The sequence below is a fragment of the Furipterus horrens genome, unplaced genomic scaffold (assembly GCF_987537825.1).
Source record: "Furipterus horrens unplaced genomic scaffold, mFurHor1.1.pri manual_scaffold_12, whole genome shotgun sequence".
NCBI classification, from domain to species: Eukaryota; Metazoa; Chordata; class Mammalia; order Chiroptera; family Furipteridae; genus Furipterus; species Furipterus horrens.
The window spans coordinates 548690-786560 of NW_028327182.1; the positions used below are offsets into that span (position 1 = coordinate 548690).

At 57.8% G+C, this 237871-nt stretch overlaps 13 protein-coding genes, 3 long non-coding RNA genes and 3 other non-coding genes across 26 annotated transcripts; 12 read left to right on the forward strand and 7 right to left on the reverse strand.

The window, feature by feature from the left end:
- Window positions 1-2511: 2511 nt before the first annotated feature.
- On the reverse strand, window positions 2512-4938 carry LOC149995770 (uncharacterized). The gene is made up of 3 exons (XR_016507417.1): window positions 4155-4938; window positions 3537-3627; window positions 2512-2990 (listed from the first exon to the last, which is right to left on the reverse strand). It is a non-coding gene; the product is annotated as an uncharacterized LOC149995770 (long non-coding RNA).
- On the forward strand, window positions 3308-4955 carry LOC149995771 (uncharacterized). Its single transcript, XR_016507416.1, has 3 exons — window positions 3308-3352; window positions 3554-3656; window positions 4585-4955. It is a non-coding gene; the product is annotated as an uncharacterized LOC149995771 (long non-coding RNA).
- A 4099-nt stretch (window positions 4956-9054) lies between these two features.
- Window positions 9055-10774, forward strand: TMEM121B (transmembrane protein 121B). Its single transcript, XM_090258181.1, has one exon. It carries the CDS (start codon window positions 9055-9057, stop codon window positions 10714-10716), a length of 1662 nt encoding a protein of 553 aa, XP_090114307.1. The 3' UTR covers window positions 10717-10774.
- An 8104-nt stretch (window positions 10775-18878) lies between these two features.
- Window positions 18879-35184, reverse strand: IL17RA (interleukin 17 receptor A). Its single transcript, XM_090258001.1, has 12 exons — window positions 34921-35184; window positions 30018-30042; window positions 29014-29160; window positions 28139-28251; window positions 26853-26979; window positions 25160-25207; window positions 24906-25072; window positions 24057-24140; window positions 23877-23961; window positions 22846-22947; window positions 20935-20976; window positions 18879-20404 (listed from the first exon to the last, which is right to left on the reverse strand). The coding sequence occupies exons 1-12, from the start codon at window positions 35056-35058 to the stop codon at window positions 18891-18893; spliced, it is 2592 nt and encodes an 863-aa protein (XP_090114127.1). The 5' UTR covers window positions 35059-35184; the 3' UTR covers window positions 18879-18890.
- A 7651-nt stretch (window positions 35185-42835) lies between these two features.
- Window positions 42836-46170, reverse strand: VMA22 (vacuolar ATPase assembly factor VMA22). Of its 2 annotated transcripts, none has more exons than XM_090258139.1 (5): window positions 46008-46166; window positions 45824-45927; window positions 45658-45740; window positions 44931-45062; window positions 42836-43310 (listed from the first exon to the last, which is right to left on the reverse strand). In XM_090258139.1, exons 1-5 carry the CDS (start codon window positions 46116-46118, stop codon window positions 43198-43200), a joined length of 543 nt encoding a protein of 180 aa, XP_090114265.1. In that variant the 5' UTR covers window positions 46119-46166; the 3' UTR covers window positions 42836-43197. The 2 variants fall into 2 exon arrangements, with proteins under 2 accessions (XP_090114265.1, XP_090114264.1); XM_090258138.1 differs by lacking the exon at window positions 42836-43310 and adding an exon at window positions 43598-43768 and having other exon boundaries at window positions 46008-46170.
- Window positions 46171-46450: 280 nt separating this feature from the next.
- IMP4 (IMP U3 small nucleolar ribonucleoprotein 4) lies at window positions 46451-49601 on the forward strand. The gene is made up of 9 exons (XM_090258581.1): window positions 46451-47044; window positions 47181-47289; window positions 47693-47776; window positions 48445-48554; window positions 48628-48760; window positions 48846-49000; window positions 49082-49176; window positions 49274-49347; window positions 49435-49601. The coding sequence occupies exons 1-9, from the start codon at window positions 47042-47044 to the stop codon at window positions 49545-49547; spliced, it is 876 nt and encodes a 291-aa protein (XP_090114707.1). The 5' UTR covers window positions 46451-47041; the 3' UTR covers window positions 49548-49601.
- A 1116-nt stretch (window positions 49602-50717) lies between these two features.
- On the reverse strand, window positions 50718-50881 carry LOC149995776 (U1 spliceosomal RNA). The gene has a single exon (XR_016507559.1). It is a non-coding gene; the product is annotated as a U1 spliceosomal RNA (small nuclear RNA).
- Window positions 50882-53796: 2915 nt separating this feature from the next.
- TRNAY-GUA (transfer RNA tyrosine (anticodon GUA)) lies at window positions 53797-53882 on the forward strand. The gene is given in 2 exon segments: window positions 53797-53833; window positions 53847-53882. It is a non-coding gene; the product is annotated as a tRNA-Tyr (tRNA).
- A 3045-nt stretch (window positions 53883-56927) lies between these two features.
- Window positions 56928-57091, forward strand: LOC149995778 (U1 spliceosomal RNA). Its single transcript, XR_016507570.1, has one exon. It is a non-coding gene; the product is annotated as a U1 spliceosomal RNA (small nuclear RNA).
- Window positions 57092-61058: 3967 nt separating this feature from the next.
- On the forward strand, window positions 61059-62493 carry PTPN18 (protein tyrosine phosphatase non-receptor type 18). The gene is made up of 3 exons (XM_090258332.1): window positions 61059-61579; window positions 61868-61942; window positions 62090-62493. Exons 1-3 carry the CDS (start codon window positions 61240-61242, stop codon window positions 62155-62157), a joined length of 483 nt encoding a protein of 160 aa, XP_090114458.1. The 5' UTR covers window positions 61059-61239; the 3' UTR covers window positions 62158-62493.
- Window positions 62494-72223: 9730 nt separating this feature from the next.
- Window positions 72224-77544, forward strand: LOC149995780 (cryptic protein-like). The gene is made up of 3 exons (XM_090258428.1): window positions 72224-72348; window positions 72956-73065; window positions 77266-77544. The coding sequence occupies exons 1-3, from the start codon at window positions 72260-72262 to the stop codon at window positions 77475-77477; spliced, it is 411 nt and encodes a 136-aa protein (XP_090114554.1). The 5' UTR covers window positions 72224-72259; the 3' UTR covers window positions 77478-77544.
- A 7019-nt stretch (window positions 77545-84563) lies between these two features.
- On the reverse strand, window positions 84564-90946 carry LOC149995781 (serine protease 40-like). The gene is made up of 5 exons (XM_090258817.1): window positions 90817-90946; window positions 89944-90106; window positions 87993-88267; window positions 86225-86391; window positions 84564-84674 (listed from the first exon to the last, which is right to left on the reverse strand). Exons 1-5 carry the CDS (start codon window positions 90944-90946, stop codon window positions 84564-84566), a joined length of 846 nt encoding a protein of 281 aa, XP_090114943.1.
- Window positions 90947-95787: 4841 nt separating this feature from the next.
- AMER3 (APC membrane recruitment protein 3) lies at window positions 95788-103433 on the forward strand. Its single transcript, XM_090258140.1, has 2 exons — window positions 95788-95865; window positions 100814-103433. The coding sequence occupies exon 2, from the start codon at window positions 100832-100834 to the stop codon at window positions 103121-103123; it is 2292 nt and encodes a 763-aa protein (XP_090114266.1). The 5' UTR covers window positions 95788-95865; window positions 100814-100831; the 3' UTR covers window positions 103124-103433.
- A 6984-nt stretch (window positions 103434-110417) lies between these two features.
- LOC149995783 (uncharacterized) lies at window positions 110418-115661 on the forward strand. Its single transcript, XR_016507508.1, has 3 exons — window positions 110418-110580; window positions 113858-113947; window positions 115243-115661. It is a non-coding gene; the product is annotated as an uncharacterized LOC149995783 (long non-coding RNA).
- Window positions 115662-117566: 1905 nt separating this feature from the next.
- On the forward strand, window positions 117567-150803 carry ARHGEF4 (Rho guanine nucleotide exchange factor 4). 3 transcript variants are annotated; one of them, XM_090258875.1, is made up of 13 exons: window positions 117567-118591; window positions 124074-124200; window positions 139051-139190; window positions 143631-143810; window positions 144551-144727; window positions 144808-144987; window positions 145976-146208; window positions 146506-146635; window positions 147872-148003; window positions 148658-148901; window positions 149472-149549; window positions 149937-150066; window positions 150615-150803. In XM_090258875.1, exons 1-13 carry the CDS (start codon window positions 118109-118111, stop codon window positions 150778-150780), a joined length of 2400 nt encoding a protein of 799 aa, XP_090115001.1. In that variant the 5' UTR covers window positions 117567-118108; the 3' UTR covers window positions 150781-150803. The 3 variants fall into 3 exon arrangements, with proteins under 3 accessions (XP_090115001.1, XP_090115002.1, XP_090115003.1); XM_090258876.1 differs by lacking the exon at window positions 150615-150803 and having other exon boundaries at window positions 149937-150110; XM_090258877.1 differs by lacking the exons at window positions 117567-118591; window positions 124074-124200; window positions 150615-150803 and adding an exon at window positions 127062-127497 and having other exon boundaries at window positions 149937-150110.
- FAM168B (family with sequence similarity 168 member B) lies at window positions 143182-167244 on the reverse strand. 4 transcript variants are annotated; one of them, XM_090258881.1, is made up of 7 exons: window positions 167186-167244; window positions 162778-162857; window positions 159936-160019; window positions 156757-156899; window positions 156001-156178; window positions 154953-155076; window positions 143182-143244 (listed from the first exon to the last, which is right to left on the reverse strand). In XM_090258881.1, the coding sequence occupies exons 2-6, from the start codon at window positions 162845-162847 to the stop codon at window positions 154964-154966; spliced, it is 588 nt and encodes a 195-aa protein (XP_090115007.1). In that variant the 5' UTR covers window positions 162848-162857; window positions 167186-167244; the 3' UTR covers window positions 143182-143244; window positions 154953-154963. The 4 variants fall into 4 exon arrangements, with proteins under 4 accessions (XP_090115007.1, XP_090115004.1, XP_090115005.1 ...); XM_090258878.1 differs by lacking the exon at window positions 143182-143244 and adding an exon at window positions 154518-154583; XM_090258879.1 differs by lacking the exons at window positions 143182-143244; window positions 167186-167244 and adding exons at window positions 154518-154583; window positions 166894-166944.
- A 14221-nt stretch (window positions 167245-181465) lies between these two features.
- On the forward strand, window positions 181466-191321 carry PLEKHB2 (pleckstrin homology domain containing B2). Its single transcript, XM_090258882.1, has 8 exons — window positions 181466-181586; window positions 182095-182138; window positions 183806-183958; window positions 184855-184957; window positions 187578-187617; window positions 188504-188598; window positions 189343-189482; window positions 190747-191321. The coding sequence occupies exons 2-8, from the start codon at window positions 182102-182104 to the stop codon at window positions 190887-190889; spliced, it is 711 nt and encodes a 236-aa protein (XP_090115008.1). The 5' UTR covers window positions 181466-181586; window positions 182095-182101; the 3' UTR covers window positions 190890-191321.
- Window positions 191322-194791: 3470 nt separating this feature from the next.
- NHLRC3 (NHL repeat containing 3) lies at window positions 194792-203931 on the reverse strand. Its single transcript, XM_090258874.1, has 7 exons — window positions 203624-203931; window positions 203097-203249; window positions 202442-202589; window positions 199978-200178; window positions 198781-198872; window positions 196623-196735; window positions 194792-195584 (listed from the first exon to the last, which is right to left on the reverse strand). Exons 1-7 carry the CDS (start codon window positions 203705-203707, stop codon window positions 195332-195334), a joined length of 1044 nt encoding a protein of 347 aa, XP_090115000.1. The 5' UTR covers window positions 203708-203931; the 3' UTR covers window positions 194792-195331.
- Window positions 203932-204043: 112 nt separating this feature from the next.
- Window positions 204044-226698, forward strand: PROSER1 (proline and serine rich 1). Of its 2 annotated transcripts, XM_090258873.1 has the most exons (13): window positions 204044-205066; window positions 207104-207169; window positions 209083-209151; window positions 210302-210396; window positions 211361-211454; window positions 213489-213599; window positions 215503-215586; window positions 216955-217033; window positions 217563-217658; window positions 220929-220973; window positions 223657-225325; window positions 225672-225825; window positions 226315-226698. In XM_090258873.1, the coding sequence occupies exons 1-13, from the start codon at window positions 205022-205024 to the stop codon at window positions 226435-226437; spliced, it is 2730 nt and encodes a 909-aa protein (XP_090114999.1). In that variant the 5' UTR covers window positions 204044-205021; the 3' UTR covers window positions 226438-226698. The 2 variants fall into 2 exon arrangements, with proteins under 2 accessions (XP_090114999.1, XP_090114998.1); XM_090258872.1 differs by lacking the exons at window positions 204044-205066; window positions 207104-207169; window positions 209083-209151; window positions 210302-210396; window positions 213489-213599 and having other exon boundaries at window positions 210772-211454.
- The last annotated feature ends 11173 nt before the right edge of the window (window positions 226699-237871 follow it).

The window sequence follows — 237871 nt, forward strand, 5'->3', positions numbered from 1 at the left end:
TTTAAATATAAAGGTACTGACATCTTTTTAAATTATTTATTTGTTTGTTTGTTTATTTATTTATTTTTAGAGAGAGGGGAAAGAGAAGGAGAGAAACATCAATGTGTGGTTGCCTCTCACTCGCGCCCCCAACTGGGGACCTGACGTGCAACCTGGTCATGTGCCCTGACTGGGAATCGAACCAGCGACACTTGGCTCGCAAGCCGACGCTCAGTCCACTGAGCCACAGCAGACAGGGCTTCCAAAGCATTTTAAACCAGCCATTCGTCCATACTTTGTTAGAGCCTCACAAAGCCCCAGTGGAGAGAGCCAGTCCTTGTCTACCCACAGTCACAGGCGAGGACACCAAGGCTGAGAGCTTCACTTAGGGACCTCGATTGAACTTTCCGTGCCAAGCACCCTGAGGCGCCCCAGCGGTGACCAATCACGGCAACAACGCCTGCCCCATGGAGGCCGCATTTTAGTGGCCGTGGGTCCAAGTCAGTAACAGAGGGGGCCGGGCCTGGACTGAAGTTGGCTCTCCTAACTCTGACCCCAGGGCTCTCCTGAGGTGTACGCCAGAGACCGACCCTCGCCCCTTCCCAGCCCACGGCCGCCCTCCAAGCGTCACTTTATGTCCTGGGGCAGCGGCTGCTGTGGGAGGAGCCTGGGTGTGCACCCCAAAGGCAGGTGGGCCGAGCTTACCCAATGCAGTGACCGCGGGGGCAGAAGTCCAGGGTGGCAGCTTGGGGACAGCCCTCAGCTGCAGACTGAAGTGCCAGGCTGACGCACTCTGTCAGCCTCTGGCTCCGTCCCTTGGGCTCTGCGGCCCCCTCTGTCCCGTCCTTGTTTGGGTTTCCTGCTGGTAACCCAAGTCCCCTCGGCTCCAGTGCCCGTCTGGTCTCAGTGGCTTTGTCTGAACCTGTGGCACCAAGACCCACACCCGCTCCCCTTAGCTCAGCCCCAGACTGAATACAAAGGTTACCTTTCCGTGTGTTCTTGTTGTAAATACTTCTACTTATTTATTTTTAGAGAGAGGGGAAGGGAGGGAGAAAGAGAGGGAGAGAAACACCAAGATGTAGTTGTCTCTCACGCGCCCCCAACTGGGGACCTGGCCCACAACCCAGGCCTGTGCCCTGACTGGGAATCGAACCAGCGACCCTTTGGTCCGCAGGCCGGCGCTCAGTCCACTGAGCCTCACCAGCCTGGGCCGTTTCTGGGTTTTGATGGTGCCAAGTGAGTACGGAACAAAAAAGGCTTCGTAGGCCAATTGGAACAGGAAGGAAGCCCTTATTTACAATAAAATGATGAACCTGGAACAAAGCTAAACCATCAGGCAGTCACACCGAACGGAGAGAAGCCCCTTTGCTGTGGAGTTGGAACAGGGGCACTTCCTGGGTGTCCCCTGGGTGGCGGGACCCTCTTGGCTGCCCAGGCCCCCGGGCAGGTACGGGGCGGGCGGGGGGCGGGGCGTCGCACGCTGGCAGCCGGACTCCCAGCAGAGCTGGGGTTGCTGTGGCAACCGGGTGCTGCGGGGAGTGAGTGGCATGTAAACCACCTCGCGGGTGACGGTTCTGTTCCCGCTGTCGCTCTGTCCCCGCCCCGGCGCTGCTGCGTGGTGCTGCGGGGGCCTGTTTCTCTGCTCGGCTCTCGGCAGCTTTTTGGGGCTCAGAGGTGGGAGGGCTGCCTCGGGGGGGCGGGCTGCTGGGGCGCCGGCAGAGCTCCAGCTCTTGCTTCCAGAAGCCCGATGCCGTTGGTCCTTTTTCGGGAGGCAGAGAAGAGGGTCCAGCCGGAAGCCCGCCCCCGCCCTGGCTTGCGCCTGTGGCTCACACCTTCCAGGGCGGCCTGAGCACCCCTGGGTCCTCTCCCGGAGGGGGCAGGGGCGCATCGCTCCTTGTCTGTTTTCCCTTCGTCTCCCTGGCTTCCGCTCTGGCTTCGTGATTCACTCTGCGAATGACGACCGAACACTTACTAAGCCCCAGGATGGGACGTGGGAAACCGCCCTCGTCCTGGAGGAGTTCCTAAGTCTCTTGTCAAACATTTTTTACCAAGTGACAGTGATTCAGTGTTCTGTTGGCAGAGGGCAGGGTACAAGCCGTGGACGAGACAGCCGTCGGAAACACAGGTGATACACGAAAATGTTCATGGCCTGACGTGGGGAAGGTGGCTGTACTCAGCCTCCCCCCCCCCCCCCCAGGCAGAGATTCGGGGATCCCGGCACCTCCCACCGTCTCCCAGGTCTCTGTGTGAGAGGGAGACAGCATGGTGACCAGAGGTGACGGGGAGGGACACGAGGCCAGACCTGTGGTGCAGGTCATCACCGGGCCCCTGTCCGCCGCCCGGCTGCTTGGGTGGTCCCCGCACAGTCCCAGAGAGACTGGGGAGCAGGGTCTCCCTCTGGGCCTGGGAAGAGGAGCAGGTCGGAGGGCCTGTAGCCTGGCTCTGTGGCCATATTGCACTTCACCAGGGTGGCTGAAATTCTGTTCTGCTTCTTCTTTTTTATTTTTATGAAGAGATCAAGACACATGAATGAAAAGTGTGAATTAGAATTGTTATTTTTTGTACAACTACATCTTTTTAATCTGTATAATTAAAAACATTTTTTTGTATTCCCATTATCCCCTCCCCTTTGAAAACACTCCCCTTATTCTCTGTTTCTTTGGGTCTGTTTCTGTTTTGCTTTTTGCTTTGTTCATTTGTGTTTTTTACATTTTTCCACATATGAGTGAAATCCATGGTATTTATCTTTGTCTTTGTCTGACTTATTTCACTTAGCATAATACCCTCCAGATCCATCCGTGTTGTTGCAAATGGCAAGATTTCGTTCTTTTTTATTCCTGAATAACTTCTATTATGTACACATAGTCCACTTCCCTCATGGGGCCGGCCACGCCGTCGGCGCCAACGGGCGCGCTGACCAGCCACCGGTACCGGGTCAGCGTGTCGTTGATGTTCTCGCCGGCACAGATGGAGCCTGTGTTGCCGTAGTCCGAGTATTTCGGGTTGCAAGCCTGCGGCAAACACAGGGCGGGTCAGGGCTGCGGACGGAACCAAGCTCTGCTGTTCCTCTCGAGTCCTACCACAGTGCTCTCCTGGGAGGCCCGCCTGCCTGCCTTCCTCCTTCCCTCCCTCCCTCCTTCCCTCCCTCCCTCCTTCCTTCCCTCCTTTCTTTTTTATAAAGATTTTATTCATTTATTTTTAGAGAGGGGATGGGAAGGAGAGAGGGAGAGAAACATCAATGTGTGGTTGCCTCTCATGCACCCCCAACTGGGGGCCTGGCCTGCAACCCATGCAGGTGCCCTGACCAGGAATCGAACCAGCGACCCTTTGGTTCACAGGCCGGCGCTCAATCCACTGAACTGCACCAGCCAGGGTGAGACTGGCCTATATTTTAAGACCATTTTCTACTGTATTTGTCTGGGTTTGATATGTTATATTAGCCTCATGAAATACATGGTGGCCCATTTCATGTTTCCATGTTTTCTGGAACAGTTTGTTAAAATGGGAGTTTCAGGGCTTCCAGTGAAGAGAAGGAAGTAAGTCAATACTGTTCTCACCTCCCCCACAACCACAGCAGAACTGCAGCTTAGTTACAGGAAAACCATCGTTGGGAACCATCTGAAGACCAGCTGAGCAGAAGTCCTGTAACTGAAGATGCAAAGAAGAAGCCACGTCAGGCACGGTGTGGGGGTGGGGAGATGCGGGTTGGGAAGGCCCCACGCTCACGGGGTGGGGTCAAGCATCAGAGGGATATCCTGGCTCTGGTGGCCTCCCTGAGAGGTGAGGGGTCCCAGCCCCACATTGGCCTTTATAGCCCACGACTCAGTGCCAGGAAGAGAAATCCCCAAATCACGCAGCTGTGAGAAGCTGTGGGGATTGAGGCTTAATGAGACAGGCTCCTCTTGTTGGGCCGAGCATGGCCTCACTCGCTCACAGCAGCTCAACCACCAGCAGTGATGAACGGGGCGTGGGGTGGGGGTTGGAGCGGGGGTGAGAGTGGGGAGCTGAATTTCCTAGCTCCCCGGTGAGGGCGGGAGGAGCAGGGGTCAGGACAGCTCTGTCCAGACAGACGGAACTGCTCCCCCAAGGTGACAGCAGGCACAGGCTGGTGCCAAACCTGAGGCCACACCATTCACCTCATCGTGGTGATTCCCAGAGACCCCACTCTACTCAACTTGATCTTGATGATGGCTGTTGGGTCATTTAGTTGTCATTTTGATGTGGTCACAAGAGGAGGCAAATGCAGCATTAGCTGCTCTGCCGTCTTGACCAGAAGTTTCTAAAAGTTACGATTGTGGACACTGAATCCCACAAAGTGCTGTCTGCAGTCTGAGGCCCGGAGTCCCAGGGCCCGAGAACCAGGAGCCGTGATGTCTCAGCTCCGATAGGTCCCGAGGGAGAACGCGGGGAGATGAGGCAGAGTGATCCAGAGGCTCCGACCCCAGCTTCAGTCAAGTGACAAGCGCAGCCACACCGGTCTGCCGGACGTCCTGCAACCGCCGCAGGGGTTCTGAGCACTTAAACCGTGGCTGGTGAAAGCGAGGAGTTGGATTTTAAATATAAGTTTATTTCGATTAGTATTAATGTGAGCACATTTTAATGTAGGTAGCTGCTTGCGGCTGGTCCTCCCCATGTGAGACAGTGGTCGCACGCAGACAGACCGCACGCAGACAGACCGCACGTCGGGAGCCGTTCACGGCACGCGGTTCATTTCACTCACCATTGCGGGCTTTAGTCTCCTCTTCATTTGTGGCCCCAAGAATTTATCTTACTCTCTTAACTGTTCACTTAAAAGGATGCTTGACTTTATGCCCCGCTGGTGTGGCTGTGGGTTGGAGTGTTATCATGTAACCGCGAGGTTGTGGGTTCAATCCCCGGTCCGGGCGCCAACGAGACGGCGACCAATCCATGTTTCTCTCTAAGAGCAATGAAAACAAGTTCTCGGGTGAGGATCCAAAAATAAATAAATAAAAATTAAAAGAATGTTAAATTTTATCTGGTGTGTTTTGGAAGCTGGGGCGGTTTCACAGTATTGAGCTTACCAGATTGCCAGAACAAGAACTGCGGTCTCCTTCCACTTCCTCTCCCCTCCGGCCATCACCCCCCCTGCAAAGCAGCTGATCTAAAATGCAAACCTCTTTGTGCTGCGCTCCTTCTTCCCCGGGTTCCCTGTCCTCCCGGAACGCAGCCCGGCTCGGCCTGGCACGTGAGGCCGTCTGACCGTCCTGTCTCATCTCTTACTGCATCTCCTCCTGGGACTTTATCGTCAAACATTTGGCCCTAAACGTCATAAATTGTTTACATGTCTGTCTCCCCCCCAGTCTGGGCTTCTGGGAAAGGACTTGCTTTTTTCCATCTCTGGAACCCTAATGCCTAGTGTAGGGACTGGCCCCAGGTGCTGCTGATACTGGGGCTTCTGCTTTATGCTTGGGGGGCGGGAGGTGGAGGGGGCATCACCCTGAGTACCTGGGGGCAGCTCAGGATGCAGCCTGGCACCAGGGATCGAAGGAGTGCTGGATCGGGGCAAGTGCAGTGTCTGCCCGCAGTTCTGAGGCTCAAGTCCCTAACCACCCAAAGCGTCGCAGGCTCGCGCTTTCCCTGCCGGCCTCCCCTTCTGTTCTGAGGTCACTGTGGCGTCTGATCAAGCACCTGGGGACCCTGCTGGTGTCTTGCACCAGATGCACCTGTGAGTCTCCACGCACCCGTCTTTCCACCCTCTGAGAGCTCCCTGGGGGAATGGTCCTCATTCTTGCTGGGAAGGGAGAGACAGCAGTGATAATGGAGAGAACGGATCAGCCCAGAAGGGTTCAGCTCTAGGCAGGGCTGGCTTTGCCTCTGTTTCCCTGGCTGCCGAGTGACTAGGGACTTTTCTCCCTTCCCCCTAGACCTCCTGCTGCTGTTCCAGGAGGCAGTGACCCTTGGCCTTTCTGTTCCAGGGGGACAGGAGTATTAGGTCTCCCAATGAGCCTTACCCAGTGCCCAGCACGTAACAGGTGTTTAGGGAAATACTTCTGGGCATTTAAACCTCTTGGTTTGACCCTGTATCCCGGGATGCCTGTGCACTGCTACCGTGCCAGGCTTGTGAGCAGGGGTGGTGGGTGGGTGAGGGCACTGGACTGAGAGTCAGGAGTCTGGATGCGACCCAGGCGCGGCCCTTAACCAGCTGCGTGACTTGGACCAACTCTGACTCTCAGCTGCGGGTTCTCGTATGTAAGATATCTAGCTGATGAGGCGCTCAGTGACTGTGTCTTTCGTTTTTTAGACCCTTCTAGATGTTGGTACTCACCTCATATATGAGAAAATCTGTCTTCCTTCTCATCCTATCACATCTTCGTCTAGCCCTTTCCAGGCTGAAGCAACACCTTGTGTGTCCGTGTGTGTGTGTGTGAGTGAGTACACAGAAGGTTAGAAAAAAACCAGACTACCAGCTTCATCTGCTCTGTACCCTGCTTTCTCATCCTTTTTATCTGCGGTCTTTTAAAAATATGTTTTATTGATGACAGAGAGCGACAAACATCGATCTGCTGTTCCACCCATCCATGTGCTCATTGGTTGATTCCTGCATGTGCCCTGACCGGGGATTGAACCCACAGCCTTGGCGCATCAGGATGATGCTCCAACAAGCTGAGCTACCCGGCCAGGGCCATTGGTGGTTTTTTAATTCAAGGCCTCAGAACTGGAAAAACTGGGCTAAAGGACTTCTTACCAAAAGTGGATCTGACTGCCTGGCAGTACGTTTCCCAGGGTGGAAGGGCTGCTACACATCACCAGGGAAGAAACTTGTCCTTAGGGAGACACCTGACTGGTGAGAGCAGGGGCCAGACCAGGGCCAGGGGGTGGGGTGGGGACAGAGTGTCAGCGTCCTCTCAGGAGCCCAGTCTTTTGTCTTTGTCCACTGCTTCTGCATCATTAGCATGAGTGGAAGTCTTGGGCCAACATCCAGGGTAGCCGCTGGCTACCCTGTAATCACTCCCATTAGCAGTTGGCAGCCCCCCAGCCTGTGTCCTAGCCTGGGCCAGCTCAGCCTGACCTCGGCCCGACCTGCCGCAGTGCCCACACATGAGAGCAGGTTGTATCCGCGCCCCATGTGGGTGGGCGGTGGCATTAGCTGGCAGAGCTGAATGTCCCCCACTGGGAAGCCTGGGAAGAGCGTCTGCCAGCCGCTTCACCCCCTGCACTCACCAAAGGCAAGCTATGGGGAAGCAGAACTCCGTGGCCTCAGGAAGGGATCCCACCCAGAAAACAGTCACTGTGGCCTCTGCTGCGTGCACATGTCCCCTGGGAGGTTGGGGACCACCTGCCTGTCCCTGAGTGCATGCCAGCTCCGAGCACGGGACTGAGAACCTGTTGAACTCACGGCCTCTCTTTACACAGCAGCCTGTTAAGGTGAGCACCGGCACCCTTTTCCAGTGGATAATGGGAGGCTCAGGGGGGTGGAATAATCAGTCCAGCGTCGTACAGGCTCAGAGCTCAAGTGCTTACCCCCCAGCTATCCGGCGCTGCCTTGCAGGACGAGCGGACAGAGACATTTTCAAAGGCTGCGGGCGCCAGGGGCAGGTGGCCATCATGCCCGTTGTGGGTTCTAGCTCCCGCATCCCCACGGACACCTTATGCAGACTGACCTCCCAGAGGCTGGAGGAAGGTTTGCCTGGAATTGACCCTTACTCACATGGCAGGCTGAGTGACAGCTCTGGCCACCAATCACTGTGGTCCGAGCCACTGACCCCTCCCTCAGCTAGCTGCAGGTGGTCCAGGCAGGTGAGCCCCGCAGCAGAAGGCTTAGCGAGCGGGCAGGTGCAGCCTGAGGTCTGTGGTGAAGAGTGAGGAGCAGGAAGCCTCCGGCCTTGCTCCGATGTGGCTGGGATATTTGTGTTATACACGAGCCCCCCCCCCCCCTGTATTGTTTCTTATGTTTTGAGCTTCGACGGCTCTAGTCATTTCTTCTGCCCTAAACCCCTAAACGCATAACTCTACCTGCTGCCTTGCCGCCCCAGCCGTTACGTTGTCCGTGGGCGGGAGTCAGAACGGAACTCCAAGCTCGCAGGTGGCAGGTTGTGCCTTCCGTCCACCTGTCCCCCTGGCGCGCGGTCACGTCCCCACCACGCACTTCCAGCCTTTGCTTCCATCAAGGTCCCCATGCCTCTGAGTGTCCCCTTGTCCCCCACCCCCCCGCCAGACACATCTCCCTACAGTTCCCAGCTCAGTCATTACTCAGCCTGCCCTCTCTTCCCGAGCAGTTAAGACTCAGAAAACGAGTCCAGCGTCTGGGAACTGGCACCCCCCGGAGGGGCTCCCCGGGCCCGGGCAGCGCCCATGGACATGTCGAAGTTCCTGTCCGCAGCTGCCCATCGTTCCTGGTCCCTGCGACGCCTCCGCTAGGTTTTCGATGCCCTGAAGACAGGCAGGGGGGCGGGGGCGGAGGGCGCTGCGCGGGCCGGAGGCCAAAGCTGCCCGGACGCCTGCAGAGGAAGGAGACCGTGCGGAGCCGGGGAGAGGCCTGGAGCCGACCCCGCCGGTGCTGGGAGGCCTGGGGTCAGTGCCCACCCGCGCTCCGGCGTTTCTGCTGCGGGACGCTCCGCGACGTCTCTAGGAGCCCGGCGCTGCCGCAGGGTCTCCCCGCGCGGACCCCCTGCTCTCTGCGCCCCCTCGCCGCCGGGACAGCTACCTCCGCCCCGCCTACCCCCCAACAGCTCCCGCTCCCCCTTTTCTTCCGGCGGAGCAGCGAGCCGCGCATTCTCCTTCTCCGGCCTCCGCTCCTCCTCTTTCCCTGCGATCCAGTCCTGGTTTCCCCGCAGCCGGCCTCCCGCGCCTACCGCCCGGCTCGCCCCCGCCCCGCAGCGCCCGCCGCCGTCCCCGCGCGCGGGTGCAGCCTGTCGCCAATCCCGGCTCCCGGCCCCCCGGGACCAGGCTCGCCCGGTCCGGCGGCTCCAGTCCGGATCTCGCTGCCGCCCGCCCCGGGTCCGACTCCCGCCGCCGCCGCCGGAGAGGAGGAGGCGGCGGCTGGCCCGGCTTCCCTCGGCCGCCCCGCCAGCCCGGGGGTGGAGGGCGGGGAACGGCGGGCGGCCCCGGAGGACAATGCACCCGGCTCTCGGCCACCCGCGCTCGGTCTCGTCCTCGTCCGGCTCCTTCGCGCCTCGCGCCGCCGCCGCCCGGGCGCAGCCCCTGTTCCTGCGGGGCGGCTCCCCCCGCGCCGGGCGGGGCGCGGGCGACAGCAGCACCAGCACCAGCGCCAGCCGGGGCGGCAGCGGCAGCGGCGGGCGCGGCGGGGGCGGCGGCGGCGGCGGCGGCTCCCCGGGCGGCAGCAGCACCGGGGCCGAGCGCGAGGACGACGACGACAGCAGCAGCGTCCGCCGGCCGCTGGTGCCCGCCGGGGCCCCGGGACCCCTGGCCGCTGGGGGCGCCCCGAGCGCCGACCCCGCGCGCGCCGCCTTCCCGGCCGCCACCCCGTCCTCCACGCCCACCTCCTCGGGCAGCATGACGGCCGCGGACTTCGGCGGGGGCGCGGCGGCGGGGGGCGGCGGCGGCGGCGGGGGCGCGGGGGCCCGCGCGGCGGGGGCGGCGGGCGGCGCGGGGCCCGGCGGCGGCGCCCCCTGCTGTGCGCGCTGCTGCGGTCGGCGCCCCGGCTGCGGCCCGAGGCGCGCGTGCGGCTGGGGCTACCAGGCGCTGTCCGTGGTGCTGCTGCTGGCTCAGGGCGGGCTGCTGGACCTGTACCTCATCGCCGTCACCGACCTGTACTGGTGCTCCTGGATCGCCACCGACCTGGTGGTGGTGGCGGGCTGGGCCATCTTCTTCGCCAAGAACAGCCGGGGCCGTCGGGGCGGCGCGCACGGCCACCCGCAGCAGCACCACCACCACGCCGCCGCCGCCGCCGCCGGGGCCAAGGCGCGCGGGGGCCGCGGGGGCCCCGGGGGCCCCGGGGGCGGCCCGGGCGCGGCCGCGGCGGGCGGCGAGTTCGCCTTCGCCTACCTGGCCTGGCTCATCTACGCCATCGCCTTCACGCCCAAGGTGGTGCTCATCCTGGGCACGTCCATCCTGGACCTCATCGAGCTGCGCGCGCCCTTCGGCACCACGGGCTTCCGCCTCACCATGGCGCTGTCGGTGCCGCTGCTCTACAGCCTGGTGCGCGCCATCCGCGAGGCGGGCGCCCCCCCGGGCGCGGCGGGCCCCTTGGTGCTGCGGCCGCAGCAGCACCGCGCCGCCGGCTGCTTCCTGGGCACGTGCCTGGACCTGCTCGACAGCTTCACGCTGGTGGAGCTGATGCTGGAGGGCCGCGTGCCGCTGCCCGCGCACCTGCGCTACCTGCTCCTCGCCGTCTACTTCCTCACGCTGTCCTCGCCGGTGCTCTGGCTGTACGAGCTCAACGTGGCCTGGGGCCCGGCCGCGGGGCCCCGCCGCTGCGGCCGCCTGCTGCGCCTGCTGGGCGGCTGCCTGGTGGACGTGCCGCTGCTGGCGCTGCGCGGCCTCCTGGTGCTGAGCTACCAGCAGCCGCTGTCCATTTTCATGCTCAAGAACCTCTTCTTCCTCGCGTGCCGCGGCCTGGAGGCCCTCGAGGGCTGCTGTGAGCCGGGCAGGCGGGCCTCCCCGGGCCGGGCCAGAGGGGGCTATGGCGCCCCGCCCGCCGCCCCGCCGCCGCCGCCGCCGCCGCAGGGAGGCTCCCAGCTGAGCCACTGCATCTCGGAGAACGAAGGGGGGGCCCATGGCTATGTCAACACCCTGGCTGTGGCCTCCCAGAGCTGAGGGGGGTAAAGGGGGGCTTGCTTTTTGGCCGAGAGACCTCACCTCCCTTGTCGTCTGCCCTTCTCTCCCCCGGATCATTCGGAGCTCTGACCGTCAGTGGGGCGAAGCGCCGTGTGTCCTTCTGCGCGCCTTGGGTCAAGAATGCTTGGAGGAAGGCCAGCAGCTCCTAGCGAGGGAGGAAGGTCCGCTCGCTCAAGTCTCCCTTCTCCATGCCAGACGCTGCCCCTGACCCTGACCCCCACCCCTCAAGAGTCTGGATACCTCTGCCTCTTGCTCTCCCAGCTCCACCGTCATTCCTATCGTTGTGTGGAGGAGAGGGGAGCAGGAAAGGAGGGACCTTCCCTCGGGCTCCGAAGTGCCAGCTTCTTTTACGCTGTGGTCAGTGACCATTGCCCCATGCCTTGAAACGGACTCAGAGTCCCCCGTCCCCCGATGTCTCTGTTGGATTTCTTCCAAACGGCAGATGCGTCTCTGTGTCTGTGCGGTGTTTTCCTGTGTCTGCCCTGTGGCCGCGTGCGATCGGTAGGAAATCTGGGGAGGCCCTGCCATCCCCACCGTACACACCACTGCCCTCCCCGTTCCTACCTGAATTTGTGGCCATGGATTCCCGGAAGGAGCTGGGCTCCTGGAAGCTGCTCTTCAAGAGAGAAGCTCAACCAGCGTCTTCCTCCACCGGACTCCTCTCCTCTCAGCTTCGGGGAGGACAGGGTCTGTGCCCTAAGGACCAAACCACACCCTTCCGTGGGTGAGTGAACATTTCTACCTCCATGCTTCTGACTTCTGTTGCATCTGCACGGATGCCGCTTGCAAAAAGTGAAGACAAACTACCCAGAAGTTGCATTCAACATGGCCACCGCGTCCAACCTGGGTTTGATGTCAAGGTTATTACAGGGTCTGCGGAGTATCAGCCATTGGCTTGCCCCCCCCTCCCCCTTACGCCCAGCCCTCTGATCCTTCCTGAAGTCTGTTGCTGGCTGGGCCAGAGTGTGGCTCAGAGCAACAGCTTTGGTGGGGTTCCTAGAGAGAGGTGAAGTTGGGTCTTCCATGGGCCCACCTGTCCTCACACATGGTGGTGGTGACCTTTGTCCTTTGCTCTGGTGAAGAGCATCTCCAGGGAAAAGGCGGGCTTCTTGAGCAGCGGAGGGAAAGCCAGCACCGCCAGCCTGCCTCCTGGCTGTGGTGAATGAGAAGGGACAGGACACCCAGGGCTTCCTACGAAGAGTCTTGATGGGCACATCCCTCTTGTAATCTCGCAGGCAGGATAAGGATTTTTAGGGGAGGTGAGCGTGCAGTTGGGGGCAAGACCAGGAAATAACTCTCCTCTGTCCAGCAATGGGATGGAGGTGGGGGGTGAAATTGTAAGAATTTTTGTTTCCCCTTTTCTGTTCTTACGTGCAGGACGTTTTGTGTGTTGTCATAAACCTTGGACAAAGGACCAGAAAAGTAATGGATTTTCGTTTTGACTATCACCTTTGCTTTCCGGGCCTCAGTTTTTTGCTTGGGTTGTTCTCTCCTAACTTTTGGGGGGCTTGTTGACAAAAGACCTCCATGTAAACAGAAGAGGGGCCGATGGCTCACCCAGAGCGCTCCTGCGCCTTCCCACCCCTCTCATGGGGGCCGGTGCACAAGGAGAAGAAATGTTTACACGCAACGTACTATCCGCGCTTCCATCCCTCCCCCTACCAGGTCCGACACGGGCTGGTCGGACTTCGCAGCAAACTGGGTTTTTTCCTGCCTTTTCTCCTTCCTGCACCGACTCCTCTTCTTTCCCTTTGAGTCCCATGTGCTCAGAGTTCTGGGGCCCAGACCTGGGTGAGCCCGCAGAGCTGCTCCCTCCCTTTCCACATTCCCCTCCAGCTCTGCTGCTTTTCTGTGACCTGGTGTCAGGGACTGAAAGGACTTTGTCTCTGAGCCACGAGCCCGTTCCTGGCTGGCCCCTTGCCCCAGCCCCTTTTTGCTGTTTGGATGATGATCTCCCACTGAGTGACCGGCTGTAGAATGTCTGGGTGCTGCTGGGGTTTCTGGTGGGAGACTGTGTAGGTTCCCATGAGCTGCCGCTTCCCCAGGTGCATCAAGAAACTGACTCGGGTAGACTTGTCCGCCCCGTCCCGGTGTCCTCTTCCAAACATCCGGTGCCACTGCCTTCTGCTCGGACCATCAGTCCCTTCCCTCTTCGGCTGTGTATCCCTTGGGAATCCATTGACTTCTTTCCCTTGCCTAGATCACAAGAAGAAATGACCCTAAAGCTTCGTTCTCGCCTTCTAGGGGCCTCTGTAGTGTGGGGGTCAAACTGGAGGTGCTCCCATGGGTCAGTGAGCCGCAGAGCACTGTCCCCCGAGGCTGGCACCAGAAGCACAGCCCAGAGACAGGAACCCGCTGCAGGGTCCCGGATGCTTGCCTCTCACACCTGCGCAGGTCAGCCTGTCCTGCTCCGCCGCCAGCTCCTCTGCTCTGGGAAGGCGCCGGATCAGACCTCTCCAAGGCCGTCCCCACCTAACACGTCCTGACTGGGACTTGGTGTGTTTTTGCGAAAGAGCCAGCTGGCAGGCAGAGCCTGGGAGAGGGGAAATGGCACCTCACTCACATTTGTCATGTTTTTCTCCCCTTCTTTTTAAAAATAAAACCAGCTTCTGTTCTGAAAATAAAAAACTTGAGACTTGTGACAAGCTTCCTGTGCAGTCTGTTTTAAGATCTTTCCTGTCCTGGTTTCCTTCCTAAATTCTTAAATGTCATGGTGACATTTGTAACCATTTTATTACATATTTGTGTGACAGTAATGAGTGTGCCGTGACTACTTCCTGCTAGACAGCGGCCTGCTGCTCAGGGAGGCAGGGTGGCTTTGGCCGTGACCTGGTGGGTGTCCAGCCAGGCTTTCTGTAGGCAGAGTTATCGCCGGCGCAGCCCGAGACTTCCCGACCAACCGGGCTTTCTCTCCCATTTCTTTCTAGGAATAATTTACCAAAGGGGGGAAGACTGAGAACTAATCTTTAAATACTCTGTCCTTCTTTATTAATCTTGCCCCTACAGAAGCATGAATTCTTACAAGGCCATGGGGTTTTTGTTTTGTTTATTATTTTAACAGAAAGGGAACCGTGAAGTCTAAGACAGAATATTGAGTCTGCACAAAAAAAAAATTTATATATGTATATATATATTTTTTCTTTGTTTTGGGGGGCGTGTTCGTTCCCATTCCACGGTGTGGAATTCTTTTAAAAATATTTTTTAAAGATTTTATTTATTTACTTTTAGACAGAGGGGAAGGGAGGGAGGAAGAGAGAGAGAAACATCAATGTGTGGTTGCCTCTTGTGGATCCCCAACTGGGGACCTGGTCCACAACCCAGGCAGGTGCCCTGACTGGGAATCAAACTGGCAACCCTTTGGTCTGCAGGTGGGCACTCAGTCCACGGAGCCGCACCAGCCAGGGCACGTTTATATATTGTTCTTTAGCACAGAGACAGCCCGCCCTATTTGACCCAATCTGTGTTCTTGCCCCGTGATACTTCTGGCATCCCAGAGTCAGGGCACCAATGCTGGCTCATTCCATCCCTATGGCCACCTCAGGGTAGCTCTATGGTCATTTTTCCGAGGTCTGGAAAGACGGGGACGCTTGCCAAAGGCTACACTGTAATCAGGAAGGGAAGCCAGACCCGGACCCAGGTGTGTCTGCTTCTGGAATCTGTACCCCAGGCAGCCTTCAGGCCTCAGCTGTTCACAGGTTTAACGAATCCTTCGTTAAAGCTGAGCACTTCTGGCTAAAACCCAGAGGCTGGTTTGCACGTTCTGCATGCGCACAGAGAAAGAGGCGTTGGGCCAAAGTCAACGGTGAGGCATCAGCGCGCCAGCAGCAGTGGGGTCAGCCAGCTGCGCAGCCCCCACTGTCTCCTCCCTGCTCCCCCTGTTCCCTCAGGACACTGTTGTATCTTCTTTCTCTCTATGCAGAAAGGAAGGACCCAGTGAATAAACCTATACTGTGCTCTGATGTTAACACCCTAAGGGGCTGTTCCTCCTGGGAAGGGCATCTAGGCACCAGGGTGGGGGGAAGGCATATAGGGCACCACTCCTTGACATTCTTCAGGACCTGAGCGAGGGGCCCTGGCTGCTGGGGATCAGGGGACTGAGTGCCGGCCTGAGAAGTGGAAGGTCGCCAGTTTGATTCCCAGTCAGGGCACAGGCCTGGGCTGCGGGCCAGGTCCTCGGTTGGGGGCGTGTGAGAAGCAACCACACATGGATGTTTCTCTTTCTCCCTCCCTTCCCCTCTCCCTAAAAATAAATAAATAAAATCTTTAAAAAGTCCTGAGAGAGGGGACTCCCTGTTCCTCTAACAGGCAAACTGGCTCAGCAGGGTTCCCCGCCTGTCTCAGCCAACCAGGATGAGAGCGTGGACCCTGTGCCAAGATCTGGGCGAGGCAGCAGGGCATGGATATCTGGGGAGAGGCCAAAAGAGGAGAGGGAAGCCCTTTAGGAGTGATGTGGGAAGTAGGGGTGCACCCCAGCTTCACAGCCTGTCCCTGGAAGCTAGGGCAGTTGCTTTGTTTTGTATTCTTCCATAACCTATAATTTATACAATCCATATTGTTTCTATTTTCCCAAAATGAGCACGTGTACTCAGACAACACATTTACTGAGCTCTTAATACATGCCAAGCATCCGATCATCCATTACTTTCATAATTGATAAAGCAGAGACAGCAGGAAAGGAGACCAGGTAAACAGCACCCGGCTTCACGAGCTGCTAGGACCCAGAATGGGGTCAGAGCCCCTCCTTGCTGCGGCCTGAGGAAGCCTCTGGCTCCTTACAACGGAGTGGTGGGAGGTGGAGCAGAATCACCTGGGCCCATCTACAGCTGTCGTGTGTGGAGTGTTTCCTGGGTGCTGCACATGTGTGCCTCCTCCACTCCTCCCAAGACCTCTGGGAGGCAGGGATGCCTGCTGTGCTCATTTCACAGACGAGCAAGGTGAGGCCTGTGAACCCTGAGAAAGAAGACACCTTCTAAGAGGCTCTCCGGGTAGCGAACTGGACTTAAATAAACAAATCAGAGCCTCACAACCATTTCTGCCCAGGGGCCCCTCGCGCAACCTGCAACCAGGGAGCAACATGCACTGAGCCGCTGCCTGCACTATTCCTGCCTTCTGAGCAGCACTTATAGGACTTCCTGGAATTGTATTTCCACCAATGAAACTGAGGCGTTCCCCCCAACCAATCAGAGCCTCTCCATTCTGACCAATCAGGACAGTGCCTTTGGGCCAATCAAACTTCAAGAACTGGGGTCCTCATTTGCATGAGGCCAGACCAATGCGGGGCCTTATACGTGAGGCCGCTCCCGTCGCTGGGTCGGGGGGCCACGTGCTTCTCCCGGGCGGGCTGTTTCCTGGCGGAGCTGTCTGCTGGGAGACGCCGGCCCGTGGGAGCTGCGTGGCGTGGAATAAAGTTCCCTTCTTCGGCACACCCCGACTGGGGATTCCTGTTGGTGTTGAGTTGGGGCCCATGACCATGACCGTGGGTGACAGGTCTGAGGAAGTAACTTGATCCAAGTCGCTCTGCCGGGGGCGCAGCCTGTGTTCCCTGACGTCGGCCTCCTTTTAAGAAAACGCTCCGCTACACGCCCGACCCGGCGGCCGGGGCTGAACTGCCAGCGCTGCGCGTACGTCTAGGCTCAGGCCTGCCTGGGTCCGACGCAGACCGTCTGCTGGCCTTTCTGCCCGCGGTCCCCAGCGGTGTTTGGTGTGGGCAGAAATTCCAGGCGCCGCCTGGGGTTGGGCTGGCCTGGCAGAGGGGGCAGGTGTATCCCTTGGGTGTCCCAGAGGGAACGGGCTGAGGCAGGAGCCCGCCCTTCTTCCAAAACTGCGCAGCTTTTGTGGATGATGTTGTTCTAGTTTGTAGGCGAACCCTACGGAAACTAACGGGGAAAGTAGGAGAACTCAGGTGTCACAGTTCAGCCTCCACTGATGGGCTTCAGTGACCGCAGCTGTGACTGGATGGGCTTACGTGATGCTTGTGAATAAAGGCTCCTTTCCTCTCTCACCAAACCGTGGCCGCTGGGATTTTGCCTGGAGGGTGGTGGGCGTCTTTGGTAGCAATTTTTCTCTCTGGGTGAGAGAAGGTTCTAGAGTCCGTTATGCTGGACCTCTAAAGCCATGGCACAGCATGTGGACGGCACAGCATGTGAATTACAGCTCGGTCATTACGCTGCTGGGAGAAAAAGCAGCAGCTCTGGACAGAAGGGGACAGCGTGGACCACAGAGGCAGCGAAGCCAGAATTCAAGGTTTGTAGGGACCACGACACCAAGGCCACCAGGACACCAGGACTGCCCTCGCCGGGCCCCTGGGCTGCCAGGGAGAGCCTGCCCCGCAGTGGACGAGCCTGTCATGGAAGCCACAGTCCAGACATTCACAGAGCAAGGTGGGCATCCAGACACAAGGGTGCCCACCTCCGCAGCCGCTGAAGAGACAGACCCCGAGAGGCTGGGAGGACGCGGCGCCCCTCCTGCCTGCCTGAGTCCGTCAGACCTGCTATGACAGACGGAGCCGCTTACAGCCAGCAGACACTTCCCACCGTCCCGGAGGCTGGAAGTCCAGGCTCAATGTCTGAGCACTCGCCTGCTTCCTGGGGCACAGGGGACCACCGTGCTGTGTCTTTAGATGGCAGAAGAGTGGAGGGAGCTCTCTGGGGTCTCTTTTATAAGGGCGCTCATCCATCACCTCGGGGGTTAGGATTTCAACTGAAGAATTTTGAGGGGACCCATGTCCCATTTAGAGCACCCCTCACCTGGTCCTTTGCTGCTGCTGGGCTGGGTCAGGACTCATTGACACTGTCTGGGACTTCAGCCTCGATGGTCCTGCTGCTCCTTGGCAAATTCTCACGACAAGAAAGAACTCTACAACTAGGAACTTCCTGAGCTATGGGAACGTGACTCAAAAATGAGGACCAGGAATCCTTCCCAGAGTTAACATTCACTCTTTTATCTCTCGCTTTCACGCGCACACACGTACCCCTGTGATACCTGGTTTCCTGTCACATTTCAGAATCCTCTCCTCCCCCTGGAAGCTGCAGGGAAGGATTCAAATACAGGCGAGGAGCACCCTCAGCTGCAGGGGCAGAGGCATCCCAGTGTGGCCTTCCACGAACGACTTCCCACATGGGCCTTAGCGTCTCTCCTCAAATGCTGTCCTTGAACCTCAGGCCTGCAAGAGCAGAGGGGTGCCCTCTCCTCTCCCCCAAAGGCCCGCCCAGAACCTCACTGTCCTCCCACTGCCCCTGCGTGGACCCTCCACAGCTCACACTCAGTGTGCTTTGCTGCTGGACCCAGTGTGGGGCTGGGGGCGCCCCGGGCACAGCCCAGGAAGCGCCCTGTGCTGTAGGTCCCCAGGGACCGATGGGGGGGGATGAGGTGTCAGGGCTTCAGGCCCTTCTCCCAGTGAACGCTGTTCACTTTCACATCACAGCTGTCTCTCCTGTCTCTCTCCAAAGTGACCTGAGGTGGCTCCCAGATGCGCTTGGCCTCAGCTGTCTCCTCTGCAGACAACAGCTCATCCTATCCAAGGAGTACCAGCTGGGCTGGCGGCCCAGTTCCCAGCCTGGGCTGTGGCTAACTCGCTGCCATGTCTCTCCAGGCTTGGCTTGCAGCTCGCAGGTGGGCCGGGCCCCCACATCCCTCCCAGCCTGTCCCTTCCCCAGGATGGTGCCTCCTTTGACCACAACCTCTCGGCCCAGGAAATTAGCTTCTCCTTCAGCTCATACGTCACCCGCTCCAGGATTCTTCCCGGGCCAGGCGCCCTTTCTGTGTGGTTTCCTAGCCCTGGACAGGCCTCTGCTTGGCCTTGACAGCTTGTGTGACCGTCCTCTAGTTGCAAATCTGTCACTCTCACTACATGGCAAGCTCCTTCGTGGCCAGGGCCAATGGCAGGGGCAATTTATCTCAGATGCCTGGCACATAGTGGGTGCAAAGTCAACACTGCATAAATGCATGAAACTACTGTAACAACATAATCAATAAAATATATTTTTTAAAAAAGGGTAGAAAGAAAAAAAAAATCATGAAGCATCAACATCTAGATGTCTGCACTGGAAAGGTACCATTCCACACATGAATATATCATCCACATACACAGACACACATGCGTGCGCACACCCAGGCACACGCACACTCCCGCTCATGCTCTGGGCCTGCAGGCCCTATGGGACCGGCCCCCCGGGCCCCAGACTGTCCCAGCCCGAGTTCCTCTGAAGCTCCTGGAAGAAGAGCTGTCTCTGGAGGCTCCGCAGGCTCTCCAGCGCCTGCGGGGGGAGCTGCTTGGCTGACAGCCCCAGGTCCTGCCTCGCTTCCTCTTCCTCCACATCCACCAGCCCCTCGGGGGGCTGTGGGGAGCTCCTGGAGATATAGCCCTGGTCAGACTGCACCGACTCCCGCTGCCCCTCCCCGTGGGGCGTGTGGGGCTCTTTCAGGGCCGCCTCTGGCCGCTCCCAGGCCTCCGAGGCCTGGCCACCCAGACTCTGCTGGAAGAGTGAGAGCATCAAGCCTTCGAGCTGCTGCCGAACGCCCTCTGGGAGGTGGTCCGGCGATGCCCTCGGGGTGCTGCCGAGAGGGGCGTCCTCAGAGTCCAGAGCGGGGAAGAGGATGCTGTTCCGCCGTGGGCCAGAGCCCCCCAGCAGCGGGCAGGCCTCACCTCCCTCCACGATGGCCACCTGGCTGGCCACGCTGCTCCCGGCGACCGTGGGAGAGACGGGTTCCAGGGCCTGGGCAGGAGGGGCCGCCTCCAGGGGCAGCACTGTGGTCTGCAGGGCCTGGGCCGCCAGCTGCCCCAGGGGCCGAGGCTGAGGGTGCAGCCGGGCCCCTCCCTTGCCCTCCTCAGCGAGGAGCGGCTCCACCACCAGGGGGTCCTCGGTGGCTGCTGGCTCCCGCACCAGCGGCGTCTGCTTCGTGATCCCACTGCCCGGTGGCGGCAGCAGCTCTTCAAACACCTCCTCGTCCAGGGACGGGAGGTCCTGGCCGTCAGCCCAGCAGAGGTTCTCGCGCTCAAACCAGTCGGGGCACTGCACCTGCCACGCGCGGAACCGGTCCACGGCCTCCCTGAGCTGCCGGCCGCTGGGGCTCCGCAGGTAGTTGTCCCCAGCGAGCTCCCCCACGTGGTGCATCCGGCCCGGCTCGAACATCTCCAGGTCTTGGATCCGGAAGTACACCTCCTCGAACCTGTCCATGAGCGGGTACCTGGACGTGATGTGGAAGAGGTCGGGGATGTCGTCCTCGCTGCTGATGTCACTGAAGTAGCAGATGACGTAGGTGCCGAAGCAGGCCGGCTTCTCGAAGTCAGGGAGGATCATGTTCATGGCTGCGGTGAAGAGGTCCCCGGCCAGCCTCTGGTGGTCACAGCGCAGCTGGATGGCGGGCCCCTCCCAGCCGAGGATGGCCTGCCACTTGGCCCGGGTGCCTCGGGAGCACAGAATGATGATCTTGGAGTCCCTCTCCGCCATCTCCTGCTTCTGGCGGCCCACCCAGGTCATGACCCCCATCTCTGCGATTGTCTGCTCCTCCAGCAGGTCAAGGGCCACTTCGGTGCCACAGACAGTGAGCAGGAACTGGGTGAACTTCAGGACCACGTCCACGTAGAGCGGGTGGTCGGCCGAGTAGACGATCCAGACCTTCCTGGGCTTCAGGGGAGGGGGCGTCAGGCCGGCGGTGGGCAGGGCCCCTGGGGGAAAAGGCAGGCGCAGCCCTGGGTCAGGGGTGTCTGTGCCGACCCCCCCCCCCCCCCCCCCAGGCCGAGAGGCTGCCTGCCCTGCCCTGTCCTGGCTGCAGGACAAACTTCAGTCTGGGGCCCCCTGGGGAAGAGACCCTCTTGTACAATAAACTTAAAAAGAAAGAAAAAGAGAAGAAAATAAAGACCCTCTGTCTCTCTGTTTCTTCCTGGCCTTCAGCCTACACTTCATTAAAAAGGAAAAAAGGGCGCAAAGACCTGCCCATGGGTGGGACAGGAGTGTTACAGGGACGACCTCTTTTCACAAACTACGGTGGGTACCTGAACCCCCTTCCTTGTCCAAGTGATTTAAAAAACGCTCCCCCAGCCTCACCATGTAAGGGGGTGCAGAAGGCAGGCCCCCGAAAGGCGAGGTCTCCTGAAGGGACGCAGGAGTCAGACTTCGGGAGGTGACCGACCCAGCTATCTCAGGAGAGCCCCCCACACCCCCCCATCCCCCGCACGCCTGCCCAGCAAACACCGACCTTGGTCTCCGGCGCCGGCGCCACGCTTCTCACCACGAGACCCTGAAAGGAACAACACCGCACTGGCTCTTTTGGAAGAGACATGGGGACGGCTCACAGAGGGGCCCAGCGCTGCCTCCCGTCCCCCCAGGGCCACGGAGAAGGGACCGCAGCCAGAGGTGGGGCTGTCGGACGCTCAGCTGGGGCCCCCGGCCAGTGAGAGGAGCCCCCAGACCTGGGAACTCAGTTTGTTCCTCCGCTAACGGGTCGGGGGTGGGGGCTCAATGAATGTGTGGGTGTGAGGTGCCCAGTCTGCTGGGGCCACACGTGTTCTGGGCACTGACCCAGCCGAGCCCTCTGGCCCCACATGGCAGTGCAGTGGCCCCTCTGCACAGCCTGGCCACCCCCAAGGACACCCCGCACGTCAGGGAGGCCCTTGCCCAGAGGTGTCCTCGCAGCGGGCAGACACTGCGCATTTCCAGAAGGAGCCTCTGCCCGGTGCCTTACATTTCCTCCTGGGAGGTGTGAGGTGAGGGAGGGAAACCAAGGTCCTTGAGCAATGGCCCCCCTCAGAGGTGCCATGGAGATGGCCGGGACAGGAGCCACGTCCCGGGGACGCAACAGTGGCAGAGAAGCCTTCATTTCAACCTCCCCCCACCCACCCCCGGGGGCCTCTTCTGGGACAGAGACAGTCCCCGAGCGAGTCCCCGAGCGAGTGGGCGGGCCTGCCCTCCCCACCAGCCACTGCTGCGCTGCAGGGCAGGTGCCCGGTGCTCAGCAGGAAGGGGACAGGAAGCCTCTGCAGGGGCCTTGCTGCTGGGGACAGGAAGCCTCTGCAGGGGCCTTGCTGCTGGGGACACAGACTCAGGCAGCCCCCACCCCATGACCGTCTGGGGAAGGACCCTCCCCGTGGGCCTCCCGGTGCCTGGTTTGGGTTCTTCCCCCGACCCAGAAATGATGACTCTCATCTGAGTAAGTGCCTGACCCTGAGCACTGTCCGTGTGGGGACGGCCGCCCACGTCCCCAGTGAAGGCGCCCAGCGCCATGAAGGGACGGGTGAGGCACGGCCCCCTGACCTATGACCCGCGTTCTCTGCTGCTCAGAACCTGGCCAGAGAGGGCTGCAGGATGGAGGGGAGCTTATATTTATTTATTTATCTTAAAAACCGTCCTCACCCGGGGATGTGTTTTTATTGATTTTAGAGAGAGAGGAAGGAAAAAGGAGAGAGAAACATCGATCGGTGGCCTCCTGCATGCACCCTGACCAGGGATCGAACGCGCGACCTTTTGGCGCACAGGACGATGCTCCAACCGAGCCGGCCGGCCAGGGCACGAAGCGACGCTTATTAACATCGACCCCGAATGCGTCACTTAGTCCTCACAGCCCGAGAGGGAGGCGCTGGGACTCTGCTGTCCAGAAAAAAGCCAGCCCCACGGGCTATGAAGCAGCTGCCTCTGATGGCCACCCAGCCCCAAGCTCTGGCCCCTGAGGCCCCCACTGCCCCACGCTCCCTCCCTGGCCTCGGGGTACAAGTCTGGGGGCGGCAGGGGGTTCGCTCAGGCTGCCCACGTCCGACGGAGGAAGTTCCACTCTCGTTCCCCTCAACCCGCTGAGTTCAGTGTCAGCCTCGGCAGCAGTAAGTCTAAGGGCGGCGGACACCGCGGGGCAGACGCGGGCCAGACTCCACGCTGAGAACCCAAACGCACTGCCTGGGCGAGGCTCTGTGGGAAGCCTGAGCCTTCCCCTCACAAGAGGCACCCGAGGTGCAGAGGACTTAGCGACCTGCCCTGGAGACAAGAGGAGGAGCAGCAGGCGGGCTTGAGTTTCTGTCCCCCACATGCCTCACAGACGGGGGAGGGGAAGAGGGAGGTGTGTAGGGAGGGGGAGGGGAGCAGAGGGACACCCTAGGCCTGGCAGCTCCCGGGTCCTTACCGGACAGCCTCCAGGTCATGCAGAGGACCAGCAGGATGGCGGAGCCCACCAGGAGGATGGCGATGGCTGTGACACACAGGTACACCCACAGGGGCACGTAGTCTGAGGGGCAGAGCAGCGCGAGGTGTGGCTGGGAGGCCTGTGACGCCAGCGCCGAGGCCCCCACCCCAGGGTGCAAACCCATGAGGGCCCCCACCCCAAGCTCCCCCACCCTGAGGCCCAGCCTGCACCAAGACGTGCCGGTGGCCTCACCCACCCCCGGGGCAGGCCTCTCGTGGGCCCTGTGTGCCTGGCTCCACACGAGCTCACCCAGGGACTTCTTACGTGGCCCCTGGAAGGTCTCCTGGGGCCTCCCCTGCGCGCACACAGCTGGGAGTGTCGGCCTTACCTGCCTGCAGCTCTGCAATGACAACAAAGGGAAGCAGAGGTTTACTTATGAACAGGAACCCCGACCATCACCAACACCGCCCCCCCCCCCCCGGGCCCGCTGCACTTCAGATACGGTGACGCTTCATGCAGCCACCCACACGGAACACCCCGTCTCTGGTCTACTGAGCGAGGCCCCGCCTCCCAGCGGGGGGCCGGGCTGGGTGTGCTGGCCAGGCACCGGCTCTGCCCCTCCCCTGGGGTGTGATCTGGGACAAGGCGCAACACCTCCGCGCCTCAGTTTCTCCATCTATGACCCGGGGGAGGGAGTCTCCACGTCCTGGTGCCGCGGTCCCCAACGCGTGAGGAGCAGCAAGGATGACGCGCCGCGGCGCTGTGTCCCGTGCCCGGTGTGTAACCACCCCACCCCCCAGTCACAGACGCTGAGACCAGCAAGACCAAGTCCCGGCCAAGGCCACGTGGCTAAGACGGGGCAGCCAGGGGTCAGCTTGGCAGAGTGTCTCTGTAAAGCCCACATCGCAGGCCTGAGCGACCCCGAGTGAGGCTCCGTCCCCACCGCTGGGACCAGGGCCGGGTTCCGTGTAAGCAGTTGACCTTCATCCCTTCTCGCCCCCCGGGCCCCACGACGGCCGTGTGCCTCCCACCTGGGGGATCTGGGGTTTCCGGGCAGCTGACGTTCACAGGGCGTCTGGGACAGTCATTCAGACAACTGCTGAAGAAGGGCTGGATCTGAGAGCAGACGGGGCAGGGAGAGAGGGGGCCTCAGAGGCTGGGGGACAGGGGCCCCCCCCCAACGCTCTCCCACCCGCGCCGCATTCACCCACCTGCAGTTGGTGGCGGCAGCACCAATCAGCCCTGGGCAGGGGGAACGTGAGGTTGGCCCGCTGCTGGGGGTCCTCCGGTGGTGGCTGTCGGGGAAGAGACTGGGTGAGGCTGCGGGCTGCGATGGGGCTGCCAGGGTGCCGGGCGGAGGCCAGGACAAACGCCTCCCGGGTCTGCGCCAGCGAAACAACGTTCCCTGGTGCCCTGGCCCGCTGGGAACTCAGCACACAGCCAGCGACGGGTGCTCCCTCTCCGCCTCGGCTGCTGGGGACCATGGGGACAGACCCGTGCCCATCCCCCGCAGCGTGGCTCCGGTTCTGTGCGCACCGCGCCCTGGCTGCGCCTCCCGGCCTCATCTTTAGTTCCCCTTTGCCTGCATTTCCACACTGAATGTCTTCAAATCCTTTTTGAAATAAGCAGAAGCAACAAAGCCCAACCAGAAGGGAACAGGGGAGAATGTGTGGGAGGGAAGGACAGATAGGACGGGGGCGGCCCTGGTTGGGTCGGTGGCTCCGTGGGCTGGTGCGTCGTCCTGTAAACTAACGGGCTGCAGGTTCGATTCCCAGCCAGGGCTCATGCCTGGGTCGTAGGTTCAATCCTCACGCCGGGCACGTACAGGAGGCAACCCATCAGTGTTTCTCTGCCACGTTGATGTTTCTCTCTGTCTCCCTCCCCTCCCCTCTAAAATCAATGGGCATGTCCTGGAGCGAGGATTTTAAAAAAAAGGATGGGGTGCTGAGCAGGGCAGAGAGCAGGGACATTCTGTCACTACAGACGGTGAGAGCGAGAGGAGACCTCAACCACAGAACAACTACGGACCACTGTCCCCACGCCCACGCGGGCAGCCTTACCGCGGGCACGTCCAGCCTGTGCTGGAAGCAGCTCTGGCCCTCCTCGCGCGGGAAGCTGTCCAGCACCACCTGGTAGCGGGCGGACTCGCTCCACAGGGCGAAGCTGACCCGCAGCTGCCGCGCGGCCTCCAACAGCTCCACGGCGACGCGGGGCTCCCACAGGCTGCCTGCCGGGGCGCGGACACGGGCGGGCGTGAGGTGGGCGCAGCGGGACGCCCCGCCAGGGAGCACCGCCACCGCGCCACCGCCGTTACCTGCGCTCACGCACGGCCGAGTTCTCCGCATCAGGGCGGCGTCGCAGTCTGCAGACCCCAAGGAGACGGAAGCGTTAAGCCTCTGCCTGACGCAGCCTCCCCGGCTGCCGACACGGAGACTGCCGCCTTCTCCTTCTGGCAGCCTGTTCAGGGGTGGCCCTGGGAGCCCAAGCGTCTGGGACACTGCGGTCCCGCCTCTCCCCGCGGCAGCTTCCCCTGCGGCTTCTTACAAGGGGGAGCTGCGTTCCCTGTCCCTCTGTGGCAGCGCTTCTCGCGCTCACGGGACGTTTCTGACTCGGCAGCTCTGGGTGGGTCTCGAGAGTGTGCGTTTCCACAGGTTCCCGGGCGATTCGAGCTGCCGGTCTGCGCCCACCTCACAAACCACCTCCCTGTCTCCCTTCCCCGTCCCTCGACGGCCACGTTTCCGCTTTGGTTCAGGAAGACACGTGACAGGTATGAATTGCCGTGGAATGATGGGGACTGAATCAGTCTCCCTTAGAGACAGGGCGGGGCCTGGGGAGATTCACTCGTTCATCAAATACTTAGGAGCTCCCCAGCTGTGCCAGGCACAGTGACGCACGGGACAAAGTCCCTGTCCTCCAGAGACACCCCTCCAGCAGAACAGACCAATGAAAACACAAAGCCCAATACAATGTCACAGGTACATCGTGGCCATTTAAGGTCAGGGAGTGATGGGTAAGATGAAGAAAAATAAAGTGGGATATGCAGATAGCGCATGCGCACACACGCACGCACACGTGTTCATGTACATGCATTGCACGCACACACGTGTGCACGTGTGTGGTGGGAGCTGCTCCACAGATGAAGGGCACGGCCACCTGACCAGCATTTCCTGACCGCCTGCTGCATGCAAGCCCACCCGTGAGGCTCCAGGGAGGGCAGGAGCGGGTCTAAGGCCCAGACCTGGGCCCAAGGAGGCTGCCGCTCCGGGCGGGGTTGCCTCTGACCAAGAGGGTACTGCAGGTTGTGGCGGAGGTTCTCGGGGGGACAGAGGACCGGCAGGTGCCCACAGGGCCTGCTGCTGTAGCAGGCAGACCTGGCAGTGCTCCCTGCAGGACGGGTTAGGCTTGGGGGACGGGGAGATGGCGTCACATGGGGGGCGTGTTGGGTAAATGCAGGCAGGGTGTGGGGTCAAAGTGCAGAACAAGGTGATGGAAGCCAGGATGAGGCTGGACGCTGGGGTACAATTCTAAGAGCCGCTTGTCTTGCCCTGACCCGTGGGGCTCAGTGGGCTGAGCGTCATCCCACGAAGAGGAAGGCTGGCGGTTCGATTCCCAGTCAGGGTGCAGCCCTGGGTTACAGGTTTGATCCCCAGTCGGGCACGCGCAAGAGGCACCTGATCGATGTTTCTCTCCCTCCCTTCCCCTCTCTCTAAATATAAATATAAAAAAATCTTTAAATTAAAAATAAATAAATAAAAGAGTGGCTTGTCTTCCTGATAATTCCTGGCAGGAAACGGGCTTCTCTAGACAGAGGGAGGGGCCCCAGTTCCCATAAAACCCCTGGGGTCGTGGGCCAGTGCCCACTGCCCGCCAACAGAGAACACGCTCTGCCTTCGGGGGCAGAGGCTGCAGTCACACCCCAGGGCTCCCGTCCCCAGCGCCCGGGTGTCCTGTGGGACCCCGTGCCGGGCGCCCCTGCAGACCACATGGTGAAGGGCAGAGGCTCTTACGTGGCACGAAGAGGTTCCGGGACTGGTGGTTCGGGTCCCCGTCAGGGATGGGCTTGGGCAGGTGGTGAACGGTCACCTCGTACTTCTGGCCAGGTTCTACCACGAAGTGACTGAAGTTAAAACGCCACTGAAGGGACGAGAAGGGAGGACGGGAAGGTTGGACAGCCACAGGCCGCGCCTCTCACACAGCTGCACCCAAAGGACCCCACCCTACCCACCCCCAAACGTCCAGCAACAAAGAACAGGAAATGACCATCACACAAGACCCAAAGTAAGAGGCTCCTGTATCTTGGCTCTTTGTTTCCCCTGGTCTTTCCTGCCTGTTTCAGAACACCTGGGTCTGCCCTGGCTGGTGCGGCTCAGTGGATTGAGCGCCGGCCTGCGGACCAAAGGGCCCCCGGTTCGATTCCCGGTCAGGGCACAGGCCTGGGCTGCGGGCCAGGTCCCCAGCTCGGGGCGTGCACGAGGCAACCACACACTGAAGTTTCGTTTCCTCTCTTTCTCCCTCCCTCCCCTCTGAAAATAAATAAATCTTAAAATAAAATTAAAAAAAAACTACTTAAAAACAAAACAAAACAGCACCTGGGTTAGACACAAGAGAATGTGGGGAGAGCCCTCTCCCCCCGCCCCCCCCCACCGTGCAGAACAAAGGGGTCAGGGGGCGGAGCCAGGACCGGGGTCACTGGAGAGCTGGCTTCCAAAAGGCAGCTACAACCCTCATGTTAAATGACTCTTCCCCCTTCAGTGGGAGAGCCAGGGATCTCTTGAGAATGTTCTGGAGCACAGAGGGCAGCAGGGGGGGCGGCCAGAGAGATGCCCAGCCCCGCGGCCTGCGGGCCCCTCAGTGGCACAGCCCACAGCCTGAGTGGAGGCCTTTTCTGGACAGAGCCAGAGACAGACACTGACGACGAGCTCCCTGGTGGGTCAGGGTCGGGGGTGGGGTCCTTGGTTTCTCGGTACCTAGGCACCTGGTCCTCACCACGCACGCACGCAGCAGCCCAGTGTGGGGACCCTGACTGCACACGGGCGAGGGGCCTGTCTTTGCGGGACCGCACACCGCGGCGGCTTTAAGGCAGCGGTTTCCAAACTGGAGGCAGAGCTCGTGCGCTCCTGCCCGCCCGCCGCCGTCCTGCGGGGCGCAGCCGGGCCCCTCTGCAGGCTGTGCTGGCAGGGGCCGGGCTGGGGCGCCCGCTCCCCCTTCATGATGGCCGGCTAGGGCGGCCGGAAGGAGGACTGGGGGTTTCCAAAAGCGCGCTCGGCTCGGCGGGGACGTGCGGGGCTCTCACCCGCCTGCGGTGATGCTCCAGCCTGGACAGGAACTCGAACTTGACGCACAGCTGCTCGTTGGTGTTCAGCTGCAGCACGGACAGCTCCGCCCCCTTCAGGTAGAGGACGCTGGCTGCGGAGGGCGGGGGACAGGGGTGGGGCAGCGGGCGGGCCGCGGGTGTCACTCCCTCGGGGTGTGGCCTCCTCGCGCGCTCGGGACACCCTGTGACCCGGCCCTCGCTTCCTGCCTGTTCCAGCTCACTGGGGGCTCCGGCAGCCGCGCCCTGCGGAGAGCTGCTTCCCAGCGACTGAAGAACAAGCTGCACTTCGGGCGGGAAGCAAAGGCTCTCCGGGTCTGCGGCTGAGGCTCTGGCCACAGGGCGCGGGGGCCGAACGTGGCCGCCCCCACGGCCCGTGAGGAGGTTGTTACAGCAGCGGGGGCCTCACACAGAGAAGCCCCCAGGCCCTGTGCGCACCTCTAGGGCTGGCTCCCGTGAACCCCCCTGTTCTCAATTCTGCAACACCCCTAAGACGTTGGGGGCTCTTATTGCAGGAGACAGCAGCCTCTAGATGAAGGGGAAAAGCAGGCTGGCCAATGTGTGACCATTTTTCCAGTAAATGTTCGGTACTTCGGTCAGGCACAGAATTAACCATGTGACTCCCCCCTACCGCCCCCCAACCAGGGAGATAAAGACTTTCGGAGGAAGGAAGGCCTTTCACAAAGGACAGTGGTCTGACATCTAAAACGCAAGTATTTGCTGCGAGACATGCAGGATCCTCTCACCACTAAATTGGGGACCCTGTGTCTGAGCACAGGACGGGGGACCTAATTCTGAGTCACGGGGAGCCAGACGGTCCGGCTGTGGGTTCAGGTCCTGCAGGCAGGCCCACTCACCATCCGTCTGCAGGGTCCACTCGACATGAGCCACAGGGACCAGAGCTCCATCCTGGGTGCGGGCCACGCGCAGCTCCACCTGGACATCTTTTGGGGACGAGGGGGTCAAGTCTGGAGGTTGGATCCAGCTGTCATCCAGGCAGGTACCTGGTGGCCAGAAACGCAGAAATCAGACACCTGCATGGTCTGCAAGATTCTGGAGAAATGGCAAGGAACTGAAGCACACAAGCAAGACCTTAACCAGCCAGGGCCCTGCGAGCCTCACCCCAGGGGGCGATCTCCCGTCTCCCCCTCCCCTGCCTCCCTCATGCTTGTCTGGGCTCCCTTCAAAGCTCTGAAGCCTAAAGGGAACCTCAGGGGAGAACACAGAGCACACGTCTTGGTTGTGAGATGAAGCGGCGGCTGGAGATGCAGGCAGAGAAAGGACAGAGTACTGATCAGCGCTGCTTTAATTTTATACTAATTTTATATGCCAGGGCCCCTAATTAGCACAGACCCTTGAAACATGTGCCTCCTTCTTGAATTAAACCACCGATCAGCCCTGGCTGGTGAGGCTCAGTAGATTAAGCGCTGGCCAGCAAACCAAAGGATCGCCGGTTCAATTCCCAGTCAGGGCACAGGCCTGGGTTGCAGGCTGGGTCCCCATTTGGGGGCACGTGAGAGGCAACCACACATGGATGTTTCTCTGTTTCTCTGTCTCTCTCCCTTCCCTTCTCTCTAAAAATAAATAAGTAAAATCTCTAAAAAAAACCCAGAACACAGAACAAAATCAACAGCACAGACGCCTCTCACTTGACAGCTTGGTTCCTGGCACACAAGAGGCAGCACCCACGGCCACGTCCAAGTGCAAAGGACAGCCTGGCCCTCTCGCCTGACCTGGGGTGATGAACGTTCCTGCCGGGAGGCAAGGGTGTGCCCACCCAAGCTTCTCTGGGGCGCGGCCCTCAGCATGAGCTTAGCGCTTTATTAGCAAAGCAGCAGCAAGAACGAAAAAGACCACTTACTATTCTTGACTTGGCATCTTAGCCCCTGCGGGAAACAGAGAAGGTCATTACCGACGGGAAGGACTTCCGTTCACAGGTCGGGGTCCCCTTCCCTCAGCCTTGTTCTCAGGAAGGAGACCTCCTGGCCCTGCCGTCCCACTGTTGGGGGCCCATCTCGGGAGGGGACAGGATTATCCTCGCACTTTTCTCATTCTGCCCGACTGTGGGGAAACAGGATGAGGTGCGCGCACAGTGGACAGCGGAGCGGAACCTGTGTTTTCTGAGTCACCTTCTGAGCTGGGAACCCTCCAACTTGAGGAGCCGCTGCGAGGGCCCCAGAGACAGGCCTCTCACCCCTGGGGCGCCCAACCTCCAGCCTGGAAGCAGCACTGGAAGAGGGGGAAACAAACCCTGGCACCTGCCCGGAAATTCCACAAAGTCCCTGCAGTCCCCGGGGCAGCTGTGCGGACCCTGTGTTGCGCCGAGCCGTGGGGTGTGCTGTCCCCCGAATCCGCACAAAAGCCCTGGAGTGGAGTCACCTCCAGGCAGCGAGCATGGCCAAGCCTCGGCTTCCTCAACTGTAAAATCAGAACCACCGCAGCATCGGCTCCCCCGCGCCGTCGAGAATTAACGACACAAAGAGAAGCAGCGATCCTGGGGCAGGCGTGGGCTGGCAGTGACAGGTCTCACTTCCGATACGTCTGATCATAAAAGTCTTCAAACGATGGCAATGCACGCGTGCCATCAGGAGAAACAGTCCACGTTCCCACGCCATCGGACAGGGCGCTGGCGGGACGCCCGGGAGAATCGGAGGAGGGATTCTGTGGGCCGCGGGGCCCCGAGCACCGCCCTGCCGGCTGCGTGAGACTGAGTGCGCCCCGCATCTGCTCCCAGTGGCCGTCCTTGCATTATGGGTTCCCCTCCTTTAGAGCTTGGTGTACAGTAAGTGCTTCATAAGTGGGAGCCATTATTACGGGGGGTGACCGCCAGATGCTCACACTTGGCCGTGGAGCAAGGGGACCAAAGGCACCCAGGGGGGCAGAAAGCCTGCGGCTGAAGGGCCCCAGAGATCTGAGCTGCACGGGGCTTAGGACGCTGCAGTCGGGTGGGCCCTGCCTTTCCCTCGGGACGGAGCAGGGAGGCAGCGGGCAGAGAAGACGCTGTCCTACTGGGGTTCCTTCCCGAAGCAAGCGGATGGAGAGAGAGCGTCCCCCGCCCCCTGCGCTCCAGGGGCGCCTCTGAGCGAGCCGGCTCATCCGAAGCCTGCATCTCGGGGACACCAGGCCACCGGGGCCTGACCACCGGCACCCTCAGGGCGAACGGTCACCTGCAGTCTCAGGGCCACCACAGCCCTGCCTGGCGCCCCCTCGCTGTCCCCTGGTTCCTGAATGGTGAGAGGTTGACATCCGAGAACGTTCTAGGTCCAGGAGATGGGGAAGCTCTGCTAGAAAACGCAAGCAATGCCCTCCCTAACGCCGCCCCCCCCCAGGAGCCCCTCCCGGTGCATGGCCTTCCCGCAGGCCCAGAGGAGGGGCACGGTCTGAACACGCATCAGCTGGTGGGTCTCCTCCTCCAGGTCCCGTGACGGTGGAAACAGCTTGGTTTTGGTTCTGTGTCTGGCCTCGGTTTCTGACAGCCTTTGCCGTGTGTAAGTGTTTTCCTTCTGTTATTATTTTCCTTAAGAGTTTTTCTGTAAGACGGCCCCCGGACCTGACGCAACACCTTTCCAGCACTCATTGACACAACGTGGCGGATTTTCCCTTCGCCGGTGTGCCGGCCCCCGCGCTTACACTCACGCACGCCTCGCTTCATCTTCCCGGCGGTCCCGGGGCACGGACCCTTCTCTCGTGTTCAGTCATGACAAACCCGAGGCCCGGGGAGGTCAGCGAGGGGCTCCGGGTCTCACCCGCCAACGCCCCAGGACCCAAGCCCCTCACCCACTGTCCTGCCTCTCTGAATGAAAGAGGTGGGGCAGGACTGTCAATCATTGCGGTGAAAAGCGAGGAAGAAACGGTCGCCCTGTGCGTTCCGCCCTGTGCGTTCCGTGGCCACAGCCCAGTGCGGCAGCACAGGGAGGTGAGCTCTGCAGTCCCAGGGGCTCAGCACTCAGCAGGGCGTCCCCGGGCCGTCGCAGGTCACCAGCTTCCCGCACCTGTGTGATCACGCCCGCCTGGCAGGCTGCCGAGGCTGCCGTGAGCTCTGGATGCAGGGGCACCTGCTACCCGCCCCCCCCAGCCCACGCCGGCTGACAGCTGACCTTTCATGCACCTAGCAAGCTATCTGCTCTCCAGGGAATCTCGTGAGGTGGGGTCACCTCCTGTTAGAGCTCATAGCCATGGAGTGACAGACCAGGGCAGCACAGCAGGGAGGGGAGCCCAGGGGGGACCCCCAGACAAATGCGCCCCCTGCACCACACAGCCTCCGCATCCCAGCTGCCCACCCCCTTTGCTGTCAGTCTCTAGACAAGAGGCCAGCAGAGCGGGGAAGCGAGGAGTGGGTGGGGTGGCCAAGGGGCCCCTTCCCTTTGTTGGGGCCCCCGCCGGCAGCACCCCCAGCCCGGACTGCCCCAACGCCTCCAGCGCGCAGCGGCGCCCACAGAGCGCGCCCTTTCATACTGGGGAACAGCGCCCTCCGAAAGCAGCCTCTGCCATCAGCAGATAAGGCTTAAACCAAACACCTGTTCAACCACAAGTCAGAACCGCAAGTGCTCAGGCCAAGGAACAGCTGAGAATGCCACACACGTCCTGAAGACGCTGTGTGTCAACAGTCACCGACCAGGTCCACGTCCAGGCCTCGGGGGGCTTTCCTCTGGGCTGGCTGCCAAAGGGAAGCGGGAGAGGCCCTGGGTACAGTCCCGGCCTGTCACTCAGGGTCTCTCCAGTGTGGACCTCTGCAGGAGCTTGGTGTCACCTGGGTTGGGAGGTGCCAGTCCAGGGCTGAGCCTGGCCTCAGTTCCCCCTTGCTGTGCAAGCCGAGCTAGGTAGGCATGCACTCATTTCTCACGCATTCCCGGATTCTTTCCTCCCGCAGACACCGGCCAGGCGCCCCCACCCTGGGTTTGCAGCGCGGGGCTAGCACAGAACAGGTCATTGAGCTCTATCCAGCCGAGCTATGGACCGCCAGTTACGTTCTGCACAGTGGGTGGGCCCCGTTGAAAAGGCCCACCCAGCCCTCCCACCGTGGAAACGGGAAAGCTGGGTGCAGGCACCGGAATGCCCAAGGTTGCAGAAACCATAAGTGGTGAGGTCAGGATGCAAACCTGGGCCCTCTGAGGCCAAGTTCGTGGCTTTGGCTCTCGCCCCTCAAGGGCGTGGCAACCACCAAAACACTAGCAGAGAGAGAGCTCTGAGGGGGTAGTTTCTTTTTAAAGGGCCCAGTCCATGTCGCGGGGGAGAAGGAAGCGCGTGGAGACAGCTGGCATCTCTGCCTCTGCTCCTGGGCAGTTCAGGTCAAAGGCACTTAATCCAGCCCGGCTCGCAGGCCAGCCAGGGCACCCCCGCCGCCCTCGGAGCTTCTTCTCTCCCTTTCCCTGCCCCCCAGGGAGCGGCGCCGCCCCTTTCAGCCCGTGGAAGGGTCCACAGCTCGTCTAGGGGGTGCCCACGACGCCCCAAGGCTGACACCCCAGCGGGAAGCAGCTCTTCTCCCCGGAACTCCGTCCACTCCCTGCTGTACAAAGAGCACCTGCCTCAGGCCGCCCTGCGCCCCGGCTCCTACCGCCTGGAAGCCTGTCGCCTCCCGGTGACTTCAGTCCCCTGGCCGTGCGGGTTTCTGGACAGTGTCCGCTCCCAGCAACAGCGCCCTGTACGTTGCAGGCCCCTGGCCCCTGGCCATCAAAAGAGGAACTGGGGGTCCTCCCGCAGACTTCTTTGCCGAGTCCGGGGAGGATCTGCCCAGCCGGGCCCCCGGCTCGGCCGCAGAGCGGGCGTCAGGGCATTTCTGAACTCACACACGGAAGCGCTCCCTCCGCTGCTGCACGGTCAGCCGCTCACCTCCAAACCGTCTACGGAACCAGATAAGGGGGACCGTCTCAGCGCGGCGCGCACCCTCTGACTCAGACGCTGCTCATTGCTCCTCGGTCCGCGGCGGCGGGGAGGGGCTGGGGCCCCGGACGGGCAGGGAGGGAAGGAAGCCGGGAGGCAGGCGCTTCTCTGCTGCTGCGTTTCCCCCCTTCTGCTGGGCCTGCGCCACGGGGCCGCTCCCCCGAGAGCGAGGGCGGGGGTGTCCCTTCCCGTGGGCACGGCGCTGGTCCTACTTGGCAAATGCGACCCCCGCGACCCAGGCGCGCGTGGCGGCGGTGGAGATGCGGGGCCGGGGGGCGGTGTCTTAATCAGCTGCCGATTCTCTGGGCTTCCCCGTTCTGGGGAGGGGGCACCAAGCTGCCCGCACAGCCACCCCGGGAAGCTTACAGGCCGCGTCTCACCGCAGGCTCCGGCCCCGGCCCCGGGCCCCGCGTGCTGCCCTGGCTGGTGTGCCCTGTCCTCCGCCCGCAGGGCCCCCTGCCCCCCCGGGGAGCGGGCTGATATCCGCCGGGGCCCCACCTCTGATCCGGCTGCTGCGGGCTTGCCGGGCTCCTCGGGAGGGGAAGCCTTGCGGCCGGACCAGCCCCGGGCTCCCGCGGTGTGTCCCTGGGCACGACGGGGTGTCTGGGGGTCGCACGACGAGGGCCGGTCCCATCCCGCACCTTCGCACCCCCTTTCTAACCAGCTCCGTCCCGTCTCTCGAGCTGGGCCCTGGGCCTCGATCTACTTCCCCAAACCTCGGGGCCCGGCGGAGGTGTCCCTCCCCGCCTCCCGCCCAGGACGCCGGTCAGGTTGTGCAACACGCGCCGCGCGCTCTTTTCCCGGCAAACGCCCTCTTCTCCCGGGTCCACACCGCCCCTCCCGGCCCTCCGACGGTCCTCCCCGGGCACGGCGGGGGGTCTCACCTCCTGGGAGCAGACGGGGACCGGGTGGTCCAAGAGCCGCAGGGCAGCGCAACCCGGGGCCGGCCCGCTCAGGAGCAGGAGCAGGAGCCCCAGCGGGGACCCCAGGAGGCCGAGAGGCGGGCGGCGCAGGGCACCCATGGCCCCCGGCACCGTGGCGGAGCGCGTGGCCCGCAGCGGGGGGGGCGCAGCGAAGGAACACACCGGCCTTGCCCCGGCTCCGCGGTCGCGAGTCGGCCGACTTCGCCCGCTTCCGGCTCCCAGCCCGGCCGAGGGGCGGGCCGCGCCGAGGGGAGGGCTCCGTGCCTCCCCGTCCCGCCCCCGCCCGCCGGCGCGGCTAGGTGCGCGCCCGGACTCCCCGCCCCGCGGCCCGCTCCCCGCCGCTGCCCCGCCCGCCGGCGGCCATCGGCTCCCCTCCGAGCCGCCCCCCCCCGGCCCCCCGCATTCACGCCGCTCGCACCCCCGCACCCCCCGCCAGGAAGTTCGGGTTTCCCCCTTGCCAGTCGCCCTGCGCTGATTTCTTTTTTCCGGGTCCTTCGACGTCGGGCCCAGCTCGACTCAAAGGAAGTTGTCTTCAGTCCCGGTCCCCCCTTGCGCCCCGCGCCCCTGCCCCGGCTTCCCTGTCTCCTCCTCCGGCCGGCGCGTCCCTCTGTCCCGCTCCAGGGCAGGGAGTCGGAGCAGACCGACCCCGCGCGCGTGACGCGAACCTGGGGAGGCGGGATCCTTGGCCTCGCTCTGTTCTGTGTCCGCACAGCGCCCAGAGTGTCGTGTTTCCCAGGGGACCTACGCCCCGTCTGCCGAAGGGCTGTCCGCGGCCCCCGGCCCCGCGTTCCCGCCGCACCGCAGCTCCCAGCCTTGCCTCCCCTTTCACCCTGCACGCTCCAACACACATGCGTTTGGAAACGGCGTTTTTATCCCCTTTCTCCCTCCATCCTACACCCACGCGCCTCCGCATTTCCCTGCCTTCGACGCCCGTGGAGTCTAGAGGCGCTTAGCTTCTCCCTGTACTTCCCACGCGGCTGGACCGCAGCTCCCAGATGTGGGCGGTGGGCCGTCCCACTGCCCAGCGCGCCCACTGCCTTTCCCGCTGCTGGCAGACTCCTGGGGACCATCTCTGCTGGTCGCCCCGCAGCGCCCCAGCCCCAGGAGGACCCAGCTGCGTTAGGCCTGAAACCCCGGGGTCTGCGGACACCTTCACCTGTTTATTTCTAAAAGAATCGTGAGCCCTGGCCAGGGAGCTCAGTGGGTGAGAGCGTCCTCCCACCAACGCGGCGGCTCCGTCCCGGATCAGGGCACAAACAAGAAGCAACCCGCTAAGGCCTCGGGGCTCAGTGAGCGTGGTCCTGGGAAGCCAAGGTTAGGGGTTCCATCCCTGGTCAGGGCACATACGAGGGTCAACCAATGGATGCGAGAGTAAGCAGAACAACAAATCACTGTTTCTCTCTCTCTCTCAAAATCAATGAATATAAAAGAAATGAAAAACCACCAAGGAATGCATAAAGAATGGAACAACACACTGAAAGGCTGGTCTGGCTACACCCACCGCTCACCACTTCAATTCAGCGATTAACAACCCGGTCACGTCTGCTTTACCTGTGTGACCGTCTGAGTGTTTTTCAGCAACATCCAGAAGTTGCCGACATCATGACTTTTGACCCCCAAATATTTCAGCCAGCACCTCCTAAGAGCAAGGACAGCCTATACGTGCCTTTATTACTCTTCACGTTCAGCTCTTACTCAGATTCCCCCGCTGGGGCCCCTAAGTGCTTTTCACCGTCGCTCTCCGAGTTCCGCACAGATGCCTCTGCCTCTAGAACAATTCACTCTCTTTTTCTATTTGCCCGACAGTGTGTCTTAGCACTGTCCCTCCCGTTCCCTGTACTTCCTGGGGCCTGAAGTGACGTCCAGAGCCTTGATCTGCTTCAGGTGAAACATCTGAGGCAGGAACTCCTCCCCCGTGGGGCTGTGAGTTTCAGAAGCCATCCCATCAGGACACCTATTGGGGCAGGCTGTTCCCACCATTGTTATTTATTGTTTTTCTTTCCTTTTTTTTTTTTTTTTTTTTGGTTAAAGACTTTATTTTTAGAGAGAGGGGAAGGGGAGGCAGAGAAACACTGATGGGCTGCCTCTCACAAGCACCCCAACCGTGTGACAGAACACACAACCCAGGCTTGTGCCCTGACCAGGAATCAAACGGATGATCGTTTGCTTTGCCAGGCAACACTCAGCCCACTGAGCCACGCCAGTGAGGGTTGTTAACTTTTCCTACTCTTCATTAAGACATAGTTCACATGCTGTGCACCTCGCTATTTAAAGTGCATGGTTCTGTGTTGCTTAGTAGTCACAGGGGTGCGAACGGGCCCTGGCAATCTAGCTTGCTATTGTTGGGACTAAGTTTGATCCTCTGCTCACAGCAGTGACCGCCAGAGACAACCGACGTTTTAATTCACTCATGTGTCCTGAGCTCGGTGAGCCAAAGCCTGCACAGGGCACCAGACTCAGGCGGCAGGACTGGGTGTTTTAAGAGGTTCCGTGCAAACTCAGAGAGTGCAGGCCTAGTGGGGTGGTGGGGACCGAAGTCAGACCCCTCGGAGAAAGTGGTGTTGGGCAGACTTAATCTGTGAGGTCTTGGGGAGGCAAGCGGGGTGCCAGCACCCATCCTTCCCACACACCTTCGTTTGTTCCGGCCTCTCGCACTGGGGTCCTGGGTTTGTTCAGAACAGATTGGCAGACAAGCTCAGGAAATCTGGAGCCCAGGGGAGGGAACCGGTATTTGCTGAGCGTTGACCCAGAAGCAGGCCCCAGCACGGCTTTGCTCGGGTTATCTTGTGGACTCCTCGGAACCACTGGGAGGTGGGTATTTTATAGCAGAGCAAACAAGTCTGGAGATTAAGTCATTTACCCAACGTTATATAGCAGGGGCCTTGTGTGCACGAGAATTAAGTCTACATATCGGTTCTCGGGAAGGTGGCAAAGTTCTTCCTGCTCCCCCACACCCTCACCACCCCTGTTCGTGGGCCTCCTTGTGGTCTCTGGTCCCGGAAGCCTTTCTCCGGGTCTCACAGTCCCTTTTGGCCTCTCTTCCTTCTTAGTTCAGCCTAAAGTCGAGGTTGGCCACAGGGATCCTCCCCAGGGCTGAGCCAGGCAGGCCATCCCCACTGACAGGAGTCTGCACTGTGAGCATGACCGTGTGGACACACCTGAAGTCAGACGCCGGCAGCATGGAGTCTGCGGGAACACGGCTTCCTGGCGTGCTCGCCACACAGCGTAGGCCCCTGAACGCCAGGCCCCGGCTAGGTTTCTCCCTCCTGCCCTCCCTCTCTCCCTGTCTCCCTTCCTTTTTGGCGGGCATGGAACCACCAAACAAGACGTGGGCAGGACCCGTGTGAGACCGAGGTTCTGGTCAAGGCCACGTGCTGCAGCCTTGCTCCTCACGGAGTTCCCCGTTCTCAGCTGCGTACAGAGAGGGCGAGACCTCCCGGGCCGTGGGTCCCCAGCAGCACAGACCTGCTGCTTGTAGGCTAACCGATTCCAGGAGCCCAGAACCTTCTCTTCTATACAAATCTCCAGTGACTAGACCTGTCAGTTGGGACTGCAGTGGCCAAGCCATCATGGCCAAGCTGGTATGGCCCGTCCTCAGCTCTGCACAATTGGGAGCGTGCGGAAGTGTTTCCCCCTCTGCTGGCCAGACGACGGCTGCGGCCTGATGTTCGCCCTGTGGTCTGCTTGGAGTGCCCCTTAGTGGGGCTGCGTCTGCTTCCACGCAGTTCCTGCGTGTTCCCAGTCCGCCCTCGTGGAGTGGGGCTCACAAGTCACTCTCTTGTGGGTCCCCTGCTCTGCTCCCTGTGGGGGTCAATGCCTATCTCACTGCGGCTTTAATTGCATTTCCCTGATGATTAGTGACATTGAGCACCTTTTCAGATGCCTGTTGGCCATCTGTATGTCCTCTTTGGAGAAGTGTCTATCCAGGGCCTTCACCCGTTTCTAAATTGGATTGTTTGTTTTTTAGGTGTCGAGTTGTATAAGGTCTTTATAAACTCTGGATGTGAAGCCCGTAGCAGATGTATCACCGGCAAAGATGTTCTTCCATTCAGTGGGTTGGCTCTTCATCTTGTTTTTGATTTCCTGTGCTGTGCAAACACTTTTTAGTTTGATGTGGTCCCTTTGTCTGTCTTTTGTTTCCATTGCCTGAGGCAATATGTTAGAAAAATATGCTATGAGAAATATCCAAGACGTTACTGCTTGTTTTCTTCTAGGATTTTCAGTCTTTAATCCATTTTGAATTTATTCTTGTGCGTGGAGTAAGAAGGAGGTCTAGCTTCACTGTTTGCACAAATCTACCCAATCTCCCCAACACCATTTATTGAACAGACTGGTTTTACCCTATTGTATGTTCCTGCCTCCTCTGTCAAATATTAGTTGACCATAAAGGCATGGGTTTATTTCTGGGCTATTCTGTTCAATTGATCTGTATGTCTGTTTTTATGCCAGTACCATGCTGTTTTGATTTCTATGGCCTTGTGGTAGTTTGATATCAGGTAATGTGATTCCTCCAACTTTATTCTCCTTTCTCAAGATTGCTGGGGCTATTCAGGATCTTTTGTGGTTCTATATAAATTTTTGGAATATTTGTTCTAATTCTGTGATATATGTCATTGGAATCTTGATAGAAATTGCACTGATTCCATAGATTACTTTGGTCAATATGGACATTTTTAAAAATTTTATTTATTTAATTTTTAGAGAGAGGGGAAAGGAGAAAGACGGAGAGAAACATCACTGTGTGGTTGCCTCTCACTCGTGCCCCCAACTGGGGACCTGACGTGCAACCTAGTCATGTGCCCTGACTGGGAATCAAACCAACGACACTTGGCTCGCAGGCAGACGCTCAATCCACTGAGCCCCAGCAGCCAGGGCCAATATGGACATTTTAATGTTAATTCTTCCTATAAAATTTCCTTCTTCAGTGTCTTATAATTTTCAGAGTACAATAGGTCTTTTACATCCTTGGTTTAATTTATTCCTAGGTATTTTAGGAATGATTGTTAGTTTATCTGATAGTTCATTATTGCTGTATAAAAATATAACTTATTTCTGGATATTAACTTTGTATCCTGCTACTTTACTGAATTCATTATCAGTTCTAGTAGTTTTCTGGTGGAATCTTCGGGGTTCTCTATATACAGTATCATGTCATCTGCAAATAATGAGTTTTACTTCTTCATTTCCAATTTGCATGTCTTTTATTTCTCCCTCTTAATTGCTGGGCTAGGACTTCCAGAACTATGTTGAGTAAGCATGGTGAAAGGAGACATTGCTGTCTTGTTCCTGAATTTGTAGGTTTTGCCCGTTGAGCATGATGCTGGCTGAGGGTTTGTCATATATTGCCTTTCCTACATTGAGGTATGTCCCATTTGCCCCACTTTTTCTTTATCAACAGGTGCTGGATTTTATCAAAAGCTCTTTCTGCATCTATTGATATGACCATGTGGTTTTTATCTTTTATGTGATCTATCACACTTATTGATTTGCAGATATTGTACCAGCCTTGCACCCCTAGGATAAATCTGACTTGATCATGGTATATGATGTTTTAAATGTATTGCTCAATCTGGTTTGCTAATATTTTGGTGAAAATTTTAGCACCCATGTTTATCAGGGGAATTGGCCTATAATTTTCTTTTTTTGTGTGTCTGTATCTGGTTTTGGAGTTATGATAATGCTGGCCTCAAAAGTGAGTTTGGGACTCTTCCCTTCTCTTCAATTTTCTAAAATAGTATGAGACAGACAGGTGTTAGTTCTTCTCTGAATGTTTGGTAAAACTCCCGTGAAGCCATCTGGTCCAGAACTTTTGTTGATTTCACTATCAGTAATGTCTATTCAGATTCTGATTCTTCTTGATTCAGTTTTGGAAGTTCGTATGTTTCTAGAAATGTATCCATTTCGTTCAGATTGTCCAATTTGTTGGCATAAAGGTGTTCATAATATATTCTTACAATCTTTTTATCTGTGGAGCCAGCTGCTACATCTTCTTTCATTTCTTTTTTTATTTATCTCTTTCCCATCAGAAGTCTGGTTCAAGGCTGAACAGTCTTATCTTTTCGAAGACCGGCTCTTGGCCTCATAGATCTCCCGTGTTGTTTCTCAGGCTGTTTCTCTGCACCCCTCGGTCTCAGCCCGTGTCCCCGTTCTGAGGGGGCTGTTGCGGGCAGCATACGCGAGGGTGTTGTGTTCTTGTCCGGCCACCTGAGATGCCTAGCCCGGGTCGTTTTGAATATTTTAGGTATTCTTATTTAATAAATATGACTGTTGTTTACCTGCATGTGTACGGTACTAACAGAACTGGTGTACTGATGGGGAAGACAATTACCGAACGACGTGAAAAATACTGACATCAATCAACGCAGACCAGCAGAGCTTCCTGGGCCTCCACTCCTGCAGGTTCCCGTGGAGAGGTCCGAGTCTCAGGGTGACAGCCCAAGTGACAAGCCCCTTCTGCTCCCAGGCCCGGGGTCTGAGCCAGGGCCACCTGGGTGAAAGTCGGCAACCCTGAGCGCTGGACCATGCGGCAACTCCTGGGAGGGGGCTTCTCCTTGGTGTACTGCATCCCAGAGCAGCACCAGGAGGTCAGGGTGGTGCTCCTGTCTGTCCCACCCTGTGCACATCTGTCCTGACCATGGCTGCACAAGCCCCAGCCCCCCTCACCCTGACTGGGCCTGGGCGGGGACACACGGGCCTCGGGCGGCCAGCGGGCCCTGACCCGGAGCCCTGGCCGGTGGCTGAGCGCTGCCTGTCCCCATGGTGTGCATCTGCAGACCCTGCTGCCGCCAGCATGGCCACACCTGGAACTTCCAGTGGTAAAGGAAGGAAAGCTATTGCTTAACCTTTGACATCAACTGACATCTAAGCTCAACACAAAGGACCGCACCTGGGACAGGGGTTCCAGGTGAGGTCCCTTCTGTGAAGAGCAAAGGCGCGACCTTTTATTTATTTTGCTTCTACACCTCTCTGTTAGTGCCTCACTGAAACTTGGCCTCTGTGTGCGGGGAGGGACGTCTCCTCGTGCAGCTTCCGCTGAGCGATTCCATCCGCCCGTCGCGGACGACTCGAGCTCACCGTGGCGGCCCGATTCCCGCAGCCAACAGCCAGCCTGTCCTGCCGCAGTGACAGTGTGCGTTCCAGGCCACGAATTAAGTGTGGCATCTGCGCACTAACCGACAGTAAGATCAATGAAACGACATGGATTCGACCAAAGAGAGAGGTGGCATCCCCCATCGGCGGGAAGGGGATCATCAAGCTGGAGGCAGGCTCTCCCCGCATCTCAGCCACACTGCACGGTTCTCAAGAAAAACTGGAGAACGCCCTTATCTTCGTATCAATGACAACCCCACATCCAGAAATCAGAAAAGAGCTCACTCATCAATTCAGCTCTACTAAGAAAACTTAGAAAAAAAAACTAACAAAACTCAAGAGTTGGGTGATAGTTACTATAGTTTTCACCTTAATTATTCCTTAAGCCATTCAATCGTTCTGTGTGGTTCTGTAATGAAATGTGTTTTATTGTCTTCTACAATGAAATTCTTTATAAAAACCAGCACACACAAAGTTAAAAGACAAACTGGGAAAAAATATTTACATCTCTCACACTATGAACAAAGGACCAGTTTTCCCAAAACATAAAAATTAGCTCCTTAGAAATTGCTATAAATATCCACAAGCTAGAGAAAAATAAGGAAGAACATGGAGCTCCCAGAGCAGGAAAAACAAGTGGTTTTTCAACAAAAGACCAAGATCCTGGTTAGAGGCGGGTTTTTAAAAACCTGTAAGGTCTCTTCCTAAAGGTCATTTCAAAATCAAGGTCAGGTCTTTTTTACTTTTTCACTTAAAGCCGGCCAAGGACCCCCCCCCCCCCCCGCCCCGTCTACGCAGGCATTTGTTTGTGTCGGCGTGGACTCATTCTCCCCTGATCCGTTAGCCGGGAGTGGTTTTCCCCATCCACCCAACTGGCTCTGAGGATGGCGTGGACCCGGGGCTCCGACCTGCCCCTCCTGCCACGATTCCACGCGGCCTGGCTCTGCTGCTCCCCAGCTTTGACCCTCTGCACCCAGTGTGTCCCAGAACAAGGACTGGGACTTTCACACCTGACAAAGTTGGAAACACGTGACGGGAGGAATTTTAAGGTGGGGGATTAGCTGGCGGGGGTGGGGTGGCGATGGCAGGGTGGGGGCCGTCTGTGCGGGGAGAGGGGCTGGGTTCAGGGCCTCCCTCTGTGGCCACCGGTCAGGCGGCCCCGAGTTCAAGGTGCTTGACTTTCTCCTGGAGCTCCCGGAGCCGGCTGCGGCCCCAGCTGATGTGGCTCTGAAGGCTGGCCATGTCCGCGGCCAGCTGCAGGCCTAGAGAGAAGGGAGAGATGGCCCCATGGTGTCTGCAGTGTGATACGTGACTCAACGGACCCCGGACACCCCAGGGATTGGAAAGGCTCCAGGCCGTTCTGCTACCCCTAACACACTCCCCGGACAGCCGTGCCGTGGCTGCTCCGAACCTCACTGGCCCACACCTTCCCTCCTCCAGGTCTTGGCTAAAATGTCACCTCCTCCAAAGACTTCCTTGACCCCCTTCCATCACCGACCAGGAACTAAAAACCTCCAGTTTTGCACGGCCTCACGCCCTGATTTTCTTCCTTCAGTCCTCCAGAGTCACAGTCCCTCACTACTCCCATGCTCACCCCGTCCACCTCTCCTCTCTGCCCCCGATGGTACTCCATCCTCTGGACACCCCTCTTGGCGGCTTCCGCCCGATGCCTCTGCTGGAACAACTGCTGCCGAGTCCTCTGGCCAGTCCCGTCTCCAGCCTGCCTGTCCCGCCACACATCGGACCCACTCTGTCCAGGAGACACTTTCTCCTTCGGCTCCTCACCCTCGGGCTTTGCTCCCCGTCTCCTCTAGTGCTTCCCCCTGCCTCTGCCCGACTTCCGGTCCACACTCAGGCTCTCTGCTGGCCTCCCCCCATCTCGGCTTTAACGCCGCACCTGCATCTGCACCTTGGGGCCACAAACACCAGAGCTGGGTGGTGGGCTCCGGCCTGTCTCTAGCTCAGGCCTCTTCCAGACCGCAGAGGCGTGCGCCCAGCTGCCCACTCAGGTGCTCCGCCACACCGCACGGGACGCAGGCACATGCGGCGCCTGACACCCGCCGGCCACCGCTCCGCAGTCCTCCCGCGCCAGGGGAGGGCGGCTCCATCCTCCAGGACTCCTGGCGGCCACCGCGGGCTTGGCCTTCACTCCTTTCCTTCCTCTGTTCCTGAACTGATCTGTCAGCAAATCCTGGGGGGTCCTACTCTTAAAACATGCAGGTCCTACCACGCACCCGCCCCTCCACCTGCATCCTAAGCCTGGCCGCCCCCCGACACCGGCCTAGTCCCTCTGCCTGGCGGGTCCCAGCAGGACCCACAGGATCCCCATCACGCTGCGAGTCCACCCCGTCACTCTCGACTCTCAGACCCCCTGGGCCCAGACCCCCGACCCCAGCTCCCGGCACTCTCAGCTGCTCCAGCGCCTCATCTCAGCCAGGCCGGATGCAGTCCCGCCCCAGGTGCTCGCCCTTCTGCCTAGAACACTGTTTCCCCAGATCACCCTCTGAGCTCCCTCCTTCCAAGAGGCTTCGCTGGCCACCCTTCATAAAACAGCTCCCTCCGCCCACTCCTGTCCCACCGCACCCACCACACCCTACCTTATTTCTTATAACAATTCTCATTACCTACTTGCAGGCTGTCTTCCTCCCTCCACGGTACAACGTTCCACGAGGGACCCTGGTCTCTTTTGTTTCCCCCTGCATCCCAAGCCCCTGTCGTGAACCCAGGACACTGCCAGTACCCAGTCACGCAACCCAAGTCTGCGGTGCAGAAAACCTGCAAAGCCCTTTGTAGCCAAGGCTCAGTCCTGGCGTGCGTGTGCCAGGGCTCCCTGTAGGCAGAGGGTCTGAGTTTGGCTCAGGGCCCCGGCAGGCTCCACTCACCCTCCCGGAAGCTGGCTTGGGCCTGCCGCAGGCTGTGAGGAACCAGGATCCCAAACCAGTTCAGAGGGTCTCGGGGGGCTGAGGAGGGCTCGGGCTCTGGGGTCCTGCTGAGCCCCTTGCGCCTGCGCAGAGCTGGAGAAAGAAAAGGTGGAGGTTGAGGGTCTTATTACTCGGCCCTCGTCTTCCAAGCAGCAATGCCGAACGCTGAGGTCCCGATCCTGGAAAACACTGATGGCTGGAAACTCCCCAACCTTCACGCCCCGTGAAACAGCTAACCATGAAGAACCGCTGCGATTCAGACGTGACTCTGCCCACAGCATCTCGTGACTCTCACAAGACCAGCCACTGCTTAGACGGGGCGGCCCACGGGCCTTTCCTGTTTAGCCTGACACGCTCAAGGCCAGACAGACCTCCCGCCGCCACGGTGTCTGTCGCATGAACGAGTAGCTGAGATGGAGTCTGTCCCTCCGAAACCAGCTGCGCACAGGCACGAACATTTTCTTTCCAGCTAAGACTCTCCTTGATTGCAAGACGATCCCAACTGTAACAGACTTCGCCTGGAACTGCCTACTTCCCCCCTTAAAGTCGAAGGCAAAATCACTGCTGCGACACTTAACCTTTACACTTGGGCCGCGCTCTCTGCCGCGGCAGCCTGAACAAAACAAGCTCCGCGGCTGCACTTGGTCCTTGACATCGGGAGGGGTCCCCGGAGGAAAGGGGGGCTCACCTCCGTCGCGGGGCCCCACCTCCTCCGGGGCCTGCGTCCCGGCTCTCACCACCCGGAACTGCTGCAGCCCGTCTGGTTCCTCGCTGCAGAACGAGAGGGGAGCGTGGGTCTCGGACAGCCCGGCCCGGTCTGCGCCGCCCCCGGCCCCGCGCGCACGGCTCCTCACCTGGTGCGCACGCACACCTGGGGCTCCATGCGGGAGGCGTACTGCAGGGGCCCCACCGACTTGGCGCCCATGGCGTAGCGAGCTTTGGACAGCGAGAGCCAGCCCTGCGCAGGAGAGGGGAGCGCTGAAGCCCGGCTGACCTGGCGTGGCCCCGCCCGCCCTCCCGCGCGCCCCAGGCTCCCACCTCCTCCACCCGGGCGTTCAGCGCCGCCCGCTTCGCCTCCAGCTCCTCCAGGTCCACGAGCAGCTGCAGGAGCACCAAGTCCAGCTCCGCCCGGATGTCAGCCGCCGCCATGGCTCCACCGCACTCGGGTCTGGAACCAGCCTCCTTCCGGTTTTCCCATCACCGCCCACCGTGCCGGGGTTATAGCCAATGAGCACACGAGACCCGCCCCAAAGGGCGTTCCCAAGTCTTTTTTTTCCGGTCTTCCAATCACCGCCCACGGTGCTGTGGTTATAGCAGGGGGCGCTCTAGAGCCACCCTCAAGGGGCGTTCCCATGCGGCCTTCCGGTTGCCCAATCACCGCCACCGTGGCGGGGTTTGAGCCAATGGGCGTTCCCAGGTGCGGGCGCAGAATCCCGGGAGGCCCGGCGTCAAGGGCTGGCGTTCTCAGATCCGCAGCGTATCGGGACGGAGGAGCCGCCGTCTGCGCTCAGCCCCCGAAGCGCGTCAGCCAGCCGGAACGTCGGCGAGAGCTGAGGGTGGTTCCGAGTCGGTTCTGGAAGCGGCCGCATTTTAAAAGTTGGGCTATCGCTGCGGCGATGGACGGAGGTGTAGAGACCATGTTAAGGGAGAAGCGGCTTTAAATTGAATTTCAGAGGGAGCCGGTAGGCGACCTTACGGTCTGTCGTTGTGCTGCTTTCACAGTTGCTGCACTAATTCGGGCCCCCAGTTGCTATCTTAGCGGTACGTTCTAAAACTGGGCATCCTGCAAAGCGGCCACAGGTGCTGACGCCAAGGGCGGACATCTTTATTGATGGCAGCCCGTATAGCTTGACACTCCCTCCGCCTATTGGTTGCTTTGAGTACGCGCTTCCGGGCTGGCCAATCGCCTTGCGGCTCCCACCCACTGCCCGCCATCTTAACATCGGTCATGCTCGGCCGCAGCAGCGTCTCGTGAAGCCTCTCACCGCCTTCTTGGGTGAGGGCGGAAGCGAGGGTTGACGAGCGCAAGCGGCAGCCGCACCTTCTAGACCCACGTGGTGGCGGCGCTCAAGATGGTAGGGAGTCTGAGCTCGCGTTTGCGTTTGGGAAGTTGGGGACGCGCGGCGGGCTGGGGGTGTGGTCCCTGGGCTTGGGGTGGGTGGACCCCGGGGCGCGCGCGGCGAGGCGCTGATCGGCCCCGCGGCTCCCCAGCTGCGTCGTGAGGCCCGCCTGCGCCGCGAGTACCTGTACCGCAAGGCCCGCGAGGAGGCGCAGCGCGTCGCCCAGGAGAAGAAGGAGAAGGTGCGGCGCGCGCTCGAAGGTAAGGCCGCCGCTGCCCGGCGTTGGAAAGACTGTGGTCACTTAGCAGCGCTGGGTGCAGGGTCTCGTGCTCGGCTCTGTGCTCCCACGGCCCAGCCTCGCCAGAGCATCGAGATGAGCCGTTTGTTGGGAGAGGGTCTGGGGATTTCTGGGCCATCTTTTTACGGAAAGAGCAGTCTGAGCCTTCAAGCCCTGAGACCCGGGAACCGTTGTTAGCAGGTCAGCATGTAGACGGAAGTAGCCCCCAAACCCCCGCCCCCTAGCAACTACCTATCACCTGCTGCTCAGATGGAGCAAGAAAGGTGTTTTTCCATCGGGTTTGTGCAGGTTTGTCAGCGCCTGTTGTACGACTGACCGACGGCTCCGTGCACGAGTCTCAGCCGCCTCTCTGTCTCTCCCTGCAGAGAACCACCTGATTCCCACCGAGTTACGCAGGGAGGCCCTGGCCTTGCAGGGCTCCCTGGAGTTCGAGGACGCTGGCGGCGAAGGTAACCTTGCCCGGCACCCGGCCGAGCCCCCTCCCTGCAGGCGAGCCCTTGGGCCTCCACCTTCTTTCTCAGACGCCAGGGGAAGGGCTCTGCTACTCCTGCTCCTGGGACTGTCCCCAGGAGTTCTCCTGCTTCTGCACGGATGGCACCCCCGGAGCTTGTCCCCAGTGCTCCCAGTTCCACTGAGATGACACACATTCCATGTGACCCAGCTGGCTCGGCTTTGCTTTGCTAGTTGTCCCCTCGCTGGAATCGAGTTTGTGGGACAGGACAGCGTCCATTATGGTCACAGCCCTACATTGGCATCCAAGTGTCTTGCTGGTTGCGTTATTCAACAAACGTGAAAGGAATCACAAAGGTCATAAATATTTGTCACGAGAGCTAGAGGCTGTTACCTCTGGCCTTAAATAGAGTCTGGACTTAACGCTAACACCAGCCCTGTGCGGTTGATGCAGCTTAAGCAACTGAAGTTAAATCAGATTTAAAGATCCAGTTCCTCATTTGCACATGTAGCCACTGTGGCTCGGGGCCACGCTGGGCCCAGTGGGTGTGGAGTGTTGTCATCGTGGGCGTTGTCAGGTGCTGCACTCGCGAGGGATTCGACCACCCCAAGTTAGGACTTCACTCCCCAAGATGACATCACGTTGTCACCCCCACTCTGCTGACAGGTGTAACCAGCCACGTGGACGATGAATATCGATGGGCCGGGGTTGAGGATCCCAAAGTCATGATCACGACTTCCAGAGACCCCAGCTCCCGCCTCAAGATGTTCGCAAAGGTACCAGTAGCAGGGGATGCGAGGCGCTCGGGACCCAGCAGCCGAGTCCTGACCGGTGTGTGCGTCCGTGCAGGAGCTGAAGCTGGTGTTTCCCGGCGCGCAGCGCATGAACCGCGGCCGGCACGAGGTCGGGGCACTGGTGCGGGCCTGCAAAGCCAACGGGGTCACCGACCTGCTGGTCGTCCACGAGCACCGGGGCACGCCTGGTAAGGATGGTGGGAGGGAGTGGGGTGCCAAGCAGGTGGCTGGGAGGGGAGACGCGGGCTCTGACGGCCGGTCCGGCCCTGCCAGTGGGGCTCATCGTCAGCCACCTGCCCTTCGGCCCCACGGCGTACTTCACGCTGTGCAACGTGGTGATGCGTCACGACGTCCCGGACCTGGGCACCATGTCGGAGGCCAAACCCCACCTCATCACGCATGGCTTCTCCTCCCGCCTGGGCAAGCGGGTGAGTCTGGGGCCCTGGGGCCGGGGCTGGCGCGGGCGGTGCCAGGCCGGCCCTTCCCCGCTCCGCTCTCCTGTGCCCCAGGTCTCCGACATACTTCGGTACCTGTTCCCTGTGCCCAGAGATGACAGCCGCCGGGTCATCACCTTTGCCAACCAGGACGACTACATCTCCTTCCGGTGGGTCGTGGGGGGGCCCTGGGATCGCAGCCTGACCCCAGTGTCCCTGTCCTGGCTGTGGCTGACAGCAGCCGCTCCCTGCCCGTCCCCGCCCCAGGCACCATGTGTACAAGAAGACCAGCCACCGCGATGTGGAGCTGACTGAGGTCGGGCCTCGCTTTGAGCTGAAGTGTGAGTTTGCGGCTTTGTCCCTGGACTGGGGGGGCACGCTGGCCGTGTGGGTGGCAGCGCCCCAATTCACCCCTTTCCCCTCGCCAGTGTACATGATCCGCCTCGGCACGCTGGAGCAGGAGGCCACCGCGGACGTGGAGTGGCGCTGGCACCCCTACACCAACACCGCACGCAAGAGGGTCTTCCTGAGCACGGAGTGAACCCCTGGGCTGCAGGCGGGGGCTCGGCCTGCGGGCGGGCCGGTCAGAATAAAGTCTGCCACACTGCCACCTGCCTCCGAGTGGTCCGGACAGGCCCGCTGTCGGGATGACGTGCGGGGGTCTCCCTGGGGTGGACACTGCGTGAGACAACGCAGACCCAGACCCGGTGTGCTGGCTGCTCCCGAGCCTTTGGGCAGGTCGTGTGCTGTCTGGATGGGGGGGGGGGGGGTGAGAGGTCCATCATTGGGGAGGGCGATGGGCATTTGGGCCACGTGAGGGGGTGCGGGTGAGACTGGGCAGACACGGGGGACAGGACATGTCAGGGCTCTCCAGGTCCCGCTGCCTGCCCCCCACCGCCCAGATACAGCCCTTGCCCATTCCCTGGGTCCCTGGGGGCCTCCCACACTCTGCCCACTTCCCTAGCGGGTACGGGGGCCCTGGCTTCACACAGTGGGGGTCCGGTCCCTACGCGATGCACCCAGGCTGTGGGGAGAGTGACGGCAGGGGGGGACAGGACTGAAGACAGGGGTCGGGTGGGGAGAGAAGTTGCTGCAGGAGCCTGGCCGCTGGGTGGTGGTGACTGGCGACCGCAGTAGGTGGTCCTCATCGGTCCCGCGGGACGGCGACCGCATGCGCGTGGGAACCCTCAGGACCTCTAGGCCCCGGCATGACGAGGAGCAGGAGGTGGGATCCTGCTCATCAGTCCAGTTCCTTCCGCGCCTCTCCTGGCTCCGCAGTCCCCTCCCCAGTGAAGGGTCTGCCCCTAAAGCGTACACGCTACGGGGATTGCAGAAGCAGCTGATCCATGCCTTCCTCTCCTTCATAAAGTCTAAGGAAAAGCAATACGTAAACCGCTGTCACTGTCTTGTGGCGCCACGGTCCAAGAAGCACGCAGATTGTCCCTTGTGCGGGGGCAGGCTGTCTCACGCGCGGTACTCGGGCGGAGATCAACAGGCGGGAAACGGGGTTCTGGGGCAGTAACGGGAGGTATGGGTTTACGGTGTTCGAAGTATGGCAACGTAAAGCGTCGGTAATGCACGGAACATCCCTGCAGCCTCGCCCACAGAACCTCCGGGGAACGCGCGGGGAGCCTCAACTTTTACTTTTTTTTAAACTTATTCTAACAAAGCGCCCCAAGCAAACAACATCTGTTTTTGAACCACCAGAAGCCAGGGGAGAGCGCGAACGCAGTCCCCCACTACCACAAATTATGCAGTCGAGTTTCCCACATTTGGGGAAATCGCAGGGGTCAGCACATCCGGAGTGCAATGGATAAGCCTCGCCCTGGGAAAACCACCTTCGTGATCATGGTATCTCCCCTGCCAGGTAAGTATGCTTTGGGCTCCCCGCCTCCACCGGACCCTCGGCCGCGCCTCCCTTTGCGCGCACGGCGACTTTTCTCGTCCCGCCGGCGCGCATCCTTGCCGGAGCGCCTCCGATCGTGCGCATCGCGGGAACGGCCTGGGGGTCTTTGGATCCGAGACGCGGGGGATTTGGGGGCGCGCGCAGAGTACGACCGGCAGCCTCTGCGCGCCTGCTCATCTGCATGCGCCACGCCCCCGCCGTGACGTCCCTGGCGCCCAGCCTTCCGTTCTGATCCTAGCCGCCCAGCGCCCTGCTGTCACCGCCCCACCGGGGGCGTGTGGTCCGGGCTCCGGCCAGCAAAAGGCAGTTCCCGCCCGTTTGTGCCCTCGCCCTCTCAGCGCCCCACGTAACCGAAAGCTCAGGACAGGCCTCTTTGCGGGTTGGTTGACGTTAAGTGCTGAGTAGCTGGATCAGCAGCCGCGGTCCTGCAGATTCGTGGAGTCTTTCTGGGCCAAAGTGGCACAACGGGTTTCGGAATAGATGGCCGCCTGACCTGGCAACGCGAACGAAAACCCAGGGTGCTAAGTTCTGTAAAAGAAAACCAGGTCCTTCCGCCTTCCGGCGGGGTCGCCCCCGGAGCCCAGCCGTCAGCGTCCGGCGCCCTCCCTCCAGCGCGCATGGGGGCGACCCCAGAGTGCCCCCGGCCCTCTCTGACTTGCACGGACTGTAAAGATAACGCAGCAGACGGGCGTGCACGTGGTGAAATGACTTTGTTCCGTAGCTACCGACGGAGCCGGAAAAGCTGAGCTCCGTCAGAGCAGAGCTGATGTGCGCGTTTTACGGGGAGAATGGGGTGGGGGTGGGGGGCGCTCAGGAGTCAGAACCGCATCGGGTCGGTCCGTTCAAAGCAGCCGGGCGTGTTTGGGGGCCGGAAGTATGAAGTTAGGAAGCTAAACATGAGCGTGGGAGAGGGGCATCCGCCGGCTGCCCCCGCCCAGGCCTGTGCCCCGACCGGGGACCCCGTGGTTCGCAGGGCAGCGCTCAGCACACTGAGCCGCACCAGCCAGTGCTGACCCCTTCTCTTACACTCTGGTCCCCTCTCCGATGACATCGAGAGGCTCTCTACTCAGCAACTGTGTATTGAGAGCACACCCCCAGGACCCGGGGGATGGAAAGGCCCCTTAGTGCTCAGAGACCAGGGAATGGAGCGGGAAAAACCGACAACGGACGCAACAGGTAAATTACCTAGTGTTAGGCGTTGGGAGCTCTGGGAAAGAGAGAAAGGAGGGAAAGGGTGGCGGCACTTGCAGTTAGGGGCAGGGGCTGTGTTGAACTGGGCGGTCAGAGGCCACACTGAGGCATCGAGCGAGCCGAGACCTGCAAGAGGTGCGCTGGTTGTCGCCGGGGTGTCTGGGGGAAGAGCAACCTTGGCACGAAGTCAGGAGCAGCCAAAGCCCAGGTCAGACACCGTCTGCACGGTCAGGCGCGGGGCACGGCCCGGGGGACCTGGGGCACCAAGCAGAGCCCTAAATATGAGCGCCCGCAAGTTTTGAGCAGAGGGAGGGCTTGAGCTGACTCCCCGCCCTCAAGAAACACGTGGTCCGCAAGGGCGGCGAGGACCGCCGCGGGACGATCAGTCGGGTGACTCACGGTTGGCTTGCGGAGAATTCTGAACTGAAGACACTGAAAAAAGAGCAGGTGGCTGGGCAGCTCGCCCATGTTTGCCTGGTGCTGTGGGGCAGGGGGTCTTCCTTTTCTCCGGGAGGCCTCCCCGCCCCGCCCCACGCAGCCAGCTCGCCAGCGCTCCTCGCCTCCTCGTCCTTCCCGCTTCCTGCGCATGGTCGCTGTTGTTGTAACAGAACCCCTGGGCTGCTCCGATTGAAGCAGAACCCACGGGCTGTTTAGTTAGGGGCCCGATTGCCCGCCGCCAGAATTATAACTCTGAATACCAGAGTTTGGTGAAAAGAAAAAGAATTGTTTATTTACACAAAGTCCTGCCTCCCCCTCCCAGACCTGGCCAGTCTTAGGAAAGTCAGAAACACCGTTTCCCTACTTCCCAGGCACAGTTCAGCTTTACCAGTAGCTGCCAATCACTCAGTTCCGATTGGGGAGGTCCTTTCTGTGCTGTGGTGCCCTCCAGCTCTCAATGCAGGACCGCCTGGATTCTCAGCCTCCTTGTAAACTGCCTTCTTCCTGCAAACCGCATGGATCTCCTCTCCTTCTCAAAGCAGCCTGGCGAGAGCTTCTTCTTTAAGCAGCCTGGAGAGCCCCTCCTCCAAGCCAGATGGAGGGAGCCCACAAGAGCCAGAGAGTGAGGGCGTGAGGGCCAGAGAGAGCCTGAGAGAGCCCCCTAGAGCCAGAGCCAGCCCCCAAAATGTCCGCAGCTCCTCTCTCCCTCCCTGCCTCCTCTCTCCCTGCGTCCTCTCACGCAGTGGATGTTGCAAACAGTTCTGACCATTCACAGAACCCTACGTAGGCTCTGTCCGCTTCTTCCCTACCAGCCCACAGTCCAAGGTCCCTCCCATCTTCCTGAGCCTCGGAAGTAAAGCGGATCTTTGCAACAATGTATCCAGCCACTAGCTCCAGGCATGCAAGGGCATCCTGAAAGCTGCTTCCTGCTGCCTATCTCCCAGCCGCAAACTCTGGGGTTTGTTTTTTGGACTCCCGTTTCTGTAACATTGTCTCCCCTCCCCCCAGAAAGGGGCCCAAGGAGGGCAAATGAGGCAACAGGTGGAGCCCCGCAGGCACGCCGGACACTGTCGTCGGGGGGTGGGGCCTCTGCTCAGCCGCGACCCTCGGTCCACGGAGCGAGCAGTGGCCAGCGTCCTACAAGCTTCAAAGGCCCCTCCAGTCTCCCGGGGCGTGTTGGGTCCCTGGGGCCACTGTCGTGGCGTGTGTCCCTCCTTTCAACAAACAGTAAAGACGCAACCCCAGCGGGGAGCGCCCTTCGATAGCTCAGCTGGCAGAGTGGAGGACTGTAGGCCGCGGGCGAGCATCCTTAGGTCGCTGGTTCGAGTCCGGCTTGGAGGTGCCTGGCGCTTTTTGCGTCCTGTGGAAGGGCACCCCTGCTGGCGCCCGGCCAGTGGCCTCCGCCCCCAACCCCGTGGCTGACTTTAGCTCTGGGCCCTGGTGGCACCCAGGCAGTAAGGGGCTGGGCTCTCACCAAGGAGTCAGGTCCTGGCCTGGTAGCTTAGTTGCTTAGAGCAGCGTCCCTGTACACCAAGGTTGCGGGTTTGATTCCTGCTCAGGACACATACAGGCATCAACCACATAAGTGGGAGGACAAATAGATGTCTGTTTCTCGCTCAAAAATTAGCATCCCTCTTTAAAAGAGAAAGGATTGTCTTTTGAAGAAGAGCCATCTTCACCCTGGGGACAAAGCCTGCGGCTGTGGGCGTGAAGACACGGAGAAGGCCAGGGGATGGCCCTTGTCTTCCCTCCTGAGAGAAGGAAACTCCGGAGACTCGAGGCGCATCCAGGGGGAGCGCATCCCCCCTGGGTACCTGGCGGGGCCAGCCCTGACCCCTGAGGCCGCAGTCACTTTTTGGCTCTGGTTCTGCCTCTCCATCTGGATGCTGCATGTCCTCACACATCTTCCTCTCCGGGGAGCGCGACCAGTCTCCCAGCTGCAGCCTCAGCCCCCGGCCGTCCCACTGTGCAGAGGAGCCGTGCCGGGGCGGTGGTCCCCGGGGTGCCCAGGCGGGACCCTGGCAGTCTGACTGGGGCCTTCTGAAAGATTCTAGTGCTGCGCTGCTACAGAGAACCTCCAACCTCGAATGTCACCCTGTGCAGGGACCAGCGGACTGGGACCAAGGACGGAACCTCAGACCTCAATTGGCTGTGGTCCTCAGGGAGGCCGGGGTGTGGGATCTTCCAACTGAGCTTGGGTTCTTCCGGAGCATGGGGCGCACGGGAGGGTTTGGTGGCCAGCACTCGGGCCTGGGAGCCCCCGCTGGCTGACTCTGTCCCTCATCCTCAAAGGTGCAGAGGTGCCTGCTGCCCAGTTGAGGGCGGTGACACACTTCCATGTGGCCTGCTGTGCTTCTGTGGGACTTTCGCCAGGTGAGCGAGTGTTATGGGGTCTTGGCCCGCGCAGAAGCTGCAGGATCTTGGCCTCTTTCAGGAAGCAGCGGCCCCTCCCCAAGGAAGCGGGTGACTGGGCTAAGGAGGGTTTGGTGCCCATCTTTTCGCCCCGAAAGTCCTGGAAATGGTCCCCCAGCCTAGCCTGTGGGCTTTCTCCATCACTTCCCAGGAAGCCTCACTGGGCCCCTGCAGGCAGGCAGGTGAGGCCACCCCAGCACCCAGAGGGAGGCCACGCTCCTAGGTGGGGACATAGGGGCTGAGCCTGCCTGTGTGAAAAGGTAAAGAAATGTACAGCAACTGGGGGTCCTGTGAAGGACACACGGTCGGCTGGAAAGGGCTCCCCCTGGCCTGGGAGCAGTGACCCACCGTTGCCGTTACACACTGTTCTGCAGTAAGAGAAGCCAGGACTCTGGAAGCTGCCTCACTTCCTTGGGTTGTCATTTTCCTCTGGGAGCTCCCATCTACAAGGACAAACCTGTAGGCTTTTTTCCAGTTCATCTGTTTTATGTCCTTTCGCCTCTCAGGCCCTGTTGGAGACCCTAAAAAAGGCTTGAACCAGGGAGAAGCAGAGGGGTCAGGTGAGTGAGAAGATAAGCTGCTTGCCCTTGACCTGCCTTTTTCTGATGTCTGTCGGATGATCACTGCCTCCTGCGTGAGAAGGAGCCGAGGAGGCTGGGCGGGAGGCCGCGGTGCGGAGGAGAGCCCACGCCAGTCTGTTGTCACTGCTCTCGCTCAGGGTTCAAGCAGCTGGTGTTCAGACACATCACTGATGGGGAGCGTTTCCAATGCTGTGATTTCTGTGTAGAAAGGACACAAAGTTACTACTGTAATCTGATCTGGACTCAGAGGCAGAACCTGGGAACCTGCTGGAAACATTTTGTTTTTAACCCCATTAATCCCACAAGGATATCAGAAGCCTGTTATAACCATGCAGTCTTCTAGCCAACCATGAATGGAGCGGCCAACAATGTAGTTAAGAATCCCTAGCCTCGCGGACTTTACATTCCGCTGGGTCAAGTTAGACAGCAAACAAGTGTACAGTGTGTTAAACCGGTGTTTCTCAAGCTTTAACGTGCACAGCAATTCTCAACCGGTGCGCCGCAAGAATTTATAAAACATGCAACACCTGACTATTTAGTCAGGGGCACTGCTCTTTCCCCTTAGGTTGTCAAATAAAAAACGACAACAGCCAACAGTAGTAGCTGTCTGCTGCGAACGAATCAAAACTATATATAATATGTATTTTGCCAAACCGGCAAACAATGAATTTTTTTGGTGTGGCGCAGAAATTTAGTAATTAGCAGCCCTAGGAAGGCCTCGTCCGTTGAAGCACGCGCAGACTCAGTGTGGCACGTGCAGGAGGATGCAGTCCAGCCAAGGCTCCCATGGGAGCAGCAACCAAGAAAGTGGACAGGACACCGGAGCTGCAGGCGTTGTAGGCCTGGTCACTGAACCCGAAGACCCGGAGTCAAAGCCTGCGGCTGCCCCGCTTCCCGCACCCGGCTGCAGGACCCGGGACGCATTCCACTGCGCTAAGCAGCGGGAGACGGGGCGGGGGGGTGGGGGCACGGCAGCTGGGGCGCTGCGGGCGGATCTCTGGAAGAGGCCTTTAGCTGATTAATATCCTGAGCACACCGGGCATGAAACCTACGAGTAACGACTAGAACGGCGAAAACAAGCCTCCCCGGAAGCCCGCAGTGGAACAGAAGTGACTGACGTTCCTAGCAACCACCTCGCGGAGTCCTGAATGATTATGAACACGGCGGGGGCGTGGCGCATGCAGATGAGCAGGCGCGCAGAGGCTGCCGGTCGTACTCTGCGCGCGCCCCCAAATCCCCCGCGTCTCGGATCCCAAGACCCCCGAGGCCGTTCCCGCGATGCGCACGATCGGGGGCGCTGCGGCAGGGATGCGCGCCGGCGGGACGAGAAAAGTCGCCGTGCGCGCAAAGGGAGGCGCGGCCGAGGGTCCGGTGGAGGCGGGGAGCCCAAAGCATACTTACCTGGCAGGGGAGATACCATGATCACGAAGGTGGTTTTCCCAGGGCGAGGCTTATCCATTGCACTCCGGATGTGCTGACCCCTGCGATTTCCCCAAATGTGGGAAACTCGACTGCATAATTTGTGGTAGTGGGGGACTGCGTTCGCGCTCTCCCCTGGCTTATGGCTGTTAAAAGACAGACTTTAAAACTATTATGTACAGTGTTTTATGTTCACAAATATTGGAGTATCCAAAAAGACAAAAAATTATTAAGTAGTTGATAAGGAAAACTTTGTTTCTGGATACTGATTGGGTTGTTTTATACAGTAAGATTGTTTCCATGTGCTGTGTTGTCATAGGAAGTGTGCGTGTACAACTGTTTAACACTTTCTATCGTACACATAAAATGTACAAAACTTTATAGCTCCCGTGGAAGGTTGTTTTTTTTTTTTGGCACCAGATCTATGCCCCCCCCCCTCGCAACTGTGAGTGGACTCTACCTCGGTGGGTTCCGTGGAAATGTAGCTCCCTAAGGTCACGGTCCTGCAGGCCCGGGGGCCGCCGCTGCAGCGTTTAGACCCACGGATGGAGTTCCCGCGGGCCACCAGCACATAGGAGACTGCTCTCCAGTTGGAGAAACCAGGAACTGTATAATTTTACAGCCTTCAGCTGACAACATGCCCTTTTTTTAAAAAACTTCAGTTTCACAATCTTGCAACTTGTCTAGAGACCTTATGTCTCTGAAAAGCAAGGAACTGTAACCCAGCAAACGCATCAGCCAGTCCACGTATGGAATAATTATAGATCCCTCTGGTGGGGCATATTTCTCTTAGTTTTCCTATAAATGACTACAGAAAATAGGAGTCCCCAAATCCTTGAGGAATCCTTTGCCACAACTATGGAACTGCATAAGTGAAAACAAAAATTTAGACTTATCTGCGCAAGGGAGAGGGGATTAAAAAAAAGAACACAGCTCAACCACAGAGATAAACTGCAGGTGACCAGGGGGGACTGCAGTGGTTCATGTTAATGGAATAACAGATTTTTAAAAATTTTCTAAGATCTGTACAAATCTATATATTGGTTATTTTCTGAAATATAAATTATCTTGACAGGGTGAGTGCTCTTTTAAAAGTATTTCGCTTTTCTAATTTTTATTACTCCCAGTCGAGTTTTTCACAACCGGTATTGTTTTACACTTGACCATGGTTTATGCTTTTGGTGAGTTATTTTCATTGGTTCTATCTAATGAAATCGCTGCCATGATTCCCTAACTCTCTACACGTCAATTTGTTTCAGCTCAAGGTGTTAAGGGACAGAAAAACTAGTGCCTTTCAAATCAGCAGAAAATAATTAACAGCAGAGGACAGATGTAACTGAATCTTGTGTTGCCTTGGTTGTGATTTCGGACGCTGAAATAAATCCGGCAGGCAGGATGATTGGCCAGTAACGAATGGAGGGCTGTGGCTCGCTCAGACCATCAGCGGAGAGCAGGAAGCCTCATCCTCTTTTTATTAGAGTTTCAAAAGTTACTAAAAATAGAACGGGGGATGTGACATTCTAGCCAACAACAGGATAATTTTACAAGTGAAAGAATTCTTACAGTAGCATTAATATGTAAAATACAGCCAGGGTAACTCCTGGTTTAGCTAGCACCTGTCAAGGAAGCAAGGCAGATCCACTAATCCTCAAGGCCAGCTCCATATCAAGACTTCATTAACAAGGAAGCAGATGGAGTACACAACAGAACCTGTTTTACCCAGGATTCCACGACTCAGTGGCCTCGACAGCCTAAAGCCGAAGGCGGAGACGAGAGTTGCTCATCGTCTCCTGAGTCACGGGATGCCACCTGGGTGGTGGGGCATGAGAATGCCCCTACCCAGAGATCTGTCTTCCTGCAACAATCTTGAGTTAGGGGGTGCTAAGTCAACAGTAAGGCAAGGAAAAATATTAGCATACAAGTCAGGAAAAAACAGCCCACAGTTTATCACAATGTCTTTAAGATCAAAGGGGGAAAATACTCAACCCAAACGAAGGGACTCTGGGACTCTTCAAAGGGGAGCCAGAGACAGGTTTATTACCAAACCCAAACGGCGCGGGAGAGCTGGAAACAGACCCCTCACTAAATTACCCTTACCCTTAGTTGATCCCGTTAGGCTGTAGCTCCTGAGTATCCAGTAATGGAGCAAAGGGGACTATGACGGGTAGGGGAGGGGCTACCTGCATTAGTATAAAACCAGTTTGCTTTTTCTGCCTCTGGCTGTGCCCAGCTCTGCAGACCTGTGAATAAACACCTTGGCTACCGAAGTCCTGTGTCTGGTGTTTTATTGTGAGCGTTTCTCACAAAGGTGCCATACATACCCTTTATCTTTTCTTCCACAAGGTATGTACTTACCAAATCAGGGGGCCCTTTTCTCCAGGGAGTGCCACACACATTCCATCTATAGTACAGTGTGGTAGTCTTTCATTTGCACACAAGGCTCTCCAGTAGGTTAGCAGGAGATTCAGGAGAAAGGACACGTGTTCCTCCATCAGAGGACCGGCCTTTCTAGGAACTACGAAGGAAACTAAGTAGCACCAGTGTGTGCCAGAAAGGCTAAGGCTACCCCTAGATGCGGAGGCAAGTTTCTGATGCGGAGGGCTGGCTCACCAGTCCCCACCTCTGAGATGCCTTCATTCTGCCAACTTTGAGCAGTTTACCAATTAGCTCCTGCCTGAAGATTTTGTTCTGATTTCCTTTTCCTGAAATTTCTACACTCCGGAATCTTTCTACAATCCCTTGTTTGATGTTCTAGCTTCTTGCACGAATGGCACAAGCTTCCCTTTCTTTGGCTGAAAAAGCATTAAACCAGGCTGCAGTGTGCATCCCAGGCAGGGGCTGCAAAACTGTCTTCGTTGGCGGTCTGCATGCCAGAAAAAGAGCACAGGGTGGGGACTTCAACGACAGGATTCTCCCTTAGTTCTGGAGGCTGGAAATCCAAGACCAAGGTGTTGGCCGGTCTGGTTTCTTCTGAGGCCTCTCCTCAGACCAGGACCCAGAGCAGTTGTACGACCCCCACAACATGGCCAGCTCCTCGCCGCCTGCGGGCAGGTACGGACTCACTACAATGTCTACCTTCGTTTTGCTCCTTGCTGCCTTTCCAGACTGTCCCCTCCTTCAGCTTACCCTAGAGCCCACGGTGATCTCTGCCGGGAGCCTGGCCAGTTTCCTAGAAGCCTCAGGCCCTTCCCCTCCCGGCCTTCCCCAGAGTGGTGCCCCACTCTAAGATGGTGTGCACTCCCTCCAGACGTCCCTGGCTCTTCCTGCCACGGCCGGGGTCCCTGGTGTGATCCTCAGGTACCCAGTTCCAGTCCCTCCTTCTTCCTTTACGAATTTCCGGTGCGTGCCCCAAGGCTAACTCAGCTCACACTTGAACACCGGACTCCTTCATGATGTTCAGCTCCCCAAGTTCACTGGCCCTTCCTCTGAACTGAGCGCTGAAATCCACGCACCAACATGCCCCCCCCCCATCCCCAGAGACCCCATTGCCTCTGAGGCCAAGGCTTGCCCTGCGTCCCCACAGGGCCCTTTCCTAGCTCTCCCAGCCATTCACTCAGCAAGCAGTTCTCGGTGCCGCCCACACCAACCTGACTCTCCTTTGCAGTAGGAAGGACACACCCGCGTCCTGGAGACCGCTATTCACTTTGCGGGTACCCCTTCCTCCTCTTTGGATGCCAGTTCCTCATTCTTTTACCCGATATACTCAATGGTCATTGGCGCCAACTCAGCGCCAACAAGCACGCCCAGTTTGGTGTCACAGCTCCGCTTTGCTTCTTCACACTCCCAAGAGAAACCAACTCTTAAGTATCAGTGAAAAGGTGCACTCATGGTCTCAGGGAAGCTGGCTTATATACACAGAAGCCCCACCCCTGGCCCCTGATTGGTCCCCACACTTTGATTGGTCCAGAAGGCACCAACCTGATTTGCCAGAATAGAACCACTCCGGCTGGTCGGAGCTGCAGCTCTGATTGGACGCGGAAAGCCGCAGTCCCATTGGTGGACACAGGATTCCAGGAAGTCCTATAAAGGCGGTTCCCCGAAGGCGGTTCGCGGAGGCCCCAGGGCGGAAACGGCTGGGAAGTTGTTGTTTTTTAGAAAGTGAGTCACCAGGGGTCCTCCTTCCTAGCTGTGCCTGCTCTCGCAGGGTGCACACACGGGAATGATCACCCCTCAACACCAATACCTTGCCCCCATCCCCTGCCAGGCTGGCCCCTTCCCTCGTCCCCGGCCGCGTGGGGACACCAGAAGGAGAGGCCCCTACTCGGAGCCCCCTCCCTCTCCTCCAGATGAGGCCCCTTCTCCACTCCCTGCCGCAGCCGTGCGCCCAGGGCGGAAAGGAAGCCCGCGGTCCCCACCAGGCCCTCCCTCCGGCAGCGGTTTCACTTCCTCCCCGCCTCGCCTCCGGCAGGCGTGTCTCGGGAAGGCGCAGGCCCACCTCGGTGCCCCCAGCCCTCGCCATGGCCGACACGTACGCGGTGGTGCAGAAGCGCAGGGCGCCCCCGAGCACCGCGGCGGGGTCCGCGGCACCCGGCGCAGAGGGGGGACCAGTCTACAGCCAGGTGATGGTGCGCCCCCGCCGGCCGCAGACACCCGCGGAGGACGCGCAGGGGCCGCTGCCGGGCCACGGTGAGTCAGGGCTGGGGAGGGCCGGCCCCACCTCGCTCTCGGGACGCTCCCTGCTGGGCCTCCGCCCCCAGGTCGGCCTGGCCCCCTCCGGGCTGCTGCCGACGCACTGGTCACGACCGGAAGTGCCCCAGGTCAAACCGCAGGCCCCAGTGCTGGGGCGCTTCTCGGGGAAGCCACCCGGTCTTTGCCGAGGTCAGGGGCCCGCCCCTCCAAGCCGCCCCACTCCCGTCCCCCCGCCCCCCACTCCCTGCCGGAGCTGATGCGCGGGGGCTTGTTTCCTGCCTGCAGTTCCTGCTGATCCTGGCCGCACTGCGCCCGGCGCCTACGAGGACGTGGCCCATGGAGTTCAGGCCGCTGGCCTGGGTAAGTCGGACGAAGCCCACGTTAGTTGCTGGGACTCTGCAGCCTGGCGTCCCGGAGTGCTGCGGCTGGGGGGCGGCCTTACCCAAGCTGCCCGCCGCTCCACATCTCAGCTCCTCCATGAGACCCACAGTGCCCTTCCTTCCCCAGGCTTCAACCTGCGCATTGGGAGGCCCAAAGGACCCCGCGACCCTCCTGCGGAGTGGACCCAGGCGTGAGGGCTGCACCCGGCCCGCCTCCTGGGTGCCTGGATCGCTGAAGGCTGTGCTCATCTGTGTGAAGTGTTGGGAATGAAAACGCTGGGCCTACGTCAGAGTAAAATTTCTCGGGGTGGGAAATGCGGGGCTTTGTCCCAATGACTATAGAGTTCACTGCTGGAGGCCAGGGGAGACAGCCGGGAGATGATGGCCCAGGCTGCTTTGGGCAGTTCCGGAATGAACTCCAGGAATGGGTTCAAGCCCCAGGTGCCTCTTGGTTGCGGAGGGGAGGATGCACGCATGGGCCCCTGGAGACTGCCCCTGTCACCACATAATAAAGGCGAGTTCATCTCAGTATCTACGCGTCCCTCACTCATTCAGCTGATGACACAGATGGGCGGACACTGGGAAAAACTGGTGGACTCCCCCACGATTCAGACAGATCCTAACTAGGCATGATCACAGCCAAGTGGGCTGGTATCAGATAGACAGATGGGCTCCTAACCTGGATAATCAGAGAGCCGTACCCCTAGAGAGCTAGCCCTTTAGAGGGAGAGTTCACAGCTGGATGGATCTCCAGCCAGAGTGCTCGACCAACAACAGCCTGACAGACCACCCCCAGCAAGAGAGACCAACAAAACAATAGACACCCCCCACCCCAGTTAGGTAGCCAGACATACCAGCCAGATATTAACAGATTCCCAGCTGAGCAGACACACAAGCATCCTCCTAGCTAGCCAGACTCACTCCTGGGTGGGCAGACAGACACCCAACTAGCTAGATGGACCCTCGGCCAAACAGAAACCAGCCACACAGACTCTTGATTACCCACACACCCCAATCAGCCAACCAGGCTCCCAACTGTGCAGACGGGTGGACCTCCAGACAGGTGGACAGACCCCTCCAAGTCTCCACCTCACAGAACCCACAGTTTGTCAGACAAACGGACGTACGTCCTTCTGGAAAGACAGCAGGTATACCCCCAGGCAGTCAGCTGACCAGAGGGGCAGAGGGATCTGCACGTGAGCACCATGAGCCATACAGAATCCCTGCTCTCCAGACCATCTCCCAGCTGGGCATACACTGCAGCTCAGCAGGTCCTTCAAACAGACTCCTGCTGGCCAGAGGGACCCTTTCTCCACCCAGACCATCTTCCGGGAGCTTAGTGGCCCCTCCACTAAGCAACACAGCTATCAGGATGTGTTTTAAATCTACATTTGAAATCATTGTCAAAACTGTCAACACTGTGAGATGTGATTGATAAAACATGGTCTGGGTTTTGTCTACAGTTCCTGGCTCCCAGCTCCCCAACCCCCTAGAATTTCTGAAGCATATTTTGCTATTACAGTTGGCTTTTCCTCAGTTCCCGAATCACTTCAGAGCCAGGCTGTTGCTAACACGCCCCTTTCTGTCATGCCTGAGTTTAAGTTCATGAGATCACTGTTGGAAGGCACCCAGGTTTCCAGGTTGGAGCCTGGCTGCTGGGGGAACCAACCATAAGATTAGAGGTTGGAACAGTCAGCCTCTGCATCCGCCCTCCTCAAGTCTGGGAGCGGGGCCTGGAGATGGGGCTCAGTCCCCAGGGGCCAGTGGCCTCATCACTCATGCCTAGTGAGGATGCCTCCAGCACCCCCTGAACTCCCCAGTTTGAAGAGCTTCCGGGTTGGTGCCCCCGAATGCGGCCAACGTGCCAGGAGGGTGGCACAAGCCGAACCCCACAGGGACAGAAGCGCCTGTGTTTGGGACACTTGCAGACAGGCACCCTGTGCCTCTCTTCATTGCATGTTCATTTGTATCCTTTAACGCGCTCTGTAATAAACGGGTAAGGAAGTAAACTGGTCTGAGTTCTGGGAGTCACACTAGCACATTGATGGGACCTAAAGAGGGGTCGTGGGAGCCTCTGACCTGCAGCCGGTCCCTCAGAGGCACAGGTGACAACCTGCCCTTGCAGTTGGGGTCCAAAGTGGGGGGGCCTTGTTGTGGGACTGAGTCCTTACCTGGGGGTTCTCACACTGTCTGCAGGTAGACGTCCGAACTGAGCCAAGTCTGTGGGACACCAGATCAGTGTCTGCTGAGAACTGGAGAACTGCTTGTTCCTGTTGGGGGAAAAAGAGAAAAACACATGGGACACAATTAACTCTGAATATTTTAGTGGGAGTCTTGTTTCTCCTTTCATTTTTATTTTTTAAATATCAATTTATTTATTTTTCTTTTATTGTTGTTTTTCCCCTTTATTTTTATTGTTGACACTATTACAGATGTCCGTGTCCCCGACTTGTCCCCCATTGCCCACCACCCGACTGAGCCCCTGCCGCCCCTTCCCCCTGGGCGGCACCGCACGGTCCTTGGTGGCTGGCCGCCTCCCATCCGCAGGCTCAGTGCCCTGAGACCGAGGCAACTGGGGATAGCAGAGTGTTTTCCATAGCCGAGGGGACACGCCTCACATAAACCTCGAAATAAAAAATAAAATAAAATAAATAAGTAAAAAATAAAACATAAAATAAGCTAAAAAACTTGTGCTTGACTGCCACCTACTGGAAAACAAAGGAAAGACCTCAAACTGAACCTTTCCAAGACTGAAATTGATTTAATGGGACACAGAAGTCTGCTGGCTTTGGGTCAACTGGTGATCTAGGAGAATGCTGTACTCACCCCTCCCATGACCCCACAGAAATTACAACTAACCTATAAAACAGGCAGCATGGAGAAACACCTGAAGCTTAGCCGCACAGTCCTGTAACTAAGGACGTACAGAAGCAGCCAGGGCAAGACGGAAGGGGGCGTAGACTCAGAACAGGCTGGTCCCAAACCCATGTGTGGTGGATAAAAATCAGGAGGGATATCTCAACTGCAGAGATCACTCCTGAGGATCAAAAGTCCCATCCCACACGAGGGCCCCCAGCCCAGGGTTCCAGTGCCGGGAAGCGAGTCCCCATAACCTCTGGCTGTGAAAACCAGCAGGGATGGTGGCCGAGTGAGACAGAGGCCGGAGTCCCAGGCATTCTCCTTAAAGAACCACAGACTTACAGAGGACTCACTTGCTCTGAGCCCCAGCGCTGGGGCAGCAGCTCACAAGGCACTAGGGACACACAGGGAGGAACTGAATTTTCTAGCATCAGGGCAAGAGCTTGCGAGGGGGGGGGTGCAGCTTTCTCCCAGACAGAAGTGCTGGCAGAGGCCATTGTTCCTTTGCTGGGTCCCCCGCCCCCACAGAGCCAGCAGGCAGGTACCATACCTAAGTCTCCATCAACCTGGCTCACACTCTTCACCCCACCCTGGTGATTCCCTGAGACCCTACCCCACCCCCTCTGCTGGCCCACCCAAGATGCTACCAGTGGGTTTTCCATACTAACTGCCTGTCTTGGCTCAACTGGGGACTTTTGTAAAATCTCCCAAAGGATCACAGACCTTGAACAAGCAGCACGTGGCCTGGGCGTGCCCGTACTGCCTACTGAGCGTCTCCAAGCCCAGCACTGACAGCAGTGAGCCTCAGTTTGCAGCTCAGTGTCTTCCAGACACCTCCAAGTTCAGCACTATGAGCAACCATCTGCAGGTCACTTTGTAGCTCATACCAGGTGGCCCTGGGCAGGGCACAGGCGGTGGCTGACCTTGGCCTGTGTTTTTCAAGAGGCCTCAGAACCAGCAAATCCGGTGGGCAGCTTCAGACCATGCTGGAGCACCACCCACCCACATGCTAAGGGCAGACTCAGCAGGCAGCAGAGCTCTTCAGAAGCAAGTTCTCATCTGTGGGGTTGATCCCTACGCATCAGCTCCTGGTCCTCACAGCCAATCGACCTGGGGGTCAATTCCTCCCACTGATGTGCCAACAGCAATCAAGGCTCAACTATAACAGGAGGGGGCACATGGCCCACAGGGGGGTGTGGGGGCACCTGGAGCACCCAGCTGCGGTCGGAGCCCAGGGAGGCTGCGCCAATGGCTGTACCTGAGGCCGCTCTTCCAAGCCTAGAAGTCACAGCAGCTCTACCTGATACACGGAAACACACACAGGGAGGCAGCCAGAATGAGGAGACAAAGAAACAGGTCCCAAATGAAACACAGGAGAAATCTCCAAGGGGGGAAAAAAAACAAAGAGCTCAATATAATGCAGGCAAGCAAACTACCAGACACAGAGTTCAAAACAGTGGTTATAAGGATGCTCAAGGAACTTAAGTGAGGACCTTGTCATGATGAAAAAGGACATAGAAACCATAAAGAGAACCAGTCCAAAAATGCAGAATACACTAACTGAAATGATTAACACACTAGAAGGAATCAACAGCAGATTAGAAGAAGCAGAGGATCAAATCAGAGATTTAGAAGATAAGGTAGCAGGAAACACTCAACTGGAACAACAAAGAGGAAAAATAATTTTTAAAAATGAAGACAGTTTAGTCCTGGCTGGTGGCTCAGTTGGCTGAGCATCATCCCACACACCAAAAAGGTTGCGTGTCTGATCCCCAGTCAGGGCACATTCCTAGGTTGCAGGTTCAATCCCCGGTGAGGGCACATAGGGGAGGCAACTGATCAGTGTTTTTCTCTACCCCTTCTTCTCTCTCTAAAATCAATAAAAACATATCAAATCAATAAAAACATATTGTTGGGTGAGGATTTTTTAAAAGGAGGATATTTTAAGGGACCTGTGGGACATCAAGTGTAACATCTGCATCCCAGGGGCACCAGAGGAAAGAGCGAGCAAGCAAGGGATCAAGAACCCATTTGATGAAATAATGACTGAAAACGCCCTTCACCCACTGAAGGAAAAAGACACCCAAGTCCTGGAAGTGCAGAGAGTTTTAAACAAGATGAACCCAAAGAGGCCCACACCAAGATACATCATAATTAACATGGCAAAGGTTAAAGACAAAGAGAGAATCTTTAAAAAAGCAAGAGAAAGGCAGTTAGTTACCCACAAGGGAGCTCCCATAAGACTGTCAGCTGACTTCTCAAAATAAACTTCGTAGGTCAGAAGGAAATGGCACAAAATATTCAAAGTGATGAAAAGCAAGGACCTACAACTCTATCAGTAAAGCTATCATTTAGAATGGAAGGGCAGATAAAGAGTTTTCCAGACAAGAAAAAGCTAAAGGAGTTTATCACCACCCACGAAACCATTATTATAAGAAATATTCTAGGATCCTCTTTAGGAAGGAAAATGAATAATAAAATGGCAATAACTACATATCTATCAGCAATTATAAATGTAAATGAATTAAATGTCCTAATCAAAAGAGATAGGATGGCTGAGTGGATAAGAAAACAAGACCCTTCCATATACTGTCTACAAGAGACTCACTTCAGATCAGAGGACTCACAGACTGAAAGGAGAGGGATGGAAAAAGATATTTCATAAAAATGAAAACAAGCAAACAAAAGCTGGGGTAGCAATGTTTATATCAGACTTTAAAACAAAAACTGTACCAAGAGACAAAGAAGGGCCCAGCAATTCCACCTCTGGGTATTTATCCAAAGAACCCCAAAGCATGAAATTGGAAAGACATATATGCATCCCCATGTTCATCGCCGCGCTATTCGCAATGGCCAGGATATGGAAACGACCTAAACGCTCGTCCACAGACGAGTGGGCAGAGGAGAAGGGGCACGTGGTTACAACGGAATGTGACTCAGCCATGAACAGGAATGAACTCGTGCATCTGCAACAACACGGACGGCCCTCGAGGGTCTTGTGCCGAGTGACAGAAGTCAGACAGAGAAAGACAAATGCCATAAGCTGTCACATGTAAAATCTAACAAAAATAAAAAAAGATAAACTCGTAAATACAAAAAACACTTTGATGGTTGACAGATGGGAGGAGAGGTAAAAAAGAGGCAGGGATTAAGTACACCTTGGGCCTGGCTGCTGCGGCTCAGTGGATTGAGCACCGGCCTGCGAACCAATGGGTCGCTGGTTCGGTTCCCAGTCAGGGCACATGCCTGGGTCGTGGGCCAGGTCCCCAGTTGGGGAAACATGAGAGGCAACCACACATTGATGTTTCTCTCCCTCTTTCTCTCTCTTCCCCTCGCTCTGAAAATAAATTAAATCTTAAAAAATAAAAATAAATAAAAAAGAAGAATCCATGAACCTAATTTCTGAAATGTGAAATTTCCAGGCAAGTTTCCAAGGAGGGAACTTTGAGGGTCCAGAATGAGTCACCCCAAGATGTCCCTCTGTGGCAAGCAGATGGTTCTGAGCTAAAGGCAACTTCAGCTGCAGGTTCAAGAAAAACTGCTCCTTCCCTGAACTACCTGGAAGAACTTGAATTAGGAGCCTTGCCCAAAATATGCTAAAATATGTGACGATGAGCCATAGCTTACCTCTTTTGACCTCCCTAGAAGGCAGAACAAACTTCTATTCACTAAGCATCTGCTCTTCTTATCCTGCAGGGACCCTTGGAAGCCCCCGAGGTGCGTGACCTCACCCCCAGCTCAGACTGTCTTTCTGCCTCTGCCTCTGCCGGGCGTGAGGGTTTCCCATACATTTGTCTGTCTTAAATGTGGCTATTTTTCTCTTGCTAATCCCTTTCACGTCTGTGTGCTTAGACCAGCCAGGAGAGCTTGGAGCGGTGCGAGAAGTGTGTTCCTCCCTCACATCCTACATCCACAAGCCGGCTGCGTCTTAGCTTTCACTTTCCTCGCTGAAAAGCGCGTGTAAGTATGATAATCGTCCATCTACTCTTTTATTCACACAAACCACAGTTCACCGTGTGGTCCGGCACAAGCGGCACGTGCTCAAAGGCAGTGGCAAAGGCCTAGAGTCGTCCATCCCTGGGAGCGCACGGCCAAGCAGGCTTCAGGCACAGAGTCCCTGCTGGGCAGTGCCCAGGGCCACGTGGGCTGGCGAGAAAAGCAAAGTCCTGAGGCTGCTGCCCTGTCTGGCCCCGGGTTTCTGAGCGAAAGGCCGCGAGTGAGACCCCAGTGAGCAGCACATGCTGCCCAGCATTCTCAGAAAATCAGTTCGCACCTCGTTCGCCGCAGTGGTGGTTTGAGGCACCAAAGACCCAGAGGTCTCCCATCCTGGAACAGGGTGCCCGGTTCCCACACGCCTTCGCGGCAGCTCCGAAGGAGCTGGAGGCCGGCCGGGCGAGCTGGCTCCGGCCTTATCTGTGCGACTGATAACAGGAAAGAGGCCCCGCCCGGGACTGGGGGTCCGCCTGCCGCCACTTGGCCGCCAGCTGGGCCTCGTTAGCCGAGCAAACTGGGCTCCTCTGCAGTGAAATGCAAACTTCTCTTAGGAGCCCTTTCAGTCAATGGGAGCAAGTGACACGATGCTGAAAAGGGGGTTGTAGCAACTCGATCGGCCACCCCTCCCCCAAGAGCCGACTCAGATCTTAAGCAAACAGCCAGAGGTGGGACATTGCATGGCTATTTCTAGCCTAACACTCCTTTCTGGCAAGATATTTCCTCTCCTATTTCTACAGTTTCCATGGATAAAGTGCATATTTTCAAAACCGTATTTGACACAGAAAATATCAGAGATGTCTCACATTTGCTTTAAGAAAACAAAACTCCAAGGAAAAACCTGTCGGGGAGAATAACTGAGGTCTGGGCAAAGGCTGGTGTTTACTTGGGGAGCCCAGGCACGTTTATGGGATCATCGTCCCAGCTTTGGTGTGAACTGGAAAATATCCACAAGGCAAATTTAATGAAAAATAACTGTGGGGAAAAGTTAGATTTTAGATACTACTTTACATTTTTTAATATTATTAGCAAGGTCTCAATTTAGTATCATCCTGTAAACCAAAGGGCTTTTACACTTCTTCCTCGAATAATACACTCCTTTAGCTTATACAAGGTTTCATTTTAGTGTGTAAGCCGGTTAGGGCGTATAGAAGTTTCTAGTGATTTAAAGTCATAAAATGTACTTACTTCTATGTAGAACTGAATTGCGGAATTAACAAGCAATAACCTCTTAAGTTTAGAAGTGTATTGATCATGATTCCAGTTATGATGTTTCATGAAGGCCCCAGATGTCGCGCTCTGCACATCCTGCCCTCTGGGTTCTGCCGGTCCCACCCTGGTCCTGGCCGCTCCCAGAACTGGTGTTGGGCCTCCCTGCAGCCAGGCTCACAGATGTGCTGTTGGTTTACTTAACAACCTCTTTAATAAACCTCACTCTTAAAGGTTTAAAAATTTAAATCAGTCCTGGCTGGTGTGGCTCAGTGGACTGACCTCTGGTCAGCGAACCAAAGGGTCGCTGGTTCGATTCCCAGTCAGGGCACAGGCCTGGGTTGCGGGCCAGGTCCTCAGAGGCAGCCACACATTGATGTTTCTCTTCCTTTCTCCCTCCCTTCCCCTCTCTCTAAAAATAAGTAAAATCTTTTAAAAAATTTTTAAATCATCAGTAACGAAGACAGTATCATCCTTGGAGGAAGCATGCTGTTTTTATTTTTATTTTTTTTCTATGAAAACTTATTTGTTCACGTTGGGGTTTTGTTTTTCAATGAGGGAAAGAGCTGTTGCCTTGGTTACGGATGTTTTACATCAGGGGTGCCCACCCCTGCTGCTCTTGCTGCTGTCTGCACTGTCAACTGAAGTGGGCAGAACCCGCCAGGTCTCCACCCCCAGCCCCTAGCTGAGTCTCCTCAAGGGACAGTCACCACGGGCCAGGAGAACTCAGCAACCTACCTCATCCTTGTTTCCCGGGGCCCAGGCAGAGGTGGGCAGTACCTGCATCTTCTGTTCTCACGGGTCTGGTGTCCTCAGGTTACTCCAGGACCTTCAGATACAGACAGACTCAACTTCCCTGCAAACTGATCTTTAATGTATTGAGCCGTTCCAGTGAGAAAATGGCCCGGAGACACCCTATTAGGTAAGGACAGAAATCATCCAGATCTTAGAGCCGAGAGGGGCGTTTAAAAGCCTCCAAAGTAAGCTGCAACGCGGGCAGGACTGCTCCTTCTCAGTGCGACTATGCTTTCTGGGTCTCGAAATCTAAGAGACATTAATCAAAACCTACAAGTGATGAAATGATCGCATAATACTTATTATCCCTTAAACAGTGCATATACCTTCATATTTATGTGACTGTATTACATTTTACACATATGTAAATTTCTGCTTATGCTTTTTAAAGTATTTTAAGCGTCAGTGTTTTCTTTTACTGTTCTAGGCTTCTGTTGATGATCAGTTTGGCGTTACAGAGCATTCCTTTGGGAAACGGTAAGAAGCACTTTATGTACAGCCTTTTAGTTTTTACCGGGTGGTTGTTTCTCAATCATTGTCGGCCTCCTATTTCCAATGTTTTCAAAAGGCTGTCACAGAGAGGAGCGTGAAGGCGGCAGAGAAGAAATCAACAACGCGACAGCTCCGAGGCTGCAGCAGCAAACGCTCAGCTGGACTGGGGATGATTTCAGGGACGTGAACGGGAGCGCGCCGGGCTGGGGGCCGCGGGACCTGCTCCCCGACGCCGGCGCTTTGCAGGAGCGTGAGTCCCCCGCCTCCGTCCCCGCCTTCATAAACCATCCGGCCACCGGACTCCGAATCCAGGGTCTGGGAAAACCCGGGAGACAGTAACGATAACGCGAAAAACCCAATAGACAGCATCTTCAATGAGGATACGCCATAAAGTAAAAGTATTTCCTGGGGAGCTGTGCTTCTGCCCGAAGTTTTGCTCTTTCATTGGCAAATCGTTGCGTTTGCTCTTAAATGGGTATTTTTTTCTCGGGTCCAGAGAGCTGATTGAAATGTATTTAAAACAAATATCCCAGCCCAAGAGACTAGCGGATTCTCTCTGGCTCCAGACCCCGCGGGGGTCCCTCCGGCGGGGGAAGGGTGGCGTCACTGCACCCGTGGGTGGTCCTCGCCCGGGAGGCCTGTCTTCCATCACTGTCACTAAGTCACAGCCTGAATTTAACATGTGAAAGAAAGGAAAAAAGCGGGTTTCACGCCCCGTCGGGCGACGTGTTCCTGACCCGCCCTCGCCCCAGGTAGTTTGTTCTTAATCCTGTAACGAACAAGCGGGGCTTACCTGCGCAAACACACTCAGCAGGGGGCTAATTGTACTGCCTCCCGGGGGCGACCTCGCCCTGCCCTCCTCCGGCGGGTCTCACGCAGAGCGCGGTGCGCTGCGCGCCCAGCTGACGCCCGGGCGGCCCTCCTAGGTGCGCCCCCGCGGCCGCGCTGCTGCATGAACGGCGGCACCTGCGTGCTGGGCAGCTTCTGCGTGTGCTCCGCCCACTTCACCGGCCGCTACTGCGAGCACGACCAGAGGCACAGGTGAGCGCGCAGGGGAGCGGACGGCGGGGCCCGCCTGGGAGCACGCGCCGGGTGGAGCCGCGCGGAGCAACGGGGAGGGGCGGGGCTGGGGCGCGCCGGCGGGGCGGGGATGCACAGGGCAGGGCTGCGTGGAGCAAGGGGACGGGGCGGGGCTGCGTGGAGCATGGGGGCGGGGCTGCGTGGAGCAAGGGGGCGGGGCGGGGCCGGGGGCGCGCAGTCGGAGCGGGGACTGCACAGGGCAGGGCTGCTTGGAGCATGGGGGCGGGGCTGCGTGGAGCAAGGGGGCGGGGCGGGGCTGGGGCGCGCAGTCGGGGCGGGGCTGCGTGGAGCATGGGGGCGGGGCTGGGGGCGCGCAGTCGGGGCGGGGGCTGCACAGGGCAGGGCTGCGTAGAGCAAGGGGGCGGGGCGGGGCTGGGGCGCGCAGTCGGGGTGGAGGCTGCATGGGGCGGGGCTTTGCGGAGCAAGGGGGCGGGGCGGGGCTGGGGGCGCGCGGTCGGGGCGGGGGCTGCACGAGGTGGGATTACGCGGAGCAAGGGGGCGGGACGGGCGGGGCTACGGGCCGGGGCGCGCGAGCTGGCTGGGCTAACGCGGGGTCTTGGCCTCTTAGTGAGTGCGGCACCCTCGTTCACGGATCCTGGACCTTCCGCGGCTGCCGGCTGTGCAGGTGCGTCTTCGGGACCCTGCACTGCCTCCCCCGCCAGACACCCGGCCGCTGCGGTAAGGGGACCCGCGTCCTGTGCTCGCAGCGCACACATGCATGCAGGTGCTCCTTTATACACTGCGATCCTTAGAGATCTACCTGTGCCAGGAGACACAGAAGTGAGCAAACTGGGCCGAGTCATCACTCAGGAAAGTCACATCTGTTGTGAGTCCCATAGTGTATTATCATTTTAAAATTTACAGTACAGTATTATTATATACCGTACTGAGCTTCCTGTACATTACATCCCCACGAATTATCTTTTTAACTGGAAACTTGTACCTTTTGAGCACTTCCACCGTTTCACCCCGTATCCCCGCCCCCCCACCTTTAGCAACCACACACCTGTTTAATGCATCTGAGTTCAGTTTCACATATAAGTGACATAATGGCATTTGTCTTTGTCTGACTTATTTCACTTAGCATGATGACCTCAAAGGCCATCCATGTTGTTAAAAGTGGCAGGAGTTCCCTTTTTTCATGCTGAATAATTACATATATATATACTACATTTTCTTATTCCATTCATCCATTGCTGCACACTTGGGTGCTTACATATCTTGGCTATTTATAAGTAATGCTGCAGTGAACATTGGAATGCATATATCTTTCTTTTTAAAAAATATATTTTATTTTTATTTATTTTTAGAGAGAGGGGAGGGGAGGGAGAAAGAGAGGGAGAGAAATATCAATGTGAGAGACACTGGGGACTTGGCCTGCAACCCAGGCTTGTGCCCTGACCAGGAATTGAATTGTTGACCTTTTGCTTTGTGGGCGGACGCTCACCCAACTGAGCCACACTGGTCAGGGATTTTTTTGAATTAGTCTTGGATTTCTTGAGATAAATACCCAGAAGTGCAATTGCTGTTTTGCATGGAAGTCCTACTCTTACTTTCTTGAGGAGCCTCCATATTGTTTTCCATCGTGGCTGTATCAGTTTATGTTCCCACCAGCGGTGCAGGAGGGGTCAGGGTCTGATTCTCTGTGCCATTTCTGTACTCTCCCAATAAGAATAATTATCAATATAAAATAAAGAAGATATTTTTTATAATATTTAGAATATTGAAAATTTGGCCACGTTCTAAGTCCTGTAGCGGGGTATTATGATTTTGAAGAGTTTATGGAAGTTAGAATGGAAAACTGTGTTAGCAATGTAATTATAGTGATACAAAAAGACCCCTATGGGTGGGGGACCGCAGATACATAGCAGCGTGCTATGGAACTGTGGCCCTCTGGCTCCTCCGGGCACCTGAAGCCCGAAGGAGCTCCCAGGGCTCTGTGGTTTAATGCCCTGACAGTCCACGAACGACAAGCTTTTTAAGTCTCACATATGATACCATTTCAAGGGCATGCCTTTCCATTCTGATTCAGAGGAGCAGTATTTGTTCCTCAGTTTTCTCACATAAAGTGAGTATAACCTGCCCTCCCCCCTCACACAGATGTTGCAGGGTAAAATTTATGCAAAATAATCTTGCTTGTTGGTGAGAACTGTTTTGTAATTTTTGTGCTTCATGACCTAAAATAATGCTTTGATCATAATAATTCTAAATAAATATTGAATGGATGACCTTTGACTTCTTAGTTCCAAATACAGCTCCAAAGAATGAACACCACTTAAGCCTTTGCCTATTAGTACATCACAATTCAGAGAATCCATTTTTGGGGCTCTAAAACCAAAATGCTTTAGACAGATAACTTATCTTCTACCATTTTCTTCATTAACATTGTAACTTAAACAGACAGTGTGGGCCCTGGCCTTGTAGTTCAGTTGGCTCAATCCCCAGTCAGGGCATATTCAAGACTCAACCAATGATGCATCAATAAGTGGAATAACAAACTGATGCTTCTCTATCCCTCTCTTTCTCTCTTTAAAAGTCAATTAAAAAAATTAAAGAGGCAATGTGGCATAATAGAAAAAGCATGAAAAATCCCCCCAAATACTTGTTATAATGTTTATAACCTTTACGAAAGTTTAGAGGGCTTGTTTGTGCTTCCGACTCCACAGTTGCAAAACTGGAGCTGTATGTTTACCCACAGTGTGTTTAAGATGAAAAGGCATTGTATCTGTTACATATTATGCACAAAATAGTTACCTTGTTAATGCCACTAAAGTATTCAAATCCATACAGTGAGGTTAGAATTACTTCATAATCTAGTATGTATATGTAAATGTACTGAAGTGTGTTTTTCTTAGGTTGTGAACAATACCCACTAATACCTGATGAGCATTAAGTTAATTAGGGTCACAAAAACAAAAAAAGATAAGCTTTTAGGGCCTTTGCTGAGTCCTTGAGCCAGCCCGAGATCTCATTATACTGAGAGGGTGGTTCTTCCTACACATAGCCCCGAAGTCTTAAGTATTTCATTAGCATCAAGAACCAGTTTAATGCTCTAAAATTTAGAGTCCCAGTGAAGTAGCAAACTCAAAGGCCTTCAAAGATAAACAGGATATGCAAATGGCAGATTGTGGTCACCTCTCTCTTAAAACTCAATTTTTAATTTTTATTTCTATTTCTATATTTTTATTGTTATCCACACCTGAGGATATGACCATCGATTTTAGAGAGAGGTAGAGAAACATCAGTGTGAGAGACTTCCCAGGCATGTGCCCTGACCAGGAATCAAACCTGTGACCTTTTGGTTCACGGGACGATGCTCCAACCAACTGAGCCACACTGGCCAGGGCTTACACTCAATTTTTAAACACACATTCCTAGCACAAACCAATCAACCGATCAGCCAACAAGCAACCACATCTGGAGGGCTGTGGGCCACTGGGGCTGTGCCTGTGTGCAGGCTGGGGTGGGGAGGCTCCCTGTGCAGGTCCTGGCCCCAGCTGGGAGAGGGCAGACCCTTTGTCACACCCTCCTGGGATGTCCTCCCATGACAGGTGCTGTTCCAGCCTCTCAGGGGAGCCACTTGGCTCCCAGGGGCATCCTTGGTTAGCTGCAAATAGGAGCATTTTGGGAATGCCTGGTCTGGACCTCACACTGAAACACAGTGTTACTCTCCTTCAGGGTGACTGCTAAACTTTTTTAAGTCTCCCACTCCACCCATAAAAGAAGTTGAGCAAGCTCCCCATTCAGTGGTGGCCCTGGGGGGGGATGCTTCTGTGGTGTGGGGCCCTCCTCAGCTGCACGCTGCCAGCCCAGCTGACCCCAACCCAGCCCTGCATTTGTCTGTGAAAGGCTCTGGTGGAGTGGCACCCCTGCCTGGGACCATCCCTGTAGGGCTTGGCACATGGTGATCACTTGCCACCAGGGACTTTGGCCAAGACCCCTGCCGGGCCTTGGTGCCCCAGACCTGGGGAGATGGACAGTTATTTCTACTCAGCGCCCCTGGGTCGGAGGCCCAGCTGTACGGAAGGCCGGCCTCATGGGCCCTTAGAGCTCAGGGTGAGACCACCTTGTCATGGCAGAGGAGGGGACCCCTGTGGGGCACGGCCACAGCCCCACAGGGGGTGTGATTTCATTGTGGGGTTGTAGCCATTGCTTTGGGGATGGGCACCTTCCTTCTGTTTAAGAAACTGGCCCTAGTCAAAAAATAGTGTTAGGACGACCATGGGGGAAAGTTGGCCCTTCCTTGCACCAGGCAGATGCAAGCTATTTAACTGCTATTTTATTTTTCCTTAAAAGATTTTGTTTACTTATTTTTAGAGAGAGAGGAAGGGAGGGAGAAAGAGAGGGAGAGAAACATCAGTGTGTGGTTGCCTCTCGCGCACCCGCAACTGGGGACCTAGCTCACAACCCAGGCATGAGCCCTGACTGGGAATTGAACCCGTGACTTTCTGGTTCACAGGCCGGCACTTAATCCACTGAGCCACACCAGTCAGGGCTTGGCTTCTGTTTTCAATCAGATATATTTGCCCCCGGTTGCCATGTGACTTGGTGTGGAACTGGGAAAGATCCCCTCGGTCACGTCTGTAATGACAACAGTTTCCCGCTGCGGGCCCCGCACACATCCCGTTGTTTCCAACCAGCTGCAGCGAAGCACATGTTCCTTGAGCTGCGCCCCAAGGCTGTGCCCTCTGGTCGCGGTGGCAGGTGCCCTGGGCCCCCGCCGTGCACTCTGGGGTCTGTCCCGTCCAGCCCAGATGCAGAGCCCAGGGAGCAGGCGAAGCTGAAAATGGCCTTTATCGGAGCGGCCGCAGATGTCCGTGCCCCCTCTGAGAGCGTGTCTGCAGCACACGCCTGACACCCCCTGGGCCTTCCTTTCAGATCTGAGGGACCTGCTCACCTCGCACGCGGTGGGACGGAGCGCACAGCGCCTGCTGCTTTTCCTCGGCCTCCTGCCCTGCTTGCTCCTGCCAGGCCGGGAAGGGGCGCCCGCCGGCTGGCCCGCGGGGACCCGGCGCAACACCCCCGCCAGCGCCCCGCAGCTGCGGAGCCCGCGTGCCTGCTCGGCCCCTGTAGTTCTGGGTTGTAAGTAATGCGCTTGTTCCCTTTCCTGTAAGTGGAAGCGTCGCGTGAATGTTTTGGTGAATAAACGTTGTCACGGAAGAGCCGTTCTCGCTTCCCTGAGCCTTATTTCAGGGCACAGGACTCGGCCGCACAGGAGGGAACACCCTACAGCACTGTGACGATGTCAGAGTAGCCTGGGCAGGCGCCCGGCACCCCTCGCCCCCCGCACAGACACCCCGGAGACGCTGTCACTGCCTCTGTGTGCAGGCGGCCAGCACAAGCTGACTTCGTTTAGGGTCAGAACGTTGCTTAGATGAACCTGTAAACCCACTTAGAACACGTCCCATCACTTGCTAAGACGTTAACAGAAGGGACTTAATTGCTGACATGTCCTCCCACACCTGTGCCCCCCTGAGGTGATGGTGGTCAGGACTCTGTGACAGGGACAAGCCAGGGATGATCTGCAGAACCAGGGGCCCTGGCTGTTCCCCTTCCAGCTCATTATAATCGTGACCTCCCTCCAGGGTGGAGGTTTTCCGCCCAGAATGAACGTGCGCCTCCCAGGCCTGTTTTGTAGGTGCGCCCACACACCGCACATCCCCCCTGCACCTGCGGTCAGGGGGCTCGCCTCGGCGTTTGTGCGTGACTTTCCTGAATAAGAGCGAATCCGATCCTTTATTCGGGGACAGCGGCTTTGAGGGAAGGGACACCCCCGCCCTTGTGTGACCTCACCTGTCCCCTGGCTGCAGACTCCGTTCCTTCTTGGGAACTCCTGGTGGTGTCACTTGGCTGGTGACCCTGAATCCCTGGACACGGTTTGTCTGAAGAGGCTGCAGCATGTCCTGTCATTGTTCCCTCTCAATCTCCCTGCTGGTCTCTAGGCCCTGGGGGGGGGGGGGGGGGACAGGGCCAGCAGCACACGGCTGTCCTCAAACACTGCCTGTCCAGCAGGGAGCAGCTGCCCCCAAAGTCCTTGCTGGAAGCAGGAAGACAAGAAGCGGGAGGGAGCCCTGGCTGGAGGAACCTGCCTCCCTCCCTACAGCTCCCTCTGCTGGGTGCTCCTTTGTAGCACCCTTTTTGGGGACAGTATTTCTTGGGATTATCCCCAACATCTCCGTAAAAGGGGATGATTCTTCCCTGGCTGGTGCGGCTCAGTGGATTGAGCGCCGGCCTGCGAACCAAAGGGTTGCCAGTTTGATTCCCAGGCAGGGCACGTGCCTGGGTTGTGGGCTGGGTCCCCAGTTGGGGGTACGTGAGAGGCAACCACACACTAGTGTTTCTCTCCCTCCCTTCCCCTCTCTTTAAAAGTAAGTATGTAAATAAAGTCTTAAAAAAATAAAGGGAAGATCCTATACAGCAGAACATCCTGACACTGGAACCTGGGAGGAATGCGGGAAACCACCGGGGCTGAAAGGCTGGCCTCCTGCCCGTCCCACCGCGCCTGGAAGCCGGGCGCTCTGAGCTGGATCTGTCTGTCACGTGTCTTCATCACATCCCTGCCTGGACAGACACCACAGCTGGAAGTGAGGGGAATGAAGACAGAAATATTACAGATTATTCAGGCCAACAGATAAGAATAAAATATGAGAGAGAAAAGGACTCTGAAATAGAAATACAACCTGAATTAATAAATCAATGGATCAGAATATTGATTGTGTGTCAACCTTACAGGATTTCATTTTAAATGTTCCAAGCTGAGCCCTGGCCGGTGTGGCCGAGTTGGCTGGAGCGTCGTTCCGGAGCCAAAGGACTGCGGGTCTGAGCCCCAGTCTGGACGCGTTCGTAAACAGCCAGTTGGTGATTCTGTCTCACACAGAATAAATGTCCTCAGGTGAGGATTTAAAAACAAAACAAAACAAAACTGTCCACAGCTGAGTTCAGTGGAAATGCCATTGCAGGATTTATTACGCACGCGTGTGAAGCTAATACACGGACGGGAGAGAAGCCGTGAGCAGAAAGGTGTTTTTCAGCCACCCCTGGGGCCGCCCTGCCTGCTGACGGCTGCGGAACGCGGCACAGCGGGTGGGTTTGGCTGCCTGGGTTAGGGCACCACGCGTCCGGGTGAGGACAGTTCTCTCTGGGACCGCCGAGCGGCAAGTCGTGCTGATCCACTGAGCTGCTCGCTACCTTGGCGCTCCGCACACCACGCGCGCTCTTGCACACGACTTAACACATATACTTGGAGGCCCGCTGTGAGCTGGGCTGGGGCGCCCAGCCCTTTAAGCATGGGGCAAGAGAGAGAAGTGGAACGACCTAAACACGTCAGTGACTTGAGTCCCTGGGAACGGGGCCCGACAGGGAGGCTCCGGGTGGCAGGAGAGAGGCCTGTGCGTGGACCGCGCTGCCCTTCAAACAGGTGACATTTCCATGCAGTGTTTCAGCTTTAAAAAAAATTCTCACCTGGGGATGTGCTTATTGATATTAGAGAGAGAAGAAGGGGGGGAGACAGATCAGTTGCTTCCTGGATGAACCCAACCTGCAGCCCAGGCCTGAGCCCTGACCGGGAATCGAACCAGCAACCTTTCGGTTTATCAGTGGAGCCACACCAGTCTCGGCACTTTTCAGCTTTTTAAATCTGCTTTAGTTCATAAGCCTGTGTAATAAAATTATTTTAAAAATCTATATTGTAAAATAGTTTATTGGCCTTTTAAAAATCCTCAGTCATTGGCTACGAAGACAGGAATTCAATGCAGTGTTAAAGAAGTGTTAAAGAAAGGGGAAGGTGGCCTTTAGGAAAGGGTTGATGTGAAAAATCATCCCAATTTTGAGACAAGCACTTCCAGGCAATAATGATTTTTGAGAGCAACGTTGTCTTTAAATACTTTCAAGTGCGTTCTGAGCAGTAGCGTGTATTGCGGCCTAACTGCTATAGAAACAAACAACTGATGGGCTTTGTAAATGTACCCTCGGAACCTGGTGAATGTGTCTGCACTCTGTGTAGCATGTTTACAAAGCGCCTGTCTCCTCCACTTTTACACCAGGCTGAAAACATGGGTGAACTAAAGACCCCTTGGCTTCAACAGCGGCACTGAGGACCTGAGCTGAGAGGACTGTCCCCCAAACCAAGACGTGTTGATTATTCGCATGAACATCTAGGCTGTAAACACTCATTTACATTTTAAGTAGAAAATTAGGAACCAGGATTCTGGGTCCTCCTAATAGAATAAATTCCTGATTCTAAGCAAAACCCAAATAACCATTTTATCTTTGTGTCTGTCTGTCTAACCAATCCATCCATTCACCTACATAACTAAGAAAACTTGGCCTGCCTACCTCTGAAAAGAACGACATGAAATCCCATCCACACCCCGAAAAGGAAGCTACTGGCTGGCTTCTTCCCTAGCGCTTACAGAATTTGAGGATAAAAGCCGCTTCCCTTGTCAACGGCACCACAGGTGTCCAGAGGGATCCTTAAAAAGTAGAGACTTCTCAGGCGAGGAAAGAGGCCCCTTTACATAAATGTGTCACCCTTCTTATCTGCTGAGGAGCAGACGGAGACAGCCCCCCGGGGCCACTGCCTCCTCCGGCCCTGGGTTTGCTCACCCTGACAGCGAGCAGGCTCAGGCCGCCTTTGAAGAAAGCAATCACCGGCTCTCTGCCTTCCGCGCGGTATGTGTGGCTGCTCTCTAAGGGACCAGCCAGACAGGGACACTGAGAAGGGACAGGGGAAGCCACACGGTCCAGCGCCTTGTCTGTCCAGGCCTCCCAGCCCACTCGCATTCGAATCACTGCAGACCAGAGCAGACGCCCACTGGGTGAGCCCCCACCCCGGCCCCGCGCACTCCGGCCACGCTGCTTCTCCCTCTCTGGCCTGGGAGCTGTGGCCCTGGCCAGCGGCAGGCAGCATTCAAAGCCACCGCTGAGTGACTTCCAGCGTCCACCGTCCTGTCTGCAGAAGCCAGTCTGCACAAGGAGTTCTCCGTCACGCAGGCAGTACTGTCTTTCAATGGAATTCAGCTTTGAGTAAAGTTCTAGAAGCTTCTCTCATGTTACGTCAACTGTCTGCTATTGGGAAAGAAAAATGAGGGGCTGTTTCTCCTCCGCTTAGAGCAGCTGGCCCTCGACTGAGCTCCTGCCCAGCGACCAGACCCCGATGGGGCCCCCACTAGACATCATGAGAGTTTGTGGACACAGAGGTCCTGAGTCCTCAGAAGGTGAACCACCAGACTGAGCGAGGATGCTGATAAAGCCTGTGGTTTTTGTTTTTTTAAAGATTTTATTTATTTTTAGAGAGAGGGGAAGAGAGGGAGAGAAGCATCCATGTGTGGTTGCCTCTCGCACGCCCCCAACTGGGGACCTGGCCCACAACCCAGGCCTGTGCCCTGACTGGGGATCGAACCGGTGACCCTTTGGTTCGCAGGCCGGCGCTCAGTCCACTGAGCCGCACCAGCCGGGGCCATTATTATTTTTTAGAGCAGGAGAGTTGATTCAAGTACTCTAGACCACCTGCCGCCGTTTGCGGCCCTGTCCCTCCGGGTACTCTCCGGCCCTGGCGCCCCACCTGTGGGACGGGGTGGGGGAGCCGACGGCACTCACAGGTAGGTTCCCACGACCTCTGGCTGCGGGTGCATTCAGCCTGCGGGGAGCCTGCACTGAAGGTGAGGGCGGGAACAAGTTGTCAGTACAGCGGTCAGGGCATTTATGTTTCGCGGCTGGCTCTCCACTTCTTTCAAGGGGCCCCCTCCCTGTGGCGCCCCCTCCCCTGTCCCTGAGGACCAGTGGCGGCGGGAGCCCGTGACCAATGCTCATTTCAGGTCCCTGCATGGGTCGCCTCCTCTCCCTGGCCGTACCCCGCGATGCATTCTGTAAATCAACATTCTGTGCGATCGCTCACCTGAGCGTGCTGCCTCCGAGCCTGTGCGCTGTGACGTCCGCACGAGATGACGGTCACCTCCTTCTTCCCTCCGCGGCCACCCCGCCCTTCGCCCGGCCCGTGCGGCGGCTCATTCCGCTACCGCACTCCCCACACGGTTCTTTCCTGTGGTTTCTTGCTCGTGGGTCTCATTGCTAATAAACAATAGGCCCTGAATCCGTAAGGATACTTATGGTGCTTGTTACAGTTTCACAGCCCGCTTCAGAGAGAGCCTCTCCGGACAGCCCCTGGGACTTACGGGCCTGGGAGAGCCTCCGTCTCCCTGGCTTGGGGGGACGGGCCGTCCCCAGGAGGACTCTGTCCCCTTATACTGGCCATCGTGCCCCACCGGCCCTAGGGCATGCCACCTCCTTCCCAGGCAAGGCCGCGGTCCCCCAGGCTGCCAGCTCTTCTAGAAGATTCCTCAAGGACAAGGACTCATCTCCGGATGGCCAGCCAGGTCCACGCTGTCCTGGTCCTCCTCCACCTCAGCCCAGGGCAGTGCTGGCTCTGCATGGTCAGACACAGGAGCAGGGAGCTTGTTGGGTAACTTTTACTCCGTCCACCCCGGCAGCCTCTGACGGACAAGGGAGCTCGGACGCAGACGGATCTGAGGAGGCCGCGGGGTCGTGGGGGAGGGTGGCGGGCGCTGCGGGGTCCCTCACGGAGCCCCGAGGGGCGGCAGCAGCGGGAACGCCTGCGAAAGCACCAGCAGGGCCACGCAGCTCCTGGGCCGGCAACTGGGGCCCGGGGAGGAAGCGCCGTTCCACGGGGCGGGTTTGCGTGGAGGAGGAGCGGGGGAGGGGTCCGGCGCGGTTCTCTGCTTCTCGCGGATCCAGCCGGAGAAGTGGGCGAGCCTGGCGAAGACGCTGGGGCTCACGGGCGTGCGGCAGGGCGTGCTCCAGCTGGCCACCCCCATCACGAATGATGTGCTGTTCAGCTCACAGCTCAGGGGCCCCCCGAACCTCCCTGGGCAAAGAGAGGGGGTTTTCCGTGGGCACCGGGACAGAGAGGGCACAGCGTACAGGCAGCGTGAAGAGACAACCCTCGTCCACCAGCGCGGGGTTCAGGCAGTCAGTTCTAATCTGTCACCTGGCCGACTAGCAAAGCCCAGACACGGTCCCACTGCAGACCTCCTGGATCCCAGCATCAAGGGGGGGGGGGGCCTGGAGCCCATGCCACGATGTTTCGGAGGGGACCCCGGGCTTCCCTGCCACTGGCCGCCATAGGTCCGCCGCCACGGGGCATAATGCTTCCCCCTCCACGGTGGACACGCGGGGACCAGAGACGCAGCGCGCCCCTCCAGCCCTCTGTTTCATAAGTGTGACCGAGTGCCCTGTGTGTGCAGGACGCAGGGGGTGGCGTGCAGCGGGCCCCGGTGGGTGCTCCCGTGTCTGCAGATGCCAGGCAGGGAGCAGGAGCACCCGGGGGCGGGAAGTGACGGGATGGCTGCTGTGCTTCTGAGCCGGGACTGGAGTGTGAGCCAGGCAGAGGGGGTCAGCGCGCTTGGTGTGGGGCAGGCTGAGGAGGGTGCGCGCGTGCATGTATGTGTGTGCGTGTGTGTGCGTGTGTGTGGGAAGGGAACACTAAGAGACACTCAGGGAACGGATGGGGCCTGGGACACGTTCTTAAGAAATGTAGGATGGCCCTGGCTGGGTGGCTCCGTGGGTTGGAGCGTCATCCCCTAAAGTCAACGATTGCAGGTTTGATGCCTGGTCGGGGGCACAAGCCTGGGTTGTAGGTTCTATCCCTGGTCAGGGTGCAGGCGAGAGGCCACAGGTGGATGTTTCTCTCCTTGTCTCCCTCCCTCCCTTGCCCTCTCTCTAAAATCAGTAAGCATGCCCTCCCTGAGAGAATAGTCCTGGCTGATGTGGCTCAGTGGATTGAGCACCAGCCTGCAAACAAGGGTTGTTGGTTCGATTCCCAGTCAGGGCACAGGCCCGGGTTGTAGGCCAGGCTCCCAGTTAGGGGCGTGCAGGAGGCAACTGATTTGATGCTTCTCTCCCTCCCTTCCCCTCTCTCTGAAAATAAATAAAATCTTAAAAAAAAAAAAAGAAAGAATGATAGGAGGGCTCTGGGCTGGGGTCAGCGCCAGGAGGGCAGCCCAGACACACCCCCGGCAGGAAGGGGACAGTCAGACGGGAAGCGTGAGGCCCGGACGTGGAGAGAACTAACTCTTCTCTCCACCTAAGAAAGAACAAGACGAGAAAACCAGCCAGAGCCGCGTGCTGGGGCCTCGGGGTGTGGGAGTTGCTGGGATGGGTCAGACAGTGGAGGAGATCCGACCCCTCGGGTCTGTGGGAGGCACTGGGCTGTGCTGAGCGCCAGGGTGTCGGGGGGAGGGGGGCAGGGGGCCGAGGTTGCACAGCAGCCCCTGGGACGGAGGCACAGAAAGAGGAGTGTGGACGCCAGAGAGGGCGGGGCACAGCCCTGGGGGGGCCCTGCTGGGACAGCAGCTGAGAGTCAGGACAGCGGGCAGGGGGTCTTGGGAGGAGAGGAGACGGGAGTCAGGAGTCGTGCGGTCCGTTTCAGGGCTGTGGGGAGATGACCAGGGAGAGAAAGAGCGAGAAGGAGGTGCAGGAGGGCGAGGGGACTGGAGGACGCGGGTGGCAGCCGCATCTCCAGGGGGCCTGGCTTCCCCTGGGGGACTCACTGCCTCCCCTCGGGCCTCAGTTCCTCCACCATAAACTAGGAGGGTTACACAGAGTGAGAGGAGACATTCACTTTTTAAAAAAGATTTTATTTATCTTTAGAGAGAGGGGCAGGGAGAGAGGAAGAGAGGAAGAGAAACGTCAGTGTGTGGTTGCCTCTTGCACACCCCCCAGTGGGGACCTGGCCCGCAACCCAGGCTGTGCCCCGACTGGGAATCAAACTGGTGACCCTTTGGTCCGCAGGCCGGCGCTCAGTCCCCCGAGCCGCACCAACCTGGGTGAGAGGAGACACACAGATTCCTAACGGACGCACAGCCAATTCCACAGGAAAGACAGACAACCTCATAGAAATGACGGCAAAAGCCTTGAATGCACACTCTACAGAAAAGGCAACGCATGTGTAAAACTGTTCATCTGCGCCACGGACCAGAGGGGTGCAAATGAAAGCCACATGCAGTGTTTAAGGGGGAGCCGGTGGACAACCTCAGGAGGGCTGCAGCCTCCACCTCCGCCCCGCCTCCCGTGGGCGCCCGGTGGGTGCTGCGGCTGGGAACCTGCTCCCAGGTCTCTGAGCGGAACACGTGCCGGCCGGCCAGGACCGGAGTTCTACTCCCAGGTTATCCCCGACAAAGGGTGGGCCGTGGGCACCGACCGAGGTCACACACAGGGCGGGCGGACGCAGAGACGCGGTTTGGGAGGGTCTCCGGTGGAAACTCCCGAAATGCCGCTGACAGGCGCATGGATAGGTACATTCACACAGTGGGATGCTCGTCAGCAACAAGATAAGCAGCGGAAGCCACACACGAGACGCTAAATGTCACAAGCAAAACCGGATGGAAAGGGGCCAGAGGAGAGGGCGTCCTGGAGGGTTCCACGCAGAGAAGCCCGGCGCTAGTTCACGGGCATGAGGGGCAAGGCCAGGCCACCAGGGAGGCCATGGCAGCACCGGGTGTAAGGAGGAGCCTCTGGGGCTGGTTCCAGAGCGCGTCAGTCTCTCAGACGCATCGGGTGGCACGCCTGTAACGGTGCCCTTCCCTGGGGACACTGGGCCTCAACAGAGCTTTTTTTTTTCTTTTTTAAATAGGAAGAAAACAGATGGAGTGGACTCTGGGGGCTTCCGTCCTTTGGCTCTGACACTTCTGGCAGGTGGGCCGGCTCAGACATGAGAAGTCAGGGGCTGAGGAAGCGCCCACAGAGGACAGAGGACGAGGGGACAGGTGCCATAGGCAAGGCAAGGCAGCCCCGCCTGGAGACCTGGCGCTGCGGCACTTACGCGGCAGATGGACTTCTCGTCCTGGAGGGTCCCCGCGCACAGCATGTCCTCCTGTACACCGAACTGCTGGCTGCTGGGCTCTGGCGGCCGGAAAAAACGCTGACAGATATGGCTCTCCAGGACGGCGACCAGTCCCTCCTGCAGCTGCAAAGGTTGTGGCAGGAGGTCTGCGGGGCAGGGGTGGGGGGTGCCTGGTCAGACGTGGAGTGGAGGCTGGGAGAGCAGCCGGCTTCCTCCCTCACGTGTCGGCAATAGAAGAGGCTGCCAGGTGTGGCCAAGATGATGGGAAGCCTCTCAGACGTCATGCAAAGATGAGGGGAAGACGTTAGCGGCAGACGGGGGTGGCAGCACGTGGGGAGGGCCAGGAGGGGGCCCGTGTGGCTCCGCGGGGCGGGAGTTGGGAGCGCACACAGGGGTGAAGTCCCAGCAGGGACAGAGACACAGAGGGTGGAAGTTGGGGCTCCTGGCTCGGCCAGGGTGTGGCAGCAGCGCACCTGCCAGGTGCCAAGTGGGGACAGGTGGGGACAGGTGGCGTGGCAGAGAACACACAGCTGGCCCTGGGAGCGCCTGGCGAGCACACGGCCTCCGTGCAGCTCTCTCGCCAGACCCCGCGCACAGGTGTGGCCCAGCATCCCCGGGGGCAGTGCCGCTCCAGGACCCAGAGCCGTGTGCGGCTCAAAGCTCTGACACTTTGCTCTCCTCACCATCATCATCATCACTGTCATCATCATCATCATCCCCGGCAGCCCAGGCCCAGCAAGGGTGGTCAGGGGAGGGGCCGAGGGTGGGACCACAGCAGCCGAGTCTCTCCCTGGTGGCGGCTGCCTCTGTCCTGGGGCTCCTCCAGCCCCTCACTTCCCTCCAGGCCTCAGCTCCCACTCTCTGGCCATCCTGGAGAATCCTCTTGGCTCTACCAGCGTTTCTTTTTTTCTTTTTGTCAAACATCCTCATTGATTTAGAGAGAAAGGAAGGGAGAGAGAGAAACATCGATGGCTGCCCCTCCCCCACCTGAGGTTCGCCAACTGGAGGTTGAACCCGCAACCCTTCAGTCACGGGCTGATGACCAACGGAGCCTCACCAGCCAGGGCTACTGGTGGCTCTTAATGAGTCCATTCCAAGACGGTGTCTTGGTGGTGGCAGAAGCAGGGACGCGGGCACGGGGCTGCCCAGCAAAGGAAGCCCCGCCCCAAGTGCCAGGTCATGACCCTCCAGCTAACGCCAGATTCACACTCCATGTTTTCACGCAATGTTCTATTTTCATAAGTCACATGCGTTTGCCCTTGTGTAAAAATCACTGCCCAACACGTCTCCTCTCTGCATCTAAAACTATAAACGCTCAGTGAGTGGGCAGAATGGGCAACTTCCACTAGAGTTAGGGTCAAGAGACATGAGGGTCACAGAGGGGACTGTTCTTAAGCCATAAATGTCCCACTTCAGCTCCCAGGCCAGAGGGCAGCCCCGCTTCGGTTCTGACTGCTGCCCCACCCCCCTCGGGAGCCGTGGGGGCTCGGGGGGTTTGGGGAAGGAAGCTTGGAAGGGGCCCAATCCCAGGGGGTCCTGGGAGTCCAGCTGGAGTCCTGAATGGCTTGGAGTCACACAGCTCATGGCCCTGATTCTGAAACGCGGAGATGCTCAGATTGTTTGAGCCGTGGCCTACGGGAACTTGGAATTTCAGAAAGACATGCCCTCCGGGCGGGAAGGGCCCTACACGGTCACAGCACCCCCACCCCCCGCCCCCGGCCTCCTCCTGGCAGGTGTCCCTGCTCACCGTCCTCAGTGACCATCCCCCAGCCGTTGACCCAGCAGGAGGCCTGCGTGGGCAGCGTGGTGCTCGGCCCAGGCAGGCAGGCGGGCAGGACGTGGGACGTGAAATTCACAGGCCCCCACAGCTGCAGCAGGGCCACGTCGCTCCCCAGGTAGTGGCTCTTGTTGAAGTCACTGTGGACGATGACGCGGCTGACTGCCACCTGCAGGCTGTGTGGGGTGGCCTGGTGCAGCTTGTGGTACCCAAGCAGGACCTGGTAGTCGCCTGGCTCGTGGGACCTGTTAGGGAGAGACCACGTTATCCCCCATCTCCTCCAACTGCTCTCGCTCCTACCACCCCCCCCACCCCCGCTCGTTAGCAGCCGGATCCCACTGTTTCTCCAGGGGCTCCTCTCTTCTTCCTTCTTAATAGTCTCCTGAGGGGGTCTGATGGCTGTCTGTAGCCCCAGGACATTTGTCCTTGGAAAGTTCCTGATGGTTTTCCCTGCACACACTAGAATCAAAGGGGCAGAGAACCACCCCTCCATTCAGAGGACAGGAGGCTGGGCTCATTCTGGGCTTGGACCAGAACCCTGGGAAGCTCCCGGAGTCTGGACTGATTCTCAGAGACCCCACCCCGACCCCAGACAGAGCCATCCCCGTCCTTCCTGTCCACACACACTGGCTCCTCGCAGGGCGGATCCCCATCTGGTGACGGGCACTCAACAAGGCTTGGTGGAGCCAGTGGAGGAGGGTGCGCCACTGTGCCTTGTCTCCGGACACGGGCAACCTCCCAACTCATGTGTCCTGCTTGGCCCGTCCCCTGCGCAGACGCCCCCTGCCCGGATCCTCCTTCCACGGGGCCGGCACCTGGAGGGGCCCACCGCACCTCCTGACACCGCGCAGGGTCTGCCCTCTCGCCTGCCCGTTCTGCATCCCAGTTGTGGGACGGTGCCTCACTTTCCTTATAGGACGACATGTTTCAAGGGGGGCCTTGCACCTGCACACCCTCCACTGTGGGCTTCACATGGGGCCTGGCACCCAAGCGTGCTGAATAAGTGAATAGAACCCAAGTGGGGTCTCAAAGCCAGCTGACACTGGCAGCTCCATCTGCCTGACCTGGCGTGTGATGTCCTTGTCACTCCCTCTGGGCACAGAGGAAGCCCGCCCTCCTGACTGTCTTGCGCCTGTCTCCCGGGACAGAGGCGATTGGCTTTCCTTTCATTCCTCACTCCGGCTCCTCCCAGGCACACGGGGTTACAGGGTGCTGGCCAGGGGCACGGCAGCCCGGCACCTGAGACGGACGTGCCACGCGTGCAGGTGCTCAGACCCCAGGGAAGCCTTCGGACATCCCGGCTGCAAGGGGGCAAGACCGTCGTCCCCACGGGGCCCTGATCGATGCTTTCTGCCCTCAGCCTTGGGGAGCGGGGGCCCTGGGACTGACTTAAAGCCCAGAGCCTGAGTCAGGCGCGTGGCCAGGGGCACGACACACCCACCTCCATTTGCATAAGAGAAACCTGAGCGCCGTCCCCCCCTCCGGGATCCTGTGGTGCTCCCTGGAACCGGACAAGGTGCAGAAGCCAGAGCCCCCCGGAGCGGGACCGGGGCTTAGATTCCGCAGGTCCCGGACGGTGAGGAGAGCACTGGAGGCAATTACTTCGGAATCGAAGTCTTTTTTTGCCGGTGTTCACTGATCATCTCGGTTCCGTTTAGCTGCTTGAAATTAACGAATGTAGAGCTGAGACAGCCCATGCCCCAGTGTGAAGGGGGTTTGCAAGGGACGCCCCCAGAGATGTCCTGGGAGAAGAGGCTCAGACGTCAGAGACCAGAGCCGGGTGCTGAGCTGTGCGGCTGCCGACCACCCCAGAACCAAGCCCAGGGGAAGAAAGGCTGCGGCCCCCTGTACCCCTTCTTTTCTGGCCACTTGGTGCTGCCTCTGCCTGCCCCCCTGGGCAGCGGGGCCGCGGGAGACTCACTTTTGGCAGCAGTGGGCAGCCGAGACCACCCAGAGGGTGGCGATGAGGGTCGCTCCGCAGATGTGCCTGCCGCGGTAGAGGAGGCTGCCCTGCCGCGGCCACCGCTGGTCCGGGGCGTCGCTGCCACCGAGGATCTTCCCGGTCACCGCGGGCCTCCCACACTCTGTGGAGACAGTCCCCGCCCCCGGGCGCCCCCCGGGTTACGGGGGCCCCCACCTAGCGGTGCCCACAGGACCCAGGCCCACCACGGCCTTTCCCTCATTCCCAGCTAGAAATCCAAGGCCCAGGGGAAGTGACAAGCCCCGTGTGACGACGGGTCACCTGGAACCCTGCAGATGACAGCGTCAGGGAAGCAGCCTGTGGGACTGGAGGAGGCGGGGGTGGAGCCAGGGAGGGACATGACAGGCGGGGACGTCCAGGCTGGACCCTGGCACCTCCTGGATCCTTCGGGGGGCCTATTGCTCTGAACTAAGGCACCGGGTGGCGTCCGGGGAGCGGAGGGCCCCCGGAGCGGCGCTGCTCGCGGGAGAAGAGGGGGCGCCCTCCCAGGGAGCCCGAGGCCCAAGGGAGCACACTTGGCTTGACCACCCGGCTCCTGAAGGAGCACCTCCCGGTCTTGAAATGGAGAGGGTGGGTGGGGGGCGACAGGGACAGGCCAGGGCGGGACCTGGGACCTCGGCTCCGGGTCAGGAGGTGACATTCGCAGGAAAGGGCCCGGGCAGGAGGGGCGCCTGGCTCTCTCCGCCCTCCCGGGCCCCACTGCCCACGTCCCCCAGAAACGCTGGGACCCGGAGCCCAACCCCGGCCGGCAGAGGTGCCCCTGGTCGCGGTCAAGGGTGGGGTGAGGGAGGGACGCCCTGGTAGCCCACTCACCGGCCTCGGTGGTCCCGTTAGGATGGGCGTGCAGCGGCGGGCACAGCCAGAGCAGGGCGAGCAGGGCCACGGCCAGGGCAAGGGCCGCCCGCCGGTTTGGACCTGCGTCCCCCACCCCAGGGCTCACCATCGCCACGCAGGGGCAGCTGGGCAACCGCCTCCCGGGGGCGGGGGCGGCCCTGCGCGCAGGAGCGGCCGAGGGGGGGAGGGGTGGGGCCAGGTCCAAGAAGGCTGCCCTCCCCGGAACCCCGAGGCTAATAGGGAAGCAGAAGGCACACAGGGCTCCTCTCCAGGGACCCCAGTTTGATGACAGAGACCTCAGGGAAGCTGAGCTCTGCGCCCAGGAATATACCCTGGTGGTCAGAGGCCAGTTGCTTCTATAATGTCACCAAATATTGTCAACTTGTTTTCCGGATCTGATGCACCACCTCCTACAACCCGGGCAGGACCACAAGGGAACACTCTTTCCTCCACTCAAGAGGGGGAACAGCGTGACACAGCCAAGGACAGGGTGTGCCCCCAAGCTTGGTGGCAGGGATCACACAGGGCCTGGGTCAGGGGAAGGCGGCCTGCCCTCTTCCATCTGAGGTCATCCGCTCTGTCCCAAGGCTCCCGAGGCCCCTCCCGTGACCACATCAGCGCAAAATGCAAATTCTTCTCATCTGCCGGCAGAGGTAATAGGTGCAGCATGACCTCTTGTTGACGGTGCAGCAGGACACGAACAATCGGAGGGTCTGCGCCCTTCGCTGTCCTTGCTGGGATGTGCACTCCGCCCCTGTCCCCACGGTGGCAGCTGTTGTGAGGATGCAGCCGAGAGAGGGGTGGGGCTGAGACCCCCAGGACGGTGGACCTGACTGGGCCAAGGTCAGACCTGTCGGAGATCCTGGCAGGGGGTGCAAGTCTTCTGGTTGCCAAGGAAGTTCCCTTGTTTAGGAAACCTGCCACTGACCAACTTGGAGGATTCTGCCTCTTCCTTTTGTCTCTTCTTGCCCTCCACCTAGGGGGGCTGCTTTGTGAACTAGAATCACCATCTAAATGTAAATCTCTTTAACCCATCACCTCCAAGTCCAAGCTCTCATCAGCAGGTGGGGAGGAGGGTCCTAGCTGTAACCTATTGAATCTGGCCCGTGAGCACAGTCCTTCCCCATCTGCGGAGCCAGGAAACTAAAGAAACTACCCACCTGACATTCCCAGCATGCAACGGTAGGACGGGCAGGGGTAACGGTCACAGACATTATTGTTTAAAAAAAGTGTGTGTGCGGGCGGGGGCGGGGGGGCGGCCCTGGCTGGCTGGCTGGCTGGCTAAGTTGGTTGGAGCATCATCTCATACACCAAAAAGTTGCAGGTTCAATTCCCAGGCAGAGCACATGCCTAGGCTGCAAGTTCGATCTCTATGTAGAGTGTGTACGAGAGGCAACCAATTAACATCCTCTCTCACCTTGATGTTTGTCTCTCTTTCTCTCTCCCCCTTCCTCTTTCTCTGAAAGCAATAAACATATCCTAGTGTGAGGATTAAAAATAATAATACTAATAAAAAAGGGGGGATGGGACATAAAAGGAGTTCCTGGCTCCTAAATGTATAGGTGTATATGAGAACAAAACCAATTCTGTCCCTGTGTTCCAGACTTCAGGTTTCATGCTGTGACCTTCGACAGCCTTCACTGTCCTTAGCGAGCCTTCCAGTTGATGATGATCTGTGTTCTTAAAAATGCAGCCATACATATTTTTGTTAGCAACTGCCAGAAGGGCATGGCAACTGATATCAATACCAAACTGGTAAGAGTATCAGCTATAAGCAATCATCTATCACAAGGCCACCAGGAGGGATGACCCCTGCCACTAGTCCATTCATTGTCCCCGTGTCTTGTCAATCATGAATACCCGAGTTATAGTCTAAAAGAAGTACTGTAACAGGGGTCTGGGAGTGGAGAGTAATTTGAGTGGAATTGCTGGGCTGTCTGTCCACGCCAGCCCAGTTTTTCCTTAAGTTACCTTATAATGAATTCTGTTACCGTCTATGAAGTTGCTGCTTCGTCTTTGGGTCTGAATGAGCCTGCTCGTTATGGTGGTCATTCCACCTTTGCCCCACAGTTGACAATCTTTCTGGGCAAACTTGATTAGGGCTCGAGGCCTGGGAAGGAATTCTCCCCGACCTGGGGGAGTCCAAGATGGCGGCAGAGTAGGTAGAAGTTATTATCACCTCCTCCCAGGACCAAACTGGAATTACAGCTAAAACATAGAACGATCAACCTGAATAGCCAACTGAAGACGACTGAGCAGTCGCCTTACAACCAAGGATTTACAGAAGAAGTCACATTGAGACTTGTAGGCAGAGTGGAGCCATGGAAGGGGCTGGCCCCGCTCCCACGGGTGGTGGCTGAGAACCTGGAGCAATATCTTGGCTGCAAGGGTCCCCCAGGAGGAGCCTGGGGTTTTAACTCCGCACAGAGCTTCCCAGCCCAGAGCACCAGAGCCACATAACATCCGGATGTGAAAACCAGCAGGGATTCTGTCTGCCAGGGAGAGACAGGTCTCTGCTAGGAACGCAGTCACCTCCTTTTGGGGCCAGCACTCAAAACCTCATTGGCAGCCACTCACCTTGGGCTCCGGAGGAGGGAGGGCAGCTCAGGGTGGACTAGAATCGTGTGACGGGAGACTGGGTGGTGTGGCTCTACAGTGGGGCCATTTTCCTTCGTGCGGCCCCCTGCAGCCACTGTTCCTGCGCAGAGCCCGCCCTTCACATGGCCACACCGTGGTCTGTTTGGTCCTGACGGACTCTGCTGGCCTCACTGTGAGAACTCTGAGACCTCGCCCGCCACACAGGGCTTTGGGCACCCGGCGGGTGGCAGCTGGCCTCGGTGTGGCCCGAGACTTCCCTGAGTGGCCTCAGACCCAGCACAGGCAACAGACTGGCATCTCGATCAGTCTGGCGAACACAACTCTGCCTCCTCGGTGGCGCACTGAGGACCTGCCTCACGAACCCCGCACACGCCGGGGCGCTGTCATTCATTGGGCCTAACGGGCATCCGGCAGGCAGAGGCAGGTCTCTGGTTGCTTAGGGCCGGTCTCCAGCCCTTGATTATGCGCCTTAGCCATTCCCACGCCCCCCGAGGCCCATCAGGGGCTGCCACCAACTGTAGATCCCTCTGTATCTCCAAACAGGTACCCAGGGCCAGTCACAGGCAGCATCTGACATTGGCCTGCACCAGAGTCCCTCCCAGGAGGGTTCAGAAACAACACACCTGGTGGTGGGCTTCAGACCACATCAGAGCGGGACCCAGTTAGCTTCCCGAGGGGGATCTTGGGAGGCCCCAGGCACCACTGGGGCGAACTCCACCTTGTGTGATCGGCACTCACACAGCGGCTGGTACTCTCTGCTGGGGGTCGATCCTTGTGCCAGTTTGGGTCACCAGCAATCAAGACTCAGTTACAACAGGAGGACCCACAGCACCCACACAAGGGACATTCCTGGAGCACCTTGCTTGGGTGATAAGGGGGACCGTGCTCCTGCACCCCACAGGGCACCTACTACATGAGGCTACATTACCAGGACTGGGAGTCATAGTAGATCTACCTCATACACAGAAACAGACACAGAGAGGCGGCCAAAATGGGGAGACAAAAATGCCTCAGATGAAAGAACAGGAGAAATCCGCCCCCCCCCCAAAAAAAACCCCAACTAAATAAAATGGAGACAAACGATATACCAGGAACTTGGGGGAAGAATGGATGAGCTCACGGAGAACTTGAACAAAGAGACAGTGAGCATAAGTGAGAGCACAGAAACCATGAAAAAGGACTAGTCGGAAACAAGGAAAACAATGTCTGAAGTGAAGAACGCCGCAGCAGGAACTAGCAGCAGGCCGGATCAGACACAGAACGTGTAAAGAAGGCAGACGGGTTAGGACGAAGTCAGTCCAAACCAAGGTGGGGCACCGTGTGTGCCCAGGTTTAAAAAAAAAAATTATTAATAATGTTGAGATGGGCCCAGGGAGGAAGCCAATTAGGTTCAAAGACAGGCAGGGCCTCGCTCGTGTGCCTGAGCCCGTACCTGCGTCGGCCTCCCTCGGCCCAAGCCTGGACTGGGGGGACCCTCCTTCGTCTCACAGCGGGTCGCCTGCACTGACCCTCCGTGCACCTGCCCGCCCGGGGGGTCAGCCCCGCACTGGCACCCGCGCTGCGCGCCCGCCCCTCCGCTGCCTCCCTGCCCTCGCGCCGCTCCCTGCGCCACCCTGGAGCGACTCTGTCCGCACGTGATGCCTGCCCCCCAGCCCGCAGACCCTCGTCCTCAGCTCTGCGGGGACAGAGTCCCCGCCGCGCTTCTGCTCCTCCCCCAAGACTGCGGCAGGGTACGGCGCCGGCAGACCCCAGACCGCGGGCACCTGTAGCGGAAGCGCCTCCTTCGTCCCCATGAATAATATGGCCGGGTCCCAGAGAGGCGCTCTGTAAAGAAGGTTCTGGAAGGCTGCCCTGCACCCCGAGGTTGGCCCCCGCGTCTCCCGAGCCCTCCCCGAACCCTGGGCAGGACCCGAGACTAGGCCCCCGGAGGGCCGCGCGCTGGGGGCTGCGGGATCAGGTCACCGGCACCTCTGAGCTGCGAGGGGCGCCGGCCGCGGGCTGGGGCGCGGGGACGCGAGCGGGGCGACCAGAAAGCTCCGGGCCTGAGGGATGCTCCGCTGCGTCCCTGCGGGGAGGCAGAGCCGCGGAGAAGCACGAACAAAGCGGGACCCCGTGGGGACAGGGCGGCGGCGGTGCGCCCGGGCTGCGCCCCCCGGAGCCGCCTCCGCCCCGGCCCCGCCAGCGTCCCCTCTCCCACCGCCCCGCCCCGCCGCCCTCGCGCGGGTGTAATCCTCCCCCGCCCGCCCGCCGCCCCGCGGCTCAGCCGGACCAGCGGCGGCGCGCGGACGCAGGCCCTCGGTCCCCCCACCCGCGACCCGGCGGGGGCGCGCGGCGCCGGGCGCTGGCCGCGGTGCTGAGCGCGCGGCTCGGGGTCGGGCGCGGCTCCGGGCCAGGCTGAGGCGGCGTCCTGCGACACTCCCGGCCCCAGCGGTAAGTCGCCGAGGCCCCGAGGATGCAGCCTCGGGGAAGCGGTGGGGGATGATTGGGGAATTTTCATGCGTTCTTTCGCGTAACGGGAGGGGCGCGCGGAAGGACTAAGGTCTACACTCTCCCCACCCCGTGGGGCCTGGCGCGGAGGGGTGGGGTCTGGAATCTGGGGGCGATGACCCTTTGAGGTCTGGGCTGGGAAAGGGAAGGGACTCTGGGCCCGCGGTCGCGGCTGCGGGCGCTGGGAAGGAACGGGTGAGAGCGGAGACGTGTTCTCCAGACTAGGCGGCCGGGAGCACCCCGGGGCTCCCTTAGAGGAGGTGGCAGAACCTTGCGCCGCAGACCCTTTGTCTCCCCAACGTGGGGGTTGGGGGAATGGGTGATGCTCACTGCAGATTCTGTTTCTGCTTTGTTCCCTACCCAACACCCACCCCGGAACGCTGATGCTCCCCCGCCCCGCAGCGGCCTTGACTTCACCCACGGGGCTGGGTGGGGGCAGAGACTGGCAGCCTGCAACAGCAACCACCGCTTGCCCCGTGCCTCGCTTCCCACGCTGACCCCATGCCCCGGACGTCCCGGGGGAGGCCTTCCCTCAGCGATGTCTGCTTTCCTATCACCATGCACCCCATTTTATTTCACCACTGTGACTGTCCTGGGTGGTGGGGGCGGGGCAGGGGACTGAATGACAGGTACCAAACCTAGCAGCGAACATTTTTATATCTTGACATCATTTCTGCAGCCTGTCTGTAGGTTTTTCTTTTGATCCGTGAAACACCCAGTCACTTCCGTGAGAAAAAGGAAAAGGGCACAGAATGACCCCACCAAAGGGAAAGAGAGGACCCAGGCTGCTGAGATAAGTCAGTCATCATGGGGGAAAGTGGCCAGTGTATCTGATTTGCCCCATTTGCAATAAACCTGTGAGCACATGCATTCTCTGTGCCAGGCACGTGGGACGTCCCTGCCACCACCTCCTCCCCACTGGGCACCGCTGTGGCTCCCGGCCTGAGCTCCTGCATCCGGTCCATTCTGACCTGCAGCTGGGTGACCTGTTCAAACTGGAAATGGTCTCAAGTCACCCACGCTCCACGCCTGGCTCCTCCTCCGTGGCGCATAAGATAAAGGCCAAGGGCCTCCCCTGCCCCCGCCACCTCAGGCCACGGGTGGTCTGCCTGGCCTGTCACCCAGCGTCCTCCCACCGCCTACAGCTCTGACCGCCTGGGCCTGCTTTTAGATCTTTATCTATTACTGTTCCCTTGCTCCTCGCAGGCCATCCCTCTGCCCGGAATATGCTTCCCACATCTTTTAGGTCTTGGTTTACCACATCCCTGAGTCAGAGTTGATTAAATAAATACACGGGGTGGTGCCTGTCCTCACGGAAGATGCAAGTTCATTTTAGAGATGAAAGAGACTCAGTCCAGGGTCTTGGTGTCACTGAGGCCCAGCTTAGAACGGGGCATGGGTAAACTGTACCATTAAATGTTCCAGACCCAGCACCCTGGTTAGGAAACTTAGATGAAACCACTAAGATGTCTTGGAAACATCAAGCCTCTATTTAAAGAAGCAGAGCTCTAGTCTACTGCAGTGGGAGTCACGAACCCTTGAGAACTTTTCAGCCTCACTGAGGAGCAAGAAAACCCAGTAAGTGGCAGAGTGAGAGGCCAGCGATGAGCCAGCGCTACAAGTAAGGCGTCACCACGCTGGGGGGGGGGGGGGGGACAGGTCTGTTTTGTCCTTGGGGGAGGGATGTGGCACATAAGTTTCATGCTGGACTCCACTGATGGGGCCTCTGGCTGCAGGATCACCAAGCAGAATGTGCATTTTGGCAGCTGAGAACCTGGGCACATTTGGCCTCTGCCCTCAGGCTACGGCAGTGCCAACTTCCGGCTGTCCGGATGAACCCCACGCTGACCCTGAAGCTGTCATGCAAGGTGCCTGCTCAGCCTGTCTCCACGCAGGCAGCCGACCCTCTGACCCCTCAGGGAGTCCCATCTGGACCCTACAATTCCAATGGGTCAGGCTCGGATAAAGATAATGGGCAGACTGACTGGACGGAATGAGCTCTGGATTTCATATGCTTGCTCCAGAGTTTTGCGAGTCTCTGGTTCACTGTTCTGCACCTCAGTGCTCACTATCCGATCTGCAAGGTGTTTAATGAACCCAGAAAACGGGGCTGGTGATATTCGTGACTGAATCAGCCACCTCTAGCAACGACAGCGATTTTGAGCAATCATTTCCCAAGTTCAGAGTGCAGTGAAATTTCCAGCTGTTCATGACTTTAAATCAGTCAACTGTTCCAATAATTAAGGAATTGGCAATTTTATTTATAGAGATCAATAGCAAATGAATCGTCTTAGTTCTTGTGGTTCCAAACTCCTGCACACAGTGAAATAATCTTTATCACGCCTGAAGTTATGTCCAAGAGTATGGTAATAAAAAACATTTTTCTAAAACAGAAAACAGTCAGTTGAACAGAGCTCTTATAATGACTATCTCCAAAATTTCTTGCCACGGTAATTACGTTGCTTTCAGTTACAATTCCTAAGTCTGTGTTAGCTCCATGTTTGCCTTTAATCTTCATTTCCATTATGCTTTCAAAAATCCCTCACAAAGACACATTGATTATTTGATTATTAGATTTGCCATTAAGGGGAGTTTGAACTATTGGTTCATAAAACCTCTGTCAGGGTTGAGCACGTGGACTTAGAACCCCACAGGTGTGGGCTCTTATCCCAGCCCTGTCACTCACCACCGGGGTGACCAGGGGCAAGCCATTGACTTTTCTGGACTTTCTCCTTTATAAAATGGGGTTATACTACTAGGCCCCTTATAAAGTCAGGGGCCCAGCACTCTACCTGGTCAGGTACATGTACCCAAGACTCAAGCCTGGGTCCTCTGACCCCAAAACCCAGAGAGTAACAACTACATTTAGTGCAGCAAAGTCCCCCAGAGCCGAGGGAGACTGTGTCCGGGCCACAAAGGATTGTGGGGAGTGGCCGTGGGGTCTGCCTGTGGCGGCTCGAGGCCTGTCGCCTCCGTCTGGGATGCTCCGCTGGCCCAGCGCCTGACCCGTTTCTCGCCTCCAGTTAGAAGTCCCAGGTGTCCTGCTGCTGGGGTTGGGGGGAGGGTGGACGCCGGGCAGCTTGCCCTGCGGAGCCTCTGCACGCCAGCGCTGCCAACCTTCTCGTCGTTTTGGCTTCGGTGGTGCCCGCTGGGCTGTGAGGCCGCCCCTCTGCCTGGCCCTGGGCCGTCACGTCAAAGGGCCCCCGGCAGGGTGTGTGTGTGTGGGGGGGGCAGCGGTGCGAGCTGTGCAGGGTCAGACACCAGCCCCGATGCTCTTCTCTGTCCCCCCGACCGACAGAGGTCCCACCCGTGGGTCCTCACTGCCCAGGAGAGGAGGGGACCCAGGACGGCCTGAGCGTTCGAGGGTGCGGCTGGGGCGGGGGCGCTGGGGCCGTTCTCGGGCCTTACCTTCTTTGGGTGCGGTCTTGTGGGTCTCCAAGCTCCCCCCAAGGGGCACCCTGTTTAACACGAGACTTCTTCTCGCCCTCAAACCAGCTCTCAGCACAGGCCCCATTCCCCACCTTTGCTCAACCCTCCACTTCTTGCCTTTTCCTGCGTTTGGTTCCCGCTCTCGGCATGAACCCAGGCCTCGGGGTCTGCGACCCTGGCCTGCTTCTACTTCTGTACCCCGGCGCCGAGTCCGGGTGTCTCTTCCTCTGAGAGACCCCACAGCCGGACACCCCTTTTCCACGCACAGGACTGCAGCCTCCATCTTGGCCTTATAGAAACACACAGTATACAAACACACACACACACACACACACACACACACACACACACACACACACACACACTCAGCCCACCTCGCTGCCTCCCTCCGTCCTCTCTGCTCAGACCTCCGTCAGCTGAGGGGTCTGAGGCTGCCCGCTGCCTTCTGCCGTGGTTCCCACCCCCACCCGGGAGACCCCTTCTGTGCTTCCCTGACCCCAAGGGGAGGCCACGCTCCTCAGCTGGGCACACGCGCGATCCCACTGTTACCTCGGTCACCCCCTTCCCAGCCCCACACACGGGACCCCCGTGAGACATCGCAGCCCCTTCCCTGCTGAGCCCAGATGGGGTGTCAGGAACCATCTCTGGGTGGCACTCCAAGCATCGGTATCTTCATCAGGCCACGCACAAGGGGTGACATCTGCCGCCTCTTGCGGCCCTCGCGTCCTGCGGCTCTTCAAGCTGCCGCTCCTGGCCTGGCCTCATGCCCCCCTCCTGGCCTTGGCCTTCTGCCTCGGGGCTCTCTCTCCACAGCGGTCCAGCCCTGCGCCCCAGCTGACACTGGGCAGTTTCTCGCCTGGTGGCATCTGTATGGGCGGAGCTCCGCGTCCCTGAGCAGGCGGGGGAGTCTTGGGGGGCAGCCTGTGTGCCTTCCCAGCCGGCAGGCAGGCTTGGGGCTCTCTTTGAGCTTGTCTCTGAGCTGAAGGGGGCAGCTTATGTACGGAATTCTCTGCTCCATCCAGTTACAGGGGTCATGGACGTCCCCATAAGGATGGGGTGCTACCTTTATAGCACTTGGACCTGGAAAGGGGGGTCGGGCTTGGCCAGACATGCTCCAAGGGGATGCTTGGGTGGGTCAAGGGTTCCCAGATGCAAGAACACCAGGCCCCTGGGCTCTCACCTGGCTCCTGGGCTCTCGCCTGGCCCCTGGGCTCTCACCTGGGCCGCTGGGCTCTCGCCTGGGCCGCTGGGCTCTCACCTGGGCCGCTGGGCTCTCACCTGGGGCCTTGCTGCCACCTGAGCCACGTGACTGACTTAGCTCTGTGGGCACAGGGGCTGCAAAGTGAGCGTGGGTGGGGCCGTCCCCCTCCCAGTCTCCGCCCCCTGCAGGGAGGCTCCAGCACCCCCTGGGGCAGGCTGGGCTAGGACCACGGCCACTGAGCGCCTTCTGCTTCCCCCACAGCACCCCTGCGCTGGCAGCATGGAGCTGAAGAGAGGAAAGACGTTCATCAAATCCAGCCTGCACGCCCCCCACGAGAAGGCCCCGGGCCCCACCGCCGCTGCCCCAGCCAGGGAGGACACAGGGCCCGGCTCTGTCTTGCTGGCAGGGCAGCCACAGGCCCCTGGAGACAAAGGCCCCCAAGCTGGTCCCACTGCCCCTGGCTGCCACAGGGGCTCCCACAAGGGGGCGCAGCCAGACCCTGAGGTGGGGACCACCTTCAAACTGGTGTGGAAGGGCAAGGCCCACGACAGTGCGCCCGGGGCCGCGGGGCAGCTGGTGGGCAGCGCCAGCTTCCCGGGACCCTCCGGCAGCCCCCGCATGATCGATTACCGCCACCTGGCGCCACAGGTGCCCTTCGTGCCGGCCGTGGCCAAGAGCCTCCCAAGGAAGAGGATCTCCCTGAAGAGGCCCAAGAAGTGCTTTCGGAACCTGTTCCACCTGCGCAGGAACAAGACGGAGAACTTGGCCTCGCTGGCGGCCGAGGAGAAGAGCCTGCCCTCGCCCAGGAGCCCGGCAGAGGCCGCAGGGCGGCGAGGCCAGGCCGCCTTCCCCTGGGGCGAGGGCCTGGGGCCGGACGGCCCATGCCAGGACCTGTCGGACGGCGAGGTCCTGCCCGACGCCCCTTACGACCTCTGCAGGGCCCTGTGCGAGGACGTGGCCTCGCTCAAGAGCTTCGACTCCCTCACGGGCTGCGGGGAGATCTTCGCGGACGAGAGCTCGCTGCCCCCGCTGGAGCCGGACGGCCCGGCCCGGGCATCGCAGGCCCCGGAGGGCAAGGCGCCCGGGGACCCCGGCCAGGGCGGCGTGGGGCAGCACGGAGTGTCCGACTGGGCCACGTTCTGGGACAGCGTGAACCACTCGGTGCGGCAGCAGCGGCGCGCCCTGCTGGGCCCGCGGCCCGAGGGTCCCCTGGGCACCGGCACGGGCGCCGCCCAGGCCGGGCCGGACTCAGCGCGGCTCGCGGAGCTCCCCGTGTGGTGCTGCAGGGACCTGCTCAGCAGCTCCAAGGCCAGCTCCACAGACACGGGGACCCCGAAGAGCGAGCAGCCGGAGTCGGTGTCCACGAGCGACGAGGGCTACTACGACGCCTTCTCCCCGAGCCTGGAGGAGGACAGGCAGGGCGCCCCGAGCCCCGGCACCCCGGCGGCCGCCTTCCCCCGGGACAGCTACAGCGGCGACGCCTTGTACGAGCTCTTCTACGACCCCAGCGAGGGCCCCGTCGGCCCGGGCCCGGACGACGGGGACCTGTGTGTGTCGGAGAGCCTGTCGGAGGCCCCCCGGTCCATGTGCAGCTTCCACGTGGGGGCGGACGAGCACCTGGCGCCCGGGCCGGGCCCCGACCTGCTCAGCCAGGGCTTCGCGCAGAGCTCCTGGAAGGGCAAGGAGTGCCTGCTGAAGCTCTGCCACACGGAGCTCGCCATCACCATGGGCATCATCAACTGGCTGCGCCGTGGCCCTGAGCTCCGCGCCCCGCCTGCCTCCCCCCCCGGGGAGCCCGCGCCCCCACTCCAGGGACTGGCGGAGATGCCGGCAGCCGGCTCAGAGAAGAAAGGCCCACGTCCAGGGGAGCTGGAGGGTGGGGGGGCCCGGGCCCCGGGTGCGCACGAGGTGACCGTGGGCTCGGTCACGAGCAGGCAGCAGCTGTGGGTGCCTTCGGGCACCCCGGGCCTGCCCGCTGTGGGGAGCCAGGTGTTGGCAGGGGCTGAGCGAGGGGCCCACTCTCTGCCCAGGGACCCACCTGGGACGTGTGTGCAGGTCTCCGGGGAAGCAGGGACGCGAGGTTGCCAGGCAGGCTCCTTCTCTCCTACAGGGTCTGTGGCCTCTGGGATGACAGCTGCCCCCGGCAGAGACAAGGTCATAACCCCCCTCGCCTGGCCCCACTCCCAGGAGCCTCCGGGGAGTACGGGGTGTCCCCGGGATTGGCGGAGGCCGGGTCTCGGGGGAAGCCCCCCGGATGCGGAGCCCACCCTCGCAGGCTGTGCGGCCCAGGTGGCAGCCCTGCAGATCCACTCTGGCCGCACCGGGCGGTCCCCTGGGCAGGACACAAGCAGCGGGCTGTGCAGGCAGCCTTGGGCTGGGGACAGGTGCGTTCCGCAGCAGCAGCAGCCCGACCGCTCCCCCGGAGTGGCTGCCCCCCGTGGCTGGCCCTCTGTGACCAGCCCACCCCACGGCGCATGGGCTCCCAAGCGCCCAGGCCTCGTCCTGGACCTGCGCCAGCCCGGGGTGCAGCCTGCCCGGGCTCGGGCCCCCGTGCCGCACCAGCCCCTGTAGAGCCACCTGAGGTCCTGGGAGCAGGCGGCCCCTGGGGGACAGCTGGGCTTGGACCACCCTTGGCCCCACTGCCTGCCTGAGCCCCTGGGGCCACCTGCCAGGGGCCACCGGCCTCACTCCTAACAGCCGGTGGGAGACAGTCTCCCCGGCAGGGGCCCCTGAAAGTGGCTGTGGCTTCCTGTCCCCCTGTACCAGCCAGAAGTGGGGGCCCCCAGGCAGCCAGGGTGGAGCCCCGAGTGTGTCTTTGGCTACATTCAGAAGAACCTATGACCGAAATCTCCACCTTTTGTGACGACTGTGTTGGGAGATACGGGGGCAAGACTCAGGCAAGGGGGGGCAGGGCGCTTTGCTGTGGAGGAAACGGTGCCAGACCCAGAAGCTCAGCCAGACCGTGCCCCACAGCCCAAGGCCAAGGACAGCGGGGAAGCTGCCACCACTCTCAACATGTGCCCGCTGAGCTCCGGAGCCAGGGCTGCTGGGAGGTGGAGAGGAGCTCGGGCTTGAAGCTGATGGGAAGGGAACCCCACAGACGGAACGGGACGGGCAGGAGCCCATGAGTCTGCAGAAGGGGTGAGGATGACGCCTGGGTGCGCGTGGGGCCTAGGACTCAGCGGGGGACACTGGGAGGGGGCGGCTTGGTGGGGGCCGCAGATGAGCCCGGGAGTGCCCGCTGGCCGCAGCCCCGCCTGCTGTCTGCCCCGGGACACGCAGCCGCACGTGCCGGGGGCCTCGCAGGGCTTCTCCACGGGAGTATGAAGTGGGACTGGCTCCGTCTCAGCGAGAGCCTCGACCGAGCCACGCCAGCGCCCTGTGCACCCAGCCTCCCGCCCTGGCCAGCAGGTGTTGCTGAAGCGTCTGTCAAAGGTCATCCCCTGGAAGCCCCGACTTCCGCCAGCTCGCGCTGTCCGGTGGGAGCCATGACGCAGGACGCTGTTTGGGAAGAACGAACCGCTCTCCTCCCTCTCCCTCAAAAGCCACAGCACATGCACGGCACCCAGCATTCAGAACAGGGGAAGGAAGGGTGTCCCGTGTGCCCTGGAGGGGGGCAGGCATCCGTGCTGGCCAGCATTGGGATGTGGGGGGGGGACCCCCCGTGGTCAAATGCTGCAGTGGGACATGAAGCGTGGGTTGCCGCCGGCAGCCTCGGTGAGCCCAGAAGCGGCTATGGGTCAGGTACGGGTGGCATTCCGCGCTGTGACCCCAAGGTGTGCCCGTCCCAGGGTCGGAGGCTTCGTTTCCTGGCTGCAAGCCATCTGGACTCGCCGGAGGGCATTGTCCTCCTTGTTGCTCAGACACAGGGACTAAGGACAGAACGCTGGTGTCACCTGCCCAGGACACACATGCCTGGGGAGGGGGGAGGGGCTGAGCCCCGGCCACTGGCCCCCAAGGCCCTGCGGCAGACCCCAGACCGGCTCTCGGTGAGTCCCGCAGCGACGGCCTGCCCCAGAGCCTCCCCTCGCCCCTTCTTCGGGAGCGCGGGTGTCTGAGCCCCCTCGGGGTCCCAGCCTCGCGTCTGCCTGTGAGCAGGCTCAGCACCCCGAGGGCAGGGTCCCCTTGCTCAGCCACGGCCCTGCCAACTTTCTGCTCTGCCCAGCGAAGCGGGCGCTCAGTAAATACTCGTGGAAAGAATGAAGCAGCAGAAAGCGGTGCGTGGTTTTCTGACTTCCTTTGACCGTGAACCTCGGGTCTGGAGATTGCGGAGTCCAGGTCTCACATTGGGGACGTTCTCAGGGAGCGTCTCCTGGAGGGGGGCGGGGGGCCCTGACCGGGAAGGTGGGGGAGAACGGGGCCAGACCAGAGCACGGGGAAGGGCAGCAGCCGGGTGGCCCGGCCTCGCTCGGCAGTGACCCCTAGTGGGCGGCGAAGTCGGAATGGGGCCTGTGCCCACCTGGGGGGAGCCGCAGGCCCAGTGCCTCTCAGGGGGGAAGACTCTTCGACAGCCCTGGCACCCAAAGTTCCGGTTCTCAGCAATCGGGGGATGCAGGTGGGTGGGGGGGTCCTAGCAGGAGCTGGCCAGGCACCCTGCTGGGAGGATGGCGAGCAACGTGTGACCTTTCTCTTGTGTCCCTCGGGCCCGAGGCTTCCTCGTCCATCTCTCTCCTCACACCCCACCTCTTAGGCTGCCCTCCCCTGCAAGAGAGGCTGGGGCAGCGCTGGGGGCTGACAGGCCTCGAGGACGTGCCGGGTGGCCCAGCCTGGCTCTGGGAGGGGACGAGGCCTGGCTGGGGCATTCGTAACTCCAGTCACCTCTAACCCTCTCGTTCCCACCTGGTCGGAGAGGTTAGAGGGGGTTTTGTACCAAATGAAGTCCACCCCACACAGTAGGTCCATTAACCCCAGCACACAGCTGTCCCGCAGAGCCTGGGTGACTGAGCCGGGGCCATGCAGTGGTCAGGTGGGGGCTGGAACTCAACCTGGGGCCTGGGTGCTGTGTCTTCCAACCATCCACTGGTGCACTTGGAGCAGGAGGGGCTGGAAGGCGGCAAGCGTCCATCTGGCTCCCACGGTGGGGGCGGTGGGGGGTAAGGGGGGATGGCGGGGGCAGGGGCCTGGCGCTCACAGCCTAGGACCCAGGCTGATACAGACACATCACACACCTCCACACCTGGGAGAGGAAATCACATGTAAAAGACCTTGGATGCCGTCACTCCCATCCTTACAACAAGAAACACCTGGACACACTGAGTATCAGTGACTTTTCTTGAACCCACCGAGGCTGCAGCACAAACGGGTTCCCTGAAACCTGGAGAGACAGGGCCCCTGGAGAAACCCAACACCCAGGACCCGGAGCAGAAGGCGCCAGACGCCAGACCCTGCAGCGTCATCCCCACCCCTACACCGAAAGGCCGCCGCGCGGTCCCCGCTGGGGTACGTGTGTTTCTCACACCAATGTGTCCCTCCCTCGGTCCCTCCCTTCCCCTCTCTTGGAGATCCTTTCAGGCTAAGTAAGAATCTGGGGGCTGGAGAGTAAATGGGGGGTGGGGGGCTTGTACTTCTACAGGCTTCTCCTCTGGGAGTCCTGCCGTGTTTCCAGGGTGAGGACAGAAACGGCCTCCCCGCGGGCCGGCAGAGAGAGCATGAGAAGTGCCCTCGTGAGCCCTCCAGACCCTGCGCCCCGACGGGAGGGACTGCCCACAGGGCCATCCTGAAGCCTTTTCCAACCGAAGGGAGGGGACGCGACCCGGACTGTCCCCGTCAGCCTCCCCGCCTCATGTAAGGTAATAAATGAGTCAGCAAGCAGGTGGCAGCGACCTGCAGAGGACTCCGGGACACAGGCGGGAAGTGGCAGGGCCACAAGGGCCTCGGCCTCTGAGGGGTGAGCTGCCCCCCGCCCCAGGCGCAGATGCACAGACACGGGGACCCACGCAGACTCTGAGGGGACAACGGAGCACCGTCCCCTCCCTCCCCCACCCCCACCCTTTCACCACCACGACAACCCTCCGTGACAAGCTGGATCGCCACTCAGACAGACGAAGGTTCTAAGGACCAGAAGGGAAGAAGCCACAGGAATGGGGGGAAGGTGAACCCCACTAGAGTAACCGGAGCCCCCGGTGCTCTGCCTGGGACGAGTATTAGCACAGCCCATCCCAGCCGTTCTTGTGCCACACGCCTGTTTCCTCCAGCAGCTGTCACGCGAGGCAACACAGCTGGCTTTCAATGAAATGATTAGAAAGCCCGTGGCCCCGCCCCGCCTCGTGGGTGCTCGTCAGCCTCTCCCGGTGCCCGTCTGACGGCGCAAACTGTACAACCCCGTTCAAAGCGGAGACCCGTTAGACGTCAGTGTTTTTATTCTCTGACAGTGAGACGTCGTTCAGCTCGGCGGTCTCAACCCTCCGTCACCGCGTATTTTATTTCGTTTGCTTTCTTTCCGGTCCCCTCGGGTGACCTGTGTCTCTGTTACTGGTTTCTAAGTGCTCATTCGCGACCAAAGATGTGAACCAGGGGTCACACGGTGCACATGAAACTCCACGTTTTATATTTTTTAATTTTACTGTGGTGTTTCAGTTTTTGGTTGAACAGAAGTTGTGCGTTGAAATATAATCATGTTTTGTTTAAAAAAACAAACCTGGTAAAGGCAAGAAGCAATAAAGTCTGAAGGATAAAGTGGTCATCACAGGCAGACTCACAGATGTTGGGATGATCAGCTAAAGATTATAAACGCAGTATGATTGATCTGTTTAGAGCTTTAAGAAGAAGTCCTTTGCCCTGTACACGCTGCCCAGAGGAAGCCAGGAGCCGGGTGGGCTTCACTGTCCCGCGAACCAAGGCAGGACAGACGCCGCCGTCTGGGACAGCTTTGTTGGTGACCTTGTATCCAGGAATGTTTTTCAAAAAAAAGAAAGAAAAGATAAAGTAGATGACATACAAGAACAGGTGGTCATATAGGTTGATAGGAAGAATTCTAAGAAAGAAATAAAATAAAAAATGTGAGCAATCAAAAACCCTGTAACAGAAATGAGTAATTCCTCGTGTGGGTTCATCAGCAGACTCAACGTGGCTGAGTAAAGAATCGAAGAATTTTATTACAGGAAACCTTGAGACAAACAAAAATAAAACTCGACGCACAAAAACTTATGGGGTGCAGAGAAAGACGTGCTAGAGGAAACGCTGCATCTGTAAGGCATACATTAAAAAAGAAGGAAGATCTCAGACTAACAACACAATTTTATACCTTAAGAGACTAGAAGAACAAGAGAAAACTAACCCAAACCCAGCACAAGGAAGAAAATAATAAAGCTTAGGATGGAGGTAAATAAAATGGAGACTGAAAAATAATAGAAAAAAGTCAACACCCCCAAAAGTTGGTTCCTTGGGAAAATCAACTAAATTGAAAAATCTTCCTCTAGGTTCACTGAGAACCAAAGAGACAAAACTCCAAGTACTAAAATCAAGAACAAAAGCGGGGGAAATTGCTACCAATGTTACAAAAATAAAAATTAGTGTAAGAGGATGCTATAAACATTTCAATGCCAGCCAGTCGGTGAACTAGATGAAATGGGCACATTCCTAAAAACGTTCATCTACCAAAGTGGGTCACAGATAGAAGAGCTCAGTGCACCTGTAAGGGGTCAGGAAATGAGTCAGTAACTTTTGGTCACCTAACACAAAAGAGCGCCAGACAAGAAGACTGACCCAGTGAATGCCCCCAAGCATTTAAAGAAGATTTAACCCCAATCCTTTCCAAATGCTTCCAAAAAAAACTGAAGAGGTGAGAACCATCGCTAACTCGTTCCATGAGGTCAGCACCACCCGAACACAAAGCCAGAAACACAAGAAACTCCACGCCCATATTTTTAATGAATATATAGATACAAACATTGGCAATGAGATATCAGCCAACAGAACTCAGTAGCATATTAAAAAGATGACACACCAAGACCAAGTGAGTTTATTCTTGATGGTTTAACATACAAAAATCAAACCGTGGAATATGTTATCACTAAGACGAAGGGAAAATAGCCCACGAATATCTCAATGCAGAAAAAGTCCTTGACACACTCCGACGCCCTTTCACTTTGAAACATACTCAGTAAAGTAGGAACAGAAGGGGACTTTCTCAAAATGCGGAAGATAACTTCCTGAGCGCTCCGCAGCCACCGCCACCCGCGGTGCTGGGAGACGGGAAGCTTCTCCTCTAAGATCAGGAACACGTCCATGTTTCTCTCTCTCCTCTTTCTCTAAAATCAGCAAAGACACCCTCGGGTGAGGGTTTAAAGAAGCTGCGTGGACAGCCAGGGAGAGGCAGCAACGTCAGCCTCCGCTCTTCCTCCGCCTCCTTCCTGACTTCCACATTGTGGGGGGTCCGTGCCCAATGGCAGGGTTCAGGAACACGCTTGGGCGACCGCGGAGGGCTGGTGGGGTCTACGAAGGGGCTCACTGGGATGTGCTGGTGGCTCTCCCAGGCCGGGCCAACCCTGTCCCCGGGAGAGCATTTCGGAGAGAAGGGCGGGGGCACTGGCCTGAAGCACGGCTCTCTGGGGTGGACATTACGCATCAGGGGGACAGAGGCAGCCCTGCCCCTCTGTCACCCAGGAAGTACTCCCCGCCCCTGTGCCGTGTGGGAGGCGTTGGGGGCTGGGGGCCCTGGGGACGCATCGTTGGGACGTCGTGCGGAACCCTGAGCAGACCCTTTTCCAGGCAGGACCATGCCCGGACGCCAACAGCACAACAGCGGGGGTCACTGACCACGGACTCCCGGGACGGCTGTTTTCCCAGGACGTCAGTCTCGGCACCCGCAGGCTGTGACCCGCAGGCTGTGACCCGCAGGCTGTGACCCGTGCTAACCAGCTCGCGGGCGGCAGGCTGAGGTCGCGGGCCAGGGCGAGCCCCTGCGTCCCCCTCTGTGAGCAGCTCCCCCCGCTTGTCTGTCCACAGGTCCCCTCACGGGGCTCCCAGCCTCCCCTCCCCCCTCCACGGCTGCAGATTCTGCCTGCGCTCATGGCCCCACAGCCACCCGCTTCCAGGAAGGTCGCATGGCCCGGGGCCCTCCTCTGCCCTCCCCTTCTCCGAGTCCCTGTCCTCAGAGAGCCCTTTCCAGCCCAGAACCGTCCTATTTACCGCCTTCCTAGTCCGTGGCTTGTACTTAAGACCAGAGGCCTGCGTGCGGCCCTCACCTGCCTGGGCCACCTCCCCGTGACGTGCCTGTGGCCGTGCCCAGTGTGACAACGGGTCAGTCACTCGCAGCGTCCCGTGGCCACGTCTCACCTGCCGGGTGCACGCGCGACCCCCATGCCCGCTCCGCCGGGCCTTCCTCTAACTGCTGGTGGACTGGCCCCCTCTCTCAGAGGCTCGCTCCCGCTCCCCCTCCTCCAGGAAGCCCTCCCTGTCTGCCCCTGGGTGGCCTGGACTGCCCTGTGCACGCGGCCTTGTGACTTCCCTTCTTCCCACCTGCGTCCCCTTCTGCGCCGGCCTCCCTCCGAGCCAGCACAGCCTTCTGTCCCCCATCTTTGTCACCCAGCACAGAGCCGGGCAGAGAGGGGCCTCCGGGAAGGCGGCGCTGGGAGAAGTGACGGCACGATGGGGAAGGAACGGATCCGCCCGGCTAAAGCGGCTCGCCCTGCTCTCTGAGAGTCTGTCTCGGGACGTCCTGCCTCCTGCCTGCTCCTGCCGCCTGGCCCGGGGCTGGGCTCAGGGTCTCCTGAGCAGGCTGGGGGGACGGGGTCTCCTTCCCGCTCTGCCCCGGCACTCGTCCGGGCGAGCACGCGGGAGGAGCCGGGAGGGCAGGCCCGGGCCTCAGTCTGCTCGCAGGTGCCGAGGCCCCGCCTGGGGGAGCAGCCCAGACAGAAGGGGCCGGAGAGAGCACACGTCAGTGCCGCACACACCTGGGCCTCTTTCCACATTTGCGGGGCCTCCCTCCCAGCCCAGTCCAGGCATGTTCCCCGCGCCCCGGAGCAGACGCTCTGCTAGAGGAAGCCACACCTCACTTCCTTGTGTTCCAGGACAGCCGGGCCTCGCAGGTAAGCAGGGCCACGGGGTTTCTAGCCGGGGAGAGTCGTTTTCTGTCTGGGAAGGGAGATGTTTTAATCCTCACCTGAAGACGCGTTTTCACTGCTTGTAGAGAAAGAGGAAGGGTCGGGGAGGGGGCAGAGAGAGAAACGCTGATGTGAGAAAGAAACATGGATACGTTGCCTCCCATACGCGCCCCGACGGGATTGAAGCCGCAACCTGAGTATGTGCCCTGACTGGGAATCGAACCTGCGACTTTTCAGGCTATGGGACGATGCTCTGATCAAGCGAACCACCTGGCCAGGGCTGGGAAGGGCCTTTTTGCTGAGCTCTGGATGGACTTTTTCCTGTTCTCAGATCCCGGCCTGCCCTGCCTGGGCCGGAAGGGCACGTACCCAGCACAGCCCACGGGGGTCATGGCAGGGCACGGACAGACCCTGTGAACACGTCTGACCTGGGTCTGCGTGTGGCAAGCTGTGGACGTGCCCGTCACCCCGCCATGGGCGTGATGGTTCAGGCAAAGGCTATTTCTTGAGTTTAAAGGGAAACACGGAAATCACAGGAATGTCTGTCTCCACGCTGCCCACGCTCTTCTCACTGAGGAACCGTGAGACCACGGAGCGGACACGGAGGCTGGGTGGGGAGGGCAGGGCGCTGCCGGTGGCCGCCTCTGCGACGGGGTGCGGGCGCGGCGGGGCGGGGAGGGCGGCCCGGCGATTTTATCTGCCTGTGCTCTCTGCGCTGTTTGCATAATGAAGCCTCTGTTGCCTTCCTAATGGTTTTGAAAAAGTGATCTTGTTTCTGAAGGGAAGGCTGGTAAGAACCCTAAACAACAATATCCAGTCCAGGTTTGCCGCTTCTCCCCAGGTCCCCCTTTTGGGGCCCCCAGGAGCCGCCCCTGCCCTGTGCAGGCAGCTGTTTGGGGGGCTTTCCCCCCCTCCATTGGCTTCATCTCTGACCCTTTTCCCGCTGATCCCAGAGATCACAACGTGAATTTTTAAAATCAGCTTTATTGTGGCACAACGTGCATGCAACAGGGCTCCCCGCTTTTCTGTGTGCACTTCCGTGCGTGCTGAGAGACGGGCACCGTGCGGTTGTAGAGCCAGCAGCCCGGTCACTACACGGAACTGTTCTACTCCCCGCACAAGCGCCCGCGGCCTCTGCCTCGTAAGGGCCCTCCCCGCCCCCAGCAGCCGCAGCCCGCTTCCCCGCTGCTTCCCACCAGGGGCCCTGGGCGGGGGGCACGGTGCGCTGGAGTGTCTCCCATGCACCGGAAGGTTGTGGGTTCGATCCCTGGTTGGGGCACACACGGGAGACAACCGATTGATTGATGTTTCTCTCTCACAATGATGTTTTTCTCTCTAAAATCAATAAACATATCCTGGAGTGAGGGTTTTTTAAAAAAGTGTCACATAAATGAAGTGCCAGAGCATGTGGCCTTTGCGGTCTGGCTTCTTTCGCCGAGCAGAAGGCTCTGGAGGTTCAGTCGCGTCGCCGTGAGTGTGGCAGGCCCCCTCCGCCGTGGCCGGGGAGCATCCGTGGAGCCCCGGTGGGCCGGCCGGGCAGCAGCTTGGATCGGGGCCAGCTTGCTGTTCTGAGCACTTCTGTGATGAATGAGCATTTGCTGGCAGGTCTTTGTGTGCACATGTGCTTTCCTTTTTTTTCTGAGAAAAACCTGGGAGCAGAACTGCTGAGTCACATCGTAACATGTGTGTCACTTGATGAAAAACCGTGAAGCCGTTTTGCATGGTTGCGCCATTCGCGTTCCCGGCAGTTTTTGGCCTGTCGTTCTGTGCCGGCGTCTGTCGGGTTCAAGCAGCGATTTTCCTGCCTCTCGATACGACGCGTGATTTTCTGTTTCATTCTGTGCACTTTCGGTATCACAGTACGAGACTCTGGGCCATACTTGAATCTGGTGACGGAGGCCTTCTGGGCATGGCTCTGGAAGGGCGATGGGGTTGGGGGGTCTCGGCTCCCCACTGATAAAATAAAATCTGTCACTTGAAGAGAAACAAACACTACATTTATCTTGATGCGACAGCAATAGCCGTGAATATTGAAAATCTGTCAGTGTGCAAATATTGATCGAGATCATTTGGAGTATTAGGACTTGCAGTTAAGCCCACGACGTGGCCCCTTTTCCTGGAGCTGAAGTCTTTTTTGAGTTATTAACAAAATGACCTACAATTCATATTTGTATAAGGAAGTAAGTTATTTCCAAATATATTCTACTATAAAGTAATTTAACCACCTTATGGGGCAAGTAGCAAATATGTCATTTTGACTCTAACAAAAACATTATTTCTTTGGTATATTTAATTTCAGTTTCTTTGTATTTTTAAAACGCTTTAGAATTACAGAACACAGGGAATGCTCCATTCCACGTTCTTAGGTATTTCCTCCACTGTTAACCGGACGTCTGGTTTCCCACTCAGCACACTCAGCTTCACTGGCTGTTTGTCCTACCGTTGGACATAACTGCCCTTTCCTTTTAAATTTTGCCAAGAGTACTTCCCTAAACACGTCCCATCGCGGAATCTTCCTTGAGTTAGAATCTCTCACGTGAGATTACTCCATCAGAGTTGAGTCTTCTGATCACGCTTGACACATAATTTGGAATTTGTCAGTAGGCCGTCCCTGAGCTAACCCCGTGGTGGCTCTTCTAAGGGTGACTTTCTGCTTCCACTCTTCCTCCCACACTTACTGACTGGAGCTGTTCTGTCAGAAGGAGTTTTTCCTTCTCCCTATTTTTTATTTATTCAGTCCCTTACTCATGTCAGTATGGGCTTATGAATACTTTATCCCTGTGTTATAAAATAATACGATTATTTATTTTGGATAAATAAAACTCAACAAATTATTTATAAGTAAATAACTTGGATAAAAAACTAAGTAGAAGAATTAGATTCCTTATAATATTAAGTAATAGTAGTATTACTTACTATTAAGTAGTTATATTAAGCCACATTGTCTTTAAATTCATAAACACCATACTCTCTTCATTTATTTAGGTTTTCTTGGATTTCTTTCATCAGTGCTGATCAAAAAACCTTGCTGCCCTGGCGGGTGCGGCTCAGTGGAGTGAGCGTTGCCCTGAAAACCAAAGGGTCGCGGTTCGATTCCCAGTCAGGGCACAGGCCTGGGTTGCGGGCCAGGTCCCCGGTTGGGGGCATGTGAGAAGCAACCACACATTGGGATTTTCTATGTAGAAAACCATACACAAACTATTTAGTCTCTTTCATTTTAATTTGTACTCCTTTTATTTTAAAAATTGTCTTGTTACACTAGGATGTCAATATTCAATGCTGAAGAAGAGCCGTGAGCGACACGTTCTGGCCTTGTCGGGTCTGAAGGAAAAAGTGTTTCGTTTCTCACCAGGTCAGCTCTGGTTTGTCTGTCCGTTTGTTTTGTAGTTTTCCTCGATCCACTTAAGAACGTTCCCTTCTAGTTCCAGTTTTCGCTCCTCACTTCTTCGTGCAGATCCAAGCTTCGGTCTGGCATCCCATTCCTACTGCCTGAAGCACTTTGCATATTCATCATGCAGAGGCTCTGCTGGCAACTGATGCCCTCTTGCAAGTTTTTGTATCTGTAGTTTAATGTCTGTCACCAGTTTGTGGACATTCTTGGACTTACTGATTTCAACATGTCTTCCGACCTATTCTCTCTCCCTTCTTCTTAGGGTCCAATCACAGCTCCATTAGAGCCCTTGACATTGGTCCTGGGGGCTTCGGTTTCCTCCCTCCCTGCAGATGCCTTTCTGCCTTCGTATTCTGGGCCAGTAGTTTGTTTGCAACCTCGGCTCTCTGATGACACCCCCAAAAGTTGTGAATGTGAAGCTAATTTGACTTTTTTACATTGTGAGGGTGGGAATGATGCTTCTTGGAGTTCACTGACATACCAGGGCGGAAGCTGCATCCATTTGAAGTGTACAGACCTATGCATTTGACCAATGTGTCTACCCACGCAGCTCCACCCAGGCCACGTGCAGCTCCCTCCTTGGCCTCACCCGTCCCCCGATAGTCACGGTCGACGGATGCACATAAATTTATATATAACAGGTTGATCAAGAAATGAGAGAAGGGAAATCTGCACATCTTGCACAGTTCTGTTTTTCTTCCTGTTCTCAAAGCTGCCTTGGGCATTTATAACATCTCCACACGTGTTTGCAAGTTCAAGAATTCTTGCATTTCTTTCTCTCTCTCTCTCTCTCTCTTTTTTTTTTTGGCTCCAGCAAACCTAACGCAGAAAATGCTTCTAAGTGCGAAAGCCTTGACGTTCATCCCGTTGGTTACACAAGAATAAACAGAACACAAAGCAAACATGAATTTGTTCTTTTCTGCTGGACACACGAGGCAGAGACAGGACTCCGGCCATGACTCACACAACATATTTCTGCTGAACTGCCGATGCTTCTGCAGCCAGTCTGACCTTTCCCTCGGGCGGCTGTGACGCATGCTCCGCTTTCCCTGCTGTTGCGTTGGGCTTAATCACTCTTCTTTGTTAATAAAACATAGCTCTTCCTACTGAACACTTACCTGTCCTTTCCTAGGGGCACGTGGGGGGCTCATGAGATGCTTCTGAACGTTCTCCGCCCGGCAGGCAGCCCCCGTGAGACATGTGTGTGCAGATGGCCTCGGGCCTGCTCTCTGACCCCTCTCTTCTTGTCCTTCCAGACTCAGAGCCAGGCGCGTACCTGCCGGGGGCAGGTGAGATGGAAGATAAGCGGCTCCTCGCTTCCCCTGCAGAACCAGAGGAACAGGGGGCGCGGCCGGGAAACAGACTGCGATGATTCTGGAACACTGTCCCACCAGAGCGAAAGTCAGTCAGACGCAAAAAACGGCCACTTTGGAAGTGCTTCCCACAGAGTCCCTGCCTGGTGACCCCACGGCGGGAACCTGCTCCCCTCAGGAGGTACCGCCATGGACAGAGCAGCACGATGGGGATGTCCCGACGGCCCGGCCACCACCCCTCCTCAGGAGCAGAGTTTGGCCGGTGTCCCTGGGCTTGACCCAAAGGAAGAACGAGATCCAGCTCCTGACTTCGAGGACACGTCCTGCAAAAGTGGTTTCTGAGTCTTCGCCGCCGTCGCTGAAGGAGGAGGCGGGGCGCCCGGGCTGCATGGCCTGCCCTGAGCCGTCCTCGCTGGCAGGGGCTCCGTGCCACGCGCAGCTGGTGTCCGTCCGGGACCTCCGGGGCGGCTCTGCTATTTCTCTTCAGAAGTCCCGGTCTGAGAGCTGCCTGGGCGTCCCGGGGGCCTGGCCCCTCCTCCTCTGGTGCTGCGAGCTGGGCCGGAGCTGCCCTCTCGGCCACGGCGGGGCCGCGGGCCCGGGGCAGCCTCTCCAGGGCCCCCTGGGCAGCACGCGCCCGGTGCGATCCGGGAAGAGGCGCAGAGCCTCGGGCCCGGTGGGGGACCCCGCTGCGTCCTGCTCCTGGCCCTGCGGTGACGGCCACTGCCGGCTGCCTTCCGGGGCGTCGTGCCTCCCGCACGCCCAGCTTTGCCGCAGTGCCCCCGACAACATTGGTGGCAAGAGCGGGGCTTCCCCAGGGCATGTGCCCCAGCTCATGGGGACGCCGCCCAGGGCCCAGGACGCCATGGGTTTCCCCTTACGGTACTCTGAGGACCCCCCAGGGCAGACCTTTGTGCCGTGTGGGGCCCATTTGAAGGAAAGAACAGAAGCAGAGGGAGCCACGGGAACACACAGCCCCCTGCACCCCCCTCCCCTCCCGGTGTCTCCCCAGAGGCAGGAGCTGAGCAAGCCCGGCGCTCTGGGCTGCGGGGCGGCCTCTCAGGAAACACTCTCTGGGCACCTCTGGCTGGAGAACCAGTTGGGACAGGATTCTCGGCCCTGCCCAGTCCCTTCAGTCCCTGCCGCGGAATGGGGGAGCCTTGGTTCACAAGAAGTGCCACGACCTGCCAAGTGCAAGTCCGAACACAGCCCAGAAAGCAGGCCAGGGGAACCCCGAGGCACTGGCCCTGCCCCAGAGGCTGCTGGGAAACAGAAGCACCTTGGGGACATTGCTGCTGAGGCAGGAAGCCAAACTGGGAAGGACACATTGAAGTGCATGCTCCCTGAGAAGAGAAGGCCACCTGCTGGGGCCGGGTTCCCACAGCATTCTAGGAACAGCGGGACACAGGTGTGCAAGACAGACGGGACCGGCCGCTGCAGAGGGAGTGCTGGGTCAGAGGCTCCACAGACCACCCCCAAATCAAGTGCAACGCACCCTTCGGAGGGAGCAGAAGATGCCATTGGTCTAGACCCCAAGTGCACGAAAAAGGCCCTGCAGGGTTTTTCAGAAGTCACATCAGCAACCAAGCCTCCCTGCAGGTGTAGTTACGAGGGGGGCGACCAGGGGCCAGAGGGGGCTGCCCCGCCGGAGCCCAAAGCAGACAGGGCCTCTCGGGGCAGGTGCGCGCTCATTATCATCGCAGTTGAGCAGAAGGGGCTTCAGGCCAGCTGGAGGAGAGTGGGTCGGCTTCCAGAAACACGGTCCTGCGAGTTTCTGGGGGAAAGGCCAGGATCTGCCCGAGATGCGGGAGCGATGCCCGTGGAGCCTCCTGCGGCTGGGGCGCCGCACACTTGTGGCCAGGAGCGCGCAGCCCGCAGCCCAGGAGGTGACCGTGGGACTCCTCTGCAGGCGGCCCGCACTGCGTGGGGCAGAGAAGACACCTGTTCCCAGGAGCCTGCAGCGGGCAGGCTGAGTCTGGAGGCGCCTGGGGAAGACAAACCCCCTGGGAAGCTCCAGAGCTCCGGGACTGGGGCGGACGGTGGGGGTGCTGCTCAGGCCCCTGGCCCCAGGCCTGAGGACACATGCGGGGCGCAAGCGGGCACACAGGGGGACAGGGACCCCGACGGTGGCGCTGCTCCGGCCTCGTCCCCGCAGGCCCGCCAGGCTTCACGGGAGCCCAAGCCACTGCAGCCGGGTGCCTGCACCCTGGGCGTGAAGGGTGAACCGCGGCGCCTCGCAGACAGGCTGACAGCCGTGGCCGGCGGGTGGGGCACATCCGGCCAGGACCCGGCACCTCTGGGCCGTGCGCATGAGCTCAGTGCCCCCCAGGCCGGGGCTGCAGGGCTGGTCGGAGGAGGGGAGGCGGAGACTCGGAGGGACCCCGGCAGCAGAAGACTGTCCTCAGACAGCTGCGACGCCAGGAGACTCAAAACTCCAGAGAAAAGGCTCAGGGCAAGGCTGGCCATAGCTCATAAGACCTTTGCAACGTTCTTCGAGTCCAAAGTTGTGGACAGAGAGAACACTGAAGAGCGTTCTCCGGGTTCTGCCCAGGGCCTGAAGGGGCGGAGCGGGCGGCTCCCAAGTTCCTGGCATGAGTTTCTTAAAAGCAAACCGGCAGGAGGCCCTGAAAGGCCCTCCTTAGCGAGTCCGGGGCCAGGAGACATCCTGACCCCCTTCAGACTGGCCCCGGGGCTTGACAGCCGCCGCGAGAAGCAGGACAAGGGGGGCTGTGCTGTCAGGGATCCCTGGGCACCCCCGCCTTCACCCAGCGGTTTGGTCTGTCCAGACAGCAGGAGAAAAAGTGAACCCGCCATGCCATGTGCAAGCCCCCAGGACAGTGGTAGGTACCTCCATGCAGGTATCTTTCCTGGAACGTCCTGGCTGACGTCCCTCACCAGCCCCTGTGCCCAGCAGCCCGGGGCCCGCGGCCCTGTCCCCTCCGCCTCTGCCTGCCGCCTGGCACCTGGAAACCAGGGCGTGCCCTGCAAGCCCTTGAGCCCCAAACCTCAGAGCCCCAGGTCCGGGGCTCAGTGCGTGGACTTGGACCACCCTGGCAGCGCCGGTGTCGGCTCCGTGGTTTTCCTCGGAAGCCACGGCAATGCCCACAGCGACGCGGAGAGCAGCTCAGAGACCCCGGACAGGCCCAGGACCCACCAGACCAGCCCCGGCCACCTGCTTCCTCCGCAGACACTGGGCCACGATGGCCGGGAGGAGGGGAGCTGGGGGAGAGGCCAGCGTCACCGTCGCCGTGACCTGCGCGCAGCGCCCTCGCTCAGGGACCTGCCTGGGAGTGAGGTGAGTTCTCTCTGACCCCCACCGAGCCCTTTATTTACGTCTGAAGGCGAGGGCAGGAGGGAGCCCCCCGGAGCATCTTCATTATAACGAATATCCAGGGCTTTTGCCAGGGCCCGGCTGGGCCCCAAGGAAACTCACCTCGGAGGCTCCACGGCTCCACCTCGTGGCCGCGTCTGAGAAAGCGGGCGGGGGTCGTCGCCGGTTCTTCCTCGGCGCTGTTAGGGAGCAAACGTTGTTTTATCTCAGCACCCTAAAAATGTCATTCCTTATACAGTATTAAACTTCCTTCCAGCTTCTTTTCTATAAATAAGTTTTATATACGACTTCCCATGGGTACAATCGTGCCATCTCTAGAGGCTTTGATTTTCTAAGATTTTGCATCTTATAGTTTTTCTTTTTTAAAAGACACTTCTAAAATTCTCGCCCAGGGATATGTTTACTGCTTTTAGAGAGAAGAGAAGGGAGAGAGAGAGACATTGATAGGTTTGCTCCATTCTTCCTGATTGAACGGCAGCCCGGGCACATGCCCTGATTGGGATTCAAACCCACAACCATTAGGTGTAGGGATGACACCCCAACCAACTGAACCACCTGGACAGGGCGGCTCTTTTTAAAAAATCAGATGTAATTTGGCCTGCAGTGAATACATACATGTACAATGTCCAGTTCCCCCCTTAACCAGGATTAAAGTAGATTTCATGAGGATTCCAAGTCTAAGATTCTGTCGCCATATAAGGTTCACACAAGATAGAATTCTGGTTATGAATAGGAAATAGAAATTATATACTGAATCCAATCATGGTCTAGTAGTTTCTGCTATTAAACACAAAAAGATAAATTACAGATGCAACTACCAAAAGAGTGTGGGAAGAAGCAAAGAAGAACATAGCAGAGCTGGAAAGAGTTAGAACCGCAAGACTAAGAAAGCCTGTGTTGAAGGAAATAATAACTAGATCACTGTTCTCTAAGTGTAGTCATTGGGCTAGATGGATTATTCTGAAGTGTGTTGCTTAATTTCTTGAAAAGTATATTTTATTTATTTATCTTTAGAGACAGGGGAAAGCAGGGAGTAAGAGGGAGAGAAACATCAATGTGTGGTTGCCTCTCCCACGCCCCCAACTGGGGACCTGGCCTGCAACCCAGGCAGGTGCCCTGACTGGGAATCGAACCGGTGACCTTTCAGTCTGCAGGCCGGCGCTCAGTCCACTGAGCATCACCGGCCAGGGCTGTTGCTTAATTTCTAAGTTGGTGGAGACTTCCCAAATGCCATTCTAGTACTGATTTCTAGTTTGATTTATGGTCAGAGAAGCATACTTCACATACTTTCAATGCTTTTACATTTACGTGGTTGTTATTCTTGCTTTTATCATTATCACCAAGGATACGGTCTCTCTTGGTGAACAGCCCTGAAAACAATGTGTGTCCTGCTGTTGGGGGACGGTCCTGCCAATGCCAGTTAATTCCAGTTGGCCCATGGGGTCGTCCACTTCCTCTCCTGCTATGTTTCTGTTTCTACGTCCTATTGATTATTGAGAGAGAAGTGGCAAAGTATCCAGCCTTTACTGTGGGTTTTCCATTTCTCCTTTAAATTTTATCGGTTTTGCTTCATAGACTTTATTTTGAAGGTCTGTAGGGAGGTGAATACATATTTAGGATGGTTATGTCTTCCTGGTGAATTCACCCTCTTGTTATTTAATATCCTTTGGAACCTTGTTAGTTTTCTGTACTCTGAAGTCCATTTCATCTGATATCGATGCAACCATTCAAGGTCTTATTTTTATTAGAATTTGTGTGGCATATGTTTTCCATCCTTTTGCTTCTTACCTACGTTTTAAAGTATATTATATTGATTATGCTATTACAGGTGAACCAATTTTTTCCCTTTTGCGCCCCTCTGCCCAATACCTCCCTTCCCTCCAGCAACAGCCCCCCTCCCCCGACTTAGTTCATGTCCACAGGTTGTGCATATAAGTTCTTTGGCTTCTCCATTTCCTTTACTACTCTTAACTTCCCCCTGTCTGTTTTGTCCCTACCAGTCATGCTTCTTGATCCCTGCACCATTTCCCCATTTCTCCCCCTTTCTGATCCCCACTGGTAACCCTCCATATGGTCTCCATATCTATGGTTCTGTTCCTGTTCTAGTTGTTTGCTTAGTTTGTTTTTATTTTTATTTTTGTAGGTTTTGTTGTTGATAGTTGTGAGTTTGTTGTCATTTTAATGTTCATAGTTTTGATCTTTTTTTTAAAATAAGTCCCTTTAACATTTCATATAATAATGGCTTGGTGATGAACTCCTTTAGCTTTACCTTGTCTGGGAAGCACTTTATCTGCCCTTCCATTCTAAGTGATAGTTTTGCTGGATAGAGTAGTCTTGGTTGTAGGTCCTTGCTTTTCATCACATTGAATACTTCTTGCCAGTCCCTTTTCGCCTGCAAAGTGTCTTTTGAGAAATCAGCTGACAGTCTTACAGGAACTCCTTTGTAGGTAACTCCCTGCTTTTCTCTTGCTGCTTTTAAGATTCTCTTCATCTTTAACCTTTAGCATTTTAATTATGATCCATCTTGGTGTGGTCCTCTTTGGGTCTAGCTTGTTTGGGATTCTCTGTGATTCCTGGACTTGTATGTCTCTTTTCTTCACCAAATTTGGGAATTTTCCTTCATTATTTTTTCACATAAGTATTTGATTTCTTGCTCTTCCTCTTCTCCTTCTGGCACCCCTATGGTTTGGATATTGGCATGTTTAAAGTTGTCCCAGAGGTTCCTAAGCCTCTCCTTGTTTTTTACAATTCTTATTTCTTCATTCTGTGCTGGTTGACTGTTTTTTTCTTCCTTATGTTCCAAATCGTTGACTTGAACCCCGGTTTCCTCCTCACCACTGGTTTCATTTGGATTTTCCTTTGTTTTCTCTTAGCATAGCCTTCCCTTATTCCCTTCTGTGTTTGCCGTACTCAAGCACATCTGTCAAGCCTGTGAGCATCTTTATCACCAGTGTTTAGAATTCTGTATCTGTTAGGTTGGTTATCTTCTTGTCTGTTAGGTTGGCTATCTCCTCGTCACTTAGTTCTCCCACTGGAACCTTGATCTGTTCCCTTCTGGGCCATACTTCTCTGTCTTCTCACCTTCACACAGTCCTGTGTGTGTTTGCCTCTATGTCTTAGGCAGAGCTGTTGCACCTGTTATGTTGTAAGGGGCGGAGCCTTAGGGATTTGTCAGTACAGGGCGACCAGTTTCACCACGTTGTGGTGCTGTGTGTGGGGGAGGGGTCTGAGAGGGAACAATGCTGCTTGCTCAGCACTTGCCCCTTTTCCATGCACTTCTCCCACTTCCTGGATAGGACTGGTACCTCTCTAGCTGTTGCCCTGGTGATAGTTCCCAGCATGGGTGGGTCTGCAGACATTCTACAGCCATGGGAACCTCTAAACAGACTCTTATGAGAGACGGGCAGTATCTTCCACCGCCCCAGCAGCCCCCACTGGTTTTCACAGCTAGAAGCAATGAGGCTTTATTTTCCCAGTGCTGGAACTGTGAGCTGTGTGGTCTGGCCTGGGACTGGTATCACTCCCCAAGTGTCCCTCCCGACTTTTATAATGTGTCTGCTTGTTCCACTGGCCACAGCCACTGCCTTGCTCTGTGGCCACACCGTGTCCTCTCTGCTCTGGCTCCCCAGCTCTGCCCCTCCTACCCATCTGGATGAGTATTGCTTCATTATATCCTCATTTGTTGGACTTCCACGTGGTTCAATTTTCTGGTAGTTCTGGTTGTTTTTGTTTTGAGATAGATGTAATCCTTCTTATGGTTGTGGATGGAGACGCAGCATGTCTACCTACATGTCCATCTTGGCCAGAGTCGCATCCTTACGTCTTAAAGCATGGTTATATGAGCTGCTTTTAAATGTTATAATTCCCAACAACTGGGATTTGTTGATTGTTTTTTCCCTTACAAGTTATTGAGATTTTCATAGTTCTTTGTATATCAAGTAACTCTGGGCTGTATTTGGACATTTTGAACATTATATTATGAGACTCTGGGCCTTGTTTAGTTCCTGTGGAGAACAATGATTATTAAGCTGCTGGCCCAGCTGAGGCTCCAGGCTCTTAGAGGCTTCCAGGGTTGAATCTCCCAGGTCAGCTCCCAGGTCAGTGCCCTTTGGATGCTGTGGGTCCCCAGGGACAAACCTGGAACCCGTAAAAGGTTCTACCCTGTCATTCCATCCTCAAGGACTTTATTTGGATCAGATCTGCCCAGGCACAGTTTTGGGACAAGTCTAGGAGTTCATAAAACAACTTGATGGGGTCATTTTCTTCAGCTCTATGCTCTGCATTCCTCCATCCACTCCAGGTCCCCGAAGCCCCCTCTCACGGGTCTTTTTGCTGGAGAGCTGGGCTTTCCTCTTCCTATACTCCCTGAGGCTATGTGCACCTCGGGAGCCAAGTGGCGGGAGGACAGGGCAGTAAACAAGAAATCGGGATTTCCCCCGCCACAGTTCCCCTGGTCACGGAGGAGTCCCCGCCCACAGAGTCTTAGACCCTTACTGCTCCAGTGGGGTGTCGGGGGGTCTGGGGTGTGCGCCAAACCTGAGGGCCCTTTTCTCTCCCTTTAGACCAGAGAGGGCTTTGTCTGGAGTCCTTTTTGTCCACACCGAGTTTCAAGGTGCTGCTGAGTTCAGACCGAGGGTACCCCGGGAGCAACACAGAAAACCCACCACAGAGTCAGTGTAACATAAAGTCCCGGTTTCCTTCCCCACCTGCTGGCCACCCTTAGCTGTCAGAGTCCTCAGGGTGGCATTCAAAGGGAGATGGGACAGAGGGCAATGCTCCGTCCCTCTTCATCTCTGCTTCTGTATTTCTGTTTCCAGAAATCACGAGAAGAACTTTCCAAGCGCTGTTTGCTTCATTGTGTGAGGGATACAAAAGAAAAGAGAGGGGAGCATACCACAATGTTTAAGTTAGTACCTTTTTTAAAGCAGACACACTGGGAGGGACCAGGTTCCGGTCTGGGCTATGGGTGCTAAAGGAACCCTAGCTCTTGTCTTCCCCGGACCGCAGGCGGCATGGGTCCTGCTGTCCCGTAACCATGAGCTAACACGGACTTCACGAGCTGCATTTTAATTACCTGCCCCTAAAATAAAATGCCACAGTGGAAACTAACAGTGTTGCCTTTGGAGAACTGTCAGGCCATGCGACGCACCAGCTGGGGTAGACTTCAGGGTCCGGGGGCCTTCTTGACAGGCCTCACGTCATGCTGGTGAGTGGCAGCCCCTCCTGCCCCAGTTGCCACCTGTGGGCACATGGGGTGCAGGCGACTGGAGTTCGGGGCAGCCTTTCTCTTTCCCGAGGATCTAGAGGTGAACGGCATCTGCCAGAGCTTTCACACTGTGGCTGTGTGCTCGGCTCGAAGCCAAAGTCCCGGACGGTCCGAGAAATGTGGCAGTGACCCGTCATCTCTTTCCTTCATTTGCTCTCGGTCCCTTTCCTCCTCTCCCAGCGCTGGAGGAAGAGGGCCGCCACCTCTCCGGGGTCTCTGAGTCCCCCCAGAAGAAGCCATCCCTTCTCCCAGAGCGCCCCAACAGGACTGAACTGCATGGGCCGGCCCGAGCGCACACCTGACCCCGGTGAGTCCCCTGTTCCTCTCCCTTTTGTTTCACACGCTGCTGTCTGGGCAAGAGCGACAGGAAGTGAGAGGGTGCTGTTGACTGTGCTGCTTGTCTGGCGGGAGTGGCTTGACGGTGAGAGAGATCGGGCACCCTTATCCCTTCCATGTGGAAGGGCTCCCTCCCACCCCGAGAAAGGGACTTCTTGGCTCAGGGAACATTCCACGATTGAATGCCCAAACCTGGCTCCATTCACTCAATTCGCCAGAATGACTGACCCTCCCTTGGGTCTTGTTATGGTATATAACTTGTTACCGGATGTAACTTGCTATAGGGATGTAACTTGTTATGGTATGTAACTTGTTAGTTACAGGAATGTAACTTGTTATAGGATATAACTTGTTACCGGATGTAACTTGCTACAGGGATGTAACTTGTTACAGGGATGTAACTTGTTAGTTACGGGATGTAACTTGCTACAGGATGTAACTTGTTACCAGTTATAACTTGCAGAAGAAGCGATCACATAGAGCTGCCTCTTCTCCAGTCCAGGGACTTGGGTGTTTTCCCTTCTGAGGGACCCACCTCTTCCTGGAGTTTGACTGACCTTCAGAGTCCCTTTCCCAAAATTATGGCAAATAGCATCACATCACCTGTTTGTACAAAAAAGGGCTGCGTTTTGCGCCAGAAGGATCCCGGGCCCCAGTGACGGCCAGGGAGGGGCTGCCGTATGCATGGCCGTTACCTTTTCTAGACCTAACCCAGGAGGGGCTGGGCATGCCGAACATGCTCCAGGTCTCCTGGGGGAAGGACGGACATTGGGTGTCAGGTCTTGAATGGGTGCCACTTACGTAAGATGGCAAACTTATAGTCTAAAAGCACCCAGCTGGCTTGGGAGAGAGGCCAAATCTCCTTGGACAGGGTTGCAAAAACAAACTGGCTATACCAGATATGTACAGACTTGGGGGGCAGGGGTTCCACTCAAGACTTTCCATAGTTTGGTCCTGTTGGTGCCGAAGACCTGCGGAAAGCCAGGGAAGTTAGCGAAAGACGCTGCATGAGAGCCACGGTCAAGCCTGGTACCCACGGAGGCCTGGAGCCCCAAGCCTGGCTCAGCACGTTCTGGGGGCACCGGCGGCTCAGGTTAATGGATGAACACGACTGGTTCTGTCAGCAAATGTGCTTACGCTGCGTCATGCGGTGGACGACTGTTTTTTCTCAGACACAGTTGTGATCTTAAATTCACAGTAAGCAAAGTTACAAAAAGGCATCTGACAGTTGCTGAAGGAATCTTTTCAAGGAAAAAAACTTTCTTGCACAAGCGCTCCATGCAGTCACCGAATTACGTAGAGGCTCCCGGAAGGGACAGTCACCGTGAGAGTCGCCGTTGCCATTGCGGTCTGAAGAAACATGGGTCCCTTTTTCCTACTGAACCGAGGACACTGCTCTTCCCTGCAGGACAGGGTCCCCAGATCAGTCAACTGAGGGCGGGACCTTCAGGGCGCAGAAACGGTGGAGTGGCCCCAGGGCCCATCAATTGGCATTACCTGATGCTTCCGCAGAGCTCCGGACTTTACATCAGTGTTTGCCTGCCAGCACCCGCGCGCCCCCAGTGCTGAGGGCAGGTATTACCACACGCATAGAGAAGAGGAGAGAGGACCCCCAAGGGGAGGAGGCAGCCTCTAGACATCTGTGAAGACGCCTGGCTTCTCCTGGTGCAGAGGCAGGATCACGCGTGGCTTGGGGAAGGGGATGGGCTATAAGAAACGGACCCCAGATGGAGGGAAGAGGAGAGAGGGACCACTTTTCCAGTGCCCCCCCATCCCAGGTGGCTGTGCTTTGCATGTCATCCTAACCATACCTGGGATACTTGACACTACAGCCCGCTCCCCAGGGCGTGGAGGGGTGATGGCGTGTGTGTGTGTGTGGGGGGCGCTCAGCAGCCCTTATCAGCTCCTATCAGCACTCCCCCCACGCATCGCACCTCCAATGTGAGACCAAGTCCCCCTGTTAACCTTCCAGATTTTGTATTTCTTACAAGGACTTCCTGATTTCTGGGCTCGTTTGGAGCAGTGGCTGTACCTCGTCCTCCGGACACTCCCCTCCCCAAGAACCCACACAACACCCACGAGTGTCTGGGAGGGTCGGAAGAATCGGCAGCTCCCTTCCCTCCCCGCCTATTAGCAAGTGCCCGGCTCCACGTTCGTTTGTGTCTGTCACTGGACTTTTCCTGACACTTTCTTAAGTCATCTGGCGGGGACCGTGACTCTCCCTTACGCGGCCTCTTCTTCACCGCACAGCCCCTGGCCGGGTAACCCGGGCGGACACGCTCCCGCCGCCGGCTGCGCGAGGAAGGCCGCTGCCCCGCGTTTCCAAGCGCTGCGCGCCCGCGCCGGGGCGGCCTGGAGGGGCGTGTTCCGGCCGAGCGCGTCCCCTGCCCCGCGGCGCTGGGCTGGGCTGCCCGCCCGCGTCTTGACCCTGGGACAACCGGGGCCTTCCGGCCTGATGCGCTCGGGCGCGCCGCCGGGTCAGAGCTGCGTCCTTAGGAATAAAAGCGAGGGCCCGCCCGCCAGCTCTACTCACCTCCGTGGCCTTGGGGTGTGCGGGCGCCCCCCGTGAGGACCTCCCCGCTGTAACCCACGCGAACGCCCACGAGACCCCGCGGCCGTCCGGGGCCCCGCGCCGCGCCCGCCCCGCCGCTCCGGGGCTGCGTGCGCGCGTGCGTGAGCGCGTGCCGACCGGGTCTGCGCGGCCTCCGCCGCCGCTCAGCGCCCAGGGCGGCCGGAGTGGCCGGGCAGCAGAGGCGCCGGCCGGGTGGGCGCCGGCCTCGCCCCGAGCCGCCCCCGCAGGGTCCGAGCGCCGGCGGCGGGCCGGAGCCTCCTAAGCGGAGCCCCAGGATGTCCGCGAGTCCGGAGCGGCGGCCGTGCGGCGGGGACGGAGCCGAGGATGCCGCGCCGCCGCCGGCGCTGCCCTCGCCCTCCGACGGCGCTGCGGGTGCGGGGGCCGACCCGGACCCCGGCTCGCTCGCTCCATCGCCCGGCACCCCCGCCGCTGCCGTGTTCCCCGCGCCGCTGCCCGCGGCCCAGCCTCCCGCAAGCCTGTGGCTGGAGCTCGGGCCACCGTGCGCGAGGGCGCAGCAGTGCCCGAGCGAGTCTAGCGGGCAGGCGAGCGGCGACCTGGGCACCAGCAGCAGCAGCGCCGGGCTGTCCCCGGCCTCCGACTCCGACAGCAGCGGCGTGGTGTGCGGCGGCCGTGGGGGCCTGCGCGGCGCCCGGTCGCGCTCCTGGAGCCTGGAGAGCCTGCGCTCGGTCACCGCTGGTAAGGGCGCCGCGCCGGCACGTCCTCTCTCGGGCTCCTCGGCTCCTTTCCCCGCCAGGCTCTCCTTCACTCACTCCCTTTCCTGTCTCTCCTTCCCATTTCTGCTCCTCCGCGTCCTCTTCCTTTGCCCTTCTGATTCTTTTTCCCGGGTTTCTTCTGCTTTCCCACCGTCACCTGCCGCCACCCCTGCCCCTGCTTTCACCCACGTCCGCCGGGGGGCTACCTGGCCCAGCCGAGCCGCGCTCACGCCCCGCCGCGCGGCACCCCGGAGCGGGGCGTCATCAGCTGGGAAGCTGGGTGTTTAGAGCCCCCTGCTCTGGACCAGGAGAACGCGTCTGGTTTCTGGGCTGCAGCCGCGTGACCTCTGCAAAACAGACGGTAGGAGAGGGCTCACGGGCCCAGAGCGACCGGACTCAGAGTGTCTGAGCCCGCAGCCCCGAGGAGGGGCCGTTCAGGACCCTCTGGGACAAGCAGTGCGCCTTCCCTGCGACGGGATGGCCATGGTGTCCCCCGGGGCCTTGCGCTTCGCTTCGTGCTCCCCAGGAGGGCTGAATTCTGGGTGCGCGAGGGCAGGAAGGCGGTGATCCTAGACACGAAGCAAGGAGGCCCTGGTGCTTTAGGGCGGTGCCCCTCGGTGAGCTGCTGAGCTGGATTCTTGGTGTTTTACTTCTTGGAAACACTCAACAAGTTGTATTGTTGAGCCCCTGCGGCGGAAGCTGTGCGGGAGGCAGATGCTGCTTGGCACGGGGGCGGTACCGCCCGCATTATGCTCAGGCGCGCGGTCGGGGGCCTCGGAGCCCCACCAGGCGCTGGAGGGAGGGAGGCGCAGCCAGTGCCCGGGTCAGAGCAGTGAAGCCTGAGGCGGGCATGCAGGGTGCAGGGTGGGGCACCCCCCGCCCCCTGTGGAGCACAGGCTCCATGGAGCCCTGTCAGGAAGGGTGAGTGAAAGGACCCTCCATGGTCGCGAGGGCACCGTGAAGGGTGGATGTGGCGTTTGGACTCTGTTTTCAAGTCAGTGGGTTTGCGCAGACCCGCATGGAGCGCTGCGTGACTCCATCTGCTCTGTCCCAAAAGAAAGGCAGGAGAGTCAGATGGGGTGAATCGGGGGGGGGGGGAGCACTGTTGGTGACTCCTCTGCCTGAACATCTTGACAGAATTCTGCAGCTCGGGCTCACCCCATCCCAGTTCCCCTGGGATCTCTCCTTCCCTTCTCTCTGGGGTGCTTGACTAGAGCGCCTGTCAGTGTAGGAACTCCAGGGTCTATAGCGACGGAAGTGGCACTTTAAGCAATCTGGGAAATGACCCCTTCCTCCACGTTGCCCACATGGCTTTCCTTGCCCTTCCAGCGCCGGAAGGCTTCTCTGCTCTGCTCAGCAACAGCAGGCGCCGCCCAGAGGGGCTTGGGCGGCATGGGCTCCCTCGCCATTTCTTCCTTCTGCCTCGGGCAGGCGTTGGGCAGGCGGAGATGGCAAGATCTGGGCTTATTAGACAACCCTGAGATCCAGGGCGACCCAGACTGGACCAGGCACCTGAGCACGCTCGCGGAAGCCTGCAGTGCTGGGGCGCGGGGCACGGCGGTCACTAAGGCCGGCACGGTGAGCTGGAAGGGTTGGCGTTGAGCCCAGAGCACAGGCCGCCGAGGATGGGCTCCGAGAGGTGCTGAGCACATGGGCGGCTTCCCGCTGGGCTCAGGGTGCTGGTCAGTCTCCAGCCACAGGGACACTGGGGACAGAGTTCCAAATCGCCGCTTTAGCCTCTGCCCCCACCCCCGCCCCTCAGCAGTGGTGCTCAGAGCCGGCTCGGCCACAAGGCCCATTGAGCCGGCTGACCCCTTGAAGCCACCTGTCAGCTGGGCTCCTGGAGAGCTAAGGACGCCGTTCCACCCCACGCCTGTGAGACGGGGCTGTTGTAGCCGTTTGCCTGGCGAGAAATCGAGGAAGAGGCCCCAAGACTCACCTTTGGGTTTGTTGTTCAGCTGAGGACGTGGTGGGGGAGGGGGCCTGGGCGGTGGGCCCTGGTGGGAAGGGATGTTCGTTGGGTGTCTTTTCTACACCCGGCGTGGCACACCCTGTTCCCTCCTGAACCACATAGAACTCCGGTGAGTCATGCTGCGTCATCCTGCAATCCAGGTACAAAAACAGGCGCAGAGATGGACAGTTACCTACCCAGGGACACACTTCCATTTAAGTTTTTTAAAAACTTAAAAAAAAAAAAATGATTTTAGTGCCCTGGCTGGTGTGGCTCTGTGGACTGAGCACCGGCCTGTGAACCAAAGGGCCCCCGGTTCGATTCCCAGGGAGGGCACAGGCCTGGGTTGCAGGCCGGGTCCCCAGTTGGGGGTGCATGAGAGGTAATCACACATTGATGTTTCTCTCCCTCTCCCTCTCTTTCTCCCTCTAAAAATAAATAAAATCTTAAGAGAGAGAGGAAGGGAGGGAGAGAGAGAGAGAGAAAGAGAAATTGATCAGTTACCTCCTTTATACGGGGACCGAACCCACAACCCAGACATGTGCCCTGACCAGGAATCAAACCGGTGACCTTTCACTTTGCAGGGTGATACCCAACCCACTGAGCCCCACGGGCCAGGGCCGCCTGCCTCATTTCTAGGTTGCAGCCATTGGCCCCAAGAAAACAGCATTGTAACAGGAGAGCAACGGGGGGTGGGGTGGGGGGGGGACAGGAGAGGGGATGGGAAAACTGTAATAGAACAACAATTTAAAAAAAGGAAAAGAAAAGAGAAAACAGCATTGTAAAGGAGCTAGCTGGGAGTCACGGGTGAGCTTTTAGGAAAATAACTGTCAGTAGGGGCTTCATAGCAGCCTTGGCTCTGGCTTCTCTTCTCTGGGTTACCTTGCCCCAGGGTGTCTGCCCGGATGGCCTCGGTGCTGGTGACGTGGGAAAGGTCCCCTCCTGGGCCCTGGGGACGGGGCAGGGAGAATGAGATGCTTTCAGCAGGTCGTCACTGGTCACTGGTCACCTGGTTAAGGGTTTGAACAAATCCTTAATGGCAGTTAGTTTTTGTTTTTTTTTTTTCCTAATGAAAATTGAATATACACAAAATTTAGCTTTCTTCCTGCTTAGCTCAATTCTGTTTATTTTTTATCTTCGTGTCTGGGCGGGGAGCGTAAGTGTTATAAACAGTAGAAAGACGTGTGTAAGACATTTGCAGGTAGAAGTATTTGAGGGGTTGGTTGGTTCAAAGAAAAATTGGGGAAGTTCACCCATCTGACATTTTCCCCAGCAAGACTTCATGATTTCTCTGTTAAAAGAGAGATTTCATTTCTCATTAGCTTCTTGGAGCATTTACAGCCGCGGGAGCTGCAGTTCAGCTTGTATGTTCTGTGTTGGTGAAGAGAAAAGGACAGCTTCCGGTTCTGCCAGATGACAAACTTGGAAAGCTGGTCTGCTAGAAACGCTTCAGCGTGGTTCATAAGGTACAACACGTGCCACCTGGTTGCTTGGCTGAGCCACTCTGAGTGGAGGAGAGCTCCCCCCCCGGGCCGGTGCTGGGAGGCTGGGAGGCTGGGAGGACCAGAGCTGGGAGTCAGTCACATACCCCGGCGCCGCAGCTGATGGGGAGGGAGGCGTGTTTTGCTCGAAAACACAGCAGCCGGAGTTGTTCTTATCCACTTGGGAACAGAAGATCAGGTCCTGAGCCTTTGCAAGGCTGGGGTTGGAACCAAAACCCTTACGCAGAACTGAGACCTAAGAGCTGAGCTACCAATGGAAGATGCGTTTTTTTCTTTTTGTTTTTTGTTTTTAAATTTCACTCTATTGCTGTTTGGGTTCTAGGTAAGAAAAACAAACAAATAATAACTCTCCTTGAAAATGAAAGCCTTACATGGATTATAGGGTTACATTTACAGCAGCTCATTCAGTCTGAGAACCTAAATGAGTTGCCTAAAAAAAAGATTAAATACCGATTAAATTGGGAAATCACCTAAAAATGTGTCCCCGGCGGTAACCCCGAGTACTGCAAAAACATTCATATATCTAAATGTGTTCAAGAATAAGAGACCAGGTTTGAAGGGCACATGGCTACAAGGTTTCCAAAACTGATGACATGTATGAATCTTCAGTTGAGCAAACGCCACACGCCCCTCCTCTTCGTGGGAGATACGAAATGCACCTTGAGAGAGAGAAGCCGGATTACCCACCGCGGAATGACACCGCACTGAAAGTCTGCTTATTGGCAGTAACAGCAAAAGCCAGGAGAATAGTAACTTCAAAGTGCTAAGAATTCTTCACCCAAATCAAGTATCATTCATGAGTGGGGTTAACATAAAGACGTTGAGGCCCTTTCTCTCTCCTAATACAGGCGTAAGCAAATTAGGTTGCATTCCAGAGGTTTTTATATTATTTCAGTAATCACTCAGTTCAAACTATTTTCTAATTTCTACTGAGATTCTTTTTCTGTGGCCTATGGGTTATTTAGCAGTGTATTATTAATTTATAATTGTGTTTTAATTAGTTTGTAGTCATTAATTTCTGACTTATCTGCATTATGACTGAAAAAAAAATCTGCATGACTTCAACCCTTTTAAATTTGTTGAAACTTGGTTTATTTTCCTAGTATTTTCAGTATTTCATGTATACTTGAAATTAATACGTATTCTGTCCTTGTTGAATACAGAATATGATACGTTATCTAAGTCAGATCTTCTTGCTGTATTTATTTTTCTGCTTGTTCTGTCAGTTGCTGAGAAAAGTATGCCTAACTCTTCCACCAGGACTTTTAATTTTCTAATTGGGTTTACAGAGAGAGAGGCTGTGTTATTCGGGACATTTAGTTTTGGTTATGTCTTCATTTAATAGTAACCTTTTGTCATCGTTAAATGTTCCTCTTCAGCTCTAATAACTCATTTACCTGAATGTCTACCTTGCTGTAAATACAGCTGTGGTAGCTTTCTTTTGGTTAATGCTTGCATAACATTATCATTTTCTTTTATATTTTTTAATATCATTTTTAATTTTTCAGTTACATACATTATTATATTAGTTTCAGGTGTATACCCCAGTGATTAAACATAATATAACTTCCTAAGTGGTCATCCCCATGAATCTTGTACCCATCTAATACCATACGTCGTTATTAGAATATTACTGACTATATTCTCTGTGCTGGACTTTACATCCCCATGACTATTCTGCAACTACTGATTTGTACGTCTTAACCCCTTCACTGTTTTCACCCAGGCCCCCCAACCCCCTCCCATCTGGCAACTGTCAAAATGTTCTCTGTATCTATGAGTCTGTTTCTGTTCTGCTTATTTGTTTATTTTGTTTTCTAGATTCAATTATTGATAGATATGTACTTATTGCCATTTTACTCATATTTTTAGTCTTTCTTTTCTTTTTTTAAAAGATCCTTTAACATTTCATATAATTCTGGTTTGGTGGTGATGAACTCCTTTAGCTCTTTCTTGTCTGGGAAGCTCTTTCTCTGCCCTTTGATTCTAAATGATAATCTTGGTTGTAGGTCCTTGTGTTTCATGACTTTGAATATTTCTGGCCTGCAAGGTTTCTGTTGTGATATGAGTTGACAGTCTTATGGGAGCTCCCTTGTAGGTAACTAACTGCTTTTCTCTTCCTGCTTTTAAGATTCTCCTTGTGTTTAATCTTTGCCATTTAATTATGATGTGTCTTGGTCTGAGCCTCTTTGGACTCCTCTAGTTTAGGACTCTCTGCACTTCTTAGAGGTGTATGTCTATTTTCTTCACCAGGTTAGACAAGTTTTCTATTGTTATTTTTTCAAATAGGTTTTCAATTTCTTCCCTTCTCTCTTCTCCTTCGGGCTCTCCCCGATGCAAAAGTTGTTACACTTGAAATTATCCCAGAGTGTCCTTACACACTCTTCATATTTTTTGATTTTTTTTTTCTTTTTGCTGTTCTGATTGGGCGTTTTGCTTCGCTTCCTTTTATTCCAAATCACTGTTTTTATTATTGGTTTCATTGACTCTACTGTTGATTCCCTGTGAATTATTTTTCATTTCAGTTAGCGTCTTCTTCATTTCTTAGGTTCTTTTTTATGGTTTCTGCCTCTATGTTTATGCTTTCTACCTAACTGTTGAAGTTCTCACTAAGTTTCCTCTTCCCCTAAGTTCACTGAGCATCCTTATAACCAGTGTTTTGAACTCTGCAGCTGGTAGATTGCTTGTCTCCATTTTACTTAGTTCTCTTTCTGGAGTTTCATTCTGTTCTTTCATTTGGGACCTGTTTCTCTGTCTCCTCATTTTGGCTGCCTCTCGGTGTTTGTTTCTATGCATTAGGTAGAGCTGTGAGGTCTCCTGGGCTTGGCAGAGTGGCCGAATGCAAAGAGACTGGAAGTGAGGGCCTAGGAGAGGCAGTCAGCGCAGTGGGTCCTGTGGGGGCCACACCTTTACCAGCCTTGGGGCCATCAGGGTCTTGGATCCTCAGAGGGCCCCCAAATAATGTTGACCTTAAACAAGTAGACAGCCAGATATTCACCAGCAAAAATGGATTTACCCAGGAACCATAAAAACTGCAATTTGACCCTGGCTGGTGCGGCTCCCTTGGCTGGAGTGTCGTCCCATATACTGAAAGGTCGCGGTTTGAGTCCTGGTCAGGGCGCAGGCCTGGGTTGCAGGTTTGGTCCCCAGTCAGGGTGTGCAGAAGAGGTGACTGGACTTCCCGTCAAGATGGAGGCGTAGGTAGTCACGCTTCACCTCCTCGTGTAAGTATAGAAAGGGTTACAACCAGACCTCAAACCTAAGACCCAGAACTGTCAGCAAAGCGAGCTGTGTGCAAGCCTGACAGCCAAGGATTTAAAGACATTCATCCAGGCGGGCAGGAGGGGTGGAGCCTTGGTCTGGCGGAGAGGCAGTGTGGTGAGGAAAGGCGCGGTGGCTTGGTGGCAGACGGACTGGCGGGTGACCTTGGGAGGGAGTGATCCCAGCCCCAGGCCAGACCACGCAGCCCAGCGTGCCGGCACCAGGAAGATAGACCCCCATTACCTCTGACTGTAAAAACTAGTGGGGGTTGTCGCAGTGGAAGAAACTGCTGGATTTTCGCCACTCAAAGGGCCATCATGGTCTTAGAATGTAGACAAACGCATGCACTCTGGGATTTACCACCAGGGCAGCAGCTGGAAGGGCGCCAGTTGTACACAGGAAGGGGGTGAAGTGACTGGAAATGGGGTGAGCATTGGGCAGATCGCTAGCAACCAGGCAGCAGCACTGTCCCCTCTCTGAGCCCCGCCCCCCACAGATCCACAAAGTGGTGAAGTGAGTGGCCCCGCCCTGGCAATTACCTAAGGCTCTGCCCCACACAGTTTACAGGTACCTTTTCTACATAGGCCACGCTACTAAGACAAGGAGTAAAAGAAACTCTACTTAATACACAGGGAGGCTGCCAAACTGAGGAGACAAAGAAAAAGGACCCAAATGAAAGAACAGAACAAAACCCCAGAAAAAGAACTAAGTGAAACAGAGATAGCTGACCTATCAGATGCAGAGTTCCAAACACTGGTGATCAGGATGCTCAGAGAGCTCAATGAGTACGGGGAAAAATAAGGAAGAAGTGAAGGTTACACTAAGTGAAATAAAGAATAACCCACAGGGAACCAACAGAGAAAGGAAGGAAGCCAGGATTCAAACCAAGGATTTGGAACATAAGGAAGAGAGAAACATTCAAGCAGATCAAAAAGAAATAAAAATTTAAAAAGAAAATGAGGGGAGGCTTAGGAACCTCTGGGGCATCTCTGTGGGGTCCAGGCTGCCCATCCCAGGCAGCCTCTGAGTCTCAGCAGAACACTGGAAGGCGGGGCAGGCAGGACCGAAGGCCACTCAGAGGGTTTCCATGGGAACTGGAGGTAAAGAATGTGTATTATGCTCTGGAGCTCGCTCTGCTTTTCTTATCTCTCAGTTAACTGTAAACAACCCGCAGCAAGGAATGTATGGAACCTCGCACCTAATGCCACTGTGGCGTCAGGATGTTTACTAGACCCTGACCCAGACCGGTCACTGTGCCCTCTGTACTGATATCTGTAATCTGTTACTGTCATCTGTAATCCAGGCGCCTAAAGGCCACTGATGATTCATGAATTTTGACCTTGTATCTCCCGTGCGTACCCCTCTCAATACAAGGCATGAGGGACGGAGGTCTTGCACTTTCTCCACTAGAGAGATTGGCTGCCTCCTTTATCCCCTTGAGACAAAATTCAGTTTTCTGGATAGATTTGTTCCATATGGTCCCGAAACCTCAGCTGGACACAGTAGTTTCCAGTCGAGCCGGGGCATTGAGGGCAACTCATCCTCATATCTCCAAATGTGCCAACATCTGAACCACAGGGGTGCCAGAAGGAAAAGAGGAAGAGCAAGAAATGGAAAACTTAGTAGAAAAAATAATGAAGGAAAACTTCTTTAATTTGGTGAAGGAAATAGACATACAAGTCCAGGAGAGTCCCAAACAAGTCAGACCCAAGACGCCCACAGCAAGGCACATCAGAATTAAAATGCCAAAGGTTAAAGATAAAGAGAGAATTTTAATAGCAGCAGGAGAAAAGAAGAGAGTTACCTACAAAGAAGTTCCCATAAGATTATCATCAGATTTCTCAGAAGAAACTCTGCAGGCAAGAAGGGACTGGCAAGAAGCATTCAGTGTGATGAAGAGCAGATACCTACAACCAGGATTACTCTATCCAGCAAAGCTATCCTTTAGATTGGAAGGGCAGATGAAGTGCTTCCCAGACAAGGTAAAGCTGAAGGAGCTCATCATCACCAAGCCATTATTATATGAAATGTTAAAGGGACACATTTAAGAAAAAGAAGATCAAAACTATGAACATTAAAAGGACAACAAATTCACAACTATCAACAATTGAATCTAAAAAAGCAAACTAAGCAAACAAGCAGAACAGAAACAGAATCAGAGGTATGGGGATCATTTGGAGGGTTATCAGCTGGGAGGGGGAAGGGGGAGAAATGGGGAAATGGTGCAGGGATCAAGAAGCATGACTGGTAGGGACAAAATTGACAGGGGCTTGGTAAGAATAGTAAAGGAAATGGAGAAGCCAAAGAACTTGTATGCACAACCCACGGACATGAACTAAAGGGGGGTTGCTGGAGAGAAGGGGGAGACCAGGCAGAGGGGGGCAAAGGGGGAAATTGGGACACCTGTAATAGCATCATTAATAAAACATACCTAAAAAAGATGCCACCGATCAGTGTTTCTCTCTCCTTCTCTCATTCTCTGGAACCAAAATTTTTAAAAATTAAAAATTAAAAACACAAAACCTGCAATTTCATATAGTTCATTATCCAATGTCACCCCAATACATTTAATGTAAAAAATAAATTAAACACCGTGCTTGGGACAGGTGGCCTCCTGGTCACCCACATGTCAGTCCACAGACGGGAGGGGAGCCCCTTTTAGGGGCCTGGCAGGGGCTGCTCTAACACAGAGTCCATTGGAGGGCGTTGGAAGTCGGGCGGATCAGGACCTTCCGTCAGCTGCCCACGGCCGTCTCCCATGGGCTGCGCGGCTCCTGGGCGGTGTTTTCTCCTGCTGAGGTCAAGCCGTGTCGCCTCCTGTCTTCCCGTCGGGGCCCCCAGTGTGTGTGGCCTCCCAGCCGCAGTGTAAAGGAGGTTTCGAGTGACCCCTGTTCACAGCGGGAACATTCGTTGGCGCTGCCGGACGACTCGGTGGGGAGAACATCTTTGGGAAACAGTTGTAGGCGCCCCTGGGACCCGGGGACCCCACACCGAGGTGTCTGTACCCTACAGCGTGAATTGACTCCGGGAGTTCTGACTTTGCCAGCGAGGACAGAACTCTTAAATAGTACAATGGTTTGTGGTCCTCCAAAATCACGGGACATAAAAGATATTCGGGGTGTTTGTGGGATCACATTTCCTTAGGAGGATTAGGAGAACAGGGTGTAAAAGGCTCTTCAGGGTTTGGTGATGGAAAGGAGGTGGCCAGCCATGTCAGAGACACGGGGATGTGTGTCCGGGAGGCCCGAGGCTGTGTCTGGGGCACCATCGTTCGTACTGGCAGCAAGCAGAAATGGGGGTCCGGCTGCCCGTGGCCACAAAGGCCAGACTCGCGCGGCAGGTGCTGGTGCCAAAGGACAGAGGTTGGACTCAGGGGACACGGGACCCGGGAGAACGGCGGGCTCCCGTCTCAGAGTCCGTCTCCTCTTTCCGCCGCGGACAAGGCCCCGTCGTGTCCCCAGCAAGGCCGAGACGAGGGCCAGCGCCCAGAGTCCCTGCTGCGTTTCCCAGTCCAGGCCTCGGGAGCCGCGGTGGCTGCTCATTGGTCTCGGTCCCACCCGGTAGCTCAGCTTGTTCCCAGCCGCCCTGCACCTCAGGCTCCTGCTCAGCCTCATGGCCACGTGCTCCCGGGTCAGAGAGGGCGTGAACGCAGGGGCGGGAGCATCACCAGGTGGGCAAACGAGTGAGAGAAACAGGCCCGTCTTGGAGGCCGTGGGCCACGTGGCTGCTGATATCATCCCCTGGGTGTGGGACGACCAGGTGCTCTCTCAGAACGACCAATCAGCCTCCCAGACTTCCTCACGCTCTGGGTGGGTCCCCCTGCCAACCAACCCCTCCCTCCGCAGGCGACACCGCCAGGCCTCGGGCCCAGCACCTCCTCGGCGCCATTTCGTCATACGGTGCAGGTGTTGGCCTTCCCCTGGTCTGACCCTCAATCTGGTACCAGAAGGGGGGGCTTTTTTCTATCCAATTATCTTGCTACCTTTATTGCTGCTCAGTGTAAGAACCTCCCCCTGCCGCCATCTTGGCCAATGTTGGGGAGCACCTGGACTGTTTTAGGCTCACGGTGCCAGCCACGATACAGGAAACAATATGCCAAATTCGAAATAGGCATCGCAAGACTGTCCATCAGAGAGAATGAATCCATCAAACCTACACAAGCATTTGCATAAGAGGAGCCGCAAATGACCCCCTCGTTATAAACCAAAGCTGTGCAGACGCAACAGAACTAAACGCTGAGGCAGAGGCAGGCGCGTGGCTTACAGGGAGCTGGGAGGGGCAGCTGGTTCTCTGGGGACAGAGGGAGTAGCGCTGGAGCGGGGCTCCGGGAGGCTGCACTCTGGGGTTCTGGGCTTTCTCTTATGCAGGATGGTCAGTCCCATGGGTGTTTGTTTTATTAATTTTCAAACTATATTTGTATGTATATATTGTATGTTTGTGGGGATATAGTATATACGTATTTATTTCGTATTTTTTCTCCATTTGGTAATAAACTGTCAGCATTTTTTTAAGGGCTTTATACTCGACATGACACATGATAAGTGGTTTTGACTTGGATCCGGCTGGCGGGGCTCTGATATCTGTGGTCCTGTCGGGCGGTTGGTGGGACCGAGGGTCAGTGGTTCGGGTGGGCGGGCACGCTGGCCGGGGACGCGCGAGCAGACCACGCTTGCGCAGCACAGCGGTTTGAGGAACGAGCCTCAGGTCTTCCCCCGCCTCTCAAGGAGGCAGCGTTTACCCTGGACTTTTGTGTTGTCTTCCCCGTGCCTCCCCCCCCCCCCCCCCCCAGCTCCTCTTTGCCCACTGGCCTCTCTCCTTCCAGCCCTCGCGGATGGAGCTCTGGACGTGGCTGTCCACGCCGACAGGACCGGGAGCGAGGAGGATCTTTACGAAGACGCGCACAGCTCCTGCCATCGCTACAACCACCCCGGAGGGGGTGGCGAGCAGCTGGCCATCAACGAGGTAGGGCCAGTGGCGGGGGGAGCGGAGGGGCCGGGAGGGCTGGCCGGCTGGCCCGGTGTCCGCGGCCTCTGGGTCGCAAGCACACGGCACAGGTTCAGCCTGTGGCCTTCGCCTCAGGGCAGGGCGTCCACCCAGAGCCTGTCCAGACAGAACTCTCCCTTGTGCCCACGTGGGACCCGTGAGGTGCCCAGAACAGCGGGCAGGACATCTAGGACCTAAGATGTGACAGGGCTGGGCTGTCCTGCCGAGTGGGCCCTGGAAAGCCATGCTGGCTGGGAGGAGTCTGCTTGGAAGAAGGGGACCCCAGGCCTCCTAAAAGTCATCTGGGCAGGACAAGGGGGCGAGGCCGCAAACACTGCTTTCCCGTCCACGCCAAGAGTACAAAATGATTGCTGTTGCTATGGAAACTGTGTGCAAGTTGCCCACCTTTCTTTTTCTTTCCTTTTTCCCCTCCCTTCCTTCCTCCCTCCCTTCCTTCCTCCCTCCCTCCTTTCCTTCCTTCCTTCCTTCCTTCCTCCTTTCCTTCCTTTTTTTTCTGTTCCTACGTAAGCAGAGGAGATTAGTAAGAAATTTCATATAGGCAAAACCAAGTTCTTCTGCATTCTCCAAGGAGAGAGAAATGTTGAGACATTGATTGTCCTTCCCTTCTCTCCCTCGTTCTCCTCTCTGTCCCTCTGCCTTGGTGCCGGGTCTGGAGGGGCTGTCGGACCCGCACGGCAGCTAGCTGGCATAAGCAGGGATGCGCAGCAGCCCCAGGTCCTCCTGCAGGACCCGCACAAGCCATTCTCTCCTCCGGGCCCCCCTTTCCTCGTCGTGGGGGGTGAGGCCTGAGCCCCGCTGGGGGCTGCAGGAGGCTCGCTGTGCCTGGGTGTTTGGGGAACTCACTTTATCAGAAACTCCCAGGAGTCAGAAAAGGCGGCTCTCCACCAAGAGGCCGTTCGCTGGGCCTTCCAAGAGCAGATGCGTCCCGCCGTGCGCGCCCTACCCCTCGGGCCTTGCTGCTGCCTCGCGTGTGTGGTGGGAAGGCTTGCTGGGCATCTGCATGACTTCATGCTTGGAAATTGTAGAAACAACAGCTGTCAGAGAAAAGCCCATGCGAAGTGATTCCTGGCTTGCTCCAAAGTCACATATTCACTTGTATTTTTTAAGACCATGTGAGTGTGTGTGTCGTGTTCTAAATTGTGACAACTTCTTGTTCACATGACCTCGGGAGAGGTCACTTCCCAGGAGGGAACCCAAACCCTGGGGCCTGAGAGCAGCAGATGCGCGGGCAACAGTGAGGCGCTTGGGCGGGCACATGGGAATGAGTGTGGGTACCCACACGCATGCACACATGAGGGGTGTGTGCTGGGTGCTGTCCCCGTGCTGGAGGGCTGCTGTGTGGAAGGCATGGGGCCACTGGGGGTCAGGCAGACAGTGCCTGTCCGTGGTGCGGGGGCTGTGGAAAACAGGATGGAGGTTCTTCAAAACACACAAACAAAAAATCTCCATATGATGCAGCAATCCCACCTCTGGGTATTTATCCAAAAAAACGACATCAGAATTTTTAAGAGACACCTGCACTCCTGTGTTCAGGGCAGCCTTAGTCACAGTAACCAGGATGCAGAAACAATGTCCTGTCCTTTGATGGATAAATGGATCAAGAAGACTTGGCATAGATGTTCAATGAACTATTATTCAGCCTTAAAAAAAAAAAAAAAGGGACCCCGCCCTTTGTTACAAACCATGGGTGGAGTCGGAGGACACCCTGCGGGGCAAAATCAGCAAACGCTGCGTGTTCGCCCTCCCATGCGGGACCGAAACGTCAGCGCGGGGGCGGGAGAGAACGCTGGTCCCCAGGGGCTCGGGAGGGAGGAGGGAGGGAGATGCTGGTCACAGGGTGCAAAGTGACGGTCCGCGGGAGGGGTACATTCCGGGGCCGTGATTGCCGCGTTGTGCACCTGAGAGTCGGTGCGACAGTGCGCGGTGATGGGCATGAGCTGGACTGCGGCGTCACGTCGCCATGTGTGCGCACGTCAGAGCATCAGGCCGCACACCTTCAATAAACACTGCCATTTGCCGACGACACCCCGGCAGAACAGGGGCTGGGGTCTTCGCAACTGAAGTGGCCGGCTGCTTCGCTGCAAGAACAAATGATGCTCTGACAGGCCAGGCCAGTGCGGGAGAGCCTGGGTCGGGGCCTCCCTGGAGCGCCTTCGGCTGCCCGACCAGAGTTCAAATCCCGGCTCCCCCATCCCTGTATTTGTGGGATTTGGTGACCGCGCCAGTTCCCTGTCCTGTCAGAGCCTCATTTACTCCTCTGTGGAGTGGGTGCCAAGGGCAGTTCTTGGTGTTACTTAGGAATCAGAGCCCCTGGCCCGTCCCCATGGCTCAGGTGCGCCTGCGTATGCAAGGCCCCGCGGCGCCCGAGAGCCCCCTCCGTGCGCCTGGCCGTCCGGGCGCCCGGGGCCTCCGGCGGAGTCTCCGAGGTCAGAGCCCTGCGCTCGCCTGGGCCCCCATGACATGCCCACCGGACCGCCTGCCTCGGTGCCGTCTCGGGCTAGGGGCCCTGGCGCGCACGTGCCGGCTGCGCGGAAGAAACCGCCCGGGCGCACGGCGGCTCCGCCCCCTCCGGCGCTCCTGGCCCTGCTCGTGTCCCTGCGCTGCAGGATCTGCGGCGCCGAGCGGCGGCCCCGCGCCATGGCCAGGGTCCCGCAGGCCCGGCATCGCCCCGCGGCCCCCGGGAGCGCCCTGCGCGCGGTGCTGCGCTGCAACCTGCCGCCCGGCGCCCAGCGCGTGGTGGTCTTCGCCGTGCTGGCGCTCCTGGTCCTCGTCAACGTCGTGCTGGCCTTCCTGCTGGCCTTCCGCTGAGCGCCGAGCGCCGGGGCCAGGCGCCCGGGCCCCGCCGGGTGAGTGGCGCCGCCGCGGCTCCCCCTCCAGCCCCGCCCGGCGCGGTCCGCCCGCTCCCGACTCGGTGGCCCTGGCCCCCAGAGCCCTGCAGCTTGCACCGCTCCGCCCGGGGCGGCCCTTCCCTGCCCGCATGGGCACGGGAGACTCGGGGGCGTGGTGACCCGTGGGCACGGGTCCTTCCCTCTGTTGCTGTAGTGCACGCGCGTGCTTGTCACTAAAATGGCGCATCTCTATGGGCGCCTGGGGATGCGGATGCTGCTGCGGCCTCGGCTGCTGTGGGTGTGTGACAGCTGCGCATGGGCCCTGCATTTCTGTGCGCGCTTAAGTGAGTCTGTGGAAGACGAGCGGGCTCTTCTGCACATGATACCGACTTTCCCCATTTTTGGTCTCAAGATACGTGGTCTCGCTTAGCGTGCCCCCCCCCCGCCCGACCCCCCACTGCAGGTGGCTCTCTCCAGTCTCCAGCCCGCTGTTCCAGTGCAGGGGAGCTGTGTTCCCAGGTTGCATTGCAATCCTCCACCAGACGGGGCACAGTGGGGGTGGGGGTGGGCGGGCATCAGGGGGCGCTCCGAGGCAGAGCCTGGCTCCCTGGGCCTGCCACGGTCTCAGGCGCACGGGGTGGGGGTCCCGCCCCTGCTTGTCTGAGTCTTGAACTAGCACTTCACCTAGGGTAGCCCCTTACCTGCGCCACATAAACACCCCAAATCAGAGCTGGCGTCTGCTCCCCGCTGGCAGGCCAGAGTGAGCCTGATCCTCCCCCGGGCCTGCGGGGTCCACCTGGCTTCTTGGCACCTGCACCTGAGACACAGTGCACCCGTGCCTGTCCCCACATCTGCGCAGTGTTAGGGGGTCAGCACCGAAGGCTGTGAAAGAATTCACCAAGAGAAGACAGTGCAGAGCGCGTTTTTACTTTCCTTTCCCAAGAGAGGGAAGGGGCTGCTTGCGGAGGTGGCCCCGCTGAGGGGCGGGGCTTTGAGCTCTGACTGGGCCACGGGGGAGGTGGTGGGGGAGGTGGTAGAGCAGGATGTTTCCACTGGTCTTGCAGAGGCTGCAGCTTCTCGGATGTTATCTTTGGGTGCAGGGTCCTCCTTGGGTCTGGTATGTCTTGTTTTGCAACTTCCTGGAGCCTCTGTGCCTTCAGGGAGCTTCCAGTGATTTTCTCATCCTGAGGCAAGAAGCCCATAAAACAATTAGGGCCAGTCATGCTTCATGGGGTCCAGGCAACTGTGGCAGAGAGGGCCTGGAAGGAGGCCTTTTGTCCTGGTATGCAGGGCCCACCTGTGCAGAGCTGGGGGGCACCCACGGAGGGGCCCAGCTCAGGACCATTTGAAGAAACCTGGGAAGGGTCAGGGAAGACGTCTGGCCTGGTTCCATCAGGCAGAAGCCACCTGGGAGGGACAGTGCAGGGGCTGTGCTAGGTGTGGCAGTGCCACTTCCTCCGCCTGGGCCCAGCAGTGAGGGGGCGGGGGGCGCAGAGGGCAGGGGCATCTGCCCCGTGAGGCCCCGCAGCCCTGCCCCCCCCGACCGGTCTGTCCCTGGCTCTCTCCTCAGCTCATCAGTGATGGCAGCGTGGTCTTCGCAGAGGCACTCTGGGACCACGTCACCATGGACGACCAGGAACTGGGCTTCAAAGCCGGGGATGTCATCCAAGTGATGGACGCCACCAGCAGGGAGTGGTGGTGGGGCCGTGTGGCCGACAGCGAGGGCTGGTTCCCAGCGAGCTTCGTGCGGGTACGGCCGGTTTCGAGGCCCCACGCCCACAGGAGCCGCTGGTGCTGCTCGGAAACGCGAGCCTGGAGCTGCTCTGGCGTTGGGCACGCTGCCCCCTTGGGGCTGCGGGCGGGCAGGCGGGGTTGGGAAGGCCCGGCCGCAGCTGTGGCACCGCTCCCTCCTCTGCGCGGCCGTCCCCAGCTCCCTCCAGGGGCCCAGCAGCCGCAGAGGAACGGGACCGACACAAGGTCTGGCCATGGGGAGGCTGCCTGTCACAGCGCCCCAAACGACTCTGTTTAGCTGGCACCTGGGCACCCCCCTGGTCCACTCAGCACAGGCTCGCAGCAGCCCTGGGAGCTGACCTAGAGTCGTGGGCAAGTGGTCCTTGGCCCCCAGTCCACGGGGCGGGATCCAGGGCCCTTCTCAGGGGCTTCTTGTCTCCACCGAAGGCACCCCGGGGCCGGCGGTGGGAGAGGAAGTCCCAGGCCCTGGGCTCCAGCTGGTTGCCTCCGCGGCCCAGTCTCCCTAAAGCCTTTCCCAGTTGCGGTCTGAAAGCCGTGGAGGCTGGTCACCAGCCACTTCCCTCGGGTCCCCAGAGAGCCCAGTGCTGCAGACGCGGCCCTGTGCCCGGCCCGGCGGGAGCGCGCAGCGGAGCAGGGCACTTGCGAAAGGGATGGTCCCGGACACGAGGACCGCGGCCGCTCAGGGTGGCGCGAGGGGAGCCCAGGCCGCGGGCCGCTGACCGCCTGTCTCCCCTGAAGCTGCGGGTGAACCAGGACGAGCCCGTGGACGACGAGGCGCTGCGGGCCGGGGCCAGCGGGGCGGAGGCCGGCGGGGCAGGCGCGCCCAGCAGCAGGGACCAGATGCGCACGAACGTCATCCAGGAGATCCTCAGCACCGAGCGGGACTACATCAAGCACCTGCGCGACATCTGCGAGGTGGGCGGGCACGGGCTGGCAGGCACGTAGCAGGCAGGCGGGCGCGCGCGGCGGGGACCTGACCCCGACCCTGTCCCCAGGGCTACATCAGGCAGTGCCGCAGGCGCGCCGACATGTTCAGCGAGGAGCAGCTGCGCACCATCTTCGGCAACATCGAGGACATCTACCGGTGCCATGCGGCCTTCGTGCAGGCGCTGGAGCAGCGGGTCAACCGGGAGCGCCCGCACCTGAGCGAGCTGGGCGCCTGCTTCCTGGAGCACGTGAGCCTGCCCCGCCCACCTCTGGCCCACCTGCCACCCCCAGCCCCAGCCCAGCTGCCCACCTGTGCATGTCCCCCTCGCCCTGCCCAGCCCACCTGCTGCTTCGGAGCCACCCAGCGGGATAAGGCCAGGCAACCACCTCCTCTTTTCCCCGGAAGCTTCTAGGTCCCACTCCCTCACCTGCCCAAAGGCCTTCACCCTTCCACACTGTTTATAATTGTTGCTGGTTCTTGGGGGACAAATCACATCAGAGAAGTCTCCCTGGAGCAGGGGGCTGGCAATCCCCGATTTCTTTGGCCCAGAGCAGAGGGCACAGGCTGGCTGGCTGCTGAGCACCCTGTGGCTTTCTGCTCAGTGAGGCCTGCGGTTTCTCGCAGGTGTAATTTACGGGGCTCCCCCCGTCCCCCAGCGGCCAACGCCAGCGGGCATGTTGCCAGGTTTCCCGGGCCTGGCCTGGGTTAGATGGACACCCCCCCACCCCCTGCCCTGGTCCTGCCCAATAAGGAAGGTGCAGGCTGGACCTTCTCCTGGGACAGCTCATTGGGAACCATGGGGGCTCCTTCCCAGCCACAGCCCGTGGGGCACAGCCATCACCCCCTGCCCACTTGAGTCCCAGGTGTCACAGGCCACCCACTGCCTGGCAGCCCTGGCTTCTCTCTGCCTCCAGTTAGAGGAAGCTTTAAAAGAAAGAAAAGGCAGCAGGGCCCCGAGAGGGAGCAGCAGGACACTGGGCTGACCCGCCTTGTTAGCGTCACTGACTTCATCCCCCCCAAAGGCACTGGGCTGCGTGCCAGTCAGAGCACCTGCCGAGAGCCCTGCGTGGGGCGGCACACCCTGCCGTCTGCAGAGGTGCTTTGCCTCCCGGGTGTGACTCAGCATGGTCTGCGCTGGTCAGTGCCGAGCTCGGGCCCCAGTGCAGAGCCCGCAGGAACTGGGGGCTGCTCCCTCCCCACCGCCCCTGACCCGCCCCTGCCCCGTGTGCCCGCAGCAAGCACACTTCCAGATCTACTCCGACTACTGCAACAACCATCCCAATGCCTGCGCGGAGCTGGCCCGGCTCGCCCGGCTGAGCAAGTACACCTACTTCTTCGAGGCCTGCCGGCTGCTGCGGCACATGATCGACATCTCGCTGGCCGGCTTCCTGCTGACCCCCGTGCAGAAGATCTGCCAGTACCCGCTGCAGCTGGCTGAGCTGCTCAAGTACACGCACCCCCAGCACAGGTGGGGGGCTGCCCAGGGCGGGAGGGAGGGTGGCTGGTCTGGGGGGCCTCCCCGCGTGCAGGGCACGGTGGCAAGCGCTGGCTGAGAGCGAGGAGCACCCTCCCTGCGCTCACCGGCTGTTGCTGGTGCGAGGGGAGAACACGTCTGCCCTGCGTGGCAGGGACGGAGGAGGTGGGGGTGTGCGTGGACAGGCTCAGGGGCGCGGCTCAGGGGAAGCGGCTCCGTGTGGGGCCCCAGCAGGCTCTGCGCCCTTCTCTCTGCACCTCGCGGCCCTCGCCCACGTCTGTTCTGCTGCAGGGATTTCAAAGATGTGGAAGCTGCCCTGGACGCCATGAAGAAGGTGGCCCGGCTCATCAACGAGCGGAAGCGGAGGCTTGAGAACATTGACAAGATTGCACAGTGGCAGAGCTCCATCGGGGACTGGGAGGTGAGGCCCCGCTCCAGGAGTGCCGCGGCCTGGCCTCTGGCCTTCACATCTACTCGCTCCTGAGAAGTGCGGGAGGGGCTGGGGCTGGCCCACCAGCCGGGGGCAGGGAAGCCGATTGGGGCCCAGATGAGACACCTGAGCACTGGCCGCCCCTGCCGCCCAGTGGGCCGGAGGAGAGTGTGGGAGGGCGTGGGGGCCGACTGGTGCAGCGCGGCCGCAGGAGCTCAGTGCGATGCTGCTCCCCAAGGCGGCTGCCACTGGGGCAAGCCAGACCCCCATGATCAGGGACGCCCAAGGGGAGGGCTCAGGCCGCCCAGAGTGTCAGCAGGAGCCAGTCAGAGCCTCCCGCTCCGTTTCTCCGGCCGGCCAACGTCACACTCTGAGGCTGCACAGAGGCTTCAGCTAAGGGTGGCATTCCCGTCCCGTCCCTCCACCCCCACTCAGCAGCCATAAAATGGTATAAAGTGCAGACTCCTGGGCCCTGCCCTGGAAATATGAAATTAGAAACCCTATTGGTTTTGTTGTTTTTCGCCTTCCTGGACGAAAGCCAGCCCTAAGGACCCCAACCCACTCACTCCCAGGAGGAGCCTGGAAGGGGCTGTAAGTCCCCTGGGAGCTCAAAGTCTGACGTGGGACTTCAGACACAAACCACACTTAGTGGGAAGAACTGGGTCTCCTACGAGACACCCCCCAAGGCCAGCCTCGGTGGTGGCCTTCAGCCACGCCTGGCTCTCCTCTAGGGCTGCCGTCCATCCCGGGCCCCCCGTGAGCCACACGGGGAATTGTCTGTGCTCTAGTAGCCGTCTTACAGAAGGGAAAGAGACAGGTGAAGCCAACATTGATGTTTTACTTCGGTGACATCTGAAATACCATTTCACCACATAATCAGCAGAAACACTGCCAGTGAAACATGGCGCACCTTTCTCAGCCTGCAGCCTCCACGTTGGGGTGCTGTGTCACTGACGCCTCAGTGGGGACCCACCGTGCCTCACGGCCCATGCCACTGGCTGGGGGGCCCAGTTTTGCAGAGACAACTCAAACCACCTTTTTTCTCCTCACTGTCCCCCGGCCTGCTGCTCCCTGCAAACCCTGGCCACCTGGTGGGGAACCCAGGCAACCTGGCCGGTGGGGAGCAGACCCCAAATGATGGACGCAGGGAGTGGAGCCCAGCAGAGGGGGCCCCCTCTCGGCTGCAGGGTGGGGGCCCTGAGCGCTGCCTCTCCTTGGGTCCCCCAGGGGGAAGACCTCCTGGTCCGCAGCTCTGAACTCATCCACTCCGGGGAGCTGACGCTGGTCAATCAGCCACAGGCCAAGAGCCAGCAGAGGATGTTCTTTCTCTTCGACCACCAGCTCATCTACTGCAAGAAGGTACTGCGGCGCTGCCCCTGCTGGGCGGCCGTGCAGAGCAGGGGGCCGACGTCTGGACGCAGCTGCCCAGAGAGAAGCCCCACACGGGGTGCTTTGTCCCTGGGGTCCTGAGTACGGCCGGCCCTTCTCTGGTCGCCCTTTGGGCCGGGGTGAGGGTGGCCCCCCCAGCCTGACCAGGGCCAGTGCTGTTGAGAACATACCCCCCCCCCCCCACCTCCAAGCCCAGCCAGCTCCTCTCTCTGAACAGACCTCGGTGTCCCCGCCCCACCCCGGGATGCTCTCTGCTCCAGCCTCTTCCGTATGGCTACTCACTCCTCTTCCCAAACGTAGCCCGTGTGGCCTGTCTGGGAGCCCTCGGGCCCAGCATGACCCAGGTGTCCCCGGGCTCCTGTGTGCTGTGTGGTCTGGGCCCTGGCCCATCCCTGCAGCCCGGCTGCCTCCCCACAGAAGTGCAGGGGCCCAGGCCTGCCAGCGACCCAGCCGGAGGAGGCTGCTCCTCGGGGTCTGGCACGGCTGCGGCTCTGCCCTCGGGGGCGCCCGGGGCGGGGGGAGGCCCACCAGCGCTCCCAGTTACAGGGTGGAGGGCGAGGCAGGGCCTCGGGGACGGGGGCTGCCAGGCGGCTGGCCGGCCAGCCACAGACGGTGTCTTTGCAGGACCTCCTCCGCCGGGACGTGCTGTGCTACAAGGGCCGCGTGGCCCTGGGCGGCCTGGTGGTGGAGGACGTGGAGGACGGCAAGGACCGGGGCCTGCACGGGGGCGTGAAGCACGCCTTCCGCCTGCGCTGCGGCGCCACGGGCGAGAGCTGCCTGCTGAGCGCCAGGAAGCCCGAGCAGAAGCAGCGCTGGCTGCAGGCCTTCGCCCGGGAGAGGGAGCAGGTGCGGCTGGACCAGGAGACAGGTGTGCGCGCCGCACGGCCCCGGCCGCCTTGCTGCCCGGGGGGGCCGTCAGGACAGCCAGTGATGGGCCAGTGTGCTGCAGCCCCAGGGCCTCAGGGTTTCGGGAGGCTGCAGGGTGATCCCTTAATTTCAGCCCCAGGGCATAGGTCTGCTTCCACTCCGCACACACATGCACACGCATGTGCTCAGGGGCAGGGATGTGGGGGAGCCCCTTTCCAGCACAAGTCCCGGGAGATGCTGACGCCAAGGGGGGACTGGCCTGCAGAAACCTGTCCCACCCCCCACACTGCCCCCCCTCCTGTGCTGTGCCCTCACCCTTGGACTCGGCCTGGCCGTGTGGGGGGCCCGGTGAAGGACAAGGCGGGTGAGGGTGTGGGGAGGGCCTGAGGGGCACCCGGAGGGGCTGTGCTGCCTGGGGCCAAGGCCCGCAGCTGAGCAGGACGGTCCGGAGGCGGCGAGGTGGGCGGGGTGCCCAGGGACAGTACCAGGCCAGGAAGCACAGGCTGGGGACCTGGGGGGAGGGGCGCTGGGCCAGGGCAGCAGGCGCCTCATCGTGTCATCCCCTGCCCAGGCTTCTCCATCACAGAGCAGCAGCGGCAGCAGGCCATGCTGAAGGCCAGCAAGCTGCAGGCGGCTGGGAAGCCCAAAGGTGAGCAGCCTCGCCCCAGTCATGACCGCACCTGCACCCAGTTACCCCCCGCCCCCCGCAGGGGTTTGTCCCCCAAGGTTGATGATGAAGGTCCAGGTGCTGAAACAACGCCAGTGCGCAGCTGAGGTTCCTGCGGAGCCACCCCAGCAGCGCTCACTGCCCCGTGGCAGCCACCCACCCCCACCGCCGCCCCAGGCCCCTCGCCATCCTCCCCGCAGGCCCCAGGGAGGCGGCCGGGGCCCGTGGGCCTCCCCAGCCCCACACAGACGGTCCCTACGTTCCCTACCGGGGGGTCGCTTGCACGCAGCACCTCAGGACAGGCCTCTCCCCACTGCCCCGGCCCCTGGCTCCGAGGCACGCAGGTAAGCCCTGCCTCTCCCCGCCCAGCCCGCGGCCGGCCCTACTACCTGGCACTGCCCAGCAGCCCGCCCCAGCCGCAGCTCCTGGTGCTGGCGGAGCCCAAGCGGAAGCCGTCCACCTTCTGGCACAACATCAGCCGGCTGGCGCCCTTCCGCAAGTGAGCCTGCGCCCCCGCCCCAGCTGCACTGCCTGGACCCGCTCTGCCAGCTGCCTCCAGCCTCCCCCCAGCCCGGGCCCTGGCCGCCTCCGCCTGCTGTGCGCACTGGGAGTGAGCGGGGCTGCGCGAGGGAGCGGCTCCTGCCTCCAGGGTGTGCTGGGCTCGGGCCCACCTAGGGGCGCACTGAAGCCAGCCGGAGGGGCAGGAGCCCTGGTGCAGGACGCCCCGCCGGGTGGACGTGTGTGAGGACGGACCCCTCCAACCCTCTGCTCTGGCCTTGCACCCCTGCTCCTGCTCCTGCTCCTGCTCCGGGCAGGAGGCCTCCGCCTTCGCCACCTGGAAGGCTGGGCGTGTGGCAGTGGCACCCCTGGGCGGAGGGACCGGGGAGCCTGCCCGCCTGGCCTCCCAGTTCCTCTCCAGACTTGCGGCTGCTGCCGTCCTCTTCCCTGCAATGCGCTTCCGGTCGGCAGCGAGCACCGTCCCAGCGTCCCAGGTGGCTGTGCACCCAATCCAGAACCTGGCTCGTTTGTTTCTCTCACAACGGACAGAAAGCACTGTGACCAGGAAGGTGGCCTTACACGCAGGGGCACGAGAAGCCACGAGACGGAGCCCCAGGGCCCCACGCGCAGCGCCAGCCCCTCTGCCCCCGGGACTCGGCGGCAGCGCCCGGTCACCTGCACTCCTCGACCTTCCCCAACCAGAAACGACCTTTAATTTCATAAAGAAACTGGAAAACAGCCTGGCTGCAGCCCTCATTTTGTGGTTCTCCTGTCCCTCGTCTCTCTGCCCCAGCAGCACCCAGAGGTGGGAGGGGCCCCAGGGCAACTGGGAAAGCCATGGGTGGGGCGGAAGGGGGAGGGCTTGCTCTCAAGGGTGTGTGGCATGTGTGTCTGGGGGACAGGTGGTCTGTAACCTTTCTGCGGGAAGCAAACGCCTCCCCCCGGATGAGACGAGAGGCACGGGGGGCTTCCCTCCTGTTCCCACTAAGGGCAACAGAGCCCAGGGCTCCTGCCCGGAACCCCCGGATTTCCTAACTCCAGAGAAACGACACCACCCCCCGCCAGGCACCCCCCTTAAGTCCACAAGAGGAAGGACAGAACCCCAACGTGCAACGCAGTCCACCTTTATTGAATACTGCAGTGCCAACGCCAGACCCGTCACAGTCAGTGTGCGCGGACAGTTTCACCTCGGGGCTCATCTACTCGTCGGCGCGCACAGAATTAGCCGGGATGAGCCGACACGGACTGGGACCGGCTGGTGGGGGGGGGGGGGGGGGCGCCGCCCGCGCTCAGCGCAGGGGCCGGTTCCCGTAACGCTGGAAGACGATGCAGACTTAAGCTTAAAAATGTACCAAGAGAATAGCATAAAAAGGTATTTAAAAGTCACCTAAAAATGTTACAGGAACCACTTCCTCGCCCGTCCCTGCAGCAGGGGCCGCGAGCCCCCTGGCCTCTCTGACACCCAGAGGCTGGGGGACACCACTGCGCACTGCTCCCTCGGCCTGGACAGTGGTGTGTGCCTGTGCTCTGCTCCTGTCCCTGGGGCCCATGTGCACCCAGGGCTCCTGCAGATGCTGCAGGTCGCCAGCTCTTGAGGAGGGTGGGGAGCAAGGTCCACCTCCACACTGTGGGGGACCCGCCTACAACCCCACCCCCCAAAGAAACCAGACACCTGCAGCCTCCTGGCTTGTGTGTGCTGCCCCGTCAGGAAGCTCAGGGACAGGGATATGAAGGACACACGAGATGTGACTGAGCTGAACAGGCTGCCTGTCCCCTAAGCCCACCACACTCCGCCTCTGAGAGCATCAGAAAAGCACCACAAGTTGCCCCCCTGCAGACCACCGCCCTTCCCCCGCCCCTGCACCCCCTGGAAGCTCAGACAGTGAGTGTCCGTCCTTCCTGGGCAGTGCTGAGACCACAGTGATGGGTGCCCGGGTCGGGTGGTGGCCTAACTGGTCCCAGGAACAGTGTGTCTACGGGATGGGCTCACTGTCTTCTCCGAGCAAACCACCCCTCCTGATGCTGTGTCTGCCACCCTCCCAGAAACCCCTGCGGCCAACCCTCCGGCTGTTAGCCGACGCCAGGTGCCCTCATTATGGGAGTCAGGATGCCCCCACCTGGTGAGGGCAGAGGCTCAGGACCTCAGTCGCCCCTAAACAGGGCGATGGCGCTGCACGCCAGCAACGTTCCTCCAAGAGCAGCCGGCAAGCCAGCAGGCCGACGGGCTGTTCTGAAAAGGCCCAATGAGGGACAGTGAGGTTCTGGAGGCGCCTCTGCCCGTCCCCAAGGCTGCTGGCCCCTCGCACCCTGCCTGCACCCCTCCGCCCCCAGCCCAGAGCCAGCAGACACGGACCTGCTGCCTTTCAGGGGAGGCTGGGAAGCAAAACAGGGCGGACACTAGGTGTCCCCCACATCCACGCTGAGGGGAACCAGGCCCTCACATGCCTATCTCGGCGGCTGACGGCTCTCAGATGAGGAATGTCACATACAGGAACAACCAAAATCTCTTTAAATGTTCCACTATTGTGCTTGGGATATCAAATTATACAAGTTTGTAATAGGACTTCTCTTAATGTCACTAGAAGGAATTAAAAATGCTGCCAGGTACCACCACCTGGGACGCTGTGGCAGCCCCACTTCCAGCCAGGGGAGCCCTGCCCCACCCCCACCCGAGCGTGGGCCCGCCAGCCTCACACCGGGAGGCAGGCTCCCGACACAGCAGTGCCCGGGGGAGCCTCAGCCCAGTGGATGCCAGCGGAAGGGCTGGGGGGCGAGGCTGGAGCAGAACCCCAGACGTGTCGGGGCCCTGCCCAAGCCCCCAGGCCCTCGCAGGCAGGCATATGTGGGGTGCGCGCGCGCCCGCTCTGCTCTAAAGCCATGTCTCCCTCTGCTGCACTGAACTGCAGGGACGGAGCTCCGTGTCACTTGGTTGGTTCCGCCCCTGGAACCCTCTGATCTCCCAGACTGCCCACCCCACGGAGGAAATCATCACACAGAGGCTGAGAAGTGCACACATGTGGGCACGCACACGGGCTAAGTGCTCCTGAGGCAACTGAAAGTACTGATCAGTAAACACACTAGGTTACAGACACTGAGAACAAGGAATCTTTTCTTTACAATGATTCATGCAAAAATATCCCTAAACATCTTATAAAATGTGAAAAAAACATTACAAAGAATACTTACTATAAAAAATAAGTTTACCAAAGGCTTGGGGGTGAGGTGTCCCCCGCCCAATCTGGCTGGAGCCCTGGCCTGGGACAGAGATGCAGGAAGGGGAGCCCTCACCCCAACCCCGCCTGCCCACCACTCCCTGACTATCAGAGAACAGACTCACTCCCATCAACACAAGCAGGGCCTGTCTGGGCAACAAAATAAAACAAAAAACACCAACAAAAAAACCAAATCCTCGAGTTCTTCTGTACAACATTCGTGTCAAACAAACTCCTTCCCCAAGGAGCCCCGGCAGGCAGACGTCCGGGGCTGCGTGGCCCCGCCACCCACACCTGCAGGTGCGGAACGGCCGTGCCCTGTCCTTGCGCCCCCTCACCCGCCGCAGAGGGCGAGTCCCCGCCGGCCACAGACCCAGAGCGCACGGCCCTCTCCTGCACAGCGAGCGGCCGCCCAGATCAAGCTGTTCCCTTTCCGTGGTTCCCACGTGTAGCTTTCTCCATAACACGGCAGAAGTCCTGGCCTGTCTCCGTGGGGGGAGAACAGTAACCACCACGTGTTTTCAGCTGACAGACGGGAAAGGATTCTCAGCTGGACGGAGCGCCCGCCCGCCCCCCCCCCCCCCCGGGTCTGCCCTGCCTGTGCCCAGGAGTCACTCCCTCCACTCCGGGCGCCTCCCTTCACCTCGCACCGCACGGCGTGTGTCTGCAGAGCTGCAGGGACGGCACAGCAGCCCAGGGGCCGCCGCTCTGCCACCAGACGCGATGCCGTGCGTCCCCAGACGTCCTGGCCACACAGGCCCCATCTTCCACGGTCGTGTTAAGAAGGTCCATGGTGCCCTGCCCCCGACGGCTTCCTGCCCCCCACACTCGGTCCCCGCAGCTGTGCCAGGGCAGCCAGTTGAGAGATGCCGACGGCAGACGCCACTGTCCCATGTCCAGCTGGTAGCCGCACCCCTACAGGCCGAAGGGCCACCTCAGGGATTCCAGATGCTCCGTGAAGACACTGGCTGTGAGCTGACGACGGCGAGGCCCCGAGGCGCCAGTCACCGCAGGCAGTGTGAGCAAGCGCGTGTGTGTGTGCGTGTTGAACATGCATTCAACTGGATATGACTTCAGAATACGTGAGTACTCCTTTTGTATCGTTAGTTAGCTGGAAGGGTGCCAGGCAGCCCCCACACAGGATCTGCTGCGAGACCCACCCCGGGAGTCGGAGCGACGCCGCAGGGCCGGCCGCAGCTCTCAGCAGCGCGTCGTGTTGGGAGTGGAAGGCGGGTCCTGGCTGGAGGGCGAGGCCTGCAGCACGAGCTGCGGAACACTGAGGCGCGACGCCGGCTCCGTCCTCCACCTGGGGGGCGGCGGGGAGACGCGGTCACAGGGCGCCCCCCACTTGAGGAGGGTGAGACCCTCAGGGACCGGGAAGGGCAGCAGGGCAGAGCCCCTACTCCAGACCCCGCGGACGCAGACCCCAGGTGCGCCTGGACACCACGGGCCCAATGAGGGGTGCAGTGGGCGGGGACCAGTGTGCAGCATGCACAGCAGTGACTCCACGGTTCCTCCTTCTACCTCCTTTGTGGAGCCCCGAGAACAAACCTGCCCTTGGATCACACACCAGGGAGGCTTTTCTCACGAGTGCTTACATGGCGGGAGACCTGCCTCCGCCACGGGAAAAAAGGCACTTCAGTCACGCGCCAGCCCAGGCCCCGCAGTCACTTACGTCCACGGCGATCACCACTGGGGGGGCACGTAGCTGTAGGTGGGCGTGCCTGGGCCCCGGTACGTGGGCACGGTGACGGGGTGCGGTGCGACGGGCGTTGGGGAGTGGGCAGTCAGCAGGGTACCTGGAAAGAAGAGCAGCGTCTGTGCAGGGGCAGGACCCCACGCAGGTTCCAGGCCCCCGACAGGGGCGAGTCCAGGGAGCCTGTGCGGGTGATGCATTTGGGGACACCTTCAGGCAAGGATGTGCCGGTATTTTTGCGGATGAAACGATAAGCGACAGATAAGTGTCGTTCAGTCTCACAAAAGGAGCTGTGCCACGTGTTACAACACCTGGGAACCGCGAGGGCATCGTGGGAAGTGAAAAGTGCCGGCACAGGACGTGAGACCTGAGGGCCTCGGAGCAGCCACGGGACAGACGGAGCGCAGAGGGGCCAGGGGCGGGGTGCGGGAGGGAGGTGTGCAGGGGCGAGGGGCGCCATCCAGACGGGCAGGATGGGCAGCTTCTTGACGGGGAAGAGAGCGAGGGAGGAAGGCTCCAAACCACCTACGCTTCCGAGCGCATCGAACATGTTTTCCCCTGAACCCGAAGAAAAGGGAGCCGGCATCCGAGCGGGTGACGCACAAGCGCCGGCTCCCACGGAGCGGCCTCGCCCGGCACCTCTGCACCCGCCCCGCGCCCCCCGCCAGGGCCCACCTGTGCCTCGGTGCCCCGCCCTCGGAGCTGAGCGCAGGAAAAGCAAACAGGACGCAGAGCCGAAACCCCTTCCCTCTGGCGCGATTCTCTTACATTCAAGGAACGTATAAATAGCAGAAGAACGAACATTAAAAAAAAACCCCAGCCATGGGCCACCAAGCGCACGTGTGCCCCGGCCCTGCCAGACGCTCCCCCCGAAGGGAGGAAGGGAGATGCTGCTCCTTCCCGGAAGCGCACGCTGTCCACAGGAGCGGACGCGCGGAGACCGGAGACCAGGGCCCAGGGCCCGAGCGGCCGTGGGCCGGCCCCGCCCCGCCCTCCTGCGCCAGGGACCAGGCCGCGGGAAACTCACCTGCAGACATGGCCATCGTGGTCCCGGCCACCATGCCCATGGCGACGCCGCTGCCTCGCGGAGCGGGGATGGGCGCGGGGTACACAGCCGCCGGCACCCCGTTGGGCTGCACCACGGTGGTGTGGTGGATGACGTGCGGGGGCGCCGCGTACAGGGGCTGGGTGTAGAAGGAGCCTTGCTGCGGGGGGAGAGACGAGAGACGCCTGCAGCAGGCCCCCCGCGGGGCGGGGCCCCCAGGGACGCAGCACGCACGCCCGCACGCAGCCCGCGGGGTGGGGCCCCCAGGGACGCAGCACGCATGCAGCCCGCGGAGCGGGGCCCCCAGGGACGCAGCACGCATGCACGCACGCAGCCCGCGGTGTGGGGCCCCCAGGGACGCAGCACGCATGCAGCCGGCGGAGCGGGGGCCCCCAGGGACAAAGCACGCACGCCCGCACGCAGCCCGCGGGGTGGGGCCCCCAGGGACGCAGCACGCATGCAGCCCGCGGGGCTGGGCCCCCAGGGACGCAGCACGCCCGCACGCAGCCCGCGGGGCGGGGCCCCCAGGGACGCAGCAGGCATGCAGCCCGCGGGGCGGGGCCCCCAGGGACGCAGCAGGCACGCAGCCCGCGGGGCGGGGCCCCCAGGGACGCAGCACGCATGCAGCCCGCGGGGCGGGGCCCCCAGGGACGCAGCACGCCCGCACGCAGCCCGCGGGGCGGGGCCCCCACGGACACAGCACGCACGCACGCACGCAGCCCGCGGGGCGGGGCCTACCTGGGCGTAGGGGCTCTGCTGCGGGTAGGCGCTCCGCACGGGGTACACGGCGGCCTGGTAGGGGTTGGGGGAGGAGGAGTAGGGCGGCACGGCCCCGCTGGCGGGCGAACAGGACACCTTGTACGGCGTGCTGGGGCTGTAGCCTGCGACAGAGGGGCCGGGGTCTCACCACAGGCCCTGACCCGCCCGGCCGGCCCCACCCCTCAGGCCTCAGGCATGGAACGCGGGCAGGGCGCGGGCCGTCGAACAGAAGGAATAAGGAACGAGACAAGGCCGTGGGCAGTTCCCTCACAAAAACCCCAGGGACGCCTGTCCTGATGGCACAGGAGCGGCATGGAAAGCACACGTCGAGTCCCGCAACGTCCCCTCTCGGCATGGGACGGAAAGACACGAGCCTGGGACCCCCCTGAACGGGGGCCTGCAACTGCGGCCCCGAGCGAGAAGCCATGTCGAGCCCGGCAAGAGGGGTGCGGATGTGGAGCCCGCTGGCCCCACGCCCACGTGCGGCAGGTGAACCCCGGGCGGGAGCGCTCAGCTGCACAGGCGCCCTGAGGAGCGAGGGGTCCCAGGGCTGCGAAGAGTCCCCGTAACTTCTGGCGGCAGAACCCGGTGCAGGTTGAGGCTGGGGGAGACGGAGGCTGGAGTCCGGGCAGTTCTCGTCAGGGGCCTGCGCACAGGGCAGCAGACGGGAGGCACCGGCGGCCCACGGGCAGGGACTGAAGCGTCCAGCTCATGGTGAGGGCTGGGGCGGCAGCGTTCTCCTGGACAGAAGTGCGGGTAGAGGCCTCCGTCCCTCTGCTGAGCACCGCACCCCCAATCAAAAGCAGGCGGGCGGGCACCATGTCAGCGTCCCCATCAACCGGCTTGTACTGCTCACCCCGCCCCGCACGCAGGCCTGCCCAAGCTGCTGCCAGTGGCTTCCCCGACACCCCTCTAACAGGCAGCGCCCGGCCTCCACGTGCCCGTACCCCTGCTCAGTGACCCCAGGCTGGCACGAGAGGCCCCTCAGGTGCTGCCACATACCAGAGAGAACCTCAGGCAGCCAGAAACCTTCCGCCCAGCAGTCCCGCGGGAGCTGAAGGGCCCAGCACAGAGGCCCCCAGACGGCCGCTGGCAGATGCTGCAGCCTGGCTGAACCTCGAAAACACGCAGCCCCAGGCCCAGTGCTGGCGGCAGCGACCAGTCACGGGTCCCCTTGCAGCGTTTACAGGCCGCCCTGGGCTGGTCACAGGCAGTGGCTGACCTTGGCCTGCACCACAGCCCCTCCCAAGTGGCCCTGGAACCTACACACCCTGCAGCTGGGATCGCAGCGCCCCCAGTCGGCTCCGAGCTCCCACTCCAGGGGGCTGTCTCTGCACAGCACGGCGGCTCTGGCCCAGCCTCATGGCCACGTGGCTGAGAATCGATCCATGCGCTGAGGTGCCAAGAGCAACCCAGGCTCAACTGCAACAAGGAGGGCCCACGGCCCACGCAAAGGACCTCCCGGAGCACCTGGCTCAGGTGACCAGAGAGACTGAGCCACAGACCCACAGGACACCTGCTACACGTAAGGCCGCTTGGCCAACACCAGGAGTCACAGCAGACCCACCTCGTACATGGAAACACACGCAGGGTGGCTGTCAAAACGGAGACACACACAGGTTGCCAACGAGGGAACAAGAGGAATCTCCAGAAAAAGCACGAGAAGATGTACGCACACACTTAACCAAAGACACACAAACGGCAACGGAGCGCACGGAGAGGTCCTCAGCGCCATCAGTGCCCAGAGGAGCGCGAATCTGAAGGACAGAGAAGCTCTACGCAGTGGCGTCTGCACAGCCCCGGTGGGCCGTCCGAGGCGCGGTCTTTGCTAATCGTAAAAAACACGACGAGCCGTCCCCACACTGGGATGGCTCAGGTTAAATAGCGGGAACGTGCCAAGAGCCGAGCGGGAGGTGAGGCGGGGCGCGCACTGCGGTGGGGCGCAGAGCAGGACCAGCACCCAGTGGGGAGAGGTGGCTGCCCCGCACAGAGCTGAGCACACACTGGCTTCACTGCTCCCTCAGGAAAACGGAAGCGCTGTCCACAGACGTGCGCACAAATGTCACAGCAGCTGCACCTGTAACAGCCAGAAGCTGTAAACATCCAACTGTCCATCCCCTAGCAAACGGAGAAGCAAACTATGGATAAAAGGGAAGACTAAACCACAGATACACACTTGTCAAAATACCTGTGCTGAAAGGAGCCACCTCCTCTCCAAAACCCATACATCCCACAGGATTCGCGGGCAGGGAATTTTAGAAAATACCCATCCAGGACGAGAGACAACAACTCCGCGACTCCCTGGAGGGGGGCAGCAGAGAACTGCTGTGGGTGGGAGACGCGCCCCCTTTCCACCGAGAGGGTGGCAGTTAGGTCCCAGGCCACCACGCTGTGCAGGCTACAGCACGTGTGTCCCTCAGACAACAAGAGAGCTGCTGAGAGCTCGAGACGCGTGCAAAGCAGCAGGGGCTCCGGTTCCGGGAGGAGAGCGCACACGAAAGCCGCTGGGAGGGAGCCGCAGCCGGACGGAGAGTCGGGTGCAGTGAACAGGGAGACACGGGAGGGAGGATGGGCACAGCAGGGGGACCCAGAGCCCCGTCTCGGGGAGCGAAGCCTGAGATGGGCCAATGGCAGAGTGCGGCCCACAGAGGAAAATCCCACTCAATAAACCAGCTTCAATTTCATCACCGATTTCTGAAATGTAAAAAGGTTCTCATGCACAGAAAACAGCACTTTTAGAAACAAGAATAACAACAATAAAGCAAAACAACCAAACAAGAAAGTAAGACTTTGAAAACTAATAGAAAACTCACGTAGGAAATGAGTTTCTTTTAAAACTATAAACAAAGTCCTAAAATAGTCTAAAAAGTAGTACCTAAAACGTTAGCAACGTGGAAATCCCACCTGGTAGCACACGCCTGGCAGCGCAAGGCCCCTGCCACAGCCCGTGCTCAGAACGGAGGCCAGGGCTGCAGAAGGACTTCAGGATGGCAGGACCTAGAGCCCTCACTGCCCTGATTAAGGGGATCAGGCTTATGAACCCACACGTTGACCCCACACCCCAATTCTGCAGCCACTCTTCTCACTCCCCCCCCACGCCCCATTCTCCCAGTTGCATGGACGAAGTCGCCCGCCGCCCAGCCCGCACCCCTGCTTACCTGTCTGGAAGGCCGGGCTGGCTCCGGGGTACACACTGGGGGAGTAGGCCGGAGCTGCTGCGGCGTAACCCATGGGGAACCCAGCTGCAGAAAAACACAGAACAGCCTGCGTCACCACCGGGGCTGCCAGGACCTCACGCGGGGTCCCCGGAGCCCGTCGCTGCGCCCTCTCCATCGGAACTGCAGACCAACGCAGGAGCCCAGCAGAGCTGTGGAGGCTGAGCAGGGCGTCTCCGGGGCCTCCTTCCCTCCTAACTGGGACGACCACAACCCTGCCCAGGCGTCCCTGCCTACCAGTGAGCGCTCAGAACTCGCTGCAGCGGAGAGCATTCGGCCAACACCGAGTGAGGGCAAAACCCCCATGAAACTACCCCCACCACAGGCAAGCGTAAGTCAGAAACCCCAACACTCGGCAGTCTGAGTGTAGGTTCCAACCCATCATGTTTTATCAGCCAGAGTCAGAGCGCCGAGAGCACAGTGCACCCAAGTCTCTACTGGGACCACGGACGCAACCGGGGAAGAGCCAACGTCACGGCCCCAGACGGCAGCTTGACCTTCACTGGTGCACGCGAGGACACTTCCTAAAGCGGTGCCACAGCCACTGGCAGTGTGTGGGGACAGAGAGACAGCACGTGAGACAGTAGGTACGGCTCTGGGCAGTGCTGTGTACAGGACAGGAAAGGGCCGAGCGACCGCTGTGGACGGACGTGAATGGTCCCCGGAATGCATGCAGCTGACAGGCCAAGGGACCGGCTGCACATCTGTTCCCGAGGCACCTGTGGTCCCGCCGTGAGGACCACCTTCCGGGGCCAGTGTGGCTGCAGGACGACCCCCCCACACGGCGGCCCTTGCCCCAGAGCTCCCGCTGCGTTGGGGGGGGCGCTGAGGTCTCGGCCCTTCTGCTTCCTCACCAGGGGACTGGTCAGAAGCATGACATCAGTGTGGGCTGGCGGCTGTGCAACCTGGGGGCGCGAGGCGGCCTGAATGTGGGCGCCCCTCAACTCTGAGCCTATGGGATGGCACGGAGGTCCCAGCAGCCATCACTTCCCCACGTGTGCACACATCACATCCTCACCAATGCCCTTTAACACTGGCCGATCTCAGTCGTTCCTCAGTAAGGCCGGAAAGAGGACCCGGCAACGGGCCACATGCCTCACGAAGGAAGACCGCGCGGCGGCCCTTCTGGGGCAGCACCGCCAGGCAGCCAAGAGGGGGACCCCCAAGGCTGCAGACAAGGATGAACTGGGACAGAAACGGGCCCACAGGAGTCCAGAGGCTGCAGCCAGAGCGAGGTCTTTAAAGCAGCCGTGGCTGATGCGCTGGAGAAGACCGAGGACAGAATACATGAAAAACTCGATTTAATGGGCCGAACTGCCAAACTAAAAGCTGGCCAGAAGGAAAGAGCCACGTTCAAGCTCACACACAGCACAACGGGAGCACGAGAAAGGATGGAGACGTGAGGCTGTGGAATGGCCTTGCGTCTGTGAGAACGGAATTCCAGGAGAGGGAAAGGGGCAGAGAAAGCATCTGAGGAGCTGCTGCTGCTGCTGCTGGAGGGAGTCGGCCCACGAGAGTTGAGGAGCTTGGTGAACACTAAGCGAGAGGAAGAAAATCACACCCAGTTGTACCATAGAAGAAACAAAGGTCTTTTTAAAGGAGATTTTATTTATTTTTGGAGAAAGAGAGAGGAAGAAACCTCCATCTCTTGCCTCTCATGAGCCCCCAAAGGGGACAACCAGCAGCCCGGGCCTGTGCCCCGACCCAGGATTGCACTGGCGACCTTTCTGTTTGCAGGGTGACGCCCAAGCCACCGAGCCCCACCAGCCAGGGTGAGACCAAGGTGTTTTAGAAGCAGTGGGGGACTGACGTGAGATAGCGGGGCTCGTGGAGGAAAAACATGCCAACTTCAGAGAAACAGACACAACCCGGACAGAAGGCAGGAGACCTGACAGTCACACCTTCAAGGAGCCGAGAAAAAGTGGCACCCAGTACAGCCAGACGCTCGGGGCGTAGGCAGAGCACTGCGGGCCACAGGACACCCCCCACCAGTCCCAGGAACCTGCCAACAGGACCTCACCAGGAAAAGGGGTCTTCACAGACCTCAGTGAGGGCCCTGAGCCCCACGACAAGTGTCCGCCAGAAACACACAGGAGGTGAACACGGTGCTGGCCGCCTCCCACAGCCACATCACCTTCACCTGCACCTGCAGATGTTTCTCTTATGTCTTCCGAGTTGCTACGTGTTATTTTTTATTGTTTTATTCAATTTTCTAGGTTTTTTCTCTAATCAATAGGATTTTAAAGTTATCTCTTTCACCACATTATCAAAACCCAAAACGAAACTGTAACATTCCAAATAATTATTCATTGTGAAGTTCAAGGTCACCCATCAGGACAATTCTTGCCATTCTTGACCCACCAGCTCCTATTCCCTCCAACATGGCTCCGCCCTCCCTCCCAGCCCACGTGCGCCTGGCTGACTCGAGCGAGGGTGGGAACATGCTCAGATCCAGATCCATCCGCAGACGTCCCCCAGGCCTGGGAGGGAAGCTCAGGCCATCAAAGCACAGGCTGAAGAGAGAAGCCGCCCTGGCTTCCTTGCAGAGCCGAGACAGCGCTGCCAGCCAGGGGCCGCTGGGAACAGACCACGGGGGCGCCTGCCAAGCGCAGGGCAGAGTGATGGGGCCCTCGAGCCCCCAGAGCTTTTCCTTTTCCAGTCCGCACGCCAGCACCTTCCCCTCTCGTCTAAGGCGCTCTGAGCGGGGTCTGCCCACGCCAAGTGCGCCAAGTGACGCGGACACTTACCAGATGCTCAGAGCTCAGTATGAGGGCAACTCGCTCACCTGGGTAACCGGTCCCTTTCGCGTTTGCATAGGGGACCCCCGAGGAGCCAGGGCTGTAAACTGGATTCATGACTCCAGAACTGAAAGGAAAGAGAGTGATTTAGTCAACCACCACCGTTTCCAGGCTTCTCTCCAGCATCAGACTTAACAGAGCAGGCAGCAGGAGCCCTTGCTCTCCTTCTGGCGACCAGGACCAGGACAGCAACAGCCAAGTCCCAATGGGACCACCAAGGCACTGGGAACGCTAGCCCAGCAGGAGCCAAGGGGAAAAAGGAAAGGGTCCTCGCCCTGGTCGGGGGCTCGGGGCATCCTGCACCAGAAAGGTTGCAGGATGGAATCCCTCCCAGTCATGGCGTGTGCTGGGGTTGCGGGTTCAATCCCAGGTCGGGGAGTGTACGGGAGGCAACCAACAGATGTGTCTGTCTGTCTGTCTCTCCACCCTCCCCGCCCATGAGAATAAACCTTTAAAATGAGAAAGAAAGAAAGAAGTCTGGGAGGAAACAAAAACACACAGTAATTGTCTCTGGAGGGGTTGCGTTTGGTATTTCTTGTGTAATTTTCTCTATTTCTTAAATAACTCGTTGAACATCCAGACGTTTTCTAAAGAGACGAACTGGCGACAGTCCAGCACTCTCTTCGTCACTCAGGGCCTGTCGTCCACCCCCTTTTCCCCTAAACGGCTCAAGAGCCCGCATGGCTGCCATCCTGGCTGCCCCCGCTCCCCCACAGAAAGGACCACCCCGATTCCAGTGAGCCCCCGAGCGTCACCACCCATGTGCTCTGGAAGCGCGAGCGCCCTTGTCCAGCAGGTGGCCACTAATGTGCGTGGTGGTGACCGTCACAGCAGCCTCACGCTGGACAGGAACGACCGCACGGGCCAAGCAGTGGGCACCAGACAGCGTGCACCGGAACTCGGTCCTTTCTGCTCGGTTTCCCCGTGACCCTGAACCTGCTCTAAGAAGCATGGCCCACCTGAAGGACACACGCACGCACGCGTGCGCTGGCTCGCTCAGCCTCCCATCGGCCCCGCACTGGCACGCAGCCCCTGCGGGCGGCGCCGGCACCAGACAGGTGCAGCTACTTGCCGACTTACTAAAAAACCACACGCCCCTCAGAAGTGCAGACATCACATTCCGTTACAAAGACAAAATGCAAAATGAACCACTTTGAGTTTTCAGCTCACCTGAGTTAAAAAAATACACTCAGTCCCATCTTTAGCCTTTGTGACAAGTTCTAACCTAAACTAGGAAGAAACTGGGGACACAGTGACTGGCACATTCCCTATCTGGATAACTGTCTATTTTTTAATCTTCTAAACCAAAGGCAGATGCCAAGTTTGCCATGACGTCCACAACCAGAGCTAAGAGCTAGGTCTGGATCCGTGCCAGCCAGTACAGCGGTCGCTCCTGGCTCATGAAAAGGACTCCCGGGCACCAAAGGTGGCCCGTGTAAGACCTGATTTTTTAGTTTTAATTTAAATCTACTCACACGCAGCCTGGGGTGACGCACTGCACAGTGCAGGTCCCTGAAGGAGACCGGACAGAAAAGCACAGAACAAGCGCGCAGGACCGACTGAGCGTGTTCACCCTGCAGACCTGTCTGTGAAGATGGAGACGCCTGCTCGCTCCGCACACAGCAGCCACTAAGGGCCACTGAAGCCGCAGCCGCGGCCTGCACGGCTCAGGAGCTGCTTTCTGGTCGGAGTGCCAATTCAGCGGCTCCCTGGGGGCGAAGGCTGCTGTGTTCGGCAGCGGAGGTCTGCGAGACCAGACGCGAGCAACAGTGAGACAGGGCAGAGCGCCTAAGAGCCCGGAAACTAGCCCACTGAGCCCTGACTGGTGCGGCTCAGGGGGCTGGGAGCCGGTTCTATTCCTGGTCAGGGCACAGGCCTGGGCTGCGGGCTGGGCCCCCAGCTGGGGCAGCGCAAGAGGCAACCACACAGTGATGTTTCTCTCCTTCTTTCTCCCTCCCTTCCCCTCGCTCTGAAAATAGACAAGTAAAATCATTAAAAAGAAATGACACGATGCCTACAATTTAAAATATTTCTGAGTAAAAGGGAAACTACAGCTAAGTGCTAACAACTGTGGCATGGAGATGCTACTGTATTGTTAGGCTTTTAAATCTGCGTAATGAAAAAAGGAAAAAAAATCCATCATCACTGCTCTGCCTCGGATTCCAGCACCATTGGCCACTCAGGGACCCCCACCTCCCAGTCTGACTGGGTCGGTATGGACCAAGGACTCCGATTCCACGGCTGCATCCAGAGGCTGTCAGGTTTCTTTAAGTCTCCCATTTAGAATGACTCACCTGTCTGAGTCCCTATGAGTGTGTGATACCTGCCCCCAAAGGAAAACCCCGAAGTCACCTTTAACGAAGATGACAGCACCCAGCCCTCTATCTGAAAGCCGACCCACTGTCAAGAGGGAATGCACATTTCAGACCCATCACGGCGCTGTTTCCTCCAGGCTCGAATCGCGCTGTGACCCAGGTAGGGTTCCCACACAAAACAGTAACTGTACAGTTTTAAAGGCCTTACACATTAGTATCTCCTATCAACAAAACTAACCTCAAGGGGCTTAAATTCTACCTCTGAGATACCGATATACAAGATGCAACACCCTTTCACACCATCAGTGTAGGAAATTCTCAGGGATGTACCATCGAGACCAACAGGACAAAGCTCCCCAAGGTTTGCGAGGTACCGGGAGAAAGCCGTGTGCTTCTGCACTGACAGTACAGGCTGGAACCCACGCATTGTGTCTTACAATTGTTCTCACCTGACCCAGGACAAGAAGCCGCTCACACAAGTCTGGCAAAAACTTCTCTTTCAACTACAGAACCTGGAACAAGTTAAAATATATTTTAAGGGCACTTACGATTCTTTTCCATTCTAATCCTCTACTTCTCTGGCCTACACTGCTCGCTGTCCCGACATGTGAAAACTCACAGTGCTGGCATTACTGGTGTCCAACCTCATGGTGGCACTGAGCTGACAGGAAGCTGCAGAGCAGAACCACCCAGCAAGTAGCATGGCAGCAGGTGGGGGGCAGTGCCCCGCATATGCTGCCGAGTCCTCCCATTGTGCTGAGGGGCAGGGGGCAGAGGGCAGGAAGAGGGGGCGCCCCCTTCCCTGCTGGGCACTCTAGCTACTGCTGCACAAAAGCACCCACTGGAGCCCCAAGAAGCAGGCTGCAACTGACAGCTGTCAGAGGGGAGGGGACTGGATGAGAGAAGGTAAGGGGGTCAGCCAAAGAACCTACACGAGTGACCCAAGGACACAGACAAGGTGTGGCCACGGCCAGAAGGGGAGGGGCTGTGTGGAGGTGGGCCAAAAGGGGAAAATGGGAACATCTCCAACAGCGTCAACAATAAATATAAAGTAACAATAAATCCATAAATAAAAACGCCTTTGGGAACCTGTACCAGGCCTTAGTTTCACGGCAAGACTAAGCCTAAGTGAGATATGCAAATGTTTCTTGCAAGCCCACTTAGCTTAGACCAAAACAAAACAAAACAACCCAATTTCACAATATGCATCAAAGCCCCTTCAATCAGTGGGGGAAGAAAAGCTTCGAATTGTTCAATTCTTGACTCACTGCAAAAATATTCCCCTACATCTACACTTTCCGAAGTTTAAAAACGTGCCCCTAGTACAGCCCAACACAAAAACTTTTCATCTAGTTTTCCATCTACTATTTGGGAAAGCAACCTCGAGTTACGCACACAAGGATGACCAGGAAACTTAAGGAGTGGGAACCAGGCAAACGTCTGCATTGTAAGAAGTTCCTTGCGAAAGGAATGAATCAGGATGGTAACTGCATCAGGGTTGTCATAAAAAATCTGTCAAAAAATGCCTCGCACGCGACAACGCCCCAGGATGCCGTTACGCCTGCCTTTGACTAAACACTCACGCACACTCACGCACGCTGCAAGCGAGACAGAGCTGCACCTCCCTCGGGCAAAGCTGCCCCGACTGGGCCCCGGAACGTCCTTTCTAAGGAACATTAAGGCCCTTCCCGCGGCAGGGCGAACGCGAAGTGTCTGCCAGGCTTACTGTGCGGGTGGGCGAAGCGGACCGCCCGCACGTCAGATCATCAAAAGCGTAAGAACCTGAACCTGAGTTACAGGAACCGCAACCCGCTGCTTCCCCGATTTTCGTCCATTCCTCTGATCCGCTCTCGCTCCGACCGCAGAGGCCCGCAGCGCCGGCTCCGCACCTGCCCGCCGCCCGCTCTGGGCCCAAGGCCCCGTCCCAGCCCCGCCCGGCCCTGCCCGCCCTGCGGGACCTGGCGCAGCGGCCCCTCCCCGCGGCGCCGAGCAGGGCTCGACCTTGGTGCCGCCCCAGGCCGGCCGCACAAAGCGCCGCACTTCCGGCCGGGCGGCCGCGCCCCGCCCCGCCCGCACTCACCGCGCCGCACCGGCGGCCTGAGCCTGGGCGGCCCGCGCCCGCCGGCCCGGGGTGGCTTGGGCGCTGGAGCTACGCGAGGGGCGAGCGCCGCGGAGGCCTGCTGCGACGCGGGGGCTGAGCCGCCGAGTCCCCGCCGCCGCCGCCTCCCCTGGCCCGCCTCCCGCAGTCCGCGATCCCTGCCAAAGCTGCGCAGCCACGGTCTCCGACCTCACTTCCGGCCGGAGCGCGCCGCACGTCCCCGACGGTCTCTTCCGGGCTGGGGGGGCGGCGTGCGCGCTCCCGTCCGCGCTCGAGAGGCCTCGGATGGCGAGGCTGGGGCCGCGCGGCGCTGCAAAGCGAAGGGGGCCGGTCCCACCCCGCTCAGGGCTCGAGCCTGGGTTGCGTTTTGTCCCCAGTCGGGGGAGGCAACCCGTGGATGTTTCCTTCCTTTTCTTCCTCTTCCCCCCGCAAATAAATTCAGTCTTTAAAACATACACGAGTACGTTCTACACGTACGACCTTTCGTTCCCTTTTCTCCTCGGTATCCTGCTTGCTTGCCACGGCTCCGACAGAATTTTACCCCAATATACAGTGTGTCGCGCAACTTCCAGTGCGGGTTTTTAATCACTTGAATCTGCCAGGATAGCAGGAAATGCCGCGGGAACGACAAGCCCCAAGACGCAGTGTCTTCACGCACCGAGTGCCACGCAGGTGGGATTACCTGAAGCAGTAAACAAAAATAAGAGAATTCATTAACAAGCAGTTAAATTGAAAAAATAAAATAACTACGTCATGTATTCAAGTAACAACTCGTTAGAAGATAGAATAACATTTATTTTGTGCAAGGTTATAGGGAAAATAAATATATTAAAATATCAGGCCTAATTGGTCAAGGTTTATATGAATAAAAAGTTTAAATACCAAATGGCACACATACACAAAAAATTGGTGAAAAACATCATATTGTAAGATAAGTAGATTTAATATCAATAATGCCAATGCTACCTAAGTCAATTATGAATTTAATACAATTTCTGTAAAACACTAATTACTTTTAACTAAAATGATTGTAATTTACATATGAAATGAATCAACAACAACAAAAATCAAAAGCAAGAATAGCTGCCAGGAAAACTTGGAAAATAAAGAGTAAAAGGGAGGGGCTCCTAGACCTCCCCAATAAAAAGACAGCTTTACCACTGGCTGGTGTGGCTCAGCGGATTGAGCGCCGACTGGCTGAAGCAAACGTACCAAATAGTCGCCGGTTCAATTCCCAGTCAGGGCACACGCCCTGTGCTGCAGGCCAGGTCCCCAGTTGGGGGCGCACAAGAGGCACCCAACAGTGATGTTTTTCTCCCTCTCTTCCTCCTTCCCTTCCCCTTTCTCTAAAAATAAAATAAATAAAACTTTAAAAATACAGATTTAAAAGCCTCAATAAAACTGTGTTGAAAGAAATACACCCAAATATTTTGGGAAGTTGCTACCTGAAGTCACTGGTGATACAACAGGACAAAATATAGCCGTCTGATACAAATGGGGGTCTATGCCTTACACCACAGCGGGTCGGTTCAATTCATTGTTCGCGGTTCACTAAGAACCCGGTTGCCCGTGCCCCCCCGCGACACAGCCAACCGAGCCGCACTGGCGAGAGCACTAACATGCTTTTTTCTTTGTTGGTTCCAGGATTCCATCCAGCACACGGCACTACAATCTGACAGTTCCCCAGCCGTTCCTTGTTTTTCATGACCTTCACAGTTTTGAGCAGTACTGGTCGAGTATTTTGTGGAATATCCCTCAATCGGGATGTTTTTTTTTTTCTTTCTTTTCTTTTAAAAAACATTTCTACTTATTTATTTGTAGAGAGAGGGGAAGAGAGGGAGAGAAACATGGGGATCTGGCCCGCAACCCACACATGTGCCCTGGACTGGGAATCGAACTGGCGATCCGTTGGGGTTAGCAGCCCGGCGCTCAGTCTACTGAGCTACACCAGCCACGGGGAGATGTTTTTCTCACGGTGAGACTTGGGCTATGCTTTTTGGGGGAGAAAGACCACAGAAAAGGGCCATTTTCATTAAATCATATTGAGGGTAAATACTATCGCCGTGCGTTGTTGTTGATCCCATTGCTGAGCGGGGCTTGCCACTTCTGGAGGAAGCCACCTGCACAGCCCACGCGGTGTGGAGGGGGCAGGGGTGGCTGGGGACGCGCGCCCTTTCTGAAAGGGGCATGATTCATCAGAATGCTTCTGTAAGGAACGTGTGTGTCTTCTGCCCATTGATTGATTCGGTCAGTTATTACAGCAGAACGCGCTCTAATATATTTAGTTCATAGTCTCGATTATAACCTAATACTTCCTAATCTCTCTTGTGGCGCCGCTAGTTCTGGATAAGGCCCCTGGGAGCTTTCCGCTTCCCGCGCGGGTCGTTTCACGTGCCTCCCCGCTTTTCTGCTCCGCGCGTCCCTTCCTTCCGGCGCGACGGGAGACCCCAGACTCAGCTTCCGTCTCTCCCTGGTCCTCTTCGAGGAGCCGGCCCCGGGCCGGTCTTTCCCGAGGGCGGCGCAGACCCCTCACCAGTCGGAAATGCAGCCCGCACCGGCGCCAGGCTGAGGACGCCCGACCCCGCCCCTCCGCTCCTTCCTCGGAAACCCCAGGCGCGCGCCGGCCGGGAGTGCGCACGCGCACCTGCGGCGGGGGCGCGGGGGGCGGGGCGCAGGCGCGCAGTGGGCCGAGCGGCGGGCTACGCGGCGGCGGCCTTGCGCTTGTCGTCCGCTTCGGACGTGACGGCGGCCGCCAGCATATCGGCAGGTAGAAGTCCCGCGTGGTTCGGGCGGCCCCAGACTCCGAGGGCCGTGCCCGTCCCCGCGCCCCCGCTCGCGCCCCCTCCCCATCTCCCCGCCTCCGGCCCAGCGCCCGCGCCTCGCAGGTGCTGCCGGCGCGTCGCCGCTCTCCCGGGTCCGGGTCTCCGGGGGCGCGTGAGGGCACCCGGGCACCCCCTCGCGCCGCTCCCGGCGGCTGCCGGGCCTGCCCCGCGCTGGCCGCCCCGCGCTCGGTTTCGCCGTGTCCGGAGCTTTCGGCGCGGGGCTGCTCGTTCTCGGGAGAAAACCTTGTCCACGTGTGCGTCCCCGCCGAGGTGGGGGCTCTGCAGGAGGGCGCAGGTTTCTGTCTCGCGTCGGCACGGGGACTTTTACGTTTATCTGTTCCTTTGGCCTCAGTCGTCGGGTAACGACGCAGAAGAGGCTCCGTAAATGAGCGAGCAATGAAGTCCAGTTTGCGGGGCGCGCGGAGGAAGGGGTGTGCGGTCCGAAGCCGACGGTTAGACTGTGCACCCGAAACTTCCGTGGGTTAGTTACCCAGCGCCCCCGCCCCGGGCCCCGAAAGCCAGCCTTAAAGGACCAGGGGGAAGGCGGTTAGTTCGCGTGGCGCTGCCCGAGGGCGGGGCGCCTGCTTCTCCCGGAGGAAAGTTCTTGGGGTTCCTGGTCTGGAGCAAGGCCGGGCCGGAGCCGCAGGGGCCCGCGGCCGAGCTGGGACTGTAGGTGCCCGCTTGCCGGTGGCCTCCGTGTCCGGGAGCGTGTGTACGTGCGGCGGGCGGGTCCCGGCACCGAAGGTCCCAACCCCGGGCTGCTGCTCCGACCGCGGCCGCGAGCTGGGGGGAGACCCCGCTGGCGGGGCAGCGCGGGCCGGGGCTTCCTTTGTGCCTGCGCTTCGGCGGTGATGTCCTCGCTCCCGCGCCGCGGCCTCGGGGCGGGCCGCCTGGGTTGCGGGAGCATCAGGCACGCGGACGCGCCGGGACCGTGGTAGGTGGTCAGCAAACGCTCCCCGATGCAGTCGCGCTCCGGGGGGTGTGCCCCTGCGCCCCACACCCGGTTCGGCAGCAGGGGAGTGCGAGCTGTGGATTGGCAGGCTGCCAAGACCGGAGACCGGGGAGTTACTTCCTAAAACCCCAAATCCCCGATGGCCTTTTAAAAATATTTTTTAAAAATTTCATTTGCAGTTAACATTCACTATTATTTTTATATTAATTTCACGCATGCAGCGTACTGACCAGGCAGTTCTATAATTTACAAAGTGACACCCCCCACCCTGTAATTCTGGCGCCCACCTGGTACCATACGTGATTGTCACAATATTATTGACTATAGTCCACATCCCCATGACTATTTTCTAACTGCCAAACTGTATTTCTTTTTTTTAAAAAAAGTCCTCACCCAAGGATGTGCTTATTAATTTGGGAAAGAGAGAGAAACATCGATCAGTTGCCTCTTGCATGTGCCCTGACTGGGGATTGAACCCACAACCTAGGTGTGTGCCCTGAGTGGGGACGGGCCCACCACCTTTTTGGTGTGGGAGACAGGGCTCCAACTAACTGAGCCACCCAGCCAGGGCCCATGTGATATTTCTCACCTATTCACCTTTTTCAGCCGTCGTGTCTGTCCTCAGTGTCTGATTCTGTGTCTGATTTGTTTGTTCTTTGTTTTCTTCTTTAGATTGCCATGTGAGTGAAGTCAAGGTATTTGTCTTCCTCTGACAGGCTTATTTCATTTAGCATAATACCCTCCAGGTCCATTCCAGCTGTAGCAGGTGGTAAGATTTCCTTCTTTGTTACGGGGGAGTAACGTTCCATTGTGTATATTGCGTTGGCCAAAAGTCCGTTTCCATTTTTCTGTATAGTAGAAGACACTTTTCACTTCCATCAATAACGTTACTGATTTGGATATTTGGAGTATGTTGGTTCTCTCCCACTATTGGCTTCTAGTGGGGACAGGCCAGAGGCTGCTAAACATCTTCCAGTGAGTAAGGCAGCCCCACAGCAGAGAAGGATTTGGCCAAAATGCCAGTAGCACCAAGAAACTCCACAAACCACTCCTGACACGTTCCATTGGTCACAGAACCTTCTCCAAACACTGCACAAATCTTATTTTTGCGTCTCAGTTGCAAATGATAAAGTCTAATACGCCAAAAATATTGTGTATGTTCTGCCATCTTCAATATTAAAAAGTCTGCACAAAAATTCACCAATTTTGATGTTTTTTTAAATGGATTCTGATATGACAGCTGTCACAATACAATCTAATAAAATGGTTCCGAATGAGTTTAGAGACAACTAAACACGGAAAAAACTGCACGGACTGGTGGCCGAGCCGACGCGTACCCCTCTTCTTTATCAGCTTGTCTGTTGACGGGCGCTTGGGTTGCTTCCGTGTCCGGGCTTTTGTAAACGTTGCAGTGAACCTCGGGGTGCATTTATCTTTTGAATTGGGTTTCCTTGGATATATTCTCAGCAGTGGGATCACTGGTCACGGCAGATGTACGTTTAGTTTTTTGAGGACCCTCCACACTTTCCCACAGCGGCTTCCCCGGTCTGCCTCCCCACCAGCAGTGCACGAGGGTTCCCCTTTCTCCACGTCCTGGCCAGCACTTGCTGATTTATTGATAGGGGTTCTGGCAGGTGTGAGCTGATACCTCATTGTGGTTTTAATTTGCTTTTCCCTCCTGAGTACCGAAGGTGCTGGAGGTTTTGATTACTGCTTTGATTTTGTTAGTTGTAATCATCTGTCCAGATTTTCTTTTTCTTGATTCCAGATTGGAAGGCGTGTACTTCCAGGCATTTATCCAGCTGGCTGGCATATAATTGTATTTTCTTACAGTTTTTCTGTGGTCTCAGTTGTCGCTTCTCTGTCATTTGTGTGTTTTAATTCAGGTCCTCTCTTTTTCTCATGAGTCTGGTTAAAGGTTTACCAATCTTGTTTATCTTTTCAAAGAACCAGCTCTCGGCTTCATTGATCTTTTATAAGTTTTTTAGATTCTGTCTTGTTTATTTTAGCTTTCATCTTTATCGTCCCCTTATATTACTTGGGTATAGAAATGTTTAAAGGGTTATATCCTTGTTGCATTGATCCCTTTATTATTATGAAATAAGTGTCTCTTATAGCCTTTGTTTTAAAGTCTGTTTTGTTTCATATTTAGTATTGCTACCCCAACTCTTTTTTTTGTTTGTTTGTTTTGTATCTGCATGAAATATCTTGTCCATCCCTTCACTTTCAGTCTGTGTGTCTCTGGATTTGAAGGGGCCTCTGGAAGACAGTGTCTGTGTGCGTCTTGTGTTTTAAGTCCCTGCAGCCACCCTGTCTCTTTTGATTGGAGCACTTAATCTTTTTTACATTTAAGTGATTATTGATAAGTATGTATATTGTCATTTTATTATTCATATTTATGTTCCTTTTCTTTTTTCTTCTTTATAAAGAAGTCCCTTTAACATTTCTTGTAATATTGTTTGGTGATGATGAACTCCTTTAACTTTTTCTTGTTTTGGACACTCTTATTTCTTTTTCCATTCTAAATGATAGCTTTGCTGGGTAGAGTAATCTTGGTTATAGGTCCTTGCTTTTCATCACATTGAATACTTCTTGCCAGTCCCTTCTTTTTTTTTTTTTTTTTTTTTTTAAAGATTTTATTCATTTATCTTTCGAGAGAGGGGAAGGGAATGAGAAAGAAAGGTTGAGAAACATTGATGTATGAGATATACATCTCTTGGTTGCCTCTTGAACTCCTCCAGCCTGGGACCTGGCCCACAACCCAGGCATGTGCCCTGACTGGGAATTGAACCAGTGACATTTTCGTTCACATTCAAAGCTCAATCCACTGAGCCACACCAGCCAGGGCTTGCCAGTCCCTTCTTGCCTGCAAAGTTCCTTTTGAGAAATCAGCTGATAGTCTTATAGGCACCCCTTTATAGGTAACTGTCTGCTTTTCTCTTGCTGCTTTTAAGATTCTCTCTTTATCTTTCACCTTTCGCATTTTATTTTATTTTTAAGTATATTTTATTGATTATGTTGTTACAATAGTTCCAATTTTTCCCCCTTTGCTCCCCTCTGCCCAGTACCCCGCTTCCCTCCAGCAATCCCACCCCCCTTAGTTCATGTCCATGGGTTGTGCATGTAAGTTCTTTGGTTTCACCCTTTCCTATATTATTCTTAACTTCCCCCTGTCTATTTCGTACCAACCGATTATGCTTCTTAGTCCCTGCACCGTTTCCCCATTTCTCCCCCTCCCCCTCCCAGCTGATCACCCTCCAAATGAACCCCACACCTATGATTCTGTTCCTGTTCTGGTTTGCTTAGTTGGATTTTGTTTTTATTTTTTAGATTCGGTTGTTGATAGTTGTGAGTTTGTTGTCATTTTAGTGTTCATAGTTTTGATCTTTTTTTAAAAATAAGTCCCTTTAACATTTCATATAATAATGGCTTGGTGATGATGAACTCCTTTAGCTTTACCTTGTCTGGGAAGCACTTCATCTGCCCTTCCATTCTAAATGACAGCATTGCTGGGTAGAGTAATCTTGGTTGTAGGTTGCCTTTCATCACATTGAATACTGCTTGCCAGTCCCTTCCTGCCTGCAAAGTGTCCTCTGAGAAATCAGCTGATAGTCCTATAGACACCCCCCTGTAGGCAACATTCTGCCTCTTTCTTGCTGCCCCCAGGACTCCGTCTTTATCTTTCACCTTTGGCCTCTCAGTCATGATGTGTCCTGGTGTGGTCCCCTCTGGGTCCAGCTCACCCGGGACCCTCCGTGTTTCCTGGACCTGTATGTCCATCTCCTTTGCAAAATTTGGGAGTTTTTCCTCATTTTTTTCAGTTCTTGCTTCCTCATTCTGCACTGGTTGACTTTTTTTCTTCCTTATGTTCCAAATCATTGATTTGAACCCCAGTTTCCTTCCCTTCACCATTGGTTTTGTGTGGATTTTCCTTCATTTCACTTAGCATAAACTTCACTTCTTCCCTTATGGGTTTGCCGTACTTAAGCATATATGTCAAGCCTGTGAGCATCTTTATCACCAGTGTTTTGAATTCTGCATCTGTTAGGTTGGCTATCTCCTCCTCGCTTAGTTCTCCCACTGGAACCTTGATCCATTCCCCCTTTTGGGCCACACTTCTCTGTCTCCTCATCTTGACAGGCTCCTGTGTGTGTTTGCCTCTGTGTCCCAGGTAGAGCTGTCACACCTGTTACATTGTAAGGGGCAGAGTCTTAGGAATTAGTCAGTACAGGGTGACCTATTTCACCACGCTGTGGTGCTGTATGTGGGGGAGGGGGTCTGAGGGGGAACAATGCCACCAGCCCAGGACTTGCCGATTTTCTAGGCACTTCTCCCACTTCTGCACCCGACTCACGCTCCTCTAGCTGCTGCTCTGGCCATCATTCCCAGAGTGGGTGGGTCTGTGGACGTTCTGGGACCGTGGGGGCCCTTTAAACAAGCGGACTCTACTGAGACCGGCAGTTTCTGCCTCCACCCCAACCCCCACTGGTCTGCACAGTCAGAAGCAATGAGGCTTTATTTTCCCCGGTGCTGGGACCGTGAGCTGCGTGGTCTGGTGAGGAGCTGGGAGCACTCCTCAGGTGTCCCTCCTGACTTTTTAAAACATGGGACTGTGCTTTCTGCTGGCCTGCCGCACCGCCGCCGCTGCTGCCACCACACCGTGTCCTCTCCGGCCCGGCACCGCCCCTCCTACCTGTCTGGATGAGTATTTTTTCTTTATATCTTTGTTTGCTGGACTTTTATGTAGTTTGATTTTCTGGAACTTCTGGTTGTTTCTAGCTTTGAGGTAGTTGTATTCCTTCTTAGCTGTGGAGGGAGATGCAGTCTGTCTACACCTCCATCTTGACCGGAAGTCCCCACCTTCGGCATTTTAATTATGATGTGTCTTGGTGAGGTCCTCTTTGGGTCTAGCTTGTTTGGGGCTCTGTGCTTCCTGGACTTGTATGTCTGTTTCCTTTGCCAGGTGAGGGACGTTTTTCAGTTACTATTTCTTCAAATAAGTTCTCTATCTTTTGCTGTCTTTTCTCCTTCTGGTACCCTATGATGTGGATGTTGTTACACTTGAAGTGGTCCAGTGGACCCTTAAACTATCCTCGGACTTTAAATTTCTTTTTCTTTTTGCTGCTCTGATTGGGTGTTTTCTACTAACTTGTGTTCCAAGTCACTGATGATCCTCCACTTCATCTAATTGCTCTTGATTCCTTCTAGTTTGTCATTTCAGTTATTGTGTTTCTCATTTGACTGGCTCTTTTTTATGGTAAATATGTCCTTTCTCATTGTTGCTATCTTTGTTGGAGTTCTAAGTTCCTGAGCATCATTATAAGCACCGTTTTGAACTATGGATCCAGTGGGTCACTTGCCTCTGTTCTATTCAGTTCTTTGTTCTTTATCTGGAGTTCTGTTCTGTTCTTTCACGTGGGACACGTCTCTTTGTCTCCCTGTTTTGGCCACCTTTCTGTGTTTGTTCCTGTGTGTTAGGTGGATCCGCTGTCTCTCCCAGGCTTGTGGGTGAGCTGTGGGCCTGGTGGCTCCGTCTCTGATTCCCTGAGCCGGGTGCCCCAGGAGTGTCTGTGGGTTGTGGGAGCCCCACTGTGGTGGCCAGTTGGGGTCAGACTGGCCCTCAGTTGCTGGCTGAGGACTGGCTGTGCCCACAGTGCAGGAGCCGCGGAGCAGGGGCTGACCCGTCGGAGTGTGGCGCTGTGGAGACCTCTCTGTCGACGTACACCTTGGGCGGCCAGTTGGGTGGTGCTCTGTTGTGGTCTGGAGCCAATGCCAGGTGCGTTGGTTCTGGGGCCTCTTCGGGGAGGGACCTTGGTGCAGCCCAATGTCAGGAGCTGCCTGTGTCCGGGCCTGGGCTACCTGTCACGAGCTGCTAAGTGATCAGCTGAGTAGTCACCTGTGCTGGGTCTGGCTGTGTGTGGGAGGGCCCAGCTGCTAACGGAGGCTGGTGCCACCAGCATGGGGCCTGGAACCACTCAGCTAAAGGCCCAAGTCCCCCCAAGATCCACTGCCACTGCCTGTGAAACTCAGCCACTGAAAGAGCCTCAGGTGGGAGGCCAGTGGCACGAGGCAGGGTCTCTGGGAGTCACCAGGGTGGGGCAGACCGCCAGTGCTGGGTCTGAGGTCATGCAGTAAGTCTCAGGGGGCGCTGAGGCTGGCAGCCGCTGCCTGGGCCTGCAGATCTTTGAGGTGACCTGGATCTTGGGGAGCGGCATGGTGGAGCTAATGTAGGTTAAGACGCGGCCCTGTCGAGGGGGGGCGTCTCCCAGGAAAGGGGCTCATGATGCAGCCTGGCGAGAGGCCCTCGCCCTGAGGCCACACCTCTCTGGCCCTGCTGAGCTGGACCATTTCTGAGCTGCCACATGTGGGTGGGTGTGGGGCCAGCCCGGTCTGCATCCCATCCTCCTCCCAGTCTGGATGTGGCTCCTTCTGTATATTCTGAAGTTAGGGCTCTGTGTAGCTAGACTTCAGATGGTTTATTCAGTGGGTGTTTTGTAACGTAGTTGTAATTTTGCTGTGGTCACAGGAGGCGAGTGTGGCGTCCACCTCTCTGCTGTCCTGACTGGGCTGGAGCCCTTCCTGATGGTTTTTAGTCAAGGGTCTTTCAAGGCCGAAATGGAGGTTGGGGGTTAGGGACGAGGGGCAGAGCGGGCAGAGTTCTTGAGCAAGCTGTAGCAGTTTCCTGACCCTGGTCACTTGTTCCTGCGTCACCTCTGGCTGGGGTCAGGTGAACCAGTGGGGTGGGTGCTGAGAGTCTGCAGGAGCCCCGAGACTGTGAGTCAGTGATCTTATCTTTAAGGCAAAAGGAGAAGCTGAACATCTTGTGACGAGGTTGTTGCTTAAGCTCGCATTGCTTTATGCTTGACTGGCTGCATTTTTCTATTGTCTCAGATAAGGAAGCCTTTTTCCTGGAACTTGCTTCACAGCTAGCCTCCAGGACAGGAGCCGCATCCTTTGGTGACCTTTGACTGCAGGCTCCGAGGCAGCCAGAGCAGTGGGGGTGCGTGGTTAAAGCCTGTGCTCACGTCTCCTGTGCTCACGGCTCGGTGCCGTGACCCAATGTAGCACGTTTGACATTTGCTGGCTAATTAACTCAAGGCCGTCGCCGCAGGGAAGAACTCAGAACCTGCCCCAGTTCTGGAGGAGCATCACGTTTTTAATGGTGTCAGCTCACCTGTGCATTTCCTCATGGTCTCAGGGATTGAATTCACAAAATGAGCACGCCAGTGGGTAGGGAGCACAGATGGCCCTTGGGTGGCCCCGGTGTCACTGCTTGGGGGGCAGAGTCTTGTCTCCCCCCGCACCCCCCCCCCCCCCCCCCGGAAGCTGCCTCTGCTTCCCCCTTGCCGCCCTGCATTAACACTGGCTTTTCCAACTGGGTGTCTAAGTAAATTAGAGAAGTACTTTATTAGTGTAACTACCCCAAACTGCCAAGTAACAAGAACTAAAAATGTTACCAAAAGTGGGCTAGTTGAAAACAGTCATGTCTTATTGGTGGTATATTTTCTTCTGACTTTGATCATAGGGACAGAAATTTGCACTTTGTGGCCTCTTTTTTCGAAAAAGTGATGGGTTTCTGTTGTTAATTTCAGTGTGTTTCTTTATGATAACCTTGCGATAATCTGATTTTTCCTTTCTCTAATACTTTTTCTTATATAGTCACACTAAAGGTATATTAACGTTGTCCTCTAGACATAGTGGATTTTTTTCCTTCTGACTCAGTAGCCTGAAATAAATTCTCAAGTCAGCTGTTGAATTTCCTCTGTTGACACCCCTGAGCCCCAGCTACCTGAACAGCAGAAAACTCAGCCTCTCCGCCAGGAGACACCGGAGAAACCACGGGAAGGCTATCTGGCTTCTGAGACGCAGACCCGGGTAATCGTCAGGTAACAGGAAGTCCAGGTCCCGGAGGTTTTCACCCCTGGCTTCCGGGCGCTGGTGCTGATCTCGTGGGCTCAGACGCCCAGAGCCCGTCCAGTGGGTGAGCTGCGCCTGATCTCTGTTCCCCTGGCCTGACCTTTGACTGACTCGTAGGAGTGACAGCAAACATTGCCAGATTAATATTAAGCATCATTAGAGAGTTAAAAAAGATGACCGCAGAAACTCAGGAAGCTCCTTTCTGTGGCTCCATGTTTTTGAACCATCCACAGGTTCTGTCACCCTGTTTGTGCGGCACCTACGAGGCTCCCAGCACCTCCCAGTAATGCCTGGGCCTCTTCCCAGCTATTTCCCTTTTCACAGGAAATACAGACTAAGAATTCACGTTATGATGGTGGGAGGTGTTAGTTACAAATACCGAGGATGTGGCGTGAATGAGTATACCTTCTGGTTTTCTCTTCTGGGTTATACATCCCCGTGGAGCTGGGATGCCTCTGTAGCACTCCATTGCCTGCCTTTTTAAAAAAAAAGGTTTTATTTATTTACTTATTTTTAGAGGGCAGGGAGGGGAGGGAGAAAGAGGGACAGAAACATCCGTGTGCAGTTGCCTCTCGTGTGCCCCCAGTTGAGGACCCGGCCCACAACCCGGGCTGTGCCCTGACTGGGGATCGAACCGGCGCCCCTCTGGTTCGCAGGCCGGCGCTCAGCCCGCTGAGCCGCACCAGCCGGGGTCTGTTGCTCTTGGTTGTAGTTGGAAGTTTAACCTGCTTCGTCCCCTGGAGTGGAAGCTGTGTAAGGACCGGGACTTGTGCTTGGTCACTTCTGTGTCCTTAGTCCTCCTCCAGGGCTGAGCGTGTAGTAGGTGCTCAAAGCATATTTGTTGAGTGAAAACATGATGGTTTTTCTCTGCGTCAAGTCATTTTGGAAGTGGTTGACTATTTTAGGACGTTTAAGGCTGCAAGTGTGTAGGAAACCAGTTCAACCCAGTTTAGAGAATAAAAAAGCCCATCGCTTTACTGAACAGGGCTGAGTCCGCGGCCCCGCCTCGCAGTTCTCTGCCCTCGGGCTGCGCCCTGCTCCGCCCAGAGCGGCTGCCGCACCCACCGGGGCGGGGAGGCTGACGTGTGAGCCCCCGCCGCCTCGGCACAGCCGTGGGACGCGGAGGACTCCTCTCCTTCCTCGCGCGGGTGGCGTGAGCCGGCGGAGATTGCAAGGGGTGAGGAGCCTTCCGATTCGAGGTTGGAGCCGCGGGCGGCCAGGGCGACAGCTCTGCGGCCCTTCCCTACGGCGTGGAGGCCGGTGAGGATGTGGCTGGAAGGAGGCGCGGGAGACGACACGAGCGCGACTCCCTGTTCTCTCGCGGGGCCCACGGAGGCTTTCGCGCCATCGTGTTCCCCAAGGAGGGTTAGCGCGGAAATCGAAGGCGGCCGGTGCTCCCAGTCCGCGGCGCACAGCCGTGGGTTTCAGAACTAGAAGGAGCGGTGCGCGCAGGGCGTTGTCGTTTCTAGCTCGTTCGGGAGGTGCGCTAGGACCGACCGCCGCCCCGTCTTCGGCCGCGCACGCCGCGTCGCCCCTTCCTGCCCTCCGGGAGCCGCGGCGGGTGGCAGCAGCTTCGTGGCTCCTTCCAGAGCGCAGCTGTGCGTGGCCACTGCGCCCCGCCACACCCGCCTGCGCGAGGCCCTGCCCTTGGCCGTCCTGCCCTGGCGCTGCGGTCGGCCGGTGCTGGCAGTGCGGGGAAGCGTTGCTGTGGGGAAGGCGCGCGTGGGGAGTTGGCGCGTGCTCAGGTCGCGTGTGCTTGGGGAGGCCGCGCGTGATCAGGTTGCCCGTGCGTGGGGAGGCCGCGCGTGCTCAGTGGGGTCACATGTACCTGGGGAGGTCGCACGGTTTCAGTGAGGGCACGTGACCCCGCATGGGACGACTGCGCGTGCCCAGTGAGGTCACGTCTGCCCGCATGGGACGACTGCGCATGCTCAGTGAGGAGTGAGGTTATGTCTGCCCGCATGGGGCGACTGCGCATGCTCAGTGAGGTCACGTCTGCCCGCATGGGACGACTGCGCGTGCTCAGTGAGGTCACGTCTGCCCGCATGGGGCGACTGCGCGTGCTCAGTGAGGTCACGTCTGCCCGCATGGGGCGACTGCGCGTGCTCAGTGAGGTCACGTCTGCCCGCATGGGGCGACTGCGCGTGCTCAGTGAGGTCACGTCTGCCCGCATGGGGCGACTGCGCGTGCTCAGTGAGGTCACGTCTGCCCGCATGGGGAGGCCGCACGTGCTCAGTGAGCCTGCCCCTGACTGGGTGCGGCTCTGAGTCAGAGTGCGCAGACACCGAGCGTTTCGGTGACGGAAGGCTGTAAGTTCCCCTCCCGGAGGCTGGCGGCGGCCTGGTTTTCGTTCCCGCGGTCCCGCCGTCGCTGCCTCCTCTGTGCCAGTCCGCGGCGTCCTCGCGGCCGTTGGTCGCGCATTTTGTCCGCCCAGGGACAGAAGCGAGCCCCCGGGAGCCGACTGCCGTGCGCGCTGCGCGGGGCCTTGGACGGGGGGAGGGCGCTCCCTGGGGTTGTAGCGGCTTCCCTGGATCTCCTGTCGTCGCCCTGATTCTGTCCGTCCTCCTTGTGGCTTTGTTTGCGCAGGTCACCCTGTGGAGCGCCTTCTCCCTGATCCCCGCTGCGCTGCTCCCGCCTGGCCGCCGCACCCGCCGGGCCCCAGGGAGGACGCGGAGCCGCAGGACGCCGCCGGGTGAGGGACGCCGCGGTCACTGACGGGCTCGGCGCTGGCAGGGCTTGAGGCCGAGCCTCAGGGAGGGGTCCTGCGGGCCCGCTGGGGACGCCCCGTGCTCCGTAAACGCCAGGGGGCCGTGGGGCGGGGACGCTTTGGTCCCGTCGTCAGCGGGCCGAGGACTGGGGGTGGGGGCGGGGCCCCGGGGCCAGCCTTGTGCTGGGAGGGTCGTGCTTCCTGCCCCTCCTGGGACCCCTGGGGCGGCACTGGGGGCCGCGCCGGGACGCCTGCTGGAACCTGCTGAGCAGCCCCGAGGGACGCGGTCCGAGGGCGTCCGTGCCGGGCCGCCAGGGAGGCTGGCGGGGGCGGCACATGCCGCGGGCCTGACGCCGACTCCGGGAGGCGAGCGTCCGTGTCGGGCTGGGCCAGGAGACGTCCCGTCGGTGTCCCGGGCTTGGGGTGGGGTGGGTGTCAGAGGAGAGCCGGGCCCTCCCGGCGCAACCCTGACCGCGCCCGCTTCTCCCCGCAGGTGAGCGATGGCGTTCGTGAAGAGCGGGTGGCTGCTGCGGCAGAGTGAGTACCGCCGGGCCGTTTGCCCGCAGCACAGGGGGGCGCGGCACTGTCCTTGGCTGGGTCTCCCCTTGTGGCCTCCAGGGCCCGTTTCCTGCCCTCGTGGCTGCGTGGGTACAGCCGGGGAGCAGAGGCCGTCCCTGCTGGTCCCAAAGTAGGTAACAGAGAAAAGATGGCCGGGAAGGTGGGAAAGCCACGTGGAAACCAGTGAAACCAGACTCCTCACTGTTCGTCCCCATAAACAAAGCCCTGAATCAGAACGAATCGAAGATCTGAACGTAAGACCCGAAACAAATTACACAGAAGAAAACAGGCACTAAACTTAAGGACCTTGTCTTAGCATTTTATGAGCTTGACCCCAAAGGCAAGGAAAGTAAAGGCAAGACTAAAGGAACAGAGCCATATCAAACTAAAAAGGTCCGCACGACAGAAGAAACTGCCAACAAAACCAAGGGACAGTCACCAAATCAGAGCAGATATTTGCAAACAGCAGCTCCGACAGGGGCTGTTACCCAAAGTGTATAAACAACTCATGCAGTTCAACACCAGACCAGCCGTCCAACTGAAACACGGGCCGAGGACCTGACCATACAGTTCTCCCAGGAAGACCTACAGGTGACAGACGGGTGTCTGAAAAGATGCTCAGCTTCAGCAGCTGCAGGGAAATGCGACTCAAAGCCACAGTGAGATACTACCTCCCGCCTGTTATCAATAGGACAGGTGACAACAGGTGTTGGGGAGGGTGCGGAGGAAATGGAACCTCATTCACTGCTGGTGGGAATGTGAGCTGGTGCAGCCACCATGGAAAACGGGCAGTTCCTTAAAAAATTAAGAACAGAGTCACCATACGACCTAGAATCCCCTCCCTGGGTATCTAATGAAAAACTTGGAAGCATGTATTTGCAAAGGTATATGTGCCGCTATGTTCACTGCAGCATTGTTGGTGGTCAGATGTGGGAAGAACCAAAGTGTCTCTTGGTAGGTGACAGATGAAGAGGACATGGTAAATGTGTACAATGAAACACCACTCAGCCGTAGGACTAGGTGAAATGCTGCCATTTGCAACCACATGGATGGGTCTTGAGAGTATTGTGCTAGGTGAAAATAGACAGAAAAAGTTAAGAGCTGTATGATTTCACTGGTGGGAAATAAAACGGAAAGCAAATGAACAAACAAGAAAAAACTCAGATGTAGACAACAGGCTGGGGGTGGGGGTGGGGTAGTAAAGCGTGAGGGGTCACATGGTGATGGAAGAAGGTCTGATAGTGGCTTGTGGGCACACAAGGCCACGCAGCTGTGGGCAAGAGGAGGGTTGCAGTTGTTTGTCTGGAAAATAACGCAGTGATAACACCAGAGGAAAGTGTTCCGCGTACTCACAGTTGGAAACCTGCTGCTGCCAGCTCCTGTATACAGATGATGAGCACAGAATTATAGCCTTGAAGCCAGTGCGGTTTTAGTGACCCACGTCCCCTGATTCACTTAATTTACAAACAGCTTGGGGACTGGAAGCTGGCAGGGGTCCCGGCATCCCCAGTGCGTGCTGCCTGCAGCCCTGTCCGTGGTGTCCACGTGCACTGCCACTTGGATGGGCTGCTGAGGGGCCAGGGGACAGTCCCCTTTGTTTCTGTCACCTGTGAGGAGCTCAGCCAATCTTGCGCGTTGCTTTCCAGGCACTATTTTGAGGCGCTGGAAGAAGAACTGGTTCGACCTGTGGTCCGATGGGCACCTGATCTACTACGACGACCGGACCCGGCAGAGTGTGGAGGACAAGGTGCACATGCCGGTGGACTGCGTCAACATCCGCACGGGGCCGCAGTGTCAGGGTGAGCGGCCCGTCGTCGTCCGCGTCTGTCCTTGCTCCTCGCCGCCCTTGGTGGGGGTTGAGTCTTCCCCCCCCTTGAACTTACAGACCCCAGGGGGTCTCGTTTCGGGAGCAGCGACCACAAGGGGGACCCGTGCCGTTGGAGCAGTTAAGTTTTCTCACCTGAGTTAGATCCTGTGTCCACGCTCCTTCCTCTCTCATGGAGAAGGTGGTGGCGATTTAAGGAGCCAGGAAAGGTGGGGCCACCCTGGGCCACGTTGGCAGGTGACTCAGAGCTGACTTCTCACTCGTGACTCCACTCCAGTCAGTGTCTCAGGTCTCTGATGTCTTGGTTCCCTGCTGCGCCCCCTTACTCTCCTTGTAGAGGACTCATTTTTGACAGGTATAGACTTTTTCTAGTGAGTGGCGCACGTGGACAGCCCTGTCCGTTTGGTTAGCCCTGTCGCTGCTTGGAGTTTGCTGCAGTCAGCACTGACGTCTGTAATGTCCCGCCCTGCGTGTTAGGGCTTCACACACAGGGCTCCGTGGCTCCGATAGCGTGCACGGAGACGCTTTAAAAGTCCAATGTTCACTATTAAGCAGTCGTCTAGTTTGATGCTTCCTGTGAATAAAATCAAGGGTGCTGTTGTCTGGTGCTTTGTAACACTTCTCATTGTGTGGGGCTCACTCTTCCGATGTCTGGGCCATTCTGTGCATCTGCGTGTGGGTTGCGTGTTCTTCTGCAGGAGGGTTAGTGAGCACTGGGCTGGGATTTGTGGGTTCCGTTCTGTAGCGTGGAACAGAGATGTGTCGTGACTGAAATGTTCTGGAGTACTGGCCCTTTGCTCACCTGAGCTGCTAGGTAAGAAGAAATCCTTTTTTATATGTGTATCTCTTTATTCTACTCCTTTTTCATAGATGTTCAGCCTCCAGACGGGAAGTCGAAAGACTGTGTGTTGCAGATCGTTTGCCGCGACGGGAAGACTGTCAGCCTCTGTGCGGAGAGCCCGGATGACTGCCTGTAAGTCTTGTTTCTTCAGTGTTTCGTTTTACAGAGCAGTTCCGGTTTTAATTTCCAGTTGTCAGGAAGGAGAGAGAATGGGAGGGGGCTTCCCTTAGGCTGCAGAAGAGGTGACTCTGGGGGTGTGTGCGAGAATGTGAATGTCCTGCTCCATCTCTGGGAGTCCCCTTGCCCCTGCGCCCCCGAACGTCCTGCGGAACAGCGCTGGCGGAAGTCAGTGTGGGCTCTCCTTTGCCCTGGCTGGGTGCACATTGGGCTCTTGGATCTTGTACTCTTATGTAAACATCTTTTTAAAAAGCCCTGATGTCTGCGTTCCGGCATTCCTTCCTCTGACGGCACTTACTCCCGCCACATCTCTGCGCTAGGCTCGTGGGCTGCGAGGAGCAGAACTGAACTTCAGTCCCAGCTGGTTCACGTTGGCATCGATGTGGGATCAGTCCTGCAAACACTGACTAAGTGACATTTGGGGAGAAGAGTGTTTGTTCCTGTCCACTCTGTACTACCACTGCAGGTTAACCGAATGCTAGGAGGGCTCACTAACAGATTGTTATAGTATTCACGTATGCAGGGTGAAGCAAAAGGAGGGTTACAGTTATGAGTCCCTGAAACACAGAGTTTATTCTTGTGTTATTGATTAGTTATTGTATTTTGCACATGAACAGCTGTAAACCTTTTGGCCCACCTTGTGTATGTAAAATGCGGGGCAGGAACTCTGACACATTGGCCTGCTGGATTTTATGAAAATGTGATGTAACTGAGTATTTTAATAGAAGGTGGGGCATTTTTCATAGGAATAGAAAAACAGTTACAAAATTTGGAGCCACAAAGGACCATGAACAGCCACAACCATCTTGAGAAAGACAAAGCCAGAAATCACACTACCTGATTTCAGAGTTTATTAAAAGGTTATAACAATCAAAACGGTATGGTATTGGCATAAAAACAGATTCGTAGGCCCACAGAACAGAATCAAAGGCCTGGAAATACGCCCGTGCCTACACGGTCAGCTTGTGTTTGATGAGGGAGCCAAGAGTGATCAGGTGGGAAAGGACAGGCTCGGCTCGTCAGTAAGTGGCGGTGGGAAGGCTGGACCTTCACATGCAGAAGGGTGAAGCTGTACCCTGAGCCATAAGACTACTGGGGAAGGTTTTTATTGTTCCTGGCAACGGTGTTTTGGATACGGCACCAGGAGCACAGGCAGCGGAAGCAAAGGCGGACAAGCAGGACCACAGCAAACCAGGAACCCCCCGCCCAGCGCGGGAGCCGCCCCAGAAATGACCAGCGCCCTCCGGAGTGGGGGAAGACACTCACAGGTTCCTTCTGAGGGTTACTGTCCCCAAAACACGGAGGAAACGCGTGCCACTCCACGACAAAAGCCAAGCAGTCCGGTTAAAAGATCCGTGAAGGACGGGAGCAGACAGTTTGTTAACCGTCACCTGAGGATCTGTTTGTTGATTGGAGAGAAACATCAGTTGGTTGCCTGCCGTACGCGTCTGACGGGGTCGAACTCGCAATCTTTCGGCGCAGAGGCGATGCTCCAGCCCCCAGAACCGCCGGTCAGGGCTTGAGACGTTTTTCAGAGGAAGTCAGCAGGTACCTTTCGGGTGTCCAGCGTCCCTCGTCATCGGAGGCGGCAAGTCAGACCCAGAGTCCTCTCCCTTCTCCCAGTGGCTGTCCTCGAGAAGACAAAAGCCACAGGTCCCTGAGGAGGCTGGGTGTGGGGCCCCTCAGGCGCTGTCCTGCGGGCACCGAAGTGGGACTGGTCACTGCGGATACGTTACGGCCGTTGCTCAGGAAAGACTGAAACCAGAGCTGTGTTTGCCTCGGCGGTCCCGCGTCTGGGCTTGTGTCCGAAGGAAACGAACTGCCGGCAAAGGGAGGCCCTGGCCCGCTCAGGGCTGCGTCCGCTGCAGCGGCCTGGGCGTGTGGCCCGCGAGGGGCCCGCTGCCGGCGGAGTGGATGCGGCAGGCGCGCGCACCGTGGGCCACGCTGCGTTCGCGTGGGTGCAGGGCAGCCCCGCTTTCGTGGGCGGGGGCGCTGTGCTCCGTGAGGCTGCTCGGGAAGGCGGGGGCTGTGTGTCCTCGCACGTGGCGTCTAAAGGGGCTGGGGGCGGGAAAGGGGGTGCCTGCTCCTAGCTCAGGGGAACCTGGGCGGCGGGCGTGACGTGGGCAGCCCTGTCGTGCGCGCTGGGAGGCGAAGAGGGCAGAGCTCCATCGTCCTCTCCAGGGGAAAGGAGGGGACAGAGGTTCACTTCTGCGGTCAGCGCTTTACAACACGCATGTGTCACATGGCCTGTGTGCCTTAAGTGCATGCGCGCATCAGTGTCTGAATCCAGCAGAGAAGCACCAGCCTTGCCGAGCGTTGCTGCCAGCGAGCACGGGCGCGTGGGCGTGAGCGGCCGAGGCAGCGCGTTGCCACCGAACGTGTGTCACTGGGCAGCGAGGCCTGGAGTGCAGCGTGTGCTTGGGATGTTGTATGTAACATGTACCATGGGTGTAATTCTGACTCTCAGGTATTCTCAGTGCATGTCTCAAATGAGGTGACTGAGTGGGCCTCGTGGCGAGGGCTCCCGCCGCGGGGGACGGCCTCAGGTCAGCGGCCCTGCCTTCTCTCTCTCCAGGGCCTGGACGTTTGCGCTGCAGGACTGCAGGACCAACATGGTAAGTCCCCGCCGCAGCAGCCGGCCCGGGGGGCGGGAGCCGGGGGACCCGCGGGCTCGTGGCGCCGGGCAGGAGGAGCCCCCCAGGGACACGGCTCCAGGCGTTTTCCAGAAACGCCCGCGTCTCAAAGCGTGGCCACACCTGGAGCCCTGCTTTCCAGAGGAGGCTCCGAACAGACCGCGGGGTCCTCGGCTGCGTCTCAGCCTCGCCTCCCGCCCTGCCCCCGACCTCAGGCCACTGCGGCGTGTCCGCGGGTCTGCCCCCACGGCTTCCTCTGCCTTCGTGTGTGTGTTCTCCCTCGGGGGCGGGGGAGGGGAAGGTGGCTGGAGCTCACGGGAGAGCACGCACAGGAGGCCTTCCTGCCCACCCGCCGTGACCTGTCCTGTGGGACACCCTCTCCTGGGCGAAGCCGGCACAGACAGTCCCTGCAGTCGGGGCGGGGCGGGGGGTCTTCACAGGGCTGCTCCTTTAAAGAACGCTCATGTTTTTCTTTTCCACTGGGGAGCAACTTATTTTTTTAAGGAAATGCAAGAGGCGGACACTGTGTAGAACATGCCTTTGATGGCTGTGTTTCAGGCGGTGGGGTTTTTATTGGAGAGAAGGGCTGTTGAGTGGGTGCCGTCTTTCCAAGGCCGGTGGCATAGAGGCCCCGGGGCCTCCGCGTGCGCGGGAGCGACAGGGACGCCAGGGGCCGTGTGGCGGGTGAGAGCAGCGACCTTCCCCCGCCGTGCTCTTTACTGCCTTGCAGGGAGCTGTTAACGTTCGCTGTTCAGAGGAAACGTTTTGGCTTAAAACCCTTTGCTCAATGAAAAGGACACACGTGTGACATCATAAAGCCTGTGTAGTCGCTCTGGCAGCTCACTGCCTGCCTTCTCTCTCCCTCAAGGCTTACGTCGGCTCGGAGGTCGCCTACGACGGCGCGGCTATGGCCGCTCCACCCCCGTACACGGCCTACGCTGCTCCAGGCCCCGAGGTAGGGAGCACTCCCCCCCCCCCCCCGTCACCCAGCACGGGCGACAGGCAGGTGGGGTCCTTGTGCTACTTAGTCTTCTCAAACAAAAACAGAAAACCGGAGCTGGTATCAGAGAAATTAGAAATGTGTTCTAAACTCTTTCTTCCTTAAGTAATTACCGCCTTTTACTGTGATAAAATAGTGACTTTTTTATAATCTTCACGTTCACAGCTTGTTTTCAGGATGGACCTGGAGGTGAATTGTGACAGTGATAGTTGCTCTGGTGATTTGGTTTTGATGGTGTATAGTGTGTACTTAATGACTTACTTAAATTCTTGTTCTAATCAGGAAAAAGTGCTTTAAAAACCCCCCAAAACCAAACCTTTGAAGAATCACACGCCAGATGCCACACACCTTGGGGGTCCCTGGGTGGAGGTGCTGAGGAGCCAGCGCTACACACTGAAGTCTGGTGGGAGGCGCTCCTGCTCCACCTTTTTTATCGTTTAATTTTGGAGTAATTACAGACTCACACGAAGGTGCAAAGATAACATGGAGAGGCTGCGTGTCCTCTTCACCCAGGTCCCTCATTGTTAGTGTCAGACGGAAGTGACGAGCGGGCAGCTTTGCTTGTTCCTGCTCTTGGAGGAAATGCTTTCAGCTTTCCGCCCGAGTCCGATGTAGCGTGGCTGACGGCGTGGCCTTCAGCGTGTCGAGCCTCGGTCCCCGCATGGCCGCGGCGCTGAGAGGTCCTAGGGACGGAGGCTGAGCTTCACGACTGTCTCCCTGACGGCCCGTCTCTCCCCGCAGGCGTATGGCTACAGTGCCTACGGCGGTGCGTACGCTCCGGGGACCCAGCTGGTCTACGCGGCCGATGGGCACACCTACGCGGTGCCCTGCCAGCACCCGTATGCAGGTGAGTCTGGCCGCCGCTCCCGCCCGCGGGTCCCGTTTGGGGAAGGCGTTCTCCATGCAGGGTCGTGAGCTGGGCTTCTGCCCAGAGCCTGCACGTGACCGCTTTTCTCTGAAAGCGTGACACGGATTCACGCGCCTTTACCCAGCTGGAGTGACATGCGCGACTGTCAGAGCTCCCGTGTGCTATCCGGGTTCGCGCTCGGCGGGGAGAGCGGGTCGTTCTGGGCTTTGCTTATGTTACGCAGCAGCTCGACTCCGAGGCCCCTTTTCAGGGGTGGGGGGTACTCTTCCTCCTGTTTCTTTTGCCTCCTGGTGACACCCTCGCGGCCGTCTCCTCCGAGGCGACCTCCCGCGGCAGGGAAGGGGCGGCCTGGAGGGGGGGCTGCCGCCGTGGGGGCTCGCTGGCCTCTGTGTTTCTCACCTCCGCCGCCCACACTGTAGGTGTGATGGGGCCCCTAGGGGTCACACTGAGTGTGGGTGCACCCTGGGTGGGCGTTGTGCGGCGGGGCAACGCGGGAGAACAAGCCGTGGACGAGGCTGGGACGCCGAGGGGCCGGGAGCAAACCTGGGGCAGTGGGGGCGGGGCCTGGTACAGAAAGGAGGGGCCGCGGGTGCTCTAGCCACAGACGTCCCCAGGCCCACGTGCGGTGGCTGCTTCTGCGTCAGCGCCGAACACGAGCAGGGGTGGCTCCCCTCCGTTCCCGAGCGCCCCCTAGTCGCGGCCCAGCAGGCTGAAAGCGGGTTACCTGCGGACAGCGCAGTCGTGAGGGCCAGGGCTGACCGTGATTCCGCCTCGTTTTCAGTCGTGCAGACTCAGCAGTGCGTTTCTGAGTTTGCGTTTTAGAAACTGTCCCTCTCACGGTCCCATGAGTGGGGACTCTGCCCTCTGCTCCTGCTCACTCCCGCCCGCTCAGCGTCCTGGCACGTGAGGGGTGGGGACCGATGGGGCCCCGGAGGCTGGGGTTGCAGCTGCGTTAGGGTCTCTCTCTGGTCATGCTCGGGATGGTGGGCCTCGGGAAGCTGAGCGTCTGGATTTCCTGAGTGCAGCAGCGAGGTGTCCTCACAGGCCCGTGGTGCAGGAGAGTGGGGAGTGTCCTTGCAGCCCCCGGCCTGACAGGAGGCGGCCGAGGCCACAGGAGGGACGCCAGGGAACGGAGCAGTGACCTCAACTGCGCTTGGGAAGCGTCCCCGTCGAGTGGGCCATCTTTTCCATGGACGCTGGACTTGACAGACTGCTGAGAGACCTGTTCCTCTTGTCATTTCAGGTCTCTACGGACAGCAGCCCGCTCACCACCACCACATCATCGTCCGTGAGCGGCCCCTGGGCGGTGACGGCGACCTGGCTCTGGGCATGCTGGCCGGGGCAGCCACCGGCATGGCCCTTGGGTCCCTGTTCTGGGTCTTCTAGAGCCCTGGGGCCGACATGCGGGCCTCTGATGGCCTCGTGCGGTCCTGTCAGTGGCAGGCCCTTTATTCTGTGATGTGTGTTTTCAGTAATCGCTTTAATCATTCTTTTGAAATTAGTGATGTAGCTATAACTTACCCACATACGAGCCACAGAGAAGACTGTTGAGCTGAAGCATGGACTCCGGGGACCCTCAGAGGACGTGAATGGCATTAGGGGGGCAGGGGGCGTAAGGGGCCACTAACCCAGCGCATGCTGGTGCAGCCAGAGGTGCCAGCAGTGAGCGCGTGGCCCAGGGGCCGCCTCCAGCTGCCCCCAGCTCGAGCTTGCAGACCTTTGTGGAGCCATGGGCTGGGCGTCCCAGGGCCGTCCTGAGGCTGCTGGGGGGTGGCCGAGAGGGGCAGTCCCCACTCTTAAAAGGGCACTTCTTGGGTTTGGTCTGTCTTGTGTGTTCTTGGTAGTGACCTTTGGAAAACAGATCGAATTGGTGTGAGCCTCAGAGTCTCCAGGGCTCGGTCCCTTACAACCTGAAGGCAAAGCAGTTACAAACGCGCACGTGAAGGCTTGGAGTGTCTCTTGCTGCCTCAGCCTGCATACAGCCCCCCCCCCCCCGCCCCCCCAGTGGAGGACGGACTAGTGACAGCAGGTGTGGGGCCGCCAGGCACAGGGGCCACCCGTGCTCTCCTCCGAGGCTGTTCCCAAGCAGGTGGACGGGGTGTGTGCAGCCCTGGGGGGCTCTGGGAGGAGGGAGGAGGAGACACGAAAATGGAGTGACCTGCCAGGCCCTGCCGGCCCTGACTGGGATCTGTGGGGTGTCGCCCCTGAGGCGAGGGTCCTGATTGGAGCCCCCTGTGTGAGCTCTGCGACACCTGGCCTCGCGTTCCGATTTGCAGCTCCTCACTGTCCTGCCCCCCGTCCTGCATGCTTGGAAAGTGTCCCCTTACAGACTCACCTCCGCTCCCCGTGGCCCTTGTTTCCGTAAAACACGCTCCTCTGCGCTCTGTGGCCGGAACGGGCGCACTCCTGTGTGGTCGCTGCCTCCACGGCTGAGGCCGGCGCAACCAGCTTCCCGTGAACCCCGGTGCCAGATGCACCTCGGGGGGGGTGCATGTCTGCCTGCCCCCCACGTGCTGCGCCTGCCGAAGCCGGGGAGTCTGCAGAGCCGCCTGCCTGCCGCCGCTCAGGGTGTTGGGTGTGGTGCAGAGTTGCCAGCTGTCACATGCGTTGCCCTTAAAAGCGTTGGTTTTGTGATTTTGCAGTCTGTGAGGCGTGGCTTTTCCAGGTGGTCATCGTTGTTCAAGCTGCACCCTTTCCTTAGGGAGATGGAACCACTTCTGATGTTGCCTTGGGGTGTCCATTCCTGGAACCACCATGTTATGTCCCCAACGCAGGGACAGCTGTGGGCTGAAGCCTGGGCACGAGTGCACCACCCCCGTCCCCAAGCCTGGGGGCAGCCACAGTTGAGCCTCAGAATTCACTGTCCCTGGTGAGTCGTGCTGACAGGAATGACACTGGGTGTAAAGGTGGGTGTGAGTTGCGGTTCCCTGCCCCCACGTCCCGCAGTGGCCAGCGTTTTTGATGGCTTTGCTTAGGAAAGCCTAGATCAGGAAGGTAGGGAGCTGGAAGGAGCCCGTCCAGGCTGAGTAAGCACGTCCTTCCCTCGTGCACTGGCCTGGAAGAACCTGGCCATTGATCGGCACGTGCGTCAGGTGGATTCCAGCTGTGTTCTTGTCGCTGAGTCTGTGGGGGACTGGGCAGCAAAGGCAGGGCAGAGCGGTGGCCGTGGCTGCGACCATCGTTCCTCAACCAGGTCGACTGGGCCCTGCGCTCGGGCTCAGCAGGCGGAGGCCCTGTGGGGACACAGGGTGACCGCAGGCGTGGGGTGCAGTTCTGCGCTGTTGCTCTCGAGCTGACTTCTTTGATGGCTCCCGTTTCTCGTTCTCTGTGCCCCAGAACCTGTTTTCCCATTTGTACGTGAAGACAGTAATACATTAAATGGTGTTAAGCTTAAGGCGTGTTCTGATTCCTTTTTAAAAATTCAGTTTATTTACAGTGAAAACAAAGTTCTTCACCACTTCTGCCCCTTCCCTGACACCCCTCAGGCAACCACCAGTCCGTTTGTTAAAAGTTGGTAGGAGCTTGTGGTCAGCTCTGCTGCTGTGGTGTGGACAGGACGCCCCTTCCGGAGCCTTCGTAGGTGGGGACCTGTGGTCATGGCAGAAAGCAGCAGCTCAGTGCATCTGTGCCGTCACCTCATGCAGGTGCCCCTGAGTTACACCGCGTGACCCGGGGCTTTTCGCAGGAACACGCGGGCAGTGCGTGAAATGAGTTTGTACCTTTTAGCACTGGACATCCCCTCTCCCAGTGCTGCGTGCGTGTAAGAGCCTGATCTCCACAAGGACGTGGGTGGCACGTGTGGCCCCAGCTCTGAGGTGGCGCTCGGAGAGCTGACAGCACGCACTGTCCTCCCCAGACCATGAGGCGGCGTGGGCTCCAGCACTGGGCCTGGTTTCATGTCGTCATAGAGACGACGCATGTCTGGCCTGGAGGCTGTCATTTCGGGGTGTGGGGGGCAGGCACTGCGCTGCATCGGTCACCTCCCCTTTTCTGTCGCGGTTCATCCCCGCTGTCACACTGGCCCCAGCTCTCTCATGCTCTGAATTGGTTGACACAGCTCAGAAACAGTGAAAGGATACACTCCTGCGCTCTCTCCCTGACCCTGGGGCCGGTTTATGCCCCGGCGCCGCGTTCCCCGCTGCCCCGTAAGCTGGCGCGCAGACGTGTTCTCGCCCTCCCGCCTCCCACCGCAGGGCACGTGGTATGAGCCGCACAGGCACTCAGACCTGTAGGTCCCAGGAGCCTTTTACACCAGTTTGTGAGGCGTCCAAAGAGATTTTCAACGTGACTTGGAAGAATTTACCATATTGGAAAACAGAGAAATTTAAAAAGTTTTAGAAGAATGGTAAGCTCATTGCATAATGACATTTTAAAATTAGAATTTATTAAATAGTTACCAAAACAATGATTTTCAAATCTGAAAAAATGTCTTAAAAAATAACCTAGGAATAAACTTTTAAGGATGTGAAGAACCTACATACTGAAAACTACAAAGCATTTTTTTAAAAATTATTTCTTTAGTGAGGGGAAGGGAGGGAGAAAAAGAGGGAGAGAAACTTCAGTGTGCGGTTGCCTCTTGTTCACCCCCAACTGGGGACCTGGCCCGCAACCCAGGCCTGTGCCCTGACTGGGAGCTGAACTGGCGACCCTTTGGTTCGCAGGCCGGCGCTCAGTCCACTGAGCTGCACAGGCCTGGGCTACATAGCATTATTAAATAAGATTGAAAAAGACAATGAAATGGAAAAAAATTCCATGTTCATGGATGGGCATAATCAGCTAAAATGGCCACAGTAACCAGAGCAATACAAATAAATGTAAGGCATCTCCATCAAAATCCCAATGGCTTTTTAAAAAGAAACAGAACTAAAATCATTAGATTTGTACGGAACCACGTATGACCTTGAACCAAAGCAATCCTGAGAAAAAAGGAATCTGGAGGGATCACCTTACCGGATATTATCATCATTATTTATTCTAGTCCAGTTGTCCCGTTTTCTCCTGTGGCTCTCCCCGGACTTCACACTACAGAGCTACGACCGTTAAAACAGAGTGGTTTTGGCAGAAACAGCTTCTGCCTGTGATTTCACGACTGTTGGATTTGTTCAATGAAACGAGAATTTACAAACTGCTTTTCTAAGAATAAAGTCAAACTAATGGGAGAGTCCGATAACACTGCCTTCTCCATCCAAACTTAATGTTTATTTTAATAGAAAATATATTTCTCATCCATTTAAACAACCTAAAGGAAAAACATTGAAAAACATGACTAGAATGCTGATAAATTGCTTAGCAAGATACAGAGAATGCTTTCAACATTATATACAAATGTGGTATAAAACAAAGTTAAACATTTTTGAAATGTCTCTCAGTTTACTGAACCTGCATTCCTTCAAAGAGACGTTTTTGCACTTCTTGTCCTGGCTTAGAAACAGAACAACAAAAAACAGTTCCATTTTTTTTCTTCATCCACATCAATTTATGACATTGGCTAAAACCCCGACGTTCACCAGGATACGTTCTGATAAAAACAATTAGTGCAAAGTGCAGGCAAACCTGACTGTCAGGTAAACGGCGGCTTAGATGCACCTTTTGTAGTAAGATGCTTTTCCGTCCTTGGAGCTGGGGCTGCTCCCCAAGGGCACGTGGTGCCTGCGGCCAGCACCCCGCAGGAGCTCCGCCTCCGAGACCTAGCAGCTTGCCCTGGGCGCACACTTGTCCGTGGCCTGGAGCCCAGGACAGATTTCCTGGGGGCAGATCCACCTTCCCCACTGCGTCAGGAAAGGCCAGTCTGGAAGGCAGGCAGCTGGCTCTTCACACCAGGTGCTGCATCATCCATGGGAGGGAGGGAAATAGCTGTTCAAAGGCACGTATTTTTGTACTTGTTTTGCTCCAATTTCTGCCACGTAGATGGCTCCGGTCTGTCCGCTGATGTCTACGAGGTGAGGCAGGACCTGATCTGCCAGCTGGATGGAGTGCCTCACCGAGCAGGAGCCGATGCCACCCACGGGGGGGGCGGCCAGGAACAGCAGCCTGCCGAGGGTCAGCTGGGCCACCACCACGAGCTGGCCGTCGGGGGTCACCCTGAGGAGAACATTGCGCACAACCCCGTGAACGCCGACTCTCCCCACGTGTTTACCCCACAGCGCTTGGCAGCAGCAGGCGCCTAGTCGCTGACGTTGCCCCCCAAAGTGACTTTATTAGCCCTTCTGGTGGATAAATTATTTGCAGCACATTTTCTAGATTCATAACATGCTGCATTGGTTATTAACCCCCTCCAACGCACACACACACCCACCCACACCAACAAAAAAAGAGCAAAAAGCTTTTCCACAGTGCTTCCCATACAGGTTTGGGTACCAGACTGCTCACTAGATGGCTTGCCTCACTCCCTCGTCCTATACACGCCACGTTCCTAGCGCGTGTACACGTTCTAGGTGCCAGGAACACTGCTGTGAGCGAGAAGCCCTGACCCCCATTCCCGCCTTCACGTCCCAGTGGGAGAATCAACAATGGAAAACAGCTGAGACAGGACAAGTCGGAGCGGAGGCCCAGACAACCCTTCTGAGGGCGATGGCACAGAGCCAAGGAGGGGCCGGGGGTGCGCGTTCCTGGGGTTCAGGAGCAGGGACCACGGGCAAGGCCAGGCCCCGAGCGTCAGCCAGGCTGAGGGAGGGGGCCAGACGAGCACTGGGGTTCTTCTGAAGGGAAGTTTTAAGTTGGTCCAATTCTTCTACTGGGGGAATAAGAGATTTGTGATGGATGCAGCCAAAGATTGATTTAGATTAGAAATAAAAACATTTTCACAGTTTTCAGCACAAAGTGAAAGTAACAGTCTGGCTGGTCTGACGCTAGAGACTCAAGGTCTTCGTGGTCTTTCTCCATTTCAACTTCTCCCACTGGTGCCTTGAGGGAAGCCTCTAGAACAGGCCCAGGGCTGCCCAGGGCACCGTGGGGCGACTGTCTGGAACCTGAAACGTGAGCTCGTGTTTTCCGCATACTCGTTTCCCGCCCTTTCCCCGCTTCCTGTCAACAACACGTATTTCAAACCTGGAGCCGGCTCTTCAGAGACCTGCCAAGAACAAGCGAGACGGACGTTGTAAATGGATGAGAAGCGCTTGCCTGACGGAGGACGGCCCCTCTTCCGTGAAGCAGTTGTTCCAGGCGCCCAGCCATGCCCCCGTGTCCTTGTCAAACACCTGCAGTCTCTTATTTCCTCGGTCAGCAACCCACACCTGAGGACCCAAGCACACGTGTTTGCTGGGAAAGGTCTCCATCAAAGGTAGACGAACAGGAGGGGAGAGCAGAGGAGTGTTTACGTTAACTTCACGTTATCTCACGTAGCACCTAGGGGTCCCCAAGTAAGAGGGTTCTTAAAAGCCCCGCTTTCTAAAGGCCCAGAAAGGCTGGCAGGCCTTGAAGGGAGCTCACGACCGGGGTGGGAGCCCCTGTGGCGCTGTCCCGGCCCAGAACCTGCGCTGCCCCGCCTGCGGCTCTGCACGTCTGACAGTGGCGACGAGGGGCCCGCAGTGCGCAGAGGACCCGTCGGTGCTGACGCCACAGCGCTGGCTCCTCCAACGACACTAGCTGTCGCTGAGTGCGCCACCTGCCGGCCCCTGTGCCAGGGACCAGAGCGACGGCACAGACAAGGCCGCCGGGCCCCTGGGTGCCCAGGCTGAAGCCAGGCGTGCGCTCGCCCACAGGGGCAGAGCCCTGGCTGCTCCCAGCCCGGGGCGGCCACAGTGCGCGACCCCCAGCAAAGGAAGCTGGGAGATATGACACCTGCGGGGACGACACTGGGCTAACAACACGGTAATGCAGGTTTGCCGTCCGCCGCAGGACGGTACCACGGCTGCTGCTGTCATAAAGCAAGAAGGTGCGTTCTGATGACAGTTCAATCCTGTGGCTCTGGGTGGACGCCACCCACAGCTCCCGCACAGCAAGGCGGTTCCCATGGCACGCGGCGGGGGCTGCGGAGCTCCGAGGAAGGGGCCAGGGCGGCCGCCTGCCGATCCCCACCCCTCCCCGCAGGGTCCTCGGATCCCTGGTTTGTGGTGTGGGGCTGTTCCAGGGTCACCTCACCCTGTCTTTACCGATGCGGGCGAGCGTTGGGAGCCACAGAACTCAGCTCTAACCAGAAGCAAAGACTCGCGTGCCTGGAGAGGCTGCTGATCCCTCACGAAGGTAACTGACTTGGGATTACTGTCTCAGGCCAGTGGCCGAGGAGGAGACAGAGTTCATCCCTAGGGTGGGGACTCGGTGATCCCAGAGGATCTCCACCCAGCGTGCTCCCAGGCCTCAGGAGGACTCCCATCCCCACGGGGGACTTGCGGGGCTCACGTCCTGCAGGATCAGGAGCGTGGCCTTGCTCTTACCCGTGAGGACGGTAGTTATTCCGACGCCCTAGTTCCCGGTGTACACACGGGTCGTGTGTTCAGTTACCCCGTCCACGACGGGAAGCACCTGACTCTCCTAGGATCAGAACACGCACTCTGCCCACACAGGAGGCCAAGCATAGTCCAGATGGCTGCTTGCTGAGCACAGAACAATGGGTCACGTTTTTAACGGCACGCAGCCGAGGCGGGCCGGTCCGCTGGGCACCGGGACATCCAGTCACGTAACGAGCACGCGTGAGAGGACCACTGCGTCTCGGTGCGCAGGCATGACGCGCGAGAAAGGTGTGTGCGCCCCTGCCCAGCTCAGCCCCTGGCGGGGCCGGTTATTCTCCCACGGCGGCTGGGACGGGGAAGGAGCCAACAGTAAACACTTTGGGCTGGGGTCTGGTGACGGGAAGGTCACCCCGCAGGCCTGCTGCGTCACGCGTCACGGGTGTGAAGGCAAACGAGCCGGCAGTGGGCGCGGCTGGGAGAGAAGGCAGCAGCATGTGCAGGGAGACCTCTGTCTCCTGACGGGGCGCAGCTGGTCAGGAAGAGGTGGCCGCTGGCTGTCACCGCCCTGCTCTCTTTCGATCGAAGAGTGAAAATGTATGTGAATGCTCAGTTTCCCTAGTAGGAGAGCAGCTCCTTCTCTCCCTTCAGGTAACCTGACTCACTTGATGTCCCAAGATGTGTTCTTTCTACCCTTCAAGTGACAGGAAATCCACTCTGCTCACCTGTCCCCATTTGGGAGCGCCCTTCACTACAGGACTCACGCTTGGGAGATTGTCGGGCCCCCGCGGCCCCAGGGCTCTTGTCCCGACACCCACGAGCACCCCAGCAGCACCACGGCCACGGTACAAGCCCGGAGTCACACACCACACACACAGACGCCGTGTCTTTACCCGACCGGACGAGTCCACGGTGACACTGTGAGGCACGCTGAACTGGCCAGGCCCCGTCCCGTTCTCTCCACGCAGCCACAGCGTCGCGAAATCTGTAAGTGGGGAACACACACGCTGGGGCAACGGAGGGGACCTGACGCGCCTGCACGTCCCAGGTCACGTCGCGGGACGCAGGCAGACTTGTCAGTTACGAGCCTGTCCCTTGCTGTTTCTATGCCCCGTCTGCTTCTCCGAGATCACTTCCCTGCTAACCACCGCGCACTCCTGCCACAGGCAGATCACGGCTTCAGATCCGTGGCCGGGCGGTTCCCGGACGGGCGTGCGCTGACCCCGCACCGAGCCCGCCTGCCGCCCGCGGCCCCACGGCTCCTGGAACAGGCGGCCGCCCGCCCTGGGACGTGGGCTGGCCCCTCCCTCCGCACCCCATCTGTCCTGCTCGAGAGGATGCTCCAGCGCGGGCCGCAGCCCGGAGGACGCCCGCGCCACCTGGCCGCCTCCTTGGACGAGCCTGGGACGCCATTAACGCGGGGCTGTCCGCTTCTTTCTTCGGTCTCTTGGCTGCAGGAAGTCTCCCCAACGTAAGCTCCCAAGGCTGTCCCAAGTCTTATTTTCTGCATGTCAATAGGTGTCCCTTCTGCGCCTGTCCCGGAGAAGCCCTGCTGCCGCCTGCGGGCTGTGGTCCAGGCTTGGGGCCGCCCTCCCACCCCGCTCTCCTCCCTGGAAACCGCTTCCTTCTCGGGCTCCGGCGCCACGCCCCCACACAGCAGCGCCTTCTCCTCCTAGTCTTACTGCGCACGTTTGCGGGCCTCCTGAACAACCCATGCCACGGAGCAGCACCTGACCGTCTCGCTGGTACTACCATGGAGGAAAGGGCAGGGAGTCCAGTAGGACACCTGCTGCCCCACCGGCCCGGCCCGGGGACGCCGGGTTGCTGGCCGCCCGACCCTTGTTTGGGTAGAGTAGGCACTCGTCCTGAAAACCCACAGTCACATTCCCACGCTGCCTCGCTTTGGGGAAGAATAATCAGATCTGTTACTGGCCACCCACACACCTGTTCTGCTTTTTTCCTAGTAACACACTCGAGCCCTTTACAGATTCATGCACAAGAATTATAACTTTATACGAAGGATCAAACAAATTAAATGCGACTCATTAAATAATGGTCTTAGGTAACACATAGAAGATTAAGCCACGGACCTTGGGACAGCTTGATCAACCTGTTATTCAGTCCCCCATCTCCGTCCACAATGTAAATGTCTCCCGTGTCTTCTACGTATAACTCCGCAGGGTTATCGAACTGCAGGGGGTTCAGACCAGAGCCTCTCTGGCCGGGGGTCCCCAAGACTTGAACAAGATCACCGAAGGAGTTGTATTTTTTAATGGTATGACCGAAGGGTCCTGTAAAGACAGGCACGAATATTTCATAAGCGTGACCACTGTGCAAACAATCATGTTTTTCAAGTGCAGTTGAGCCCTGAACGCGGGCGGGGGAAGATGTGTTAGAGGCCCCAACCCCTACGCAGTGGACGGCCGCATCTAACTTTTAATCCCCTGAACTTAACTACTTACAGCCTCCTGCTGACCGGAACGTACCGAAAACATAAACAGTCGGTGAACACATGTTCTGTACGTTACCTGTATTACACACTTTATTCTTACAATGAAGTAAGCTAAAGAGAAAGTGCTATTAAGAAAACCATAAGAAAGAGAAAGTACATTTATACTATTTATGGAAAAAAACCCACATACTGAGTGGACCCACCCAGTTCACACCCATGTTGCTGAAGGGCCAACTGTAAACTGAGAGCAAAAATCTGGACAGAATTAAACAGTGATACAAAGCTAACAGGCTCAGATAATCAGATGTCATATTTCACAAGCAACTGAGCTTCCTTCTTAAGTACAACCTCAGGTGCTCTAAAGCCAGCAGATTCTGAGCTCAAATACATGAAACCAAAAGACCTGACTCCTTATACAGAAAGCTCAAAGTAACCTATCAGCACACCATGTCCCATTTTAGCCTTATGACCCTGAGTGAGCGTTACGTGTGACAGGAAATCAGGACGGGACGGGAACGAATCAGTAGTATCTGGGAAGTGTTACTTCGCTCATTCATGGGCAGGTCTCTGATTTCAGTAGGTCAACAAAACAGGCCTCTATGACACCCATTTAGTAAACTACATTTTCTCTGAGTGGACACAAATTCAAAATTCAGCTCATTAACTTTCCTTTCCTAAGAAGGGACTAAATCTTTCCAAATTACTTAGTATTTATCTTCTCACTTATATTAAAATTTCTTTGAGTTACAATGATCTTCCAAGCAAAAGTATAAAGTGGGATACTAATGAATAGAGAAAAACCATAAAGCAGCTAACATAAATCCACTTGAAGGTGTACCAGGATCAAACTAACTGGCAGTCGTTCAAAGATAAACTGGATCCACTGGGCTTACTGGAAATAAAGTGAATTAGCCTGCATTATAATTCTGTCTTGAAAATGGTATTTATTACTCTATTTGATTTGGAGGCTTGAGCTAAAGCTTGTAGCAACAGTAAGAGAACAAAACATTATTTAAGAAAGCAAATTTCAAAGTTTCTAAAGAATTAGCAAAAGAGAGAATACCAGTAAATGTTTTTGTTTTTTGTTTTAAATACAAAATGGCTGGTTTGCAGCCATGTTTTTGTTAAGAGGAATTTATTCCTTTCCAAAATGGGAAGGAATACAACAGAGCTGTCTTCAGGTCTGTGCATGGAAAACAAGCTATAGTGGGAAGAAGGAAGCGGTCACACGTGTTCTGCTTATTTCTGGGACTCGGTGCAGAACATCACGTGCACGGAACGAACTGAAAAGGAGCGACTAGAGCTGTGTGAGAAGCCAGGGCTCTGGGAAGAGAGCAGAGTCCCTCTCCCACCCCGACCCCCGCGCCCACTGGCGACCCGTGGGTGAGCGAGCCATGGTTCCCATACACGACGGAACGCTGCTCGGCCATGAAGAAGAATGAAATCCTACCCTTTGCGCAGCAGGGATGGAGCCAGAGGGGGTGAGGCTGAGTGCGCTAAGCCGGTCAGAGGAAGACAAACACCACGGGACCTCACTCATGTGTGGGATCCAAAGAACAAAATACACCAACAAAACTGAAACAGACTCATAAACACAGAGACAGGCTGGCACCTGCCGGGGGTCGGGGGTGGCGGGTCTGGGTGAAAGCGGCGAGGGAAGGAAGTACGTACCGGCAGCCACAGAACAGCCACAGGACTGCAGTCCAGCAGAGGGACCACTGTAAAAAGTACTGTGATAACTAAGGACGGTGCCTGGCGGGCACTGGAAATACCAGGGTGAACGCTGTAACATATGTGACTGTCTCATCGGTGTGCTGCACACCTGAAATCAACGCAAAATGACAGTCCAACTCTAATGGGAACACTGAAGAATAAGTTTTAAAAAGAAGAGAAGGCGTTTGTCAAGTTAAAGGTCATGTCACGGTGGCCTCCTCGTTAACTGCCTTGATTTTACAGAAGTGCAACGTATTTTTACAACAAAGTGATGTCATCAATCCCTAAACGAGTTAGACTTGGCCACTCTGATTGTAAAATGCACAAGCAGGAACGGGGCACAGATGTAATTTCCAGCAAGACAACTGCATCCACGCTAGTACACGTACCGCTTCCCACGTCCGTGATCCAGACGGACTGTTCGTACGGGGCGCTGGCCGCGAACATGCCGTGCGGCGTGTCGACCGTGTGGTTCCAGGCGCGCAGCAGATGCCCGTCCTCCGTGAACACCAGCACCTTCTGGATGTCAGCTCCTCTCTGGGGGCACACACACCGCGACACAACCAGTGTTAAGAGGCTAACCTTTGTTTTGGCAGCAAGAAGCAAAGTTTAAAGGGTAGTGGAGGACTTCAGTAGGGCTTCAGAACTCGGCTTCAAAACCTAACAAATTAACATGTATCCAATTCAAAGCCATACACAGCGTTCCCTCACTTACCGCGGGTGTTACGTTCCAGACCGCCCCGCGGAGTAGGAACCTTACGTTTATTCTGCACAATTAAACCTGCGTAACTTTAACAACATACGTGTACGGTACCGCAGACTCCTGCGATAGAGCGAAAAATCCGCGGTAAATAATTAAATATAATATTTTAAAAATCCCGCGATACAGTGAGGCCGCGATATAGGGAGGGGCGACTGTATTCCCTTGAAAGCACTTCAAAGAACAAACTCCATTTCTGGCATGAAATCTGGGGACTCGGTGCCGGGCGGCCGGCTGAGGCTTCCCCGGCGTTCGTGTGCTTTTTAAGCCCCCGTTTTACTTGCCTGGGCGACGTACACCAGCCCGCTCGGGGAGTCAACCGCAGCGCAGAACGTCGCCCCGGTGAAGGCCTCGGGGTGCCGGGGCCAAGCCACGTCCAGCCGGTAGGGCGCGTCCTCGCCGCTCCAGGGAACGTGGAACGCAAACTCTCTGAAGACCTTCGGCGAAACCAGGAGACTGGGAGTCAGCTCGCGCCCCAGGTTACGAAAGAGCAGAAACGGCCGTTTTAGGCACGGCTGACCCCCGCGCAGGGTCAGAAACCACCCGGCCCCGGCTGGCGTGCTCGGCGGGCTGGCCTCCCGGGCGGGGCGCGGGCCTGCCCTCGTTTCCCGTCACCACGGACCCCCGATACCCTCGTCCACCCCCACGGCCCCGCAGACACAGGGCGACCCCCAGGGGTCCGCTCCCCGACCCCAGCCACCCCCGCTGGAGGCAAACTCGTGCGCCCACCACCTCCAGTGCAGAAGGGAGCGCCGCCGCCCCAAGGTGCGGTGCGCACCCCGTCCAGCCACCTCCTCGCCCTCCTACTCACCGGAGAGCCGGAGAGACGCGAATGCAAAACCAGAACGACCAGCAGGCAGCCCGCGCCCCCGGCGCAGAGCCAGAGCCTCGCCATGACGAAACAGGAAGCGCGACGAGGCGCTCGGGCGGGCGGCGGAGGCAGCGGGGAGGCCTCGGTCCGCACGGCTCCCTGCGGCGCTCGGCGACTGCCGGGCCTCCGGGCGGAGGCTTTTCTCCGATCGCCCGGTCTCGGGGGCACGCGGTTTGCGAGCCGCAGGGACCACAGCGCGGGACTTCCGGGGATTCCCAGGGCTTCCCTGGGGCCCCGCCCCCCGCGTCACGTGCCCCGGCCCCGCCCCCAAGTCGCGTGCCCTCGGGCCCCGCCCCCGCATCACGTGCCCTCAGGCAGGCCCGGGGACCAACCCTCTCTCGCCCCGCGGGGAAAACGGCCTGACGCTGAGGACTTCTCTCGTCCGCCAAAATAAGGGCGCCCAGAGCGATGCCGTAACGACTCGACGTTCCGTCTTTTGAAATTAAGATCGGCCAATCAGGAGCGAGCACACACAAACCCAGGCCACAGGGGTGTGATCCTCAAAAAAATGCCTGCTGGGTTCTGCGAAGGGTTTCATCCGCACCCGCTCCCGAGGTTTTCAGGCGTCCGTCGCAGACACCTACGTTCCCACACAAGGACCCCGCCGCTGACTTTCAGGAAAGAGTGGCCTGAACTAGCGGCGCAGCGTCGAGTTTCCGTGGACGCGACGGGCTCCGGCGAAGGCCCCCAGGAGCCGGTGGGAGCTGGAGGGGTAGCCGGGAGGGGCTCCGGGCAGTGTGGGCGCTGCGGGGCGCCGGAGTCCCCCGCCGCCCGGCCCCCCGTGCTCCCGGCCGCTGGCCCGCTCCCGGAAGCCGTGCAGTTGGTAACAAAGAGCCCGCCCGCCCGCCGCTGCCGGGCTGCGGGGTCCCAGGAGGCCGGCGCCACTGCTGGGATGAGCGCGAGCTGGGCCCCGCGTCCGGGTTCGCGGCGGTGAGGCCGGCCCCTCTGTCGCCGCCGCCCGCGGGACTCGGGCGCCCGCGCGGTCCCGGCCGCTGCGCCCGGGAGAGCAACTTCGCGACCGTCCGCTGGCCGCCGACACCCGGGTTTCTCTGCGGGACTCAGAGGACCGGGCGCTGCCCCGGAGCGCCCCGAAGCTTTGCGCGCGGAAGCTGGGGAAGCCGATGCTCTTTGCTTTTTAGTGAAAAGTCTCTGCAAGTGTCCGTGTTTGGGGTTGTTTTCGGAGTTCTGAAGTCGTCTACCTCTGCGCCTCCGCCCTCGGCTCCGGGAGCCCTCCCCTCCTCGGCCGTCAGCGTGTGTGCCCGTCCGAGCTGAGCAGGGGCGCGCGCGCGGTCGCCGGGAGTGTCACGGCTGCAGCCACGTCGAGCGACAGGAGCCAAGATGGACAAGAAGTCCTTTGAGATGGTGCTGGACGAGATCCGGAAGGTAATGCCGTTCTCTCCCGCGCGTCGCCCGAGGAGCCTCGGCTTCTCGCGCGTGCTTCCCTCGGAGGCCCCAGGCCGATTGTGCGGAGCAGCGGGGGCAGGGCCGCCGGGCGGGCGGGCGGGCACGTTACCGCGACGGGACACCGGGCGGCCCTGGGAGCGTCGGGTCCGCAGAGCCCGACGAGCGCCCTGCTTTTGGAGAAGCGACCCCTTGTGCCGTTTCTGAGCCGGAGTCCTCGCCTCTCCGCGCCGCGCGGCGCTGGGAGCCGGAGAGCGCGCGGGGCGGTTCTCGAACGGTGGTGGGTCGTCGGGGGGGGGGTTTCAGGTCTGAGGATGGGGCCCCGGTTAGTGCCTTAACGAGGCGCGTGCGTTACGTCTCAATCATCCCAGGTTTAAACTGCTCTTAGGAAGGGGCTTCCGTAACTTCAATTCCAAGACTCTTTCTGCCGCGTTCCCAGGTTTTGGCCGCTTTTCCAGGCCATCGTCCTGTAGCCTAGTGCCCAGAAAGAATCAAACAGCAGAAAAAAAAAAAAAAAAAAAAAAGAAAGAGAAAAGGAAACTGGCAGGGAGCCTTGAGCGCAAAAGGAGGAGTTGCCTCATTAGAGCCAGAGGGACGTAGTGTCGCCCCTCGTGCTGCCAGAGGGGCCTCTGCTCACACCGCCCGCCGGCGCTGCGCGTCCCCGCCCGGAGCGCCCGCGGCTGTCGCTTCGCGCTTGTTACGTGTTTCCCTTACGAAGTCACTGATCCCACCGCGGGCGCACAGGCCGTTTTCTCCTTCTTCGTTCTCCACGCGGCCAAGGGTTTCTTTTTTGTCGTTATTTATAAAGCGTTTTTCTTTTCCAACCTGGCGGTGGACTTTCCATACCGGTTGATGCTGAATGTTCTTTTCTGAAGGAAACGCGTGCTTTCGCAAACCCGGTCGGGGCTTGCCGACCCGATGTTTAGGGTTGGCCACGACTTGTCCGGAGCGGATGTGTTCCTACTGTTCGTGAGAAAGTAGTTGCCGCTCTCGGGCGGCCCGGTAGGTGGCCCCCGCTGGGAGCTGTCGGGGTCACTTTGCATATTCTCTCGCTTCTAAGCTGTGAAAAGCTCCCACAGTAAATACAAAGGAGGGGAAGAGCCTGGGTCGCAGAGGTGGAACCCAGAGTCACCGGCGCGGCCACCTAAGCTGTTAGTTCTGGTTCGCAGTCCGAGGGTCCTTGGCCGCCGCCACCAGGTACTTAGGTGGGCCGGCACTGCCTTGCTCTGTTAAGATGGGATGGAAATGCAGGGAGTCCGCATTCTGAGAATTACTCATTGGGTTTTAAGTTATCCTCAGGCTTCGTGACTGTATTGCTGGGTGGCGTGGTTTCAGCCGGCTCTAGACCGTGCGGGGCCACGGCCCAGACCCCTCGGCCTTTCCCGTCAGCAGAGGCCACGCATGGAGAGGAACCCCACGCACCGAGGGCCGCCTCTGTGTACCGGTCAGGCTGCTGCTGGCCATTTTAACCGCAGCCCGGAGGTGGGCAGTGAGCGGCGTTCCCGCCCGTGGGTCAGGAGGTGCTCGGGGCCGTGACAGGCCGCACTGGCAGTTTCTGGCAGGGGCACCGATCGCGTTCAGCTCCTGGGTTGTCGCAGCCCAGTAGGAACGCCAAGGGCCCGGCCGTAGTAGCTGCTGCATGAGTAGGACGCGTGGGTAACGTCCGACACATTCTGTCGTCTTAGGAACGGCAGCTTGGTTGAACTTGGGATGTCCTGAACTAGTTACGCTTACACGAATCCCGTGTGTCATTTCCACCCCTCGCAAATCCTGTCTGTTACACTTGCTTTTCTGTAGGAGTGAGTAGGGAGGCCCGGGAGGTTTCCCTGCTGTCTCAGGGTGTCCTGGCCGCACGGAGCCTGGGGAGGGAGAGCGTCCTGGGCACACGTCACGGGTCCCACGTCACGGGTCCCACGGTGCCGTAGCTGCTCTGCGTGCGGGGCTGAAGGTAGCCTTGTTGCTGTATGTGTGTTGCTGTTCTGCGTACATGTACTAACGCTCCTTTTCTGTGTTTTGTAGGCCGTTCTGACAGAGTACAAGTTAAAGGCAATCGAATACGTGCATGGATATTTCTCTAGTGAACAGGTATTGCTCTGTTTAATTTTTCTTTTTTACACCACGTTCTGGCTGACGTCTGTGTACCTGCTGGTCGGGGTCAGGGCGGCTTTACTTTGTTGCTCTATTTACTCAGGAACTTCAGAAGCTTTCAGTTTTGGTGGAAGACGTTACAGAATTCATAGTCTGGGCGTTTCTATAAACGTGCCTCCCTCGCCGCTAATCCCACTAACGTGGTTTTAAAACGCAGCGTCTGAAAGCAGCAGCTCAGAGTTTGTCACCCTGGGCGCCGCGCGCCGCATCGATGCGTCAGCTCCTGCGGAACCAGCCCGGACTGGTGTGGTGCTCGTGCGTCAGTAGTTGCAGAACCCACGCCGTGTGAGGACAGGAAACGGGCCGGCGGCGGGGTGTTTCCTTCCGTGAAGCCAGCAGGAAAAACTGTCAACAGTAAAAGGAGCGTCCGGGAGCCTCCCTGTGACTTCCAGCGGCCCGCGGCGGCTCCCTGCGGGGACGGTGTGCTGTCGTGCCGCGCCTTCCCCGGCCGTGACTCTCAGAGTCCCCTCCGGCTGCTGAGCTTTGAAGAGTTTGCAGAGATGCAGAACTGCTCCCAGGGACTCGCGCGCTTCCCTTCTTTTTGTGCGTGTGTGGGCGCACGCCCGAGGTCCTGTAGGGCCGCCTCTCAGTGCCTTGGTCCCCTTTGCTGAGGTCACCCTCCTCAGGGCGTGACGGCCGCGGCCTGCGTGGGTAGCGGGGTGCTGCCTCCTCTGCCGGCCGTGGCACGCACAGGGTTGTGGCGTGCATGGTGGGAACAGCCCCGGGAGAGTAAGGACACACGGCACGCGCGTCGCGGGTTACCTGGGGTCGCGCGTGGGGCTGGCCTGTTGCTTTTGTTCCCCTGCACACACCGCCCCGGGCTCTAGCGTTGCCCTCAGGCGTGGAGGAACGGAGACCTGCTGTTCCCCGGGACCCGCAGTATGTAACGCGGTCACCTGGGTTTTTTACCATCGCCCTCTCTTCCTGAGTGTTTTTTCCTGGAGCCGGGGGCTGTAGCCAGGGCGGCAGTGACCACGTAGCCGCGGCTGTGGTGCGGTCGGTGTCCCGCGCACCCCTCACAGCCATCGCCTGGCCCCCCGTTTGTCTGCAGGCCGCTGGGCGGGAGACCGAGGGCCTGGCTGGCGGCGCTCTCGCAGGGGCCGCCGCTCAGCGACTCCCCGTTTCTAAGGCGCGGGTCTGTGTGGCCAGTGTCAGCGCCGCGCCTCCCGATGCCTGTGGAGGTGGACGCGGGCCGCGCCGGGCCACCTGCTGGAGACCCTTGCGAGGGCCTGGCGCCCTCACTGTCCGCTCAGCGCCTGGTGTCGCGCGCCACGGTCACACCCCTCGGTGCTCTCGGCCTCGAGACTCAGCACACCCACGCTCGTTGTGCCTCGATGAGGAAAAATGTCTCAGCCCCGGGCGCTTGCTCGGGACGCGCCACGCTCGCCGGAGCCTGCACGAGTCACAGCCACCCGCCCGGCCCTCAGCACGAGGTCCGGGACAGGCGGCGCCGAGGCCGAGGCGCTGCTGCTGGTCCTGCCCTCCTGCGGGGACATTCGGTCTCCGCAGGCCTCCTGCACGTCCCCTTCCCGCGTCCCGCCCTGGTGTCGGCTGCCTCGGTGGGCTCCGTGCGCGCTGCCCGCCGGGGGAGCTGCCAGCCCAGCGCGGCCCCGCGTGCTCCCGTGCAGCCAGTGCCCGTGAGAAGCTGCGTTCTTACGAGTCTGGTTTCGGGTGGTCCGACTTTCAGTGCCGCCCGTGGCTGCTCTGTTCAGGTTTATACGGGCGGCCGGGCTCCCCGCAGCGTCGGGCCCAGGAGGCACCACTGAGTAGGAATTCGGGACACGGAAGCCAGCTCTGCGGAGACATTTCCAAACCCGTGTCATCAGAGTCCGTTCCTCCTCTGCTTCCAGGTGGTCGATTTACTGAGGTACTTCTCCTGGGCCGAGCCGCAGCTGAAGGCCATGAAGGCGCTACAGCACGTAAGTGACGCGCTGTCCCTCGGGGGCGGGAGTCCCGGGGCGCGCGCTGTGGCCGCTCTGCTGCAGCCGGCGCCGCGGGCCTTGCGGGGCAGGGCTGGGGAGAGGACACGCACAGGCACGCAGAGCAGGACTTGAATTTCTAGGTGTTTTTATGCCTCTCCTGTTTTGGGTGTTCTCCCCCTTTTGCTTTTGGTCTCAGAAGAAGAGTCAGCTGGGCTGATGCTCACGATCTCGGGACCCATAGTGTCCAGAGGAACGTTCTGCGGTGGCAGCCTTTCCTGACTGCACCGCCCGTGTGACAGCCACTGGCTACGGGCGCTCGGAGCCCCACACCGCGTCCCGCTGCCTGAGCAGCTGGGTTTTTTGTTAATTTTAAGTTAAACGTCACAGGTGCCTCGTGGCCGCTGTGGGGGCCGCTCCCTGGAGCCTCGGTGGACAGAGGCGTCTTCCGTTCAGCCCGTGCCCGGCCGTGCTGGGCAGGTGTTGTTGAGGGTCAGGCGTGGGTGGCTCCGAGGGTCTGCAGATCCTGAACTTCTGACGAGCGTGCCTGAGAATGCGCCTGAGAAAGTGTCTGGGGCCCTTAGTGCGTCTTTTCTTCAACAGTTGCTTTTTTTCCGCCTTACAAAAAATGGGATCTGTTACCACCTCCCTTCCCCTGGGGCCCAAGCTATTGCCCGAGGGCCAGAGCGCCAGGCAGCGTCCTGGAGGGAGAGTGGAGGGCGCCCGCAGGGAGAGCCAGGCCTCGCCCCTCTCTCCAGCCCCCTGGGGATGGGCCCCCCTGGACTGAGGCTCCGAGGCCCCAGGGCTGCTCAGGCACCGCTGAGGGCCCCGCTTCTTTAGGTTAAGCCCAGCCTTTTCTGACAGCGTCTGGGTTGATTGTTTCCCCCCCGAGGACCGCCTTTGACAATCAGGTTACATAGCACATTTTAGTAAATGAACTAAGTAGTTCGAGGATTTTACAAATAGTTAAAAATAAGGAAATCAGTCTTTTGCAAATATTTAAACTTCTGCTAATTTTTTAGAGGTCAGTTTAAAAACCTCCAAAGGGGTATGTAGTTTTACAAACGTGAACTATTCATTCCGCCAAAAGGTTAATTTCTGGCTTGGGAATGTCTCAGGTTGAAATTGAAATTATCTTTTACATGAATAGAAAATGGTGGCGGTGCACCCGGCAGAAGTGGTCAGCATCCTCAACTGCTTCACCTTCAGCAAGGACAAGCTCGTCGCGCTGGAGCTGTTAGCGTCGTAAGTGCATCTCGTTCTTACTTCATCCGAGGAGGTTTGGAGAGCTCTTTAAGTGTCTTTTAGTTCAGGTTTGTTAATGCGTATCGGACATATCAGTAACTGGAACTGTAATAAAGTCTACAAAAGCAAAAAGGTGAGTTCTTACATCAAACTGTCTAGTGTACTTGTTACACATGATCATAACTTACAAAATCATGGGGCTTATCAAGTTTCATTATTTATTTGGATTTGTCTGTATGTTAATGACTTGCTTTGCCTCCCTCCTGTGAATTCTTAAGTGGCTTGTTGATAAAACCATGGGATTTATAGCTCGATAAGGTCTGCCACATTTTGCCAACTTTTTTTTTTTTTTTTTTGGCTTACTATGTACTTACTCTTTCTGGACCGTATTTTCCTCAGTTGTAAAAGTAAGGATCTCAGCTACTTCGTAGGTCACGCGAACTTTGGATACCGTGAGCCTCAGCCCCGCACCCAGCACAGTGCTGAGGGCGTGAGTGCGTGAGCGTAGGCCCAGAGGGAGAAGGAGTCGCTCCTGCACGGCGGAGACGTCTGTGAGCTGCCGTTTGCTGCTCCTGCAGCTTAAGGCCCTTGTATATTTGTAGGTGTCCGCAAAACACGCAGTTAAACTTGAGCATTAGGTGAAACCTCATCTTGAGATCCGTCAGGAGTTTCACGCGCTTACACACGGGCGGCTCTCCCAACACGCACGGAGAGCGTACTTCCAAGGATCCCAAAGAGCGACTTTTACGTATCGTGTTATTTTGTTACGTGGCGGTAACCAGATCGACCTCCGTTGCCACCTTTACCTCTGTATGTGGCACATTATGTAGCGTCACCAGTCGGTCACACTTCTCTCTGTTGTGGAGAAGAGCGTGCTCAGTGTATTTGTGCGGCAAACAGAAGTCGTTGGCCTCTGTATGTTGCCCAGGCTCTTCAGTGTGAAGCTGAACTGTGTCTTTTGTAGAAACATCGTTGATGCACAGAACTCCCGGCCCATCGAGGACTTATTCAGGATAAACATGTCTGAGAAGAAGCGCTGCAGGAGAGTGCTTGAGCAGGTGAGGGCCTCGCGGGGGCCGCCTGGACGGCACGGTGGCGCTTCTGAGTGTCGGCGAGGAGGAGGGGCCGTCGCGTCCCCGGATGCTGCCGGGGGCCGGGTTGGGGACACCGTGCCTGCTGCTTGTGGAGGAGGAGCCGCGTGGGGTGCGGCACACTGCCGGGCGGGGGAGGCCGGGGATGCCCCAGTGGCCTGAGCCTCCTGCGTGTTCACTCGCGCTCTTTCCTTTCACCTCGTGTCTTCAGGAACTTGACTTTGGGAATTTGCTTTGTCCTTAAACTTACACGTGTGGCTCAAATGCCTAAGAGATGAACAAGGAAGCAGAACCCCAGCTGATGAATATAAACTCCCTAAGGGCACTTGTCCAAGCCTAGAGAACGTGACTGGTCACCGAGGCAGTCCTCGCTTGGGACCATGGTGGCTGAGCACGGAACTCGTAGTCACAGGCCCGTGAAGGGAGGGCGAGGCCCTGCAGCCCCATCACGCCACGTCCTCACACCCTTGGCTGCGCTCAGGGCAAGCAGGGAACTTCGCCGCGGTCATAAGTCATCGCAGCGGCACCTGAGCCCACGCTTCTGTGTTCTTCATCATTTTTATTCTCAGTCACAGTTAACAGGAGATATTAGTTTCAGGTGTGCACCCCAGTGATCAGACTTTTGTGTAACTTACTAAGCGATCCTCCCGAAAACGTGCGCTCACCTGACACCACACGCAGTTATTAGACGGTTATTCCCTCTGCTCAGTCCCTCCCCGTGACCGCCCTGCGGCCGCCAGTCTGTGCTGCTCGGTCCCTCACGTCCTCCGCCCGGCCCCCCACACTCCCCTCGGGGCACCCTCAGAGTTCCCTGTGTCTGTGGTTCTGTTTCTGTTCTGCTTGTTTGTTTTGTTTTTTAGATTCAATTGTTGGTAGGTATGTATTTATTGCCATTTTATCCATATTTTTAATCTTTATTTTCTTCTTCATAAGTAAGTCCCTTTGACATTTCATGTAATGATGGCTTGGTGATGATGAACTCCTTTAGCTTTACCTTGTCTGGGAAGCACTTCATCTGCCCTTCCGTTCTAAGTGATAGTTTTGCTGGGTAGAGGAATCTTGCTTTTTGTCACATTGAATGCTTCTTGCCAGTCCCTTCTTGCTTGCCAAGTTTCTTTTGAGAAATCAGCTGATAGTTTTACAGGCACCCCTTTGTAGATCACTGTCTGCTTTTAAGAGATTCTCTGTCTGTAACCTTTTGTATCTTAATTTTCATGTGTCTTGGTTTGGTCCTCTTTGAGTCCATATTGTTTGTGACTCTGCAGTTCTGGACTCGTATGTCTTTTTCCTTCACCAGGTGAGGGAAGTTTTCTGTCATTATTTTTTCAAATATGTTCTCAATTTCTTCCTCCCTCTCTCTTCCTTCCTGTGCCCCCGTGATGCTAATGCTGGTATGCTTGAGGCTGTCCCAGAGGCCCCTGACGCTACCTTGTTTGGGGGAGGTGGTTCTCTTCTCTGACGGGGTGGCTCTTGCCTCCTTAGACCCCAGGCTGCTGGTCTGGTCGTTGGCCGCCTCCACTGTGCTGCCGCCTCCCTGTGGTGCATCCTCCTCAGCTAGTGTGTCCTTCACTTCCGGCTCTTCTCTGTGGCTTCTCTGTCCTTTTCCACGCTGTCAAAGTCCCCACTGAGTCCCCTTAGCGTCCTCGTCACCACCGCTCTGGACCCTGTGTCTGGGGGTTTGTGGAGTTGGACAGTGTCGCTCTGGGTCGCTGCGGGAACGGGACGTGCTCAGTAGTCACTGGCCTGCTCTGCACACAGCTTAGCCAATGCGTTGTAAAGCTGTCTTTGCGTTTGTTGTGACATTAAACCATTCTGCTCCTTTATTAACAGTTCCGTCTAAACAGAGTGATTTTACTGACTAACTCGGTCATGCTCACGCCTGACTGCTGGTGGGTGTGAGGACAGACGGCGGCGAGGCCGCTCCTGCGCTCACATCCGCAGCAGGGCTCGCAGACCCCGGGCGCGGTGTGTGTCTCACGGCCCTTCTGTTTCGTGTTGCAGGCCTTCAAGGGAGGCTGCAAGGCTCCTCACGCCATGATCTCCTCCTGCGGGACCATCCCCGGAAACCCCTACCCCAAGGGCAAGCCGAGCCGCATCAACGGCGTCTTCCCAGTGAGCACCCTCTCTGCCTGTCTTTGAAACTTCTCACGGCTAAGTGTGAAACTTGGCACCATTCTCGTATTTATTGGTTATTTTCAAAAAAGATTTTGCCCCAGCTGCTGCGGCTCAGTGGACTGAGTGTCGGCCTGTGAGCCAAGTGTCGCCGGTTCGATTCCCAGTCAGGGCACATGACCAGGTTGCACGTCAGGTCCCCAGTTGGGGGCGCGAGTGAGAGGCAACCACACGTGATGCTTCTCTCCCTCTCTTTCTCCCTCCCTTCCCCCCTCTCTAAAAGTAGATAAAATCTTTTTTTTTAATAATTTATTTATTTGTTTATTTACTTTTAGAGAGAGGGGAAGGGAGGGAGAAAGAGAGGGAGAGAAACATCACTGTGTGCTTGCTTCTCGTGCGCCCCCAACTGGGACCTGGCCCACAACCCAGGCCTATGCCCTGACTGGGAATCGAACCGGCGACCCTTTGGTTCACAGGCCGGTGCTCAATCCACTGAGCCGCACTGCCCGGGCAGTTCTTGTATTTAAAGAAAATACCAGTGGATGGGGCTCCTACAAAAGAAGGGAATTCTATGACATCAGCAACTTAAGTCATAGACTGGAGGTTTATCTATAAACTCCATGAAAGCACTTAGGTACTGTGCACAGAAGAACAAGCCAAACCGGGCAGGCTCAGCTTTGCTTTGTTTCCCGCGTGGTCTGGAGCCTGGCTCACCGTTGGTGAAGGGGCGACCTCGCGTCCGTGTGCAGTGAGCTCTGGAGACAGTGTGGCGCCTGCGTCCCGGGGAGCCCGCCCTGGGAAGGGGACAGGCTCTGAGCGGTCATGTGTGAGGAAGAGGCGTGCTTGTGTATCATCGGAGTTTCTAGCTTCCCTCTGACTGTCTCAGCGGGCGCTACTTTTTACTGCAACATAATAACCCCGACGCCCAGTGGATTAAAGCAGCAGAGATGTGCCCGCTGTGCAGCTGCTGGGCATCGGGGGGCTGGGAGGGGCTTAGCTGGCGGGGCTCAGGGTTTCTCGGGAAGGCTGGCTGGGAGCCCCAGATGCCACGTCCCTGCCGTGGTGGCTTCCACGCCGGGCAGGGCGGTGTGTTGTCAGCAGGGCCCTCTGTCCCCAGCCTGGGACTAGAGCTGGCTCCGTGCCCCCGGCCCAGCAGCTCACGTCCGCCAGAGCCGTGGTCCAGGAAGAGCCACGGGGAGTCTATGTTCCCCGTCATGACTTGGCCCCCGGGTCCGACGCCTCATCTCGGGAATATGCTGCGGTTGCACAGGCCGGCCCTGCCCGTGCCGGAGGGGCTGCCGGGGCGCGTGGGCGGGGCGGGGCGCTGCGGAGCACCTTGGACGTCGGCTTCGACCGTTTAGGGACACGCACTCTCGGGGGGACGCCCTGGAGTGAAGAGTCTGTCAGCCTGAACCGAGGTCTCGCCTGCCCTTGGACAGTGCCCACGGTCCCCCGTGTCGCTCACGGAGCACCTCCTTGGCCCCTGCGTCCAGCGGGAACAGGCTCTGGGTCTCTGGTTGCACTCTTGGGGGGCAGAAGCCGAAACCCGCTGCCCCCGCTCGTCTCCCTTCTCCGTGCGTCGTGTCGGGTGGGGGTGGGGCGGGGTGGCCGGGTGCCAGCCTCATCAGGCAGGGCCCGGGCCCTGTCCTCCAGCGCCCCCCGAGTTCAGTCTTTCTCTTCGTGGTCTCCAGACGGACCTCAGAGATGAGGCGGGGCAGCTCCAGGCCCCCCGGGAGAGCAGGCCGTGCCCTCCCTGTGGCCGGAGCTCTTGCCGTCAGCGTAGAAGTGCAGGGTCTGAAGTGCAGCGGGGGGACAGCGCAGGGGGGGACATGCCTACGGGGGGTGGGGAGGGTTAGGCTTTTTTAAAGAGTCTCAATTAGTTTCTGTTTTCTTTTTAAAACAGGGAACCCCTTTGAAAAAAGATGGTGAAGAATGTACCAATGAAGGCAAAGGAATAGCTGCGCGGATTCTCGGACCGTCCAAACCAGTACGTGTGGAAGGTCGATGCCGAAAGGGCCACGAGGCTCACATGCCGCCTTCTGCCTCTTCAGAGCGTCTGTGTGCTTGTGTGGGGACGTCCGAGCCAACCCCGCGCCCTCCGGGAGGCGTGTGCAGGGCTCCCTGTCCCTGAGGTGGTGGCTTGGCTGGTTGGTTGGTGTCGGTGGGCGTGAGCAGGACAGAGCCGCAGGAGGGGGTTTTCCAGGGGGTGGGGGTGGGGGCAGTAACTGACGGGAACTTAAATGGAACGGAAGACAGCCTGGTGTCCTGAAGGGCTGTCGCAGGTGAAGAACCACCGGCCTTCGCACAGCCACCGCGGTCCCTGCTGTGCGCCTGCCATGTGCTCCCGCAGCGGCCGTTCATAGCAGTACAGTCACAGGTCACATTTCTTGGCACAAGACTGGGGCGCCACATGGGACTGCCGTCCTGAGGGCCAGAGAACCGGTCCTTGCCCGTCAGCGGAGCCGCTGCCCCGAGGGGATCTCTCTCTCCCTCTCTCACACACTAAACGTGCAGCGTTTGGCTGAGCTTCAGACACCTGCTGTTCTGTAGAGACCAAGCCTTTATTTTTAAAAGATTTTATTTATTTCTAGAGAGGGGGAGGGAGGGAGGAAAGGGGGGAGAGAAAGACCGATCGGCCGCCTCTTGTATGCGCCCCCATAGGGGGCCAGGCCTGCGCCCTGACCAGGGATGGAACCCGCATCCTTCTGCTTTGCGGGATGATGCCCAGCCCACGGAGCCACACCAGTCAGGGCTAGAGACCAATTCTTTTAATGTCCTTGGTTAGTTATGTAAGTCCCATTGTAGATAAAAGATTTGTGGATTTCAAAAGGCAGAAGGACTAAAGTACGAATTCATAATTCCAGTCTGCATTCCGCTAAATTGGTCAGAGTGCTTTTTCCCCACCCAAAAGGGGAAGAGAGGGTAAGAAGGCTAAGATGAGTTCCTAATGGGTTTAGAAGGATTGGGGGGTTCTTGCTGAAATTGCAAAAGCCAGTGGGTTTCGTGCGTTGCGTAGGACATGGGCGCTCTTGGCTAAACCAGGCCGGTCAGACAGACGTTTGTTGGTCAGCATACGGTGTGAGCGTTCACTGGAGAGGATTTAGTGCTGAAACGGAAAACACACCCCTTTATAGCGCCGTCTTTGGCAGGACCCACCTTTGGAATTTAATAGGAACCACGTTTTTTTGAAGCAAAGCCACCTTCCTGGTTTGTGCTGGGTGTGATCCCAGTAGCGTCAGCTTTTCTGAGGCGTGCCTGGCTTCTTGCGACAGGATGTTTTGAAACAAGTGGCGTGTGGTTTGCCAGCAGACCGGGGGCTCGGGTTCCTCTAACCGCTGTGCTTGCTCCCGTCCAGCCTCCGTCCACGTACAACCCGCACAGGCCCGTTCCGTACCCGATACCTCCGTGCCGGCCGCACGCCACCATCACACCAAGTAAGGGCTCCTTCCCGGTCGCGCTGTCCGCTGGGCTCCGCGCTCCGGGGCGGAGGCCGGTGCTGCTCCTGCTCGTGGGGACTTGGGCTCGTGGGAAACGGGCAGGGATGAGTTTAACGTTCCTTCCGACGAATGAGCTACAGATGACTGTAACCCATTCTTTATTATTAGGGTTTCCTCTTCGGTAAATCATCTTGAATCGCTTTTTGACAGTTGGTGTTTAAAGGCATCATTAATGCGCTTAACTTAAATGGTCAAGCGTGTGTGCTTGACAGAGAGGACAGGTAATCTCAGGGTGGCAGGCTCTGCCCGCGCTGTGGGGAGTCAGCCCGCAGTGTGGCAGGCGGGGCTCTCCGGGGTCTCATTGGAGCTGTTCTCACCTGATCCTAGACCCAAACCTCCACCTAAAACGCAACTCTGTGATACAGCGGTTGTAAAAATAAATTAGGTAGGTGCATTAATATAGTTTGGACTCCTGGCCACAAAATGATACTAAATTATATGTTTCTCTGTTGCATTTTTATTTTAGGTGCTTATAACAATGCAGGTCTGGTGCCATTAGCCAATGTCATAGCCCCAGGCGTCCCCCCTCCACCTGCATATACTCCTAATCCAGTAGGAGCAGGTAAATGAATGGTCTTGCTCGTGTTCCAAGGAAGGAAGTTACGCACAGTGCGCACGGGGAGGGTGGGGGCGGAGTGGCTTGTAGTGGCTGAGGCGGCTGGTGGTGGAACTGAGTGTGGATGCAGGCTCTCCGGAGCGCCTGGCCTGCACGTATGAACCCGAGCAGGCTGCAGGAAGAAGAATCGTTCTCGTGAGCAAGGAACTCGGACAGAAAATGTGTGACGACTTAATGAGCGTCGCCGTTTGGGCCAATTAAGTCTGCGGTGGGGAGGACGGTCTTGTAAGGAGGGCTGGGGAGCTGCACCTCTCCGCCCTGCGCTGTCCAGGTCAGCATTTTCCTTGGGCCTGGTGGACACATGGGGTGTGAAGTATAGATATTGTTTCTGCACGTGGCCAGGATGCTCTCCAGCGAGGCCGCGCTGATGGGCACCTGCCCGTGGGCGTGAGAGCCGCGTGTTCCCGCGCCTCCTGCCTGCTGGGGTTAGCCTCGCCGCGTTTCCACCTGGGTCGTGTGCAGAAGTTTACTTTTGATTAGCTCTTAGTTACTTGACTTCCCTGAGTTTTATTTTTTGCCTAGGAAACCCTCCCCAGCCCAGCATATGAAAGTATCCTCTTATTCTCTAATTACTTTATAGTGATTCTTCTTTCACGCGTAGCTTTTAATCCACTGCCATTTATTTTAATGTCTGTGTAGGGTAGGGATAGAACCTAGTTTTTTTCTGCCTTCCCAGAGACTCAGTGTTACTTAATAGTGCTTATGAAGTTATTTCTCTTCTTCACTAGCCAGAGTGGCTCTGTCGTGCAGCTGAGCATTCTGAGCGATGGGGGCTGCAGACCTCTCTCCAGAACAGGCCGCTGGGCCGCCTGCCCTCGTCCGTGGCACTCTGCCTTTTGCGGCTTGCATTGTTGCGCGGCCACCTAGCGGCTCTGAAGGAGAAGCTGAAGCCATGTTACGCTGCTCCAGGCCCTCGTGACGATGTCACACAGCGTAGGCCGTCCGGGGGACCCGCCTCCGTGCGGGCCCTGCTCCGTCTGGGGTTTATAGTCACGTGGGGGACAGAGGTTCCTCGTCGTTTTCCTCCAGATGACAGCATCGTTTACTCACCGCCTCATTTTCTCCCCTGCTTGGAAACACACATGTAACTTTTCATACACACGCATGGCTCCAATTCTGTTTCTTTATAGCGGTTCCATGCGAGTTGTTTCAGGTCAGGATGATGCCGTAGTGGCTTGATGAGTGGGTGTGTGTGTGTCCTGACACCCGATAAGGCTTCACTCACTCTTCTCATAGTTTTTCACTGTTTTTGGACGTTTAGTCTTCCCTCTGAGCTTCAAGATCATTTTATGCAAGTAAAGCAGTTCGCAGGCCAGCACTCAGTCCACTGAGCCACACCAGCCAGGGCTGTAAAAGCGTTTCTTTTTTCCCCGGCCCTCCTTATTGGCTGTTAATATTGTCCTGACTCCTTTTTGTTTTTATGTTACAAAAGTGTTTTGTTTGTATCTTTATTTTCAGTTCTTTAGGGTTTTGTTTATTTGGTAGGTTACTTGGTTTATAAATGATATTTAGATGGATTCTTATTGTTAAACCAGTGAGGGAGAGACTTAATAGGAATTTCCAGCAACTGTAAAAGTTACATACTTGGTCTTACTCCTTGCATTTTTTTTATTCATGGTTATATCACAGTTTTTCATCTTAAAATGTTTATTGGTAGTATTGCTGGTGATCACGTTCATGTTCTCAACGGCTGTCAGCGTCCAGACCGGAGAAAACTGGGTTACACTCGGCTGTGAGCCCCGCGCCCTCCCCTCCCAGTCCGTCCGTGTTTCGTAGGAAAACTCCCCGCTCTTCCTTCCGTGCCTCTGGGATCATGGCTTCTTCCTGTTGCTCCTGTTCTTGGATTTCCCGTCCTGATAGGTTCTAATTTCCTTATAGTAGAAAGTTTTCTAAGTCATTTCTTCAAAAAGGTCCCACATGAAGGGCTGCGGTAGAGAAGCCAGTCCCAGCTGACTTTCTTTTCCTTATGCGGACGCTGTCTCGTGGTGTGAGGTCGCAAAGGAACGTTTCCTGGTCTCCAGAGCTCAGAACCGTCTGTCTCTGGGAGTTCAGGTGTCTCACGAGGGTGTCTGGGTGTGCGTCTCACTGAACCTCCTGGGACTTGGCAAGCCCTTTGGGTACGAAAACTGAAGTCTTCAAAGCTCAGGAAGTTCTGTTTTTATTGTTCCTTTCCTTAATGCTTCCATCTGTTCTTTTTCCTCTGGCGCTCTTATTTTGCACTGTATTGGACTTTTAAATCACTTCTCTTCATATATGATACCCTTTTGCATTTTTGCCATTTCTTGTTTCTACCTAAGTAACTTAATTTCTAGTAGTAGTATTTCTAATCTTGACCATTCTTTGCATTTATTACTTTGGTGTCAGTTTTTTATCTGAAAGTCTTCGCCCTAACCTCGTACATCTTACAGTGTTACAGGTGTGGGTCTTCTTCCTCTGCATTACGGGGAGTCTCCTTTGACAGACACTCTCTGCTGGTGAGGTTTGTTTGTGCTGGTTCCTCAAACAAGACACGTTCTTCTTCCGATCCAGTTGGGGGTATGGGTTCCCTCTGGACCTTAACGCCCATTACATTGCTGGCTCCTTGGCCACTTCTGCACTGTGTCCTGAACAGACGGTCGGGTTGGACAGGCCCTTCCCGCGGCGGGTGCGGGGCGGAGTGCTCCGGCTGTCAGTCTCGTGGTCTCAGTGGGTCCCCACGGCAGCTATGCTCCCGGAGCCTGTCCCTAGCGGAATGCTGCCAGTTGGCAGGGAAGGGGACCCTTTCGGCTCCCGCCTGGATGGCAGAGGGCTGTGCACTTGGCACCTGCCTCCCGCCGCCGAGTGCCCTCTCCGAGCGGGCGGGCGGTGCCCAGGAGGCTGTGTGCCGCTCAGCAGGGACCGTGGCTCCTCTGCACCGTGTGGCCACGCTCCCTCCTGGGTAGGACACAGACTGTCGCCTTTCCAGTAGGTGCCCTTAACTGTGTCTGTAAAAGAGCCGTGTGCATTTAAATCTTGTAGGGTAGGGAGAAATGGAGTGGCGGGGTGAGGATCAATTATTCATAACCTTGTCGTTCTGTGTATAGTTAATGCTGTGATTTTTGCTGTCCCCCCCCCCCCCCCCCCGCACACCTGCACATCCTGGGTTTTCTTTATCAGACCCCAGTCGCTGATTATTATTATGGTGGTGAATGATTTGACTGAAGTTTGAAGTTGCCTCTTCTGTTTATTTTCATACAGAAAATGAAGACCTTTCCAATCAGCCAAAACCTGCGCAGAACCAAAGTAAGTGCCCGCCGTGGCTCAGAGCTGAGTGCTGCCTGTCGGTGGCCGGCTGCTCACGGGCAGCGGCTGGAGGTGCACTTGGGAGTCCTGGTGTCCGGGGGGCGTCCCTGGTTCAAGGCTGACTTTGCAGGAGGCTGGTGGTGGCGCGGGGTGTGCGCACAGCACGCGGTGCACACGCTGACCGGATTTAAATTGGCCACGTGCCTCCTCGTCCCGTTGGCAGAGTCGTCGGTGTGACCTGGCTGCCACGTGCGTTGTGTCCCCAGTCACGTCACACCGTGCGGTCTCGCAGGCCTCCTGTCCTGGATACGAGCAGAGGGTGACACAAGCCCCTCGGGAGGGAAAGTGTCCTGTTAGATACCACTTGATGTTTTTGATTAAAAACGGGGGTTTTAAAAAAATTTTCAATTACAGTTGACATTTGCTATTACATTAGTCTAGAGCTACAGCAGAGCGGTTTAGACATTCAGGTAACTTCTGAAGTGACCCCCCCCCCCCCCGTAAGCCTGGCACCCACCTGGTCCCACCCACGGTTCTGTGGGCGCGAGGTTCCCACGCTAGCGGCAGGACACCGGTTCCTGGCCCTGCTCTGCCGCACCTGGCTGTGTGTCTGTCGCCTGACCCCTGAGCCGGCGGCTGTGACCTCAGCTCCTCCGCATGGGGCTGCTGTCGGAGGGACAGGCGGTGACGTCCCAGCACCATGGTAGCACAGCCTGCGTCACCTCCCTGCGCCACGCGGTCTTTGCCTGGTGCAGCGATTTGTCTTTCCTGAACTGTGTTAAGGAGCAAAGTAGGCAACCTGGTGTAGCTGTTAGGGCACGGGTCTGGCAGGCCTGGGTCAGAGGTCGGCTCCTCCACTTCGTAGCCACGTGGCTTTATTTTATTTGTTTTTATTGTGGTAAAGATCTCAATGAGGTCTGCCCTCTCAACAAACTTCTAAATACACAGCGCAGTGTCCTTGGCCGTGGGCGCAGTGCTGTGTGGCAGGTCGTGCACGGGTGAGGTTTTCCAGTCTGGATGCCACCGTGTAACCTCTGACGAGCTGCGTCGGCTCGGGAGGTCCTGGACGCGCAGCTGCGGGGCGAGTGGCGAGGGGCGGGGTCAGGACAGAAAGCTCAGCGCAGGTCTGGTGGGGGTGTTCTGTGGTCAGTGAGCAGAGCAGGGCGCGGAGAGGGGGTTTGTTCTGCTGGGGTGAGCGCTGCCGGAAAGAACACGGGGCAGCTGGTGGTGCCTGGCGGTCTGTCGTTAACCCCACAGTCCCCGCGTGCAGTTAAATAAGACTGGGTTCTCAGCTTCCCAGCCGGTGTGGACCTCCGCAATCTTTCGGTATGTTATTTACAAACACAGAAGTAGGTCTATACAGCAGTCCCTCTCTATGTCGCGGTTCACTTATCATGGCCTCACTGTGTCGCAAGAGTTTTAAAAATATATTTAATTATTTATTGCGGATTTTTTGCTCTATCGCAGGATTTTGCAGCACTGCGCAGTAAATACTAAAATAAATGTAAGGTTCCTACTTCGCGGATTTTCATCTGTCGCGGGGGGTCTAGAACGTAATGCCCGCGATGAGTGAGGGATCACTGAATTGTGATTCTAGTTCTTATAAAATAAAATAAATACCAAAAAAGTATAAATCTATTTTCATATGTACTCTAAGTTTAAAATGATAGCTAGTCTTAGTTTCTTGAAACTAGGTCACTGCTCACAACATGAAATGGTTCAGAGTTCGAAGTGTGTATATTTCCACATCACTGCTTTCAGTTCTCCGGCCATGTTTCTTCCCTAAAACTGCTGCAGGGTTTACGGGCCTGCGTGGCGCCCTCCGGCTGTCCAGGCTCTTTCTCTGGGGCCCCTCCCTCCCCCAGCGGCCCGGCCTGACCTCCGTGAGGGCAGCCGCGCTGTGTCAGAAGGGTCTTCGCTGAGTGCGGGTTTAAACATTTAAGTCTCAGTCCATGGGAACACCTTTCAGTTGACTGTGACCGCAGGAAGGGCGGTCCCTGCTCCCAGCTGCGCGGAGCCGACGTGCGTGTAGCTGCGGGGCCGCTGTTGGCATGGCGCGTGCCAGCCGGCACACGGGGGAGCTTGTCACTCGGTGGGCTCGGGGAAGAAACCCAGATCATCGCTAGTGCTGCTTGGGTTAACTGTTGTGATTTTATCAGAATAAAACATTAGGGCAAGCTCCGGAAGCCTGGAGAAGGGTCTGCATGGGCCTGGGGACTGGAGCTGAGGGGCCGCGCTGGAGGTGCCGGGCGGTGCAGACTGGCTCGCCCCTGGGAGCGCCAAGGACGAGCCACATGGACTGAGAGAGGAGCCGGTGTCAGGAAGGCTGGGAGGGGACGCTGCCGACAACCGGCGCCGAAAGCCCTTCAGGGGACGTGGCCCTCTAGCCGGGCGGCTCGGGAGAAGGAAAGGAGCGGGAAGGTCAGCACACCTACGTGGGTCGCAGCCAAAATAGATGTTTTCAGGTTTTGAAAACTGGGAGACCACGCCAGGTGTCCTCACTGCGCTGGGGGCCGTTCTGACGGCGTCCGGGTCATGGGGTCTCGCCGTTCCCACGCCGAAGGGCCTCTTCCCCCTGTCGTCGGCCGTCTTTGCTATTTGTTAGCTGTTCCGAGTTTTGTGCATTTTATCTGATTTAAAACTTGACATTTCAGCAAGATGATAGTTTTGCCTTTTCCCACAGCTTTTCCTGCCCCAGCGGGTCAGCTCTTCACTTCTTACGGGTCTAATCCTGCGACACCGGCAGCTGCTCCTGTACCTGCCGTGTCCCCGGTCAAGGCCACAAGTCACCCGTCCGCGTTAGCAGCTGCCACCGTGCCAGGGCTGAGCGTGCTGAGCACCGTCCTGCCTGTGTTCCCCGGGCAGGTCCCCGCGGCCCTGCCGGCCCCCCTGCCGTCGGTGCCCAATCCAGCGGCCGTCAGAACCCCGGCCCTGCCGCCTGCGCCTGCCACTTCGGTCCCCAGCACCACGGCTGCTCCCATTCCTTCCGTTTTCCCCGGCCTCGTTCCCCTGCCGGGGCCTTGTCCTGCCCCCACGCCCGCCCCTCGGGCCCCTCCCGCTCCCAGTGAGACCTTTGCGTCCACGGCCGCGTCCTTGGTTGGCCTGCCCTTTCCTGCCGCGTCCACGGCGGCCGCCAGCATCCCGGGCCCCGCGCCCCTGTCCTCGGTGTTCGCGGCTCTGCCCTTGCCCTTGGCCCCCGCCTCCCACGGCGTGTCCCACCCCGGCCCCTCCGTCCTGGCCAGCGGGGTCGGCAGCCCCCTTCTGTCCGCTCTGAAAGGCTTCCTGACGTCCAGCGACACCGGCTTCATCAGCTCGGCCGCCCTCCCCGCCGCGGTCCCGAGCGGGCTGGCCTCGCTCGCCTCCCTCCCCAACCACCACGCAGACCTGCCCGCCCTGGCCCCGGGCAAGTGCTGCGCCCCCTCGGTCCTGCCTGCGCGGCAGGGGCCCTGCACCCCGGGCCTGGCCGTGTTCCCGGGCCTGGCCTCCCCGGCGGCTACCTCCTCGGCCTCGCCCCCGGCGCTGCCCGTCCCGTCCCCGCTGGCGACTCCCAGCTCAGCCTCAGGTTCGCGGCCCGTGAGTGCCGGCTCCTCGGCCCCTCCGCTGCCCGGCCCCCCGGCGGCCGCCACGGACCTGCCTGCCGCGCCGAGCCCTGCCGCGGCCGCCGCTCCCGTGGCCATCAAGACGGAGCCCACGAGCCCCACGCCCTCCGCCTTCAAGGGCCCGCCGTGCCCCGCGACGCCCTCCCCCGGCACCTTGGCTTTGCCGGGGCCGCGGCCCCACGCGTGCCCTCCGGTCGCGGTGCCGCTCAGCCTGTCTGCTTGCCTTAACCCCGCGCTGGCCGGGCTGTCCCGCCTGAGCGCGCCCGCGCCCCCCGGCCCCCTCCGGCCCCCCGGCGCCCCCGCGTTCCCGGCCCTGCCCCCCTTCACCTCCTTGACCAGCAACTTCCCTCTGAGCGCGCACCCACCCCTCAGCCCCCCCGTGTCTCTTCCAGGGGCGTCGGTGGCCCCCTCGTCGGCCGCTGCCACCTCCATGGCCACCCCTCTCCCGGGCGCCACAGCGGCGGCCGCCTCGGCCACGCCTTTCCCCCTGAACCTGTCCCCCGCCGTCCCCTCGCTGTTCTCGGTCGCCCAGGGCCCGCTGGCGCCCGCGCGCCCCTCCTACGCCGGCTTCTCTGTCGCTAGCGCCGCCGGCGTGGCCCCCGCCCTGCCTTCGCTCTCGGGGCTGCAGGCGCCCTCGACGGCCGCCACCGTGGCCCCGCTGCCTGTCGCCGTCACCGCCCCGGCGCCCGTCCTCCCGGGATTCGCCTCGGCGTTTAGCTCCAACTTCAACTCCGCGCTCGTGGCGCAGGCCGGGTATGTGGGCAGCCGCAGCCCCGGCCGTTCGGGTGAGAGGCGGGGCGGGGGTTTGCCGGCCGAGGCCGGGGCGTCAGGGGTGCGAGGCTGGCCTTCGGGCACGTGCGGGTGGTCCTGTAACGCGCGGACGCCGGCCCGGACCCACCGCGGTTAGGGGACCAAGGGTGGTGATTAGAGCCGCTGCGGGCCGCAGACTCGGTGGGGTTCGGGGCAGCGCCCCGACGGCGGGAGGTGCCTGCTGGCGGGCGCCGACTCGGGGCCCCGTTTCCGCACGCGAGGCCTGCGGTTGGCACGCGCGGGTCTATGTGTCGCGTGCGCGCTCTAACCCGCTCTCCTGTCGTTCCAGCTTGTCGCCGGGGCTGCAGGCCGCGGGCGGCTCCGTGTTTCCAGGCCTCCTGTCCCTCCCGGGCGTCCCCGGGTTCCCCCAGAACCCCTCGCAGCCACCCCTGCAGGACCTGCCGCACAGCGCGGCGGCGGCGCCGGCGGCCCTGCTGCAGCAGGTGAGGCGCGGGGCCGCCCGGGGCCGGGGGTGAGCACGGCCGGGCCTCCCAGGCTGCGCGTCCCGCTGGCCGTCCTGCCCGCGCCTCCCAGCGCAGGTGCTGGGGTGTCTGCATCGGGATGAGTCGTCCTTCCTGCTCGTTCCCTTCAAGCCTCGGTTTAGAGAGGTTTCTCGTGGAGTGTTAGACATTAAGTTGTGCCTCGTGTCCCACACTTGGAGCGAAACGAATGGGCCGCTAAAGCAGGTTTCTCTAGAAAACCTGTTTTTTAAAAAGAATATTAAATATTTTAATGGTGCCCAGAAAGGGCGCCTTCACCATTGGAAGAAGTTGAACATTTCTTATAAAGTCGAGGAGACGGAGCAGGTTGATCTTGCCCCACGTGCCCCCCCCCCCCCCCCCCCCCCCCCCCGGTAGTGTGGCGCAGGCAGCCCCGACTGGACGCCCCCCCCCCCCCCCCCCCCGCTAACGCGCGCGCCCCTCTCCCCGCAGGTGCACTCCGCCGCAGCCCTGGAGAGCTTCCCGGCGCAGCCGGACGGGTTTCCCAGCTACCCTTCCGCGCCCGGAACGCCCTTCTCCTTGCAGCCAGGCCTGTCCCAGAGCGGGTGGCAGTGACCTGAGTGCGTCCCCCGCCTTCAGAGGGACATCCGAGCTGCGTGCGGACTGCGGCGGGCGGTCCGACGCGTGGCGGGTTGGCCGGAGCTCAGAAAATCTGGATGAAGATAGTCCTGGGAAGTCGGGACAAGTATGAGTTTCAGAATAGGATTGCATTTAGAAATGGATTTAATTATGAACACTCCCCTATATAAATGCTGACAATGAATTTTAGGGAGAATAGTATTTAAGAGTGTTTGGGGAGGGACTTCCCCCCCCGCCCCCCCCTCGAAAAAAAAATGTTGAGTGTGTGTGTGTGTGAGGGTTAGGGGGGGACTGACTGAGAGGGGGTCAGACTCCTCAGAGCCGAATTCAGCCTTAAACCTGCTCCTGTTAGCGCCTGCGGACGGAAGGGACCCTCGTGCCTCAGAGGCGCGGGCCGCCCGCGGCGCCGGGAGCTGCCGCCCTGCGTGGGGCGGGGGGGGGGGGGGGGGGGGGGGGCGGGTCCCGCCGCTCCTTGTGCCCCCCGGGTATCCGTAGAGGGGGACTGGAGACCCCCAGTCACTTTTCATTTCTGACATCGACGATCACACATATCCTGCTGAGTTTATATTTGAATAAGTGACCATGGTGCTTACCGTAGTCTGTGGACTGCACACATCGCCTGGACCGCACGCCCGGAGCTGCTCTCCGCAGAAACACCGCTCAGGCTTGCGACGATTTGCCTTCAGAACCGAGCTGGGCTCAGCAATATCGAAGCGCGCGGGGCGCGTCCGTCCCTCGTTCTGCCCCGGAAGCTCTCGGTGAAAGTTTACAGTCAGGGGTTGTAGTATTTCTGTTTGTGCTCAAGTCACATGCTCGTCGGGCGTCATCGCCTGGCAGAGGGGCGAGGCGGCCAGGGCCGCGCGGCTGTGCCCAGCGTGGGCTCCGCCCGTGCGTCCGCGCCCGGAAGCCCGAGGGAGTGTCGCTGAGAGGAGCGGCTGCCACCCGGGAGGCGGGCGTGTCGCGGGGGTGGGCGCCGGTCCTGGGCCGGGAGCGGAAGCTAGAGAACCTGCTGCAGCACCTTCCAGCACCTGGGAGTTTTAATTTTATAAAGATGGTGTTTGGAAGGTGTTGCTAAAATATTTTCCTTCAACATGGGGAACAAACTTTTTAAGTATATTAACAAATATTCCTGTATGGTTAGTTTTTAACAATTTTTTAAAATAAACTTTATGGATATGACATATTTTGTAAGTATTTTATTAACTGTTTAGATAGGCTTTTAAATTTTTGTATTGCTAGAGTTGATACACAGAACATTTTTGTCCAAATTTAGTTGAAATTCAATATATTCTACTGACCACTCACCTCTTTAAAGATAATCTTACGTGAAAGTTGTACCTACGACCAGCACGCGAAACAGACTGTATCTTCAATTGTTTTCATGCAGAATGTGACCCCCCAGCTCACCTGATGCCAGTTGCCCCATGTGCCAGGCGCTCGGTTTCCGGTTGTACTCGTCAGACACTTGGGACTCTCCTCAGGGGCCACGTGGTGGGTCACAGACTCCAGAGACCACAGGGGCCGCCTGGGGGGCGGAGCGTAGGATTCCCGTGGAGGCTGGAAGCTGGTCGTGGCAGTCAGTCATATCCCGGGCCTGTCGCTTCCTTGACAAAGGTCCGTCTCTGCCTTTGAAATCGCCTGTTGTCTTTGTGAGTCTCAATAACACCCCTTAACAAGGTCAGCATCTGTGCCTCCAGACCCCTGCAGGCGCGACGGCTGCACTGGGGCTCGGGGTCACCGTGTACCCAGTCCCCGCGCAGCGCCTCTGTCCTGTGGTGCTGGCTGTCTGGGGTGCTCACCCGTGGAAAACCAGCGTGTTTTCCCGTTTGCTTTTTATCCAAGCTCGGGTTTCCCGGCTTTGCTCCCATGAATTTCACGTCACCCTCTGAGCAGTGTCCCCTTTGATGGTGACGTATAAAGTGAGCTGCAGGGCTGCCAGAGTATTTTCTCTGCTGAAATTTCGCCTCCTGGCGTTTGTCATCAGTTTTGCGCAAATAAACTCTTCTGAGACCTGTTCTTAGGCCAGTGTTCTTTTACTGAGCTCCACGGGGCGTGGCCAGAAGGGCCCAGAGACGCTCATGCCCCCGTCCCCCTCCATGAGCTGGAACCTAGTGCTAGGTACCAGCAGGGGCCACTGGGTGAACGAAAGGGAAACTATTGAGGCCCCGGGGTTCAGGCAGGAGGCCAGGCTGCCGGCTGAGGGGGTGGTGCCTTATTTTACCTCCTTGGTGTGCTAGTGGTTGGTGTGGCCACATGTCACATGGGAAATTGTGCTTCTAAGGTCGATAAATTCTGTATGTATATGAAGCACATCAATAAAACGGTGAAAAGGTAAACCACAACTATGAGAATGTATTTGCCACTCCTGCAACTGTCAAGTATTAACACATATAAGTATTTAGGAAGTATAAATACCTACCGAGTATATGTAAGTAAAAGGAAGAAAATCTAAAAAGACCAAACGTGTGTGCAATTCACAGAAAAACCGTGAATTATAAATAGCCACGTGAAAACTGGTCAGCCTCATTAAAGTCAGGGAAATCTAAATTTGGATTCTAATGATATTTTATACCTCCAAATTGTCCCATAGTGAAAGCTCTGATGCCGCCACATGGCATTAGTCACGAGGAACAAGGCGGATTCTTGTATACTGCGCGTAGATTAAGCAGATACAAACCACTTTGGAAAACAACTTTGCAAAATTGTTTACAACAACGAAGTGACCATGGACATGAATCCCACTGATCCCATTTCTGAATAGGGATGCCTTGATTTCAGGACTTAGAAAACTCATATCTCTGCACCAGGAGATGTATAACAGAAACATTCATGGTAGCATTATTTATAAAAACAGAAACTTTAAAATATTCCAGATTGAGGTGGAGCTGCCTCCAATGCCCCGGCTCGGTGGGAAACTGCTCTGTCCAGCTGAGGTTTGACGACCACGGTGGAACAAATCTATCCAGGACACTATTTTGTCTGGGGGTAGGGAGGTGGCTGTTCCCTCTAGTGGAGAAAGTGCAAGACCTCCGTCCCTCATGCCTTGTATTGAGAGGGGTACGCACGGGAGATACAAGGTCAAAATTCGTGAATCATCAGTAGCCTTTAGGCGCCTGGATTACAGATGACAGTTACAGATTACAGATATAAGTACAGAGGGCACAGTGACCGGTCTGGGTCAGGGTCTAGTAAACATCCTGACGCCACAGTGGCATTAGGTGCGAGGTTCCATACATTCCTTGCTACAGGTTGTTTACAGTTAACTGAGAGGTAAGAAAAGCAGAGCCAGCTCCAAAGCATAATACACATTCTTTACATCCAGTTCCCATGGAAACCCTCTGAGTGGCCTTCGGTCCTGCCTGCCCCGCCTTCCAGTGTTCTGCTGAGACTCAAGGACAACCCCAGGGGTGGGGGCGGCAAGTCTGGCTCACGGTTGGAGCTACAATTCCCGACACCACAAGGAGCGGTTCCCCACACTAGATATTAAGTGCATTGTAGCTTACTGACGCGATCAAGTGTTACGTAACACCGAAAATGAGCGAAAAATAACTAAGCAACAACGTGGATGAGCCTTAAAAACACGGGCCGTAGAGCAGTCCCGGGAGACCGACTATGTTCTCACAGGCCAAAGCAAACAAGGCTGCTTCCCATGTGGTTCAGAGATAGAGATGCACAGGATTTTAGAAACTGCATTAAAAGCAAGAGAATAACCTGTAAGCATGGACTGTGGTTTTTGGGAGGTGAGGTCGACACAGGGAAGATCATGCAAATAGCTTCCGTGGTGTTGGTAACATTGTAGTTCAATTTATTCAGTAAATACATATCCATACGTACATTGTGTATATTATTTCACATGCATCATCATAATTTCCACCATTAAAATATCTTCAGTAAACTGCTTTCCAGCCCTGGCCAGGTGTCTCAGGTGGTTGGAGCATTGTCCTGTACACCAAAAGGTTGCAGGTTCGATTGCTGGTCAGGGTGTGTGTGAGAGGCGACTGATCAAGGCCTCTTTCTCTCTCTCTCTCTCTCTCTCTCTCTCTCTCTCTCTCTCTCTCTCTCTCCTCTCTCTCTCTCTCTCTCTCTCTCTCTCTCTCCCCCCCGCCTTCCTCTCTCCTGCAAATCAATAAACATGTCCACGGGCGAGGATAAAAAAACGCTTTCTGATAGCTAGAATATTTAACGGCGGGGCATTCAGTTGAGTTGTTTAGCCAGCTGACAGTTGAAAATAATTATCGTTACGAAGAGCGGTCTCTGCCAGATTTGGGGGTGGGCAGTTCTTGCTGTAGATATCGGGACAGCTCCGTGGACCGAGTTTGTCATTTGAAGAGGATGTGGGGACTGGGGAACTGGGTGCGTGTGAACGAACGGGACGGAATGAATGGCATACGTGGGGGGCAGGGTCAGTGGGTTCAGACGCGGCACGTTTGAGGGAAAGTGACACCGGATCCCCGACCCCCAGCCCAGGAGCAGGGAGGGGAGTGCAGCTGCAACGGCCCGTTTCCGGGGAGCGTTGTGCTCTGGGGCGAATGTTGGGGAGGGTCCAGGACACAGACATTTAGGGGTGACGCCCAGGGCATCAAGAACGGGGTAGAATCGCGGCTCTGCAAAGCGCAGCTGTGCCCGCGTCCAGGAGCCGGGAGAACGAGAGCGTAGAGACCAAGCCCACGGGAAAGTCCTCGCTGGGGCTCCCGCCGTCCTCGGTCTGCTGGACTCCCCGTCGCCCCCTCCCCTGCGGAGCGGAGGGAACCCGGTGACGGGCCGCGCGGCGGGTGCTGTGGACAAAGGAGGAGTCCGTGGACAGGTCCTGGTTGGGGACTCGACATCGATTGGCCACAAGCCGGAGCCGCTTCGAGGGGAGCGAGAGGGCGCTCAGCACCCAGACAGACCAGTCGCTCCGCAGTGCTCCCGCGGCGGACGCCCGGGGAGGGGGCCAGCGAGAAACCAGGCCAGCGCTCCACGCCAGGGGGCAGCGAGCGAAGGTCAGGCCCTGGGATCGAGGGGGACTCTCTGCAGGGGCTGTCGAACCCCGGAAGGCGCTCCCCGGAGCTGCGGCCCCTGCTGGAGCCCGTGCTGTGTGGGGACCCCATCCTTCCCGGCCAGGAGAAGTGCTGAGAAGTTCATGTTCCTGGTTTTGTACTGTTTACTTTATTTCCAAAGGAATTCTTTTCTAAATCTCCAATCGTTACAACAAAGACCCAGGACGCTTAGAATTAGGACTGACTTTGATGTTAAAGACGACGGAGGCCCCGAGGTGTTCAGATGCAAGTGAAAAACTACCCCCCACCCCGCACTCCGGGGCAGGCTGCATTCCGCGCTCTGGCTGCCTGCCTGGCAGGGGGCGCCGGCCTCCCGCACCTTCACACCTTGGGGGGCGGGGGGGGCAGGTGCAGGGAGGCGCCAGCCTTACCCAGTTCATTTGCTCCCAAGGGAGAAGACCCATGGCCGTTTCCTCGGTAAATTCAGTGGGATACTCGCTGCAAGTAATCAGTGATTGCTGTAAACCCTATCCCTGCCCCCCGAAACCCCGTTAGAAATGAAGAGGTCAGGGAATGTAGACGTGAGGGATTTAAAACATGGTTTGGTCAGAGGCTGCTCTGTGGCGATGGGCCGTTCTTTTCTGGGGTCTGTTTGGAGCGGGGGCCGCGATGCTTTTGTTCCCAAGGACTGAACGTCTGCTGGGTGTTACCCGGGGCTCAGCCCTTCCGGGATGCTCAGAAGGATCCTTATCTTACAGATGAGCCGGTGACGTCAAGAGGCTACATAACTTATCCGAGGTCCTGCAGGCGCCAGTGTTGGCTTCGGGTTTGCAACCAGGTCGGGCTGCAAAGCCCTCGTGGGCAGGACCATGAGAAGCTGGGAAACGTCCTGGGCAGGTGGAGAGGGGAACTGAGGCAGGGCTGAGCACACGGGCCGAGCAGTTCCCAGCCAGGTGCCGCTGGGTCAGTGGGTCCCCTGTAAGAAAGCCCCGGGGCCTGGCAGGGGGCAAAACTGGCCTTTCCTCCCCAGAGGCAACAAACAGCTGGGCCTCAGGCGTGTTTCAGCCCCAGGCCCAGAAAAGCAGCAGGAGCGACAGGAGCTGCCAGGGCTGAGCTCGGAGCAGCTGTATCTGATAATGACGCGCCCACGGACGAGTCGGGGAGGCCACGCCCCTGAGACGCTGCCCCTGGGAAGCTGATGAACCCGCTATTGCGATCCAGCCCTGGGACCGCCCCGAAGCTCTCCGCCCTTAAACGTCCTCCTTCCCCATCCAGGAGCACACCTGCGCCTTTCCCCTGCCCCCTCCCCCACGGGCATGCGTCCCCTACACTCCAGGCGCCCCTGAGACTTGCAACCAGGGGAGCAGTGGGCAGCGGCAGCTTGTCCCAGGCTAATCCCAACCCTGTCCCCAAGGGCCCCCTTTCTCTGATTTCCCAGGGAGCTCGGGCAGCCCCGCTTTAGCAAATGCACCCTCACGGCCTCGTGCACGAGGGCAAGAGACTACACACCACCGCCGGCCCGAGGCTGACCTGCTCGGGTCGAGGCCCCCTGTGTGGTCACATTTCCGGGAGGTGGGAGGCAGAGGATGGAGCCTTCCGTTCCCTTTTTGCCTTCAATGCCCAACGTCCAGATTCTGGAAGTCTGGGTTTTCCACGGGTCCAGGACATTGAGAGCAGGCCGGCACCCCCACCCCCACTCATGCTTCTCCTGTGCTCCCCGGTATCTGCATAGAAACGCACAGGCTGGGGATCACATTACCTTGGGTTTATAACCTCTTTCCCATGAAACCATGTCATACTTGATAGGGTTTTTGAACAATCCACAGGTTATGTATTTTTTAGTAAATTATGCTGACTCTGTGAGTCTAGCACTCATTTCTGATCCACCTATGTTCATAATTTCTTATTTTTTAATCCTCACCGAGGATAGGCTTCGTTGATTTTAGAGAGCGAGGAAGCGAGAGAAACTTCCATCAGTTGCCTCCTGTATGGGCCCCCTTCGGGGATTGAACTCGCAACCCTTCGATGTAAGGGATGGTGCTCCAGCTGCCAGGGCCACCTGTCCCAGGCATCGTCCCAGGACAGCACAGCTTCCAGTGGTTGTTGGCATCACCCAGTTCGCTCAGCGTGCTTGGTGCTTGGTTCTGCCTGACCTTGAGCGGTGACCTACTGCCAGGGTCCTAAATGGGAGGCGGTACAGGGAAGCAGGACGGCCCCTCTGCTCTGGGAACCCTCACTTGCTTACTTAATCAGCTTCTGTGGACCAAAAGGGGCCCCACGACACTTCTGACCTTTGCAAAGTTTGCTTTTTCTTCATGCAAAAGCCTTAACATTTTATAAAAAGGGATACTCCGCGAATGCTGTGTTTTCTTAGGAGCTTTCGGAGGAAAGAGCGTGCCTGTTACAGGTGAAAATGGTGATGGTTTCAAAACTCAACGGGAAGCATTATGGAAGAACGAAAAACAAATCTCGGAGAGAGAAAACGCCCTAGGCCAAGAGACGGAGAGACGGAGAGAGGGAGAGAGAGAGAGAGAGAGAGAGAGGGAGAGAGAGAGAGAGAAACAGAGAAAGTAGGCAAAGGAAGAAGGGCGGGGGGGGGAAGGAACGGAGGAGTCATTTGAAGACCAGTTTCTGTTGTTCTTTAGGAAAACGATACTAAAAAAATACACACAAATATCAGGGAAAGGAAATACATACATTTTAAAAGAGAGGAAAACAAAATTTCTTGTTTCAAGTTTGCAAATTCAATATTTGAATTTTTCTGCCAGTAAAATGAAATCACAAAAGAATCTCACACCAGTATATTTTGTTTTATCAACTTTAGTTCAAGAGAATCAGCTTCCTTCGCTTATTTCAAAGTTTTGGGTGGTGTACGCACAATGCCATGTATACATGACGTAATGTAGGACTGTACACTCGAAACTTATATAATGTTATTCAACCACGTCATCCCAATACATTTTATATAAAAGTTTTCTGTGTAATCTTTTTACTCAAAACTGCAGGAAAATACCAGGTACTGCTATTTCAAAATTTCTTATCAAAACAAAAATAACTACCCTAATCTGTCTTTTGTTCTTAACATTAAAGGATATGGAAATGAGGAGAATAGATAGTTTGAACCTGTGGGTAATATTTTATGAAACTTTCTACGTTATTACTGTGCAATGCTGAAATCAATTTTAGGGAAAAGATCTTAAGAAAACTCAGTAACCTTTGAGCGAATGTCAAAGAAACTCCCATGACCGTGTATTTTCACAGTGACCCGTGTGTTGATCTCGAAAATCTTCACCTCAGCCATTTCAGTTAAAATTATGTTCTGAGGGTCATCTTTTAATAAAACTAGGATGTTTGGTTATCTTTACACACATGAGTGCCTCTCTGTGTGTCTGTGTATGTGGGTGGTAACCGTGGTAATGGTAGTTTCCCGACACGTCACACTTTTCTAACTGGCGAGCTGGACTGACGGGATATTTGAGTCCCACGCGTTTGACATGTGGTTAGTGAAGACACCTGCTTCCATTCTTTTATTATTCCTATCGTGGCCATAAAAATTTTTTTTTAAAGGACCATAACACGCTTGTTTTCAAATTAATACAATGATATAAATTTCAAATGTGTAAAACACTCACTTTTAGAAATATTTTTTGTTTCTTATTAAAAAAGTCAATTGGTTTCTAAATCTACATTAATATTTTAAAATAGTGGCAGAGTCAAGTTTCTGACTTTTAACATGTAAACGTCCCTGTCTTCCACCTTGTTATTGTTTCTTGGACATGTCTCCGCCTGGGATGATTTTGGCCCTCACCGCGGACTTCTAGGAGGAAGATCTCCGTGATTGTCACACAGTCCGTGTCCACGTTTAAAGCTGGCCTCGGGGCAGGTCCCCTGGACAGGAATCGTGGGGCAGGTGACTTGATACAGAAGCTCGTGGGCTGCTGACGGGACGAAACCCCTTCGCACTGAGCCCGGGGCTGGCCGTACCCCGCGGCCCCCCAGCAGCGCGGCGGAGAACGCCACTCACTCCAGGGTTCCAACCTGCGGCGCTCGGAGGGGCGGGGCCTCGGGGTGCTGATGACGTCACGGGGCGGGGAGGGGGGGTGTTACCGCCTCGTCTCCCGTGACGAGGAGAAGACTACGCGGAGCCCCGCGTGAGGCTCCGTGTGGGCCGGCGAAGGCCACGTGCGCTCAGCTGCTGACTGCAGACGTTTTGTGTTGGATCCGGGATCAGGAGCCCCCATGACGCGGGGGGCTCTTTCTGGTGACACAGGGTTACCTCTACGGCTGGGGCTCTGGAGAGCTTTGTACACTCTTCGGTGTCTTCTGGGTCGAGGGAGAAAACCTGCAAATCTTCATCCCTTCGTTCCAAACCAAGAGCCACCTTTGCTCACCTGCTGCCCCAGCGCAGGGACGGCAGCTGGGTGTCCGTGTGTCTCCCTGGGGAGAATCCCAGGTGAGCGCCCGGGAGGGGTGCACCACGGAAGTCACCGGGAGGAAGTCACGCCCGCGCTGGAACACTGACTGTTCTAACGCTGCGTGGGTCACACGCCGGGAGGGCCGCCGAGGCTTGATCTGCGTTTGGGGTTCGGGCCCCCCTGCGCGATACCAGCACGGCTTTGTTGTCTCCGGGGTCGGAGGCGCTGAGCATCTGGGAAGCGGTTATTGCTTCCACCCGTTCCCTGCGAGAAGTCATTCTACGTCTGCGTCCTGGTAGCACCGCAATAATTAAAAACACGGGTCTGGGGATGGAAAGCCGCACGGGGCCCAGTCGGCAACATCGCAGTAACCGCGTGCGCTGCCACGGGGGCTGCCCGCGCCCCGTACACGGCTGTCCGATAACCACTGCGCCGGGCGCCCGAAACTCACGCAGGATCATGTTGAATGCAAGGTGTAATTAAAAAAATAAAATGAAAAACAGAAAACAAGAGTCTGTTTTATTGAGAGAGGAAGCGTGTTGTCTGATACTTTTTCCCACCGAGAAGAGTCTTTATGATGAATGTCTGTCAAATCACGTAACAGATGCTAAGAAAACGATGCGGACTTCACACGTAAGAAAGCTCGAACTGCCCATGCCTCCCAGACTCTGTCTTCAAGCGGGAAAGGAAGGAAGAAGCGGGGCGGGGAGGAGACCGGGAGAAGCTGCGTGAGTAACCCAGACGCGTCGCTGCGGGGGACCGGGGAGCGAAAGAAGTAGCTCTCAGCAGGCAGGACAAAGCAAAGGCGACGGGGAGGAAGTTACCGACATTTATTTGATCAGTGGACTCCTGGGCTACAGCGGACTGTATGTAAGTCCTTCGGGGGACCTTTGGTGGGGGGTCGTGCTTGTAAACTGCCCAGCGGAAGGAGACTGTGGCCACTCCAGCAGTTCTCACCCTTTCCCACCTCATGACGCTAATTACTCCAATTCTGCGGCGCACCCGGGACAGAGAAATAGGCGTAAGGGTGGTTCATTCGGCTACCGTGGGGCTGGCTGTTGTCGCTTTTTATTGGGCCATTTAAGGGGAAGGAGGTCCGTGCCCCCGACGACCTGGTCAGGTGTTACCTGTTTTAAAGATTCTTGCGGCGCCCGGTTGGAAATCACTGGTTCACGCTATTCGTTAAAAAGGCCTTGAGTGTGACGTGCAGAGCTGCCCCAGAGCAGAGCGGAGACCGTTCCCCTCTCTCCCGGCACCAGCGGGGCCTCCCGTCCTTGATCAGGACACGGACGACGGTCACAGACCCCAGACAAGGTGTGGCTGCACAGCCTGTGGCCGGGCCACGGCGCACGTGACAGGGGCGGACTCCCGGCCGCACTCAGGGGTCCGTGTGTGGGCACGGGCTGTCCCCCGGCCTTATTTGTGCGTGCGGTACCTTTACGAGCTTTTCGGAGACGGGTGATTAAGCCGCACGTTTGCCAGGGAGGCGATGGGAGCTGGCCAGGCACGGTCACGCGGTCGGCGCCGCGGTTTTCATTCTGAGCAGCGTTACACAGGACGCACGGAGGTCCCCAGCGGCGCCTCGGGGCATCAGCTACTCAGATGGAGGCACCCACGCGTGGCACTTTGCTTCTGGATAGAGGACGAAGGTGACCGGCGATGCCGGCCGCCACCAAGGCCCTCTCTGGAACGACAGTTTTGCAGCAGAAGCTGATTAGGAAGCTGCCATAATGTCCCACGGCCGACCGAAGCCCGGGACACGGCTGTGTGACCGCGCCGCTCTGGGGTTCGCTCTCCGTACCATCTGTTGCGTGTCCTCTGTCGTCTGCAGCGTGTGTGTGAGGAGCACTCGGCTTAAACAGGTTATGCTAATAAACCTCTCCTTCCTCCACACAGCGCTGCCTCTCATTGTCATCTGTGGGTTCAGTTCTGAGAATATCAAGGCCGTTCTCAGAGAACACTGTCCTGTCAATGGGAACCTACCTCTGTGGCACGTGTTCGTCATCGAACTGTCAC

Bases quoted from the DNA above. Each gene is read 5' to 3' on its own strand.
- LOC149995781 (XM_090258817.1), bottom strand. From the start codon at position 90,946: ATGGTGAGCCCTGGGGTGGGGGACGCAGGTCCAAACCGGCGGGCGGCC. The intron at 90,107-90,816 runs GTGAGTGGGCTA...CTGTCTCCACAG, and splicing joins TAACGGGACCACCGAGGCCG to AGTGTGGGAGGCCCGCGGTG. The intron at 84,675-86,224 runs GTAAGTGCCGCA...CCTCCGTCCCAG, and splicing joins ACGAGAAGTCCATCTGCCGC to GGGCTGCTGTGCAACCTCGG.
- IMP4 (XM_090258581.1), top strand. The intron at 48,555-48,627 runs GTACCAGTAGCA...GCGTCCGTGCAG, and splicing joins GCCTCAAGATGTTCGCAAAG to GAGCTGAAGCTGGTGTTTCC. The intron at 49,001-49,081 runs GTGAGTCTGGGG...CCTGTGCCCCAG, and splicing joins CCTCCCGCCTGGGCAAGCGG to GTCTCCGACATACTTCGGTA.
- PTPN18 (XM_090258332.1), top strand. From the start codon at position 61,240: ATGAGGCCCCTTCTCCACTCCCTGCCGCAGCCGTGCGCCCAGGGCGGA. The intron at 61,580-61,867 runs GTGAGTCAGGGC...TCCTGCCTGCAG, and splicing joins GGGGCCGCTGCCGGGCCACG to TTCCTGCTGATCCTGGCCGC. The intron at 61,943-62,089 runs GTAAGTCGGACG...TTCCTTCCCCAG, and splicing joins AGTTCAGGCCGCTGGCCTGG to GCTTCAACCTGCGCATTGGG.
- LOC149995780 (XM_090258428.1), top strand. From the start codon at position 72,260: ATGAACGGCGGCACCTGCGTGCTGGGCAGCTTCTGCGTGTGCTCCGCC. The intron at 72,349-72,955 runs GTGAGCGCGCAG...TTGGCCTCTTAG, and splicing joins GAGCACGACCAGAGGCACAG to TGAGTGCGGCACCCTCGTTC. The intron at 73,066-77,265 runs GTAAGGGGACCC...CCTTCCTTTCAG, and splicing joins CCAGACACCCGGCCGCTGCG to ATCTGAGGGACCTGCTCACC.
- TMEM121B (XM_090258181.1), top strand. From the start codon at position 9,055: ATGCACCCGGCTCTCGGCCACCCGCGCTCGGTCTCGTCCTCGTCCGGC.
- PROSER1 (XM_090258873.1), top strand. From the start codon at position 205,022: ATGGACAAGAAGTCCTTTGAGATGGTGCTGGACGAGATCCGGAAG. The intron at 213,600-215,502 runs GTGAGCACCCTC...TTTTTAAAACAG, and splicing joins GCATCAACGGCGTCTTCCCA to GGAACCCCTTTGAAAAAAGA. The intron at 220,974-223,656 runs GTAAGTGCCCGC...CTTTTCCCACAG, and splicing joins AAAACCTGCGCAGAACCAAA to CTTTTCCTGCCCCAGCGGGT.
- FAM168B (XM_090258881.1), bottom strand. From the start codon at position 162,847: ATGAATCCAGTTTACAGCCCTGGCTCCTCGGGGGTCCCCTATGCAAAC. The intron at 156,900-159,935 runs GTAAGCAGGGGT...CCTCTGTCGCAG, and splicing joins CAGCCCGGCCTTCCAGACAG to GCTACAGCCCCAGCACGCCG. The intron at 156,179-156,756 runs GTAGGCCCCGCC...CTCCCCCCGCAG, and splicing joins AGCAGAGCCCCTACGCCCAG to CAAGGCTCCTTCTACACCCA.
- ARHGEF4 (XM_090258875.1), top strand. From the start codon at position 118,109: ATGCCATGTGCAAGCCCCCAGGACAGTGGTAGGTACCTCCATGCAGGT. The intron at 144,988-145,975 runs GTGAGCCTGCCC...GTGTGCCCGCAG, and splicing joins GCGCCTGCTTCCTGGAGCAC to CAAGCACACTTCCAGATCTA. The intron at 148,004-148,657 runs GTACTGCGGCGC...GTGTCTTTGCAG, and splicing joins AGCTCATCTACTGCAAGAAG to GACCTCCTCCGCCGGGACGT.
- AMER3 (XM_090258140.1), top strand. From the start codon at position 100,832: ATGGAGCTGAAGAGAGGAAAGACGTTCATCAAATCCAGCCTGCACGCC.
- IL17RA (XM_090258001.1), bottom strand. From the start codon at position 35,058: ATGGGTGCCCTGCGCCGCCCGCCTCTCGGCCTCCTGGGGTCCCCGCTG. The intron at 30,043-34,920 runs GTGAGACCCCCC...TGTTTCCCGCAG, and splicing joins TCCCCGTCTGCTCCCAGGAG to GGGCTAAGATGCCAAGTCAA. The intron at 29,161-30,017 runs GTAAGTGGTCTT...TCTGGCCACCAG, and splicing joins AAGATGCCAAGTCAAGAATA to GTACCTGCCTGGATGACAGC.
- VMA22 (XM_090258138.1), bottom strand. From the start codon at position 46,118: ATGGCGGCGGCTGACATCCGGGCGGAGCTGGACTTGGTGCTCCTGCAG. The intron at 45,741-45,823 runs GTGAGGAGCCGT...CTCGTTCTGCAG, and splicing joins CAGGTGTGCGTGCGCACCAG to CGAGGAACCAGACGGGCTGC. The intron at 43,769-44,930 runs GTGAGTGGAGCC...CGGGACAGGCAG, and splicing joins CCAAGCCAGCTTCCGGGAGG to GCTGGAGACGGGACTGGCCA.
- PLEKHB2 (XM_090258882.1), top strand. From the start codon at position 182,102: ATGGCGTTCGTGAAGAGCGGGTGGCTGCTGCGGCAGA. The intron at 183,959-184,854 runs GTGAGCGGCCCG...CCTTTTTCATAG, and splicing joins CACGGGGCCGCAGTGTCAGG to ATGTTCAGCCTCCAGACGGG. The intron at 188,599-189,342 runs CACTCCCCCCCC...GCTGAGCTTCAC, and splicing joins CCAGGCCCCGAGGTAGGGAG to GACTGTCTCCCTGACGGCCC.
- NHLRC3 (XM_090258874.1), bottom strand. From the start codon at position 203,707: ATGGCGAGGCTCTGGCTCTGCGCCGGGGGCGCGGGCTGCCTGCTGGTC. The intron at 203,250-203,623 runs GTGAGTAGGAGG...GTTTCGCCGAAG, and splicing joins CGCGTCTCTCCGGCTCTCCG to GTCTTCAGAGAGTTTGCGTT. The intron at 195,585-196,622 runs GCAAGCGCTTCT...TGTTCTCCTCAG, and splicing joins GAGGGGCCGTCCTCCGTCAG to GGTGACCCCCGACGGCCAGC.